General features: G+C 36.3%; 29 protein-coding genes, 7 long non-coding RNA genes and 1 other non-coding gene across 48 annotated transcripts in view; 21 read left to right on the top strand and 16 right to left on the bottom strand.

The window, feature by feature from the left end:
• Positions 1-1,951, top strand: part of LOC135791665 (uncharacterized) — a 2,078-nt gene extending 127 nt beyond the window's left edge. The window contains exons 2-3 of the long non-coding RNA XR_010548096.1: positions 141-1,408; positions 1,463-1,951. This is a non-coding gene — a long non-coding RNA (uncharacterized lncRNA). The remainder of the gene's footprint in view (positions 1-140; positions 1,409-1,462) is intronic.
• A 3,399-nt stretch (positions 1,952-5,350) lies between these two features.
• Positions 5,351-7,241, bottom strand: LOC135791662 (achaete-scute complex protein T5-like). Its single transcript, XM_065302133.1, is given in 3 exon segments — positions 5,351-5,757; positions 6,326-6,703; positions 6,706-7,241. Coding segments are annotated over 2 exon segments (780 nt in total). The 5' UTR covers positions 7,109-7,241; the 3' UTR covers positions 5,351-5,757; position 6,326.
• A 52,284-nt stretch (positions 7,242-59,525) lies between these two features.
• Positions 59,526-104,041, top strand: LOC135791660 (membrane-bound alkaline phosphatase-like). 3 transcript variants are annotated; one of them, XM_065302131.1, is made up of 6 exons: positions 59,526-59,611; positions 60,467-60,540; positions 102,250-102,410; positions 102,474-103,338; positions 103,396-103,453; positions 103,512-104,041. In XM_065302131.1, the coding sequence occupies exons 2-6, from the start codon at positions 60,516-60,518 to the stop codon at positions 103,732-103,734; spliced, it is 1,332 nt and encodes a 443-aa protein (XP_065158203.1). In that variant the 5' UTR covers positions 59,526-59,611; positions 60,467-60,515; the 3' UTR covers positions 103,735-104,041. The 3 variants fall into 3 exon arrangements, with proteins under 3 accessions (XP_065158203.1, XP_065158202.1, XP_065158201.1); XM_065302130.1 differs by lacking the exon at positions 59,526-59,611 and adding an exon at positions 59,972-60,055; XM_065302129.1 differs by lacking the exons at positions 59,526-59,611; positions 60,467-60,540 and adding exons at positions 101,225-101,914; positions 101,973-102,191.
• On the bottom strand, positions 71,253-72,681 carry LOC135791995 (monocarboxylate transporter 3-like). Its single transcript, XM_065302617.1, has 3 exons — positions 72,276-72,681; positions 71,584-72,228; positions 71,253-71,453 (listed from the first exon to the last, which is right to left on the bottom strand). Exons 1-3 carry the CDS (start codon positions 72,393-72,395, stop codon positions 71,253-71,255), a joined length of 966 nt encoding a protein of 321 aa, XP_065158689.1. The 5' UTR covers positions 72,396-72,681.
• Positions 73,096-83,810, bottom strand: LOC135792763 (monocarboxylate transporter 9). 5 transcript variants are annotated; one of them, XM_065303471.1, is made up of 9 exons: positions 83,585-83,810; positions 77,870-77,963; positions 77,203-77,473; positions 76,720-77,006; positions 76,590-76,625; positions 76,229-76,501; positions 75,705-76,173; positions 74,788-74,979; positions 73,096-74,725 (listed from the first exon to the last, which is right to left on the bottom strand). In XM_065303471.1, the coding sequence occupies exons 2-9, from the start codon at positions 77,948-77,950 to the stop codon at positions 74,571-74,573; spliced, it is 1,764 nt and encodes a 587-aa protein (XP_065159543.1). In that variant the 5' UTR covers positions 77,951-77,963; positions 83,585-83,810; the 3' UTR covers positions 73,096-74,570. The 5 variants fall into 5 exon arrangements, with proteins under 5 accessions (XP_065159543.1, XP_065159542.1, XP_065159544.1 ...); XM_065303470.1 differs by lacking the exon at positions 83,585-83,810 and adding an exon at positions 80,388-80,520; XM_065303472.1 differs by lacking the exon at positions 83,585-83,810 and adding an exon at positions 79,198-79,216.
• On the top strand, positions 84,868-88,226 carry LOC135792762 (ATP-binding cassette sub-family B member 10, mitochondrial). Its single transcript, XM_065303468.1, is given in 9 exon segments — positions 84,868-85,396; positions 85,461-85,667; positions 85,918-86,120; positions 86,181-86,462; positions 86,517-86,748; positions 86,841-87,127; positions 87,193-87,376; positions 87,379-87,451; positions 87,516-88,226. Coding segments are annotated over 9 exon segments (2,100 nt in total). The 5' UTR covers positions 84,868-85,086; the 3' UTR covers positions 87,838-88,226.
• Positions 88,015-92,161, bottom strand: LOC135792765 (uncharacterized). Its single transcript, XM_065303475.1, has 6 exons — positions 91,756-92,161; positions 90,713-90,923; positions 89,719-89,840; positions 89,091-89,502; positions 88,890-89,033; positions 88,015-88,835 (listed from the first exon to the last, which is right to left on the bottom strand). The coding sequence occupies exons 1-6, from the start codon at positions 91,978-91,980 to the stop codon at positions 88,210-88,212; spliced, it is 1,740 nt and encodes a 579-aa protein (XP_065159547.1). The 5' UTR covers positions 91,981-92,161; the 3' UTR covers positions 88,015-88,209.
• Positions 88,834-94,783, top strand: LOC135792766 (alkaline phosphatase, tissue-nonspecific isozyme-like). The gene is made up of 4 exons (XM_065303476.1): positions 88,834-88,870; positions 92,971-93,219; positions 93,272-93,429; positions 93,491-94,783. Exons 1-4 carry the CDS (start codon positions 88,840-88,842, stop codon positions 94,628-94,630), a joined length of 1,578 nt encoding a protein of 525 aa, XP_065159548.1. The 5' UTR covers positions 88,834-88,839; the 3' UTR covers positions 94,631-94,783.
• Positions 94,621-99,171, bottom strand: LOC135792761 (uncharacterized). Its single transcript, XM_065303467.1, has 3 exons — positions 99,028-99,171; positions 98,159-98,290; positions 94,621-98,105 (listed from the first exon to the last, which is right to left on the bottom strand). Exons 2-3 carry the CDS (start codon positions 98,228-98,230, stop codon positions 94,731-94,733), a joined length of 3,447 nt encoding a protein of 1,148 aa, XP_065159539.1. The 5' UTR covers positions 98,231-98,290; positions 99,028-99,171; the 3' UTR covers positions 94,621-94,730.
• A 7,231-nt stretch (positions 104,042-111,272) lies between the features above and the next one.
• Positions 111,273-112,478, top strand: LOC135792193 (transmembrane protein 87A-like). Its single transcript, XM_065302806.1, has 2 exons — positions 111,273-111,281; positions 111,394-112,478. Exons 1-2 carry the CDS (start codon positions 111,273-111,275, stop codon positions 111,964-111,966), a joined length of 582 nt encoding a protein of 193 aa, XP_065158878.1. The 3' UTR covers positions 111,967-112,478.
• Positions 112,479-114,878: 2,400 nt separating this feature from the next.
• Positions 114,879-117,929, top strand: LOC135792353 (ciliary microtubule associated protein 1A-like). 2 transcript variants are annotated; one of them, XM_065302978.1, is made up of 13 exons: positions 114,879-115,009; positions 115,095-115,304; positions 115,397-115,501; positions 115,610-115,714; positions 115,780-115,884; positions 116,051-116,155; positions 116,218-116,322; positions 116,379-116,483; positions 116,541-116,645; positions 116,710-116,814; positions 116,915-117,019; positions 117,321-117,562; positions 117,670-117,929. In XM_065302978.1, the coding sequence occupies exons 2-13, from the start codon at positions 115,262-115,264 to the stop codon at positions 117,784-117,786; spliced, it is 1,347 nt and encodes a 448-aa protein (XP_065159050.1). In that variant the 5' UTR covers positions 114,879-115,009; positions 115,095-115,261; the 3' UTR covers positions 117,787-117,929. The 2 variants fall into 2 exon arrangements, with proteins under 2 accessions (XP_065159050.1, XP_065159051.1); XM_065302979.1 differs by lacking the exons at positions 115,780-115,884; positions 116,051-116,155.
• A 557-nt stretch (positions 117,930-118,486) lies between these two features.
• LOC135792192 (histone H2B-like) lies at positions 118,487-118,879 on the top strand. Its single transcript, XM_065302805.1, has one exon. The coding sequence runs from the start codon at positions 118,487-118,489 to the stop codon at positions 118,877-118,879; it is 393 nt and encodes a 130-aa protein (XP_065158877.1).
• Positions 118,880-121,017: 2,138 nt separating this feature from the next.
• Positions 121,018-127,735, top strand: LOC135792893 (uncharacterized). 2 transcript variants are annotated; one of them, XM_065303682.1, is made up of 4 exons: positions 121,018-121,255; positions 125,300-125,504; positions 125,613-125,920; positions 126,089-127,735. In XM_065303682.1, the coding sequence occupies exons 1-4, from the start codon at positions 121,226-121,228 to the stop codon at positions 127,619-127,621; spliced, it is 2,076 nt and encodes a 691-aa protein (XP_065159754.1). In that variant the 5' UTR covers positions 121,018-121,225; the 3' UTR covers positions 127,622-127,735. The 2 variants fall into 2 exon arrangements, with proteins under 2 accessions (XP_065159754.1, XP_065159756.1); XM_065303684.1 differs by lacking the exon at positions 121,018-121,255 and adding an exon at positions 125,048-125,187.
• Positions 123,358-125,244, top strand: RIOK1 (RIO kinase 1). The gene is made up of 3 exons (XM_065303685.1): positions 123,358-124,271; positions 124,331-124,740; positions 124,796-125,244. Exons 1-3 carry the CDS (start codon positions 123,482-123,484, stop codon positions 125,174-125,176), a joined length of 1,581 nt encoding a protein of 526 aa, XP_065159757.1. The 5' UTR covers positions 123,358-123,481; the 3' UTR covers positions 125,177-125,244.
• Positions 127,736-127,889: 154 nt separating the features above from the next.
• On the top strand, positions 127,890-135,839 carry Ubr1 (Ubr1 ubiquitin ligase). Its single transcript, XM_065303681.1, is given in 5 exon segments — positions 127,890-128,192; positions 129,893-130,463; positions 130,466-132,259; positions 132,262-132,744; positions 132,747-135,839. Coding segments are annotated over 4 exon segments (5,337 nt in total). The 5' UTR covers positions 127,890-128,192; positions 129,893-129,922; the 3' UTR covers positions 135,266-135,839.
• Positions 135,840-140,094: 4,255 nt separating this feature from the next.
• LOC135792191 (cadherin-related tumor suppressor-like) lies at positions 140,095-144,785 on the top strand. Its single transcript, XM_065302804.1, is given in 3 exon segments — positions 140,095-144,017; positions 144,019-144,267; positions 144,269-144,785. Coding segments are annotated over 3 exon segments (4,002 nt in total). The 5' UTR covers positions 140,095-140,781.
• Positions 144,786-144,817: 32 nt separating this feature from the next.
• Positions 144,818-197,255, top strand: LOC135792189 (cadherin-related tumor suppressor-like). Its single transcript, XM_065302801.1, is given in 11 exon segments — positions 144,818-144,971; positions 157,666-157,715; positions 182,616-182,924; positions 184,180-184,413; positions 187,830-188,150; positions 188,207-188,720; positions 188,965-189,435; positions 189,438-190,070; positions 190,073-192,106; positions 192,109-194,320; positions 194,388-197,255. Coding segments are annotated over 11 exon segments (9,510 nt in total). The 3' UTR covers positions 196,966-197,255.
• Positions 197,256-197,303: 48 nt separating this feature from the next.
• Positions 197,304-198,607, bottom strand: alc (5'-AMP-activated protein kinase subunit beta-1). Its single transcript, XM_065303888.1, is given in 5 exon segments — positions 197,304-197,624; positions 197,699-197,868; positions 197,871-198,140; positions 198,204-198,332; positions 198,335-198,607. Coding segments are annotated over 5 exon segments (822 nt in total). The 5' UTR covers positions 198,435-198,607; the 3' UTR covers positions 197,304-197,471.
• Positions 198,608-202,003: 3,396 nt separating this feature from the next.
• On the bottom strand, positions 202,004-204,350 carry LOC135792148 (uncharacterized). The gene is made up of 3 exons (XR_010548201.1): positions 204,129-204,350; positions 203,965-204,003; positions 202,004-202,643 (listed from the first exon to the last, which is right to left on the bottom strand). It is a non-coding gene; the product is annotated as an uncharacterized lncRNA (long non-coding RNA).
• Positions 204,351-208,530: 4,180 nt separating this feature from the next.
• Positions 208,531-209,022, top strand: LOC135792660 (uncharacterized). The gene is made up of 3 exons (XR_010548424.1): positions 208,531-208,655; positions 208,744-208,850; positions 208,972-209,022. It is a non-coding gene; the product is annotated as an uncharacterized lncRNA (long non-coding RNA).
• Positions 209,023-211,833: 2,811 nt separating this feature from the next.
• On the top strand, positions 211,834-214,267 carry LOC135792653 (uncharacterized). 2 transcript variants are annotated; one of them, XR_010548421.1, is made up of 10 exons: positions 211,834-211,926; positions 212,001-212,117; positions 212,190-212,278; positions 212,367-212,466; positions 212,557-212,663; positions 212,789-213,428; positions 213,522-213,606; positions 213,698-213,809; positions 213,901-214,010; positions 214,087-214,159. It is a non-coding gene; the product is annotated as an uncharacterized lncRNA (long non-coding RNA). The 2 variants fall into 2 exon arrangements; XR_010548422.1 differs by lacking the exons at positions 212,789-213,428; positions 213,522-213,606; positions 213,698-213,809; positions 213,901-214,010; positions 214,087-214,159 and adding an exon at positions 214,255-214,267.
• A 1,323-nt stretch (positions 214,268-215,590) lies between these two features.
• Positions 215,591-217,675, top strand: LOC135792591 (uncharacterized). The gene is made up of 3 exons (XR_010548399.1): positions 215,591-217,092; positions 217,150-217,325; positions 217,425-217,675. It is a non-coding gene; the product is annotated as an uncharacterized lncRNA (long non-coding RNA).
• Positions 217,676-242,780: 25,105 nt separating this feature from the next.
• Positions 242,781-246,742, bottom strand: LOC135792302 (uncharacterized). 2 transcript variants are annotated; one of them, XR_010548237.1, is made up of 4 exons: positions 246,475-246,742; positions 246,276-246,332; positions 245,501-245,615; positions 242,781-245,319 (listed from the first exon to the last, which is right to left on the bottom strand). It is a non-coding gene; the product is annotated as an uncharacterized lncRNA (long non-coding RNA). The 2 variants fall into 2 exon arrangements; XR_010548238.1 differs by having other exon boundaries at positions 246,281-246,332.
• Positions 246,743-246,914: 172 nt separating this feature from the next.
• On the bottom strand, positions 246,915-248,463 carry LOC135792301 (odorant receptor 82a-like). The gene is made up of 6 exons (XM_065302927.1): positions 248,238-248,463; positions 247,710-248,171; positions 247,559-247,660; positions 247,406-247,508; positions 247,195-247,350; positions 246,915-247,142 (listed from the first exon to the last, which is right to left on the bottom strand). Exons 2-6 carry the CDS (start codon positions 247,949-247,951, stop codon positions 247,095-247,097), a joined length of 651 nt encoding a protein of 216 aa, XP_065158999.1. The 5' UTR covers positions 247,952-248,171; positions 248,238-248,463; the 3' UTR covers positions 246,915-247,094.
• A 144-nt stretch (positions 248,464-248,607) lies between these two features.
• Positions 248,608-251,489, bottom strand: LOC135792223 (sperm-specific sodium:proton exchanger-like). Its single transcript, XM_065302834.1, has 7 exons — positions 250,988-251,489; positions 250,764-250,935; positions 250,404-250,714; positions 249,869-250,347; positions 249,335-249,815; positions 249,030-249,278; positions 248,608-248,972 (listed from the first exon to the last, which is right to left on the bottom strand). The coding sequence occupies exons 1-7, from the start codon at positions 251,335-251,337 to the stop codon at positions 248,684-248,686; spliced, it is 2,331 nt and encodes a 776-aa protein (XP_065158906.1). The 5' UTR covers positions 251,338-251,489; the 3' UTR covers positions 248,608-248,683.
• Positions 251,490-252,734: 1,245 nt separating this feature from the next.
• LOC135791493 (DDB1- and CUL4-associated factor 8) lies at positions 252,735-255,691 on the top strand. The gene is made up of 7 exons (XM_065301885.1): positions 252,735-253,362; positions 253,481-254,142; positions 254,200-254,375; positions 254,432-254,597; positions 254,653-254,952; positions 255,007-255,246; positions 255,390-255,691. Exons 1-7 carry the CDS (start codon positions 253,065-253,067, stop codon positions 255,531-255,533), a joined length of 1,986 nt encoding a protein of 661 aa, XP_065157957.1. The 5' UTR covers positions 252,735-253,064; the 3' UTR covers positions 255,534-255,691.
• A 322-nt stretch (positions 255,692-256,013) lies between these two features.
• Positions 256,014-257,188, bottom strand: LOC135791494 (BOS complex subunit TMEM147). The gene is made up of 3 exons (XM_065301886.1): positions 257,011-257,188; positions 256,803-256,935; positions 256,014-256,626 (listed from the first exon to the last, which is right to left on the bottom strand). Exons 1-3 carry the CDS (start codon positions 257,085-257,087, stop codon positions 256,150-256,152), a joined length of 687 nt encoding a protein of 228 aa, XP_065157958.1. The 5' UTR covers positions 257,088-257,188; the 3' UTR covers positions 256,014-256,149.
• A 1,386-nt stretch (positions 257,189-258,574) lies between these two features.
• Positions 258,575-262,438, top strand: Sec24AB (Protein transport protein Sec24AB). Its single transcript, XM_065301883.1, is given in 4 exon segments — positions 258,575-258,728; positions 258,788-261,973; positions 261,975-262,175; positions 262,177-262,438. Coding segments are annotated over 4 exon segments (3,522 nt in total). The 5' UTR covers positions 258,575-258,681; the 3' UTR covers positions 262,265-262,438.
• A 653-nt stretch (positions 262,439-263,091) lies between these two features.
• On the top strand, positions 263,092-268,736 carry LOC135791781 (uncharacterized). Its single transcript, XM_065302319.1, is given in 13 exon segments — positions 263,092-263,410; positions 263,490-263,763; positions 263,822-264,064; positions 264,155-264,307; positions 264,362-264,493; positions 264,544-264,638; positions 264,722-264,974; positions 265,032-265,594; positions 265,654-265,915; positions 265,972-266,215; positions 266,218-266,576; positions 266,648-268,374; positions 268,441-268,736. Coding segments are annotated over 12 exon segments (3,798 nt in total). The 5' UTR covers positions 263,092-263,297; the 3' UTR covers positions 267,755-268,374; positions 268,441-268,736.
• On the bottom strand, positions 268,632-269,403 carry LOC135792188 (serine/threonine-protein phosphatase PP1-gamma catalytic subunit-like). The gene is made up of 4 exons (XM_065302800.1): positions 269,226-269,403; positions 268,922-269,073; positions 268,731-268,862; positions 268,632-268,661 (listed from the first exon to the last, which is right to left on the bottom strand). Exons 1-4 carry the CDS (start codon positions 269,401-269,403, stop codon positions 268,632-268,634), a joined length of 492 nt encoding a protein of 163 aa, XP_065158872.1.
• A 130-nt stretch (positions 269,404-269,533) lies between these two features.
• LOC135792186 (polyamine-transporting ATPase 13A3-like) lies at positions 269,534-274,151 on the bottom strand. The gene is given in 8 exon segments (XM_065302798.1): positions 269,534-269,820; positions 269,874-271,067; positions 271,069-271,386; positions 271,449-271,653; positions 271,779-272,154; positions 272,157-272,228; positions 272,407-272,460; positions 274,118-274,151. Coding segments are annotated over 8 exon segments (2,406 nt in total). The 3' UTR covers positions 269,534-269,667.
• A 189-nt stretch (positions 274,152-274,340) lies between these two features.
• Positions 274,341-275,847, top strand: Ostgamma (oligosaccharide transferase gamma subunit). Of its 2 annotated transcripts, none has more exons than XM_065302915.1 (5): positions 274,341-274,537; positions 274,615-274,908; positions 274,964-275,396; positions 275,470-275,635; positions 275,691-275,847. In XM_065302915.1, the coding sequence occupies exons 1-5, from the start codon at positions 274,457-274,459 to the stop codon at positions 275,704-275,706; spliced, it is 990 nt and encodes a 329-aa protein (XP_065158987.1). In that variant the 5' UTR covers positions 274,341-274,456; the 3' UTR covers positions 275,707-275,847. The 2 variants fall into 2 exon arrangements, with proteins under 2 accessions (XP_065158987.1, XP_065158986.1); XM_065302914.1 differs by having other exon boundaries at positions 274,343-274,537; positions 274,612-274,908.
• Grd (Glycine receptor) lies at positions 275,625-280,253 on the bottom strand. The gene is given in 9 exon segments (XM_065302913.1): positions 275,625-276,309; positions 276,374-276,508; positions 276,660-276,793; positions 276,846-276,998; positions 278,395-278,574; positions 278,653-278,735; positions 279,741-279,795; positions 279,798-279,963; positions 280,173-280,253. Coding segments are annotated over 9 exon segments (1,356 nt in total). The 5' UTR covers positions 280,200-280,253; the 3' UTR covers positions 275,625-275,886.
• On the bottom strand, positions 277,047-277,118 carry TRNAP-AGG (transfer RNA proline (anticodon AGG)). The gene has a single exon. It is a non-coding gene; the product is annotated as a tRNA-Pro (tRNA).
• A 764-nt stretch (positions 280,254-281,017) lies between the features above and the next one.
• On the bottom strand, positions 281,018-282,250 carry LOC135791851 (uncharacterized). Its single transcript, XR_010548144.1, has 2 exons — positions 281,300-282,250; positions 281,018-281,186 (listed from the first exon to the last, which is right to left on the bottom strand). It is a non-coding gene; the product is annotated as an uncharacterized lncRNA (long non-coding RNA).
• Positions 282,251-283,872: 1,622 nt separating this feature from the next.
• Positions 283,873-284,921, top strand: LOC135792586 (trypsin 5G1-like). The gene is made up of 4 exons (XM_065303246.1): positions 283,873-283,972; positions 284,042-284,198; positions 284,262-284,667; positions 284,734-284,921. Exons 1-4 carry the CDS (start codon positions 283,927-283,929, stop codon positions 284,878-284,880), a joined length of 756 nt encoding a protein of 251 aa, XP_065159318.1. The 5' UTR covers positions 283,873-283,926; the 3' UTR covers positions 284,881-284,921.
• A 155-nt stretch (positions 284,922-285,076) lies between these two features.
• On the top strand, positions 285,077-285,707 carry LOC135792185 (trypsin-like). Its single transcript, XM_065302797.1, has 3 exons — positions 285,077-285,122; positions 285,183-285,336; positions 285,395-285,707. The coding sequence occupies exons 1-3, from the start codon at positions 285,077-285,079 to the stop codon at positions 285,705-285,707; spliced, it is 513 nt and encodes a 170-aa protein (XP_065158869.1).
• The last annotated feature ends 2,651 nt before the right edge of the window (positions 285,708-288,358 follow it).

Below are 288,358 nucleotides of genomic sequence, written 5' to 3'. Positions count from 1 at the left end.
TGTTGAGCCCATTTTATTCGTAATATCCTATTTTTAATGTCCTTGAACCGTTCTGTAACGTATTCCCTGTGTGTCGTTTGAGTTTCCGTGAATTCGCCATTTTGATTTAATGATTACGTTGATTTAATAAATCTTCACAGGCTTATAAATATTCGACACACGGCTTCAATTCGTCGTGGTGTCTGTATTAACACCCTCGTGGGGCTATAATCGACGGGACGTCGCCGCATAAATCTACAAGCATCAAAACTGACCGCGTAGCCACACAAAGTGTTAAATTGGGAGCACAAACAAAGCAACACGACACCGCACTCATGGAGAACTCATCGGCGACGCAACAAAATGAAGAAAACGATCAACAGTTGCGGCAGTCCAGCGACACTCAATCTCATCATTTGAAGCAAACTATTGGTGATTTTCTGTGGCGGCTTTTACCATATTACAGATAGTCATAATTTGGTTGTAATCCGGTATAGATTACGCTGCTACCTGCTTACTCTCGAATAACCTTTGGCGGGCGCCGATAAATGGTCTACGAGTGATTCTTCAGCGGTTTTAAGGTAAATTATCTCACTTTGCGGGTTTATTACTCCCCGAACCGATAACAAATAAAGAGGTAAGGGCCCAACCGTTGTATCAACGGTGGCTGAGTAGTTGTTTCCGTCTTTGATAACAAAAATAACGCTCTGAAGGAAATTACATGTGCGAACCACATTGTAACACAAACTTTCGGTATATCTGGTTCTGCAGGCTGATTTAAAGCAGTTAATTTTTACACTCACGGAAGACGAGTTTACGAATGTAATAAACAGCGAATAAAATCAATCAAAGGTGATATTTTAAACACTTGCGCTCGATGCACGCACCCAGTGTGACGCTTAGCAATTACACGCGTGTGCAGACCTTCTTAAGAAGTCGCTGCAATTGAAAAATGAGAAAACTCGTATGCCGCGCGCAGAAATCCCCTGTAATAAGTTGTAGACCTGTCGATGGTACCCTGGTAAGAACGCAGATATCGCGTGATGACGACGAATATGTTAGCGCAAAAGATTCATAATTCATCATGGTAATAATTTGGTATTTAATTCTGACCTAAATAAAAAGAAATATCAGGTATTTTAATTAAATCAACATATTTATAGACTCTCAGAGTTTTGATAAGTTGATAACGCCAATTACAAGAATTTCGCTTGTTATGTAAAACATTCGGAGATCTTTGTGTTGTGATTTAAATTTGGAGCCTCTTTGTGTGTGGCATTCGAGTCAAATAAACTTGTACGCGTCAACGAATCGCATCGATCATCTTTATGCATTCATCGGGCCTTCGATTCTCTTCTATGACCGTCATGGAATGAAAATCACCAAATGCAGCGTACCAGCGTATTCAAACGACTGGTAGGATCTCCTCGTAAGTATGTACTGGATGTGAAATCATGAATACTGAATATACTGCTGAATATAGGTTCTAAGATCGGATCACTGAATGCAATTCGACTGAAGCCGGATCTTTTGCATAACATGTCAATCAAGTGCATTCAAAATACTCTACCGGGACTTAGGACGACTTGAACGCTGACTTAAATTTCGAATGAGAAGGTTTGGAAATTCTGACGTGCGTTCGGAATGTGCACTGGAGAGGACTTTTTCTCACAACGTCCCAACAAATCAGGTAGATATTTTTTGCTGATTACAGGGAAACATCGACGACGACAATCAACAACTCGATTATGGCATTATCTGCATGATGCAACCAGAACGAAGGAGAAATGGTCTCGTATCGGGTCTTCAGTATCATCCTAGCAACTTAGAAGAGAGATAAATCAACGAGTTTCAACTTATCATCGAGCTCCAACTGATGAAGACATTAAAATATCATCAATTTATATTCTGCACATTTTTGGTGTAAGTTACGGTGAAAGTACTATGGGAAATGTATACATTTTCAACTACATTTGGTAAATTTGGTAAATTTCATCGGTAAAAGCTCCTGGAACGTATATTTACACGTACTTATGTATACCTTCGTATGTATAGTTACTTGGTCAGACCAAGTTTCTTGTGCGGTGAGACAATGACAAACAATCTTTTTTTCAAAGATTGATCTCTGGATGATACGATTTCGGCATGTTTTGGATGGATGAAGCGTGAAACACGACTGGACCGGTATCCAGTGAACCATGGCTTTCTCAAAAATTGCCCCTTTTCGTTTTTATTCGGTACACGCACCCCTTTAACTCTCTAAACAACTAAAATAGTTCAGAACACAAGAACAATGATTATTAATAGTCAAGTATTGATTATTAGCTAAAGATTTTAAAGTATTAAATATTTAAAGGGGTTGTTACGGTCCGTTAGTGTCGCCGTTGTAAATCTTGCGCACCAGACGTCTATAGCATCTATTTAAGGGTAGTCTGGCGTCTCACCCTCAGCGCCCTTGGGTGTTTCGCGGCAAGTTTCTGTTTGATAAACTCAGAAATCATGCTAATCAACCCTTAACTTATAAAGTATAAATAATCGATTACACTAACCTAAATATTTCATCCCCGAAAAATGCGGTTTATGTATAAAGGCTTAAGTTGCCACATGAGTAGATATAAAATCGATTCCTTTTTCTTGTGTGCCTCGCACGTAGCTAAACGTAGCTGCGAGGAGTAAAGAGTAAAATGAGCGAAGCATGACCTACAAGGTCGACGCGCGTGTCTCGCCGGCGATCGCTGCTTTTTTTGTCGTCTGCGGTTTCTTATTGCTATGGTGGCGAGGTATGAGATGTGGAGATCGGGATCTGGATCATTTTCAAGAAGCTAAAAGCTTCAGCTCTTCGAAATTACTACGTGCGCGTGCAAAAACTACTCGAACTTATCATGTGGGTATGAAAATAATACCGGAGACAAAACAGTAAAAAATAATGCAGAATGCGTTGCTGAAATTTCCTGCAAGCGACAAAAAGTGACATCACTTTCACACGAAGACGAACATAAAATTGACGCCAAATTGAAGTCTGCATTGTACTTCTCAAGTTTTATTCTCGCAATTTTATTGTCGCATTATGTCAAATACAAAAACATGTTTTTGTTGCCTTATGCAACAAGAAATATAATATATAATTTCCTGTCGGATACTTTGGTCAGAGATAAGAGAAATCTATTGCTTCTGTCGTAAACAAATTGTTAACAAGGTCCTAATTGGCGACTGCCGTTTGTAGTTGCGACCTTTTGTCTTTAAATCTTTAAAAATTTTACTTCGATCAAAAGCGCTACTTTGGTATTTCCAAATTGGGGCGGATTTTTTATCGCGATCGGCATTTTTCAGGGGATGAAAAGCCTTTTTCTAGTCATGCCAATCATTATTTTTTATACGCGACTTTTAGTGCCGCTATCGAAATGCATCTCGGAAAAATTTGTACCGGAATCAGTAGCAATTTATATCAGTCTTAAAAAACCGTCGGAGGAGTTAAAAAACAAGTTTTACTTACTATTATACAAAAGCGGTTAATTGCACCACTAACGGAGACACGTTTCCACCACCTTCAGTTATTTTATTATCATTTGATAAATCTAGAGAGCTAGAAAATAGAATTTTAGCCTAAAATATAAAAACAATTGATCTAGTTAGAGAATTTTTACTATGCTAGGTCTCTATAAATCTTGATTCAAAATGGAAGGACATTTTTTTATTAGAGACTTAGTTATGTTTTTATTAAATGAGGGCCACCCATTTCGAAATGGTCTCAGTTTTCGCTATCTCTAATTGGGTGCGACACGTTGGAAGAGCTTTCAAGTGCTTTGAGCAGTTGCGGCCGCTCTGAGACATCTCAAAGGGCAAAGTAAAACTAGAAGCGATAAGTGGTTGCCGGTACAATTTGTACATAGTCTTAAAAATGTCTGAAAATCAAAAAAATGTCAAAGGTTTTCGGGTTATCTCTACAAGGATCATTACGCAATGCCGGTAGACATGAGAAGCAATATCAAAATCGTTTTGTTAGTCTATCTTCGAGCAAAACGAAAAGATTTGCCAAGATAACTTTGTTCAAGATATTCCTGAGGCAAGAAACTAAGAACATTTGAGTATTTGAGTATGCGTGATAAGAAACTAGGAAGTTCGTAGCTCTCCTGACTAAATCTCCCCAATTGTCCCCTCGCACCACCAAGTGCAAGACAATATTCGCGTCGGGTTGCAGCGGAAGAGACTAACAATAAGCAGAATGCTGTTTGTTCCAGACGCGTTTCCATCCGAAGCCGTCGGTTTCCTCCCACTTCCTATAATGTGCACTGCCCCGAATGCAATGCATGGAAGTAAAAACCGGGAGCGAAGCAACAAGCGTGTGCAGCCTTGTTTCGGTGGGCGCGACGCGCATCACTCGCGTGCCTGGCTCATTTTACACAAAGGCGTTGTTTAAGGACAATGCGCGCTGCCGATTACCGAAACAAACGCCGCACACCTTGAACCCTCTTTAAGCAGTTATGATATTCGTGATCTTTGCATTGTTGCACCCCAAATGAATCTTTAACATTCAAAATTAGTAGTTTGAGCGAATCAAAAAATCAAAAATTTACGTTTTACTGCGCTTTCTGGCAGCTGGAGCTCATCACCATTAAGAGCATTCCAGTTTTTTGAGTAAATGAAATTAGTGAAGTGGAGACTTAGTGTTGTTAATTGTTTGGGCGAGAAGGTATTTTTATGAGTTCCCATTCTTTGGGAGTTAAGTCGCGACACTCCCGTGGCAAAACCGACGTTTTAATCAAAGTGCAATTTTAATTGTGCTATATCAATTAGTGCAATTATGCAGGGACACACAGCGCGTATTTTTTATATTGCATACCTGTAGAACTTTCCAATTGGAAATAGTTTTAATGACACTCGTAATCTATTCAAAAATTTATCAATACAAATCTAATTAAAAAAAAAACGCATAAAATTAGAATCATTAATAGCGTATTTATGCTTGAAGTGATCCAGACACACGTGGTATGAGTAGCATTCGTAGAAAGACCAGGGGCCAACAGGGGCAGGTGTGTGTATTGCTTATAATCTACATGCACCATAGCGCAAGCAACATTTGTAATAGCCGGTCATAACTACGAAATGGCGACGTGTGCGCGCACATGCAGCACGCGCCTAATCTCACCCTGCACGTGCACGTGCGCGACCAACAACCGCCCAACCAGAACCGGCACCACCACGCTACATTTACATAACACCTTGTCAGTCAGGAACAACGAACAACAACCAAAGAGGGGGTTGAACGGTTAATAAACGGACCGAAGTAGCAATCATTAAAAAAGTCCAACCGCCAAAAATACCAATCAAACCTGAAATAATTAACAAAAAAACGCAAAAGAAAAACATAAAATAATTTTTATGATTTTGTTTATTTCGATCATCTAGATCGGCGTTGTTTATTTACAATTCGAATAAAATTATAAGTACGAGTCAAAGTTAAGACTTAAAAGACAGACTTAAGACTAAGTAATCTTAAGAGTAGGTATAGCAGTAAAACGAACTATATCAGTACGAGAACATAAAAAAATAAGTAAGAAAAGTTTTGATTTTTAGCAAAAATAGGTTTATATTCTTCAAAGAACGCAAAACGCGTGAGGAAGTTGCATTTTTAAACACTAATCAGTAACAATATTTACACGATATTTACACAATAAACAGTTGACTAGATTCATAACAATTTAACAATCGTAAAGGCACTTTGTACGTTTTCAGTGGAGATTCAATGATGAGATTCTGGTTGTTGTATCATTTGAGATTCTGCAACACAAAAAATGAAATTTTATTAGAAATGAAATAAATCCACACAAAAAAAACTTGTCATAAAACACGTTGAGAGTCGCGGGGACTTGAATTGTTGAGATAGGATAGAAATTAGAACGAGTTATGATACAGAAATTGTTGACCTCAAAGTAAGCGAGCTTTTTATTAGCGTAGGTTGCCGCGGAATCGTTTAATTATCTTCGCGTGCAGACAGTCTAGACAAAATTCAAAAAGAAGGAAAAAGCTGCTCAAACTTGTATCCTGTGCTTGTTTTTTCTGAGCTTTCTGAAAGCGCTTTTTTTCTCTGAGTGCACTTTTTGAAATGCAGACAGTATTGTTTGAGCTTGCATCTTAAGAAACTAGTCCGAGTCGCGAGACCCCCTCGCGTAAAGTCCATTCAGCCGCGAACACAAAAAAAACTCACCCTCCAGGGGTGAACGTATGTGAAAAGGAAATGAAACCAGGTAGACGACGAAAAAATAAAACACGTCTCGTACGCGTACGGCAGGTATTTTTCATGGGGTGCAAAAAAATTAACGATTTTTGATCGAAAAAAAGTACTAACCTTATTCGTTTTGCCAACTGAAGATCACATCGAGGAGTTCCTCATCGTCAGCATTGTTAGGATCATAGTTTTCGTTGGCGTAATCTTGCGAATTGTTGAAGCTGTGCACCGAGTGATTGGTGAAGCTTTCGGAAGTTTGCGACGGTGTGGGAGATGTCGATGCTTCGCTGCAGGACGGTGTCGGTAACAAAATCGGGTAAGAAAACTGGCTGTTGTTCATTCCGTTTGGACTCATCGAGTAGTAACTGCTGTTATCAGCGTGATTGTTATCACTACCCGCATTAGATGCAAGTTCCATATCGTGATCTTCGATGGTCCTCTGTAGACTGCGGATATATTCGACAGCCATGCGTAGCGTATCAACTTTTGAGAGTTTTTATTGGCTCCACGACCTGCAGCACCACCCTGTGGGCTAAGGGTTGCGCAGACGGTTTCGGGAATATGTTGCCTAAGAGTGGCGAATCCGTTGTTCACTTGTTTCACACGATTACGTTCGCGGGCGTTCCTCCTCGCTACCGAGGCGGGTTGTTGTGGAGCTCCCACATGAGGGATGAATTGAATTTTGCGCTTGCAACGCAAATGATCACCGTTGCTATTCACTAAAACCGATGAACGTTCCGGAGCGGGTGCAAGCGGACGTTTTCCTTGAATCACCGACTTGGTGTTGGTCAAATGTGGTTGACTGCCGGAGACAATCACGCAGTTGCCCGGTGATGGGGTGTGCTGCTGATGAGTGGCGAAAATGTTGTACATGTTGCTTTGATGCCCGAGTGTCATCGCCATGAAGCACGATCGAATTAGAATTAATAGCACGAACTGACTTAAGATAAGTCACAAACACTTAGGGGGACTCACGACGCGTGCGAAAAAGCTTGAGCTTGATGTGGTAAGCGCGAGAGCGTAGGACGGTGTGTGCCGGTTGTGGCGCACTGCGCGCTTTTTATCCGGCGCTCCCCCACTCTGATGGTGTGTAGTGGTAAAGGCAGCTTACGGCTTACCCTTCGTGTGAGGAGGGTAAGCGCGTGCCATAGACGTGAGACGCATGGCAAAGCGCGCCGAATGCGAGTCCCTTCCACCCGCTGCCGCGGCGCGAACGGCACCTTCAAAGGTATTGCTGGTACCCTACCTAACCTATGGTACCAATGGACGGTTTTGTGCTCAGTGCGGATGGTACGTTCGTTCGGTGCGGACGCACCGCGCTACGAACTTCGCATAAATCACGAGATGCGTGAAAACTTAAAATATCACCCCTTAATTTTCAACATCTTGGACTTTACCCTTGCATGTAACGTACTTTTGCAGAATTAATTGATAAATATTAATTATTTCACAAAAATATGCGACTGGTTTGAATCGTGCAGAAACATTATAGTTTAACTATAAATTTATACATTTAAAACCAAAATATGACTAAAACTGGTGTTGCTTGAGGGTGCTAGGTTGGTGGTGCGCCCTACCGACAACTTGTTGAACATTCCCTTGAATGTGTACGTGAATAAAATATCCGGTAGGGTAGGTTATCAATGGTGAGGGTAAAATCGTAGGTCGTCGTTTTGTGTGGCTCGAACCGCACCCCTAGTCTTTGGAATACTGGATTTTATACCTGTGCGAGCTGTAAAAATGCTTTTGAGGGTGAACTAGTTTCCAGGTTGATTTTCGACGAGTTGCAAGCAAACGTGTTGCAGGCGCACACACGTGTGTGTCTAGCTTTTAATTGTCAATCTTTTTTTTATATTTTTTAACTTTGATTTTCGTACATCTAGCGAAAACTAAACATAATTATCAAAAGCTTGCAATTAAAATCGAATTAGACATCGTATTTGGAGCTATTTTCGGTATAATTGAATGTTTTCGACTTTTACCTAGTTTTATGAATGAATTTTTCGCAAAAAGCAATGCGATGTGCCACGCTTACGCCGAAAACTGAATACCCTGAGGGTGTAAGCGTTGAAAAACCTAGTGGTCAATCACGCAACGAAAACGCAAACCGAACGTCAATCTTTACAAAACACTTCGGAACCAATTTGAACAACTATTAAGCGTGCCTCGCATTTTTTGCCACATTTTCACAAATTTCGCGTTTGCGAATCTGTGAGAACAAACACTCCAAGTGTGCGCCTGACGGTCGGCCGTGCCGTGCAGTATTTTTTGTTTTTTTGATGCTCGACCACACGACCTAATTATGGGCAATTAAGCGCCGCACGTCGTCCGGTATTGTTTCTGCCGTCGGCCGAAAATTATTATAATTTCGTGTCTGTTATCGTCGTGTACAACACACACACACGCGCGCGTCGGTAGCATCTCGCGGCGAGGTTATTTTTATAATTCGTTTTTCTTAGCGACCAACACACGTTTTTACTTGCACTTATTATCTGCAGTCATTACACTGTCGTTACTCGAAAAGAGTAAGAGTAAAGCAATTACGTTTTATTATTACACACGAAAAATATTGTACGAAACAATATAAAATACAATTTATTATCTCAATGGGCAGCTAGCGCAAATAAATTCAATTATGAATTGTTTGTATGACTTTGCATGAATTGCATAAATCGCTTGTGATAGCTTAATCGGCGCACCGCGATAAAATCGGCGCCTCTGACTGACAATTTCATTAATACGACACACGCGAAGAAGACGCTTTCATGCATCAACTTTACAGCTACACTACCAAATCCTGTTTTCGTCTGTAAGACGACGGGCTTTTAATTAACTCGCGATGATCTCGTTCTTCGTTCCGATTGTTGCATCTCGCGGTGAAATTCGAATTCGGAAAATTCTCTTTGATGTAGAGCTCGCGTAAGACGTCGATACTTTAATCGCTGAGCTTACGGTCCACAACTTTCCATCATAATCGTAATTTACGACTTGCGCGCGCGCACACTCCCCATAATGAAATTTATATTTATTTATGCATGAAAATCGCAAACAAAATTCGCCGAAGTATGACATTCGTCTTACCCCAACCTTAAACATTTTCGGGAGTGAGGGCCTTTGCTAATTACTAAATAAACGCAGATTAAGTAATTATCGATCGTAAAATGCAAAGTGGTTGCGCGGATTTTATTTAGTGGCACATTAGATGAATGGCTATTACTTTGGGTGGCTACTTAAGATGCGTCTATAAAAATAAACGATGATTGCTTAAATGTAAATTCGCTCTAAAATGTTTCGCACATTATTTAATATGTAGTACCTTGCACTTGCACTTGTTAGAGTCGTTGGGGCATCATTGGCCGCATCAACAAAACGCTACATCAAGTTGGCGCGCGCGTGCGAATAAGAAGAAGTTGGTATGAGTGGTCACAGCCTGAAGGAGAGTGTCTGTGGCGTGTTCGTCGTCCAGCGGGTACGCATGCGCTCAGAATACTAATTTAACTAATTGGATGCAGTAATAATGATCGCTGGTTTGATCGGCATCTACTCAAAGAATTCGTACTGGACGAGAGATAAAAGTTCAAATATTTATATGATTTTTTGTTGCATTTGCTGATTTTATATCTCGCACCATAAATGGGTATACCTACGATGTCTTTTATTGTAGTTTTATTTCAAACGGTAGCGCTGACATGCATGGCTCGTTGCCCAAAGCTCCAGTCATGGAATGTTAAAGACTTCAATGCAAAATCAAAACACGCAACATCCGATGTTTTCAGTAGCCATTAAAAATAGAATTATTTGCATATAACAACTTGACGCCGACTGGCGGAATTGTTAGATTATGTTAGGTTTTGATTTATTTTTGCGCGTTTAAAGCTTTAATTGAGTTATACAATAATTATTAATTATATATTAATGAAGCTTCAAGTAAAAAGTTGCGTTAGTGAGTCGGAGAGTAACAGTTCATCGCATATCTTTATAATGATAATTTTAATGCGCAGCCAAATATAGTCGCCTTATTAATGCACCCGGTTTGCTCCAATATTCGATGTTGTGTCCTTTTTCATTACTAATTATGATCGCATCGAATGCTTATAATTGAAATTTATTGAATGCATTACGCTACGCCGCGGTGTGCGTAACGTGTTTATAGATAAAAATGGTTTCATTAATTTCATTAAAAAATTTAAAAGGTGAGCTGAACAGAAATAATTAGGTATAACTAGTTTTACTACTCTTACCATTACTGAATCGAATATTGAATGGTAGCAAGAAAAATCTAGAAAGTCATAAATGAGCGGATTTTTATTCAATTGAAACGAAATAAATTATTTTTATACTTTAGTATATTTCCCGATCGACTAAATGACTAAGTAATAAGTATAGATTAAATGAAAAGACGAAAAACAAAATGAAATGCCCCAATGATTGCCGCACTTATATGATCACAGATCACCAGCAAACCGCGTAATGTTTTAACACCTAGCCGCGCGTAATTGCCGTGATTATATTTTCGACGATGCATCTTGATGCATTATGATACACACTCGGAGAACGGGCACGTTTTAAACCCTCTCAAATCTTCGACATTTACATGGCTGAAGATGTGCAATGGTACTGTTATTAATCATCAAAATCACCGATGTTTCAACGTTTTTCTCGCCTTGTTAACGAAAACTTTGGTAACCACGCCGTCCAAATCGACAACGATTTCAATAAGCCGTTATTACGTAATAAGAACCAATATTATTCTCAATTATATCTACGAGTATCCACAAAACACTTTGTTGAAATTCTAAAAATTCTCTAAGTGTTATGTAAATTCGAAATTGATTTACCGTAGTCGAAAAACGTTTAGAATTTTTTTATTTTTTATTATTTTGGTTATTTTGGTTTGTGTATAAAAGCTCGAAACATATTAGTAATGATCGTAATAAGACGAAGATGTACCCACTCGTAATTAATCAAGTGGCGATTAGGTTCTGCTTCCCTCAGCAGTCCTGAGAAAGCATGTGCTGTCAGAAGCGGTGCTAATGTGAAAAATGAAAAATGAACTTCGTTTCCATTCACCCCGAGAGTGTTAGATTTGTTAGGAATAACTGTAAACTGGGTCGTCAATAAAAAAGCTAAGTTCATATTAAGAATAATATTGCCACGTGCCTTTCAGTATATTTTTTCTTGTAATGACTTAACAGAAATAATATTAATTCAGTGAAGTTTTGGACGCATCAAATCAATAGATTCAAATGACCAAACTTAGTCTGATGCACGCATAATAAATAAAGGCTAATCAGATTTCTATAAATACATTGGTCATATCACCTGACCACATCCACAGGGTAGAAAATGCATTAAGATTAATTCAGAAACTTGGGCTGTTTCTTCTTAGATTTTGTGTGATTCTAGTTTAATTGGATGTGTTTCCACCCTTTTCGAAGTTGATTTAGATTATTTAGATCACGATTACGTTACACAAGCTTTTGTATAAATTCAAACTATTTTTCTGTTTACACAAATTTCAAATATTTTGACCTTTAATTAAAAACGATCATGATTGAAATGATTTACATGCCATTGTTTCAAACCTTGAGTATTTTACGTCTTACTTATGTCGTTCAAATTGATTTGACTAAACTGCCTCAAACTGTCTTAAAGTACTTCGGCAAGCATCTGATTTGCATTCAACGTTGACGTAGGTCCAACTTGAAATGCGAAATTCGACATCGAGGCGTTATTTACAACACTCGCTCGGCGATATTTTCATTTTACCGCATTACCGGATGGATTCATCAATCAATCGACTTTCGGTCAATGCAAATGCCGTCGGTATGCAAATGCTCGCGACTCGCATTCGAATACTGAACGTGAAACAAAAACAAAAAAACAAGAACGATGCAGCCGAAGAAACGACGTCCGGTCATCAGGAACCCGAAATATCTGCGTCGTTTGCAGTCTCCACGATGCACAAACCAAAAGGGCATCAATTAAAGGCAATTACCAGCGCGCATATCCTCCATCTGATTACCAGCATTAAACATACGACGTGGTCGCATCACATACCGAATTTTGTGAGTAAAATTATTGAAAATTAATCCATTGCTCACGTGTCCCTAACTCAGCTGCTTACTTAAGTTGAGTTGAGATAGTGTTGGAGGATGATACTGATGCCGCCGTCGGGATCTTTCTGAATATAATAGAGGAGAACGAATCGCGCAGCGGTGTATGCTTTCATCGCCAGTCAATACTATTTTACGCTTTCTTGCTAATTATCGACTATTTATCATCGATTGATTGATGATCTTGGAATCCAATCGGTATTATTAAAAATGCTTGCAACCAACTAGCCTAGGTCAAGATTAAATCTAAAAAGTATACTGAACTGAATTTGATCGAAATTATCTCATAGAATTAAGAATCACACAATAGTGGAACAAATTTTCGGAATTTCCGTGTTTTGCAATTTTTGTGAGGATCAAGAACATAAAGTTTTTTGAAAATTAGAAGCGGTTTCTTTAGAAATCATTACTTTCTGGCAATTTTTGCAGTCAAAACAATTTTATGATATTTTTTATATTTTTAAGTTGTGAAAATCATTAAGATTTAATTCAAGATCAATTTTAGTTTTCCGTATCGCATCTTAGGAATCCGTTTATTTTATCAATAAAAAACGTAAATCTTTTACTTGAGCTTACCAGGCACATCAAAAGCACAGTCTCCTGATAGATATGTAAATACGGATGCTTGATAAGTGCCAATTCTTTTGCATGCCTTAAATTTAATTCAAGCCCATTACATCTATATTCATTTTCACCTCTCGCATCTTGCTGATTGGGATTGCAGCCACTCACTCCGCGAGTATTTATGACCATCGCCGTAGTTATCCGTGCTCTTCATTTAGTTTACAATCGTCGGATTGTTGCTGTTTTGTTCAGTGTTGCGTTTCGCACTGGCGAGAGTTATGCGCGCGTCGATTGTTTAACATATTTTATGTATTAAGTTTAATTGAATCGGCATTTAAGATAAATTTACATATGTATGCTGCGAGTCGAGGCGGATTTATGACAAACAGAAAAGAAAATTTAAATTTAAAGGGATGTTAATTAATCTGACACGATTTTAGGTTAAATTATTTATTAAAACCAACATAAAACAACATTTTAAATATTTTACATGCACAATTTGCTTTGCATTTACTTTCACTAAATAATGAACTTTAGATGTTTAAATATGAAACCACCAATGAAGTTGCAATCTCCCCATCAAGATCCTGATCTTACTGATTGCCTACTCGATGGTTTCATTTCACCAGCGTGTGAGGAACGACTTCTGATTAAGAATAAAAATTGCTTTATAAAGTTTAGCAACGCTGAAACGTGAACGAAAATCGTCGAGACGTGCGAAATTAACTCCTGCACTCGACTTAACTTAAGTTACCAGACTCAGAATCTGTGAAATGTGTGAGACGTGTTCATTGTGCAAGTCCACAACAAATATTAATCTAAACTTGATACATCAAACCCGAAGCGCGATTAACTAAGTTTCAGCCCTTTTTGAGTCTTCTGAGGTAGCACGAGGAAGAAGAAGTGGTCTGGTAGCAATCAAACGCCTTCCGACACGTGAAGAACCCCATCGCGGCCGCTTTGAACCATAATTAGCAAAGGTGTGCTATCATTTACCTAATTATAAGCGCGTTGTTAAGGCTGTGCGCTTAAGGTGAGAAAAAAATCCACAACTTTAACACACGTGTGCATACCGCAACGCCTGTGTGTTTAAATTTAAAAATATTTTCGGAGGCGCGAAGCGTGAGCCTAAACCATCTAATCATTATGAACGGTGATTAATTTCTTATATTATATTTATTTTCTTCTTTTGCCCATGCCGACTGGAGGTAATCGAGAGTCATAATCACAATGCGGGCTAAAAATTTATATCATGCGATTAGGTTTTGATTAATGTCTGGTATCATAGTTGATTTATTTGCTTTAATTCAAGTAAAATATTTTTCACTTCATGTCAACATTATAAATGTTACTGTTGAAGAAATTTTTTGAACGAAAATCACTTTTGCGCAAACAAAAATAGTGTAATTCATGTTTCCATTGGATTCTTGGCAGCTCTCAAGCTGAATATGGTAACTGATTGCGTGAAATTCGCTTTCGACGTGTGTTGATGTTCACCCATCGCAAATAACTTGTAATTGGAACACTTTTGTCGTTTATTTCCATTCCGGGACGAGCTTTAATGAGCTCACGATCGCGTTCGCGCTTCGATTTTGATGTACGCACGCAAATCGTGCACCCAAATGCATTCTTACTTGCTTACAACTGCGAACAAGTGTCTTAATTGCCCCTTAATTACTGCATTCCAATCAGCATTAAAATTTTCGCCATTAAAAAATACTATTACATTCAAAAATCGCTTCGAGCATTTAACCCACTCAAACGGTGCAGCTTACATCCACTCACACAATGAGCTTAATTTCTGACCAGCGGGCAAGATAACGTATTGAACTGTCTTAGATCGAGGGGATGATTGCGAAAATTGGAATTATTAACTTTCCAACACCTCAGAAAGTTATTAAAACGTCAGGAACTGAAATGAAAACAAAAACAAAAATACGAATCATGGTGCAAAGTTTTTGGGTAGCCCTATTAAATACAGACATTTAAATATAATTATCATGAAGAATTCTTTAATTCTTTGGGAAATTTTGAATTTAAAAATTCCCATTACTTTGAAGTAAAGTTGATAAGTTGATAGTTGATTAATATTAATATTAAATCGGTAATTTATTAAATTACAAGAAAACCGCCCATTTGGACGCGCAGAATCTTGCATTGGTTTGCAATTTTCATAAATATTAACACCTCTTCATGTGTTTTTGGTTTCTTCTTCTTTTACACATCAATTAATATTAATACTCATTTCATCTTTATCCTACACATTATTTACCAGTTTTCACTTTGTTGCCCTGTGGTTCATTTTCTTTTTAATTGGAATCGATTTTTGTTGTTGTAATAACCATTCAATCTGATTAGTTCACCATCTAGTTGAGTAAAATTAAATTAGGTGAAACAAACAGCGTTAAGCGTTAATTCAAGCAATAAAAGCAACTTTCTGTGCGTAATTTAATTTAAAGCAAGTGTATAAATGCAACGTGGATGCTCAAGATGCACATGCATTTGGCTCATATCTGATCGAAAGAGAAAAAGAAGAATTTTGCTCCAATCAGCAGCAAATAAATCAAACGCAGCAGTCTACTCGCGCGAAACGCCGAAAATCATTTGTAATGATGAAGTTAATCGCCGTCAAAACCAAAACCAAACGAAATAATATCTTGAAAAATGTCGGGCATTAAAAACGGTGTAATAATAAACGAAAAAATTACAACTCAAGAAAAAGTAGTTCATCTTAGATAAGATTTTAAATTAATTTTTAAAAAGTTAATTTTTAATTTTTTCGTGTTTCTTTTGGTTTCTAAGACAAAATTTGGCAACAAATATATAAACCACATCGACTAACACTTAAACCAAACAAAATAAACTTTACAACCCGCTAAATTGCTTAAATTAGAAAAATTTAATCGCCATCCCCAATAACTTTTAATTGTCTTTGGTATAAGTGTTTATTTGTGGCTTATTTTACCATGCCCTACTCATAAAACTTAATTTATCTAAAAAAAGATTCTTTGCAAAGTTAACACCTCTGAAACCCATTACGTGCCACTTATAATTACGTCCATCCTTCGAAAATGTTCCCCTGGCGCAAAATTCTAAGACTTCAAACATAAATTGTTGCAGAGGTGTTAAGTCAAACACGAAAAACACGGAAAGCGATTAATTTTGGGTCCGAGAGCAGTTTTAAATGTTCACCAGTCTGCAAACACTTTTTATTTTGTTTATGATAGTTTATGTTGACTTGAGACTGATTTGTCCACGTGTTGGAGTACATTTGAGAACAAATTGAATGAGATGTTCACTGATATGATGTTTATGGGCCAACAAGGTGACAGAACAAAACAAGTTGCACTTGTTGGCATTTTTTTAACGTGATGGGGCAACAAGTGCATCGAGAAATTTATTACTTTCTATGCCCGGTGCCAAAACAGCAGACTTTCTTTTTGTGCGGGCTTTAAAAACACCCATTGCGCCTTACTCCTACTGCGACATTGATTTTTACGACACACAAGACGATTTTTTTCGTCGACATTTACATTTCTGGACAATTTCGATTTTATGCGTGTCATTTGTTTGCCGTTTTGTTATTCGTTGGAGCACCGAGCGCTTCGAAATGTATTCGTGAAGTGCGAAAAATATTCATAACTTCCTCAATATCACAATTTTTGGGGCCGACAAGTTATAAACATGTGAATTGCAGTTGGCCGCAGCGTGATATGCTATTGTTATGTCATAAGCTGTATGAATTAAATTCACTGCTCGATAAAAATTGCTTGTTGCCAAAGTCAATTTTCATAATTTTTGGGAAACGACTCAATTCGGTTGGGACGGACGTTTTTAGTATTATTTTATAGTCAATGTTGCGGCAGAATATACTTTATATGTTAAAATATCAACGTGCATAAAAATATCAAGGCATCAAGTTCAAATAGAATTTATTATCTTTAATAAATATGAACATAATTTGCGAAGCATAAAAACGAAGCCGAAATGCATTTTTTTAAACTAAAAAATACGTAAATGTATTAATCAGCTATTTTGAAAGTAATTAAATTTTACAGACCTTAAATTATTTACAGAAATATTAATATTCGTCCTGTTTAATCAGTTTAAATTAAAATGGCTAGGTACATACTTGTAATAATTAAAAATTACGATTTTTCATATTTTTCGTTATATACGATGCAACTCTTTTAAATTTATCTTCGTTTTCCGGCTTATAATGTCTTGCACTAATATGCAAATGAAAACCGTTTCACGTTTGGTCTTTGGAGAAAGAGTTTTGCATAATAATAAAATTTTTGGTGAATCTTGGCGACCGAGTTTCGAGACCACCGGCGCCGCCAATGCCGCACGCTTCTTTTAATATACCAGCGACTTAATTCTTTTTTCGGTGCATCTCTGATGTGTTTCAGATTCTCATTACGCAATTACATCACGCCCACGTGTGCCGCAGTGGAATTTTATTGCATTTTTATATTACAAAACAAGACAAAAGCTTTTAATAGACATACAAATGTAGAATCATCTAAAGGTGCCGGAAGTCATGTATGAAATAGTATAAAATACAGTAGCCTAATGTTAACGTAGGTTAACAGTGCGAAAGGCTTGATGGTGAGTTTTTCCTCGAATATCTGATATCAGATAAGGGTTAAAGGGTTGCGAGTTACATAAAAGTCGTAAAAAAGTGAGGGTTATCGTTTTTATGTGTGAGTTGCCGTGAATATTAATTATTTAGAACATTTCGACAAAAAAAAACATAAAAAATTAGTAATAGATCCAATTTTTAAATTTTTTTCAAAGAAACACACATTAAACATTAAAATCTTGTATTTTATATTTTTTAACATCTTTCCCTTGATACCATATAAGCATTTATATGCAGATAAAGCAAAAACTGACACATAATTGCAAGTGCAACAAGTGCCCAGTACACGAGCTGATAAATAAAGCCATAATAACATCGCTACCGATGATTCGGCGGTCGTGAATGGCGGAATAAGAATTACGATCGCTTTATTGTTGTCTCGCGCCTGTCGAACGCGCAATAAGAATGCCAAATTTGGTTAGAGATCTCGCGCCAACCACGGCGCGAACTTCACGAACTGGTACAAGTAATGTATGCAAGAATACGCGCGTAAAATAAAACGCCGGGCTGCGTAATAACGCGTGATTAATGTCATAATCAAAAATTTATTTATCTGTTGTAGGTGAATATAATATATTCTCTCGAGAGAATAAAAATATTAAAAACTGTGGCAAACATTGTTAAAGCGAAATAAAAACTCACCTGTTCTTCGCACCGCGCTGCTTTTGTTCGATATCTATAAAGAAAGGTAGAAATGATACCCGTTGACTTTTATATTCGAGATTTTATGGTAGCGAATTTTATGAATGAATATAATTTTCTCATGCCAATGTTTGCTTGTTTATTGTCATTGTGTGGTCAACAAAACACATTCGTACATTTACAATAAATTGATTGCATAAAAGCACAAAGGGCCAATGCTCAGAAGCTCAAAATTTGGTTTAATATCAAGCTGTGTAATAAAATTACTTTTTTTTCTTTCTGACCAAACAAATTAGTTACACTGAACACGCTGTATATAAAGCGACAGGATACAATTGTTAAGGTGTCTGATGGCATAATAAGTTCTCAGATGAAGACGTCAGGTCGTGAAATTGGGCGCCCCGTGTCGATAGATATGCATTGCTTCTGCAATTCCAGCGTTGAAGTTTTTTGAAATTTATTTTCAACGCAGTGGTAATTATGCGCTGTATCTACAGGCATATTTTGAATATCTGAGTGTATTCAGTGGATTATCGACGAGTATATGCAAGAAATAAAAAGCGGTTAATGATGGCACTCAATTTACTAGCCACACGACGAACCGGGTTACTCAGAAGTCCATTTAGCATAGGAAAAAAGTTTACTTACTCCAGACGTGCAAGAATGTAGATAGGTAATAATAAATTAAAGCAAAGTTTATTTAGATTCAGCGTGAAAAGTGCAAAATTACTAAAAACATTATTTTTGCGTCTTGCTAATAAATAAAATAACAAATATTAATTTAATTTAGGTCAAACACTAAATTTCATAAATGTTTATAAATATTCGATTTAATTTTAAGCTCATTCCGTTATCCGGCTTTCCAATAATAACTTAATAACTCTGAAAATTCCCATAAAAGAGGCCATTATTCGCATCGCAACATAGCGTATCAACGATTAATTATTGTAAGTTTTTAATTGCCACGAACGATTAAGCACTCTGATACAGTTATATATTGGTACTCAGATGCTCTCCCGCTTGAGAGACACGGGTGGGTCGATGGCCGTCAGACCGACAGATATCAAGACGAAAATTGGCGTACGTATTTTATGTCATGTCCATAAGCGTGGACAAGAAATAATTATTATAACTCAAGAGGCACAAAACCTCATCACTAGAGATCAAGTCGCCGCCAATGAAGTCCGCAATTATTTACCGAAAGATGAAACAAGTGCGAAGCTTTAAGCTTTATGCAAGTCCAAACGCGGCGCGATGAGTCGCCGAAGTAGGCCGTCGTGCAATAATTGATTAATTAATAATTATGTTTCATCTCGTCTTGCTGGTTGCTTGACCACAACTTTAACGCTTCAGAATCGAGTACCTTTTAGAAAAAATAAGCTGCTTCGTCAAAAATTGATTATTAAATAACAATTTAAATTTAATGATGCTTGGAAAGTTGTGGATGTAAAGTAAAAACGGGTTAAAAGAAAGGAAAATTGATTTAAATTTAATTTTATTAAAGGTTTGGATAATATTCGAGAAAAACACAAAACGTTTTAATGCCTAAACAAAGTTTTGAATTGTTTTAAACAATTATGAAATCAAAAAGTCATTACTTCAAATTTAGCACTTAAAACTACTCAAAACTTTTTCGATAAAATTTTTAAACGTTTTTAATTCATCTTTTGATTCATCAACACAGATTCTGTAAATTTCTTTATCTTGACCTACATTCATGATCATAATACAGACTCTTATCAAGTGTTATCGTGCAATTGACCATCAATACTCATGCCCGGCCCGCAATTACATGTCGCCGCATCTCTTAAGAGATATCATAATGTCCTGTTTGACAGCCGACAATACTTCGCATCTCATTAATTCCTCGGCAGCCGGCGCTAACATACAAGGACAATAATAAAAGCGATAAACAACGATAAAATTGATAGCGTTTCTTTAACTTAACTTAAGTCACTTTAACTTTACTTTCCAGTTGTTTAAATGCATTCTATCTTATCTTAATGCACATTCTCGACGGTAAAAAATATACAATTTAAGCTAATGATAAACCAAGTTCAACATTTTATAATTACTTTGAATTGAATATAGAAAATGTCAGTACCGAAGTTAAAATTGTGCGATGATGATATTATAATACATGCTTTTGACGTTTTGCCCAAGTTACTCATTATCAACGCCGCAAATTTCGTGAGTGTGTGATAATGACATATCTTTTCATCACATTTTAATTTTTCGCATAAAATATGCAAAACTCGAGTTGTAAACTTTATAGATTATGCATAAATTTTGTATAGGTATATTTTTGCAGGCCGCTTCGAGGTTGCATCGCGGCCGAAATAACTCGTTAGCGAATAATAAACATAAATTTCACCTCGTCTGTGAATTTTAGCACCAAATTAAGAAGTGTCGCGTGCAATAAAACGCGCGCTTTTGCGCCGCTCGGCGCGTTATTTATTCAGAGAATAAAACTCGTGCGCTTCGACCGCGTAATTTACACTCGGCGATTACGTAAAGATAAAAGGCGAGCGCGTATTAATGATTCGCAGAGATGGCAAAAGCTCACCTGAAATGAGTGGTGCAGCCCGTCACCTGTGCGTGTGAACACCACAGCGTTTATTTTACTTAACAACACCTACAAACACACCGATGTTAGTATTAAAATCGTGTCGGCGTTAATCGACATTTTGGCGCTACTTTTACAGCCACCAAATTTCCTGTGCGCGATCTAATCACTTTTGTGGACCCGTAAAAGCGAAGATTTCGGCAATTTTTCGTCCATCGACTCGAGTTAAAATTGAATTTGAGCTTTCGGTTTGGTAAATTAATTAAGTATAAACCTGATAATTGCAACGCTGGGAAACGGCAAGAATTTTGATTTGATTCTGAAAGCGATCGTAAATTTTGTTATAATCATATTGATTATGGACGAGAGGCCGCTAAGTAAAAACCCCGAAAGTCAGATTACGATTTTTAGGAGACACTAGATTCAAGCTTATTAAGATTTTAAAGATACTTCTTTATTTGCATGCCAAAATAATATTATGAACCAGTTAGTCCTGTTCATTGGATAATTTAGTAATCATCTTGGAGAGTCTATTGGTAACCAATTTAGAAACATCCAGAAAACGATTTACGCAGTTGTCAATACATTGTTCTGTTTTGGGGCTGAGGCGATTGTCTGAGGACGGGCCACATTTCTCCCAGCAAAGTTCTGAAATCTCGTGAATGCTTTCATGAAATCGCGCTTTTTCCATTTCCACTTTCAGGGACTTTTGAAATGCTACGTCTTCAACTTGGTGAGCCATCTCGACATAATCAACGTCAACTTCATTATCATCTTCGGATGTATCTAGTGCTGATTCCATTATTAATTAAGAAAAACACATGAATTTGTCGAAAACACTGAGAATTTATTTAAAATATCACTATTTGACACGTTGTTTACATGTTGTCATATTTTATCTCATGCTTAAAGTAGGTGGTGAATTTTATATTCAAAAAGTCAAAAAATTTCAAATTAAATCTTCGTTTATTTAGCTTTTATTCATAAATAAATGACAACCCGCATCTTTAAATATTCCGAGTGTATAAAGATTCCATCATACAAAGACTATGCCCACATTATTTATTTATAAGTTTTATAACATAATGACACCTGCATAATGCATGATATTTAGATTTATCAAGCTCAACTTTGTTCATAAGTCAAGTTTTCTGGTTGACGCCCGTCTTAAAATGTTGATGGTTGTATGACGGTTGGATGGTTCATTACAACATTTTGTTCTTGGGTTTTTGGGTATGACGACGCGTGTAGAAGCGCCCGGAAAACGCGACGTTCGCGTGCGAGCCACGCGTTTAATTTTAATGCGAGCGCAAATTTGCCAAACGAATTACGAAACGCGCGCGCGCCGCTGCGCAGTTGCTAATTCTTCGGCTACCACCAAAATCATCAGCATCCACAACATCACGACATCCGCAATGGGTTGGTATTAAAAACGCCCCATTACGGTATTTACAATAAAACAAAAACAGAGCTCAAGAACTCAAGAAAGGAGCAAAATAAAAAATTCAGATACTCAAAGGTAGAATTTAGCGGAATTATAGGGTTATATTTATTTGATGTTCACATAAATTACTAAAATCTCTTCTCTACGTAAACTTATATTTTTTATTTAGATTTGCTTCTAATTTTAACTTTTTATTTCCCATTTTTATTCATATTCTTACTATTATCAAAGATTTGTATCTATAGTAAGCGTGTAAAACTAGAAACGTGATCTCTGCGCGAATCAATCACTCGGAGTGTCTTCAGATGAAATATCACGATTCATTTTTCGACCCGAAGACACGTTAGCTTGTGAAACAAGAAAAAACTGCATTATAAAGGTTAACAGACGCAAGCGGTCACAAAAAATAAATGAAAACGAAACCAAAAACCAACATTATTAAAGTTATTTCGAGCTGTGTGTAGAAAAAATGAGTAAATTAAAATTTTATTCAATTTATCAACGCGCTCACTCAACGTTTTTTAGCCCCAGGATGTTTTCATATCAAGTCTAAAGCAAATACTTTCAATTTCAATTTAGTTTTATTTATAAAAAGCGCTCAGGTAAATTGAAACTCGTCCTAGGACCTAATTTTTAAATTAATTGAAAAAATTGGAATTTAATCTATTTGTATAAAAAGTGTCCCTTAGGGAAAATTAAAGACAATTAATTTACTATAATGAAACGACGTTCTGACCTAATTATACTCAAAGTTCGAAAAAAATCTCAGTGGCGCTTAGACAAGACTATCCACTTCTTGGTGGTCCGCTTCGATCAATTTCATCCACTCTTCACAATGTCACGACATAACTACCCCAAAAGAAAAAAGTTATAAGGGTTGGAATTTTGTATAAAGCAAAGAATCCATATAATTTCGACTTAACTAGGAGTCAAACGGGCCACACATTCAAATAAAACCACTACCATCATCGCCATCATACGACTGTAATCAACAATCACATAAAACGTATATGCGGATTTACAGTCGTAAAACAAACAGTGGTTGAGGTAATTACATGTCTCTGACGTACATAACCAGATTTAGTGGAGATTTTCGGTCTCAAATCGATGCGTAACCCTTTATTTGGTTTGTCGAATGCAGTGTATGTGTATATTTGATTAAGTAATTAAATCGCATCAAATTATCCGATGGAATTCTCTCGTTGGATGGGAAATTAAAGGCTTTTTATTACTCTTTGATATGATTACGTTCTTGGTAGGTGAAGTTAATTTCTGTTCATAGTGCTTTAATTTGATTGATATTTGATAATGAAAAATATAGATTTACGAGTACATGTCAATGAAATGAATTATTAGTGTTGAGAAATAGTTTCAGGTGTCGAACTTGTTGCAGAGACGCATTTTTGAATTTTACGAAAAAAATTTGTGTCATTGTATTCAAAATAAGAGAATTTCTTGAAATTGTATACAATTTGATGTGTAATATTTGAAAAACGTGCGATGAATTTGATTGAATTCACATTTGTGGACAAAGCACGAATGGACATGAGTTCGCACGACGGCGTGTTGAAAGAAGCACCTTGTTAGCTTGTTAGTTTCCTGAATTTTCAATTTTTACAACAATCGAAAGTAGTAAATTGGACAACTTTATATTATAATTCAGTAGGCACATTTTTATTCAATTTGTTTCAGTAACATTAGTTTCTTTTTGTTCTTGGCTTTGGTTATAATTGGCAAAGTCGTTATTTTTGACGCACGAAAGAAATTGCAACAGGGTTGGCCTCAAACTACAAACAACAAAATATTTTACTCATTCTTAACTGTAGTGGAAGTGATGTGCCAACGCTGGAAACTTGATTAATTCGAATTGAGAAGTCGAACCATGGCGCTTAATTGATTTTAATTAACCGCAAGCGTCGTAAATCAATTCGGCGTATTGTGTTTTATGTCCATTCATAACCGCTTATGACAAAGAGAGTTTTTTTGCGCTCGTGATATATTTAATTCACATGTTACGCCTCGGAAATGTTAATGTTAACGGCGGCGATAACTGATTAACATTGAATTGACTATGAAGCGCGGCGCTTCTCTTAAAATATTAATTGCTTAATTACACCCCGGTTTGATGGTTTATTGTTTTGAATTCGTTAGAATTAGGTGTATAAATCAGCGGACACTTGTGCGCCGTCTGTCGGATTGTGTTACGTGCCGAGGTTGTCACGCACGCTGCCGAAGAAGTCGATGGCTCGCCTGCCGAATTCCTCACGTCCAATTAGGGAATACTCGGCGTGACTCGATATCCTAACGAAGAACGAAATCGTACATTATAAATGTTATGATTTTGTTCCACATAAAAAAGAAATTACGGATTCTGTACGCATGCAAAACTCGCGTTGTCAGCTGGTGTTGGCAGCGACAAGAAAGATGCAGTTTTGCACGAGCATAGCCACTCATTAATGCAAGTAGTCCGGATATTATTATCCGGTCAAAATTTAGAGTTTCTTCGTTTTGCATGCGCTAATATACTCGTACTGTTTACCTTTTACATGTTAAATTAAATTAGGTCACTTTTTTGCGTTTCATTAGCGGCACACAATAAACACGGGTTTGTGTGGTCTGGCAAAGAACCGAACGATTGTCCTGTCCCTCTATGGATTGACCAGACGTTTTAGTGACAATCAACAAATGAATGGACTCATTCATTCAAAAACCGCACAAAATAAATTTGTTGTGTCTCAGACCTTAAATCAATTGTGTTTCATTTGTATGTTTTGCTGAAAAATGTGCTGGATATCAATTTGTAATCTTTCGTCTGGAGTGAGTTTAATACTTTTGATTTCTTGCATACTTATGCAAATTTTATGATCGCATTTTGAAAGAGAAGCAAATTTGTATCGATTTAAATAAAATTTATTTGCTCAGCGATAGAATTTTAAGATACGGCGATGGCGTGACGTATTTTTGGCTTCTGAGTTCGCATTTCATGAAATGCAAAGCAAAACGGACACGTCTATCAAAATAAAAACATTGTTGTGTTGATATCAATCTTTTGATCTCCTGTAAAAAAGAAACAAAAGATTCTGTTGCAATTGTAGACGAATTTATCTTTAGAGCAGTAAAACAGGCAGGGAAACAGAATATAATTCTATATAATATATATATATATATATATATATATATATATATATATATATATATATATATATAAATTGCTGTTCGTTAGTCTCGCTAAAACTCGAGAAAGGCTGAACGGATTTATCTTATCTTGGTCTTGAATTATTCGTGGAGGTCTAGGGAAGGTTTAAAAGGTGAGAAAAATTCGAATAATTGCCGGGAAAATCCTCAAAACAGCACTTTTCTATAGAATAAAATTTGACATTGAGATTCAATCATACTTATAAAATTAAATAGTTGAATAGTTAAATAGTTGAATTCGAGATGGCGCGCTGAAGTGCATTATTGACAAAACTTTATATGCATAATTTCTTTAAATTAAAATTGCTAATCTTATTGATAGAATTGATTCTTACTACGAGTATGTCTAGAACAAGAGAGTAAAAACAAATCACATTTTTATTAAACACTGCCGGAACGAAGTCGCGGGCAACAGCTAGTTAAATATAAATATTTTGTTGCTTCTTATATAAGGTCAATTATTTAGGTTTGAGTTTAAGCCGCAATAATTTTCTACCTTCCTCATTTTTGAGTATTCCGAAGGTACTGACAGAAACTGGTCGATCAGCCAAATTAAAGCGAATAAAAATTAAACTTTATTCAGTTTACTCGGTTATTGAGCGCATGGAAAATTGCGCGTTATCGAAAGTGCAATTAACGTTGTTATGGAATGTGTGTCGTCAAGAAAGTCGCTGCAAAACCTTCTTTAATATATGCGAATATTATTTACGGTATCGACAGACGCGCGTATCGGACGGTAATCGTCGTTGCTGGACCAGGCTAATTGATCGAAAAGTTCATATTTGGCATCATGCCAGTAAAGAAAGATACATATAAGAAACTGTAAGATATGTAAGTATTGACATTGCTCGTCGCGATATTAACGAGGCATTAACGTAACGCATCGTTAAGTAAAAATATCAAGAAATTAAAATATAAAATAAAAATATTAACATTTAAGTTGTGAAGAGAAATTTTTTGTATAAAGTGAAGTTATCACAGCAACTGCATAGTCACGTTCATTCACAAGTTTCCCGTGCACCCTTATGTTTATGATTTTATAAGGGTTGAAATCGAAATGTTGCATCGATGTTGATTTCTACTGGCTGCGCAAGTTTTAAGCACACGACACATAGTTATACACCGAAAACTAAGTGCGTGTATGTGTTGGTGTGCACACGTGCATACACCCAAAGGCAGGTGGTTTTTTCGGTGTGCAGCAGGCGCCCGAATTCGCCCTTCCCATTGGTCGGCGGACACGAGTTCGACTTTTTATAATGAACATAATGAATAAAACCGAAAAGTACTCGTCTCTTTTACTCGCATTGGCCGAAGAACTTATAAGTATTGATAAGTTGAGTTGAGACACTTGGGCTAATCCAAGGGTCCTCAGAGATAGAGAATGAAGGAAGACAGTAATGAAAATTACTGACGCACACGCGTGTTGGATATTTAAAATGCAATGAGAAATTTTGCATAACATGTAATTCTCAGGCGAGGAGCAGTAACTCAGACAAGGTCGAATTTTGCATTAATTGCTAGGAAATTATATCCTTAACAATGTTGCAAGTATAATTTATGGTAAAAATATAGTAATATAACAAAATTTAAGTTATTAAGAGAAAATTAGGAGATAATTTTTTTAAATGTTAGATTTTAAAGGTTTTTTTAATTAATACCTATTTTATCAAGTTTTTAATAGCACCTTATTAAGAAATGAGATAAAAAATTTAATCCAGGCATAAGAATATTATAATCCGACATTTATTCACCCAAATCCAAAATGACAACTTTCTATAAACTGAATTTTTTATCAAGTAAAGTGTTCCAATCATTTTGAGACATTTTCTGACCATGGAAACCTTAAACCTTAAAATTATTTCCTATAAAAATTCACTTTTACATTTTAAAATCTTAAAATTATGATAGATAAAAAAGAATGAAATTAAGTTATAAAATTTTGATTTATCAAGCGTACGTTTTTAATTATATAAAGTCACGATATTCTCGTACACTAATTTAGTAACAATTATTCAAAAATACACTAACATATGAACTTGTTCACAATGTAACATGTATGTTTTAAAATATGAACATCTGAAAATACATGTAGATCGTTGGTAGGTAGTCATGTAAAGTTAAAATTTGTTGAGGTTGGTTGCCACACACGAATATGAAGTTTATTACTACATAAATAGGTGCATAACATAATATAAGATAACATAACTATTCAAGGAACAAGATTATGTTGTAGATTGAAAGAATGCAAGAATGAAAGATTGAAATGATCTCGACGCACGCAAAGGCCCGTGACTAAAACTCGTGACTAAAGTACTTTAGTACTAAAAGTAGGAATTTAAGTAAAATATCGGAAGTTGTGGTATAAATAAGAGGAAGAAAATAATTGGGCACAAATGCGTAACTGTATAACTTCACATATTCAAATTCATACTACAAAAGTTGATATTAATTATTTTACAACTCCCACGCATTATAATTAAAATTTGGTTGCAACATGCACTCCGCATGCCTGGAAGCTTTCTGCTCCGCGCGCTTTACATCTGAAAATCGGTCTTCGCGGTCCCATAAAGTACCATGAAGAATGCAAATCGTCTTCGCGAGCAAATTCTCATTGGTTCCCGCATCACGCGCTTTGTTCGTCTTCTTATTCATCTCCTCTTCGACTGTATGTGTATGTGTGTTAAATGCCAAGTAGGAGAGTCGAGCAGTGGAGTAAAAACGAGCACCAACAAATTAACCGGGTGTAAATTACACGCACCATCAGCAGCAGCCGCTGCAGCGCCGCTTTATTGCGTTTTAATTTGAAACTCGTAATTGCCGGCGCATCGCTGCGTGTGCTTTATGACTTTCGCAACCATGCAAAACGTACGAGCTTAAAAAGCTCAAAAAGTCCAAAGCTCTAGACGTTAATTGTTTTTCCCATGGGTTGTAGTTATTTATTTCTTTAAGAAATCATTTTAAACTGAAATACTTATATAACCCACTGGACGATTTTTAAATACATTATTTAATGAGTCATTGTTTTAGTTTATTAAAAATTAAAAAATTGCATGGATTTTAAACCGATACATTTTACTTTCACAGTTTTAATAACATAAAAATTGTTTGCAGAAAAAAACTTCTCTAAATTTCACATTTTTTGAAATCTATGATGACTTTTACTTTTAGTTTAGAACAAATTTAGCTATGTTATTATATAAATATTTTACGGTGTTGGGGTACCACCCCTTTTACACTTTTCTGGCATCCAAAAATTCAATTTACAAAATTTTTATTTTTATTATCATTAATCATAATTTTGACACAATTTCTAACAAAATTGAAATTAATTTTTTGTTTGTTTACAAAACACGATTATTTTTCACGGTTTTGCTTCGTTGAATAAATTTATAAAGACATAAAGAGACACTGAAAAGACAATTCGAAGTGATGTTGTACAATGTTATCAATCAACGCATCAATCAATTACTTTCGTGGATTGTTGGCTCTTGCTGGTCTTGAAAGTAAAGTTGTCAAGTCAAAGTCGCTCCTGATGAGTCTTAAAAGTGCCGCTGCTACCGGCGCCGCACAATCCATCCCATATTAGGGTATCTAATGGACGGGGCGACTGAAAATCCCCGTAAAATACAAGAAAATAAATTGAAAAAACCTGCTACATACGTATTTTTGCCGACGACATGATCGTTTCCTGATTAGGATCTGATCGGACGCGGAGTTTTACATGTTACAACGCGCTGGCATCTTGAGAAGAAGTCACCGCACAAGAATCGAAACAAAAATAAAAACAAAATTTTCGAAGCAAATTTTCAACATAAAACGAAAGGCGTTTCGGTTTACTATAATATTTTTGCGGTTTTTCGGTAGCAAAACCCTTTTCTTTCCTTTGGATAGCTCAGCAAGGTGATGTATTGTTGTGAAAGGGTGATAGATTCGCTTCATTCGGAAATGGTTCAACATGCGCTCCGCACAAGTGCGAATCCAGGTGGTCCACACACCTGCGCACCTATGGCGCGTGGCTTTCATCCCCAAACTTCACCTTTTAAAAATAGCAAAATACCTTCTGCATAAAATCTTAATCCTGCTATTAGTATAGATACCTACAAAAAAAAATGCAAATAATTTTTTATGTCGCTGAAGCACGTATAGTTTCGCAGGTATAAAAAATCTCGCCAAGTTTTTGCATGTAAATGCAAATTTTATGCGATCACTTGTGTGTGGTCGTTTATTTTGTTTGTTTAACGCCGCGCTTAAATCAACAAAACTTTTTAAGCTTTTATAACTTTCAGTTTCATTTTGCGCTTCGAAACGAATCATCGTCACGTGTCTCTCTACCTGATGCGAAGCGAAGTTGAAGCGACCGAAAAGCTCTCATCGCCAGAATAATTTGAATTTTATTTCTGCTGATGCGATGCGCAATTCTCATCTGCCGCCATACAGTTTCAAGCGCTTGCGTTTGGATTGGATTGGTTGCGGTGATCGTGCAATGTTGTGTCCGCCTGTCATGTTTAACAATTGTTTGGGGCCGCTTCGGTGGCGGTTGCGCTCGTCACGCGTTTGATTTAAACGCGCGATTCAGGAAAGAGTGGCTGGTCTTGAATTTGCCTCGCAGCGACTCAGAGCTAGATTAAAACGAAATTTTTAAACCACCTACAGACAACAGACGTATCTTGAACTTTAGTTTAGTTATTTCCAGTTTTTGATATCAACACAATTCACACTATTTCTCACCCTGGAAATAAATATTTTTGTTATGTAGGTCCGTGCACTTAAAATTTACTATTAACTTTTCTGTTTCTCGTTGGCCATACATGAGAATAAATGATTGTATCACCTGCTGTCGTATTTCGCACACACAAGAATCATTAGCACCCGACCGACTGCAACGCACGTCGCATGATCGTGTAGATATAATTATAATTGTTTACCAGCAGGAAGCACGCTTAATATCCATGCCGCTGTCATTTTGACTTGCAATAATTGCCATTGATACATCGGGGCGATATGGGAACGTTATGAGAGTAACTTAACGTTTTCATGTTTCAAGTTTTCAATTAGTTGTGTTGGAGTTGACAAAGTGCTCAAAGACTAATCTTTTTTGGTATTTTCAAGATGGGAAAATGTAGTAATTATGTTTGTTTATTATAATCAGACAAAATATTAATTTATTACAAAAGTATCATAAAAATTTATTTTTTCGGTTAATTAATTTTAAATTTTTCTGCTTTCTACTTCATAACACCCGCAAGTGTTTAAATTTATAATCTTTAGAACACCAAAGAATATAAAAAGAAGAATAAAGAAGTCTAGACAGCGCCTAGACAAGATTCAAGATACTCATGCATCAGTTCACGTATGGAGAGTAATTTTCATTTTTCTTTTCACCATTCTTCGTAACATTCAAACAATGTAATAATCTTCATCTCCGTACATTGTTAATGAACTGTTAAACTCTCAAGTACATCTACAAGCAATACAGTAGTACCAGTAGTAGTAGTCTAGCCATAGACGTAGTTTTTGTTCTAACAAAGTTTTTATTGAGGTAGGTTTTCTTTAGTCTAGCAGCATACAGTTTAAATCTCAATTTAAATTAGAAATAAAACTAAAATACAACGTTAAAACACATTATTTTTTGAGTGTTGTATTTTTTTAAAACTGAATGTTTACGGTATCATTCATTATATTATGTTATAATGTTTGTTATATATCTAGATAACATTTTTTTGCTTTTCGCTTTCAACCATCTGACAGAAATTAAGCGGTCAACATTTTCGTACTCCCACAGGTATTTTCACTCTTAATAAAGGAGTAAATCAAACACAAAGCACATCGAAACGAACTGTACATTTTTAATAATGATATCAGTATTTCGTAATCAAAAATACAAATATAAAATAAAAGCACGTAAACAAAACTACACCACGGAATAAAACGCGTACAATACAAATACTACAAAAGGGTTTATTGTGGTGGAAATAAATTTTGACATTTTTATAAAAACTTGTTGATGTATAAAAATGTTTCGTATGAATGCATTGATCAGATAGTAAAGTATCAGATGTATATTGATAACAAATATAAAATGAAATAATTTTCATTTTATACATTGTCAAAATATTTCTGATCGTTTTTTAAGTAAAGCTTTATTTTCCCACACAATTTATTTGTCTACACTTGTTGAACAAACTACATTAGGGGGATGGTTTACGACATTTGCATTCTCGAAGCGCTCTGGTGTATCGCGTGACATATGGAATATTCGTTACTTTTTTTTAGTAAAAAAAATGTTTTGAAGGAAACATTTAAAATAACTGATTTCAAAAAAGATGCAATTATTTTCAAATTAAATGGGTTACAACATAATATTTTTTATATAAATTACTTAATATCTATTTTGATTATTAAGAAGCAAAATGCAAAAAACAAAAATTTACAAAATGCATATTTTTTTTGCCTGCAATAATTATCTAAATTATAATAGTTGTGTACATGTTATTCTGTTGGCAAATTGCAGACAATTTAAAACCGACAACGTAATAATGTAAACATAATTAATTAATCCCAATAATCAGTTGGAATCAAACAATTCACGCATGCCTATGCATGGGCACTGAAATTATATGCGAGCACAATTTGTGTTGAGGCACGACCTTGATTAAAACGAAGAACCAATGCATCAATGACACAATAGCCGCTACATAAAAGGAGGATGACATGTGGAATCGATTGTTGTGCGATGTCTGCGCGAGAAATTACTAACAAGCCAAGATAACAACAGCTCAAACATTCCAAACAAAACATACACGAAAATATTTATTACATTAGTGAATTTATAAAAATATTAAAAGTGGAATGACAAAATTTCTGCGAATTTTGATTATTCACATCTTGGCTTGTCTACCGTTACAAAAAAAAATAGTTCACTTGATTTTTGCTGTGTCAAATGGTGGAAACATTAAATGGAAGACTTTCCCACATATTAGCCACAATCTAAAATTTACCTCAAAACCGATATTACTAAATGTAGATGTATAAATCTGAGCGTGAGTATTTGCAAAATGACACTTCTTTTGTCAATCGCAACCCCACAAGCAAAATCATGAATAAAAATGCAAACAATAACACTTTACGTTCACGGATATTTTGCATGGGTATATGGGTTACTGGGTAAAATACGGAAAAAGCCAAAAAGGGTGTTTCACACGCCTCACCATATGGACGCATGGACACACGGATGGACGAAGGGATAGCCCTTCTGTGTTCTTCGTACACTGGGCGACGACAGTTACACGTCAAAATAATACACGTCCGGTGAGAATAAAAAATCATAATGTGAAACATGAATTTTGTGGGAAAAACGTAATTTTTGCAGAAAAAGAATGAAATCTAGTCTCTATTGTGTAAAATTTTAGGTTTGTAATTTAGTACTCGTAGATATATCTTTGACACTTCTATTACAATTAATTACGCGCGAGTCTAGTGAAAAACGTGATATCACACATCATCTATCAGACTATCGCCTGGAAGCTTGTTGTCTCGGCTACCTAAAGGTGCGCAAGCTTCTGAAGATGTCTGATGCCTCGGCTGCCTTTAGATATGCTTGTCATAGGCGACTTCTAACAGCCACACACGATTGGAAAGTTTCATTATAAAATCACAACACATCAAAACATCATTTTTAAAAATAATCAATCCGTTATACCAATGTATACATCTATCTAGCAGACAATATTAGAAGACGAAGAAGAAGAACCTTCTTCTTACTATAATATTTTTTATAGGAATAATCTGCGTGCGAGCTCATTATTCTTGATCCGGATGTAAGACATATCAAAAAGATAACAGTATACCGAACTTGTTTTGACACTTCTAAAAAGGAGTTAACAAGGGTAGGTCAGTAGACTACAAAGTAGACAATCAAACATTTTAAAAGCCAAGTTTTTAAAGAATTTTATTTGTAAAGATTTTGATTTTTTGAGTTTTTGAAATGTGTTTATCAACCTGTGCAATCAATGACCGTTAAAATTCAGATATTTAACGTGTATCATACACGTACTTAAACAAAACACAGGTACAATTACATTACTGTTTCACATGCATATCATTACCTGGTACCACATGTGCAACTTGAACAAACCGTTGGATATTTTTCTCTATGTTTTGAGGGGAGAGTTGATATATCGTGATCAACAAGTATAAGAGAACATATGGCACCAGGCAAGTAGGTAAATACAATCCACCCTCACTGCGACAAAAATAAATACATTATCTAGAATGAAAAATAACCGTTACAAAAATTATTTTGATTTAATTGAACAAATTTCTCTTTTTTACGTATTTTACTAATAAAAATAATAAAAAAAATCATTTGATTTTTCATAAATACATAAACACAATTTTATATCATGCCTTGGTAAAATAAATTCACAAAAAAACCTACACCTTGAAGCAACAAGCAGAGAACAGGTGAAATGCGCGGGTGTATATCTGAATTCGCGAGAAGGTACCTCCGGGCTCTTTTAATAAACCATCCTCAACTCTCAAGTCTGCACTCCACTCCGCTTCTTCATTCTTCTCCTCGGTTGCTTTTACGACGTTTCCTCTTGCATATATTTTTTCTGCTCTTTGTTTATGTCTTCCTCTGCTCCTTCGAATGTGTCTCTTTCGCATGCCATGTGTGTGTGGTGTTAAGTTGTTGACTGTTGCTGGATGTTTGCAAAAAAAGCACACCAAAGACTGAGCTCTATTAAGCTCATAAATTAATTGCAAACGTGCAGTTGAAACCGAAAGTCGAATTCAAAGTCAAATTCGTTTTCGTGAATTAATTTAGGCGCTCTGTTTCAAAGGGGCCGAATTGAGTGCTTTAAAGCTTTGTGGGGCAGAGATTTAAGTCGCACGGTGCGCGGGCGTTGTTGCGGGCGATGTGGTCGTAATTAACTGCCCCAAATTGAAGAAATATCGCTCATTGTCTTCAGCGCTGGAATAAATCCTCAAGCTCAGTCTGCACAAGTCCACACACCACTCATTAATTAACTAATTCAAACAACTTCATCAAGGTAAAGGTCTTTTCCAGCTTTGATTAAGACGTTGACTGAAAGAGTTTAATTGATACACCCACACAAAATTTAAAAATTAAAAAAGAATCAGGTAGCGCTTGAACTTTTAGGGGGTGACATCACCGCAGGGGATGTTGACTACTCCCACAGCCCTTGAAAATATATTCACATGTATTATTCTGCGGGTGGATCTCAAACCCTTTCTTTTTTTATTTGGACGTATGAGTATACCACACGCATTTATATAGAAAAAGTAGCATGTTTGGCCTGTGGCTTTCCGCTGAAGTTCGAAATGTAAAAGTGACAAATTTTATTATTGTCCCATGGCGACATCCGTGGTGTTTGCTGCCCGCTGGGAGCGCCATCCGAAATTGAATACCCTGTTGAGACCATAACGCACACAACTATGCAGGATTACAACTCACTTAGCAGAAGACTTAACACTTTAGATTGACTTCACATGACCTTTTATGTCAATTCTATATTTACCTACCTTTATTTTTTTATAAAATTTTCAAGTTTTCAAGTTATTCGTTTGTTACGAATGATTGCGTGTGTGCGTTCTATCTAATGTGTGAATAATTAAGCGCACTTTTATGAAGGTACATCGAATCTATGGGCACCCGCATCCCAGTACCACCTGAACGCAAAAAGAAATTATGTCTCGTGCGAGCACAGCGTGCGTCAAGGCCAAAGAATATTATTTCGAAAAAAGAAACTAAATCTTGGCTCGTGGATATAATAAATAAAAATTTCAATCATGTTAATGATGCATCTGCCTTTGATCTAGTCCCTAGAGATATTGATTAAGCAATAATTACGAATTGGCGTAGTGATTTTACTCTGGTTTAAGCTCAACATACGTTTGTAAGTTTAGCGTTTGCATCTGTCCCACTGACTTAGTAAGTACTCGTACTTACAATTTTTGCTTTTGTAATTTGTGCGTTTTGCAGCAGGTACCCACATGATTCGCGCGCACGCCGCACTATTTTTATAGACAAGAGCCAGGTTATCTCCGCAGTCACCTTCACCTTCAATGCGCCACTCGGGGATTTCTTATTTTAGCATCGCACTTTAATCTAGTCTCTAACGCATTGGGTTAGTATGTCTTTGCGTCTGCGGGTACGTCTGGCTCGCTTCTTGCACAATTATTGTGCAATTGTGCGAGTAACATATTTACCATCTCGGCGCGTCTTCAACGAGTAGATCTAAAAATATAAATATAAGTATGACTACGAGTTTTACTACAAGCGTGCAGTGGATTTTTTGTGCAGCTCTAACGAGTCAAATCGTGTTTTTAATTCCTTTGGATCATACGGGACAGATGCATGGGTATGTTTTGCTTTTCTTTTTTGTTAATAATTACACCATTAGTATTAAAGGGTTTATAGCCGTAATATGTCTTGAATGCATATTGGGATACACATTGGGTTTGATATTTGCAAATTAATTGATTTAAAATTAATTTTTACACTGTTTCTTTATTTAAAGCGAGTTTAAGTAACTTTAGTCACGGCCTAAAGTACTTTAGTCACGGTCGTGTTTAAAGTAGCACTTTTTACCTTATTTAAAGGTGATAATAGAAAAATTATTTCTGATAGTAGGAATTTATTTTTATATTCTTTGGAAAATATCTGATTATAATCTTCAAATCATTCGTTGCTAAATAATTTTTTTGTATGATTTCGAATTTTGGAGTTTTCGAATTGGCAACATTGAGATGAGAGATAAGCTTCTCCTCAAACGGCTTTAACTCTTTCTCTTCATCCGCTGTTTTGCCTGTTTTGTATAGGCACGCATATTATATTCATATTGTATCAATTGTCTGATTGTCTGTTTGTATACAGCGTGTATGCAAACAATTGCTGCCTGGAGAAATGTATCTTGCTGTGCTTGTTGTTTGTGGTGTAGTGTGCGATTTGTCATATTCGGATTATTTGTCATAATCGGGCAGAATTACATGCTTTTGCAAACCCTTTATGACATTGTCCTGCAAAGAATGAAAAACGTAAATAATGTTTTCTTCCTGTTGGGCGTAAAAGTAACATATTGAAATATTCAATTCATAAAGTTTTACTTAGAACTTGAAAGGTGAAATCTGAAAATTGAGATAATTGCAGACATCCGCCAAAAAATTAATTAAATCCGACCGGGAAACAAAGCCTCATCCATTAAGTACATTAAAAATATAAATTAATAGTTTTTACCTTTTATAGTTTTACCTGACCGCAAGTAAAAAGCATTATACTATTTTCATAACTTACTTTTCATAGCTTCTGAAACTTTTTGGGGGTTGGTTAATTTTTTTTCATCTAAAGATTATGTTCGATAAAAATATGGGACGAACCGCTTCTTGATCGGTCCCTTTTCAGCCTTTTTTTGATACAAGTATCCGCAATGTTTTTAATCTGACACAGATTCCCAGCCTGTGCATTTGACACCCTCGTCCGGCGTAAATACTCATAAGTCAAATTCGGACGCGGTGTGCTCAACACGCTCATCAACTTCGATTACTTCCAACTCCTTTCTTTTGCTGAGATTTTCAACATCGATGTATCTACAGATATTTTAGTTGTAACAGTCGATTAACTTTGGAATCGATGCTCTTGACGCACGATTAACTTCTGCAAAAGTCTGTATTACAAAAATGGTAAAAAAAGGGTTTAAACGTATTTTATCAAATCTACAAGATGAAATTGATAGCAGAAACTGTAGAAGTATCAAATTTTCGGTGTTCATTTATTGTAAAAAATGCTTTTTTCTCGCCCAATTTAATAATTTTAATATTTGAAACTGAATTTTCAAAATTCAAGCTTAAATCCGATTTAATTTTTGGATTCTTGTGGACAATTATTGAAAACCCTTTCCGGTCTACCTTAAGCTGACAGTTTCAAGTAGGATTTGCTTAGAAATTATTCCCTGCCACTACTGAAATAGGAATAAATAATAATCCTAATAAATTTGAAACTTAATCATGTTCAACTAATTTAACACAACCACCTCATTTTTAAATTCTTTAAGAATTTTTAAATACACACAATAAAAACGGAAGAGAAAATTGATAATAGAAGTACTGTTACTCAAAATCTAAATCGGAAATATGAAAATGAATGAAATGAATGCATAGTACTTTTAATAATGCGATACCTATAATAAAAAACCAGTTAGATTTTTTTCATAACTGCATATTCAACACTTTAGTCTCGGATTGCGTGTCTATTGTTCGAAAAATACTGTTAGTAACCATAACTACTTATCCACCACCGTAAAAAAAATCTAACAGGACTTGGATCGATCAATCAATCGATATATCTACCCTAAAGCATTCTATAACGTAGAGTTTATAACATAAGATATAATAGGTGATACTGATGTCGATGCCGTTGCATGACAAGCATCGGGCTAAAGGTAGATAAAAAAAACTCGTGTTTCTTGCACTTCTAGGTGAACAATGAAGGGTGCATTAATTCGAGCACGTGCATTGTCGCACATAAAGATGTGCAGTTAAGGAACGGCATGTTATTGTATTGCATAAGTGTGCCAAACGCCTAATAGTCGTGTTGCTTCATATTTCCCTCCGCTTCTTCAGCATACGCAATGTTAAGTAATTGCTTTCGATCGCAATGAAGCATGCGAGGACAGTGAATGAGAGAGCGAGTGCGTCGTTTTGCAGGTGATGCGAAATGAGTAAGTAACATAATACTCGACATCGGTTGTCTTGCAAAAAAGTAGGTCGCAGATGCGCAGTAAATAGGTTATTCTGGTGCAAGGTACCAACTTGAAAGAAGTGCAAAATATTACGAAATTCTACGACAAATTTATTTCAGAATTAGAAACTTGTTTAACTTAAAAGCGTTTTCATTGCAGAGAATGTTGAGCGCGTATCAGTTTAGTTACACTCGTTATTTCCAGAAGGCAAATTCGCAAAATTGCGAATGCAAATGTTCGCGATGGTTGTAAAAAAATCAATTAGTGGCAGGCAATTTTTTAGGACTGCACTACACTCGACAAGATGTACAAGTCAAGAATTTAAGTTTCACTTTTTAAGTTTCTAAAGTGCAAAAAAGTTTTGTTAAATTCAAGAAATAAAAAGAGATTTCAACTTGAACCACTGGTGAAAATCAAATCGACTTTTAGACTTACCTTTCAGTTATGTTTTTCTATAAATATTTTTACTTGATTTCACACTGATATCTAGCTCTTAACTTTTGGATAAGTATTAACTTTTAAGCCTTTTCTGTAATTTTAAGCGGATCATGCTTTGGAAATGCTTTTGAAAATATTAGTTTTTAATTTGTGTGCAAAAATTGACTTTTGGGGTGGTTTCCATGCTGAAATCTATACAAAACTGCCACAGTTGAACAAAGCACTCATGGTAATCCGATTTTCTTGCAATTCATAATCATTTAAACCATATTTCAGCCATATTTGACCAAGTTTTTTCTATTTTTTAACTTATTTGAGTTTTTTTGAGATAAAAAAATTAAATTTGAAGTTGTATCTGTTTTATTTCTTGTGTTGTCGGACATTACATAATCTCATTATCACCGAAGCTAAAAATCCGTTTAATCCATTTATATTCGCCACTCTGAAATGTTTTCCGCAATGCACACCCGTAACACGCTTATAATTTTTAAACTCTCGGGATTCTCATGAAGACATCAATGTCTACGACTCACGACAACGTTCGTGTAATAATCGTGGCAATACGCTGGACTAAACGTCAATGCTAAGCTCATTTCGGACACAATCGCATAAGCCGCTGATGCGGTTACGGTCAGAAGAAGTGGTAATCTCTTACATAAATACGCACTCATGCCTCGATGCTCGCCGCGGCGACAAAGGACGTAGCGCTCACAATATTAACAATCGTCCACGTAATTACTATGCGAGCGTAGAGAGAAAGCCTACCGTGATACCGAGACGAAGAATAAGAATAAGAATAAGCGCTTTGAATGGACAAGACTTGAAGATGAATGAAACACGCCACAAGAGGAATTAAGGAATTAAGTGTGTGAAAATGAATGAAATTTAGTTACGCTTGTATGGTTTTTAAGGATTCTACAATGAGTCGACATTGCACGTACTTCAAGTATAGAAACAATAATCTGGTACCTATTTTTCGAATTCACCTGAATTTTATTTATTTTAATTTTTTTTTTGATTTTTTCCAACTTTTGGAAATTATCATTTTATTTTATGCAAATAAAATATCTCTAAGAACATAAACATCTCTATCAAGCATGAATCTGACTGTGAGGCACAACAAAAGCATTTTTCTCGAATGTAAAACAAGCACGATGTTGTTTTCCGCGCGCCGCGTGCTCTATGGGTGTTTGTACAGAAGACAACTCGAAACACAAGACGCGAACAAAGCTCACAGAAAACTCATGTGAAGCGCACACAAAGCCTGAATAAAATCGCAATTTGTCAACCGATCTCAAGACGTCTACCAACTTAAAATCAAAACCAAGGGAATTAAGTAGATAGTATTTCGATTGCGCTGCTGGATACGCTTGAGAGGCAAACATTAATACATTAGAAGTGAAATAGTGAGCGCCATGAGATTATTTACCTAACAGGTTATAATTATTAATGTGTGCTCGTAAATCTTGCGCTGTGTTACGAACAGACGCCCCGGTGTACGGAATTCTCGGCGGGAAACTTCAAATATCGAATTTGGTAACACATCACTAACATTTTCATTTTATATAAACTGGCAGCTTTCTGGTTTTGATAAATATTACGCAATAATAGCAGAAGTTGCAATTTTTTAATGAAATTTTGCATTAAATTTATTTTAACCCGAAGAATAGTTGCATTTTGAAGTTTTTCACTCGATATAAAAAAATCTGGGCCCAAGGTTTAATATTATGAATTTTTATACCTCAAGGTAAAACTAGATCTAATACTACACGCTAGACGCTAAAAATGTTAAGCCCTCCAAAGGTAAGGGCTGTTTTACCTGGCATTTGATATCTGATTTACCGTTGGTTTCTTCGGCTTCTTATAGTCTACAAAGCTTTCTATGAAGGCTGAAACCTTGTAGCAAGTATAAAAATTAACCCTCTACGAAATTTTCTACCCCAAATCTTGTTATTTATTACTAATACTCTTATGATTTTTTATAAAAATTTAAACAAAGTTAAAATCTAAAATATTTAATATTTTTAATCCTCTATCGAGAGTACGTAATACTACAGGGTAAAAATGTACCGGCAGGTAAAATTGTTGATTTTGATGTGGGTATTCTTATGTAAATCAACTCTTGCGGATTTAAAAATATCGGAAGCACATCCTTGGTTTTATTTTTTTTTTGCATGCGAATATTTGAGTAGACACATCCGACATAAGTGTATTTATTATTCCAATATACCTGCATATTGGTAAAATGTTGAATTGATTTGAATGATCAAATAGGAAGGTAACACGAACATCGAGGGGAATTCATATGTATTTGTTCGCAATTTTATTGCAACACATACGTCTGTATGTACTTCTATCAAAGATTAAAATAAGAATAAAATTATCATACATTATTAGTTTATTAAAATGGATTATTTCGAGGGGTTTTGCAGGGGTTTATAATGTCCTCTTAAAGGTTGCTGAGAAATGAACATGAAAATCACTCGTGAAAATTTAAATATTAAAAGGTTAATTTATTCGGTATTCAAAGGTCGAGTACTTTATAGCCTGCCAATATATGATTGATGCTTGGCAATATTAATAAATTTGCATATTTTAAAATTAACCCTCTACGAAATTTTCTACCCCAAATCTTGTTATTTATTACTAATACTCTTATGATTTTTTTATAAAAATTTAAACAAAGTTAAAATCTAAAATATTTAATATTTTTAATCCTCTATCGAGAGTACGTAATACTACAGCGTAAAAAATGTACCGGCAGGTAAAATTGTTGATTTTGATGTGGGTATTCTTATGTAAATCAACGCTGCATCCTCTTGCGGATCTAACAATATCGGAAGCACATCCTTGGTTTTATTTTTTGCGTGCGAATATTTGAGTAGACACATCCGACATAAGTGTATTTATTATTCCAATATACCTGCATATTGGTAAAATGTTGAATTGATTTGAATGATCAAACAGGAAGGTAACACGAACAGCGAGGGGAATTCATGTGTATTTGTTCGCAAATTTATTGCAACACATACGTACGTATGTACGTACTTCTATCAAAGATTAAAATAAGAATAAAATTATCATACATTATTAGTTTAATAAAATGGATTATGTCGAGGGGTATAGCAGGGGTTTATAGTGTCCTCTTAAAGGCTGCTGAGAAATGAACATGAAAATCACTTGTGAAAATTTAAATATTAAAAGGTTAATTTATTCGGTATTCAAAGGTCGAGTACTTTATAGCCTGCCAATATATGATTGATGCTTGGCAATATTAATAAATTTGCATATTTTATCGAAATCAGCATTACAATACACTTTTAATTAATTAAATTCCTAAAAGTTTTGAAATATGCGAATGAAAAGTAAAATTTTGCGGTGTTATTAATTCTATCAAAATTTCCGATTTTATTTTAGTTGCAAATGATAATTGCAAATAAAAAATGCCTCAATCTCCACTGAACTTTCCTGCACTTGTTTGCATCGATGATTTACCGAACTCGGCGAGCGATTATCGCAAACACGCCTCCACCGCCTTCGGTGCCGCGCACCGCTTTAAACAAACATATCACTGTTGTTCGTTTTTTGCACGCCGTGTAATGCTCACGCTCGCACACACTCGCCACACCAAAAATCACCCACACAATAGTCGGCGGTTTCTTTGGCCGCAAGTATTAAGAAACAAGCGAACGTAGAACGTCTCGAAGCCTTCCAGCTGGAAACAAAGTCAATGAACAAAAAGTGAATTCGCTCTTTATCACTTTTAAATATAGCTTTTAGTCGTTGTATTGTTATTTCAATCGTGTCAAAATTTCATATACAATATGATGCGGTAAACACAATTTTAGATTATAATTACTTACGAATATTCACTTACTGATTACAATTGGTTACTAATTTTTCCATAAACACTTTAAATATTTGATTAAAAATTTATTTGACAATTAAAAGTTAAAAATATATTTAAACGCTTTGTATACAGATAGTAATAAATAAAGCATATTGTACATTTCTATTTCGAGATTAAGTGATCATCGCTCTTGCAAATTATACTCTTCGACTTCTTAGGGATTGCTCGCGCGATTTTCACCTTCTCACGAACCAATAATGCGCCCTGGGTGCACATAATTCACGCCGCGAACGTGTGTTGGGCTTAAATATTGAAACGTTAGCCATCGAACGCAAATATTGATAGTGAATTGCCACCAGCGAAATATAATTTCCAACTGAAAGCCTACTACGTTCATCCGGCCGAAAAATAAATTCACCAATTTTATTGTAATCTAAACGAACATAAATAAGATATAAAATTTTGTTAATTATTCATGATTTTTACAGACTTAACTCAAGAAATCAGTTACTTTTGCATACTTTTTAAATTCTAATTAATATAAAATGAAACAAGCAAGAAAAAAACATGTTCTGGTGAAATGTAAATATTTAGAATGTTCTGGAATGAAATGATGTGAATGAGTTGAAGGCAGATGTTTGCCAGAGTTTCTGCATCTTGCTCCGCGCACTTATTCGCACTTGAAGTGCCGACAATTTTTGCTTTTTATGCGAATTTTGTTACACTTACCTTGCATCTGTTTCCTGATTTTTTATTCGTTATAAAAAATACACAAAAAATCAACGTGTTGTGGTTTTGAGAGTAAAATGCAATGAGTTCTTTCTTGAAATTTTTGAAATTTGATCATTTCGCACTCACATCTATTTGTTAATCTCTTGTGATGGCAAAAGCGTGCTCAACGGACATGTGCTGCATCCGAAAAAGTATACATTACTCGTTTTTATTCAGAATCAAGAATAATTTCAGCTGTCCCGGTGGCTCGAACGCAACAATAGCCCTTTCATGTGGTGGCACATGCCAAAAGTTTACCCTTTCATGTGTCGCCTCTTCTTGAAGCTTTTGCTTGAATGCAACTATAGTCTTCATAGTAACTGGCCTACATTAGGACAATTTACACACTTTACACTCTTTGCACAGTTCGGGCAAAGGAAAACACTTCACAGACATTTGGTTCTATTATTAAGGGTTGGTTTTGTTTGACAAACTAAGTAAATATCAAGTAATATCTCTGATAGTTTGTTGGGCGATGATAAAATGAATTATTTTATGTTTCTATGTTCCAGTTTTAATTTATGACTATTTGTTTATAATAATATTTGAAAATCATGTCCTAACCTGTGATAATTTATTTCTTTTTTATGAACTATTAACTTTTGATGTTTTCTGAAACTAATGACGAACAAATCCACCGCGAGATGAATTTAGGTCACTCACTATTGCCACCTATAAAACTTTAATAAGAGCACAATACAGTTTTACGGTCAAGAGTTTATCGTTTTTTTCCGGTCACTGTTCACTGTTTGCAGTCAAGTTTATGTTTGTTTGCACCCTTTATTTTCTATTATTTATTTTTTTACTGCTGTGCTTTAAAAATATTTTTTTATTAGCTCGCATATCGTTTATTAAAAAAGAAACAATTGGAATGTGTTTAACTGTAACGAAATAAAGAAAACTTCGATCTTGATGTCCCAAAAATTCACTCCGGTACAGCTCAAAGCGTTTCAATGTTATTTACTGCTTCTAAGAATATTTCGTGGTGTACTGATGCAACTTTTCATTCTTTTGTTTTTTGTCGTCTGTTATTTGGGAGAATTTAGAGCGCGGTGCGATCGTAATAATAGTGTCTGCTCTTTCGAAAAGATCACACCTCAACACCTTCGGGAGCTTTAAACAGTGTGCTCACAAAACTTTCCATCTACTAAATCGAAATAAAATTTGTGGCTTGGTATTAACATAAGGTCACTCTGTATATTTGACATCTGCCCCATAACGTAAAACATTATAAATTCATTCTCGTAAAATAATATTTAATAACAGACGCGGAGGAGTGAGAAGTGAAGAAGCGAAGAGAGTTTCATTGAGAAAGCTTGGCTTCTTCAGCGACGAGGCGGCGTGCTTTACCGGTTAATAAGCGCACTGTAAATCAATTCGCTTGTCAGCGTCGATAGTCAGCCAGTAGTAACGAGCACCAATACATTCAGGCGAAGAAAAATTGTTTTAAACCATTAACTTTTTTACTATCGAAGAAAACGAATAATAAAAGCCACAACATGAAGTTATATTTTTTATAATTATACTACACACGAGTATATTGCAAAATTTTAGTTGCTCATTTATTTTTTCAAGCAAAATTTTAAAAATTTGGAAAGTTACAATAAAATTCATTTCTCTGATGGCACGCTTCACTGTAACCCTCCTAGAAACTCTCAGAGAATTCATCCGTTTGTGCAGATCATTGTGATTGATATTTTCGCATCTGCTTTCGCTCGATTGTCCAATTGTTCAGCGGGCACATGCCTGTTGCGCACACCCACACCCAGTCAGCAACCCTTTGATACCCGAACCCTTTTGCTAAAAATCGAAACACATCCGCTCTCCCTATCGTACACAAAGATTTTATTTTCCGGGAAACACCTTGCTATATCTTTTTTCGAAAAATATACCAAGTCCTCTTTCTACATATACCAAATAATATCAAACACTATATTTCTATAGAATATTTTATTTCTATCACTCTGTAAAATTTGGTTATTTGGTACTCGTGCCAATATTGAATATTAACTGCGCAGAGGGATTTTTCCTCCACAAATATCCGAATCAACAGCAGATGCGTGGGCGTAGGTGGCACAACGCTTTGATCTGGCAGATGCCTAGTGTTTACCCTTTAGTTTTGAATACCGACACATGTCGATTGAACCGCGCGAGCCTAGAGTGATAAGCAATGCGTGGGCGGATGGCTTCAGTTTCGGCTGTGTACGCGCAAACAATCGATAGCGAGATGAATGGATGAATTAATATATCTATCGAAATGTTCACCTACTTTGGACAACGAGTACCGTTTTGCTTTTAATCGGAACATCTTCAAGATGTTTCGAAAAAACAAACTATGCGACAACTGAACACACATAAAAGACAAGCGCATCGGAATATTAATTCTCTTTCCACTTTTCATCACCAGCTTGAATTAAACTTTTGATTTATTGTTTGTAATGTGGCAAAAGTTTGTAATTTTCAGCCGATGACAGCAGATTAATATCAATTTCTTTGCGGAATGCTTCAACTGGAATGCTGCTGTTTTAATATTTTAATTTCAAGCAAAAACGACCTACATAGGTTATAAATGTTTAAATATCTTGGGCCGTATACAGAAGAGGCAGTCTTGAATTCAATTACAGCGTGCAGAGGCGAAAATTGCGCGTTTAATTGTAAACGAAGCAGGAATAAATCATCGGCAAAGTGTTAAGACATAAATCGTGCGATGCATAATTCAAAATCATTAATCAAAGTAGGACAAATATTTTTTCAGCATTATTACAAATAATACGAGTACATGTGTTGGTAATTGAAAATATTCACATCATTCTAATTGCAGATGTAATTTTAGTAATTTTGAAGCATGGGGTGCGGTTGTGAGGGTGGTTTTTAAAAAGGGTGCGCGTTAGATACAAACATTTAGCTGATAATTACAAATTACCAATAATTTCAATAAGCTCCCTTAGATTTTGAAGAGGATGTTGTGATGGGCGTAAAATTGTCACAATATAATACATCATGACCCTCTAATTGCACTCCTGCAATTACCGTCTATCAAAATATCAAATTTTCTAGTCATTTTAATATATTACATGCAAGAGAAGAGCATTACGTGAGAAAAACAATGAAATGGTTTTCACATATCATTTTAAAAGGTTTTATTTTACTTGAATGAATATAGTTTAGGTTAAATATTAAAATAACTAATCCTTACTATCGGATTACATTCATTCATGAGAGAAAAAACGAATTTAATTCACAAAATTCACAAAAAAAGCACAAAAAAAATATTTGTGGTCAGTTTTCACCAGTTTTCTAGTCACTGCGTGGTCAAGTAAACAAAAAGATTTCAACAATACATGAAACCAAATCCCGCATTGTGTTTACTTCTTTTTGTAAATTATTCAATGATATTCAGTACGGGTGCAGTTTGTTTCCGAACCTGACCCCAAACTGACCGCAAAAACTGATCAAATTAGACTTAGGTTTTGAGTTACGTATGAATTGACACGCAGGCTGAAAGCTCGCCTTCTGAAAAAGCCATAATTGTGTAAATTTCCGGAATTATGAAGTCGTTGGTGCGTTTAAGATAATAATTTGAAATTCTACCATCGCGTGGCAAAGTTCGCACAGTTTTCTTTTCCTTCCAAAGCGCCGCAATCTCATCGTGCAAACTTTCGGCGCAAAATTCAACGCGTGGTAAAACGCCGCGCAGCACAGCATCAAGGCATCACTTTCGTTGCGCTCGAAATGTACTTAATTACACGCGGAGCGCTTCGCTTCTTTTACACTGCGCGCCGCAATTAACTTGTCCGGCCGCGTTCATCATCTTGTTAGTGATTTAACAGTTTAATCGCTGCCAACGAACACTTTTAGTGAAGCTGCTGCAAACGGAAAAAAATTCAACAAAAACAAAACTTAGATGTTGGCTGAGTACCCATACAATTAGCTAATAGATGTTGAAGTAGAGAATTACTATTCTTAATTATACTGGGAAAAAATCAGAAAATTAAACTAGAAGAACGAATTTATAATTTTATAATTAAACCAGATTAATGAGGGTTAAGATTGGTCGGAGCTTTAATGTTGCACTTTAGGGGTTCCGCGCCACCCTTTGATAGACGCATCAAAAAAGTATCATTCTGGTTAAGCAACACAATATGATATTGATGATACGCTAATGTCCTGCTGTTTTCTGACATCTATAGCTCCATTATACTAACTCAATTCTAGATATGTGAGCTATTAGGTCTTAATTCGTTAGTGCTACCTATAACACATTTGAAAGCAGTCTAGGAATCGAATAGTTCAAAAAATGCCATTGTTATTAATTGAAGTATCATCAAAGAAGTAAAATATTGAATGTATGCAAGGGATGAATGATCTCCTACTGATAAAAGGCAAGTCAAAGAAAACGCCGAAAGTTTAAAAATATTTTTTATTTTTATTTTTATTTCTTAAAAATCTCCTCAAAAACTCCAAACTAAAATTATTGTCATTTTATTTTTTTCGTCTTAGACACTGCAAACTGTCATTATTTTGATATAAAAATCCTAAAACTACTTTTAACTATCTCCCAGCACTCACTTTTGCGATTTTATTGCGTTGCACCCTCATTTCATTCGTATTAGTTAATCAGGTGATAATTTTCTCCTCAGCTGTAGCTTTGCACTAGTTAGCAACATGGCAAAGCGTTGAAAACGAGCTTTAAGTATTTACCACTTTAACCCGACGCAGACTTGTGTCTTTTACCTTCTGCAGCTCAAAGAAGAAAATTGTTAAGAGCTCGTAAAAAATAATCACATATTTTTACGCGCGCGCCGGACGAATCATCGCCAAGATAACAAGGAGCCAAGTGTGGTTAGGCGGTTAACTATACTTTCAGGCCTGCGTATGCGTACTTGCACACGTGTGCTGTGTATATGTGTGTGGCGGTTTTTCGGCGGGTAAAAGGAAAGCCGCGAAACGTCGAAACGTCCGAAATTACAGGGTTTGACGGCTCGTTTGTCGGGCGCCTTGTCTAGTTAACGCCTGATTTATCTCGCAAGACCGCCGAAAATTAACGCCTGAATGCTTCCAATCCGACTTCGACTTGGAGTTAAGGTTACCGAAACTGTCGAATATTAATTTTTGTTTTTAATATTTTTACACTTTAGTCGAAGGTGTGGAACATCTGAGATAATGGCTCATAATGGTTCTAATTAGCATGCGGTTCCAAAGTGATTTTGCGGTTTAACATTTTATTTTGAGTTGTTTTTTTGTTTTAAACTTCCTCAGTAGACAGGAAGAAGGTAGAATTTAAACTGACCTAGTTAATAACACCCGGTTTTTTTGGTTTTGAAGGGATAGGTTCCAGGTGTGAAATAAAACACTTACTAATCAATGCTTTCGTTGCGTCTGCGGTTTCAAATTTACTCGCCGAGGTGTCGGACTCATGATTTTAGTTGAGTCTAAGCCTAGGAAAGGTTTGAAACAATGAATCGAGTCAACGAGTGAAAGTGTGACCTATTTAAGGGTTTCTTGTGGACGCGCGGATGCGAAACGTGTTATTACTATCTTGTTAGTAAGAAAATTTATTATTTTTTTTACAAACCTGAGAATTAGGACAAAAAACATTTAATTTCGAGTAGTTTTGGGAAAAATTACAAATTTTTCAATAAAAATTTATAAACTAGGTTTTTAATAAATTTGCGGTGTTTACTAATCACTTTCAATTTACATTTTAATGATTTCATTGTTTTTGGAACACGTGTTGAAAGATTTTGAGGATTAAACTAAAATTAATTATACCTAGTTCTTGCAAATCGAAATTCACAGTGTGAATCCAAGCTTTTATATGAAAAGTGTTTCTGAAAGGTTATTCAAATATGGTTCACCTTGATGGGGTGTCCGAACGATTTTTTCGTTGCCCAATTTCTCATTTCTCAATCCTTGTTCTTCAAATCTTAAATTTAAGCGCCGAAACAGTCCAACACGAATTTAAACTTTTAGAAGAAAGAAAGTGATTTGAAGATACTTGAAATACCTACTTTCGAACTGTTTACAAGATGAAAAGAGCATGCAAAGAGGTAGAAATCTAAGAAAAGTGCCGCAAGGTACTCGAAAGGGTGGAATGCAAAAAGGGTTGAAGTTCCACTTGACTTGCCAATGTGCAAACGTAATCGAATACAAAGTGTTGGGTTTCAAGCGTATTTCTCAAGTTTTTCTTCTATTCCGTTTCATCGTCTTCAAAATTTACGAATATTTACTTGAAACTGTATTGTGGTCACATGTTTTTCATATTTTTCTCAAATGTGATTCTATCTATTGTGCAATCTAACACGTGTGCGGGATTATCGCTGGTACATTTCACCCTTTGAAATAAATCAATGGTAAAGCATGGTCAGGTAAATTCAATTACACCTCTCCTCTTGCAGTTTTGTGCAGACTTTTAGGTTGTGCAACCCTTTCGACATGTAGACTCGTAGATGATTTATTCGCAATTCTGGTGTAACAAATCCGATTTGTTACTTTACCTTCTGCAGAAGGCAAAAGGGATGCTTGTTATTTTGCGTAACAATAGACTTGCGTTTTGCTTTAAGTTCTTTTTTTTATTTGCACAACAAGAATACCCGCTCTGAAAGCTAAAGAGATTTGTTGAGATTATGGAATATTTAAAACGATGCATTCATCTGAGACATCGAACATTGAATTGCTGAATTTATTGCAGTGATAAATCAAAAATTGACGTTTAGTCTATGTACGTATTTCAACTGTTTCAAACAGGTATCCAACCACACTACTAAAATGAATCAAAAATGTTTTATTTTTAGCTTTAAATCAATTATCTAGAAACTTAAATCTTCCCAGCGTTTCGATTGTAGCTTCCTCTCTAGTTCAGTTCAACATCTCAACTACAATTTGTGCTGGTCAACTATTCTGACCAGTACCGATTGTTAACATGTTTGCTTTCTGTTATATGCCACTGGTGCGTGCAATTTTCTTCTCCGTCTTGCCGCTATTGTCGGTTTTAAACCATTGTGATTTCGGAGCACACGCCGCGCCATCAAAAGCACGTCTCGTGTCATTCGACAATCGATAATAATCGGCGAATTTTCAATGACCACGAGGGGATTACGCATTTTCCCAAATGTTTAATCTTCAAGTTTTGATTTCAGAATCGTGCTGGATTTAAACATAAAAAATATTTACAACTGGGATGATAATAAAATTTTTCGCTCGTAAAATCAATTTTTGCAAATCATAAAATCTTTTACGTTTTAAATAAAATTCTCAAATTTTATGTACGCGTGCTTGCGATTAAGTTCGAGCGCTTGTTGAAAAGTCACGTTTCATATCAAACACGTTGACAATTGACATGAAAGAACAAGAAATGAATCGCGCTGCGTTTTTCTTGTTTTCGGCTCTCGATAGCTCAATCCGTCTTCCAAGATTGCATCGCAACAAGATACACGAACCATCGAAGGGTTTAATCGGCTCGCCAATTAACTAAACGACTCGATACGAAAGTGACTTCGATTTCTTTATCTCCGGTGACATTTGACAATTTAACATTGTGAACGACACCACCCTCGACCACGATCAACATTAAAATAGATATCAAAACATTTAGTAAGACATACGAAAACAAATTACTCAAAGGGTTAGAGCTTAAAAAGGTTTAAAAGTTTAAAAGCGCAGTTGTTTACAGTGTTTCTTAGCATGTTGTGTTGTCGCTTCAGATGGATGCCTCGTGCGTTAGGAAAATTGCTGTACAACTTCATCAAGATCGAAAGGGTGGTTGAGGGTTAAGTTTAACATATAGGCACTTACTAGCTAAGCATTTCTGAGAATTTTTCAGTGTAGTTAAGTGTAGCTTTTGTTAAACTTCGAAAAATTATTTTTAATTTGTCTATGTGATTTCAATCTAAGTTTTCGTTGTGTTTTGTTGATGTAATATGTTAAGAAATAATCCTATTCAAAGCGCAACAGAACAATGTCCCGTGTTAAAAGGGTTTTGTTCGATTTTAAACTTACAAACTTCACAAAAGCTTGATGCTAAAAAGTCTGCAACAAGTTAATCTCTCGTTTTGAATCTTGAAATAATCGCGTGAAAATAAAAAGGGTTGATGTTTAAAATTATAAAATTTTTGTTTGGGAAGAATCTCGTTTCTATTGTGTGACTTTTTTCCTGTCTAGAGGAGCTCTTCATTCATTACTTTATTTCCATTCTTGTGGCGTCGATTCATGGCGGTCTCGTGAGATTCCAAGACCACACGCACCTAAAACTCTACAAACTACACAAACGTTTTTGTCGTGGCGGTGCATTAGCGTAATAATCACCTATATTTGTCGGCTTTTTTCAGCTAATGTGTTTGGATTAAGACGTGTTAAGAACGGCACCTTCAAGGCGCGTCGGGTCGCCGATTCGTTGCGGCTTCCTTTGCACCAGTAGTTGGCTGCTCTTTTTGGGCGGCAATTTTTCTTTAATGCAAAAATACAAACGCCTATTATTATTTAAATACAGATTTTGCAGCGCATAACAAACACAGATTTTGGTTGGTGAATGAATAAATCGGTATAGAAATTTTTGGATGGCAGAAGAGAATCTAAAACTATAAAACATAATTTTACAAATTTGAAGTTTTGCATAATCTCAAAACACTCTAAATAATTGAAATTATTTGCTACATTAGTTCAAATTCATGCGGTTTTCGAAATTCTATTTATTTCTTTGTCGGTATTTCGGTTTTATTTGTATAACAGTTTTTCTACTCTTTGGGCAAGTATTTCATTGTGCAAATCAAAGAGAGCGAAAAATTACCTCTTAAGGGACAGAATCACTTTACATTTTAGCAACAAAAAATGAAATAAATGCTTTGTTATGTAATCGGCACTTGAAAACCGCACCGGTACTTCAAATCTGGACATTGACAATATATAAACACTTGAAAGAGTATCCGTTTCAGTAAATAACACCGTTCACACAAAATTTAAAAAAATTCTTCACAACACTCAGTCAAAAAATTAAATATCACATGTGCATTGAAGACCTCGTGCCTTCCAAAAAATTTCTTGGGTATTGTTTTACACATTAAACGTATTTCACGGACAGATATTCAAATATTTTCTTAAACCTGAACCTAGGTCATGGTGGCGGTGTCAGTTAACATTCAACACACTTTAACTCAACCGGTGCGTGTCTTCTTGAGAATGCGATACCAACGAAAGTGTGGATGAGTGTAGTCGAGCGACACGAGCCACGACCAAAAATATCACTTTCAACCTTGCAGCGCATTCAACCGGTAATTAAAACGTGCCAAAATATCTAATCTAACTGACACTCCTACACTTCTATAACCCTCAAAATGTCACGATAACAGACTATCTTATATCCTTCGCAAAGCTTTTAACTTGTAAACATTTCAATTCGAAACTTCGTTTCAGTTAGATAAGAATACTGTTGTGATGAACATGAATGGGTTTATTTTATATTTGATGAGGTCAGAAATGTGACATTTTGATTTATTTAGTGGGAAGTAAACGTTTCCTTTTCCTGGGCGATCTGTGTGGGCGTTTTTTATGTCTCTGGAAAATAATTCTCAGCTTTGCACAGTAATTATAAGCACATTCAAATAATTGAGACATTTGGGATGTTTTTCAAGAATCCAAAAGAAAAGAAAAATGTATCCATAGATTATTATGTGACAAGCGAACTGAATCACGCGATGAACCATTCAAAAAATTCCATCATAACCTAACTGTCTTCTAATGTCTCCACATTATTATGGCCATGCTGAAATAGTTTAAAATGTTTGTTTTTGTGTTGCGTGCGGTGTCGCCTAATCAAAATAGCTTTTGGCGAGGACATAAATTTTCCAAAAATCGTGTTTCTAAACAACGCCTCCAAACTCAGTCATGAATGAGACTAGGAGGAGGATAATAACAGGAAGTTGTGATTTTTGACCTTTTGTGGTCATTTGGGTGAAACAAATGTTTGTAGACTGTCAATTACCGAGAGGGCTTGCAAATTGTCCGAAACCGAATGAAACTTTAAACTGGTCTTCTAAAGTTTTCATTTTGTAGCATAAAAACTAGTTTATCCATTCACAGAATTAACATTCAATGAAATTCCATCATCTCGTGTTACAATAAAATTTATTCAACCCGCTGGTAATTTTCATTGATGTTTTTAACTTTTACGAGCAACAACTTCACCCTGGAAGCCATTCACTGCATCTTAATGCACCACGCTTTTATCTTTTAATAAAGTTGTCACGTAACACCCGCGCTTGCCGACGGGTTTTCTTCTCCGTCTAGCGCCGTATCGAACCAAAAAACTCCATTATATTCAAATGGCGAGTTTGAAACTTTCACTGAACAGATTTTACTGCCCGCATTTTCGTTGGTTTGACATGAATTTAATGTTATGTTACCTTCTGGAGACGACAGTTTGGCGTCGATGGCCCACCTAGTTTTACATTTTAGGTTCATTTCACTATCGAAAACGACGAAAATCGTGCGTTAATGGTCGATTCACGTTGGCTTTATTAATGAACTCACACCTTCCCTATCAGGGAGATATGTTTGACTGTTGATTCACATTATAATTGACTTTAAAGAAAAGAAATAATTTTTTAAGTTTTTAGTTGAATTTAGCTGAAAATGAGTTAAATTCATATGCATTTAATTGATATCCACGTGGATATCATCATGACGCAAACTGATTACAAAATTACGTGTGTACCAAGCAAAATACTTGAAATTTTCTTCAAAATTATAACTGTAAAGGCTCCTCAAAATTGCGAGCTTAATTTTGATGTCATTACCAAGGTTTTCATGATATTCCATAGCTTTTTTCATGCTATTTTAAGCCCATGTCATAAATTCGAAAGTTTCGCCCACAAATTTTGTTTTAAGTTATTTCATGATTAATGTATCATATTAAAATTCACATAGTTGACAAATTAATTCCTCGGAACTCACTTAATATGCGCGGATGTGCAAATTCTCACTTTTTTTAACACACAGTTGGAAAGCACGCGTATATTTTATACTTTTACGACGAGCATATCACATTGGCGTGAATAAAATTCATAATTAATTTCATAGTGCTACAAAATGTGTAAAACGCAATAAAAGTTCTGTTCACAAAAGAATAACACACGTAATAAATCTTTATGTAAAATTTTATGCATTTTAAAGCATTTTTTTGTTATTTTTGTGAGTATTTCGCAAGTTCACTCATTGTAATTGCAGCTTTCTATATACATAATTAATTATAGGCGGATCTGGGCGACAATAAACCATGTATGTGCTTAAAAAAGTTTCGGTAATGTTTGCTTAAACGCCGATCATTTAATGCGACATCGAATTGTCCGCGTAATGCTAATAGATGTCGGGGTCAGGCGCACGCTGTGCACCAGCGCAATAAAAATAAAACCAGCGAGCGCAGGAAATGCAAAGCACACAAAATAAAAGATTCGTGTGTGCGCGCAAAGTGATTGTGCGCGACGGCGATGGCCGGCGGGGAATTAATGTTATCATTTATAAAACGTCTCCATCGGTTTTCGCGTTTGTTTGTTCGATTGCTGCGAGGCGCGAGGCAGCAACGATTCGCATGCGAATCACACGCGCGGCAAGAGATGTTACTGCCAAGATTCACCAACGGCCGAACAGGTTCTCGTTGTAGAGTTGTGTAATAAGCCACGGAACGGTGCATCGCGGCAACAAATCATCTACACCTACGTTCATTAATCCACCCATCGGAACGCGTCACGCACGAGCTGGGTACAGAACATACCCCTTAGGGTAAGTGGGCCGAAAATCGGTACTCGTGTATATATATGTGAAATGTGAGAACGAGAGCGTAAAAACTTTGCCAGAATCAAATTTTTTAAGAGTTGGGTGGTCCATGAGCCAGTTTTGAAAAATTTAAAGGTTGGGTGATCTATGAACTTTAATATTATACTGCGAAATAGTTGTATTGAAGGGTAAATTTGTCTATTGAACATCCACTTCAAAATAATTAGTTTTTTGCTTCAAAAGCAGCAATATTCCTCCAATAATTAAGAAAAGAAATAAGAATGTAAAAATTTTAAATAGCAAGGTGTCTTATCAATATTGCTAATGGTCTTCCTGTGTTTTCGACCAAGCCTCTCTCGTTTTCGTGTCTCGTGCCGAATGTCGCATCATTGGTGGTCATTTAATAAGCGTTATCTCTTTGTCGCCAATATTCCCAAACGCGACTACGACTTATTTTTATTTTCAAGTCTAGCACCTCCTTAGGCATGCGAATCTGCGGTAAATCTACGACCGGAATCTGCTTCTCTCCGAAAACGGATTAGATAAGTTTCGTAAACCCAAGCATGAAATTTTAATGTACGAATTTTACCTCTAGAAATATACTGGCGATTAACTGTTAACCTAAGATTTGCACAGTGATGGAAACTAGTAAAATGTAAATCATGTTAAGATGTATTTACGCTTTTAGCAACTGAGCAAGTGTCAAAAAGTATAATTGACACTTTAAGCTTTTCTGCCCTGAAATCATTGAGCTTTTAGTTGTTTTTAAAGGCTTTTGAGGGTGGTTTTAGACAGTTGGACATGATTTTCTTGTTTGGACAACATGCGTATCTACTATTTACATTCCGGTTATCTGCCCGACTGTCTGTTTGTGTTCTAAGTAAAACAACCAATTTTGACTCTCAACTACTTATTCAATTACTCGAAAACAAAACAAAACACAACAAAAATCTTAGTTCCATGTAAAGTGCATTTTAATGCTGCAGAATTATGAAAGATCGATTATTTAACGCTTGTGCTTCAGGGGCAATTTTCAAAATAAGCATCTAACCAACAAATTCAGATAACACGTAGTTGTTAAAACTCAGCAAATCTGTTCGCAGCCATTATGTAAATCAAATGCAAACAAAAGCCGACTAAGCGATCATAAATGTTCGCTGCGTGTTTGTTTAGCGCAACAAGGCGCAGAAAACGAGCAACTAAAAGAGGTGTATAATTTGGCAAATTATAGGCGCGATACATTCACCCCTGAGACGCGAAAGTTGTTTGAACGCTCATTTGATGCTGATGAATACCGACTGCAGAAAGCAAGCAATAAAACGAGAGGAAGCATCAGCATGCGCGATCTTTAACCTCGAAGAGATGAAAATCAACTTTGCGCACGAACCTTTCAAACATTATCTTCATCATGATGGAAATGAGCGGCGATTTGAAGCAATAAGTAAATAGATGAAGACGTTAGATATCAATAAACCGCAGAAAATTAAAATGAAGACATTAGAGAGTATAAAATTGATCACAATCATAAATATACATCATAATTATGTTTTTATTATAAAATTCGAGAGAAACACAACAGAATTACTTCATTTTTTAGTTTTATGCTGTTTTTATTATGATGACAGCAGAAATACAGTCGTAAAAGACAATTAAATTGCTATTATTTTCTTTCAACCTTTTTTTACCACTTGTCATCTTCATTCAGTACTTGTAATTTTATTTGAGTTTTTAAATTAAAATGTAGGCCATGCGCAAATCGTTGCGTCTTCCAAACTTAATGAAATCATAAATTTCGTCGGTAATAATTGCTCGTGCAACTTAAGGGTAATAATTTATATTTTCGGCGATCGTAACTCTCCGCACAGGAAAATAAATAAATAACATTCAAAATGTAGCTCTAGGGCTAGCGAATCATTGAATATTGGCAAATAAGGTCATTAAGCATTATTTATTACACGTAAAGTGCTTACAAATTAAGTTATTGATATATTAATTGCATAAAAAAATAAAAGTAAATGTTTAAAAATTTTTGAAGTTTTTTAAATCTCGTGGCTTGTAGTTTTGAATCTTACGGAGGTTTTTTAAAGCACAAGGGGGTGATACACCTGTACCCCGTGTAAGTGTCGGCGCGTCGTTGGTACAGGTGCATCTCAAGGGCGCGCCGCATTTTTTAAAATCCCTCCATATTCACGTAACGAATTTCTCGTCTCAGAGCTCTTTCAACTGCGTCTCATTCTCATTTAACCCACTCATTAGTACTTCACCTTCAGTTATTCCAAGTACCACCAAGGGGTGGTTTTTTACAATCACAGAATATCAGGAAGTCAAAAATTTAATTATTATAATTTTAAACCAAGAATTTAAATCCTTTAGAGGTTATTTTTTTGTGGTACAGAAAACGCAAGTGCAAGAGCATGCATAATGATTGATCAACAATAATTAGTTAACAACACAGCAGTAATTTGTATGTAGCAAAAAAAACTCTCACTCTGTGCTTAATTAGTCGTCCATTTTAATCACGCAATAAATCATTTTTTACACGCGGCGTCGCGATTAATAAGCCTCGATTAATAATCTCGCCTTGGCTTGATTAGTTCGAATTTCGTTGAGTTTTTTCTCATCGAATGAAATCACGCCGACGCCGCGGAAAAAATCTCGCACATCAAGGTGATGCTCCTCATTAATATGAACACATGTAGATCAACTCCTGTTTGTGCTTGAATATTTTAATGTGCGTTTTTAATTGTTTGCAATAAATAATTGAAATGCCCAAAAACGTGCGGTGTATAGAGTAATGTAGTGCATGCAGCACGGAAATTTTGTGGCGGCACATTAAAGAAGCACCTGCCTCATCGCTGGTTTGATGGAGGAAGTTAAAGAAGGACGGTCGCGAAGGTTCGAGCACATATCGACGCACAACTGATACGAGAGAAGGAAAAATATCGAAAAATTGGAGCACTACGTTGAAGATCTTCATATGCAATGGGCCTATGAGACGTATTCACAATTAAAAGTACGATATTTATGTCGCCGACAGGTGATAGCGCACTCGTAATGACGCCTGAGTAAAAACTCAAACGTTCATGACAAAATTGTTGAAACTGAAAGTTTCTTTCTCATTTAAATTTAAGCATTGCTTAGTTTATCACTTTCACTGTTAGTGTTGATTTAGATGTGTTTTTTGTTACAATTTCAATTTCGTTGCGTTCAAGTTCGTTTGCTGCCGGTGCGTGCATAACAAGTTTTATATAACGACAACGACGACTGCGCTCGATTTGTTTTTATTTTTAATTTTTTATGTGTATACACTTGGCCGACAAGCACCGCGTGTGTGTGCATTTTACAAGCATTTCCGGAAGTGTCCGGCGGCTGGGCATCTGCCGAAAACGCCCCAGCCGATTGGTCGACGTTTCCTCGTTTTGCCGCGCGTTTCTCGATGAAATTCGAAACTACAACGCATTAATGCAACGCACAAATTTAATTAGTAATGCGTATTTGCCAAAGTTACTTTTCCTGCTAATATTTTTTATTTTTAACAAAATTTGAAGGCCAATATTAGTGTTTTTCTAAACGCAATGAATATTTTTACTGTCAAATGTCTAAAAATGTTATTTTTTACTTTTACATTTAAAGCGTAAGGTTTTCCATGGTTTTTAGACTTTAAACCTGACTTTAAACACGGGCGTGACTAAACTCGTGCCAAAAAGTCTTTTTCTTTAAAATCGTACTTTGAACCTCTCAAAATTTTGCTTTTTTGCATGTTTTTTACTCCAAAACTTCAGCATATGCAATTTGAATGCTCTCGAGCCTTGATTGTACCTCAGTTTACATGTTGATTTTTGATCCCGTGCAGAAATAAATAATTTTCGGCAAGCGTGCCGCGTTCGCATTACGCCACTCAATGTGCTCTCGTCGTCTCGAAGTTTACGCACACCACCGACGTTCGGCATCATTTCCTTCTCCTCCCCGCCTCTTTGCTTCTTCATTTCTTCGCGGAGGCCTTCAAATTGCATGCGTCGCGTGGGCCGGCATACCCGCGCGTTTTGCCGCCGAAAGGAGATCGGGCAAGCGCCGTTCGAGTTCGTGCCGAGCAGGTGGAACCCACCGCCGCATCGAAACTGAACCGAAATTGAACACACACACAAACACCTCCGTGCGACTTATAAAAGCCGGACTATGGAGATTATGTATTCGGTTATAATGCAAATGGGTTAATTATAAGTCGCAAAGGGACCGCTCAATGCTCGAAAACTGGACGCAAGATGTCAATTCACATTCGAATACTTTACAAAAATATTTTTTATTGGGACTTGTTAGAATGCAATATTAATGTGCCAGATAACGAAGACAAATTGTCTAAGTTTTTAAATATCAATATAATAAATTTAAAAATCATGTGTGCAGTTCACATGCGCAATTCCCCGGGGCCCGCCAAATATTTTGAATCTTTTAATACAATGTGCGCATGTTTTTGAATTGATAGCGTCACTAGAAGAGCAACTTGAACTCTAGCGCAGCAAGCGTTCTTCCAGTTTTGCAGCGTCAGTCAGTGCAACAGGCATCTCAGCACCAAAAACTGCTGAAAATTAAACTAATTCATAGCAAATTAGTGTTATCAAGTGCAACTCAATACCGATCGTAGGAATAAGTAAGACCTCTCATAATTTATACTTCATAAGTCGCAAATTAGTAGTTCGTAATAGAAAAATGCATACTTCGGAATTAAACATGGCATTCATTTTTGTATGTTACGGCCGGGTTGTTTACTAACGCGAATACATGTTTTGCTTGTTTGAATACACTGCATTCCTGCGTGAGACTCGGCGTCTTATCAGTAATGCGGTCTCTTTTGTTATTGGCTGTCTTTCAATCGGTGCGAATGTTGAAAACAAAACAAGACGCGAATGTTTTGATTTTAACGTTTGCACAGCGCTGGCAGAGATGCGCATTACGCTTCGCGCAGTGACGCGTCTCTCAGTCGGTTACCACTACGAGTGTCGCGCACAGCTCAACGTTAAAATCACTGAAAATAAAAGTAATCTTCAGAATTTTATTGTGATCAAGTGCAACTCAGTACTAATTGCAGTAACAGGTATAATTCCACATAATTAATACTTTCGGACTTATAAACTTATTTTTAACTAATTTTAACAAATATTGAAATATTTTGCATGTATTAAAATACAATGTATTTGTACGTAATTCGGCTACACTGACCTCTGTTACATTGGCAAGGTGAGCGCGATCGGCGCGTGTTATCAGTTGTTTGTTTACTTTTCACATTCTTCTTCTTTACTTCGTTGCAATATAATACAATAAGTAAAACAACTAAGCGCGATGTATTTTATAAATGCAAATATTTTAAGATTCTTATACAAAGTGACACGCTAACTAAAACTTTGTAATATTTAAATATTTTGAACCCTTTAACTTTATTCGTATATTAACACTGTATTTGTAGATTATTAAAAAAATGCATTTTCTATCAATATTTCGATTGCAGACATCTCGCAAACTACAACAGATAGGAATGAACGGATTGAAGATTCTTAATGTACAGGAAATTCTCGAGAACACGTAAAGTATTTTTTGGTATATTCCTACTTTATTTCCAATTCAAATAATTATTTAAAATAAAGTGAAGTGAAGTGAAGTGCACGTTAATACAGGGAGAAGGTAATGCTAACGCAACTTATTAATTTATTATTATTTTCAGAAACCAAAAATGTCTTTAATATGTATTGATTGTTCTTTCTGCTTGTCTTTCAGGTTTATATTCGATTTTGGTTGGAAATGTTTGTAATTCGGGCGCGTTCGATTACCGGTTATGTATTAATTAATATTTCTTTTCAGGACCTTTTTCTCTCTGGACCATTATTCTCCTCATACCTTTAATATCAAATACTCATTATTCTCTTGAAATTACTTTTACTACATTAGTTTGTATTGGATTCCTATATTCAAAGATAAATCTTAGTTTCATTTTCAAAAATTATCTCAACAAAAAAAAAAGTTCAATTCAAAATAATAGATCTCCTAATCCTAATCCACTCAATTCTCTCTAATATTTATTTACTTTGCAGGTAGTGCAGATTTTACGCTAATATCGGTTGACCTGGAGAGGTGTAACGAAATACTCATCGAGTGCGGGTCGCGTCGCGGTTCACTTAAACTCTTATCAATTCGCGGCCAAGTCACCTGACTTCAACCCTAAGGAACAAAGTACAATATGCCTTAGTCAGTTTTTATTTTTTTTCGTATTTCCGATGTTCGATGCGCCGCATGAAAATAAACTTGAATCAGTATCGTATTGGTAATAATCCGCTTCCGCCTTGCAGCGTAAGAATCACCGTTATATCTAATCGGCCCCAAGAGGCATACATGGTGAGTCTACTACAAGCAAATCCTACTCATGCTGGACCAAGTTTGATAAAATTATTTACGCCTTCCTGGAGAAACAGTCGAGGACCCCAGCCTTTGGTGAGAGCGATGTATGTAGATGACCTGGACACCGGAGGGTAGCCAAGGAGCGCCGACGGCGATGCGCTTTTTGCTGCGTATGTGATAGCCGAAGGGGAGATATTACTCGGCTGAAATCCGTCCAGGATATCCACCAGCCAGAATCGCTGATACCTAAGTAGAGTACACCAGCTTTGGGAATCTAGGTTTAGTAGCCGGCTAGGTACCAGCGCCAAATGGTGAGGGGATGCCGGTTTTCGAGTAACTTCGATTAAACGCTTCAATTTCTTTTTGCACTTTTTTAGCAGGTTCATTTTTGTTCTTGGTATCGCATAATATATATACCCCATTTTCGTCTTCAAAAATATCGATTTTTTCGTAAAAAGGTTTCTTTTAATTTATTTTATATCTTGCAAACAAAAATATTGTTTATTTGTTAAATATGTTTTTCTGTTTTATATACACTTATCTGCCTTTTCTCTTTTTAGTTTACGAGATATTTGGGTGATTAGCCAGCCGAGCAAAAATTGAAAAATGTCACTTTTAGCACTTTAGCCTGCAGTTTTTTCAATTCCGTTACTGTAAAGAAATATAGTTATTGTATATTTTTACTGTGATAGAGAAATTTTCCAATCTTCTATAATCAACAATGCCAGGCTATCCCTTGAAGTTTAAGAGATATGACTTTTGAAAATCAATGAAAAAAGTATCAAGCACCCCTTGGCAATTTTTTTTTTAAGAATTTGTACCTATCCTCAGATTTTCACAGTTTTAACTATCCTATCTTGGATAAAAATAGTCCGTAGATTAAAAATTCGCGATCAGATCTACTATCTCTTTTTGCCTACGAGATATTCGCGATTGAAGAAAATGAGCAAAAATTCGAAAGTCACTTTTAAAGTACTTTTAGCCGCGTTTTTCGACCCGTTACTGTGTAAGAAATAGAAGTTACATATTTTATCAGATAGAATTTTCCAAATTCTTCATGTAATCAGCAATGTTGGTTGCTATCGCTTTTTAAGTTTGAGATATTATATTTATCAAAATCGTCGAAAAGTATCAAGCACCCCTAGTAAAATTTTTTCTAAGAATGAAAATTATCTCTCAGATTTTCGTTTAACCTATCCTATCTAATGGTAATAGTCCTGTAGATTTAAAATGCCGCGATCAGATCTTTTAATTATCTCTTTTAGCTTATTTAGATATTCGCGCGATTGAAGCAAATGGCTGTACCTGAAATACTTTTTGTACTTTAGCTGCGTTTTTCGACCTAAGCTACTGTGTTAAATATAGTTATTGTATATTTTTACTGTGATAGAGAATTTTCAATCTTTTCATAACTCAACCACCTGTTGGTGAAGCCATCCTTTTAGTTTAAGAGATATTACTTTTGAAAAATCGCCGAAAAAGTATCAAGTAACTTCCTTTGGCAATTTTTTTCTTAAGAATGAAATTTCTATCTCTCAGATTTTCGCTCAACTATCCTATCTGGATAAAATAGTCCGTAGATTAAAACGCCGCGATCAGATCTTAATTATCTTTAGCTGGCTGAGATACGCTACTACGAAATGAAAAACAAAATACTTTTAGCACTCTTTAGTCGCGTTTTTCGGACCCGTTACTTGCAAGAAATATAGTTATTGTATATTTTTATCAGATAGAGAATTTCCAATCTTTCATAATCAGCACTCCGTTATGTTGCTATCACCGCTTTAGTTTGCGATATTATTTATCAAAAATCGCTCTGAAAAAGTATCAAGCACCCCCTAAGCAATTTTTTTCTTAAGAATGAAAATTTCATCTCTCAGATTTTCGTTTTAACTATCCATCTAATAGGTATCAGTCCGTAGATTTAAATGCCGCGATCAGATCTTAATTATCTCTTTAGCTATTGAGATATCTAATAAATAAAATGAGCAAAAATTCGAAAAATGTCACTTTTAGCACTTTTAGTCATAAGCTGACCCGTTACTGTGTTGTTATAGTTATTGTATATTTTACTAGATAGGCAATTTTCCAATCTTTCATAATCAACAATTCGTTGGTAGCTATCCCTTTTAGTTTAAAGAGATATTAATTTTGAAAATCGCCGAAAAAAGTATCAAGCACCCCCCGGCAAATTTTTCTTAAGAATGAAAATTTTACCCTCAGATTTTGCTCTTTAACCATCCTATCTGATGTACAGTCCGTAGACAAACGCCGCGATCAGATCTTAATTATCTCTTTTTAGTTTGGCTTATGATATTCGCGATTGAAGAAAATGAGCAAAAATTGAAAAATGTCATACTTTTAGCACTTTTTAGCCGCGTTTTTCGACCCGTTACTCGCTAGAAATATAGTTATTGTATATTTTACTTGATAGAGAATTTTTCCACCTTTCATAATCAAATACCTGCTTTCGGTAGCCATTCTTTAGCTTCAAGAGATATTAATTTTTGAAAATCGTCGAAAAAAAAGTATCAAAGCACCCCCTGGTACCTTTTTCTTAAGAAATGAAAATTTCATCTTTCTGATTTCGTTTTAAGTTCTATCCACTAATAGAGAGAATAGTCCGTAGATTAAAACGCCGCGATCAGATCTTAATTATCTCTTTTAGTTTTACGAGAGGATATTCGCGATTGAATAAAATGGGCAAAATGAAAAATGTCACTTTTTTGTACTTTTTAGTGCGTTTTTGAATTTTTACTGCAGGAAATATAATATTTTATATTTTTATCTGATAGATAATTTTCCAATCTTCATAATCAATACCTGTTGGTAGCTATCTCTTTTAGTTTAAGAGATATTAATTTTTTGAAAATCGTCGAAAAAGTAAGTATCAAGCACCCCCTGGCAATTTTTTCTTAAGAATGAAAAATTTCTATCTCTCTGATTTTCGTTCTTTAACTATCCTATCTAATAGAGAATAGTCCGTAGATTAAAACGTCAGCATCAGATCTTAATTATCTCTTTTAGTTTACGATATTCGCGATTGAATAAAATGGGCAAAAATTGAAAAATGTCACTTTTAGTACTTTTTAGTGGCGTTTTTAATCTTTTACTGTAGGAAATATAATTTGTCTTTTATATTTTTATCTGATAGATAATTTTCCAATCTTTCATAATCAACAATTGCTGGTAGCTATCTCTCTTTTAGTTTAAGAGATATTAAATTTTGAAAATCGTCGAAAAAAAGTATCAAGCACCCCCCCTTGGCAATTTTTTTCTTAAGAATGAAAATTTCATCTCACTGATTTTCGTTTTAACTATCCTATCTAATAGAGAATAGTCCGTAGATTAAAAAACGTTGCGATCAGATTCACTCACTTTTTCTTTTAGTTTACGATATTCGCGATTGAATAAAAATAAAAATTGAAAAATGTCACTTTTTAGTACTTTTTAGTGGCGTTTTTTGATCTTTTTTACTGTAGGAAATATAATTATTTTTATATTTTTATCTGATAGATAATTTTCCAAATCTTTTCATAATCAGTAGTCATGGTTGCTATCGCTTTTAGTTTAAGAGATATTATTTATCAAAAATTGTCGAAAAAAAAAGTATCGCACCCCTCTGGCAATTTTTCTTAAGAATGAAAATTTCATCTCTCTGATTTTCGTTTTAACTATCCTACCTAATAGAGAATAGTCCGTAGATTAAAACGCTGCGATCAGATCTTAATTAGCCTCTTTAGCTTACGATATTCGCGATTGAATAAAATGGGCAAAAATTCGAAAATGTCACTTTTAGTACTTTTTAGTATGCTTTTGACCTTTTACTGTAGTAAAATATAATTATTTTATATTTTATCTGATAGATAATTTTCCAATCTTTCATAATCAACAATTCGTTGGTAGCTATCTTTTTAGTTTAAGAGATATTAATTCTTTTGAAAATCGTCGAAAAAAGTGCATCAAGCACCCCCTTGGCAATTTTTTTTCTTAAGAATGGCACTTCATCTCTCTCTGATTTTCGTTTTAACTATCCTATCTAATAGAGAATAAACTGTAGATTAAAACGCTTATCAGATCTTAATTATCTCTTTTAGTTTACGAGATATTCGGCGATTGAATAAAATGGGCAAAAATTGAAAATGTCACTTTTAGTACTTTTTAGTGGCGTTTTTTGATCTTTTACTGTGAAATATAATTATTTATATTTTTATCTGATAGATAATTTTCCAATCTTCATAATCAGTTCGCGTTGTTGCTATCGCTTTTAGTTTAAGAGATATTATTTATCAAAAATCGTCAAGTATCAAGTACCCCTGGCAATTTTTCTTAAGAATGGTAAATTTCAACCGGATTTTCGTTTTAACTATCCTATCTACTTAGAGAATAGTCCGTAGATTAAAACGCCGCGATCAGATCTTAATTATTCTTTTAGTTTACGAGATATTCGCGATTGAAGAAAATGAGCAAAAATTGAAAATGTCACTTTTAGCACTTTTAGTCGCGTTTTTCGACCCGTTACTGTAAAGAAATATATAGTGTATATTTATCAGATAGAATTTTCCCATCTTCATAATCAACAACGGCGTAGAAAGCTAACTTTAGTTTAAGAGATATTAATTTTTTGAAAATCGTCGAAAAGTATCAAGTACCCCCTCGGCAATTTTTTTCTTAAGAATGAAAATTTCATCTCTGATTTTCGTTTTAACTGTCCATTCATTAGAGAATAGTCCGCAGATTAAAAACGCCGCGATCAGATCTTAATTATCTTTTTAGTTTACATAGATATTCGCGATTGAAGAAAAGAGCAAAAAATTGAAAAATGTCACTTTTAGCACTTTTAGTCGCGTTTTTCGACCCGTTAATAAGAAATAGTTATTGTATATTTTATCAGATAGAGAATTTTCCCATCTTTCATAATCAACACCCGTTTGGTAGCTATCCCTTTTAGTTTATGAGATATTAATTTGAAAATCGTCGAAAAAAGTATCAAGCACCCCCCCTTGGCAATTTTTTTCTTAAGAATGAAAATTTCATCTTTCTGATTTTCGTTTTAACTATCCTATCTGATAGAGTATAGTCCGTACATTAAGACGCTGCGATCAGATCTTAAATATCTCTTTTAGTTTACGAGATATTCATGATTTTCTCTTATTCACTCGCAGGCTAAACCATATAAACGAATACGTTGGTCTCTTTTAAGTGTCGTTTCATTAATTTTGAAATCACAACGATTCTAAATAAGTTTTCACTTTTAATAGAATAACATTTATCTCACTCAGTATAATCGCAGTCGGCAAACACCTCTTTCATGTAATTAAACCACACTGGATTATAATGCGAAATAAATTGATCGATTTCAAATAAATTACTTAGCGTGCAAAACTCAGCGCTATCATATTTCGTCCTGATTATAACCATCTTACCAGTATTAATTTCTTCAAGACTCGGCCCCAAACGAAATTCGAAAAAATCGTTTAAAATGGTAAATTACTAAGTGAAACCAAAACGGGTGTAATCAGGACGGGGCTATACCTGTAACTTTATCGTCCTAGTGGGTTCGACTCGCCAAGACAGAATTCTAATCTCAATCTTCAAAACCAATATCTTTTCGATGTGCGAGCCACATCCTGTGTATCAGCATTGAGGTGTGTCTTAAGTGTGTTCTGCACAGATTCAACTTTTAATTTGATTTCGGTTTTTGGCTTCTCCAAAAGCGAGAAAAAATTGATAGCTACCTACCGGTTCAATCCTCTCTTCTGCTACCATTTAATAAACGTTTAAACTCAAAACTATAACTTTGATTTTCGGTTAAAATCGAAGTTTGTAATTTCGGCCTAATTTACTCTAATACTATATTGACCTTCGGTGCAGTTTTATTATGCTCTGGAACTTCTGAAGCAGTGAAACGCAAATATTGCAATCAATTAGTGACCATTACTTTTAATTCTCTTAATATGCGGTTTGGGCAATGCGGATGCACGCGCACAGCTAATGTCAGAAACATTCATGAAGAAAAAAACCGTTCTGAAACGTTTTGTTTGAATGTGCTATCGATTTTAATGATAGAGCTTCATAACCAGCAATTAAGCAATTATTGGGGCTTAATGTGGGCAATTTGATAACGATTTTAAATGCAAACTTTGTGGAATTTTCGAAAATGCAAGTCATTGCTACAGATAAATTTATTCAGCTTTAAATTTTGTATTTTGTGTAACAAATAACCGTTTTATTCACGTTATGATTAATTATGTGAACAAATTTACTTTTGGTTGATTTTTAATTCACCGTAACTGTAAACGGAATATTTTAATGTAAGCCATAGGTCAGTATTTTGTTTACTCATGTTTACATGCTTCATTTTTCGTCCCTCGACACATGAAAATGCGCCGTGAAAGAGTGGAAGCTCAAAAGCAATTATAGTCTACTTATCGTAAGACAAAACGCTATGTGGAGTGCGCACTTATGTCTCGTGGTGTCTCGGCGCGCATAAGTGAATGATTAATTACCTCGCCGACCACACATGGCGTTCCACAGAGTAGGTAATACCTACCGACACACTTAGTAAAATTTTACGTTTTATGCGCATTTAATTGTTTTCATAATTTCATTTTATTCCAATGTTTTGATACACAAACATCGCGCGGAGATTGAGTCCGCGCAAAAGTAGCAGCTTAATTAACTTTTATTATTTTCGCAATTTCGCGATTCCGTTAGCCGGTTTTATTTCTTATTTTAATTCGACATAGTAATCAACGCATTCTCGAATTAAAATGAGAGCTAAATGAAACGTTGGTTTTTCTTATCGGTTTTATTTTACGATATGACTTACTCGGAGTTTCTTTAAATGTAAACATTCCTGTTTTTATTCCTGAAATAAAACTTTATTAAAAGAAGAAAAAAATTGATGATGGGAAAAGTCGGCAAAACCTGGGTTAATCACATTTCTGTATTAATGACGGCTTTATTTTCATTCAGCGTCAGATCGAGAAACTCGCCGTCGTAAATTTATTGAAACACGTAACGAAATTTATGGCGCATCTTTGTGTAAAACAAATTGAATCGTGTCATATGTGGCCTACAAAAGTACAAAAAGTGAACTCCATTCATTGCGGCTCGAGTTATTCTTGGTTTATTACATTATTGTTATTAATTTTATTGTTTAACATCTCGGCGTTCGTTTGTCGGTTGATACGGTTATTGCGCGTTGTTCGCAACTGGCGTTTAATGACAAATGATGACTGATGAGTGATTACTTATTACAAGAAGTACAACAACAAGTGAGTTGTTTCGCGTCACAATGAAAGCAAAAATGAGAGCAAATAACACAATGCTGAATTGTTATTGGTGATGATTAATCATTATTTTTATTATTTTTTAAATTACGCACAATATTTGAAGTAGGTGGAACTGCGAAGCGTAGAATTTAATCAATTTTTAATTCTTGCATTTTCAGAATAAAATACAATTGTACAGATATATAACTTTTAACTAGTGATAGCTCCGTGTTGCCGTGTTGTCTGCTTGCAGCGCTTTTTGCTTCTTTACTTCTGCGTCTCCTCATTGCATTCATAGTCTTGTTGCTGTTTGTTTCTTGTTTTATTTTGTCGTAACGTAGTAACCAGTCAAGTTCATCTTTGCTGGTCGTTTTGTTCTTCTTCTGCTGCTGGTTGTCTGAATGAAACTCGGCGACTCCGACTGGAAATCTCGTAGTAATCTAGCCGCCAAGTTCATGTGTGTGTGTGTGTGTGTGTGTGAGTATGCTTGTGTGATGCGTGATTCGACATTCAAGCGCGGCTGAAAACCGTGGGAAGATCTTTTCGCAGGTCGCTGGCTGGTTGCTTCTGATCTGGATGCACAGAACGACCTGTTTCTGTTTCAGAGCTAACGGAGGTAACTTTCATTATTCTCCGCTTCCACTTTAACCTAGCAATCTTCAAACGAAACTCTTATTTTCATCTTAAAGTTTGTTAAACTTTTTGCGCACTTTACGCAGTTTTAAAATCAACTGAATTACGGCACTTTTTTCAAGTTTGACATTTAAATGCAACTAAAAATAAAGTTGAGTTTATGGGATGGAATTGACGGATGGTGCAAGGAGTCAGTTAATGCTTACTGCTTAATGGTTAATGGCAAAAACAATCGGCCAATCGTAACGAATCGGCGTCGTTTTTTAATCGACGGGGAAGCCATTAATAAACACCCATTAATGATCATTACCATCTTCTACCCGAACGTCTCAACATTTCGTTTTGCACTTTTCTTTCGCAACTTCCTTTTACTTCGGTTGTAATTTACAAAACCCCAAAACACAGTGTGTCATCTACCATTTTTACCAAAGCGAAACCGAAACCAAATACAGTAATGCAATTAATATTTATTAAGTCTGGGAATACGAATACGAATGTATTCAATTTCGGATGATATAATGAATGGAATGGAGCATTAAGGCACGCTTTTAGTCAAATTCAGATCGCAATGTCAAGAATTAACATGAATTACATTTGCATTTTAAATTATTGCATTAAGTAACTAAATTAAATTCAAACTGTTTGCAATTTAGCTAAATATTTGATATATTTGATGTGAAAACATGAATGTTTAATTAATTCGTTCGTTTTGGCAATGATTTCATTCAGAAGTCGAAAGAATTAAACCAAAATGAGTTCACAATTCCTTGGGGTTCTTAATACGGGCGTTAATAAAACTGAAACGTAAAATAAAAACTGTTACATTATTAAGAATCGCCGGGTCCCCTTCAGAGCTCGTAGCAGTTTCGCGGTGCATTAATAACTTATAAACAGATAATTCCTGCACGACCTAGGTGGTCGTCGCCACTTCAGCGAAATACGTACGCAACTTAATATCAAAATAATGAAACGCATCAAAGAGAAGCCAAAACGATGCCAATTGAATTCGTGTCCGGTGTCCTCCACCAACTACTCTCATTAACTCATTTGTTTAATGTTGTTTTAAGCGCAAAACTGTTTTAAGTTGTTATTTGCGGTTTGTATTACTTACTTATTTAGGAGTACAAATTATTTTTTAATTAATTGAAATTGTTGCTTGACTTGTGTGGCCGAGATTGAAGATTATACCAAATACAGAACAGAAATGTAATTAACAAGAAATTTCAAGGTGCAATGACAACAAAAAGTTGGAAAAATGTGAGTTATTAAACAAATACATAAATGAATGTTTATATTCAGCTTTTCTCGTATTGTCGCAAGGATTAGCGATTTGTAAAAACGCAATAAACTCATAAATCCAACGCAACGTGAAAGGAATGCCAATGTTTGTAATTTGTACATTAAACAAATAAGATTTAAACATAAAAAATCAAATTTTTAACTGGAAACAATTTAATAACAAGTTCTGTGAATAAGAACCTCAAACAACGATAAATAATTCAAAACTACGGCGCCTGCTTTTTGTTTGCTTAGAAAATTTATTTTGTCGCGCGTACAGAATACTATATCATCGTGTATATGGAAATTTAGGTGATGTGTACTAATGTTTATTCTTATATAAATTCATCAACGTTGCTCTAACTATATTACAAAATTATGTAACACATTTCAACACGTAAAAAAGCCTCCTTTACATCTTCAAAATTTTTTTTGGGTTTTTTTCTGCTTCCAACTTAAAGAAACTCGAAAACAATGCGTAGCGAGATTTATTATTAATAACATGCAGGGAAAACCAAAGGTGAAGATTACATTGTTAACACCGCGATGTTGTGGCACTCGCATACCCCGAGGTGTTGATTTATGCGCGACCGATTTATCCCGCCACGATCTAAATAGTAGTCCGAAATCTCCCATTAGGATTCGATCTGATATTGCACCCCGCGACCACGGGCGTCCAGCATCGCGTCGTCACTTTAGGGGCTCAATAAATAATCATTTTCGATTCGGCGGCGCTGCGCGATGCCCACACGTCGGCAGATGAAAACACCACGGCCCCGTTTTCAACACTCTATAATATTCCACACTATATCTCCTAAACTGTTCACACCTTTGCCCATAATTGCTTATTAACTCTCGCTCCATCCATCTGATAGCATTTCTGTGGCTGCCGGCGTCGGCAATTTTAACACCAGGCTGTGATTTTGGGAATTATCATAAAATATTGATAAGTTTCACATTGTTGAGTTATCTACCGGTTGACTTATCGCAACGTGTGTTATAAATATAATTTTATTGAATAAAATGTGTATTTTGCATATTTTACTTGCGGTTCGATTTCATTCCCTACTCGTAGACTCCGAGGAGTCACATTTCCACTTCTCACTTGGGGAACTTCCAGATGACTATGACCACTGTTAAGAACAGCTTCGTTTGGTTCTAAATATTTCTTTTTCATGTGCCATTTCACTGGTTGCAGTGATATCATTGCAACAAAGCAGTGTAAACTTAATCCGGCTACCACAAATTGCGTTTCTCTCCACGTGAATCTTTCGTTGAATTTTTCTATCATGAAAGGATATCCCATAGCTATGACTGCAATAAGAGTTTGTGCTCCGCTCATCATGAACGTTTGTTTCTTGTTGAAGTAGCCGTTAAACGAGGTGAAACATGCCGGCATCATGAGACCAAGACCGAAACCTTGTAGTACTCCCCAGGTGATAATCAATTGTATCAAAGAGTTGACGTAGCAAGTACCAAAAGCCCCGATGAAAAAGATCACAGCTCCTGCAAGTCCAACTTTTCTGCAGCTGTAGTGCTGCAGCATGTGATTTGATACCAGACCAGTACCGGAGAGAACAAAATTAAACACCGCATTGGTCATGGTTGTTCCAAACGTTTCATCACCGATTGTTTTCAGAAATCCACCAAATATCATTCCAAACACTCCAACTGGAACAATTGTCACGCTCTAAAAGTAAGTGTGATTAACGTGTCAGGTATATAATGATATCTTACAAAAAATGTTGTGATGGCCAAGGCAACCATGTACCCCCAACCACCTTCGGGGGGCAGCAATTCGTAACGCCTGCCATATTTATCTCGTTGAATCTCTGGCGTGTCATTTACTGTAACCATTTCGGAAACGAAAACAGCACACGACCGCAATCTGCGATGTCTATCTCATTATTACCGAGCGGTGTAAGTAATATTTTCGTCTTACATATTCAAATATCAGTTTTATCTCTCGACGTAATTAAGCACACATTGCGTAGAAATAGATTTATGAATCGTGCTTTGTTTGAATACTGCGACAAAGTGTCATCGCAAGGAAAACGGGAAATCCTTGCAGTTGAAATTTTTAGATTTGTTTATTATCACGTGCGCGAAACAAGTTCAACGTAGAAACGTCGCAAGACGAAGACGAAGTGAAAATACCGGAAAAGTATGAATGTTGTTGTGCGTAATGAGAAAATAAGTAAATGGATCACTTCCTAATTGATTGAATTGTGGTTGGCGGTGCTGGGATCTAAGAAATTGGTTGTATTTTTAGATTTGCGTTGCAAAACGAAGGAAATTGTTTTTCATGATCAGGTTTAATTGGACATTTAACTGATGACTCTAATTGATGACTTTTGGTTCGAGTTTTATGGATTTTAATTCTTTAAGAGTTTCTGTGTTTTAAGACACGTAATTAATACGTAGAACGTAGATTACTACTATTGTTTACATGTGTTATTAGTACACAAGTTGAAAATTAAGTGTTTTAGTGGAACAATTCTTTAGAATTTGATTGGAACTTTAAATAAATTGTAAATTGCAAGATTGAATAGTCATATTCTTGGACAGTACAAATATTTTATTCTGTTTTTATGTTTATAATACACATTGTTAAAACTCGTCAATAACAATTCAATTTGTCTGAAAACATAGTCACTACAATACACATTGAGAAACAAACTCGTGTGCAATTGCAATCAATCGCAAAACCTTCCTATCTTAAAACAGTGATATCGGTCGACAATTATTGGAACATGCAGTCAACAAATTAAAACGTTAGGACACCCTACACGCTATAACAATAGTCGTTTCGTTCATCATTCTCATCTCATTACGTCGATTAATTCTATAATACAATCATCACTTACACTAACAGGGTAGAATATTGTTATCGAGTCGGGATTGTAAAGTAAAGACTATATACAATGAAAACTGCTAAAAATATTTAGGTACATTTTACATATATATTTCAATATATCTCGTCACAATCCTTCAATTTTGTTCATTTTGAAATTACTTGCTGCAATTTATTTCACCTTCTCGGTTATGAATCAAACTGTTTTTCATCTTTTCTCATCATCAAGTAATATTATGTAGATAGATATAATATTTTAATAATATGTATACATTTTTGTTTGTTTATATTTCATTATTAGAACACTTTCTCACAGATTCAGTCTTGTAAAACAGCTGCTTAATATCACACGTTGAAAGTGCAAAAAGGTTTCCAAATTGTTTAGTGTCACGAAACAAGAATCAAACACGTAAAAACCAAATCGAATCGGGTACCTCATCATTATGACCCTGTTCAAACTACTTAAATTAACAATTGTTCATCTAACTTAATGGTAAATTGAGTGAATCTCGTGAAATTCGATTTATAACGCAGGACATGATGCATGTGGGCATGTAACACTGGTTTGCTTAACGCCCGGTGTCCGAACACTCGGTGTACAAAATACATAATACTAGTTGATAGTTGTTGTATGATTTTACCCTGATGCTGATACATTAATATACGTTTTGGAGTCAAATAGGTACACCTAAAGAACAAGCGTTCAATATCAACGCTTGTTCTTTACGTATTCCATCAGTATATTTCGTATGCTAGTTCGTAAATGTTTGTTTTTGGCCACGTTTACATCTCCAATTGCCTGTATCAACACTCTCTCTCAAACGCAGAACACAATCAACACAATGATATCTAGAAGGTGTGTTTGTGTTTGGAACAAAATCAAGTTACTTTTCGTTAATTATATAAATATATGTTACCTCTGGTTACAATTACTATTATTCACTAGCCTCTAGATAGCTTGATCAAGTAATCGAAATGAATAATCACCGACTTCGTTAGATATACATCTCACATTGACGTTTCCTCTACAAACTGTTTGCTATTCAACTACAATTCATCCATTTTGTGTTTATTTAAATTTAATTTGCTTTTCATTAATACTTTTCGTTTTGATTCGTATTAATTCTAAGGATTTTTTTGTATGTATTGAACAAACGTATCGTCTAAATGTCCGTTTGTCATGTGGTGGTATCGGAATCTGTTTCCTCGTTCGATCTGGACTTCCAATACCAGTAAATGTATTCGATGCTCCAGGCCAGCACGCACATCATGATGAGAAACGTTTGCGAGTGGAGGCAGATCGGATAACTGTCGGTGGAATCACGAATAATGCCTGTAATTGAATAAATTATTCGTCAGAATGTTTTTTTTATGAATTTCGTTCATGGGGCTTACCTAGAATTGGTCCAAAAGTGACAACAAAAAGTCCTTTGCCCACCATGTGCAGACCGAATGCAGCCGGCAGTTTCTCAAGCGTGGAGTACTCAGAGATAGTAATGGTAAAGTTGATCAAAGCGGCACCACGGAAGAAGCCGCAAATGACCATCCATACCATAATCCACTTGAATTCAACCTGTTCCGCCAGGACTGCGAACAATAGAGACATAAATTAGATTGATTTTGGGAAGGTGACGGGGCCTGGCTCGTATAAGTGCGTCTCAAAACGAAAAAGCTCGCTCACGTTCATGACTGACTGACGTAACGAAATGATAAAACTAATCTTCCATAGAATTCGTAATGAATTAATCAATAAAGGACTTGCAAAAGAAGTGAGGTATCCTTCCAGCTGTGTGCGCGCGTCTCACCCTCTTGGATTCTTTGGTCTTTAAATGCAATTTTTATAAAGGAAAAATCAGAAATAAAACGTAAATATTCACTTTGACCTGTTTCTTACTGGATAAGCTTACAACTCTATTATTCGGTAGTGTGTGTTTACCTAGTTAAGGCTCCTTTGGCTGCCAACAAAAAGTCATAAGATATTAGAATATACATGACCATAATAAATCATAATTGTTTTTCAACGAGAACAGATATTAAAAAGAAGAAAATAGGAAATTAACATGAAGCCCGTGTATTTGACATTTTGAGTTTGAAGACTGTTGTAAACTATGTAACAGAAACTTAATGAACTATAACTAAAACGAAACGCAACACAACGCAGGATCTCAGTTGGTCGAGCAAGAGCAAGGGCTGTAAGAGACTTGGTTATTGTTAATATTAGAATAACCAATGTGTTTATTCTGTAATTATTACAACGATGTCATTTATCATCATTGGTTATTCTGTTTGTATGAATTAAAAAGTGAACTTACTTGAACGACAAATGCTCAAAATAAAAATGCCAGTCATGAAGAGTGTTCTTTTGGTGATGTTGACTCGGTCGCAGATGGGTGGCAGGACCAAACGAGCAATGATATCCGTAAATGCCTGGACGGAAAGGAACCAGGCAACCGTGCTTTGCCCGAAGTTCAGTTTGGCGAGAAAGAATGGCGTCACCAGTTTGAAATTCTGTTCGGCCACGTAGAAGATCGACAATCCAAAAATAAGATTCAAGAAAACCGGGTCTTTCAAAAGATCTAAGTCCATAACCGTTACTATCTTCATCCATATCGAGACTTTCTTTTCCTCGGGTACTTTTATTGGGTCTTTGGGTAGCGAGAACTCCCGAAAAACTTTACTCTGTGAATTTAATTGAACTCCAGGATAACTCATGTTTCTACGCATATGTAAACCATCACCACCAACTTGTGAATATGTTGACGGTCTTCTTTCCGCATCAACCTAAAAACAATCAGTTAAAAATATTATTAATACAGATGATAAAAACAAAAATTACTTGAAGTTGGAGTTGTAAACTTGAACCAGTAAAGTCAAGCCGAGAGTAGCTGGACATTATTGATTCTTTGGAGTCCCTGCGGCGCTGCTTGGAGACGAAACTCATTGTAGAAAAGTTTCTTGGGAAGGTCGACTTGCGCGTCAGATTGGGAAGATTTACAGACGATTGCTTTTCGAAGTCTTCTAGCGCTTTGACGGTTTTGTTCTTGATGAGAGTCTGGTCTTCGTGGAGTTCACTCTCCTCGTCGTCGGTCTCTTTGATCGTCTCCATTTCCTGTTGACAAAACGCACAAATTCAATTAAACTTTCAAAGTCACACAAACAATCCATAAACAACGAAACTTATTTAAATTTATTAATACCTCAGTTGATGAGAAATAGAAGGATATTCCTGCCAGCTTTACAACACCAACAATAACATTGTGTTAACATTACAAGCAAAGGATGTGTCATGGAAGGAAACATATATTTATTAGATTAATATGATATTACCTGATGATAAGTGCCTTCTTCAGGATCGACGGGCTTTTCGATGAAATGCCATTTTGCTGGTTGAAGCAGCATAGATCCTACAAGACCATTTAACGCCACTGCGCCAATAATCAAGATGGTGCCACGGAACTTGTACTCGTTGAGAAGCAAACTCACTGCCTGCGGCATAAGCATCATTCCCAATGCGGTACCCGCGAGAGAAAAGCCCACTGCTTGACCACGCTTATTCACAAAGTAGTGATTCAATGCGACAAACGTCGAAGATGCAGTCAGTCCAACTCCGAGTCCTAGAGAAAATCATTACAATTTATTTCATCTATATGTAATGTGCAATGCAGGCTTTTATCCCTATTCAGGAAGCGACTGGCGGATCGATCAATGCAGGCGTGTCGCAACCAATGCCTGCAGCGACACCCGCAGTGCACTTAAACTATCTCAACTTATAAGAATTTTTACTAGTGGTGTTGTTTACGATTAACTTACCGTTGATAATACTGTATGTGATTAAGATGTGTGCCATGCTGTTGGCAGGATAAGTGGCGATGAGGCCGATGCCACAAAGCATGGATCCGACAAGGGAGACCTTGCGATAGGAAAAGGCACGGATTAGCGGGCCGACGAAGAGGCCGGAAAAATTAATCAGCGCGTCCAAAGTGCTCATAATCAGCGCTGAGCCAGTGGTGTAGACACCCAGGTCTGCCAGGAGATCGCCAAAGAGCAGACCGAATGATGGTTCTATTGATCTCGTACATAACTGAAATATACAAAAAGTAAAACTTTAAAAATTGTAATTTTATCATCTCCTAAGTAAGAAATCAGCTGTAGGGCACTCATCAAATGCTATTTATATAAAGATTCGAGTTATGTTTAATCAATGACGTAGTTGAGTGGCTAAAAATCAATTCAGTACACGTTCCCAAGTATTTTGTTGTACTTTGATTCATTTATTATGTGAGTCACTAGAAGTAAGTGGAAATTTTCAATTGAACTTTGACCAGCCGAATCCAAACCATTAATATAAATTACAAATTATATATTTTCCCTGATTGCAATATTATAACAATAATAGGATTTAAATATGTTTGCTTTTTGGGGTGATACCGAATGGTACAAAATAGTTTGTTTGTTGATTTTATGATTGGATACTTACGTTGACTATGCTAACCCCTATGACGGCAACCCACCCCCATCCCCCATCGGGAGGAACCATTTTCTTTTGTTCGACAAGCATTGTGCCGACCAACCTGCAATAAAACCAGAATTTCATTAAACATCTACAACAATCAATAAAACTGATTTAGGTTTTTGTGTTCTACAATTAATCACATGTCTATTGATATGAAAAAATATGATTACGAGTGTAATAATGACCTAGATAATGAAAGCACAGACTCGACGAGACTGACGTCGGATCGATGTCGTGGTTTATCTCTTTGCTTCAGACTACATAAAAAAGCGCAAACAATTCATTTCGTTCTCGGCTCAATAATCGTCGTAATCCGAGCGAACGAGTGCGTCAATGCAAATGATTAATAATTGAACCAGGATTCAAGTGTTTTTGACCTAATTTATCAAGCGCATCAAATTAAATCATGGTTCATTAATAAATCATTTTTTTCTACTTCCAGCGCCTGTTTTCCCCGGTTTTGAGACACAAAAAGTGGTATTTTAAATTTGTACGGCCAAAGCCGTGACTAAAGTTGCCTTCATTTGCCTTCGTTGCAATCAAAGCATGCGCAGCAGCAGCGCGTCAGCACTTGGTTTTTGCCGCGTGACACAGCATTTCTAACCTTAAATTTCTCAGTAGTGTGCGTGCGAATTTCGAAGATTTAAAATAAAAAGTTCAAATAGAAAAAATCAACGTAGGAATAAAGTGTAAGTAGAAACAATAGCGTAAGCATCACGTTGCTAAACATAATCAATCATCATTGATCAGTTAAATAAATGATTCTCGGTGCAATGTTATATTGACGATAACAAAGTTGTAAAATTATCATATCTCAACATTCATATATTATATGTAATAAATTGTGCAACTCAGCCTTACAGTCTGATAAAAGCTTTAATCAAAGAGCAATGAACCAACATCATCATGTGTTGGCGTCTCACATATAAGTGAATATGATTCATCTGAATAAAACTTATACCCGCATTCCTACAATAACTAATAATCAATTCTCTTCGGATTATTATCGTTTAGTCATGGATATCGGTTTGTAAGCAATTATGTTAATGTCAACATTATCTAAAAACAAGCACGCATGTTTAATAAATAGACTTAGGAAAATCAATTTCAGTGTAATCAAAAGAAGCACACCGCACGCGCCAAATAATAAACATTGACCGAGATGAATGTTTTCGTACGCCGACGAATTTGTAGCCAATTATTCAATTTCAAAAATGAAAAACTATAATGACTGATTTTAGTGTTTTTTGTAATCTGTGTCAAGTAGATTATACATTGGTGACTTATCATACCTACTATTTACTCGCCAAGGACGCGCGAATCTCAAACAATCAAACGAAACAATCAATGTTTAATAAACAACACACCTGATTACCGCTGACACATTGTCGAGTGGAAATTTTCATTGTAATAGTCTAGTTCACATAAATAAAACTATAACTCACTACTGCGCCGCGTGCCAAACACCTACAAATCACACCTACACACGTTTTAGTGTTTGGGTTTAAGTATTCATGTTTTTTATCTGGCATTGACACTCGACGGGCCAAGATTCCATCCAAAGACTGAGCCAAGACTCGTTTTTTGGAACCGAGCCAAAACGGAAAAGTTTTTGCTAGTTTTTCGGTTTAAGGCGCAAAACAAAAGAAAAAACTGAGCAAAAAGTAGAAAATTAATTTACAAAATTTGTGGTACTAAGTTCGTTGAATTTTCGCCTACGCCGAGGCGAAAGAAAGACGTTAATGACTTGTTTTTTCATAGTTTGGAAACTTTTAGTTCAAAAAAACATGGCGATCAAGAAAATTCGCGATTCTAACGACCTCTAGTTGTGATATAAACTTTTTCTTGGGAAAAATTGAACAAATTAACGATTTTTTCGTTGCTTAGAGTCCTTTGACCCGTCCGAATGCATGTATCTAGGTTGTTAGCTACCCGAGTGGCTTCAACCCTTCGCGGAGCCCGCGCGTCATCCACCCTCTTCAAGTTCAAGGTGAAACGTCATGCGCACAGCGTATTTGGTGCACATAATAATTCGATACCTCCGACAATGGAAAATTCCGTCCGGCACACATTCGTTCCCCCTAACATCGCGCGCGCGCAATTCCGAGCTTTTCCATCAGATTTGCAGCCAATTTTCAAAATATTCAAGTCACAATTCTCGCAAATAACGCACAGAAATCATAGTTTAATGTCTATATTTCAACAGAATACAATTTGATACATTTTCAAGTCCAAATACATAAAACTAACGAATTTCAAACAGAAATTAAAATTAATCAAGTAAAATATTAAAACTACGCCACCAAAATTTTCCTACTTCTTCTAACAAAGAAACAAATAAGCTCAAGTCAAAAACAGAGCAAATTTCAGTTGAAATAAAAACTAGACGTAGTCACATGCTGATTTTGAATTGAATTATAGCTATTAGCGTTTAGATTACTAATAAAATATGTGTAAATATTGTATGTGCGGTTATACGTACTCATCTCACGCGGCGCGATCTTGCGCTGCGCTCTCGAACAACTGACGAACTGATCCAACTGATCGCGGCTGTGAATCGTGGTCTTGTTCTCGCCTCAGCTCGCGGGGTCGCCCGCTTTGCGCAAGAAGAAGCGCGCGGCACCGACCCGCGCCGCATCGATCCTGCGGGGGCGCTCACGTGACCGGCGGGCGCACGCGAGCAGGACGTGATCGCCAGCCGGGAGAACAGCTGATCACGCAAGCGGGAATATTTGCATACTCGTTGCTCTCTCAAGCATTACACAGGCCCGCATTAAGCTCCATTTTAAATATGTACTCGTATGCACAGAGCAGTTAAATGTTCGGTTATTTCTGACTGCAAAATATTGATGGAAATGCTTTGAAAGTCTAAAGTCAACAAACCACAAATTTACTTTTCTTCGTTTTGCTCTTCTTTTGTCTGCGTGTTAGTGCATTTGGTTGGGTTTACTTGACTTTACTTTATTTATGCCCAATACGACGAAAATAGATTCAGTCTCGTATGGAGAATGACGAAAATACGACGAACGAAAAGCAAATACATGAAGAGCGAAAAATACTTGATTAAATTCACATCCAGGATTCACCCACTTACATACCCCTAAAATTTACACTATGCCCTACATTCTTTTGAGATATCATGACATAAAAGAAAGAAATAATAGCAATAAACAACGCTATTAAGAAATTCCTTGAATTTTTAAAACCATTCGGTGCTTAACCGACTGTTTTCAACGTTTACTTACTCATTTTGGTGATAAAAGTGTATTGTGTTTGCTTATTTGACCGATGTTATCAAAGAGGATGCGTGACTAATTATAATCATAAATATATCATTAAGAGATATCCGCTGGTTAAACAAACACCAACTTAAACTGTAAATAAAACATTTTATTGAAATGTTTATCGTTGTGGTCAAAAATTAGTTTTAACGAGGTTTAATGCGTTTAATTTTTACTTTCTGAGTTACAAAAACAAGTTAATAAAACGTATTTGTAGCGAATTTTATAGAAAAATGTTTTTAAGGCATGAATTAATTATATTAGTTTATAGAAAGTTCAAGGAAACATTACAGAGCGTTTTAGTGTCTTTACTGTATCGTAACAAAGTTAATGTTACTTAGTATTACTATCTGCAATCATCATAATTATTTATTTTTCATTTACACAGTTATAAATTGTCTGGACTTTATAGCAAACCTTGAAGTTTTTATTGATGGGCCTAAATTTATTCAAACAGATTTCATTCTAAAGAAGTGTGAAAATTTCGTCAGTGGCATGACAAGTAGCATGTGAGTTGCTAATTGTAGTATAATTTATTATAATTGCAAAAATGCGCACTAATTTGATTAGAATGTGTATTACATCATTTCTAGCACGGGTTTCGGAACGTGTGTCGATGGCTAAAGCCTATCAGATTATTCTATAATATTGATTACACTTTAGGCGTGGCGAGTTTAAAAATAAAAACAATGATAATGTTGGATGTAGACATAGACACTCTTTGCGGTGACGTAGCGTCGTTAACTTCCTCGTAAGTAGGAACATATTCCAATAAACGTGCGCATACATAAAGTTTTATTGCAACGCGTGTAGTGTACTTGTACATTAAAGCGCATCGAACAAAAGTTTCAATGTTTTCCATTGCATAAATTCTGAATCAACAAATTCAAAACAAACTTAGATACAAGTACATACAATGACACCAAATTTCATTTAGATTTTATCCAAAAATGAGACATAATTTCATATTAAACAAACTTTGAGACAACTAAAGATTACATCATTTGTTGTTATGTGTTGAGGACTTGTTATAATTCGAAGCACGTAAAACTATTTATCACTTGAATACGACAAGTCTGGAATTCAATGTCTTCTAACAAATAACCATCACGGACGCCATTGAATGCGACAAACAATGGAACATTACACATTATTCACCATTGAACCAAAACCAAAACTTCAGCGTTCGTATTTTTTAGTTTAATTTTAAAATTTTTAAATGTTTAAAGGTATAACTGGGTTTTTCACGTGTTTCAGCTGTTTCTATACAAGTGTGTTTCGCTGAGTTTGGCTCGGTAGTCAGGTAAAAATAATTCCCTTTGTTGCGTTCGCCGGGTCGTCCCTTTGTCTACGCCACGCTGAGGAGGCCAGCGGTTTCAACAGTTCAAGACCGGAGCACAACCATGGCAAGGGCAAGGGTAAAAGACGCAAAAGAAAAGGGCCTTTAATTCGATATTTCCACTCCGTCCCCTTGCGGCAATTATGCCCGCCGTCGATTTGAAATTATAGTAGCAGCAACCGGTTCTCCTGACGACCAGTGGCGGCCTGAATTAGAATTCAGCTGGTGAGCATCGTCTTTGTTTACTTTCTCATCTGTTTCTGATAAATATAGCACAAAGCACGGAACATGTGCAGGATTTGAACCTAATTTGGTTTAGTCCTCCACCAAAACTTTTAAATAATTATAAATAACTCGAATCTGGTGCAAAAGAAACAATTTTCGAAGAATGTCTGCATTTAGTGACAATTTGCCAAAAAATAATTAAAAAGAAAATCACGAATTTTATGTTTTTTCAAAGAATTTTAATTTTAAGTTTAATTTAGGTTGATAAAATGATACACATGTTTTCATTTTGCGATTCCAATCGATATTTCATTGAAATTTATTTGTTTTGGTTGTCGATGTGTGTCAATGCTCGCGAAACGATTATATTTCCGCCGATCGCTCTCTAAATGGGAACATCACGCTTCGAACGCGTGCGAAATGTCCGGTCATGATCTAATTCGTGAATTTACAAATTGATTCGAGTGCATGAGCCACGAGATCAGCACGCCGCGCGCCTCCGAACAATTATTAATTAATTAAACATCAATTAAAACCTGTTTCGAGTGCAATGTGCGTATCAACACAACGCAACAATGACAATTTCTCTTGGTATAACAACAAAAAAAAAACTCGTTTTATTATTGCGCTTTTATTTAATCGAACACGATGTAACTTTCTGTCGTCGAAACAATAGTATCCTTCCTTGGAATCGCGCATCGTGATTCGCAAACTCGGTCAGAGCCATTCGCGCCGCGTAAGCGCATTTCGCGAATTGTTAGCGATAACTGCGCTAAAGTTACAAAACAATCGGCAAGCGCGTCAAAACAATGATGCAAAATTAAAATAACTTACCAATTATTGAAATAATAAACACTTTTCACTCACTTTTCAAACGTCAAATGTATTTAATACTAAATTAAGTTCTTGTGTATACTTTGCGGTGACATCTTGAGTTGTCGTTGTCGCACTCCCTTTCGATTGTGCACGTCGCACTGTCAACTTTGTAAGTGATAGCAAGCGCGTCGATTTTGAGTCGGCAAGCGCGATTGACGGTCGCTTTGCTACTGAACTCGGGCCGCACGCGGCGGAAAGCAAAAAGTAGGCGCAGGCTATAGATGCGGTAGGAGTTCACGGCGTGTGTTTTCATCGTGTCCATCATCGACTACGTCAAGAATGATCGCATTGACCGCTATCTCTGCATGGTATTCAAGAAGTGCAAATTTGAAAATATTTTTGAAAGGAAAAATTTCTTTGCATTTTGGCAATAAATTTAAAAGTAAAAAAATTATTTCTTCGATTTTTTCAAAATTTTATATTAAAATTCTGTTATACAATCACTTTTATTATCATTGATCATACATTGCACAACATTAATTATCGATAAATGTCTAATATTATCTGCGCGCATTTACGTACAAGTCTAGGTATTCTAATATCTACTGATAAGGCTTGCATTAATGTAATGTACTACTAAATGAACATATAAGAGTGACGAATACTAAAAAATGTAATAAAATGTTGCTATGCAGATTTAGCAAACAAACATCAAAAACAAATCATTGACGTCATGATTGTTGTGTGCAGAAGAATTTAACGATTGATTAGCGCCACTAACGCTGATAAAACGGACGTAGCAGCCGGAGAAAATAAAATTGTTAACACCTCCGACGCGTAAATTACCACATTCGTTGTGTGACACCTGCTGAAGAGGTCAATATGGATGAAAAAGACAATAACTTCATGCTAAACATATTTCTATCTAATTAACCGGCCGATTAAACCGGATTGACGCGTCGCGGTCGTTCATTGCTTTTGTACTTTGTGACGCATAAATATGCAAAGCGGCTGGCTATCCGATGGCCAAATGTGTCCACATGTGTGTTTAATGTTGGATTATTTATAAAAACATTTAAACATGAAACAAAATAAAGGATTCAGGATCCTTGAAAAAATTATTTGGGTTATTTGCGTTAAATTATAATTAAATTTACATATTTTAACGGCTTTTGTCTGTAATATACAGAATACATCGATGAAATGTAGAATAATGCAGGCATTAATCAACAATTAAATTTAAATAAATAAATGTTAGTTTGTTGTTAGGTAGGCAACCAAACATACACCACTGTATGGTTTGTAATCGAGCGACTCTCAAGGCTGGGAACGAAAATTTCGAAATTGTCCAGTGATAAAAATAATGACTACATAACGTGTGCACGCGAGCGATATTGTTGTTGATTCGAATTTCTAGCAGCGGTGGTGGGCGCGACGTACCATGCGGACGATGTGAATGACACAGCTGCTTTGTCAATGCTTTTATCTCAACAATTAACTCCGGCGCTTATGTGACAAACATGTTACTTTGTTCTTGCCTTCGCAACCACCGACATAACCTGGTGCGCGCCGTGCGACACATCGACTCAAATAAATCGCAGCTGCTGAATGGAACAAGACGTTATTTCGCCAGAAACATGAAGAAGGACGACAAATCCAACTCGTACGTGTCCCTAAACATTGGGAACACCAACAATAAAGCGACGATCGTCATCCGAAGACACAGCTCAGATTTACCACCCATCAAAATCAAAATTCCAAAGAATGACAAGCAAAGTGCCTATGCTAGATTGTTTGCACTCGCCAAGAAAGAAAAATGGAAATTGACTGGTAAATACACCATAAATAATTATTTAATTGTACCTTTTCATAATTGTGGTTGAATTATTCACAGGGGCTGTAGGGTTGTTAATTATTTCAAGTTCAGTGTCAATGGCAGTGCCATTCAGTTTAGGAAAAGTATTGGATATTATTTACAACAATCTTGGTGATGGCGAGAAAGCCAGGAGCCAACTTAATGCAGTGTGTGGCATTCTTGTGGGGGTGTTTTGTGTGGGGGCAATTTGTAATTTTGGGCGCGTGTACATTATGTCAACAGTAGGTGAGTTTACATATTTTAATCCTTGCTTTAGATAAGAGTATGTTAAATATTGACTTTCATCATTAACATACTTTTGCTGCTGGAATATTAATGATAAAATTGCTTTGAAGAAACAATTTTGTTATAATGTACTGTTTCACATTTATTCTGGTTCAATATTGTATTATCTTGAACAAAAATCAAGGACAAATATTGATTTGTCTATTCATTTAATGTTTTTATTGATAATGTTAGAAATATTATTGTTTAGGTTATAGAATGACACAAAGATTGCGGATGCAAGTCTTTTCATCAATACTTAAGCAAGAACAAGGCTTCTTTGACAAACGCACCACCGGCGAACTAGTCAATAGGTTATCAGCCGACACTCAAATCGTGGGCCAGGCTTTGTCGCAAAACATCTCAGATGGCTTACGATCAACTATTATGGTATTCGCTGGAACAGGCATGATGGTAGATGATTGATTATTCAAGTGACGGATATAAATCATAATTAAAATCATATTGTTTTAGTTTTACATGTCTTATGAATTAGCGTTTGTTGGTCTTGCAATAGTGCCGCCTGTGGCTGCTTTAGCTGTACTGTATGGTCGTTATGTACGTAAAATTTCAAAAAATGTCCAGGACGTACTCGCAGACGCCTCGCAAGTATCCGAAGAAAAAATTTCAAATATACGTACTGTCCGGACCTTTGGACAGGAGAATAAGGAAGTAGACTTGTACAAAAGTAAAATTGATAATGTACTTACAATGGGATATAAGGAATCGAAAGCACGAGCGTTTTTCTATGGAATGGTAATTTATTTAATACTCATTTTATGTTTGCTATGTAATTAGGGGTTTTTATAGACTGGTTTGAGCGGGAATATTATCATCATCTCAGTTTTGTATTATGGTGGTGTTATGGTTTCATCTCAGACCATAACAGTGGGAAATCTTTCTTCGTTTTTACTTTACGCCGCATACATTGGTGTATCTGTTGGTGGATTGTCGAGTTTCTATTCAGAATTGAACAAATCGATTGGCGCAGCGTCACGTTTATGGGAATTGATTGATCGTGAACCTTGTATACCAATACATGGTAAGTCTAAAGGTTTATTTATTTAACCGTGGCTAAGCGCAACACATAATTTATATTTACATGAATGTTTAATCATGTAAATCGATTTATAGGTGGTTTGTCACCAGTACAAACGCCTCAGGGACAAATTGAATTTAAGGGCATAAAATTCGCGTATCCTTCACGACCAGATATCAATATATTTCAGAATTTAAATTTAAAATTATCACCTGGGCGTACTGTAGCAGTGGTAGGGCCTAGCGGATCCGGGAAGTCGACAATTGCAGCTTTGCTGTTGCGACTCTACGATCCTGATGGCGGTCAAGTTATTCTCGACGATAATAATATAAAAGACTTGGACCCTAACTGGTTGAGGAAGAATATTGGAACTGTCAGTCAAGTAAGTCCATAGTTCCCTAGACAATTTTTTGTTATAGATAATAAATGGCCGTTTTGCTTGTTCAGGAACCTATTCTATTTACAACAAGCATTAAAGATAATATTTTATATGGTGCTGACAATCCAGAGCTTATAACTGACGAGCAGTTCCTACAAGTTGCTAGGGAAGCAAACGTCGAGGAATTTGTAAACAAACTTCCTGAAGGCTACAATACTCTTGTAGGGGAAAGAGGGGTAATGTTGAGTGGGGGCAAAAGCAACGTGTAGCTATCGCACGTGCCCTGATTAAAAATCCCACAATTTTGTTGTTGGATGAAGCTACAAGGTAAAAACAATCTGGTGTACAAATATTAAAAAGGGTAAATCCACAGCTCATCGATTTATTTCAGTGCTTTAGATGCACAGTCAGAGTTCCTAGTCCAAGAAGCCCTTGAACGAATAATGAAGAACCGCACGGTGTTAACAATCGCACATCGTTTGTCGACGATACAAAATGCCGATACTATCGCCGTGCTGGATAACGGCGAGATTGTCGAACAAGGCTCCTATACTGAGCTATTATCGTTGGCGAATGGTAAGTTTAGGGAATTGATTAAACACCAAACGTTTAATGCAGTCACACCGGATGTCGCTGAGGCGGTGGCTTCCTCCAGCGGGTGCTCGACGGAACAAAATTCAGTACAAGACATGCCAAAGGTGATACCCACTTAGGGCAATAGGTAATGTTTAGTTTTTTTTTTCTTTGTTTTGACTAGGAACAAAATTTATATACAGTTTACATATATTTTATGGTTTATATTAAAAATTAATATATGGTGAGTACACTATGAGGGAACTGCCAATTAGGGGAAGGAAAATACGAACTTCTAGGTCACCAGATCTCTAAAATATAATTTGCTTACGTTTATTTTGTATGAAAATCTTAACAATTTCTTAAAAACAGTGCTGAAGTTTTATCTCGGAAAATATAAGCAAGAAAACTTCCCCTAAAACTTAGATGAAAAAGAAGTACCTTAACAATAAAAGCAATTATGTACACAATATATAATCAGCGGTGTTCTCCGTGATTTGTAAAGTATATAATTATTTGTTGGCTTCAAGATATGCCGTCTTAAGTTGCCTCCGCAGTATCTTCCCCGAAGGATTCTTTGGAACTGCTTGGATCACTTCAATTCCTCCTTCAAGCCGCTTGTACTCTGCAACTTTTTTATTCACGTACTCATTGAGTGCGTCAATATTGATTTGTTTGTTAGCTTTGGGCACAACATAGGCTCGTGGAACTTCACCGGAAATAACATGCGGGATTCCAATGACAGCAGCATCACCCACATCGGGATGGTCCCTGAGGATCTCTTCTAATTCTGCTGGAGGCACCTGCAAGCCTTTGACTTTGATCAGTTCCTTGATGCGATCCGTAACGAAAAAGTTGCGGTTCTCGTCGTAATAAAACATATCTCCCGTGCGCAGCCAGCCATCAATCAAGGTTTCTTCTGTCTCCTTAGGGCGATTGTGATAACGCTCCATTACATTACCGCCTTTGATGTAGCACTCGCCGGTTTGATTGGGACCAAGAGGTTCGCCATTGGGGTCATCTACTGGGAGAATCTTCACCATTGTTGACGGTAATATCTTACCTGTGGAACCATGAGGGGTGTTTTCACGGTGGGGTTGGATGAAAACTGCTGGGGAAGATTCTGATAATCCGTAACCTAAATGATAAAAAATGTAGAAGATTTAGCAGTTAGTAAGTAAGAAAAAATTACCTTGAATAACTTTAATGTTAGTATCAGCTTTCTGTTGGAATTTGATAATATCCAACGCGCCGAGAGGTGCGGCCCCTGATATAGACACTCTAACACTTTCCAAGTGTTTCTTGGTGATCATTGGATGTGCATATAAGAATATAACTAAAAAATTCAAAATTTCAAACATAGAGTAGAGGAGATAATATCACCTTCACTCACCAATAGGTGGTACCACAAATAGCACAGTCGGCTTGTGTTGCAATAAAACTTTCGCATATAATTCCGGTATGAATTGTGTCATTGTGACGATTTTCGCTCCCACGTGCATCGACGCACACGAAAGACTAGTGAAGCCGTAGATGTGGAAGAACGGCAAGATGGCCGGCACAATGTCTTGCTTATCGCCTTGTGTCTGCTCTAACATATTAATATCAGGAGCATGGACCTGCATGACATTAGTGAGCAAATTTCTGTGCGAGAGGCACACGCCTTTTGGCATTCCAGTCGTCCCGCTAGAGTAAGGCATCAACGCAATGCTGCTCATATCGAAGTCTTGCAAATCCGGTAGATCGATCACACTGTCTGCAAGCTCGTTGAAACTGATAGTGCCTTCCGGTGTACGCGTTTCCGGCTGTAATTTACAACATTACAGTTTATGAAGTAAAATAAATCTATTGCATTATCGCGATTTTTGAAAGTAGAGACCTTGAACAAAATTAACTATAATTGCTGTTACTTGCAAATACATGAAAATCACGTACTGCCTGCAGTTATGATTTAGTAGGGTTTTATGATTATTATTTAGTTAGTTATGTCGAGTATGTGCGTGACGTGCATGTTGAATTACCTTGTTGTTGATAGTAATCACGGGCATTGAAGTTCCGATTGCCGATTTAACAACCGGGTAAAGTTCAGATAGAGTGATGAGAATTTTTGCCCCACTGTCATTCAGTTGCCGTGTTATTTCCTCTTAAAAAATTAAACATTAAAATTAGATTATATATTATGATCGTTAAATTAAATAATACAGTTCAATTAACGCGGAACAGGTTTTAAAATAAGCAAATTACTCGAAAAAACGATGTACTTTGACCACGTGACGTCTTCGGTTCTATTTTCGCTCAAAATCAATTTAAAAATAGAAATAATTGACCCAAACATGTCTGCATATAATCTATAGTCACAATACAACAAATTGTTATTCAATTTATATCTGTCACTCGTTACAAAACGATAAGTTGTTTGATATTATTGAGGTACGTTAGATATCGGCAGACAATATTTTTGGTAAGAAGCTAGACATTGGTAAACATTCAAATTTACAGTCGTAAATCTATTAAACGAGTTGTTTACACTTCAGTGTGGCACAGTGCGTCTCATGTAAAGATTTAATACATATAATTCTTTGGAGACACTGGCAGACACCTTAACTTGGAATGTAAATATATATTACTATATTCAGTAGACATTGGAGCATTTGAAAACAAGTTTTGATCGTGCAGTTTAAAAATACGAGAATATGCGCGATGTGAATGTGTTTCGCGTTAACTGTTCACATGTTTTGCTCCATGTGTTTTTTATAGCAATTCATATGCATTTAAAAACACGCGAATCGACTAATGAATAACTTGTACAAGTTAATCAACGTTGAAACGATGGTATGAAAGTTGTAGACTTTGGACTTTGACTTCTTCAGTTAACTGTGACTTTGACTTCGAGAGTTGATTGACCTACTAATGTGCAAATGCAAGTTCAAGTTCTACGCGTTTCACAACTTATAAGATAAAATATTTAAATATCCACTGCGAAAATTGAAATACAATAATAGTGTCATATTTTACCTGGAGTGTAAATTGGATTCATAGTTGTTAAAACGCCTCCACCCGCCAATGTGCCCATCACAGCGATAGGGAACTCTGGCACATTTGGCAGCAGTACGCAGATAACATCATTCCGTTGAATCTTCAGTTTTTTACGCAGGGCGCGTCCGAAATTTCGCGATTTATTTACCATATCATCATACGAATACGAACGGCCCGTTACACTGCATTCCTATAAAAAATATCACATTTTATCTTTTAAATATTTTCATAACATCGAAGCGGGAATAAATGATGTGTCATTATGTGTTAAACTATGGCATGAAGTAATCATTGTTATCGCCGTGACTCTACTACAGATATGCAAATTTTACGATACTGTTCTACTGTGTGGTCTGGCCACTGCTGTGAATGTAAACAAAAATTGTTTACTGTCGCAACTTAATCTCTGCTACACATCTGTTACACAATTACAGTTTCATATATCCAACTAATTACGAATTAAGCAAATTTGTTTATTCATGTAATATGAAAATGAAACAAGATTTCAAATAATTAAGTTAGCATTGTTGTCCTATTGAACTTCAAATTCAAAAATCTATTAGCAAGTGATCATGAAACAGTTATAAAGTTCAAGTAGTGCTTGAAAATTATTTGTGATGTGTTTTCCGTACAAACAAATTTTTTATTAGGTTCTATTTATAATTTTTCGGGAAGTAAATAGCAAGATTAATCAGGATGTTCTCTCCTTAACGTATAAGTGTCAGATGATGAACTGTCGACTTTAACCCCATGTGCTATGAGCGTCACAGCACGATTATCAAATTGCTGTACGCACACCCACACGAGCGTAATTATTTCGCACATGAATTTCATGAACAATGTGTTACAACACATAATCAGATTAAATTGCGAACAAGTTTCGTTTGTTTACGGTGTTTTAACGAGACTCATTAAAAAGAAAATATTTAAATAATTTAATCATAGCAATATTATTATGTATGAAGAATGATATTACACATGAATTAAGAATGAAGAAACAAAAATGAAAAATAATTACTCACAATACAAATTTTCTTTCCATACTGCGCGATTTGGTCAAACATGAATTCGTGCAAGGGCATTTCAGGTACGACGATGTCCGGATAGTCCGACTTGAGCACGTTCGGATGCATGTCGTTGTGGAGGCGTTGGTTGCATTGTGGCTGCACGCTGTTTGAGAGTTGCCGCGCAATGCCGGGATGAAGACGCAGTGATCGCGTTAGTTGTCTCGCAACAAACCCTGCCATAATGTTGTCTTCGAAATAAACGAAAGAGAACTCAAAGAAAAAATTAACTGATGTTGCGTTAAGTTGACTTAAAACAGTTTAGATTGTGGTAGTTTTCGTTTTATGCGTTTGATTGTGCGAGGCGTGAGCGCGCAAAGCCGTCCAACGACTGCGAGTTGCGACTGACGAGTCGACGAGCCTCCCGTTTCGCCCAACCCACTAAAGTCTCGTTTTGTGGGCTTGGAGATGCGCCTCAAGCCTGCTAAGTATAGACCGCTTAAGTGAATGTTGTTCGAGCATCATTTATATGATTATGGTATCTCTATCACCCAGAAGTCGTTGCGATTATCAATAAACGCCATACATTTTTATTTGCAAGAAATTTTCTGGGTCTTTAAAATTCGTAGGGTATTTTTCAGAATTAATAACTATTTGATATCTTGATTACTAGTATATATTTTATTTCTTTACAATATTTCGTTGAATTTGATTTTTGCGCTCATTATTAACTTGCTAAATAATTTACGATTTTAAACTAGGCAACTTTTCGTTCGTCTGCCTGGAAATATAACTTGATCGGGCTGAAACAATGGAAAGAAACTGAATGAAAAAATTCTTTCAATTTATAAACCATTTTCATGATAAAACAAAAATATTAATCTTCCCAATTAATATTTAACGTCTGTCTGCGGATCACAAATAAATTTATTCGGCTATTAAAATATTTCAAAATTGAGCCAACAGTGAATGAAATTGATGATAAAGTTGAGAATAAATATTTTGATAATATGGGTATTTAAACCCGCGATGCGATGCCAAAAATCATTCAAGTTTTGTAGCGTTTCTTCTCTTTTATACTTTTATATATAAAATAAAACAGTGAAAAATGGTTAGGGTTTCATTGCTGGCACTACTTTTTGTAGTTTTGTTAAATTCGCAAAGTGAAGCCTACGGTATGAATTAAATAAAACAATAAATAATTAAATACAAAAATACTAATACATTACTTAGGCCACGTGGGTCATACTCACTCCAAAATAGTCAGCACCAGACGAGACTGGATCTTAGAAGATGAAGTACAGAATGAATTACTTATGGATGGCAGGTTGGAGGATGACATTATAATCGAAGAGGTTTTTGAACATATGGGTAATTATAGGAATTACGACGATAGCGAAAGATATGACTGTGGCAATAATTTGTTTGCTGACTATGCAACCGAGGCAATTTTTACGCGTTTGGAAAAGAAACCAAATACAAGTATGATGTTTATCTCTATTAATCACAGTTTAGTCTAATTTTAAAATTACAGACATTGCTAAAAACGTAATCATTTTCGTTGCTGAAAACACACCACTCTCGGCTGTAAGACAAGCCAGAAAATATTCTAATGTTAAATGTCACAATAAGATGTACCCTGGTAACCAATGTCTTCTGCAAAAGCATTTCTATGACATTGCTTTAGTCAAAGTAAGTTTAGTCCTAAACAACGTTTGATCGTTAAAAATTTAAATATTTCTGACTCTACCAGACTGAATGCTTTGATGGTGTTGAAGCAAACCCTGCCTGCTCTGCTACAGCCCTTTTCGCTGGTGTGAAAGCCAACAGCAACACCATTGGTGTCTCACCTGAAATGAATCACTGTCCGAATCAATTCGAGCATTCCTATGATTACAAACTTCCTTCAATCGCTGCCTGGGCTCAGAATTCCGGTAAAAGAACAGGTCTAGTTACAACATCTCCAGTGACCAGTGCGTCAGTTGCTCCACTCTATGCCCATACCTGCAATGGTTTCTGGGAGTCCGATGCTGACCTACCATATCATCATGGACACTTCCGAAACGCCGATGTAGCTGCTCAACTTATGCATAGCGAGACAGGGAAAAATCTAAATGTTATTCTGGGAGGTGGCCGCAGTAACTTTCTTCCCTTTAATAAAGAAGGTGGATCTAGGTTGGATCGTCGTAATTTGGTCAAGGATTGGGCACGATCAAAGCGCTCTGCTGGAGAATACGCCTATATTGAAACCGTGGATGAACTTTGGGAGGTCTGCCGCTACACAGATTACATCTTGGGTCTTTTCAACGATGGGGCATTGAACGCCTGTGAAGACCCCAGCATTGCCGATCTTACTGAGGTTGCCATTAAACTCTTACACAGGCCACACGAGGAAGAAGGTTATGTTTTGTTTGTGCAACATGCTAATCCACGTGTGTTTGGCAATGAATTGGATGCAGCTGAAGCACAAATTGATAATACAATTGAAATTATAAAGGCTGTTAGGGTTGCTATTGATCAGACCAGCGAGGAAGACACTTTGATTATATTCACTTCTGATTATGCTGCTAGGAATCCGGATATTGCTGAAATTTATGATGAAAATGTATCTTCCACTTCGGAAGGAACTTCCTCAGATACGTCGTATGATAGCTCTTTCAGATTCTCCAGCTCATCTAAATCATCTTATGAATCTGATTCGTACTCCAGTCTGGAAGATATTCCTTCTGTTGGTAAGTGTGACATTCGGGAGACTGGTGAAGATGCTTTCTTGTTTGCTCGTGGCCCTTGGTCGCATCTTTTCGGTAGCGTTATCGAGCAATACTGGATTCCACATTTTGCCGCCTTTGCTTCATGCATTGGCGAAGGAGCACAAGTATGTGATCTGGCGTAAAATATTTATTTATCTCTAAAATTTTTAATAGCCACATATTTATATTTTCTAATACATATAGTCATACAGCTGGGGAGAATATAATATAAGATGCTTTGTATTATTTTACACAAAATCGTTTCAAAATAGAATCGTACCAAATTTTATACATCACCCGAACTTTCTGATTGGCAACAATAACAAGCAAAAATATAACAAATCCTTGCATGGAGGTTGTAATAGAAAATAAATAGATCATCACTGAACTCTCAAAGATGAAAGCTAATAACCCAAACCACCACGTGATACCTAAAGTAAAGAACAATTGTCCAAAGAGGCGTAGTTTCAATACAAGATCAGAGGTGGCATTTGACTTTTTAACTTTCTCCTTCTTGAAATACAAGACATAAATGATCCACGCATATATTCCACCGTTGCATAAGATTGCTAAGAGACCTGGAACTAGCAAGGAAAATATTAAAGCACCTCCTTCAGGATAGCAGATATTTATAGCTTCCACGCTATTCCTACTATAAGTATTCACATCCACCCCTAATGTGATTGCAACAATGATCAGCGGCAGACCATAAGTGAACAACATAACCCACTTGGTATCAAAAGATCTAGTATTGAACACGACCACAAAAAGCTGTAATTGTTTCTCGGCTACCACAACCATCCAGCAAAATTGCGATAAAACTATAAAATGCAACATCACTCCAACCACTACACATCCTGTCGAGTTGGAACTTACATCAGCTATATTAGTACTGATGAAAAGAAGCACGGTTTGCAGCAACAATACAAAGCAAAAGTTCAAAATACGAATATGATTTAAACCCCACGAAGGAAAGATGATAGCTGTGAAGAAAATAGCAAGAATGCCAAGGCAGGAGAAGATACACTCGATTAAAGTCAGCACTGATAGAATTTGTTCGCTCAGAGGGTTGAGAATTTCATGTGTCAGTAACAGTTGTCCAAAATGGGTGGTGTGGTTGTAACTGCAGATCGTGTATTTGCTCCAGTGCGAATCTGACTTAGAATTTGTGCTGGCCAACCAACTGCCTTTGATTAAATGACCGTAATGCCACAGAGCACATTCTTCTTTAACAGTTGAAGATTCAAGCGATGGGAATATTATAATAATTTCTACCTCGGTTTGTAAAAATAATTCATCAGGCACGAGGATTCCAAAAACACGTTTGTACACATCATGCTCGTCGCTTGTACCGTTTGGTGGTTCATTGAACAACACAGAGTTTTGAAATAGTGTAATCGAAGTAGTTTCTGAATCACTTTCGGTATTTATCTCATTTTCGTCAATATTTTCCAAGGTATAGTTTATATATGCAACAACTTCCCAATTTTCCAATTCAAGGAGTTCATCCATCGTGAGTTTTTTTATCGATTTGATTTCATTTTGCATTGTTAATCCCATACCTCGATACTCAGATGTATTTTTCATAATGAAAGTCACGATGTTTGGAAATTCAATTTGTTGTTCGTTTTCTTCTAAATTGTAAGACGACAATACACTATCGATATTGTCTAAGATTGAATCGGTTGCATTGAATTCGGTTTGTGCTTCTTCTAAAATATTCCAATTTATTTCCATCACTACATTGATGGTTTCTAGAAAATCTTCTTCTATTACGTAATCAACAACATTGTTTAATATATTTGCAATTTTATTCAAGTCCCCTGCGCTAAAAGGGTACTCTTTGTCTTGCACGATTTGTGTAAGATTTGTTAGAATTTCGGTAGGGTCTGCAGTAGATGTTTCCAGATCAGCCAGGTCTGTGGTACGATTTCTTTCATAACTGTAACACTCTGGTACTGGCGAGAATCGGGCGCCGTTGGTATGATCTTCCACGCAAGTGATTTTTACCCTATATCCGTCCACATCAGAGCAATTTGTTGTTGCCACGTTGTTGACAAGAGTTTCCGCAAAATATAACGTATGTCCATTTTGAGACACCGAGAAAGCTTCACAGAAGTTTAGGCTGTAGAGTCTCGGATTTAAATGTTCGGCTTCATTTATAAACTTTTCTTTTGTTCTGTCAAATATCTCCCTCTCGATGTCAAACTTGTTTAATACGATATTAATTTGGTAAGTTTGATCAATTTTAATGACCTCGTCTTCAACAACTAAATTCATCCGAGTTAATGGTAAAATCGTGTAATGAATGATTGCTTCCACCTCCGTAGTACACTCCGAGATTAATTTAGTGCATGTTATTTGAAGAATTAAGTACTTTATTAGTCCAAATACAGAAACCTTGTTGCTTAAAATGCTTTTTGAAGTGTCGGCAATGTAAAATATTTCACATTGCCATACCCCCGGAGAAATCCATTCTTTATTAGATTCAAACCGCAATTTTAGAACGCCCATATTTTCATGAGAGTTACAAAATATTCCAAAATCATCAGATATTTGAAACATACCTTCTGGATTCTTCACATCAACGAGAAACTCATTATTCTGAGGGTTGTACCATAATTGAATCGAGGGTTTTTCCAACTCCCAGTACGTTTCGCACATTGTACATCCCGGATCTATTTCTGAAATGGCCCAACCAGGAGATTGTATGTTTACCCATATTATAAAATATGTACTTGGGTCGGCCAGAAGAAACTCTGCTAAACTCGGAACCCAGAACGTGTTGTTGACCTGAAGCTGGTTGGCCGACCAAACGAGAACGCCATCTGAATTTATTTCAATACCTATGCCACAGTCACGTTTGGCTAATGGATGCGTCGATGGGGTTGGGCACATGCTTGGGCAGATACATGTTATACCATTCAAGTACGGTTTAGGAGATGTTAAACATTCCGAATTTTTCTTGCTGCAGAAATCTGGGTATGTGAAGTTGTATTCTAACAGCACTTCTTGCAAGCAAACATGGTATCTCTGTAAGTTACAGTCTGTGCTGTAATGATTTTTGTACAATGACAGACAGGTTTGATTTTGCAAGTCTTTGGTGGAGTCGAATACTTCTAATAAGTCTATTGGTTCCTCGATATATGAAGCATAGTAATAGAAGAGCGAAGGCATTACAAAATCGCCCACTCCTCCATTCACATCATTTCGTTTCCATGGTAACCATATAGGATATGTACCACTAAGAAGTTCATACCATTGTTTAGATGCCGTTTGCAATAACTGGGTGTTTGGGCATTTCATTGAAGAGTTATATTTCTGTGTAGTGTCGGTCAATAAATAACAAATGAATTGTTCATTATGTAGGTTCGCTAATGTATATCCTTCCATGCATGATTCATTCCTTTGAATACTACGACACTCGGGTTGTGGTGTTTCAAATTGGCCAGTTAGGAAGTTGCATACCCTTAATGCAACAAATCCTTTTTCGTTGATACAAACTGGTTGTGAATAGACGGGCTTGTATGGGTCGAGCGGAGAAGACGCCACTGATGGTCTTGATGGTGCAAACCAGATAATCGTCTCATTATTAACAATTTGTTTTTCTAAACATTCCTGGAAATTTGGGCAATTATTTAAAAGAATTAATTGCTTATATAATCAGTTACCAAACAATTGCAAAATGACACTAAGAACAATAACAGAAAATATTGAAGCACCAAATATGTTGGATTTTCCATTTTCGGTCGTGGAACAGTAACAAATCCTCGTATTGTTGCTCTGATTTTATAGCCATGCTGCTTAAATGAAAAAGATAATCTAGGCCGTATGTTAAACATAATCATTGATCAAATTAATTTATTTTTTGGGTTTAGAAGTTAGAGCAATATGCCTATATAATTATTGTGATTAATTAGATTGCAAATAAGCTACGCAACACAATCACAAAATTAAATTTATTAAATCTATTACTGTGGTGTGAGTGACTTGCTGATTAACAAAATTAACTTGATTTTTAGTAATTTTAATTTATTTTTATCTTTAATTTAGCCATTCCCCATTGTTGTCGATCAATATACACCTGAATTATGAATGACCTCTATCCAAGAATATTTGGGTTGTGGTGATAATGTTGTGCAACATTTTTAACCTATAAATGTATTTTCACTGAAAGCGTTTATAGTTTATTTGCACTTGGTTTGAGTAAAGAATCTACTATTGTTTCGCCGCTGAGTGCATCATCAGGACTCTCTCAGATTTCCAATTTAACTAGCTTAGCTAATAAAGAATGGGAGTCACTTCTACAGCAACCTTACCTCAATTTTCGCAATAAGCAATTAGAATTAGATAGATAAATCGAATTTTAATATTACATTAATTTTAATAATATAAATTGCTGGATTACCATCTGTATCATTCATAGATGGAACAATTATGAACTAAAATATTAAAACGGATGTGTATTGTTTATTTCTATATTTATCAGCAAACGTGGGCATTCGACACAAGAATTGTGTTTGTTTTGAACGCAACTTACACTTTCTTATCGCATTCGCCGCGTGGAATGCAATGTACGAGATCCCCTCACGCCGCCTGTTGGCGCTTCTTGGTTTAGTTTTGATCGCAGGTAACGTGCCAAAGCGATTCGCGCTCAAGGTTGCATGCCATCGAAGCACTGGCTTTGCGCATCTATTGCTGTCTTATCATAAACTGTCGCGTCGTTGCTAGCGCGCACGGTTTGCAGCCAGTACGGAGAATGTTCAATCTTTCATAATCGGTGATTCGTTGGTTTGCGCAATCGCTTTTAGTTTAAGAAGATATTAATTTTTTGAAAATCGTGGAAAAATTATCAAGCACCCCTTAGCAATTTTTCTTAAGAATAGAAATTTCATCTCTCAGATTTCCCTTTTAACTTATATCTATCTGATAGAAAATAGCCCGTAGATTAAGACGCTGCGATCGGATCTTAAATATCTCCTTTAGTTTACAGAGATATTCGCGTTTTGAATAAAATGGGCAAAATTGAAATGTCACTTTTTAGCACTTTCGGTCACGCGATTTTTCGATAACTTTTACTGTAGGAAATATAATTATTTTTATATTTTTTATCTGATAGAATGTTCCAATCTTTCATAATCAGTGATTCGTTTAGTTTGCAATCGCTTTTGGTTTGAGATATTAATTTTTTTGAAAATCGTGGAAAAAGTATCTGGCTTTATGGCAATTTTTCTTAAAGAATGAAAATTTCATCTCAGATTTCCCTTTTAACTATCCTATCTGATAGAAATAGCCGTAGATTAAGACGCTGCGATCAGATCTTAAATATCTCCTTTAGTTTACGAGATATTCGCGTTTGGTGGAAATGGGCAAAAATTGAGGAAATGTCACTTTTAGCACTTTCGGTCGCGATTTTCGACCTTTTACTGTAGGAAATATAATTATTTTTATATTTTTACATCTGATAGAGAATGTTCCAATCTTTCATAATCAGTGATTCGTTGGTTTATAATCGCTTTTAGTTTAAGAGATATTAATTTTTGAAAATCGTCGAAAAAAGTATCAAAGCACCCCTTGGCAATTTTTTTCTTAAGAATGAAATTTCATCTCTCAGATTTCCCTTTACAACTATATTATCTGATAGAAAATAGCCCGTAGATTAAGACGCAGCGATCAGATCTTAGAAATATCTCTTTTAGTTTGCAAGATATTCGCGTTTTGAATAAAATGGGCAAAAATTGAGAAATGTCACTTTTGCTTGCTTTCAGTCGCGATTTTTCGACCTTTTACTGTAGGAAATATAATTATTTTATATTTTTATCTGATAGAGAATGTTCAATCTTTTCATAATCCAGTGATTCGTTGGTTGGAATCGCTTTTAGTTTAAGAAGATATTAATTTTGAAAATCATTGGAAAAAGTATCAAACGCACCCCTTGGCAATTTTTTTCTTAGAATGAAAATTTCATCTCACAGATTTCCCTTTTAACTATCCTATCTGATAGAAAATAGCCCGTAGATTAAGACGCTGCGATCAGATCTTAAATATCTCTTTTAGTTTACGAGATATTCGCGTTTGAATAAAATGGGGTAAGGTGAGGAAATATCACTTTTGCACTTTCAGTCGCGATTTTCGACCTTAGCCTTTACTGTAGGAAATATAATTATTTTTATATTTTTTATCTGATAGAGAATGTTCCAATCTTTCATAATCAATTGATTCGTTGCTTGCAATCGCTTTTAGTTTAAAGAGATATTATTAATTTTGAAAATCGTCGAAAAAGTATCAAGCACCCCCTTAGCAATAATTTTTTTCTTAAGAATGAAAATTTCATCTCTCAGATTTCCCTTTTAACTATCCTATCTGATAGAAAATAGCCCGTAGATTAAGACGCTGCGATCAGATCTTAAATATCTCTTTTAGTTTACGAGATATTCGCGTTTGAATAAAATGGGCAAAAATTGAGAAATGTCACTTTTTAGCACTTTCAGTCGCGATTTTCGACCTTTTACTGTAGGAAATATAATTATTTTATATTTTTATCTGCAATTTTTTCTTAAGAATGAAAGTTGCGTCTCTCCAATTTCCGTTTTAACTATCTATCTTATAGAGAGTCCGTAGATTAGTACCTTGGCGATTTTATCTAATTATCTCCCGTTTTCCATTATAGATCGTGGAACAATAACAAATCCTCGTATTGTTATCCTATTTTTATAGCCATGCTGCTTAAATGAAAAAAGATAAACTAGGCCGTATGTTTCACATAATCATTGATCAAATTAATTTATTTTTTGGTGATAAGGTAAGGTATAGAAATATGCCAATATTTAATTAATGTGATGAATTAGATTGCGAATAAGCTACGCAACACAATCACACAAAATTAAATTTATTAAATCTATTACTGCGATGTGAGTGACTGATTAACAAAATAAACTTGATTTTTAGTAATTTTAATTTATTTTTATCCTTAATTTAGCCATTCCCCATTGTTGTCGATCAATCTACACCTGAATTACTGAATTAATATATGGTTTAATACACCTTGATATATTACAAATAATTTTTATTCGCAATGAGGGTAAACTGCATGTTTTGATTTCATTAACCTTTATGAACTGAAAATTTTAATGAAATAGGTATTTTATTTGTGAAACATACACAAAGTTGTATCAAAGTTTGTTTATATTTTGTCTGGAACAGGTATACCTTAAATTCAAATATAAATAAATACTTAATATTAACTTAAGCATATACCCAGTAAAAGATTATAAATGTTAAATTTTTTAAGTTTCTTTTTTATTCAACGTTATTATTCTTGACATTCACAATGAAAATTCAAAACGTTCTTATTGTAATTACGAGTATGTTTGATCTTTGTATTATTAATCAAATGGTGACAGCAAGGAATAGAACACGACGGAATGGTGATTATAGTTAATATATTTGTTTCTGTAAATTAAAACAAACATTTAAAATGTTTAGTTGAACGTTTAAACCGAAGAGAAAGATTTGGTCCTCCTTATAACCACCATAATCATGAAATGATTGGTTGGCCCATCGATGAATCATTTGATTCTTCTTCTTCTGGAGTTCCGGAGTTTGATTTCTTTGACAGTAGTAATGGGTATCATCACAGAAATATTTATAGCCAAATTGCACAAAAAGTAATTGAAATAAATCTTGAATCAAAACCAAATACAAGTAAATTACGCCGACTTTTCTACACTTAATAATATTTACTTGAGAATAATTGATTTAGATTACGCAAAAAACATCATTTTATTCATTGGTGAAGACTTGCCCGTATCAACATTCAAAACAGCACGCCTTTATCAACAATGCCTAGGAGATTTCTGCTATGATGAGGTCCCAAAGGATTCTATACTTCGATATTACTTTCAGGATTATGCTATTGCTAAGGTTAGAAATTCTATTTAATACAATATATTTAGTACATTTGTTATACTTTTGTGTTATTTCTAGTCTGAATGCTCTGATTCTGTGGAACCTGATGTAGCATGTGCGACAACTGCCATTCTTACAGGAGCAAAAAGCAACAAAGGTACAATATCCCTCAACGACAAAGTCAAATTTAACTCACATAAATACCAACCCAACAAAATCCATCGCCTGGATTCGATTGCCTCCTGGGCGCAATTTGATGGCAAACGTACTGGATTGGTCACTTCAGGTCGGGTTACTTCACCAGGTGTCTCACCATACTATGGCCATACCCCCAATTATAATTGGCAGTCTGACTATGACATGGCAAAGAATAAGGTCTTTGCTCATGGTGCAGATCTTGCTTCGCAATTGATCAATAGCAAAACTGGGTCCAATCTTAACGTTATTCTTGGTGGTGGTCGGAGGAAATTTCTTCCATCACATCAAAGTCGCGGTGAAAGATTAGACAGAAGGAATCTAATAAATGAATGGTTGAGGTCGAAACGTGACCATGGCGAACATGCTTATATTGAAACCAAAGAGGAGTTGCCACAAGTCTGCAGACATACTAAATACCTTCTTGGACTTTTTGATTTAGACCACTTGAATGGTAAAAATCATCCGAAACTAGCCGAAATGACTGCGGCTGCTATCAAGCTGTTGGACAAACCAAATGACGAAGGCTTCTTATTACTCGTACATTCGTCTAAGGTGTACCCTCAGGATGACTTCACAGAAGATGAAAGACAGGTACATCAACACATACATCTCATGGACGCTATCAAAACCGCCATTGACATGACTGATGCATCGGAGACTTTGATTATTGGCACTACTGATCACTATTTCCGCAATCGGAAGTACTTATTTAATCAACTACGAAATGATGTTGGCGAACAAAAATGTAATAAGTATGATTCCTATGCTTACTTAACTTAACTTAAAAGCTATTCTTTTTCAGATACTCGGAAAACGGACATACCGGAAATACGGACTGATTGGGATTTCAGTACTTATGGTAAATTTGTTTTAAATCTAAATAATGTTTTCAATTTTAACATGTAATTTGTTTGACGGAACTCGAGTAACTGCTATTTTGAATGAGTTAATTGGTAAACCAGAGTATTCCGAAGATTACTGTGATATTAGAGACACCGGCGATGACGCAATGGTTTTTGCATATGGACCATATTCGCATCTGTTCAGCGGAATCATGCAACAAAATTATATTGCGTATATAATTGGCTATGCAGCATGCATTGGAGATAGTTTGCAAATGTGTGATGATTATTACATTTAAAACATCATTAACTCACGTTTATATACTGTATATACATATAATTATGGACAAATAGTTTGCGAGGAAGGTGGTTTAGAAATTTCCGCGCGTTGTCTTATGTATTCATGTGTACATACATGTTTGTTGTACTGTCCACGTAGAATTCGTTTTTATATGTAAATGTTTTGTATTGTATTGTAGTGCAGAAATGTTAGAGATGCGCGTATTACAAGGCAAGTTTTACTTTCAGGAGATTTTAGAGCTGTCTATGATTTTAAATAAATGTATGTAGTTTTTAATGTTGCTAATAAAACATAATGTAATATTATATACTTCTTCATATGTCTTTTTGGTTTCCCCTTTGCCGTTTGCAGGACTGATGTCTTATATCATATTCCATATAAATCTTAAGTGCATCGAGCGTGTACAATATATAGCTGTTACTTGTATTGTGTTGTGTTGTTTTTAAAAACATGATAAAAGTAGAAACATAAATAGAAGAATCAAATAACAACCATAAAAACACTCGGTGGTCGAGTGGAGACGTGCACCTGCTGGCATGCTAGCAGACACGGATCGAATCTCAGGTATGGATGGCATTTTTCTCAAATATAAAAATATCAGGTGTAATTTGGGTTGCATATATGAATTGCAACGAAATATAAGAGAAATTGAAATATAAGTGAAGGCAATATGAGAAGAAATAAGAAAGCAAGGGCAAGCGTAGAAACGGAGAAACAGGGAAGTAGAAGAAGCAGAAATAGTAGTAGAGAATGGGAGAAGATAGAAGGAAGAGAACAGAAAGTAGAGTAGAGAAGAGGAGGAGATAGAAGAAGAACCAGGGGAGGATCAGATTTTTTGAAATTTTTGGCGCGTGTCACGTTTATAAGACAGTCTACGGTCGATCTCCCAGAGCGCCTCCGGCGCTCTGGTCGATCGCCCACTGCTTCGATCCATCCGTACTCCCGGCCCATCCTACAGCTACGATGTCTCTGCGCTTCATCTATCAGGCATATCAGCAATGAACTTTTATGGTGGGGGATGTCCCAGAGAGAGGGAACTCCTTATAAGGACATCCTTTTAAGAACTTGGCAAAAGTAAACACAATTTTAAGTCGCCTCAAAGGGGACATAAAAATATTCTTACAAGTTCTTACCTGAAATGAAAGATAAGTACACGTATCATACAGGATACGTTAACGAATTTTAGCATAATTGGGGATCATCCCTGGGGAGGAGAGCTGTTCCTCTGTAATCATAGAAGGGGTAAATATAAATCAAAGAAGTCGGCCATAATATGTCCTTTTCTTCTTTATTTATAGTAGAATACAAGTTTAAGATTTTACAAGTCAACAATACGTATCGCCATATTGAGGCAGGACTTTGATACCAGCAGCCCGCGCACATACCAGCAAATATATTTTCTTGGTGATTGAAAGCAAAGTAACTACTTACGAGGGTGTTACAAATGAAAAAAATTAAATGTGAAAACAAGAAAAACTATTTTAACACTACAAATATCATTCGTTTTTTCACCTGAGGCTCAGGAAACTAATATACAGAATTAATGCCACAAAAATTTGAGAGGCAATGAGGAAAACCCTAAAAGCAACAATTAAAGCAAAATTTCCCACGATTAAGCTAAGAAAGAAATGACTATACAGGGTGTTTCCCAGAGAAAAGAAAATCTCTAGGTTTAAGAGCAAGGAGAACACAAAAACTCCACAAATATGGCGGAGATTTTTACATGGTACTTTAGAGAAAATTAATAATATTGGGGTATTGGGGGCTTTAAAGTGTGTAAGGAAAACCTTTACCTCCATATAAGGGCCCCAAAAATTTTTTATACAGGGAGGCTGACAAGTACGCTACATAACTGATTAATATACATGGTATTACGAAAGACCGCTTTAGAAACTACAAAAAGGAGTTAATGACTACACACAACACAGCAGAAGAGGGAAATTTACAAATAAGCAACAATATTGAGCAAAGATGGTACAAAAATAAAACACTTACATTTTAACATATTGTAGATGTATATTATTTATTAGTGATGCATCAGCATATAACCGACAGGTGAAGCATCATCATAGTGACGGCGAAACTGGCGGCGCGTAACGCAATTCAGTTATTAGAAGAATAAAAATAACTATTTTTTTATACTTAAATATTAAGATGTGTACGGGGCCTTTATAAGAAAACGAAAAAACTATTCAAAAGCATTACAAATTTGATCTAAATATTAAAATCTTCTTAATTTAATGATGATAAGGACTGCAAATCGATAAAACATTCACGTGACTGGCGAAAATATAGCTGAGCCGACAGCCGACAGCAAAGAGAGTGAGCGTAGTCGACCATATGAATGTACTTAATTTTAATATTCAGATACTTTTTAAAACAGTATTTGTATTGTTAAAATCATCCATATTATTTTCGGAAACGGAACCAGAATTTTTGATAAAATGCTACATACCATGAGTTTGTAATTTACAAGATGATGCATACAAGTTACTTGGCATACATATTAAAGTAGCGTAATAACTTTACGTAAAAAATTAATTACAAACCCTAGGTAGGTATGCATTGACGAGGTTTTTATATCCTGGAATATATTCTATCAACTGAAAACACACACGCACGATTAATGGACACGTATTTCTTATTTAAGGAGACTCTAAAAGCCGCACTTTAATCCCGTTAAACAAAACATGCACACCTGCAATATTTTGCTGATGGACGAAAAGTACACGACGATTCGTCAATTAAAACTACTCTAAACGCATGGCGATTAGAAGACACGTTCACTTGGGCCGCGGTGAAACGGCTACCATATTGCGCTTCGCTTAGCCAGGTACAAGGCTGGTACGTAGCGATAATACGCGTTACTTGAACAAAAAGTTGGCATACACAAACGTATTGATAAACTCGTAGTTAAAAGACCAAACTAAAATTTCACAATGTTGAAATAATTGATATCAACGAAATCTACTTTGACTTTTCAATATTTCTTGCTAAGAAATGAATTTATTGGTTTTGGGTCATAAAACTGTGACAAACGGTGAGTAAATCACCTTTGAATGCAAATTTTCGGGGGTTGCAGGTCGAATTCCTGCATAAAATAAATACCACCCGACGGAGAATTTAATTCCGCATCTTTTGATGTCGCGCTGAAGTTAGTACGGCGCGTTTAGCCTGCAAACCCGAAAAATACAAACATTATTGCACGAAAAACGGTAGGTAGGTGCACTATTACAAATTTCCGGGGGTTGCAGGTCGAATTCCTGCATAAAATAAATCTACCGACGGAGAATTTAATTCCGCATCTTTTGATGTCGCGCTGAAGTTATTACGACGCGCGCCCAGTTCGCGTGCAAACCCAGATACAGGCGGTGCGAGAGAAAAACGGTTAGGTAAGTCACCTTTTAATACAAATTTCCGGGGGTTGCAGGTCGAATTCCTGCATAAAATAAATACCACCCGACGGAGAATTTAATTCCGCATCTTTTGATGTCGCGCTGAAGTTATTACGACGCCCAGTTCGCGTGCAAACCCGAAAAAATACAAACATTGCACGAAAAACGGTGAGTAAGTCACCTTTTAATACAAATTTCCGGGGGTTGCAGGTCGAATTCCTGCATAAAATAAATACCACCCGACGGAGAATTTAATTCCGCATCTTTTGATGTCGCGCTGAAGTTATTACGACGCCCAGTTCGTGTGCAAACCCGAAAAAATACAAACATTGCACGAAAAATGGTGAGTAGGTCACCTTTTAATACAAATTTTCGGGGGTTAAAGGTCGAATTCCTGCATAAAATAAATTACGCCCGACGGAGAATTTAATTCCGCATCTTTTGATGTCACGCTGAAGTTATTACGACGCCAAGATTGCGTGCAAACTCAAAAAAATACAAACATTGCACGAAAAACGATGAGTAAATCACTTTTTAATGCAAATTTTCGGGGGTTGCAGGTCGAATTCCTGCATAAAATAAATACCACCCGACGGAGAATTTAATTCCGCACCTTTTGATGCCACGCTGAAGTTATTGAGACGCCCAGTTCGCATGCAAACCCGAAAAAATACAAACATTGCACGAAAAACGTTGATTAATTCACTTTTTAATGCAAAATTTTCGGGGTTGTAAGTCGAATTCCTGCATCAAATAAATACCACCCGACGGAGAATTTAATTCCACATCTTTTGATGCCGCGCTGAAGTTATTGAGACGTCAAGATCGCATGCAAACCCGAAAAAATCCAAACATTGCACGAAGAACGTTGAGTAAATCACCTTTTAATGCAAATTTTCGCGGGTTGCAGGTTGAATTCCAGCATCAAACAAATACCACCCGACGGAGAATTTAATTCCGTATCTCTGGACGCCGCACTGAAATTAGGGAGCTGCCTAGATCGCGCGCAAACACAAAAAAATACAAACATTTCATGAAAAAGGGTGATTTTTTCATGCAAATTTTCGCCGGGTTCATACGGTGCCCTGAACACGAGTCACTTTTACCGCTAGCCTCTTAAGGTGCCCTGAATCGAGTCACTTCTGCCGCTAACAAATACAACCCGCAAACTAAACTTTTAAACTAAAAGCGCAAGCGAGCTAAAACTTATTTTGAGATGTATCAACCGGGTACGCGACCATCTTATGTATTTGCAACACGCGGTGGAACGCGATAAATCAAAACAAAGTAAATACAAATTAATGGAGGACGCAGAAATTAAAACGAAAAATATAATTGAATTATAAACTTACCAATGCGAAACTCATGGACTACAAGGAACGTCAAATACTGTAAATAAAAAGAAAAAAACATAAGTTAAAAGGAAAATAATTCATAAGATTTAATAAAATTATAATCACACAGCGAAGAAAAACAAACAATCTGTGCTGTTTACTTAAAAGTTCCTTACACCAGCACGATGGGTCATCCTAATGATGAATATCAAATCAACATGGGGGCGATGCACTTAACTATGGACTATATACGCGCAAACAGTAAATAACATTACTATAGTCGATTGAGAATCGAATATAATGCAAATTTGGAAAGTAGATGCCCGGACAAACAATATGAGTCGAGTAAATTACGTCTGGATCAACCAGAGACCGGCACGAAACTGGCTGCAAACTGTGCAAGCAACGACGCCACAGTTTATGATAAGAAAGCAATAGATGCGCAAAACCAGTGCGTCGATGGCACTCGACCTTGTGCGCATATCGCTTTGGGACGTTACCTGCGATCAAAACTAAACTAAGATGCGCCAACATGCGGCGTGAGGGGATCTCATGCGTTGCATTCCACGCGGCGAATGCGATAAGAAAGTGTTAGTTGCGTTCAAAACAAACACAATTCTTGTGTCCAATGCCCACGTTTGCTGATAAATATAGAAATAAACACTATACATCCGTTTTACTATTTTTAGTTCATAATACCGCAATTTAAATTATTAAAAATAATGCAATAGTAAAATTCGATTTATCTGTCTAATTCTAATTTCTTATTGCGAATATTGAGCTAAGGGTGCGGTTTCTTCATATAGCAAAAAACGGATAGTAGATTTTTAATTTACGGGAAATTCTTTATACGATAATTAAATTGGAAATCTAAGGCAAAAAAAATAATTCTTAAGGAAAAATGTGCTGCATCATGTTTTTTTAAAGATCTTCGGTAGCGTATATTTTACAAATTAGTAAAAAGTATTAATTTTCTATAACGCAAAGTATTACAATTTACAATAGTGCATGCTGTGCCTCAGCCAAGCAAACAAGGTTGAGAGAATTCATGATAAGACTACCTGTTGCCCGAACGCGTAAAGCCGGCGTAAGGATGGCACGCGACTTTGGCACAAACCGCAATATACGATACAGGCGATATAAACGCCAGCAGAGCAAGACTTGCAACGACAACACACGACAAGTTTGAACGTTACAATTCGCACGACAATAAAAAATCAAAACAAACACAATTCTCGTGTCGAATGCCTACGTTTGGTGATAAATATAGAAATAAACAATAAAAGTCTATTTTATGATTTTTAGTCCATGTTAGTGCCATCTATAGATTCAAGTAGTACTTTAGATTAAATATTAAATTAATGCAAAAATTAAATTCTATTTATGTAACTCAAAATTGTTATTCTGAAAAATTGCTCAATTTAACATCAAATATTTCAGTAATACATAAATTTTACTAAGATAAGAAGTAGAGAAATATGTATTACTGAATCTCCTCCAAATAAAATTTAAAATTTTTATTCCTAATTTTGCTTCAGAAAGAACATTGTCATTTGGTAACATAGCAGAACAACAATAAAACGTAGAACTAAACTTAAGTATAAGTACACGGCAAACTCTTTCTATACATAATAAAATTATTTTACTTACCAGTTACGGAAGACAATAAATCGAAGGCAAGTTGATTGATACTGAAATAAATGAGAAACAAAACATTATTTTCTACCATGCGGAAATAAATTTTAGTTCCGTCGGAACGCAATCATTGAATTAAAATTCTTGTTATTCGCATAATAATGATAAGAATGACAATATTTACCAGATAGCACATTAGTCCATGCTCCTCTGTTGATGACACAAATGATTTCCACAGTTTAATAATTATTAGCATTCACAAAATATTGCCTGCCGTCGCCCGACGGCAACGGACTCTCAAACAAAATAATGTGAATAAACAAAACACGCAAAATTTAGAATTACGAAGATTACACACGCGATAAGTAGCTGATAAGAGATCAAACACGTTTATTAACACTAATTATCACAGGCGATCAGGAAATATAACGCGATTTAGTTAACTTATATCAAAGAATAACACGAACCGAAAGTGTAAAATGTGAGCTCGCTGTTATCGCACCAATGCAACAAAACAAAATTCTTTCGTTGGAATATTTTCAGTTAATCCTACATCGTTGCGCCATCTGACGACCCTTTATAGTACCTCGCGAAAGTACTAAGTGTTTCAAACAGTATGGCGCGCATGTGTGTCAGTGCAAAATTGTGTATGAGTCAGTGAGTGGTCACGCACTTAGATAGCTACGTCCGTGTGATACACGTACACGAAAGTTTTCGTGCACCACCTAGTCTAAAGTAATAGCAGTTTTGCACACTAATGCAATAAGTTAAACCTAGGTGAGGCGTAATGTTCAAATTTACACTGCGTTTTACAAGGTTGTATCCAATATTAAATCTTAAATAGTATTGCATCAGCGTTTTTCTTGAAACAATTAAATACCATCCGACAGAAAATTTAATTCTGCATCTTTAGACCCCGCGTTCAATTTCGAACCTCACTTCGTTTACTCACAATACATATTTGCATATTCCAATATGGACCATATTTGCATCTGTTCAGTGGAATCATACAACAAAATTATATTGCGTTATGCAGCATGCATTGGAGATAGTTTGCAAATACATGATGATTATTAAATTTAAAACATGTTTAATTCACGTTTTTATGTCAACTGTCATTTGCGACGTCATTTTGCACAAGGTGTCATTTGTTTGGTGTATGGTCGTGTGAGATGGAGAAAGTTGGTTGAAGAGTTAAAGATTTTCGATTTTAAAAGCGAAACAATTTTCTGGACATTAAAGTAAATTGAATTGCATTACCAGGGTGACTCGTCGAAAAAATGGTCAAGATAGAGATTTGCTGGTGGCATCTGTCCCCTGGCTGTTTTGGATTCAGCGATCTGTTGGTGGATATTTAGCGCTTTGGTCAACACGACCCGAACTCTACGATTACGTAGAAATGAAGTCAAGTTGAATCTCTATAGGCACTTTACTAACACACTCATATTCTCCGTGGCTGCTTCTGTCATATTTATGCTATACTCCATCAAAACGCATCGTGTTGTCACGTGTCTGATGATCTGGAAAGACCTCTGGTTGGAAGAAGCTTATTGGCATATTCTATTCTCCGCACTTCTACTAGTTATCATGGTGTTGTGGAGACCTACAAATAATAATCAACGCTATGCATTTGTTCCTCTGCTCGAAACGGGCGACGATGAAGAAGAGGAACATCTTGTGAATGATTCCTACGGGGTGAAAGTGCGAATTCATCATCAGAAGTCCACACCACCGAAGCAGTCGTCCTCGGTGGAGGATGATCTTAAATGGCTAGAGGAGAACGTCACCATTGAGCCGCCCTTGCCGGTGCTGGACTCCGACGAGGAACTAGTCAACACGCGTTTTGAAGTTTCCAAAATGCAGTGAATGGAAATACAAATGACGCCAACATGTATTATAAGCCAAATGAATGTATTAAATTTTTATCCTATCTCTAGCGAATGTGCGAACGTTCCAAGAGTACTTAAATGTGACCAGGACACTGCTTTCGAATTAATACCAGTAGATGTTGATATCATAGATGTGTTGTGTGAAATCGTGTCTTTATTGAACTTTGTGACTGAAGATATTCATATTCAAAATTAGTCGTAAGCGTATGTTCTTTGATTACACGCGACCAGATCTATTACCATTATAGATTGGCAAGTGAGAGTGAGAAGAGAATTCTAGTTAGAGTTAAAACATTGGAAAGTTGATAATAATATTTGGATTTTTCTGTTAAAACAGGCCATACGATGCACAAATTATATGATTGTCATTTTAAGTGTACTATTTTGTAAATAAGATCTTAGGATAAAGCAAAAGTAGTTTTAATTTAAGTTCATTTAGAGAAGTTAAGTTGTTTTAGTTTCTTTAATATATTGGTTAATACTAATCTATTTTCGGTCCTTTTGCTATGTAATCTAATAGTTTTTATATTTTTATGCTTTATCCGCAATTTTTCTGGAAAAAATCGGGTTTAAAACGCGCATAGGTGATACTAAACAATAAAAAAATGACTTCAATGAGTCAGAGAGGTCACGCACGGGTCCGCCGACAAATCCTACAAACTTATTGCTAAATATGGTAGCAACGTTGATTCGAATTCGAATGTAATTATGAATGGGTGCGTGGGCATTGTGGGCAAATGATCGTAAGCGTTTGGTCGATGAGAAAACAACAACAAAAGTAACAACTTAATAACCTTTAATAAAATGATTGCTGGAGTGAAATAAATTTTATTGTATACAGTTTCTAATGGAAAAAATATTTTAAAACTCAGAGTTAACCAGTATTACAAAAGACAAAAATTTGTTTATTTGGTGATTAAGATACACGAATACCGTTTTAAGGCAGTATAGGAATATAGGAATATATTTATTTATGGTTTTGAATTCCTAAGATACATTCAACTTCAAACTATTTGTTTCTAAGCAAATTAAGCAAAAAATATATAAAAATATAATTTATAGGCGCGTAAATGTAAAATTATTTAAGATAAGAATTTGCAGAAAGAACATACAAGTAATAGTATGATTAATTTGTTATAAACTTTATATTTTGCATGTTAATTAGAGTACATGCAAAAATGACGTGCAGTAATAGCTGAATTGCGCTTTTCGGCCTATAAACTCGAACATGTGTTGTCTACGATCGCATTGCCGAAAGTGGGTGTTAGGCAAGCTGGCCAAAGATGGGCATTCCAATAACAACAGGTCGATTGTCCCTCCTCGATATCCTTTCCCGTTTGCCGTCGCGACGAAATTTCGATGACGTGCACATAATCATACAAATCTTCGAACAATCGAAACACTCAGTTAATAGCAAGGTGCGAAAGTTGACGGACGTGCGTGATTGGATATTCGATTAAATTTATATCAAACATCAATTAAAGTAAGTTTTATAAAACAAATTTTATATTTTTGTATTATTTTAATCAATTAATCAATATTTTAAAGAAAAATACGTAAAAAATAAAATGTTTTAATCTGTAATGGCTGCCATTTACTGCCAAGATAAAAGTTCGCATTCAGATTGCACATTTAACACAGTTTAGTGTAAAACACACATCGCGATCATCAAAGATCTCGTTTTATATTTTATGCACTGCGCACTCACATATAAGAACATTAAATAGCGATATAATAAAGATAAAATGTACTACCAAGTATTTGTCTCACTTAAATCTACTTAAAAGCGCATTTAACGTGTTTTGCTTGTTTTTTCTGTGTAAATTGAAACACGTATTCGTTAGTGTTAATTTATTTGCATATAACAGATTTGTTCGTGTTTGTTTACTGGTAACGCATGTATTAAGATGACATCGTAAATTGCATCATCCTTTTATGGTGTGTTTCATGTAGGTATAGTTTTTGCGTGTGCTGTAAACCGAAATAAGACGAAATTGGTCACACCAAGGTGAGCACACACGCGTCGACGAAAACCAAAACCAGATGTTTCGATTTTTCAATGTTTTTTGAAGCTATTTATAGCCATTACAAATCTTTAATATAAATGTATAAATTTTCAATTTTGACTTGAAGGTGTTAACAGGTTTATGAAAATATCATATTTGCCATAAATTAACAAATATTGTCCGAAACAAGTTAAATATTTATCTTATTTCTTGCGGAACAAATCAGTATATATTTATATTTAATACTAGCTGTTGCCCGCGACTTCGTTCCGGCTGTGTTTAATAAAAATGTAATTCGTTTTTACTCTCTTGTTCTAGACATACTCGTAGTAAGAGTCAATTCTATCAATAAGATTCGCAATTTTAATTTAAACAAATTAATTATATAAAGTTTTGTCAATAATGCACTTCAGCGCGCCATCTCGAATTCAACTATTTAACTATAACTATGAGTGAATCTCAATGTCAAATTTTATTATTCTATAGAAAAGAGCTGTTTTGATGATTTTCCCGGCAATTATTCGAGTTTTTCTCACCTTTTAAACCTTCCCTAGACCTCCACGAATAATTCAAGACCAAGATAAGATAAATCCGTTCAGCCGTTCTCGAGTTTTAGCGAGACTAACAATTCATTTATATATATATATAGATTCTTCATTGACAAATAATAACGAAGGCATAGAATTAACTTTCTTGAGGAATGCCCAAATTAGAACGTTTCCAATTATTAGATCGCTCGAGTCGTACCTGGCACGACCAAAGTCATATTTATCGACTGGTTGGTTTTACGTCAGGATGAAAAACAGTGCAAAATCAGTTCAAGTTGAACAACCCATTCGACCAGTTGTTGGTTTTACTGAATTTATAATTTGCAGTAATTTTGATTTGCTTTGCTTTCGCCTTTTGCAGCACCGAATAAATACCATGTCGAAAATGCGGATGTAATATTTGATAGCTCGCCAAAATACACGATACGACCGAAAACAAATATTTACAAACCAAGTGACACGCCTGGTGGGTACAAACCTGCCACAATTAAAAAATGAATTTTCCGTGATTTTTCTCAAATTTTTGTAAAATTTACCGTATTCTTTTACAGCACCAAACACTTATGCAATCGAACGAGCTGATGTCATATTCGATACATCGCCCAAATACACTCTCAGGCCCAAAACGGGCATTGAGAAACCGTCCGATGTGCCTGCCCCGAATTGCTATCACATTGAACGCGCTGATGCGATTTATGATAACTCCCCCAAATACTCGATGAGGCCTAAAACTGGCGTTGAGAAACCATCAGATGTGCCGGGTTAGTTTATAACATTTACTGACAATAAATATTAACAAATCGTAATTTTCCTAAACATAAAAATTTAATTAATGTTGACTATAAATTTATAGCACCGAACTGCTATCATATTGAACGTGCTGATGTTATTTTTGATAATTCGCCCAAATACACGATGAGGCCACAGACAAACGTGGAGAAACCTTGGATAACACCCGGTAAATAAATAAAATAAATAAAAAACACTCAAATAAAAGTAATACCTACTATAAATCAGTGAGATGTTTAATATAGGAAAGGAATTAAAATAAGAATTAATATTTTAGCCCCAAACAGTTATAATGTTGATAAAGCTGATGTTATCTTTGATAACTCCCCAAAATACACAATGAGGCCAAAAACCGGTATTGACAAACCGTCGGATGTTCCTGGTAATTTAAATTCATCAAAATATAACAATAAACATCCTCAATTAATGCTTACCATAATTTTGCAGCGCCTAACAGCTATCATATTGAGCATAGTGACAATTTATTCGATAATTCGCCAAAATATACTATGAGACCACAAACAAACTTAGAGAAATCGTCGATAACACCTGGTAAACATTCAAAATTAAATTAATTAATTTTTGATAATTCTCCAAAATACACAATGAGGCCACAAACAAACTTGGAGAAACCATCGGTGACTCCTGGTAAACATACAAAATAATTGATTATCACTCAAAAAATTAAAAAAAAAACGTTATAATCGATATTTTACAGCACCAAATGAATATAAAATTGAACGAGCTGATATTATCTTTGATAATTCGCCAAAGTATACAATGCGTCCCAAAACTGGTGTAGAAAAACCATCAGATGTTCCCGGTACTTAATAAAATAACTAACAAAATAAAGCTTGATCATTAACGCTTATAATTAATTTGCAGCACCAAATTGTTATCATATTGAACGTGCTGATGTTATTTTCGATAATTCACCCAAATACACAATGAGACCACAAACAAATTTGGAGAAACCATCGATGACACCCGGTAAACAAACAGAATAGTTGGTTAAAAAAAAAACATTAAGTAACTTTATTTTACAGCCCCAAATGAATATAAAATTGAACGTGCCGATGTTATTTTCGACAATTCACCGAAATACTCAATGAGGCTTAAAACAGGCGTTGAAAAGCCTTCTGATGTTCCTGGTGTGTAACAAACACATCAAAATTATTGATATTTCTTAATAGTTTGTCATCTTTTAGCACCTAATTCTTATCACATTGAACGCGCCGATTTAATCTTTGATAATTCTCCAAAATATACAATGCGCCCCAAAACCGGCGTAGAAAAACCGTCAGATGTTCCTGGTACATATTAAAATTAACCATCAAAACAAAAGCTTGATTATTAACGCTTATAATTAATTTCCAGCCCCGAATTGCTATCATATCGAGCGCGCTGATGTTATTTTCGATAATTCCCCAAAATATACGATGAGGCCGCAAACCAACTTAGAGAAACCTTCAATGACACCCGGTAAACACATGAAATTACGAAATAATACATTGTGCCCATACAATAATACATTGATCATTCAATTTTATATTGAAAAAAACATCAAATCATTACTTTACAGCACCAAACGAGTATAACATTGAACGTGCGGATGTAATTTTCGATAATTCTCCAAAATACACGTTGAGAGCGAAATTAAACGACGAAAAACCATCAAACACACCTGGTTAGTACAAAATATTATGTTTGTCACTTAATACAACAACAATTAATATGCAACACTAATGGCATTTTAAACATGATGAAAACTTATGTGAGAACTTCTCTGTTGTCTAAAAATAATCAAATTTGCAGCTATTCGTCAACTAATCCGCTATTTTGGCATTTAATCTTCAGGAAGGGTATTAATTCTTTATAAATTCTTTAAATAGTTAATTTTGCTTGATTATTTTTTGTTTATTTCGATTTAACTTGCAGAATGAAATTAAATAATTTTAATGACATGATATTTATTATGATATTTCTAGCACCAAACGTGTACACAATCAAATCCAAGCTGGGCGACTCCGCAGCTCCAGCATTCACAATGACTGGCCGAAACAAATGCGCCGTGGACGAACGCGTCAAGAACCCTGGACCGGGAGCATATAACAATGTAAATCCCACTGCTATTAAATCGCAATCACCTTCGTATACCATGGGTGCAAGACATTCCATCACAGCTGAATGCTTTAAAATTCCTGGGCCTGGCAACTATCGTCCTGAAAAGGTCGATTAACTAACTAACTTTTTAATTAATAGCTTATTATTTATCTAATTTTTAAACTCATTATCTAATTTTTAAACTCATTTTAACTCTGCATTAAAATTAAACAGGTTGATATACATCTGCGACATGCACCTGGGTATTCATTTGGAATAAGACATTCTAACTATCTTGGATCAGAGGAATTATGTTTGAGGAGTGATAAACCATTACTTTACTTATCTTAAGTTTGAGTATAATGGAAAGGCAAAGAATAACAATCAATAGTTTACTAATCACAATAATAGTCTATTAATATTAATATGTAAGTAAAAATTACATAACCTTCTAATGATTTAAATTGAATAATGGTTAATATTGTATTTGTTGAATTTATAGGAGCTCATCGAATATCAGTCGGCGTATTCTTTCGGCATTCGTCACTCACCATGGGCCGATCATTATTAATTTTTTTATATTTTCAATTTTATTTCATTTAGCTTATGCTTGGTCGTTTTATGTTTTGTTCATTGATTGCGTGCTTTCTTGATGATTGTTTTTATATTTTTTCTCGTGATTTTATTCGCATTTTACTGCTTTTTTTGTTATCAACGCAATTTTTCATACTGTTTAGCTTTATATTTGTCTTTTTGAGGCTTTTTAATGAAAACTTCAATAGTTTTAATTTATTTGTAGCTACAATTTAAAATACTTGCTTTTTTACACACGAATAAAAATAAAATAAACTAACGCAACTCGTTTTTATGAGTTTTATTGAAAAATACGCGATCTTAAAAATATATAAAAATATCTTTAAAATCATCCCATCCTTGGAAACAAAATTTAAAAACAAAAATCAATTATTAAACGTTTCCAACGATTAGAAACAGAATCAGAATCTCCTAAGTCAGTTATATTACGATTCTATAATCATAACACCGCTGCATAATGAGTTCATCATCGTCCAGTACCATGCCGCGCTCAACCGGCGGTAAATTAGCATCGAAGGGTTTGAAACCTTCAACCAAGGTACGTGAAGACAAAAAGAAGAAGCGCAAACGCAAGGAGTCGTACGCAATCTACATCTACAAGGTGTTGAAGCAAGTGCATATTGATACTGGCATCTCCAGCAAAGCAATGAGCATCATGAACTCATTCGTGAATGATATCTTCGAGCGTATTGCTGCGGAGGCGTCGCGGTTGGCTCATTATAACAAGCGGGCAACTATCACAAGCAGAGAGATTCAGACTGGCGTGCGTTTGTTGCTTCCAGGCGAATTGTCCAAGCATGCTGTGAGTGAAGGCACTAAGGCTGTCACAAAGTATACCAACACTAAATAATTATTGATTATTTATATTTTGTATATTATACAATTTAAAAATTTGTGTTTTTTTTGTCAATGAATTCGTTTTTGAGTTTTTTTTAGATAAGTTTTGTTTCAGTCATTAGTCTATGTATACAGCTCTTCAGTAATAGCAAAATAGCTAATTACAACTTGTCAAAAATAAAAATAAAGCATGTTTTTCTATTTCCATTCTTAAAACGCCAATTTTTCCGCGGATTTGAGACACAAAAGAGTTTTTGTTCCATTGTTAAATTTTTGCGACTTTTTATGTTTTTATTTTTGGTATTTGTAACTAGTCTGCAGCCACATCTGGTTGAAGCGAGTGTTTAACAAGGAATTAGATAAACGCCCGCGGAAACATCTGCGCCCCTTTCACGCCACGGACGCGCGCTTCAATTTCTCACTCACCCTCCGCTTGGTGTGAAAGTGGGGAGGAAACCTGGAGAAACGACAAACTGGGAAACACCCCAAAGTCCTTTGGGACCACTAAACAACACTTGTACACTTGCAATCGATCTAAACTCATTTGAACACCTGCAAAACCTTGAAATCCATAAAAAAAATACGGTGAATAAAATATAGTAGTAACATATAATATATAATTTGTAAAACTTGATCGTGATTACAAGTGATAATGTAAGCCACGCGTCATATGATTACACCCAAATGTATATGCACATAACACATTCATCAACCACAATCGCGTGTCTGACGCGTGTCAACACCCCACAATTCTTGAAATTACTTTTGCCGAAATGATTCCCACAAAATTTAAAATATTAGATATTGGATTACATCAAATCATAAAAAGTGAAATTATTTTATTAATAACATGGGAAAATGCTCTTCTTTAGAGATAGTAATTAGAAGTTATTATTATTATTAAGGTATTAGGCTATAAACATGATAAAATTGCCATATGGCTAGTTTTTATTTTCAATACAAATGAATGATTCCGTGAAGTTTTGGGAGCACAAATAATATTTATTTACTCGAGGGATGCTGGGAGAGTACCAGCGGCGCCCAACGCGCCCCATAATTGAATTATCGTTATGTCATCAATCGTCAATGGTTATAAGATTGATTTGATTTCGACTTCGGTAAATGCACGTCCCCAAATGTACAGAATTTAGTAAGTCTCATAAGTGGTATTATGGGAAGGCAAAAAAATGTTGCGAATTTAGGGAAGGTTAAATCTCTCGAATAATATCTTATTAATAAATAAAATTAATAATTTTGTAAATTTGAAACGATAATTAAAATTACTTAAAGTCTGGGTATTACTTTGGACTATAAATATCAATAAATTGCGTAGAAGCCACTTAATAGATCAAGAAATAAGTAAAATAAAATATAATAAACGATACAATATAAAATTATTGCTACAATACTACAATTGCCATAATTAAAGTACTTTCTTACCTTGCTTAATAAATTTACACTGCTTATATGTTAAACTTGAAACTTTAAACAATTAAAAGTACTTAAATTTTATATTTCTAGAATGATTGTGATGCTGTATATGCAAGATATCGATGCTGAATGATCAGATGACTTTCAGGACCCAGCGTTTATCCATACGCGCACCCTGTTTGGAAACACCCCCAACGCGTAGCAGGTGGCAGGATGCATCCCTATATTCATCTCCTTCCAATCTAGGGGAAATATTGCACAAACAGAGATGAATACTGTAGCGATGTGCCAGCCTCCGGAGCTGAATCTCGGAGCGGACCAAGTTTCGCACCCAATAAAATCTCTACGTCTCTTGGTAGACACACCCCTAAATCGATAATGCTATTGTTACAGGAATATAACAATCATTTTAAAATTAATGTTTAATCAATCACAATAAAAATATGTATCATATTGAATAACATCAAAATTATTGCATTTTTAACGATAAGTTTAAATTTTTTTTATTCAAAGTCTTCAGAAATAAGCAATAGTTTTGTCACCAAGGTAGGGAAGGAGATAAACTTTTATTTGTAATAATGCACGCAAATTTTAGAAACTTTCTAGGCTATAGTATCGTAATTCCCAGAAAATTTAAGTCTGTTTTTCTGTTACCATGGAATAGAAAACGTTTCCAAGGATGTGTTTATTCCTTGCTGTGCCTTTCTGGCATTTTACGCTGTCGTATTGACGTTTTCCATTTCGGGTGGCATTGGGCACTTGCGTAAATTATTCGTCCACATTTGCCTGATTTTTATAACTTGCAACAAACAATAGAATCAAATTTTACTTTTATTAACGCTTAACTATAATGTGAAACTGTGTTAGAAGTGAAAATTTTGCGGCAATAATATTTTCTGATTGTGAAAAGAAGAAACCAGAAATTAACATGTCGACAAATTATTCCGCAGCAGATCAAGTAAGAAAAACCGCAAATTATACTTCTAACAATCATTTTTTGATGATTACATCAGACCACTATTGAACTATTACTTAAATTTTAAAATATAAAAAAATATATAGCAATATTGCTTAATTAAGCGAATATACGATTCTAAAATTGTAAACTATGCAATATTTTGTACTATGCTTGTGCTATATTTGATTTTGTTTTATATATAAAAGCATAAAGCTAGGCTGTCAACTCTTTCGGTTTTAATCAATCAAAAACGATTGCGCTTTATTACTCGCTTATTATTCGCGTTGTTTGGCGAGGCCGCGGCGGTCGGCGATGACAAAAGACGACCGCCCACGCTACGCCGACGCAACAAAGTCACCGCGAATGCAAAGACCGGAATCAAAAGCACGGCCCCCGCACAGTGCAAAGCGCGAAACTGCGAGCAGGGGGTAGCGTTGCGGTGCCCCAGGCGGTGCTTTTATATTCTCTACAATGATTACTAAATCGGGAAAAACATGTGCAAATAAACAATTATAAATAAAACAAAGTTTTTATTCATCTAAAAAACGAGTGAATACTTTTTTTGTAAATAAAAATTGATTTAAAAGTAAGTAAATAATTTCAATTAGCTATTAGGTACGTGCCCAAAATAAATGGTTGATGTAGTGAGACGTGTAAAAAGAGATAAACAAGTTAAGTTCTCTTCAGGCTTCGGCAAGTAGGATGTAATACTATATTTAATGGATGCGAGACCCTCATTCAACGCGTAAACACAATTGAATTTGCAGCCGGTGTATCTGGCTGCAAATTCACCCCCTGCACACACGTTCTTGCCTCTAAATGATAATACCTTTCAAATTAAACACATTCAGACCAGTATTAATACTTTACTCAGTGAAAAACCTTTAGAAAAATGATATTTAGTACAAAATAAAAAATTTGCTCTAAATTTTTAAATTTTTCATTTTATTAAAAGGATAAAAGTATAAATGAAGACAAATAAATCTATTTTAATACTGTCCTGTCCAGTAAAACACTTGTATCGGTAGTTTTCTGGTTCTTTACCACTGTAACTCCCCTCTATTGCTTTATATTTTCATCCCTTGTATTAAAACACGAAATGGCTAGATTTTTAGCTGAGGCTAAGTGTAACTACACGTCGAGGACAATTACAAGTGTGCTTGAGCTTGAATTATTATCTAACTGAGGGAGTTACACACGCCCAAAAGTTAGAATACATATTCGTATGTACATATGGTGTGTGCTTACATATTTGTTTACATTTCTATAATCCTCTCATTTATCAAGTGGAATCATGTATGTCACGTATGCGGATTACGATTGGAATGCAAACAATTGCAAACAAAGAGATGAAATATCTAAAAAATGTTATAAGAATTAATTAAAAGTTGACGGAATAAATTTATTGACAAGATGGCAACATTTATAGATTTATTCATTTTTAGTATTTTATAATCAGGTTTTTGATGGCAGGGTTTATTTTCATTGCAAAATCGAAAATATGATTAAATCCACTAAAACGATTGCGTGTCCTTTGACTTTACGTTACTTTCTACTAATGACGTTTCTAATTTAGAGGCTCTCGTGTTTTCTTACAATTTCCGCTTTATTTACGTTGTGAAAACAACTTAACAATACATTATTTTTGATATCCTTTCATATTTCATTCAGTTTAATTGTTTTCTATAATATTATTTGCAATTTAATATTAAACATGCGAAGGAAAACTTAAATAAAGGTATTAGGTATTGTTTTATTTAATTTACATTAATTTATGTATATTATTAATCCGGAGTAACTTAAAATTAATGACTTTCACACCTGTTCATGAACGTATCAAAGGGGATGACATAAATAGGGGGAAGCATTAAACTGGGATAATTGGCGGAGCCTCAATTGAATCCAAAAGAGTTCTTTAATGGACAGAACCATTCAGTATTAATGGTTTGTGTCCTCTGTTATAATTTAGTTCAGTTGAAATTCAATTAATTTTAGAATAAAATATTATAAAATGTAAATCATAAATTACGTATTCGAAAACGAAGATTTTTAAATTAGTGTAGTTTTGGTTGCCTAAGGTCTGCCTTTAGCCACATGGTGCAACATGTGCTAACCTCCCAGTTTTGTATAAAACCCGAGCGAAACATTCAACATATTTCACAACTGTGTTGCATTCCTCATATAAAACAACATAAACTATTAAATCAGTACATATAACTACCCAAAATGGGTACTCTAACTGAAAGTGAATTGTACTGTGATGTGGAAGACAAATTATCCACAATAAACATCTCTCAACAAACTGAAAACACCACAACTTCAAAAGAATCCATTAAACTTCAAGAAAATGAACAATTTGAAGAATATTATGAAGATGACTTCGATGACGATGTCGACGATGAAGATGAAGACTACTTCTACCCTGAAGAAACCAATGTCAAGAATCAAATGCATTCAAACACTCAAACTACCTCCAACAAAATCTCCAGTTACCAACCAAGTGAGAAACTCTTCACTAAATATTCACATAAGATAAATATAGATAAATACAGCTTGCCAACTAAAGCTGCTAGTACCTTGGAACAAACTGAGAGAAAGATAGATAATGAAAGAATGAGATTAAAAGATAAACAGGATAGAGCAACAGCAGAACAAGTTATGGATCCAAGAACAAGGATGATTTTGTTTAAACTATTGAATAGAAACATGATCACTGAGATCAATGGGTGCATATCAACTGGCAAGGAAGCAAATGTTTATCATGCAGTGGATAAAGAAGATAAACAATTTGCTATTAAGATTTTTAAAACTTCTATTTTGGTGTTTAAAGACAGAGATAAATATGTAAGTGGAGAGTTTAGATTCAGACATGGTTACTGCAGGCACAATCCAAGGAAGATGGTGAAAACTTGGGCAGAAAAGGAAATGAGGAATCTGGTTAGGATGCATAATAACAAACTAAATGTTCCTGAACCTATTTTGTTGAGATCACATGTACTGGTGATGTCATTCATAGGTAATTTACAAAATTTAAATAAATTTGATTATTTTTACTATAATTATTATCATATTTAGGTAAAGATGGATGGCCAGCTCCCAAATTAAAAGACGTCGAGTTGTCTGAGTCCCGCGCTAGGCAAATCTACCGTGACATTGTAATAATAATGTGGAAAATGTACAATAAATGTAAACTCGTGCACGCCGATTTGAGCGAGTTCAATTTACTGTACATGGACGGCGAAATCTTTGTAATTGATGTCAGTCAAGCCGTGGAACATGATCATCCGCATGCATTGGAGTTTTTGAGGAAAGATTGCACGAATATTACCGATTATTTCCGTAAAGCGGGAGTTGCGTGCATGACACTGAAGGAACTTTTCGATTTTATAACAAATCCGACCATTACCGATGACAATATGGAAGAATGCTTGGAGAATTTGGCGGAGACTGCTGCGAATAGGCCAGCTATAAGTGCTGAACAACAAGTATGATGAGTTTTAGATTATAATCGACTAGAATTGACGTTTTAAATTGTTATAGGTAGAAGAGGAAGTTTTTAAGAATGCATACATCCCGAAACGTTTAACTGAAGTTATTGACTTTGAGAGGGATATTACACAAGCAAAGGCTGGTGATAATGACTTGGTTTATAAAACATTAATTGGACTCAAAGGGGATTTGAGTGGAACAATTGATAAACCTGAAATATTGGAAAACGACGACAGTGAAGACGACGATGAAGAAGAAGATGATGACGAAAGTGTTGGAAGTAAATTTGTAGATGCTTCGAGACCCAAAGGTGAAAATGCCGATGAGAAGAAGGCGAGGAAAAAGGCCATAAAGGATGCACAAGCTGAGAAGAGAAAAACGAAGATCAAGAAACATATTAAAAAGCGAAAAGAGAAAGTTACTAAAAAATGATTCAGCATAATGTAATAAATAATAATAATAATTGTGTTTTTGATTAAATGATTGATGATATTTAAAAATGCTTTGTTTAATTTAAAATGGGCATTAATCATTTAATCATCTTGTGGTTTATAGTTTAACGACGCGTATGAACCAACGAGATTAGGAAATTGGGAGGTTCCAAAATGGTATCCACCGGGGCCATTACCCCGGCAGGGGAAAACCACTGTCATATCCAATCCTGTGGGGCATTTACTGCCTGGATTTCCGCGGACGAAAAATTCATGGGGGCAGTATTTGGAGACATGGGATATGCCGAAAGTTATCACGAGAAAAATCGGTATGCAATGAATAAAACAATAAAAATGTACATTTTATATTCACACTGTCAAAACGAATATTTTTTATCTGTTTTTATACAGTAATGCAATTTATACCGTATTTTTAGCAAAGGAATTAAGTGCCCCTGCACAATGTCGTGTTGATGTCTACAACAAACGTCTGAAGAACTTTGAATCTTCCCAAAATCGCCGCCGTAAAATCCCCGAAATTCCATCAACATTTAATGAAACTAAACCGGAAGAAACAAAAGTAACCGAGAATGTACACCAAATTAAACGTTGCCCTTGTTTAGGAGATTGTACATGCCTGCATAAACGAACGCCTGTTACTCAAAATACTCATGATGAAGAAGATGTTGAGGAACATCAATTGAAACCATTCCAAGCAGAGCAGGATCCGGAACGTTGCAAAGAGGTAACATATTTGCAACTTCCAAGTGTTTTTTATCTTTAAGTTTGATTTATGCTTCTTTTATGTTTTAGAACCGATATGTTCCTTGTCCTATTCATCACATTTAATAATATATGCACATAAAAAGCTAATAAATTTCTTATTGGATTATTTTGTGAATAAATTTTGTAGGAAAAGTATGTACCCGGTGATCTTACAGAAGATCATCACAAATTAGATACATTTCCACAGTTGGAAAAAGATCTTACTACACAAACCACACTTAAAACACATCCTGAACAGATTGACCCCTTGGAAACATTGAATAATCCACCAGAAGAAATGAAACAAAACGAAGAATTAACGCCATTTCAACAGAAAATTAGCAATCATGAAAATAATACTCCACACCCCGAAGAGGTAATTACACATAAAATGCATGAAACCACGGATTTTGTTGCTGAAAATGAACAAACAAATCCCACTCAGCTCGATGATGGAATAAGAGGTTCGAAAATGAATGTATCAAGGTGCTCATCAAGTAAATCATCAAAAAACACAACGAATTACTGCTATCAACACGAAATGTACAAAAAACATCCGCGTGAATTGAAAAGTTACGTCGAAACTTTGAGAAACTTTGAACTTGCTCGAGAACTACATAAAGTGAATCTTGAGCATGAACCATTACCAGACATGGTGCCTAAAGAGTTTTTTGTGCAGTTGGATAAAAGGCAAGTGCCACCAATACGAGAGAAATCAGCTACAGCTATTGGTTGGAAGGGATATAAAGGTTTTGGTGCAACAAGATGCACAAAACTAAAAGTATTCCGTCCAACAACAAGCCCCGAAATGAGAAAATTCGAAGAACGACAGGATAGTATTTGTAGTTTTGATAAAAAGTGGAGGTTTATAAAGCAGAACAAAGTGAATCCTATGGACTTGGCAATTTGTTGGGACTTAACACCAGAAAATCCAGCGGATGAACCACGAAAAGCGAAGCATATTGATGGATCCAATGGAAGTATTGCTCCAGGAGTGTTTTCTATGGTGGAAACACCAAAAAACAAAGATTTAAATGAAAGGAATGAACCTGTCAGTGGTCGCAATCCACCAGCTGTGTTTGCTGCAATTTCTCAGCCAACTGAAATCAGTAAAATTGGAGATTTTCACGTTTCACGACCACATACAAGCAAATCAACAACAAATTTGAATCATACTTGTTGTGAAGGCCATTCAGATGAATTTTTAAAGCGCGCACAATCTGCATATCATATTAATGCAAATAACGATTATAAAAAACCAAAAAAGAGAGGTTCTAAAGATTCCAAATCAACGAGTTCGAATATTTGCCAGAAACTTTGTTGCAGTGGTAAAATATTCAATCAACGTTTATGTGTGGCTTGTGAGTTGAAATCTTTACCAGAAAAAGAAGAAAAAGGAAAACCGGAGTTCAAACAAGCGCTTAAAGCTGGTGTACCTAATAGTAAATCGAGCAGTGGTTCAACACACAGTTCCCAGGCGCAAATTAAAGTCCCAAAACAAAAAATACCGTATACGAAAAAATGTTACGCAATTAGGAGTTTATCAGCACCGTTTTCTTTGAATAAAGTTAGGGATCGCGAAGATTATCCTGAGCACTGGAGACTAGCTAGTGTGTACCAACATTCATATAAACCTATTCATATGAGAAAGAAATCATTATTAGCTAGTATATTTCAGTAAAATAAAGCCATCAGTCATTATTTTAAAGCTACTTCAGTTTCCTTCAGTTGCTTAGTTTAAAACATTGTAAATTGTATACAAAATACATTGTTACAAATAAAGCTTTCAAATTAAGTTAGGTTTTGGTCCTTGCCAGTGTAAATTACAAACAATCTTGTTCTGTAATCAGATTTAAATCGTCTTAAGCATGTGGCGTTTTTAGCCGTTGCCAAGCAACACAACTTTTTTGACATCTGCCTGACACAAAACTGACAGTAGTAGAAAACACTTTATAAAGTAATGACATCTTCACTGTCGCAAATTCCTGCAGAGTGGAGAGTCGTGATCGCGATCGCGCTGTCTATTAATAATCGCGCGGTCGGTGCACGGTAGGTGCAAATCAACGCCTCAAAATACCAGTGAAAAGCTCTGGCGACGCTGTCAAAATATCACTACTTGCCAAGGTCGGGATTGAAGAGGCCCCTTCGTTCTATAACGAGTTGAATGACATCGGGGGAGAGTGCATACTTGCTATCAGGCATCAGTAACCTTCGGTGGAATATTCTAATCACTACTAAACGATTAAAATAAGGTGCGTATCAGTGTACAAATATCGAGTTACAACTTAGCAATCGCGTTTTTTCAACAGTAGAGACTCGCGCAGTGCGCAGTTTTGTGCTCAAGTCCTAGTAAACATATTGAACCATTCAGGCGTCAGGTTGAATTTCAGTTCTCGATCCCATGTACTCGTAGTTTGTGCCATTCTGGTGAGTGACAACTTTACTCCGTACATTTCATGGAATTTGCGATTGCTGCGATGATTCAAGTCGATTGAGAGGTTATTCAGATATTTTTCAAGTAGCCAACGAAAATATCATCGCAGCGTTCAGTAGTCGCGCGTACGAAAGTCGTCGCCTAAATTTAAATCGTGCTTCATATCGAGTATTTTGTCGAGTGTATGTGATGTGCATGTTGTGATAAATATTGTGAAAGTGCGGCGAGTTGGCGAGAGATTTCAATGTTTCGCTTGTCGAATGCTTGCCAAATCCTTTGTTGTTTGCTAGTCAACGTCGACAGAGTACGGGATTGCTGGATATACAGTGTAAATCAGTGTGCATGTGCGAAGCTGGCTTTTCATCGCTTAAAATAACTAAATTAGGAAACAAATGGTGTGTTTTTCACAGGTTCTTGACTTATTTTAGGTTAAAAAAGTTTTTGGAAGAAATTTTCGAGATGTTTATGTACCAAAATATTAAAATTTAATAACGATGAATGAAACAGTTGATATTATCCTGGAAAATTCAATTTTGGAACTTTTATAAGTTGAATTTATAACGTCGCCCTTTCTCTTTTATTCGGCCTTGATGAAAACCTTCACTAGGGAGATCAAATCATAGTTCTTTATATATCAAGCAGAGAAGGCACTCGTAGAACATTTAAAGCTTGAGATTGACATATAAAATATGCCATACAAAGTGTATGAAGTACACAGTGCCAAAAGATTTGTTTTGTTTGCCTTCTGCCAAAGTCGGGCCAAAGTCTGATACATTTAAGTTCTGCGGTACTGCGTCTCTTGTCTTGACTAAACTTGGCGCGCAGTTCCATTCATTTCGCAACAAATTCCGCTTCCTACTGTTTGCATTCAGTAAATGTTACATGTAAGTTAACCTTGTTCGTGCTTGTAGTGTACACATCGTGTGCAAGTTCTCTGACACGGCTCGATGACATTGATTTTTGAGGTCTTGCTCGCGAGGCAAACAATGCGCGCTCGAATTAGCGATCAGTTCGATTAACATCGATTAAATACAACACAAAGACAACGACAGCAATTTTAATTACTCTATTTGTTTGAATTATTAATTGTGATTTTATACAAAACACTTGAAAACTAGTGAAAGTATTTGTAAATTAAAATTTGCGATACGTCGAAGACCGAAAGTAAATGTTAACTTAATACATAACTAAGCATGCTTTATAAGCAAGTTTCACAAAATTTCACTAGAATTTTAATTGCTTCGTACGTGTTTGGATCTCTAAACAAGTTGTTTCTGTCAAATGTTTGTATTATTTTTTTGCAAACATTTACATCGCTTTGTTTCGATCAAGTTAGTCATTGTTGTTATTAGTAGTTGATTCAGACTTTATTGTCTATCGATGAGTGTACAGTTATTTATAAGATATACATTTTAATTTAATTTAACTTTTATTCAATAGTTGAAGTTTCTCATTGACATTTTCAATCATTTTGTCATAATTTACGAATGAAATAATTGACGCTTTTTTTCCTTTTAGGTTTTCTAAGAATAATTATCAAAATTCAAAATGGAAGCGATGGATGAAGAGTCCACATCAAATTTACACGCTGCTTCATCATCAGCAGCAAAGTCCAGCATCGTAAAGCAATGGCTTGAGAAAATGTCCACCAATGACCTGACGACGGAAACATTTCGTGAGTACTGGCGACGTATGGTTCCTCGAATATACACACCAGCACTAAACGAGTCCTGTCTCAACTGGAACTTCAATGATGAGGAGAGTAATCGCGTTTTGTTTACCCCGCTGGAGGAGTTTATCAATAATGGCGAATCGGCAGCTATAACGGGAGTCAACAGCCCAGAGAAACCTTCCTCTGTCTGTGGTAAGGTCTTTAAATTCGGCGAACCGACATATATGTGTCGTGAGTGCGGCGTCGATATGACTTGCGTACTCTGCGTCGACTGCTTCAAGAAGTCCGAGCATCGCTTTCATAAGTACAAGATGGGTGCGTCCAATGGTGGCGGATGCTGCGACTGCGGCGATGTGGAAGCATGGAAAAAAGCGCCTTTCTGTGATATACATATTAAAGGTGCCCAAGCCGATGAATCGTCTCGAATCTTACCCCTGACCTGGCAGCAAGAACGAGGGTTGTCTTCGATGCGGTATTATCGTATGCTTATAATCTGTTAACACTTGAAAATCACAGCGCGTTGAAGCTGAAGGATCCCGACGATGAGCTCTTCGAAAGCGACACTTTCTGCACTGTCCTGTACAACGATGAAGTGCACACCTTTGAGGCAGTAATACAAACCATCAGCAGGGTAATTAAATGCTCGCAGAAGCACGCTATAGAATATGTCACGAATATAGATCGCGAAGGGCGCGCAGTTGTTAAATGTTCAAACTTTCAACACTGCACCGAACTCCAAAGTGAGATTGAAAAGATTACGTCTCGTCATGGCAATAAACCGCTGATTGCATTAGTTGTGCATTCGCATATTGTGGCGCATCAGATTTTTGCCATGAAGTTGCTCTCTTGGTTGCAGAAGTTTTTAGGCAATGGGGAGGGTTTCAGAAAGATTTTTGCCGAGGTCGGACTGAAGCCCCAGCCAAATGATGAACCTTCAATTATAAGAGGAATTTTAGTAAAGGACACGAAGCTGTGGAAAAGCGCTCGAACCCATTGGCATCGACTACTCATCTCTGGTATGCTACTTGAATACGAAAATAAAAAAGCTCTCGCGAAAATCTTTACGAAAAACTACGGTAGTTTAATGAAGGACTTCATCAAGGACGATCACGATCACACCTTTTCTGTATCATCGCTATCTGTGCAATTGTTCACAGTGCCTACGCTAGCGCATCATTTAATAGCAAATGATGATGTTTTATTTATATTGCTGAACACGTTCCTTTCCGAATGCGCATATAAATGCAATGCTCAACGAAAGCTTGAGTTTGAACGTAACAGTCCCACAATGCAAGGTCTCAAGCGGGCGCACTACATTTTATATGATCTACGGTATCTACTCAGCGTCGTTCCCGATGAATGGACTGATGATTTACGCAGAAGTTTCCTACAGGGTTTCTCCTTGTTTCTTAACCTACTATCAATGATGCAAGGAATGGATGCTACGACAAGGCAAGTCGGTCAACACATGGAATACGAACCGGAGTGGGAACCAGCGTTTAACTTGCACATCAAGTTAGCTTTCTGTATTTCTCTGATTTTGAAATGGTGCGGCACTGATAAGGTGGTGTTGGTAAAGGCGTACAGAGCTACATTAAGCAGTCTGTATAATGACTTGGTTGATAATGTTAACTACGATGTCAATGATCAAGGAGAGATACGCGAATTAAAAAATTACAGTATTCTATGCCTGCAGTATGATGTGTCAACGAAACCAGTGTCTATTCATCTACCACTATCGAGAATGCTGGCCGGGTTACATTTACACCTCGAAAAATATGGGTTGAGTTTTGATGGTACTGAATTTCAGTGTAAGAAACCCACTCCTGTGCAGATTATTGAACCTGTGTTGCGGACTCAGGTGATGATTGCGCAAGTTCACGCGGGCATGTGGAGACGTAATGGTTACGCGTTATTAAATCAACTCTTCTTTTATCATAACGTTAAATGTCGTACGGAGATGTTGGACAGGGATATAACCCTGTTACAAATTGGTGCCTCGCTTATAGAAGGCAACGCATTCTTGATTCATTTACTAAACAAATTTGGTTTATTAAATTGGACTTCTCCCAACTTTGATCACAACTCGCTAAGAACGAGTGAAGATGACAGTATGCGGCAGACGATTAATTTGATTGAAGAGTTTCTTCAGTTATTGATTGTCATTGTTGCTGAGCGACACGTGCCAGGTATTAGTAACTGCACTGTTGATGATAGAATAAAAAGGAGGTAATTCAACACCTATGCATGAAACCACTGTCGCATTCAGAGTTGAATAAAACAATTCCTGACGATTTGACACATGAAACAGGTCTTGATGATGTGATCGGACAACTGGCGGATTTTAAAAAGCCGACTATTGGTAATGGTAAAGGTGTTTATGAGTTGAAGAACGAATTGTATGAGGATTACAATGTGTTTTATTATCATTACACCCGTGAAGAATTGTCGAAGTCCGAGGAAGCGCAACGCAAACGTCGAAAAACCGCAGGAGAGTTGGAATGTGTTCCACCGCCAAAGCTACCAAAGCTCAATCCTTCTTTTGACATGCTTGTGAACCTCCTGCAATGTGATATTATGCTTCATATTCTACAAACCGTCCTCATTACATCACTCAACCTGCAATCACGGGTATTTTCTGAATTACAACTGCACAAAGCTTTGCATTTGATCGGCTTTGCTCTACAAGAAGAAGAATCTAAAACTATCCGTTTTTGGAGTTTAGTGAGAAAGCAACCAGGTGGAAGCTTCCTTCATTATTGGAGGAGCTTAGTAACAGTCCACGGGTGGAAGCCCAGAACGGATTGATCCAGTGGACTATTAACAAATTTAAGCAAGTTATGAAGGTTGATGCGACGATATCAGCATCAGTTGCAAAATCTGAAGTTATTGATAATGAATCCCTGAAAGCCGATGCGGAGAAGGAGCGGAGAGCTAAACTGGCAGCTGAGAGACGTGCGAAGATAATGGCACAAATGCAAGCCCTGCAAAACAATTTTATGAAGGAAAACGCTTCTATGTTTTCTGGCACTACATCAGAAACAAGCAAAGAAGAAATTATGGATACATCCGAACCGGCTGATATGGTTCCCGTTGCACTTGGCTTGAATCAAACGCAGAGGATAATAACAGATGATAAAATGTACACTTGTATACTCTGCCAAGAGGAACAGAAAGTCACCTTGGATAAACAACCGATGGTTTTAGCCGCCTTTGTTCATCAGGCGACCGTTTTATGCCAACAACGAAACTATGATTATTTGCTCGATCATCAAGATTCTTTATACTTGAATACTAATCTAGGTCCCGCACCGCATACGAGCACCTGTGGGCATGTCATGCATCGTTCTTGTTGGCAATCATATTACGACAACGTGGTTGTCAAAGAACATCGTCGTCCTTACCGGTTCCGCAGTCCTGCAAGCTTCGACGTTGACAAACAAGAATTTCTTTGCCCGCTGTGTGAATGTTTAAGTAATACGGTTCTATTATTATTGCCAGCGTTAAGTTCCGTTCAGGAAGCACCTCCAAAGAGTGAAATCAATTTCGAGACGTGGTTAAGCTGCATGGAGACAACCATCAGCAAAAAGTTGAAATTATCCCATGGCAAATGCAATAATGAATCTTGTGCGAATCATTCATGCAACACTTGCACTTCGGATGGTAACGCCGCACCCAGCGGTACAAACGATGCACCAGAGTGCGACTTGAACTGCACTGTCCCTACCCACCAAGTGTACAAGCCAATGTCAAAGGGACACCTTATAGATCAATTGGGCGATGACGTTAAAGATTTCATTACGTTATTCCCGACCAAGTCACCGAACCTGGACGCGAGCCTAACCGATATGGTTCAATTGTTCACACAGGTGACTTATACACGTGGATTGAACCTTTATCCCCATCCAACCGATCGAAGATTAACACCGATGTCATGGAAATCTTGCGCGTATACTATTCACTCTATTGAGACCATCCTAAGGGATAGTAACAAACCGTTGTTGAATTTGTCGAGTAGACATAGAGATTGTCTTGAGAGTTTGGTACGTATCCTAGGGGTGATGGGTTCCGCTTTGCCCAAAATCAGCGTGGTTATTTCAAGTCATGCATTGTGTTTGCTATCGATGATTTTTGAACATCCCAGCGACGGTCCTTCAATACTTGATTGGGATTCGTTTGGTTTGTTGGTGCCACTAACATTTTCCTTGCCGAGTTTATTCTGTAAAGAGGAACCCACCCCTGTTCCTACCGGCAGTACGCTCGAACATCACACTCTGCGCTTAGTGTTTATCAGTCACATTGTAAAAATTTTAATCACTGGCGAGTTTAAGGCTTTCGATGAAGATATGGATGTTAATTTTGATGCCAAACCAGCACCTAGTGAGAATAATGAAGTCCTCGTGAAGATTCTTCAAATGCTTCGTCGTGATGTTGGTAAAATATCAGCGACGCAGATTTGGTCACAAGTTAAAGATGCTTGTATACCTTTCCTGAGATGTTGTGTACTTTTGTATCATTTTATGACTGATGTGCCAGCACCGCCCGCATTGTTGGAAACCGATGGTGACACATTTGAAAATATGTGTTCTTATCTGGATTTACCGACATTGTCCTACGATCTCTTCAAGTCAAATCGAGTGATGGACCAGGTTAAGAAATGGTGTGATCATGATGAAGTCCAGAATTATTGCGCTGGCACTGGTACCATCATAGCTAACATTGTTCGGGAACCTTTGCCAATCAATAGTTTAGTCCAGTTACCACAGGATTATAGCGAGCTGATCAATACAGTCTCTTCATTCACATGTCCCAACAGTGATCAAGAGGACTCCCGCAATCCAACGATGTGTTTAGTCTGCGGAGAAATCTTATGCTCGCAAAGTTACTGCTGTCAAACGGAAGTAAACAAGGTGATTATGGGCGCGTGTAATTATCACGCGCATAAATGTGGTGCAGGTATTGGAATATTCTTACGGGTGAGAGAATGCGAGATTATGTTCCTCGCTGCGCCTAGTCGAGGTTGCTTCGTGTCACCGCCTTATCTGGATGATTATGGCGAAACTGATCCAGGATTACGCCGTGGTAATCCACTGCATCTGTGCAAGGAGCGCTACAAGAAGCTGGAGTCGCAATGGTTGAACCACAGCATTTACGAGGAGATCTCTCGGTCCATGGAGGCAAACAATTCGATTATGCCTACGCAATGGCAGCACCTGTAGATCATCTTTTTTCCAACTGATGTTGTACTTATCAATACGATGCTTATATTGACACTCAAGCAATGCAACCCCCATATGCAAAATACCAAAAAGAAGAGTGATGTATATTTTACTCGTAGCCTTAGTAGCACTGACGCAAGAATTGCTTTAACATTAACAAGTTTCATCATTTTTTCTGTATTACTCTATCACTGTTTGATGCGTACGCGCACCTGGACATTATTTTAGGGAGATTGTTTGCAACAAATGCAAATTTGGACAAAAGTGTATCTTGAATGTAACGATGGAAATGAATGATTTTGGAAAAGTGTATAATTAACTTGTATAGAGTATATTAGAGTATCTTTAGCGCAATGCGTGTTACAGTTGATATAAATAATTATTGTACATAATTTAGTTTTGAATTGGTCGGGCGCCTTGGGTGCTGTGACACTACACATGAATCGGTGAAATCTTTGTGGATCATTACAGAAGAGTGTGAAGGACAGGATAAGAAATTTAGTTTTTTTTCTCTTGGATTTTAGTCACAAAATCACTTGTTGAATCTAATATTAATAAACAGTTTACAACTTTCCATTTTGGGCCGATTAATACCAACTTCGCATATTATTTCTGTGTGGGGAAGGTCCTGTAAAATAAGGAAAGGATAATATATTGGAACGTATTTTGGGTTGCCTAGGATATACACTCATTTTAATATAAATTATGTACTTATAGAATGTACCAACTAAAATAACATTAACTAATTAGAATCAACCTAAATGGCAAAAGTTATGAGACTATTGACCGGCAAAAAACCGCACCGGACAAACGAAATCAATAATTTTAATACGTTGCGGTTTGTCTGGAGTTTGTTGCGCTCTTGAAGCACACGATTTGAACGAAATAATGCGCAATAAGTCACCATTAGCGCACCAATTCATACCCGGCGTTTCCGTCGCCACACGTCACCCGATCGCCATCATTAATTCGTTTCCTCAATGTGTAGGCCCATTAAACAAACCTGCGATTCGATGACACACATGCCTCTTCGTTTTTACTTTTCGTCGTCCCAGCCAGAGGACGTAGTACTGGTTCCACGGGCACGATTTTTAATTACAAAATTAAAAAATGTTTTGCTAATTTGCGTTATTTATAACGTTAATTAGCGCGCTGCTCAACAAAACAAGAAATAATACGAGAGAAAAATTAACTATGTATTCGGTGTTTTTTCGTTGGTTTGTTTAGTTCGGAATTTTTTAATTCTCGAAAAAGGCAGAGCTCGATGAGCTTCGACGAAGAATTTCTCGTGATAGTTGTGTTTGATTAAGAAACAGGACGATTTCCATATTATACAAATTTAGGCTTAATTAATTTTGAGGCCCGCTTGTAACGAGCTGTGCGCTGGAGAATTCTTCGGCGGCGTTTCTTCGTACGCACCACACATGCCTACCATGCCTCCGTACTCGAAGCTCCGCGCCACGTTGCATGTAGCCCGCGGGAGACTATCACATAAATTACAATCTAAAAAATTGCGCCATTGGCTCGTCTCCTCACCTCAATCCCCACTTTGCTTTCCGATCACAGCGCATATTAAACGAATGTTACCAATGTTACCATTTTTACCAGTTCAACATCATAATGTTGTGTTTTTGTTTACATTGATATTCGTATCAACGCCGCATTTATAAATATAAAGTTTATATATCACGCGCATTGCAATTGTTATTACTCGCTTGGTTTATATTTTAATTAACGACTTTATCGCGTCTGTCAGCGGGCAGTAAATCGCTGGCGAAGAAAATAATACGTGTACAACACCGTCTGAATGTGTAATTCGTTTATCGTTTTCAAGAAATGTACAACAACACATAACAAACGCTTCGGTATGCGCATCACAATAATCACAAGCGCGTTATTAAAAACCCATCTGTTACATCGGGCTGGATGACAAGACGTGGATGGAGGTTGGTTATCGACCGCACATTTATTTTCCCAGGTGATTCAGGAGTTAATTAAACGTTTTATATGTTTTATCACGTTTAATTTACAGTTTTTGGTTGGAAATACTTCAAATCTAAACTAAACTCAATATTTTTTAAATTTTCAATGCAAATTGCAAGAAATATTTAAAAATGTTTCTCTGAATTTTAATTCTTATCATATATGAGTGAGTTTGGCCCCACATGAAGGTTAATGCATCCTGCAACAATTTTTTCATCTTCACCACACGAATCTCAGGATGTGACGAGCCAAGTCTTCGTGTAGAATCCGTTGCATCCCAAATGCGTATGGTTTTCATGCTTTCATAATGATTCTATAATGTTAAATTAATAACGATGGGGAATTTATATATTTCTCGACTTTAATAATAACAACCGCGCGAGTTTATGATGATCCACAATGTACTGCTTCAAGTTTCGGGCTTCGGATGGAACAAAAAAGCATACAAGATAGGAAAACGCCGAAATTTTGTAACGCTACGGCATTTTGAACGTTTGCAAGGATACAAGGATACGTGAGTTAATTACACTGATATAACTTGATAGAACAAAGTAAAAACGAATTACATTTTTATTAAACACTGCCGGAACGAAGTCGCGGGCAACAGCTAGTAATTAAATATTGTTTACCAATGGTGAAGAAATTGATACGATTTGACTCCTCCGGCTCGATTGCACACATTGCGCACCCCGCGTTTCCAGACAGAACAATTTGTCATTCGGATTCGATAAATAAGCACGTTGCATGTGCGCGCTAGGCGAGGTTTTATATAATTCGGTGTGCCGCATTAATAATGGATGATTACCGATGGGGTGCCGAGCGCATAGGTCCACGTCTCGCGCGCTCGGCGATAAAAATTCAAATTCGTAGGGCAGCGCAGCCCGCCGCGCCCGAACCCGAAGGAGCAGGTCGAAATCAGCGGGTATTCAACTGCTTTCCTCTATTCTACAGCCCGCCTGCTTTTTTTTTACACACACACACACACAGCGCGACTTCTTCACGTTCGTTTTTTTAATTTCTCGGCTTGGAAATTTCTCTTTTTTGAGACGCTCCCCACTTTGCGCTACAAATCGTTTCATATTTCAAATTTATTTACAAAAACATACAAAGCGCACCACGAAACACTCGCCTTTTTGGAAATCTGATCGTGATTATGACCGTGATCGTTAAAACAAGTTTCGTAAGTCCGAGAATTGAAAAGTCACCACAGATTCAAATATAAATTAAGTTGATTGTGAATTTATTACATGTTTTAAATTTTTGCATGCCGCAAGAAGGTTATAAATATTATATCAATCATTACAGCGATTTCCGCCGCCAAGTTTATTATCCAGCCATCATCGTGATGGCAAAAAGAATTAAAAGCGACGTGCCCGTCCATTATTTTGCTCCGGGATGATTGGAGGCTTATCTCGGGGAATAAATGCTAATCTAGCGCAGTGAAAAAGAAGGAAAAACGCTCTTCCAGCGCTCCGTGTGCGCGTGTATATGAATAAAACGGTGCGTGGACATTATTCATACGTATAAATGAGGCAATGACCAGTGAGTGATGTGCGCCCGGTCGATACGATGGTAGTAGTATATTTGAAGATTATTCCATCTTATTATATCATAAATCTTTACGCCTATGGCTGCCTGTGTCCTCTTCGGCGCTCACCACACGAAATTGGAAGCCTGAGCCCGGGCCCCGGTGGCCGCCGTTGCCGCGATTGTGATCAATTTTTTACCAACAGATTTGAAGAAATATAAAGTTGCTAATTATACGTTAAGCACATAACTTATAGCTTGTATGTGTATATTAAATTAAGCATAATTGTCGGCTGATAAATAATCCTATCGGATCCATTGTTGTTGGAGAACTCAACTTTTAGACGTATTTTTAATGAATTTTTATTAATCAAAGCTTGATTTGATTCCTGGCATGTTTAAAATAATAATTTCTTCTGTTTTGGTTTGGGGAAATGTGTTGAATCTACACAGACGCAACACGATATCTTATGGTTTTGGCGTATATGCCGATTTACATTCGCCAAATTTAAAAACTTATTACGCTGACGGTGGCGTTAATATTATTTGTGTTGTGTGTAATTGCAATTTCATAGCGATTATGTTTTTACGCGTCGACTCGCCGGTTCATCGGTCTGGGCCGGGCAAGAGTAGAGTGTATGTGAGAGTGCGAAACGATCCGACCGATCTGCTCTCGTTTCGTATTGAGTTAGGTCATGTTCGTATTGTGGGCGAATTTTTTCAAATTCGATTTATTACCAAAAACCATCAATTTTCAAAACTGGTATCAGTATTATTAAATTTACAAAAATTTCTGTGTATATAAATCATAATCTCTGAAAATGAGTGATTGTGTCAACGTAGGGGAAAGTTTGAAAATTTTTTCCGACTTTTCAAACTTCTCCCGGTCGAGGAATTAAAAACGAAGAAGATAAAAATACGTGGAATAGATTTACGATCGAGAGCTAGTCCATCTGACATCGTCATAAATATTGTTTATGTTTAGGCATCGCAGTGCGGTAAAAACGGCGCGGAACAGGTAGAAGGTAGAAAAGGCAGCAGATAGATAGGCCGCTAAGTCGTGTTAGGTATGCGCCGGTGCGAGCGGAGACTGATCGACTGAGCGCGGTGCGGCGGCGCGGTGAAGAGGTGACCGACGCGCGCCGTACACGCTTGGCAACGCCGAAGAGGTTGAAGAAGTCCAAAGAAGTCTGTGGTGCGCGCTCGCTCTCTTCGTCTGGCTTACACACATTGGCGCACTGCTGCTGCGATCAACTCCTCCCAGCCAGGTAAATATCTTGCTTGGGCATCGTGGCCCAGTAGTGAATCGCGCGCGGTACGAGCTAAGTCACCTCGAGAGTTCTCCGTGCGGCCGCGGACACTTTTGACTTAAGCTCTTAACCAACTTAGAAACACGACACGTTCCTGTGTGCAGTTTATGTGAATATAAACAACGAGTTGACATCCAATCGATACGTGCACATCCCAGTGTATGGCAATAAATCAAAGTGGGGTTGCAATCAAGTGTTAATGAATGTGCATCACACGTCGAAATTTTATCTAGGCGACATTCGAGGAAATTGATTTCGATTTGATTCGGACTTATTGACGAGCGGCGCACGGCAGCCAAACGACGAACAGGTAACACAAGTCGGCCGGGCAGCGAGGAAGAAGAAGAAGAAGAAGAAAAAGCAGCAGCAGCAGCAGCGGCGAGAGGAGCGAACTTGAGGCTCCTTGAAGCCAAGAGACGAGCACCACCACACCACCAGTGTATCAAGTGTTCGGCCATATTGCTGCATACCAGTTCGAGCGAGAGCGCGACATGACCTCAGCGCGCTGAACGCGACCGGACATCTCCAGAGGCTGGACGAGTTCACCTGGACGCTGCGCACCGAATGGAATGTTAGATCGCGCACACGTGGAGCGCAATAATGCAATAATGTCCGCAATTTGGTACCCGCAAGGTGTTCAAGGTGATACCAAGTCTGGATGATACCACCTTTACTCATCAAACAATTAGACTCATCATGAAGATGAACATTTTATTGTTCTGCAGCACCCTGCTGTTGGTTGGTGCGCAGGGACCTGGGCCTGGGCCTGGACCCGGCCGGAAAAGGTCCACGACGGAAGCCACTTATTCCAATCAGATGCAATCACGCGCAGTGGATACCAGAATCACTCTAGAAGTGCTCGAAGAGCAGCCTAGAGGAACTTCTGTAGGACGCATCCCAATTAAACCGGAATTCACCTACAGATTTAACGAAGCTCCCAAGGAGTTTACATTGGATCCTGAGACTGGGGAAATTAAAACCAACGTGGTGCTTGATAGAGAATCGTTGAAAACTGACAGATTTGACCTTGTGGTTTTATCAAGTCAACCAACTTATCCAATTGAGGTGCGGATTATTGTAGTGGATATCAATGACAATGCTCCAGAATTTCCGGAACCTGTGATTGCTGTTTCTTTTTCGGAGAGTGCAGCATCCGGAACCAGATTGTTATTGGATGCTGCAACCGATAAAGACTTGGGGACCAATGTAGTCTCGGATGATTACCGAATTATAGCTGGGAATAAAGACAACAAATTCAAATTGGTCGTGACTGCGAATCCAACAGGAGAGACATCTTATCTTCATTTGGAAACCACAGGAAAATTAGACCGGGAAAATCAGGGATTTTATATTTTAAACATTTCGGCAAAAGATGGTGGTATACCAGCAAAGCATGGATATCTACAAGTTAATGTCACTATTTTGGATGTCAATGATAATCCACCTATTTTTGACCATAGTGATTACATAGTATCCTTGAATGAAAGTGTACCACCAGGAACTGCAGTCCTGCATGTAATGGCGACTGATAATGACTTTGGAGACAACGCTAAAATCACTTATTATCTGGCGGATACAGAAAGACAATTTACAGTTGACCCGGAAACTGGATTCATCACTACAATGGAATTCCTTGATTGTCCACAACAGAGCTGCTCGCATACAAAATCAAATTCGAAGAATTGTCCCAAAAGTTGTATTTTTACTGTGTTTGCACGAGACCATGGTATGCCTCGCCAAGATGGCCGCACTTATGTGACAGTGAATCTTGTGGACGCAAACGATCACGATCCCGAGATTAAATTCAACTACTTTCAGCCGTCGGCGGAGTTTGCCACAGTGGATGAAAATACCAACAATGGTTCAGTGGTGGCTGCTGTAACTGTGGAGGATATGGATGAGGGACCAAATGGTGAGACTAAAGTGCGTATTGTGGCTGGTAATGAACTGAACCACTTTCGACTGGATTACTCCGCGAGTTTTGATATTGTGCGCGTAAACGGAGTACTCGACCGCGAGGAAATCAGTAAATATAATTTGACAGTTGTGGCCACGGATATGGGTACTCCACCGAGGACTGCCACAGCATTTCTCATCATTCATGTAAACGACGTCAACGATCACGAGCCAGTATTTGAAAAGTCTGAATATTCAGCAGTATTAAGTGAATTGTCTCCTTCGGGGACCTATGCGGCTGGTATAACAGCAACCGATGAAGATTCTGGTGTTAATTCACAAATTTACTACGCGTTTGTTTCTGGCAACGATAATGATTGGTTTGATATTAATTCCGAATCAGGATTAATAACCACGAAAAACTCTTTGGATCGAGAGGTTCAAGGCAGTGTTGAGTTGAATATCTCCGCAAGAGATGGAGGGCCTAATCCAAAGTGGGCTTACACACAATTAAAAGTCACGATTCTTGATGAAAATGATGAAGCACCTAAATTTTCACAAAACAATATAAACGTCTCCCTGTCTGAAAATACACCACCTAAGACCTTGGTAGCCATGTTGACTGCTGCTGATCATGATCAAGGAACAAATGGAAGTGTCACATACAGTTTACATCCTTTGGTGCAACAGAAATATCCGGATACATTCACTTTGGATGCTTTAACCGGACAACTCACAACCAAAACTAAGTTAGATCGTGAAAAGATTTCTTCTTATGATATCATAGTAATCGCAAAGGATCAAGGTGTACCCCCACAATCATCAACGGCAACTGTGCATCTCCAAGTGTTGGATGTGAACGATAATAACCCGGAGTTCTATCCGCAAAAGTATTTCATCACTGTGCCGGACTCTGTGGCGAGCGGAACAATTCTAACAAAAGTAACTGCTGTGGATGCTGATGAAGGAGAGAACGCAATGATCACCTATCGATTAGAAAGCGGTGGTGATGGTCTGTTCATCGTAGACGAATGGACCGGTGCTGTGACCATCAAGGGTAACCTTCGCAATTCTCAGAAACCCTTCTATCGGCTCAAAGTAAGCGCTAGGGATCACAGCGAACATGCCGCCAATGAAGATGCTATTGTTGAACTGATGAAAGAATCTTACGTTGAGGAAATACATTTTGACAGTTTCTCGGGATATGAGTTTCAAATCTTAGAGGATCATGCTCAGCATCCGAGTAAGATTGGTCGTGAAGTTGGCAAGGTTTCTGTGCGTGGTGCCGACAGTGTTAGTTACTATATTACATATGGTGATCCAAAACATAACTTTAAGATAGATGAATACACAGGCAGTATTACAACGGCTAATAAAATTGATCGTGAACAACAGATGATGTATACTTTAAGTGTTGTGGCACGTGTGGGTTTATCCTATGGGAAAACCACTGTGACGATATCAATCTTGGATTTGAATGATCAGAAACCTATATTTTTGCGTGATCGAGAAGATGTGAAATTATTCGAGAATGCCGCTGTTGGCCAGGATGTTTATCTCGCACGTGCAAGAGATTTGGATGCTGGGATCAACAGTAGAATAACCTATAACCTCAGCTACAACCCCTTTGATCAATTTAAAATCAACGAGGCTACTGGTGTTATTTATCTCAATAAACCTATTACTGCTGAACCTGGAACAGTTTTACATGTTGATGTTGTCGCTTCGGATGGAGGTGATCCTAGATTAAGCTCCAAACACATTGTCAACATCATCATAGAAGATGTTAATGACCATACTCCAATATTTGACCACACGTCTTATGAAACATCTTTATTGGATATTGATACTAATACTGGTTTGCTATATCTGCACAAATCTTTGGACTATGAAGATTTGAATGTGTATCATTTGAATATCACTGCATCAGATAATGGTAATCCGCGATTGTCCACCACAATCACACAGACAATATACGTTCTTGATGCTAATGATAATCCACCAAGTTTTCCGAATACTGCAATTGTGAGGCAGATCAGAAGGTATAAGGGTTCACACCCCAATAGTGACAGTTACAGCAGAAGATCCCGATTCGGGGATTAATGGAAAAGTCACCTATGCGATATCAAAACAAGAACCTCATACTTATCAAAGACATTTTGCTATTAATCCACAAACTGGAGTCATCCACACTTTACTACCAATTGACAGAGAACAGATTGATACTTTTAGGTTAACTGTGATTGCCACTGATGAAGCTATTCCAATAAACAAACGTCTATCAGCAGAAATTGGTTACGGTGATTGTGGAAGATGTGAATGACAATGCTCCTGTGTTTGTTTCAATGAATTCAGCAGTCCTGCCGAAAAGTGCTAGTTTTGAACGTCATTACACTGACAGTAACCACATCATGAATATTTTTGCCAGGGACTTAGATTCTAGCACCAATGGACTTGTCTCTTATGAATTAACCAGTGGGAATAGTGATATGTTTCACTTGCATCGCAGTACAGGAGCTTTAACCTTAAAGAAACCATTGGTGAATCCCGAAGCTAGGTATAAGTTATCCGTAAGGGCCACAGATGAAGCTGTGCAATCAGAAAGAAAGTCTACAGATGCTTATGTCACTATTATCACTGAAGGTGGTAACAATCGAGGTGGAAATTCAGCTGGGCCTGTTTTCGCCGAGGAGGGTTTCAGCGGTGCAGTGTGCAAGCAGGCAATCGGCACAATTATTTATACAGTGCGGGCGATAGTTACGGCGGGGGTGTCGCGGTTTTGCCAACTAATAGTGCCGCGATAGAATATTACGTGACCAACGTGACGAGTCGCGGCATGCAAGTTGACAGACTGTTCGACATCGATGCGCGACTTGGTGTGCTTTCCACCGCTGTTGAGCTTGACAGAGAGATAGGATTAGATTATGACCAGGTAGAGGTGTATGCCATTGTGGTTGCTTTGCGCGGATTCCGCAAGACCATAAAACTAGGTAAGGGTGATTGGTGTGTTGAAATGATTTCGTAATTATTTGCAATGTGATTTAAATAGTTAATTAATTAAGTCGCGTTTTAATCGTCGTGTGGTTTTTTAGGAGCGCATTGCGGCATTAAATTAGCAAGCATCTATCGTACGATAATCGTTAATTAAAATGGTAGCCCGAATTAATCAAGTTACAAAGAAAAATGTTTACGATTTATTTTGTACGCGGTGTGGCGTGTAGTTGCTGTCGAGAGATACATAATTAATTTACAAATTGGTGATTAATTAAAAAGGTTTTTAACTTTTGATTTTAGCATTTTGTTGTATAAACAACTATATATTTAGTATATTATAAAATTTCTACCACTTTCTATTCGTAAAAATGGTGACAATTCGTCGTTAATTTCTTATATCCAGCTTATTTGGAAATTAAAACAACTTAGCAATCGATTCTTCAAGCTGCTGTGCTGTAATTATCCTCGTTTTGTAGTTGTAATTGAACCATTAATTTTTACGAGTTGTTGTGAGGTCCGTAACGAACTAACCGAGCAGATAACGACCTTTTTTCGAAAACAACAACGATTCCTTATTTAGCAAAAAATAAAAGCAAAAAAATTAGTGAAAGTTTTTAGCGGAATCGGCGAATTTTAGCAAATAATTAATCCTCAGCTAATTTTAAATCTTTTTTATTATTTTTCCATGAAATTATTTGATTCAGCGTGAATTGTCTCCGTCTGGGCGCGTTCACAGCTTTGATATGGTCCGTTTGCAGGCCGACGAGAGTGAGCTTAATGCGCTTTCGTTGTTCAGTGCACATATCTCGCGATATTCTCCTATCGCCGTACTGATCTCACTCGAAGCGTCGCTTAAACCAACACTTGCAGTCTGCACCATTCAACAGAAATAGAGAATGCGAGATTCGCCGAGAATTCAGTCTTTTTTAATTCGCAAGCTGTAATTTAATTATTACCAGAAATTAGCAAGTTTTTACATTGAGAGAGAACTTCAAATATGAAGTAATCGAATATTAAAATTTATGGAGTTTAAATTGTGGCGTTTTGTTGATTAATTTTTGCAATTATCTCAATGAATAGATTCGAAAAAGCGATTACCAAATTGTGTCGGACACGACATAAAGCATTCGGCGCTACTGTACGCCAAAAAAAAGGTGTTAATTCCAACATGGAGCATGAAATATGAATCTGTCAAAGCTAAATTAATGCCAAATCTCAACGGATACGTTAAATTAAATTGTGAGCGGAAAAAAATAGAAAGTAATGCACTGCATTCGGAGTGCGTTGAAATTTAAATTTGGAGCTGGCAATTTATTGCATTAGGATTAAAACATCATGAATTATTCATCAGATTCGTACACTTTGGACCGCAGACAGAGTTTAGTGTAATTATTAATTCATTTCGATTTATCATCAAATATATAGAAAAAATATATAAATATAATTAGGACAACCATTATAATGTCAAATACAAACACTCATGTATAATTTAAACTTTAATCAAAGGATTAACTTTTTCATTAAAAGCATTTATTCTTATTTTATTTGTTATTTGAAAAGTTGTCTCGGATATTACGTTGTCATAACTCTAGAGAGTCAAATTTTTGATTGAACGAGCAAATTTTACTGTTGCGGTTAATAACTGACTAAACACGCCATAGGAAAATTTATTCCCTAGTGATTTATGTCGTTTTAGCAACGCGTTTGTTAGTTGTTTGCTGCCACCCTGATTAATGACTTAATAACTTGTCATCTAATTATAAAGCAGATTGCGTAACATTCGGCAATATAAATTAAAATATTAAACGGTCGTTTGTAACCTTGATATCCAAAAAATTCAAAATGGCCGAGCAGGAAAGTATTTGAAAAGCGCGCGCGCCCACGACGAGTTAATTTCGATGATTGCGCTTCGCATTGTTTGCTTTTTAATTTTCTGTCATGAGCATTATTTATTTATTTATTTCGCCTGTCCAAGCCCGTAGGCTTCCTACAAGGATAACCGGGAACGGCGCGCATCTGGCGTGTGCGCACAGCATTCTCAGAACAAAAATCACAATAATATTAATAACGATTTGGTTTTTACATGAATTATTCATTGCATTATAATGCCAATCTGTCGGTTGTATCTTTGATTAATTTTTCGACGTCAAATGATTTGCGTGGATCTGAAAATTTTTCTATTTATCCACGAAGGTTATGTTATATTAATCTAACCTCAATGTTTTGACAGCGATGACATAATTTCAATTCAACCATTTTGAAAATATGAATATTTTTGATAGTGGTTGAACTATTTCAATGTCTACGAGTTTTACATAGTTAACATATTGCTGCGGCAGTCTGGACGAGAACATACCTGCGATGTATCATATTACGTCTTCAGCGCAGAGGTGCGTCGCCTCTGTGTGTAGATGTGTATGTGTGTCGCGTACAAAATCGCAATACGACACCGGCATTCTTCGCCCGAGAGGGACAAAACAACATAATGTCGGCTTGCCCTGAACAATGCACTGCAAACTCAAAGTAGCGATGATAGTTAGGGACGCGCAACGTGTGCAACATGACGCGATTACAATTTTCCAACACTTTTTGAATATATGTACAAGAACGTGTATGTTTTTCAGTTTGCTAAGTGCACAATTAACAATGCAAACATAAAGAAATTGTTAATTTATATCATTAAAAAAGGATGTAAAATTTGTTATGAAATGCGGCTATAAATTGAGAATTGTTGCGCTCTGGCGCATTCACAGAGCTTGAATGAAGCGAAAAAATGCCGCGGGCACTGTCAACGTCGTAAAACGTTTGTTTTGCGCGCCAGAACTAATTTGCGTCGCTTTGTCCGGCAGCGCCGCGCTTGCGCGGTTATTTTTGATTAAATACAGAATCCAATTTAACATTTATTACTTTTCTAAATTAACTTCTGCATTCACCTCGTAGAAAAAGTTATATTTGATAGAAGACGGAATTAGACACACATGAAAATCAACTTCATGTGTACTTTCTTTTTGTGGTTATTTTAAGAAAAATTATAATAGGTGTTAAATATGATGCTTGTTAGGATCCGTCAACCTGTGTTGAAATTTGGTGGATTTTGTTTTTTAATTAAAGCCCCGCGCGCACAGGTGAAATTTACGAGTTTTCTCTTGGTCGGAAATGCGTTTCACGGAACTTCGGCGTCTGCAGTGAAATATTTTTCTCTTCGTTAAGGCCCAGTGCACGCTGGAAATACGAGGCGATGCGCGGCGTTGATAAGCGTCGGGCTATAATGATCACTATTTGCTGCCGCGTTTAGTGCGACCATGGGGACAAACATTTCGGGTCCTCGAAAGATAGACATCTTTTTATTCTCGTGAAATAGTGAACCCCAAAAGCTAAAACAAACAAAACATTTAAAAACGCGCGGAATTTATATGTAAACGTCAGAAATGTTGTTAAAGCGTCCATTTTGAATTTTGAATCAGTTTTAAAAACCCTAATAAGAAAATCTATTTGTTTATTGTATAACTAGCTTTAGCCCACGGCTTCGCTCGCGAATATCTAAAATAATGAAGTTGCTTCCGTACGCGTCTGTAGTCACAGAAGAAGTAACAATGAAGTAGAATGGCGGGAAGTTTAAAATGGCTGAAAGTATAGTCTATGGAAGTATAGTGTACAGTCTCCATAGTGTAGTCAATTGGATTTGATGTTGACGTAGCTGTCGGTAATACAGTGTGATAATACAGTGTGATGGTACTATAGTACTTAGGTTTGAGCTTCATTGCTGGAATGCTAGATGGCGTTAAAGTAGTCAAATAGCCAGATGCAGAGGTATTATTGGCTAAACAATTTCTTTATTTTATTTAAAAAATAATTTTTTTTATTAAATAAAAAGTAGCCTATAACCATTCGGGGACCACTAAGAATATGTGTACAAATTTTCATGATGATCGGTTAAGTAGTTTTTGCGTGAAAGTGTAACAAACATCAGGACTTTCGCATTTATAATATTAGTAGGGATGTATAATATTATAGCCTGAAAGCTTTGAGCTGAGATTTGTTCAAGTGACGTTCATAAATCTTGTTGAAAAATAAAGCCACACGTTGCGCACGTTTTACAAAAGCTTTCCGAGGCTTTAGAGAAATGATTTGACGTGTTCGCGGTGGTCGTGCAGTCGCCGTGACGTACGTTTATTATGTAAATAGTGCATAATCGTCGCCATTTGCTGCACCATGGCACCGAACGCGATTTCGTGCGATTGGATTGTGCGCGCGGTCGCAAAGTGGCCGCCTTATTCCGATTAGCATAATCCAATTTGAAGCAAACAAGGCGTACCTATTTGGTATTTTGCAATACCAAAATCTCTATGATTTTACTGAAAAATTTTGTTTGCATTTTTCTTCGCTTTGCAAACAACAAACACATTAATATAATTGCTGAAATTCTCTAATTACATGCGCCCCTCATAAAACTCCCTCCGTTAGTTTGCACTAACATTGCTATAAAAAAAGCACTTGTGGCAAGACAAACCAAGAACACTCGAACGTTTAATTTATTGTTGTAGCGGTATTGTTTTTATCGCTTTGTAATAAACTGCTGGGCAGATCCTCATTCTGCATATATTATTTTACAATATTGCCTTAGTTATTTCCATGTTTTATGTTTCATCTAAAATTTTATGCTTAAATACACACGCAGCAGCCATTTATATATTTCTAACTACAAACAGTTTGTTTTCATGATAAAAATAAAACAAAAACAAAAAAACCAAAACCGTTTATAGACTTTGTAGCTATATGAGATATTCTTCAGTCGAGTGTGAGTGTGGTGGTTGATAAGTGTCATTCAGCATTTTGTCGAAGTCGAATTGGCGTGCACTGCGGCGCTGACCACTTCGATTCGATTTCTCAATATCTCGCTAGACTCCTCTTGGTCTCGCGGACCGAAATGAGCACGAAATTAATTATTTACGATGAGACGGCATCTTTCGGCGTGCTTTGCATCTCGCGCAGCGCCAACAAAGTGATGCCAAATGAACAACGCATTCAAATATGTTGCTCGGACACTCACTCTCGGCTGCGGAGAATAAGACGAGCGCAGGCAGGCTACGAGCGGTGAATAAGAGAATATATACAAGAATGCCTCAAGGAAAAACGACCACTACGGCAGCAGCAACGTGCGCGCAGCTCGAGCCACACGGGTTTGTGTAATCTGCAATCACAAAAAGCAAATAATTACACTTTATTGTTGCGTTTTGTTGCTAGACGCATTTTTCGTTCGTGTGCCGCTGTGATTATTATCATTATTGCCGATGTTGTTGATATATTTTAGCTTTGCGCTGCTGTTTGCATGCAATTTTCACACCGGCGCAGAGATTAATTTTCATTTGCTTTAATTGTGTCAATTTTATATTGCAAATCTTTTTAAAAACATTTCAAACAAAATTTTAAAAGATTTCTACGTTTTTTATTATTGCGATGAAGGGAAAATACATTTAAATCGTCAAAACTGTCAAAAATCATCAATTTTTAAATATAGTGAGACCGAAACTTAAGAAACATCAACAACATCGATGATTTTTTCTGTGTGAGTCGAGTCGGCGGAACGAAAACGGAAAACGTTTTACAACAGGTAGTTTTGTAATTTCTTTCTCTATGCATACTCGTATCTACCTGTTTGCTTCTCAGCCCTGAAGGTGCAGGCGAAGTTGCACGGCCGATTTCTATCGCGCCCGGATAGGAATTTCTATTGAGTGCGCGCTCCCTTACCCTTCGCCAGCCTACCTGCCGTGTTAAGTGCGCCGCTCGCGCCGAAACAGAAAAAAAAGTCCACGCGAAGGGAAAAGAATTGAAAGATATTTCGTGCGCTCAATGGCTGCCGAAGCTGCTGCCCAAGGTGTCCAAGACGAAATGGCACTCTGGCACTCTCTGTTCACAACACACCACATCATATATGTGCTTCTATTCCTGTGGGGACGCGCTCATCTACCGAGTTGTGAATGCCTTTTGAAATCGTTTCGGTTCGCGTTGGACTCGTAGCTCTTTTGATGTCTGCTTCATTTATGTCACGCCATATTATATGAAACGCTTTTGATTATTTTTCGCACACTCACACACAAACATAGGTGTGTTAAATATGCAAAACATGTGTTTTTAACGTCAGATCAAAACGAATTTTATACAAACGCCGCAAGTTTTTGAAAAAATAATCAAAAAATTGTTGTGCTGATTTATGATGTGCGCTGTGTTCCAATTTCGGATGTAAAAATGTAAAATATGATCACGTTGACTGAGTGCATCATCACGAATCGAGAACTGCAAGAGCTAATGAAAAAGTACCAGCAACATGAACTACTAATAACGGTTTTTATTGTACCGATACACAAGTACGAGTAAGGTTTACGTTTCTTGCTCACTTGGGCCCGTAATGAAATATCGAAGTTCATTCTCGGCCACAGAACGAGCCAAAGCCACCTCTCTACTCTTCTCTCAACACGTAGGTACGTCTTCAGTACTTCCTCTCGACTCTCGACAACACACACAACAACTAAAGGCTGAAATTGTAGTGGAAAATGTTGAAAAACTATGCAGTCATCAAACTCTGCCGTCTGCCGGTGTTGTTGTTGTGACATGGAAAAACAAACAAAGTAATCTGCGACCTGCGTGATTGCGCACGATGTAAACTTCTATTGACAGAGATGATAATGATGTATTATTTGTTTGTTGGCGAACTCGAACTCTTGAGTTCAGCGAGTGTTGTGTATTGCATGTACAGCAGTCACGTCTCTGGAGTCGCTCGGCTTGATGATGATTGATAAATTGTAATCGCTTTGATGTTGGGATGCTGGAAAAACAGTTATGAATGATATATTCATGGGCCCGTACTAAAATGGCGAGTTGCAAGCGAAAGAATTTCGAGACATTGAATAAATCCTCGGAAAACAACTGGACGCGCGCATAAATGTCACATCCGATGGATAGCAAACATTAATTGTTATTGCTTTTTGGTAATTTACGCTCGGTTCTTATCGAAGCTCTATAAGTTTACAGTAAAGGAAAATAAATGAAAAAATAGTTGGGTAACAATATGGCGGTTTGTTACATTGCTGTGTATTAAGTTGCATACTTTAAGGAGTAAACAGTTATTAAAATAAACCAACCAATTTTTTATACGTGTAAAATGTCGTAATTAATGTAATTTGCGCGAGTTGCAATTAAAAAGTCATAAAACGACAGTGGAGCTCAATTGCAGGGCAATTACAATGAAAAATTAAGTTAACTGCAGCGCACATTAGCACATTATAGCGACTTTGTTTAGACATTATTATTATTGCATCGCGCATATTTGCGAAATACTTAACGCCTATCGTTTTTACCTAATTATTAACTATTGCTCGCACGACAAGTATAATAATATGGCGTTGTTGAAAAGACCACATATCTTACTTTCGAATTGCGTTTATTGCATATTTAAACGCATTTAGCGTGTGCGCATTTCGCAAATTCATGTCAGCGTTTTCATAAAATCGGCGCGCGACTGAAAAACAGACGTGCTAATCTTATTGATAGAATTGACTCTTACTACGAGTATGTCTAGAACAAGAGAGTAAAAACGAATTACATTTTTATTAAACACTGCCGGAACGAAGTCGCGGGCAACAGCTAGTTAATATATAAAAATAGTACCCACAGAGCTATTATGTTATAAATTACAGGAGAAAATATAAAATAAGTGTTCGAGCCCTTCACAAAATTGTATAATTAACTGCTGCCATGACCCCACATATCAACTGACGATTGGGTTACCTGAAACATCGAAACAAAAAATATCTGTCGAAATAAAATTAGGTACAGAATCAAATTAATGAATGCGTTCCTAACCTAATCGCGGCGTTTTTTTTTCAGTTTCCGTCCGCGGCTTAAATAGCGCGAATGAATGAAAAGCGGAGTGGCGTAAAGGAATGTTTTAACTATGTCTATTGTCTTCGCGAGAACTGCCCGCGGATTTTACTTTCTCACAGTCCCACGTGATGAGACACATACACACACGCGTCGCAATTTAAAGTGCGCCGCTGCTCGATATTTAAATGAGTAACTACTTCATTACTTACAGTCGGTCACGAAATTGTTCGTGTAATTAGTTAATATTAGTGAGGTAATTTATACTTCTTAACTAGATTAGCGTCGAGTTGGGTTATTATTCCTGCATTTAGTGGGCATTGTTTTGGGGCTAATTACCTTATTTTGTAACTGTTGAAATCTAGCATTACTTTATCGTCATATAAAAAAAAACAGAATCCTAAACAATAAGATTTTTTTTAACAAAATTTAAATTTGCGTATAAAAACTAATTTTAAACATTTAAAAATTATTTACACAACCCAAAAACCGCAGCAACTGATATTTAGTAGTGACCATATGTGGATTTTGTAAGGTGTTAATTTTTTTAACTTCAAAATTGCGAAGCGAAAAAAAAATTGAGTTTTTCATATTCCTGCCATTACTCGCTTGACAGACCACCATGACCGCGCACGCCTCGATATTATTGTTTTACTTTATGACTTCATTGGCACTTGCGGGAAGCCTTAAAATTTGAGCGCGAGTGCTATTAAAAACCGATCGGAAACTTTAGTGCACAACGCAGCGCATTATTGGAAGCAGATGAATTTGAGACAGCACGCCGCGATTTCGAGTGCTCTTAATCTGTCACTTGACGGCGTGGACTTCATTAAAAGTATTTCTCTTTAATCTGATTTCAAGCAGACTGCTTACGACGGATTACGCTTTTACCCAAGACGTCATGCTTTTTTTTATCGTATTACTATGCGTTTAAAGAAGACTTAACTTTGGTTTCGAATTTGAAACAAATCTGCAACTGAAATAATATTTCTTATTAAATTTAAGTAATAATTTGGCATTCATCATCAAGAAATAAACTGTAATTGAATAAAAATCGGTAATATCACCTCCCCAGGTAAATTTTACTTTACTGGAAGCATTCGACCTTGTCACTTACAGACTTTATGTCTCTCAGTGCTTGCTTTTGACGAAGGTTCTCGAAACGGTTGACAGTTCTTAATGCACGATTACGTTCTCTCCCATCGAACTAATTCGGGCATCGCCTGACCCGCACTTAGTCTGTGAATATTTCTCCTTCTGCACGGCAATAATCCGATAAATTCGACACGATTGTCAAAAAGTTGACATAAATATGCATAAGTAGTACTGAACTTAAAATCGAATCTAGTTCACGAAAATAATTTCCGTTACAACGTCAGTCATCCTTAAATTTTCTCAATTTTGGTTTTGCTTTTGCTTACTAGTCATCGCATTGTGCGTAGGTCGTTCAGTCTACAATATTCGGATATGAAGACGGGCACTGAGACTTCGTGCGCGCCGCGCTGTCGAGAATGTGTTAAACCTTTATTATTATGCGTACCTACTTCTTCAGTCGGCGGCGCATTCTGAGAAGCTCACCAGCGAGCTGAAGAACTCATGAAAACTCAAGACGCTTGCGTGCTTTCAAATGTTTAACAGATCCGTACTAAAAAATATAAATAAACAATTCTTTATTATTTTCACAAATCAAACACACAATAAAATCAATATTTTTGAGTTAAAAAATTTTAAAAAATTATTTTTAAATTTTTCCACATCAAATTAAACGCGAATGAAAATTTCTTGTATTCTCCGCAGTCCTCCGCTGAAGAATCGACCGCATGCTGTGGGCTATACACGTTCGCTTACCTTTCTACCTGTGCCCCGTACCTGTTTCATTCTTCGCTTGCGCGTTTCTTTTTTCGAAGCTTGCCATCGCCTCGGCCTTAACACCACGCACCGTCGCGTATTAATGTGTTTGCCTTGTTACTTTTATCATTCGTATCGAATATTATACTCATATCATCGTGTTCTTTCTCTCAATTAAAGCCATCCGCGCACACACTCGTGTCGAACACACGTTATTTATAATATTAATAGACGCCGGCATTTAGTTATTGATAATAATTATACGCACGGCGTAAAAAGTCAACTTTTCACCGTTGTGAAGTACGCGCGCACGGGGAAAATAGTATTATACGCGTTGTGAGCTTTTCTCTGTGGTGCATCGTGATTAATGCGGCCAGCGCGACGATCCATCACCATCTGCTTAAAAAAGCTTTATTAATTTTTAACGGAGCATTGAAGTATTGACAAATGATGTGTTCTCAAATTATTACACAATTATAATTTTAACGTCACGTTTGCGGCTTCCAGTTTATCTCGAATCTTTTCATCGTCGGGCGCAAAATATAAAGGAGAGAGTTTTATGCGAATTTTTAAATCTTGATTAATAAATTACATTTCAGATTATTTTCAGCCGTCTGGTTATAATTAGAATAGCGTTGTGACTATTTTCTTTCTTATTAGATTTTTTTTTAATTTTGAAAGATAATTTGAACAAAAATTGAATTTTAAAAATTAAATCCAAGATGTTTCCGTAGTTATAAATGAATTTTTGTACGGTGCCCTGAACACGAGTCACTTGTACCGCTACCCTTGTACGGTGCCCTGAACATGAGTCACTTCTACCGCTACCCTCGTACGGTGTCCTGAATCGAGTCAGGACGAGCGGTAGGCACCGCTACCCTTGTACGGTGCCCTGAATGGAAGTGGGAGTCACTTCTACCGCTACCTTACCTCAATTTTCGCAATAACAAATTAGAATTAGATAGATAAATCGAATTTTAATATTGCATTATTTTTAATAATTTAAATTGCGGGATTACTATCTGCACCATTCATAGATGGCACAAATATGAACTAAAAATATTAAAACGGATTTGTATTGTTTATTTCTATATTTATCAGCAAACGTGGGCATTCAACATAAGAATTGTGTTTGTTTTGAACGCAACTAACACTTTCTTATCACATTCACCGCGTGGAATGCAACGCATGAGATCCCCTCACGCCGCATGTTGGTGCATCTTAGTTTAGTTTTGATCGCAGGTAACGTACCAAAGCGATTCGCGCTCAAGGTTGCGTGATATCGAAGCAGGTTTTGCGCAGGTTTTGCGCATCTATTGCTTTCTTATCATAAACTGTCGCGTTGTTGCTTGCACAGTTTGCAGCCAGTTTTGTGCCGGTTTTTGGTTGATCCATACGTATTTTACGCGACTCGTATTGTTTGTCCGGACATCTTCTTTCCAATTCGCATTATATTCGATCGTCAAGTGTATCGCCGCCATGTTGATTTCATATTCATCATTAGGATGACCCACCGTGCTGGTGTAAGTAACTTTTATCTAATCCAGAGCAAATAGATAAAAACGCTCTCAGTGAAAATTAATTTATAAGTTAAAAATGTTGCACAACATTATTACCACAACCCAAGTATTCAAGTTTCCGTAGACGAAATCAATTTATAATTATTACAATTTATATTTCGAGATTTAAACTATTTAGAATCGAAATTATCGATCTTAACGAATGAACGCTGCGGCGTTACGAAATAAAATTCAGGTTTAGTTGTGCGCGCAGCACATAAGTATACATCGCAATGACAAACGGAAAGGTTAATCATAATTTACCATTTGAGCGTGATCGATGCAACAATGCAACATGAATCCTTAATATCCAACTCCGTAAGCCCCTCCGAGACGCCGAAGACGAAGTAAAGCGTGCTCCGGGGCAAGATATCGATAATGAATCCCGATGCTCGATCATGACGATCATCATGATGGTGCGCAAGATGAAAGATGAAACAAAGCTTGCCAGCGCGAGTAACGAGCCGACGGGACGCTGCGCGCGCATGCCGAACAAAGAGCAAATATAAATGGATTGATATAAACAAACATGCGCAACGTGCGCAACATTCGACAGAATTAATCATCAATCGTGCGGATGCCCGCCGCGATTCACCGGTTTTCAGGAACACGGCGCATGCGACGCGAAATGAAACAAGAACAAGACGCGCGCGCGTTCCACCAGCTCAAGAAGGTGGAGGACGACGCTGTGGAGCTGCGTTTACGCGCATCGGAGATAAATGAAGTTCATTTTTTCTGCTCGTGCGTGAGCAATGCGAGCATTTCGGCCGATTTGGCACGCCCGAGAGGATTACAAATTATGAAACGATTTATTACACTTCATTTGAATATTCAAATGGCATTGCGAAGGTTTTGTTTGTTTTTCTTCGTGTTCGGTGGGAAGGATACACTTGAATTGGCTGTCAAATGTCAAAATATTTCAATACTTACAACATAACCAAACATTTCACAAAGCAAATGCAAAATTTTTTCAAAAAAACATGTTTTTTTAAGCATTTAAACATAAATTTTAATAAATATAAACAAATTATCGTTGTTAGATGTAAGTTTTATAGTTAGATAATTTCCTGAAGGCAAAACTCTTTTAATTCTGTTTTTTTCTTCTCTTGTTGCTTGTATTAATTCTCTAGCGTTATCACATCACGTGCTGTGGCTCAGCACATAGCATAAATTCATATTCGTAATTAGTGCACGCGTGGGATTCGTCCAACGCTTGCGGTCACCAAACGTTTGTGAAGAAAACTCGCCGAAAATATGAAGCGCTTCGGGCGGCCGACAAATATTCAATATAAAAACATTTTGTTCCTTATGCATGCGTATACGCAATGAAAATTAACCATGTTTTTTTTTTATTTCGACTTGTTCTGCGTGTCTCATCACACGATTTTTCTGTTTTCTGTTTCAGGTGAGCGGAGATTAATTCTAATTGCGTGCATCATCCTCGGTGGCGAACTCGTATGTATCTTTAGTTTATAATATTCGTCCACACAGCCGGACGAAAAGGATGCAATTAAAGAGGAGAAATTATTTATCACGCGCACGCGTAATTCACTGCGATACCTACCTACATTCAATATGCATAACTATCAAACAGCATGAATATGAATTCGTATTTTTACGATGATTAAACGTAAATGATTTGCATTTATACAGAAAATTAACGTCCAAGTCAACAGATCAAAACTGTTTACGTGTATATTTTATGTGAGATTTGGGGCTTTGTTCCAAAAGAGGTATTTATGCAAAATATTTTCATAATTTGCTATGATTGCCTTCGAATCGGGTCCGGAAAACTAGAAGGAAGGTTGTGAATAAATTGTTAGTTTGCGGAATATTTTTCTAAGCTGGCGCCGGCGGTTTCTTGCAAAACAATCTACGAAACATCCAGTTATTTAAAATAAACTCTCAGCGCGCGGCAGCCACAGAAATCATAAAATGTTGATCGGGCATAAAAACTAGTTGGTTTTGTTTTATGCGTTTCAACGCGGCATTTCTGAATTAGCGTCGGACACGCAATATTTAAAGCCATAGATTTTAAATTTGAGTTCTTCACTCTTTAAGTTTTATTTTCTCCTCTGGTAAAATATATGTATATGCAAAAATTGACATTTTCTCCAACTAATTAGATTCGAATATAGTGTGTTAGAGGATGTGTAAATGTGAAAGCTAATTAAAAATTAATATGACACGGCGAATTTTTCATTAAAATTTTCTCCGCTTCGCTAAAAAGTTAATAATTAAATTCGTCGAGACGTTGAGGATGAAGATTCGAGGTGTGAGATTCGCCTCGCTGAATTAAGACTTAATTTGTGAAATCATAACAACAGCAATAAATTGCAGTGATAAAATGAAGCCTCGCTTCGTGGTATAAGGCAACACTTGGTGTTTATTTTTTAATTTATATTTTCGAGCCGTAAAGTCGAAAAAAATCCGCATCGTTGCTATTCATATTTCGTTCTACCTTCGAAGGATTTCGCCACGGTCCGCGCGCAACCCTCTAGCGCGTCGCCTATGAATAAATGTTGGGAATATTAGGCATCAAATTGCTTTTGGCCGGCGCGGTGCGGCCGTAAAACGCTTTCCCATGAGGAGAGCGCGCGCGTGCATTCTTTTGTTTCGCGTCGGTCCCGCGCGCTGACAAACAAATGCGATTCCAATTTGCGCTGCCGGCGGCTCCTCCAGCGTTACTCACGTTAATTTTATTGCGATCTGTGTTCGTACATGCATTTCCGTATTTGCAAGAAATTACTAATTTCGCGAACTTACTTTGTGTGTCGCGCTACCTGATTGTCGGCACAATCGAACCAGCAATTGACAATGGCGGCATGACGGCCATGTCGGCTGGTATGATATTAAGTCTCTATTAAGCCATGAAAGCGCTTATAATGACTTTCGAAAATTCGATTTCTGAGCGCCGTTTAAAGCGTTTTAAATCAACATGCTAATTTCAGCAATGTTCGAATTTTCAAACTAGATTTTTTGCGCAGAATTGCGCCTGCAATGTTGTTGTGTCGGGAATTTTTGTTGCCTGCACGCGCGTGTGTGTAGTAATGTATGCAAACGCACGCGAGCGTTCGAGTGGTGCGGCGTACTTCCAGTTAGAATAATAATCCCGCAGACGAACGCCGCGAAGGGCCTTGAGGGACGCCTTTTGTGAGGCGCGCGGACGACCGGTCCGCGAGAGATGTCTGGCGAAAACGTTTTTGCATAAACGATTAGGTGTGCGATGTTATATTGTCTAACATCAGGCACGCACGCCGTGTGCGCAAATACACGGAACTTTCTAGGAAACTTTTCAAAGACTAGAAAACGCAAAACAAAAAATAATTTAAAAAAGCGATAAGTTGTATTTTTCTGCATTAGTAACAAATATTTTTTATTTTTTATAGCATACTAGCTGTTGCCCGCGACTTCGTTCCGGCAGTGTTTAATAAAAATGTAATTTGTTTTTACTCTCTTGTTCTAGACATACTCGTAGTAAGAGTCAATTCTATCAATAAGATTAGCAATTTTAATTTAAAGAAATTAATTATATAAAGTTTTGTCAATAATGCACTTAGGCGCATAATCTCAGATTCAACTATTTAACTATAACTATGATTGAATCTCAATGTCAATTTTATTCTATAGAAAGAGCTGTTTTGAGTTTTCCCGGCAATTATTCGAATTTTTTCACACCTTTTTAAACCTTCCTAGACCTCCACGAATAATTCAAGACCAAGATAAGATAAATCCGTTCAGCCGTTCTCGAGTTTTAGCGAGACCAACAAACAGCAATTCATTTTTATATATATAGATGACATTTTCCAAAGCATAAAAAAATTATTTTTAATAAAATAAAATTTTTATGTGCAAAAACTTAGTTTTACTCTTTACAAGTATAAAAAATTAACAATTATTGCAGAAAATTTTTTACCATACGAAATGTAATGCTTTTATACTTTTCCAGTATCACTTTCTTATCTACTCTCAGTTTTGATCATGAATAATACCGCGTAACCGGCTAGTTGACTAATGCCATCTAAGAAATGCTTTCGAGGATGTGCACTGCTTTGGGTGGTCGTTCGTTTGATCCGCGATTTCAAATGCTTACCCGTTAGGTTATTGTGTTGAAAGAAAAAAAAACAAAAAATTTACTATTAGTATTAGTTAAAATCACATCTTGTCATACAGTGTGTCCATCATTATTTTATTCTGTTTGTTTACTTAGTTTTATTTAAAAAATGATAATTGATGGTCACAAGAAGAAAAAAATTTATACTGTATGTAAAAGACGGTCCTGTACGGACCCGTACACGAACGAAACCACTCTCATGCCACTTGTCACAAATAGATAAGTTAATGGAATCATTAATTACATGTTAATGCACGATGCTCACAATTAGGCAAGTTGCGATCGACTCGATTCTCGCCGCACGCACCGATTAAAACCCCAGTGTTTTAAATCACAAAGCAAGCCAACAAATTTTTTTACTTTTTATTTTTTGTTTTTATTTTCACATAGAATGTAAATATGGTACATTCTATTGCAAATTACAATTTATATCTTTTTCACCCAACCTTTAACAATATTGCGAATATTACCACATTAAAAGCAAACATAAATTAAATTAATCCGCTTTGCAGTAACAAGCAACAAGTCATATTTGCGTGATTGACAATTTACGATGCTGTGGGACAGCGCCGGGCGAAATTCGCCGCATAATTTTCCAATGCATTATAAATAAAATAACGATGGCGCGCAGGGAACAAAGTGTGGACGCTGCCTAGGCGCGGCTATTGTGAGAGCGCACAATAAATGACCTAGATTTGCATAATTTATACATAATTATTGCAGCGACCGCTGGCGCAAAATGTAAATATGAAAATCAGGAAAAATAAAACAACAACACGACGTAAATTATTATTTTATCAACGTAATATAATCGCGCATTGCGAATTAAAACACCGATGCAGAAGCATACGGAACACTCGTGTATTAATATTGAAATAATTGCAGGAATAAATAAGCACGCATATTTGTTGCGCGCCGCGTTCAATGTTAACCGCATATCGATGTTGGAAATAAGAACGCGTGGGCGCTCATCGCATGGGATCTTTTCTAATTCGAATCTAAACTCACACTGAGCTGAAATATAGAAAAGCAGGCGTGTGCAGAGAGTGCCTAGTGGTATAAAATGTGTCAGACCGGCGCCTATATTAGGTGATGTAACTGAAGTTGTAAGGCCGACCGCAACAGCTACAAGCGAAACCACTATATAATCGTTAAATGAATAAAACACATATGGGTATTATTTATTTCTTTATTTGCATCCACCAGATGTCTGAAAATATGCGCGGTTTATGGTGTGGTTGGAAATTTATGATTTTTTACATTATCCCTACTAATATTAGAAATGCGAATGTCTGATGTTTGTTACACACTTTCACATAAAAACTATTTAACCGATCATCATAAAAATTTATTTTTTATATTCTTGAAATTGGTCCCCGAATGGTTTATAAGGCTGCACTTTTTATTTAATAAAAATTATTTTTTTAAATAAAATAAAAGAAATTGTTTAGCCAATAATAACACCTCTGCATCTGGCTATTTGACTACTTTAACGCCATCTAACATTCCAGCAATGAGCTCAGAGCCCTAAGTACTATAGTACCATCACTGTATTATCACACTGTATTACCGACAGCTACGTCAACATCAAATCCAATTGACTACACTATGGAGACTGTACACTATACTTCCATAGACTATACTTTCAGCCATTTTAAACTTCCCGCCATTCTACTTCATTGTTACTTCTTCTGTGACTACAGACGCGTATGGAAGCAACTTCATTATTTTAGATATTCGCAAGCGAAGCCAAGGGTTAAAGCTAGTTTTCTATAATTTGTTTGTTTTTATTTAATTTTTGCGTTCTTTTTAGTCACCCCGTGACTAAAACCCGTGACTAAAGTACTAAATACCTTAATCAATGTTTTGGATATTTAATTCCTGGTTAATGAACTTTGAGAACTCGTTTGTTGAAGTTTAAAAAAAAATTTAATTATTTAATTACAAATTCTCGCAATTCAACGCAAACACATGTAGCGTTCGGTTGTCAGCAAATTTAAACAATAAATTAATTCGTCGCTACTACAACATAATATTCAAATTCAAACTCCGAATACGAAATTAATCGCCGCACCAAAATCGAAGCAATAAACCGCGATTTTTGAGTCAATAATTAGCCATAAAACTATAAACATCTCCAGCGTCGAATGTCGCCAACTCAAATCGAATCGCATCTATTGCTAATGCCTAGAGATACCTGCCTTCATCAAAATGTTATGGTTTTAACTTTCAACGCGGTTCCGGAGCAACGAAAATATGTAAATGCTTCGGCTAAACGATGCAGTAAAAATGGGTATTAAATATATAAATGCGATTAAATTCCATTAACATCGTAAATGTCAATGTGCTGCACACCGAGATCAAATTTGATTAAACGTTGAATTTTATTATATCTGGGGTCAAAACAAAATGTTACGAATGCGCATTATGCGCAAATCTATTGTTCACACCGTTGTTAAATATTCTACGTGTAATAAATTGAGTTATTTCCGATTGCAACAAAAGGTTAGCGCAAGTTGAAATAATTGAATTCAATCGCATCTTCCGCCGGGTCCCGGGTGACTTCAGATGCATCACGTTTACGTTCATAAGCTAATTTGTGGCCAACCTATCCGGCTACCGGTTGGCGGGGCACCGGCCGAAGCGTGTGCCTTGCCTGGGACGCACGTAACCTCCGCGTGCACTAATTACACCTTTTCACTACCTTCGCCACGAACGCGGCCACGACTCCACCACCACTCACTGCAGACTGCAACATTGTATACACCGTAGATATTTATTAATGTCCTATTCGTTACTGCCTCAACCTTCATCTTTCTGCTCGCGAACAATTTATTTGCTTGTTTTTTTTTTTAATTCAAATCATTCAAATTGTGCATGTGCGAAGTTATGCAACCAAATATACTCTGTATAATGTTTGTCAATTGTAGCTTGTAATTATTAATGATCAACGATCAATAATTAGCCTCCTTATTTGCAAATAAGCATTCGTTTAGGTTAATTGAAATGCCTTGCGACGCCCACTCGCGGGCAATCGAATCAAAAGGCATAAATTAACATATTAAGCTCCCTGGTTGATGCAAATCGTATTCAAATCGTTGTCCTCGCGCGACACAATCGGACACATTGACACAGTTGCTTCCAAAGAGTCGAAGACGTGCTTATGATTGATTTCTAATTAATTAATGCACTACAATCAATTAATAATCTATTACAGACAATACAAGATTCTTAGATTTTTCTTGAAATATTTACATGACATTGATTAATGTTTACTTCATATTAGTTTGGTCTTTGGTATAAAATTTCTATATGTTTGACATTTCGATGTTAAATAAAATATTAAGTTACGTATGAACTTTTATGACTTACTAGCTGTTGCCCGCGACTTCGTTCAGGCAGTGTTTAATAAAAATGTAATTCGTTTTTACTCTCTTGTTCCAGACATACTCGTAGTAAGAGTCAATTCTATCAATAAAATTAGCAATTTTAATTTAAAGAAATTAATTATATAAAGTTTTGTCAATAATGCACTTCAGCGCGCCATCTCGAATTCAACTATTTAACTATAACTGTGATTGAATCTCAATGTCAAATTTTATTCTATAGAAAAGAGCTGTTTTGAGGATTTTCCCGGCAATTATTCGAATTTTTATCACCTTTTAAACCTTCCCTAGACCTCCACGAATAATTCAAGACCAAGTTAAGATAAATCCGTTCAGCCGTTCTCGAGTTTTAGCGAGACTAACGAACAGCAATTCATTTATATATATATATATATGGATTCTGCTTTCTAATTTATTTTTTTTCTGTATTTCTGCATTTACTGCATCTGTTCTGATATTTCTATTCTCATCCGGCGAACAAGATGCACGTAATGAAATCTCTCTTTGCCGGTTTGATTTTTCCATTGAGCGGCTCCTTCGCGCTGCCGGGCGCTCTGCGTCGCGCTTGGAAATTCCTCATCGGCGCGTCCTATTTGTCCGCCCGTCCATCCGCACGGACCGGGAGAGCCGCAGGGCCGCGTTAGAGTAATTACCGCATCCACGGTACGTTTATAATATGTGCTTATAAAAGATAGATAGCGCGCGAGATAAAATCAAATCGCATTCGGTGCCCGGACAACGTGAATCGCATTCGCCGTACTCGTACCTTCTTCCACACGCGCGCTACTTTTATTCCGTCCCCAGCGCGACTTGAGGAAATATTGCGGCGGTGTGTAGGTTGATCTGCGCGCGCGGAACGCAACACTGCCCCCGGTCGCACACTCCCTCCCGGTCCGCGCTCGCATTCCGCATTGTAATTGTACACTTATCATTAGCGCATTTGCTCGTTCCACCAATTTCCAACTTGAACTTGAACCGTATGTTAATTTTTCTCAATAAAAATCACAGATTAACTATTTTTAAATTCCGAAAAAGTTCATAGATAATTTTATTTCAAAAATGATTTCATGAAACGAATTTTAAAAATTCGGTAATAACCGCTAACAAATGCGATAGTAATCGGTAATGATAGAACACGCTGTTAAAAAAACATCGGAGCGTAGCTCAAAGACACCGAAATTAAAATAAAAAACAAGATAACAACAACAATAAGATAAATAGATAAAAAAAAAACACACACACAGCACAGCAGAGTGAAGCAAATCATTTCGTAGGCCTCGAAGATGAGATGTACGCGGGCATTCCGCAGTTGACGTTTCGATAATAAATGAATTGCGCCCGCTCCCCCCGTGACGTCACGCCTAATGTGAAAATTGCTGCAATTTCGGTCGACGCGCGCGCTCGTGTGTGTCGGCGATGTTTATTATTTTATGAATAATCCATAATTCGGCCGGAACGAACCGTCGCGCGCGCTATTGTTGGCCGGTAACGTTATAATGACCGCACTACCGGCCGCCGCGAGCCGCCTCACTTTTTATTACGCGATTTGACGTTAATAATCCGGCGGAGATTTCAACAATGGGTAAATGATTTTTCGCCAGCCGGCAGAGAATTTATAATTTTCGAAATAAAACTTTTTGTTGTGGCATCTTTCGCGCCGCATAGCTGAATAACTAGCCGGCGTGGAATTTCACAGAGCGGCCAAGTAATGAGTTATTCCTTCTTGGCGTTTCTTGCATTGATAAATTCCAAACACATTTCTAAGACAATACAATATTTAAAACTATCAGAGACATCAATGACCGGGAAGCGACGAACCCAACAACACAAAATTTTGATTTTTAAATTTTTTTTAATCTATATATATATAAAAATGAATTGCTGTTCGTTAGTCTCGCTAAAACTCGAGAACGGCTGAACGGATTTATCTTATCTTGGTCTTGAATTATTCGTGGAGGTCTAGGGAAGGTTTAAAAGGTGAGAAAAATTCGAATAATTGCCGGGAAAATCCTCAAAACAGCTCTTTTCTATAGAATAAAATTTGACATTGAGATTCAATCATAGTTATAGTTAAATAGTTGAATTCGAGATGGCGCGCTGGAGTGCATTATTGACAAAACTTTATATAATTAATTTCTTTAAATTAAAATTGATAATCTTATTGATAGAATTGACTCTTGCTACGAGTATGTCTAGAACAAGAGAGTAAAAACGAATTACATTTTTATTAAACACTGCCGGAACGAAGTCGCGGGCAACAGCTAGTTTCTGATAAAATGAATAATCTGGTCATGTTTAAGGCGGTTTTCTCTTGTTGTGTAAGTTAAGTAACATGGCTTAAGAACACAAAAAGTAACATGACATATGACGTTTGTAGGTTAGGTATTCGATATTCATACCTCCGCGTACAATGATACAATACCGTAACATCGTGATGGCGACCAATCGCAATTTAAAGCAATAATTGTAATGACTCGTTAAAAGTTTTCATTTTGTATCCACCATCGTGCTGGGCGATAAGAACAAAACGTTTCGAGCGCTCGTCCGACGACGACGACGACGTGGCATTTCGTTTTGTTCATCGCGTGTCATCTCTTATCAGCCGATCGTCGAATCGTCGATCTTTTCTATATGTATTTATAATCTTTTGAATGCGTGCATGTGTACCGCGTACCGTTGGGAAACGCTTAACCTCGACAAGCGATCCTTTTGTTTCACGGGCAGTGCGCGGGTCGTCAAACGGACGCAGGCACGTACAAGAGAACCCCGTCGATTTGTGTAAGGGACACATGGATATTGATACGGCGACCCTGAAAGGATTTGGACAAATGATGCTAATTTAGATTGATTGTATCGCGAAGCATGTCATGCGCAAATTGATTATTGTTAGGAAAGAATGATTATTTTTTCTACCGCTAGATGGAACTGCAAGTCCATAAACGAATTATTAATTTTCATAAGAAATGTTTGCGTCCCTCGCGTTGATATTGTTAATAATCCTTGTTTAATTCAATTACCGCTATACAAGAAATCCGCAAATGGTGGGCATCTAATAACATAACTGTTACTACACACTTTGTGATTTAAAATCCTGTTTAGTCGAAATTAATTAAACACAATGCCGTTGTGTAACAAAGGTGTGCAAAGCAAGAAACGATGCATGCACGCATTGTTGTCGTGTGGTAATTGTTAAATTGTTAATAACGAAAATGCTGATGCTCATCACACTGCATTGCGGAATTTTGCGTCGCCATGAACTTCACCAGAACGCACAACAAAAACCCCCGCCGTGCGTCGTGCGCACGACGTTGACTTAAGTCGACGTTGACTTTCAAAACGTTTCCGGTTTCGCGATTTATCTTTTTACGAGGTGCAACGCGCTCGTAAAATCGAAAACGTTTGACTGTAACATCTCGACACGTGTGACTCTTGTGAGTGAATTGTGTAAAAAACGCATAATTCCGTCTTGGACTCATACTAAAAATATTAATAAAACATGCGATATTAAATTCTATTACTCGGAGAGTATGACGTGACAATGTGGTTACAGGGTTACCACTTTTTTATTTGTGAGTTTTAATTTTTACGAGTTCTGCGTAAAAACACCGAAATTTCGTGTTTCTGAGAGTCGGAAGCTTTGGAATTCTTGCTTGGAACATGTTAATTTTTAAACAACGGGAGAAATATTTTTCACGACGTGTAATAATCAGTGATAAGTGCATTAAGTGGTGAGTCTAATCCACAGATTTTATGACTTATAATTATCCCGCAATCCGCCCATGCATAATGGTTATAATTTAATTACGTGCATTAAAACTTTTGAAACGATGTGAATTTTTCTAGTTGTAACAGTGTCCAACTCAACTCTTTTATATGTAGTTACTTAAGTTGAAGTAAGAATTTAGGAAGTCGAGAATAAAAAGAATGTTTTTTTCTTTAAATTTTGAGGCTATTAAAGTTGTAAATTTATTTTTGTTTGCTTCCTGCACTCGCGAGACGATGAAACTCTGGTAATCAGCTTTAAATAATTGGTGATTACAATTTTCTGGGCGTAGTGTTGAAAAATATTTAAAACTAGCTGTTGCCCGCGACTTCGTTCCGACAGTGTTTAATAAAAATGTAATTCGTTTTTACTCGCTTGTTCTAGACATACTCGTAGTAAGAGTCAATTCTATCAATAAGATTAGCAATTTTAATTTAAAGAAATTATGCATATAAAGTTTTGTCAATAATGCACTTCAGCGCGCCATCTCGAATTCAACTATTTAACTATAACTATGATTGAATCTCAATGTCAAATTTTATTCTATAAAAAGAGCTGTTTTGAGGATTTTCCCGGCAATTATTCGAATTTTTCTCACCTTTTAAACCTTCCCTGGACCTCCACGAATAATTCAAGACCAAGATAAGATAAATCCGTTCAGCCATTCTCGAGTTTTAGCGAGACTAACGAACAGCAATTCATTTATATATATATATATATATATATATATATATATATATAGATTTATATTTTATACTAGACTGTACTGCTGAAGTGGAGCAAATAATAAGAAACTTAAGTTATATTCAGATGAATTCATGCGAGTGAAAAATCGCGTGTTGTCTATATCCAATGACCGAAACTTTAGGGTTTAGCAAGTGGCGGCGTTTGTGAAAAGCGAACGCCCCCACAAAACAGATTTAATTACACCGCATAGCCTCGGCGCATACGGCTGTTCTTATGATAACAACTAACACAAGTACTTAATAGTTCAAGACGCAATAAACTGGCACTAATTCATAAACAATTGCTGCAGAACGTGATTTTTTCAACCGCTACACAATATAAATTAAAGTTTTAATCAAAAACTGAAAATAGTAAGTAATAGTAAGTCAATATGACCACCTAACTTAAGTCATACAAGTTTATCCCATTGTTTTTACATATATTAACTTATCAGTCTCCTTGTTTTAATTGTTTCAACTTCAACGTCGGAAAAAACATGCACACCTTGCAAATATAATCCGACGTTGGACTATATGATCGTAATAATAAATTTTATTATCGCTATAAACAGATTTATCGGCAAACAAAACGTGCACCACGTCTAGCGTACCGCGATTCAATTCTTGTCGCCGCGTTCATCGTCGCTAACGTAATAATAAATTTCATGATTCATCTAGAATCTAGACACAACCATCTTTTTATTCATATTTTTATTCATTCAACGCTTTATTTTCATTATAACATCAAATCGATTCACAATTTGTAAACATAATGTACCGACTTAAATTTTTGACATTCTCAGAGTAATTATAACATTTCCAATAAAACACAAATCATAAATTACTGAGCCAAGTCACTTCAAAGCCACCACACACGCAAGAAACAATAATCTCTCCTAATTACCACAAAAACCCTAATTGACGCTTATTCGATGATCGCTGCGCTGCGGCACACTACACAAGAACCATTAGAATTTGCTGGGGTTGTTAATGAACTCAATTACATTTTACCTCTGTACGGCAGCGTATGGAAATTAACTTTGACTCTACCCTGCCTTCCATACGCGATTGGAAAACGTGCGCCATCGAATTGGCCGTAGCCCGTAATCGTCGTTATGATTTATGTTTATTGAAGTGCGCGAAACGAGATTTATTTGCGCGCGCATGCAAAAATGCGCGAGCTCGTAACAATCGCCAGACGGGGCGAATAAATAAACATGAAGGCGAGAATATGGGAACGCGCCGACGGCCCGACGTAGACGTAGAAGAGACGTACGCGCTCATGCAGTGCACTTGGACAAATATCACCTCTTTGTGTATATATATGTGTGTATGTGCATTAAAATTCGCGTCGCGTTTTAAATTTTCCAATTGCCATTGCTATTAAACTTCTTGTGGCGGCTGGGGCGCGCACTTAATGACTGAGATTTGATTTATTATCTGCCGGCCGTGCAAATGGAGAGCAATACGTAACTCAGTGGCACTTCGTTCCGGTTACGTATTGCTTCAAAACGTGCTGTTTTGCTAAAATAAGCATTTTCAAGCATTTTAGATCGTTGAAATCGTTCAAATAGAAGCAAAATTAATAAAAAACGAATAATAAAAAATTCGTCGTTTTTATGCTGTTTTACGCGTTAAAACGCAGATTAAAGCTCAAAACGTGCTGTTTTGCTAAAATAAGCATTTTCAAGCATTTTAGATCGTTGAAATCGTTCAAATAGAAGCAATATTAATAAAAAACGAATAATAAAAAAATTCGTCGTTTTTATGCTGTTTTACGCGTTAAAACGCAGATTAAAGCTCAAAACGAGCTGTTTTGCTAAAATAAGCATTTTCAAGCATTTTAGATCGTTGAAATCGTTCAAATAGACGCAATATTAATAAAAAACGAATAATAAAAATTTCGTCGTTTTATGCTGTTTTACGCGTTAAAACGCAGATTAAAGCTCAAAACGTGCTGTTTTGGTAAAATAAGCATTTTCAAGCATTTTAGATCGTTGAAATCGTTCAAATAGAAGCAATATTAATAAAAACGAATTAATAAAAATTCGTCGTTTTATGCTGTTTTACGCGTTAAAACGCAGATTAAAGCTCAAAACGTGCTGTTTTGCTAAAATAAGCATTTTCAAGCATTTTAGATCGTTGAAATCGTTCAAATAGACGCAATAAAAATAAAAACGAATAATAAAATTTCGTCGTTTTTATGCTGTTTTACGCGTTAAAACGCAGAATAAAGCTCAAAACGTGCTGTTTTGCTAAAATAAGCATTTTCAAGCATTTTAGATCGTTGAAATCGTTCAAATAGACGCAATATTAATAAAAACGAATAATAAAATTTCGTCGTTTTATGCTGTTTTACGCGTTAAAACGCAGATTAAAGCTCAAAACGTGCTGTTTTGCTAAAATAAGCATTTGCAAGCATTTTAGATCGTTGAAATCGTTCAAATAGAAGCAATATTAATAAAAACGAATAATAAAAAAAATTCGTCGTTTTTATGCTGTTTACGCGTTAAAACGCAGATTAAAGCTCAAAACGTGCTGTTTTGCTAAAATAAGCATTTTCAAGCATTTTAGATCGTTGAAATCGTTCAAATAGACGCAATATTAATAAAAAACGAATAATAAAAATTTCGTGGTTTTTATGCTGTTTTACGCGTTAAAACGCAGATTAAAGCTCAAAACGTGCTGTTTTGCTTTAGCAATGAGTTGTAAGACCAGTATATAGAATAATGACAAACAAAAGCGGCGCTGATATCTAACTTGGTTATCACAAGCCGATTCTCATTAATTAGTGTTATTAATGTGTCCAATTTATCACTCTCATGGCGCTAGTTTCGCCGGTTTTACGATTGCGCAAGTTGCTTCAAGCGAGTTTTGTAGTTTTTCTCACGATTCGCCCGAGAAATGTTGCATATTTTAACATGTTGCTCATTTTTCTTGGTGGAAAACGGTAGCGATCAATTCATCAAACGCGACTAATTAACTGTATCCGCTCGAGAGTTATATAAAAAAGGCACATGAAGTATTATCGCGATTATCAAGGATTTGTGGCATCCCTGGCGGGACGCAATGTCGAATATAATTTATTCGCATGCGTGCAATTATAATTCGATCGTGAAACATAAATTTGAACAGAAATTGTAAACATTTATGAATTTAATTAATTCATCGTAAGATGGCGACACTGTCCAATTTTATAGATTTATTTGTATTTTGTTCTTATTAAAACCAATTGCAAAGGATTACAAGTATAAATTCTTCAATTCCTCACGTCTTGTTACAACTCCCATCTCAATGAGGAAGCTGGACCATCGTGACACTTAGCGGATTATGATAAACGATGTTCACAATAATTTGAATGTCGTTTCCATGCCGATAATCCTCACAATTCTCGATTTTATTTTATGTAACACACACTTAATGAGCGCAATGAACGAATTGAACATTCCACGTCCATCTCGCAACCAACGAAAACTGAATTATGCAAAATAATCACATTTCCTGTTCGTGTTCGGCACGACGCGACGCGCTCCTCGATTAATGGCAGCGAGATGCTGCAAGTGAGTTGGAAGCAAATGATAAATGCAATGAGATAAACTCGGATACGCACTTCTTCGATCATTAAACGCGATACAATCGTAAAGTTGATTTAATCCAATTAAATCCCAATAAATATTCCGTGCGCCATTCGAGCGAGCAATCTAATAAATACACGCGCATCGGGCGCTCCTGCTTCTATTATATATGTGTCGTGCATTTGCATTGAAGTGAGAGTACGATTGATTAAAGTGAATGTTGGGGCGAAACCTGCGTAGCTTGTCTTCCTGGTTCTGAAGACGGTTGCCCGATTTTTGCTTGCGATGCTCAAGCAACTCTGACTGAGTTTAGCCGGTCTAACATCGCGCTCTAAGAAATTACAGTGATGTGGTGGATGAGAAAACTCTTGCTGATTTTAACCGTTTATTTCCGTGTTACTTCCACAAGAGCTCAAGAGCGAATGAATCCCACAAATCAAGCAAATGCAGATCCTGGGGACATTCCTGCCAACGCTGCAGGAACGATGCAGCTGCTGTCCGGAGCGAACTCGGAGAACAAAGCACACAATTGCAGCTGCCCCCCTGGCAGGTGCTCCGCCAAATGCAAACGACAACAATTCGCCGCGTCATCAATTCATTTGTCGGACTTGGCCCGAACAGTGAAAAACCAAACGCGTAAAAACTACATGGTTTTTACTTGCGCATGCGCAGTAGCCACGGTGGGCGGAGCAAAAATTAACGTTTTATTGAATATCTCAATCATCCTGTATGCTGGAAACTTTATTCGAACGGAAATATCATTTAAATATCTTTCTCGTTTGTTTGCACAACATTCTTGTAAAATATCTGCAATTTTTTCCTGACTTAATTGCAGCAATGGAAGCAATTTATTCATACCATTATCTGGAATTATTAATCTTAAATATAGAATAAATATATTACTGACTCGGTATTAAAACGCTTCGGTTTGAAGATCGATATTGCGATTGCGCCAACAGCACGATCAATAATTTTCGAATCACATTTCAAATTCACCAACAACTAAGTTGTGCAAATAATTAATAAACTCTCTCGAGAGACATCCGGTCGAAAAACAAAGCCATAAACACATTAAATTTCATCTTCGGATGCAATTAATTAAATGCTAAGTTCTATTCTTAGAATAAATCAACAAACGTCATTTGTGCATGCGCTTGAGCGTTATATTAATTATCTCGTCGGTGAAGGTAAATGCAGAGGCACGCAAAAGAAAATCGTACGCCGGGTTGATTTTACGATTTTATAATTAACGTTTCGAAATGTAATGCAAACACTTTGTGCACACAAAAAACACAGAGAGATACATAATTTATTAGTGCCCGTATGTAATTTGAAAATAATTTTAACTAGCTGCACTACAATTATTAAAATAAAGCGAGAATTTTAAAACGTATCGTGGTGGCTGATATCAATGCTAAATATTTCCACGGTCGTGCTGGAGTTTATCTGCATGCAGGCCACGATGGCACATTAGTGCGCTTGTTATCAATTAAGTGATGCTGCGACGCGTTCTCTGACATTAATTCATCATCGAGCTTTTAGATTATTATTGACTCAATTTCAACATCCGAAGCGTTCGGATTCTCACAGTGGAAAACGAATATTGATGAATATCTGTTTTCGTCTAATTGGTCGTGATTTATTATTTTCCTAGGTTTTATCGAGATGTTAACCTAACCGTTATAATTCGTGAGCATTATTATTTTTTTGCGCATGCGTGTGGGTTGTAGTGGGCGGAGCTTCCCAAACTAAAAACGCGCATATCTTCCGTAGTTTTTGATATTTTAAAACGCCGACAGAAAAATTGCAAAAGTGCCCGCTGGCCGTGCCGCGACACTATTAAACGGCTGAAATAAATCAAATTAATGCGCGCCTTCCTCCCGAAGCGGACAGCGCAAGCAAATGAGGAGCGTGTCGTACACGCATTGTGCATCGACGAAGAGTCGAGAACCACTCGAGGTGATGTCTTCGCCGGGACGAACGAAGTATACCGTTATGCTTAATATTTGCCACACGGATGCGCGAGGCAAAGCAGCAAAAGGAATTTTTAATTTCAGCCTAATTGGATGCTTTTCGATGTTGATTCGGTTATATTTATGTTTTTAATTTATAGTGTTTTAAATCTTAATCTACTAGATGTGCACTTTGAACACATTGTATACGTAAAACTAATTTGCCGAAACTGTTTGTCCTGTAGTGTGTAGAGTGCATTCCAGTCGGCGACACGCGCTGCTTCAATTTATTTTAGCGCTCGCCTCTCGAGTTTCAATGGCTTTCAAAAAGAGTCCAGCAGCTGTACTTTCACTACTCATTCTCTTATGTACATACGTATACATTCATGCATAGATAGTCCCTTCGTTCGTAGTCAAATAGATATTTTCTTGCTCTGCGTTCAAGTCAAACAGTTAAACTGCTTCGAGAGTCTTATCGAGTTAGTTTTCTTTCGAGAGGACGAAAACCACTAAACGAATTTGCCTCTGGCTGCACGAAGTTACCGCTGCGCCGCTTTAATATCGCCATCAAAACTTGGCGCGCATTCGTGCGAATTCTAATCGCCGTCAGAGTCGGTATCGCAAGTCGAGACCAAGTGTCTAATTGGATTCCAAATTGATTATTTTCCCGATTTGCGGATCCGGACTATTTCGAGTCGTTTATCTCTGCCCTCGACGTACGGTACTGGCGAAATTGGATTCCATCCGAGAATTCTCACCGTGCAACTTTTATTTCTATCAGATTTTTTACTTGAAATTACAACTGAAAATTTCAAAATGTTTGTATGGTTTTATTTAAAGAAGTGACAAGCCACACCCGCGAATAGCTGCACTACCGTCTGCGATAAATAAAAGAAATGGTTAGTAGGCGGTAGGTATTGGTTCGGTATCCGAAGTCAATGCATTGCTTGATCTCAAGTGTAACAAGGGAAATCATAACGAAGATTAATACCGCAATGCGCGGCGCCGATTTTTACACATCTCCGCACAAACCAGCTGCGATAAATGTATTGTCCGACATTCGATTTGATTCACCCACTAACGAAGCGCGCGTGATAAACGAGCGCCGCTTTTTTATTTGTTTTGCGCGCCGGCGGTCTGGCAGGCGATTTCCGTTATTACGATTTATGCAATGTGTGTATACGTATCGACATCGGCGCATCATTAATCACATGCGCGCGCGATTGTCGTGTGCGCATGCGCAGTAGTTTACACTCACGCCTTCCATTTTGGGGCGGAGCTATATTAACATAATAACACTTTCTGTATTGTTTACATTGATGCCTTTGGTTTGGTGTCTTCTATATTTACTTTACGCCTTTTCGCCTTGTTATATCAGTGTTGATTTACAACGATTTATGTGTTTGCTCATGCACATGCGCATTATACATGATTAACAACTTTCGTCTACAAATACGAAGAAGCTTGTTCGGTAAAATAAAAAATTTAAAAAAAAAATTTGAAAATTAAAAATGAAATTTTATTTCACTACAATTTTGTTTGTGACTATTCGTATTTTGTCCAAAGTCCGATTGGATCAGCTCGTGGTTTTCGCTGGTTTTTAATGAATTCACTGTATGTATATGAAGCAATGAAGCGCGCAGCGATGACGATAGCGTAGCACACACCGCCGGGCCAAAGCGATGCGAGAACGGCGGCCATTCTGGTCTAGCATTCTCGAAACGCGCGCCGGGCACTAAGTTAAGTGGAATGACGGCGCGGCAGATTCCAACCGGTGTCTTGTTACGAACATGTGTTCAACACGGTGCCATTAAAATGGTACCATTTCACACACGGATTCACCTCGCCCCGATAATAAACTATTTATGTGTATTATTCCTCCGACGCCTACAAAACAACTAATTTTCGATGATATCTGTGCTTGAACTTTGCGTTTCACATTTTTTCTAATTTAATTGAATTGCTATGATAAGGCGTCGGTAATTTTCACCAGAAGAGACGAATTATCGATGTGCTAAAACCGGATTACGAATGCCCGGTTCAAAAAAGCTGCGCGACGACAACCGCAGCCGCAGTCGGAGCGATTAAAAGCTCCCCGTGCGCCGACGAGATTTTATACGATATCATCGTGTCTCGCGTGACACTCGAATGTCGTTTCGGCCTCATTGATGGGTCTTCCTAACAAAACGAGTACAAAATATTTCACAAACAAATAGATATATCAAATGACAACGCGCAGCACAAAATTTTTAATTTTTTTTGTTTTTGAGTTTTTTTTATTTGATGTTTTTACATGCACCAATACGCATTTTACTTATTGTCGAATCAGGTCCGAACAAGGTGTTCGATTTATGTAACTTATCGCCCGATGCGCATCTCGCGATTCGCCATTCAAACGCGGGCGCTTGTCGCGCGTGTGAATGCGTACTTTGGGCGCAATTAATTTTATGTACGAGCACGCCGGCCCCAAGACGACAACGAGGACGCGCTTGTAATTGTATTCAAATATGTAATCTACCAATCTGGGTCGCAACTCACCGGCCTCTACCACTTACCGTGTGCGACGATATTTATGCCCTTCGCGTCGACGACCCGCACGAATTGCGCACGCATTATGATAGCAGAAATTTTTATTGAAAATTTACTGGAAAACGAGAAAAAATTTGTAAGCTTTAAACCAAACATGTAATACAATATTAGAATGATTTGAATTTTGAGATTCTAAGATTCCATCGTTTCCGCATGGCTTGTCGCTGTTGCCTTTTCGTTTATCATTGCCCGAACGAGCGTCTCTCGTAGCGGGACAGTTCGTTATGTAAGTTGATTGTACGAACACGACAAGCGCCCCTGCCGGCAGCCGAACATCCGAGGACTTTCGAAGCCGTGTATATCATTCGCTGGCATGCCGGACAAAGTATTGTCGAGGCACGTCGGGCGTGATGAGTCTTAAAGTGGTGCGCGCACGCAAACACGCTGATATCGCCGCCCATCGGACGGCGTGTCATAGCTTTCGAGTGAATCGACAGGAACCAACGAACCGCATGCTGGACACACTCATGTATTAATCAGGGAAAGACACAGGAAAAATCATTAAAAAAAACAAATTTTACTGAAAAATTGAATGCCCGATAAGCGAGTAACCCATTAATTTCGATTTAATTCCATTTTTTTTAATTTTACGATTTCATAAAGTTCAACACCGATCAGAAACAAACCACGATTATAAATCAAAATAACGGACCGTAATTAATGTGTTTTTCGGCTTCATATTCCGGAATATTATTAAACATTCCGAATCTCGAGTGTGTGATAATAATTATCGCATCAATCATGCGATAAATTACATGTTTGCTCGCGGATGAAAGTCGAAAATAGAAAATGAGTGTTTTTTTTTAAATGGTTGCTAATTTATGCAGTGTTTTATGAAGTGCACACACATTGAAAGCTTTGTTTTGTGCTCGCCGAGTCGGCAAATCGTACTTGTCAGTTACTAAACGCACGATGCGCGCAATTAAACGTCGCGCACTCGCGGATCTGTAGTGTAATATGAACAGACTGCCCACACCATCAACGCGCAAGCACATTCCAGCCGTCGTGTTACCGTTGTTTCGGTTCTGCGCCGCCGTTTTATTATGTTGCATAATATGAAGCAATTTTCCGCGCCGGCGCCGCGGCGACTGATAATTCGGCGTGAAATGGTATCACGCGCATAGCGCACGCAATAATTAATTTAATAAATGCTCGCACATTCGGTAACGGCTGCCACAAAGAATCTAATTTATTTTGTTAATGCGAAAATTAGTTTTTACGCCGCTCGCGTATTGTTCGAAATGCAATGAAATTAAAGCCGATTTAAATCTTAGATTTAATCGCATTGCGAATGCGAATAGCGCGCAGATTTTTATGTAAATATTAATCTACGCTCAATCGAAGGTATTTAAAATTTTAGCACGACATTAAAACGCGGCAAATTATGCGCGTCCCAAAGCTACACACACACACTGAAAGAGTAAAGCTTTTTTGTTGCTCATTCCCATGTTTTTATATTTGCACATATTTGCATACGCACGCTATTTATTCGTTTTCGTATTTAGTTTCAGTGGTGGCGTTTTTGTTTGCTCGCGCGATATTTATTTTTACGCGCCGCTTGTTTTTGGCCGGAGCGCCCTTTTTTTTATTTTTGGTTTGTTTGCATTTATTTGTATGTATCTTGGTTTTGACAGCGAAATCGCGACACGTTTTCGGAACTCCATTTAAATAAATAAGAAATAACCGAGGATGTAAAGTTCGGGAGTTTATTATATTCGCGCTGCATTCGAAGAATTCAATTAAAATACACACGACGTTTTATTGCCCACAAGTATAGTTATTAAACACAAGTATGAAAAACTTAAATAAAATTTTCTTTTTCCGATCGTTTTTCAAAGTTTGTTTACTTTTAAAATTTAAAACTTTCTGATGCCACAAAATAGATTTTGTCCGCGTGTATGCTGAAAACGTGTTTTAGGCAGTGGCAGTTTTTTATTTGTTTGTATTCTTATTAAAACTTAATTAATCACTCGCTTCCTTGTAGTTTCTTGCGGCCGATGTTTTGTCTACTAATACGCTTCGAAATAACTCCGCGCTGCGCGCATTCGAATCTCCGCGTGTTTTTTTTTTATTATAAAATTATGCTCGCCCTGCGCCCGGTCGTTTGTTTGCCCAAACTCGTTGATAATTTGGTGAATTTGGAAACGCGTTATGTGCATTTCGGGCTGCGGCGGGCGGACGGCAGGTGGTTGAGCGGGAAGTGCAAAGCTGTCGGCTGCGCGCTTGTTTTTTTTTATAAAAATGAATTGATTTTTATATTCTGATTTATCCATGGGCGCCTAGGTTTTTAATAATTGTCTCATTTACAAAGATTTGCCTGCGCGGGCAGCCGCACTAATTAAAGAAAATGACTTTCGATCGAATGCCCAGTTAATTTATCGATCTCTTCAGTTGCTTTTGGTTGAGTTTTCCCTTTTAATGAACACAATAATTATTGATTGGTGCAACAATAAATTATTTTCAGCTGGACTTGTTGCAAGTTGAACGTTGGATGGGCTGTTGCATTCAGGTTTATGGCAAATCTAAATTAGTGTTGCGTGTATGCTCATAAAGTACATTAAAACGCGTATGATAAGAAGATTCCAATAAATATATGATAGGAGCGCGCACGGTGCCGCCGTGCGGCCGCCGATACATATACACGAAACGCTACTTAAAATTGTTCATTCGCTGATTAACAACCCGCGCTTGGAGAGTCACCGCGCTCGGACGGTGAAGAAGGTGAAGAGATTCGACGAACGCCGATTTCTAAGGCACGCCAATCCGAGTGCACTCCAAGTGAGAAGTAATTTACTATTTCACGCAATTAGTACTTTTTTCTGTTTTGAAGATATTGCTTTATTTTGCAATTGTGGAAATAACCCTACTAATATTATAAATGCGAAAGTCCTGATGTTTGTTACACTTTCACGCAAAAACTACTTAACCGATCATCATGAAAATTTGTACACATATTCTTAGTGGTCCCCGAATGGTTGCATAAGAGCTACTTTTTATTTTAATAATAAAAAAATTATTTTTTTAAATACGCGATAAAATAGTTTAGCCAATAATACCTCACCATCTGGCTATTTGACTACTTTAACGTCATCTAGCATTCCAGCAATGAAGCTCAAACCTAGTATAGTACCATCACATAATATTATCACACTGTATTACCGACGTAAACGCTACGTCAACATCAAATCAATTGACTACACTATGGAACTGTACACTATACTTCCATAGACTATACTTTCAGCCATTTTAAACTTCCCCTTAATTCTACTTCATTGTTACTTCTTCTGTGACTGCAGACGCGTACGGAAGCAACTTCATTATTTTAGATATTCGCGAGTGAAGCTGCGGGTTAAAGCTGGTAAAATTATAAAAATGCTGCTCTGATCTATTTGTGTTATCTGCTGAGTACACTGTGGCGCAGATGACGTCGAAAATTAATTTATAATTACACGTTGCACGGCGGAACGCGCTTAAATTTTTATTAAATAATTATAGGCGGCGTAATGGCGAAGGACGCCAAAACGTAGGCGATATAATTAAGCAGTATCATTAAGTCACTCCTTCCGATACGGGCGGCGATTAGGCGGACGCGCGTACCGTCGAATTTCTTCAGATCACCGAGTGCGATATGCAAAAATCAGATGTGGATCGACTTTAATAAATATCGAATTTTTCGTCAAAATGAACGCATTCTTCTGACTATGACGTGAGGAACGGACATAAACGCGCGCACAGGATGCCGGAGCAAAAAGAGAAGAAAAAAACATGGTCGATGGTCGATGGTCTCAAGGAGCGCAGACGAGAAGAAACCAAAAGCAAGTCGAGTCATGCAATATTTAATATTTTTAATGAGGCGAATAAATTTTTGGGTTGTTTATGAATACATTATTATAATGTTTGGTTATACGCGTATCTTGATGCATGACATACCGAAATACAGGTACGTACCTAGCAAAATACCAACAACCAAGTTTTTGGCATCGTCTGAAATAATAATCAATCCCAGATCGAAATAATAAACGATAGTACAGCTACGTCAACATCAAATCCAATTGACTACACTATGGAGACTGTACACTATACTTCCATAGACTATACTTTCAGCCATTTTAAACTTCCCGCCATTCTACTTCATTGTTACTTCTTCTGTGACTACAGACGCGTACGGAAGCAACTTCATTATTTTAGATATTCGCGAGCGAAGCCAAGGGTTAAAGCTAGTTACCAATAAATCACTAAATTAAAAAGTGATTTTTATTTATTTTCCGGTTTTTTGGAATTTTTTGTTGCCGTGGCGGCCATTTTGTGTGAATTTAATTGAAATTTGCTCGCGCGTGCTTTAATTGGATTTTATTAATTGCGATCCAGTAATAAGTAATGGCGGCGTTCGATAATGTCATGTGAAGCCCTAAACAACATGCCGGAGATATTAATTTTCACTTTGTGCGCACACACCTCGCATGCAAAGCTCTCGAGGACTTCGAGCCAAGAATACGTGGAAACGCCATGGCGAGTATTCCTACCTTAGCCGGGAATATGGAATATAAGCTCGTTGCAACACACCGCACGTAGTTCGAAGCTCCAAAGAGTTATGGCCGAGGCGTTAAACTACGTGCAGGCGAGCTTTTTTCACATTTTCACATCGACCAAATCTCGCAATTATTAATTTTCTTACTACCTTTGCAATTGATTACACGAACAAAAATGAGCGCGAGTTGGATTTATGAACAATATGGGATTCATGGGATTATACTGGTTATTGCGTGGAGTCAGATTGAAAAGTCGTTGGTTTGGTTTCGTGCTGTTGAGCTTTTCTTGAGCTCGTCTCGACTTTGAAGTCGGCTGGGGTCCGCACGGCATTTATCGGGACCGCGGGCCGCCTGAGGTGCACAACGATGCATGATAAATGCGCTTTATAAAAAATATATGATCGAAATAAATGGTTAGATCGGTCGACGAGATCGGCGGCGCGCCGAGCGATGACCGAAGAATGGCCGCTGTAGCGCGGCGCGCCATGGCGTGGCGTTTGACGTGATTGAGAGATAGTGGGACGACGCTGCTGGGCTACCAACCACCACACCACCCGAACACGGCAATGACCAGGGCATAATCGCGCCCGGAATTAAAACATCCGAGATCCAATCGGACGAAACAAGAACTAAATCAGTTTGATCCGGGGGGACATTTTCTTCTACGCTTCTACATCTTGTCAACCTAATGTTACAAGTGTCGTGATATCGTTTTATCTTCTTTCTTGAGCCTAAAATTAGAAAATTAGTTGAATTATTAGTAGAATTGTGGATTCTTACGCACATAGTTTCTTCTTATGGTGGTGATAGCCATTCCTGTCTGGGTTGTGAACGCAGTGTCGCCGGTGGTATGAAGAAAACGTTTATTTGTTCGCAATTGTCGAAGTTTTTCGAAGCGGGCCCCAATCGAGACAGGCCGAACGATTTTGAAATATTTGCGGGCTTGGGCGACTCGTTTAGCGGCCGAAATGAGCGCGGCGGGAATGCGCGCGTGTGGATACGCCGAACTCCGGCGGTGCCTCTTTGACGCTCTGTTTTCGGATTAATTCGACTCGAATACTAATGAGCACGCCGGCGAGTATTTAAAAATGCGCTGCCATTCGGGAATGCGCCCGCCAAACCACCCGAAACTCATTATATAACCGGACATTATCGCCGATTTTTGCGCGCTGATTCGTCACTCACTCACGCATGCGCATTCGCAACTCGTGTGCATTTATTTGAATATCTTAGCCGCACAATAAATACAGTAAATTGATTTGATAAATGATGGACGCGCCGCAAAGGGTCATACAATGTCTGCACGTGGTATTTCGCTTATTGGGCGCTCCGGCGCGCGTTTGTTGGTTCATTTAGCTATTGCAATATAAACAACTCTTGCGTGATTGCGTCTGCGCTCTGTGCGAGTCGAGATCTCGGAGGCCAGAGAGGTTGGAAACAAGAAGCGGCGCGCATTCCACGCACGCACACACATTCGCCGCCCGCCCGGCCGTAATCACATTATTTATTCACATTACCAATAGACCGATGCCCCTCGCAAAGCTCGCGCACCTCGCCAACCGATAAGTCAAAGTGCGACGTCGATTCAGATCGTAAATTTTCATTTTTACTCCAATGCGGTTACTGCTAGGAAGTATTTATCAGGGTACGAATCTAATTCTAACCTCAATTTTATTTGCAATTTGTTTTAATTATATTTACACAACTATTTAATAATTACAGGTGCAAATCAACGTGTTGGATAAAAATGACAGTCCTCCATCATTTGCTGATTCCACGCTGACATTCAGTGTCTCTGAAGATTTGGGCCAGGGTTTCACCGTTGCGAGGATCCAAGCCCACGATCCAGATTCCATCGGAAAATTAGAATACTCACTGGTCTCGCCAAATATCACCGAGTTCACATTGGATGCAAACACAGGCGTCCTCAAGCTTGCGGATACGTTGGACAGGGAGGCGCGAGATATCTACACGCTGACGGTGCGCGCCAGCGACGGCATACAACACACCGATGCCACGATTACAGTACAGGTAGGTTCCAGCCAGGCAACATACTGGCACTGGCGTTATTGAACAATCAGCGTAATCTATTTAGACATAGGTATCAATAACTCAGCCGTCGACTGACACACGGCAAACACACACCCGAATGTTGTACATGGCATACAACAGACAAACGAACCCGATGCGAAGAGAACAACGGGGCGACCCATCTGTACGATCGCGAACAACTTCCGCATTACTGGTGTGCTGCAGAGCCACAGTACTGCAGCAATGCATCATCATTGCGAGTGCAAAGTGCTCTTTTCCTTGCATAACATCCACCGGGCGTTGCAATTCCACACATAACCTCAACAAACCATCGCTGTTGTAGGCAACCCTTTACACATTTTGATGTCATTCGGTATTTGCTGTGTTATCTGTCGTGGACGCTCACATAAACACTCTACTGCCGAACACATCGAGTTAGTTAGGCGCGCAATACGTATAGAAAAGCGTAGCGTACGGCCTGCCCGAAGAAAGATAAGTGGCAGCAATTTCTGTATTTGACATGTGACAGGTGAAAAAATTACATCGTTTCATTAGCGCAGCGCGAACTCACAACAAACTCTCGAGTGTAGAGCGAGGCGTAATAGCGTGGCATCGAATAATTTAAATATCGGATGCGAACGACGGTCATTTCACCTCGCTTCATTTCATTTCAAAGTCAGGTTTCTGGTCGCTAGTTTATCGTTTCTGGTCTCTGATTTCTGATTCCAAACTGCTAGAGCCACTGGGTTGCCACTGGGTGTTTGTAAACAATATCGGCATTAGATTACGATTTATTATCGATCAAATAATTTATATTCTCATCTATGACCAAGAAGTTTAAAAAAAAAATTTTTTTTTCTTCTAAAATTTTAAATGTTGATATAATAGTTAATTAGTCTTTAAATTATCTACAAAATGACACCACACTCAATTTTCCGCGATGTCTGAGCCCTGATTTATCACACGGAAAATATAATTTAAATAAATAAACCTCTGCTATTAATTCGTTTCGATTTTTGTGTAACATGATCAGTTTTAACCTTAAAGACTCGCATAGATAAAATCTTGTTTGCTTAATATACGTCTATTAACTAAATATCGACCCACCGGCTTAGGCAATAACAAATATACCCCGATTAACAAAACCGGATTCCGTTAACACGCGTTTACGGCAGCGCAGCAAGATTCGTTTATGATTCTAAGCGTGGAGATAACGCAACTTAAATGTCTATCATTCGGTTTTTTTTTCTTACAGGTGACAGACACGAATGACAATCCACCTGCTTTCCTGGAGAACGCCTACTCGTTTGACATACCGGAAGACGCACCTCGTGGCTACCGCGTCGGCGTCGTGCGCGCTGAAGATGCTGATGTCGGGAGCAACTCACAACTTACCTACACAGTTATCTCCGACTGGGCCAATGATGTATTTTCGCTCAATCCACAGACGGGAGTGTTCACTCTTACCGCCAGACTAGATTATGAAGAGGTAAGCATTTGTATTTTTCAACATTCCAAAATGGCCGCCCGATTAATATCAGAATTTCCCCCAAATATTATGCCGAGTTGAACGTTTTTTAAGTACTGCGTTGAGTTTTGCGGTTGATGGTGCGCAGTGTGTTTAGTGAGGAATTTTAAACTCGAAGAGCTGTGTCCGTTGTCGAAGCTCGCGAGCTTTTTACCTCCCGGTGGCTGGTGCTACCAGCGTTTTATTATTTCGCTGGCCGGCGGCCATCTCTTCCCTGAAACGCAGCGAATGACAAAAAGTCGTCGGGCGTGTTCGCGTTCGAAACGCGAACGCATTTAGCGGAACTGTCGCTTCGCCGTCTCGCCAGTTTTTGCGCGCCACAAGATGCGCGCTGGAGAACAATTAACGACTCGACAAACAAGTTAAAGACCAACTAACTGTCCGACGCTGAAATACTGATAATGCCCCCGATGATTTTATAGTCAATACAATTTCGCTTTTCAATTACTCGTGACTTTTTGTCGATGACGAGAAATGTGTAGGAGCGTTTAACGCAATTAAACGATAACAGACCATAATCATTATTGAATTATTGAATAATAATCGCGCGATGGTGTGATGCATATTTGAATCACACGATTGCTTTATTATGCTAAACGCGTGCAAATGTTTAACACGCGTTGCGGAAATGTTTGAAAGGTGAAATTTACGATGACAGCACGAAATTTGGATGTTTTGCATGTGTGCAAATACTTGAACAAATTATCTTTGAGAATTATTGTTTGTGTTTCTCGTTTTACTTTGATTTATGTCTTGGAAAATTGAAAATTAGTTTTGCACACCTTGATTTATTGTGATCCAAACCCAAGACTTGCAAAACATCTTCATTAATGTTAATTTTGATTATTTGAATCTTACACAGAGGAATATGGTTTTGATGCAGTAAAAAATGATAAAAGCTTTCGAATATATGCGTTTTTGATGATCAAATATAAGTTTATTAGTTGATTGGAGTATGAATCGAATACGTTTGATGTTTTCAAGATGGCGCGATTGAAAGAAGACATGTAGCGATGAGAAAATAGCAGGCATTGGTCGATGGATTTTTAATAAAAGCCGAACAAAAAGTCAAAGAAAACAGGACGGCACGGCACGTTGCTCAAAACTATCATACCATATAAAGCGCTGGCCGGATCGAAAACGACAATCGAGTAATATATTATTCAATTATACACATTTATACCATTTATCTTGGCGCTCGGCGGACAGCGAGCTAGACAAACAAAACGGCGCGCAACATTTATATACGTACATATGCGCGAAGCCTGTCGATATTTATGAATTAAAATTATTTACGAGTGGCGATCTAACGAGTTTTTCAGCGCACCGCAACGCGCGCGCTGGATGTAATTTCAGACAAAGACGCGACTGATAAATAGTCGCACGCTCGCGTCAAAGCAAACACTCCGCGAAACAGTGCATTTCATTTCGCGAAATTCTGCACATCATTTCTGGATTGATGTGTGGACGGCGCTCGCGACTTTTTCCACGCCGACATTCTTTAACCGGCGCAAATGCGCGCGCCGCGCACCGCGAGCCTATTAACAAAAGTTTTATCGCACTTCCCGTCATTCTACTTCATTGTTACTTCTTCTGTGACTACAGACGCGTACGGAAGCAACTTCATTATTTTAGATATTCGCGAGCAAAGCCAAGGGTTAAAGCTAGTTTATTATAAAAATCTCTGTTTTTTTTTTGTGTTCATTGTGGTTGCTCATGTTTTTCGTTTCGTGCAACGAAATTCGATAACGCATCTGCATCTGCATTTTCTGGCAGCGGCGTCGGGTAATTATTTTAATTCGGACACCTTGCAGGTATTTCATATTCGGGCAAGCCTCGCGCACACCGGAGAACTGCTTTTATTCTTTTATCTGAAATTTTATTTTTTTTATCTACCGTACGCCGAACGCGCGTAACTACGTGGAGTAATTTTACATTTATCACGGGCTATAAAAACCAATTTATCATACGAAGTATGTCTTCCTCGTAAATTTAACTCAGCAGATGAACCGCCTAAAATTTAAAATCTAGAAATCAAAATATATGCTTCACCTCACCACAGCCAGCTGAATGAATTAAAATTTTTAAGTATTTCTTTGTCAGCGCACATACTTTTTGTGCACTTGTGCAATAATTACACTTTTATTATTTTAATTGTTTTATTTATTATAAAGCAATAAACTTGCGCGGATCGGAATGCGGCGTTTACAGCCACGAAAAACGTCGCGCAGAGCAAATTTATCGTTTAATTGCGTTAAACTCTCCCGTCATAATTAAATATTCGTATAAATCTATCACGTTAATTTGCTTTCACAATCGTGTGCGCGCAGTGTGCACGATTCTCAAGCCTTCCAGCCTTTACTCTCTTGGCGATTTTTCGCCACGAGCGCGTACACATTTTGTCTATGTCTCTACCCGACGAAAGCCCATGGTTTACAGCGCGCAATTTCGAAAAATCGTCGACAATCCCAACTTTAAGTCAAGTCATGCGGAAAACGGAATGGTTTACAGGTTTGTGCAGTTTTGTACAGTTAGTCGGCAAGACGAAATTTAATTAGTTCCTGCAGCCATATTGCTAGTTTGGTGTGTGTTTCTCTCGTGGCACGCACACATCACGTTCACATAAATATACGCTCGCCACCTTAACAACAACAACAACAACAATAATGTTGAAGAACAACGAGGAATTGCGCACACACAACAAAACTGCATCAGCAAGACAAAGCGTTGCTTGCTAGATTTCTTCTAGATCATAAAGTTAAAAGTTTCTGGTATGTTCGTGTAGGATGATGGGATGGTGTTCAAAGATGCAAATTATTGTATTTTCTGGAAAATCTAACCATATTTAACATTTAATGCTCAATTTTGATTTTTGCGTGTCACAAACTAACGGCACCACAGACTGTTTGTTGAGCTTTTCGTAAATTATGTAATAACGACATAAACGCTCAAAGCAACCCATACATGTCTACAGCGAGCCACACGTGTTTAATATTTGAATAATCTATATATATATATATAAATGAATTGCTGTTCGTTAGTCTCGCTAAAACTCGAGAACGGCTGAACGGATTTATCTTATCTTGGTCTTGAATTATTCGTGGAGGTCTAGGGAAGGTAAACGATCCAAACTTGATAGAAACAAAGTTATTAGTTAATTACTTCAAGGCGCGACGCGTAATAGTAATGATTTCTTTTGTCTGAATACGGTTTTTCCTATTAGTATTCAATAGTTAAAATTATATTTTTTAATTCTTTAATTCTTGAACTTATTCAGGCGACAATAGTGGTGAAAGATGTCAACGATATGTCTCCGGAGTTCATCACAGGGAATCAAACGCGTGGCCAGTAATACCGCTGAATACAGTTTGTAACAGCCGTGGAGCTGGGGTAAGACTGAGAGACGCAACGGTTACATCGAATATTACTTGATTAACGACGCGGACCGCCCGAGCGGCGCGTTTTCTTTGGGGCCTGTGGATGGGTTACTGCGAGTTGCTGGAAAAATCGATCGCGAACGCCAGAGTCGGTATGTCCTACACATCGAAGCGAAAGATCGGGGTGACCCGCCGAGAATTACAACTTCTGAGTTGGTTGTCACCGTTTTGGACGAGAACGACAATAGTCCCGTGTTTGACCCGAAACAATATAGCGCCACTATTGCAGAGAATGCTTCAATTGGAGCCAGTGTGCTTATGGTATGCCATAAATAATTGTTTTAGACGTTTAGCTATTTTATTTTCCATATTTATAGGTCTCTGCAACGGATTTGGACGATGGTCTTAACAGTCGCGTGAGATTTTCTATAGTAAGCGGTGATAAAAATAGAGATTTCTCCGTTGCTGAAGACACCGGTATAATCAGAGTTGCTAAAAATCTCAACTTTGAACGAAAATCTAAGTATATGCTCACTGTAAAAGCTGAAGACTGTGCGAGTGATGTTGATGGCGGCATTGTCCGTTCTGATCTAGCACAAGTTTCAATCACAGTCTCTGATATAAATGATAATCCTCCAACTTTCCTTGATTCCCCATACCTTGCATATGTAACAGAAAATGTGCTACCACCCAATGGAGGCTACGTTATCACCGTGCAAGCATTTGATGCGGACACACCACCATTCAATTCCCTGGTGCGGTATTTCATCAAAGAAGGCGACACAGACATATTCAGGATCAACGCATCCACCGGCGAGCTGTCCCTTTTGCGCGCGTTGGACCGCGAGATCCAGGGCGAGTACTCGCTGTCCCTCGTCGCCATGGACACTGGTAGGTTACCGAAATTATACAAATGACGCGCGCATTCGCTGATAAATGCCGGAATGCGTCGCTAATGAACATCATTATCTGTTGGTCCGTTGATATTTTATGTCGCTTTTTAATGCACACAATAAAGTACGATAAGCAGCGACACGCGGGAATTTACGCAACTCAAAAGTGAAATAAATGATCTGCTGTTGGGTTCATTTAGATTACGCCTTCTTTTGAATCCTAACGTTTTGTTTCTTTACAGGTTCACCACCTCTAACAGGCTCAGGAACAGTAAAAATCATCGTGCAGGATGTCAACGACAACACGCCTGAGTTCAAACGGCAATCATATCGTGCAACCATCAAGGAAAATAGTCCTGTCGGGTCATTGGTTTTATCACCAACAGCAACCGATAAAGATATCGGTTTAAATGCAAAACTTCGGTATAGTCTTCTCGGCGATAAAGTTCATCGCTTTAAGATCAACTCAGTGACTGGTCAAATTACCACCAATTCTAAATTAGATCGTGAAGAGGAAGACTTTTATCATTTTACCCTCATGGCTCAAGATGGTTCTACGACAGAACCACGCGCTGTCACTGTGAATCTCACTATCATCGTTGAAGATGAAAACGACAACGCGCCAACATTTTCCGCTAATAATTATCATGTATATATTCCGGATCAAAATGGTGCTGAACAATTCATATTTGGTGCTAAGGCAGTTGATCTTGACAAGGGGAAAACAGTAAGATTATTTATAGAATTATGGGTGACAATTCCAATCTCTTTAAAATCAATTCGAAAACTGGTGTGATCAAGACGAACACTATCTTATCAAAAACCGGTAAGGAAAACTTTGTGGTTGAAATTGAAGCAATGGACAATGGGGTTGTTAAAAAATCGGCTAGGACCATGTTGCGGGTACATCTAAAACCATCAAAATTGTTCCCTACATTTTCTCCTTTATCTGATAATCAATTCAAGTTGATGGAGAATGTTGAAGAAGGTCGTACTATCACTAGACTAAGGGCAACGTCAAATAAAAAAGGTTCCGCTGGTATTATTCGGTACGACATTGCTGGAGGGAATATTGGGGATGCACTACAAATTGACAAGGTCACTGGAGAGGTACAAGTTGCTGCGCAAGGTTTAGATTATGAAGCAACAGCCACATACGAAGTATGGTTTGAAGCGCGAGATTCTGATGATCCTCCACTTAGGAGCGTAATGATGTTGACCATCAACGTAACAGATACAAACGACAATCCTCCGATAATGACACGTTCAATGTACAATGCAACAGTGCTTGAAGAAGAAACACCTCCGTTGTTAGTTGTGAAGATATCCGCGACTGATGTAGACTCGGGTAAAATGGAGAAATCCTTTACAAACTTATTGACGATTTTGATGGCATCTTTGAAATAGATGAAGAAAGTGGTGAGGTATACACCAATGCTAAATTGGATCGTGAAGAAACTCCTAATTATGAACTAATCGTGGAAGCTATCGACCAGGGAACTCCTCAATTATCCGGAACAGCAACGGTGGTTATTAATGTACTAGATAAGAACGACAATCCTCCACGTTTTACAAGACTGTTTAGTGTTAATGTGACTGAGAACGCCGAGATCGGTTCATTTGTAATCAAGGTGACAAGTTCTGACTTGGATGAAGGTGAAAATGCAAACGCTACCTACAGTTTAACTGAAAACCCAGGTGATAAGTTTAAAATTGATCCAGCAAGTGGTAACGTGACAGTAGTAGGTATGTTAGATCGCGAACAACAAGACGAATATATACTCAAGATTTCCGCTGTGGACAGTGCGTGGAGAGCGGAGACTCCATTAACAATTACAATTCAAGACCAAAACGATAACGCACCGGAATTTGAACACTCTTACTATAGTTTCAATTTTCCCGAACTACAACGTAATATTATTTTCGTGGGTCAGGTATCTGCCACGGATAGAGACAAACAAGGACCTAATGCAGTTATTAGCTATTCTCTTCAGCAACCATCAGATTTATTCAGTGTCGATCCAGCATCTGGGGAAATCTTTAGTAAGAAATCACTAAAATATAAACACGCACAGTTTGAGCCATCACCTGAGAATGTATACTCGTTAACAATCCTCGCGACAGATAACGGCAAGCCACCGATGAGTTCAGAGTGTTTGGTTACAATCAATGTTGTGGATGCAAATAATAATGCGCCAATGTTTAAACAAAAGAGTTATCTGACATCAGTCCCACAAGATGTTGTACCTGGCCAGAAACTGGTGCAAACGATAGCTGTTGATGAACAAGATTTTGGTATTAACGCAGAAATTGGATATACTATTGTTGGAGGTAATGGCAGTAGTATTTTCGACATTGATCGAAACACCGGGTGGGTTACGCTGAAAGCAAACGTGCATGGAGTTGGAAACACATACAATATTATTGTCAGGGCTACAGATAAAGGTATACCACCTCAAATGGACGAAGTACCTGTCTCGTTAATAATTGCAGGAGAGAACACACATTCTCCTGTTTTTACCGCATTGAGGTATCAAGTGATTGTACCTGAAAACGAACCTTTGGGATCAACTATTCTTACAGTTAATGCGGTTGACGCTGATGATGGCCCCAATGGATTGATTCGATATGAAATTTCTGGTGGTAATGCAAAATCAGAGTTTGCGGTAGATGCCCAAACAGGCGCAGTCACCATCTTGAAACCCTTAGATTATGACACTGTACAAGAGTATCACATAAACATCACAGCCACAGATTTGGGCTTTATTTCTAAAAAGGCAACAGCAATGTTGACCATAACGTTAACTGATATCAACGATAATTCGCCGATCTTTAACCAAAGTATTTATGAAGGTTACATCTCAGAAAATCAGCCTCCAAAGAGTTTCGTTTATCAAGTGAAAGCTACAGATATAGATAGTCTTAAGAACGCAATCATCATTTACACAATATCTGGAGGGACTGGTATGAATGTATTGACTATCGATTCTAAAACAGGAATTGTCCGCACCAAAATTGCTTTTGATTACGAAGATGTCAAGTTGTACACGTTAAACATCATTGCGTCAAACCCAGATTCTCCAATGTTTTCGTCAACTGTTCTCAGGGTTCATATAACAGGCGTTAACGAATTTTATCCCAGGTTTGTTCAACCAGTCTTTCATTTTGATGTGTCTGAATCCACGGATGTTGGAACTTCAATTGGTCGGATTCAAGCTTCTGATCAGGATGCTGGAGAAGATGGAAAGGTTTATTATCACTTTGTTGGGTCTTCCAATGACAAAGGTTTTGCAATCAACTCGGCAACAGGCATCATAACAGTGTCACGAAATTTAGACAGAGAAACTCAATCCAGAGTTGTTCTTACTATTCTTGCAAAGAACGCCGGGGTATTCGTGGAAATGACACAGATGAAGCACAAGTTATTGTCTCCATTCAGGATGGTAATGATCCACCTGAATTTTTGAAGGTGTTATATGAAGCACAAATATCTGAAGGTGCTTCGATTGGTTCCAAGGTAATCAGCGTTAAAGCTGTTGACAAAGATGTTCGACCGCAAAATAATCAATTCAGTTATTCAATAATTGCGGGTAATATTGACAACGCATTTAAAATAGATCCACAAAATGGCGAAATTGAAACCATGAACACTTTAGATCGCGAAAATATTGAATTGTACACTTTGACCATTGGAGGAATAGATACAGGTATTCCACCTCAGACAGGAACAACTACAGTGAAGATACATGTTACTGATGTTAACGATAACGGCCCTGTTTTTGACCCGTCACAATTGGTCAGTAAGGTTTTGGAGAACGAACCACCAAATACCAAGATTACTGTTTTGTCGGCAAGAGATCCCGACCTTCCACCAAATGGTGCACCGTTTGCTTATAAAATAATCGGTGGCAAGCATCATGACTTTGTACGACTAGAAAAGCATACTGGTTTGTTAGTGACCACGAGGATAATTGACCGTGAAATTATCCCTGAATTAGATCTCATTGTTGAAGTGGAAGATAGTGGTAGACCTAAACAAAGATCACAGTATAATTTCAAGGTGACTGTGTTGGATCAGAATGATAGCCCATCAAGTCCCCGGACAGCTCATGTTTTAGTACATTCATTTAGGGGTGAATACCCGATTGGTAAGATTGCTCAGGTGCAACCCAACGATCCTGACATCACAGGTGACTACAAATGTAGAATCGTACAGCGTGGCAATTCGATTGAATCAATTTTAAGCATTCCAAGTGGTTGTAATTTGTACACTAGCAGAGTATCATCCTCCATGGGACATTCCCTGTCGATTGTGGGTAATGATGGGGTGCATGGCGACGTAACTTCCACAATTACCGTAGAATATATCAACTTTGACAACGCAACTATACAAAATTCAATAACAATTCGGATGGTTAACATCACAGCCACGTATTTTTTGGGCAATTTCTACAAGAGTTTCCTGGATGTTCTCAAGTCAACATTTTCATCTTCGGACCAAATTATTCTGTATGGTCTCCAGGAACGTAATAAAACTCTGGAGTTATTTTTTGCTGTGCGGGAACCAACATCTAATGGTCTTGGGTACAAGTCGAAGTCATTCATTACAGAAAAGGTCCTGAAGAAACAATCTGCTTTGAACAACCTCTTCCAACAAGAAGTTAAAATTAATTATAATCCATGTGCAAGGAATACCTGTGAACATGAAGGGTTGTGTTCAGAATCTATAGTTATCCGTCCACAGACCAATATAACAGATTCTCCCAGTATTATTTTCACATCACCACAAGTGGAACACGAATATAAATGCCACTGCCGAGAGGGTTATGACGGTTTGAACTGCGAACGTAAGCAAGATCCATGTCAACCCAATCCCTGCAAATCCGGTGGACAATGTAGACGACAAGGATTTGGCTTCCAATGCGTTTGTCCATCAAATAAAGACGGCAAACTTTGTGAACTGGAACATGGGGATGTGTGTTCGGACAACCCATGTAGGAATGGAGGATCCTGTAGAGGAAGTCCTGATGGTTCATCATTCTTCTGTTTATGTCGTCTGGGCTTCCGGGGAACTCAATGTGAGACATTAGTAGATTCCTGTAGACCTAATCCATGTTTACACGGAGGGTTGTGCATAAGTTTGAAGCCGGGTTATAAATGTGCTTGTACTGAAGGGCGGTATGGTCGACATTGTGAAACATCTACGTTTGGATTCAAGGAACTCTCGTACATGACTTTTCCCACTCTTGATGCAGCCACCAACGATATTTCATTCATTTTTGCCACAACTAAACCCAATTCACTGCTGGTCTATAACTATGGGCTGCACACTGGTGGAAGGAGTGACTTCGTTGCGGTTGAACTGGTCAATGCGGAAGCTGTGTTTTCTTTCGGTGGCGCACGTACGGCCATAACCAGTGTGCGAACAAAAGGTAAAAACAATAATCTCGCTGATGGCAACTGGCATAAAATTACAGCTACGAGAAATGGGAAGGTCATTAGTTTGAGTGTGGGTGCTTGTACTGATCAGGGCGATGTTTGCGATGAGTGCAAACCAGGAGATTCGTCCTGTTATGCTGATGATATTGGTCCAACTGGGTATGTTATATTATATTAATCAATGTTCATAATTCCTTAATTACATTGACAAATAATTTATTTACAGCACACTAAATTTTAACAACAACCCTGTGATAATTGGAGGTTTGCCAAGCGCGGATCCCATTCTGGAGCGACCAGGTCAAGTCCATTCTGATGATCTGGTTGGCTGCGTGCATAGTGTCTCAATCAACGGTCGCCAACTTAATTTAAGCCATCCTTTGGAATCATACGCTGTTGACCCCACTTGCGGGAGAAAGGGCACCTGTAAAACTTCTTCCGACACTTGTGGAGAGCAAGGAACTTGCTTGGATCGTTGGCATAGTACTAGTTGCATTTGTGGTCAGAATCTGTTAGCACCGGACTGTGAATCAGCATTGCAACCAATAAGTCTTAGCAATGGTGGCTATGTGGAGTTAACTATCAGTAAAAAACATCGCAGGATGCAACTCTTGGAAAATCTCTACGGAGGATCCACATGGCATAATAGCAAACGTAGTATTGACAAGAGAGCCGTACTTGTTCCAGTCAACAACGCTGTGCCTATGAACACACCACCAAAACGAATGAGTTTGCTTTTTAGAACTATCCAACAAAATGGTGTGTTATTCTACGCAGCAAGTAACAAGCATTACACCAGCTTGGAGCTTAGGGATGGTAAAATTGTCTACATGAGTAAACAAAACAACATTGTCAATATGTCTGATGTTCATCATGTGAATGATGGCAAATGGCACAATATTACTCTGTTTTCACACCACAGAGAGCTTAAAGTTTTACTGGACAATCAAAAAATAGGTGATGTATTGGACACAGCAGGAGTACACGACTTTTTAGATCCATATCTTAATTACCTCTCCTTGGGCGGAGTAGCATCAAATGTGTACTACAGCACGCACAGTACAAACAAGCAGTTTGAGGGTTGTTTGGTTAATTTTACCGTAAACAACGAGATTCAACCCTTAAACGGCTCTGGTAGCATTTTTGCACAGGTTGTCTCGAAAGGAAAGATAATGCGAGGTTGTAATGGTTTAATTGGTCTGGGGGCAGTTGTTGCCCCTGATCCTTTAAGTATTGGTATCACTTTAGTGATCATTTTCTTTGTGGTGCTATTGGTTGCCATTTTTGTCTCATTCCTTGTATTCCGATTGCGCAAACAAAGTAAAGAAAAAAGTGGAGTCCCTGGCAGCCCAAGTAACATCCACAGCAAACAAAATGGCAACTCTACAGTCATCAACTCTAATGGTCTCTTGAACGGAGAAAACGTTTTGTCAAGATCGTTACATGTCAATGAATCAGCTATGGCATACCATTCTGAAAACGGCGATGTCATTCGTGGAATTGGTGGCCATCCAATCGTTGGTCCTGAATTATTATCGAAGAAATTTAAAGAAAGAGATATTATGCCTGGAGATTTACAAAGATCTCAACGACCTGATATAATTGACAGAGAAGTCCTCCAGAAGCCACAATCTTTGAGAGATTTGCCGCCGTCAGTGAACCATAGCCATGATCACGTATCCAACGACTTGAATTCAGAATTACCTGAACACTACGATTTAGAAAACGCCAGTAGTATTGCCCCATCAGACATTGACATTATCTATCATTATAAAGGATATCGGGAAGCGGCCGGCATGAGAAAGTACAAAGCTAATCCTCTGCCAGGTTTCCATCATAAACACGCTGGAGCACAGGGTCAAGCACAACATAGACACTCTCCGCACCATCCCAGCAGTTTTCCATCTCGTGGTCCACCTGTAAGTGGATCAGGATCAAGGCCTCATCAAAGTACTCCTCTTGCCAGATTAAGTCCCAGCAGCGAAATGAGTGCACAACAGCCTAGAATACTGACATTGCATGACATCAGTGGTAAACCTTTACAGAGCGCATTGTTGGCTACAACATCTTCATCAGGTGGCGTAGGTAAAGACGTTCTGCATTCAAACAGCGAGCGAAGTCTTAACAGCCCTGTAATGTCCCAACTTAGTGGGCAAAGTTCAGCGAGTAGAAAGGTTTCTGGGCCACCACCTGTGACACCAAACAACCCAGGCATGAGTTTAACTGCTGAGGAGATTGAAAGACTGAACGTCCGGCCGCGCACGTCAAGCCTAGTATCAACCTTGGACGCTGTATCAAGTTCAAGTGAAGCACCTAGAGGATCGGTACATAATCATCTATCACATTTACATCATTCTCCCATACCAGAAACCCATCACAGCTCATCAACAACCGACGAAAGTGGAAATGATAGCTTTACGTGTTCGGAAATTGAATACGACAATGCGTCGCTGGCAGGTGATAAGTACAAACAGAATGAGCCAGAGAGTAGGCGCAGCAATAGCAGCATTAGTAATAAGAACAATATAGCGCCGCCATCCTACGATGGGTTTGATTCATCTTACAGGGGATCGATGAGTACTCTGGTGGCTAGCGATGATGAGTTGGGTGGACTCTATCGACCTCCAACTGGTTCCTCCACGAATACAGCGCTGGGTTGGGATTATTTGTTGAATTGGGGACCCAACTTTGAAAGTTTAGCGGGTGTGTTTAAGGATATCGCCGAATTGCCCGATAATGTAAACGGATGCGTTTCCAGTTTGCGACTGACAAATGCAAACAAACCTTCGGAGGAATACGTGTAAGCTGTATCAAAAGTGTAAATTGAAAACGAAATCGAAGTGACTCACGCCTTGTATCAAGGTGCAGAATATGTGAAATTGAAGACGATTTCGTTTCTTGCCATATTATTATAAAAATGTATTATTTTGTGAATATTGTCACGTAGCTCCTAAGTTCCTGTCAACGCCTACACCTACATCTACCTAAATAGTTTTATGTTTCTATAACTTGTGTGTAAATATTGTGTATTTCGTTAGGTTATTTGCAGTAGTGTAAAAGAAAATGTAATAAATACAAACATTTAAAAAATTAATTCATTAATAGCAAATGTTGAGGTAATACACTCAAGCAAAAGAATCAATAGACTTAGATTATCATGTTATTTCACATCATCCACCAATACAGGTGCCCATACATCTTAAAAACCTAGTTTAAATCTGAATGAATTACAAACCCATAGAAACAGATTTAAAAATAAAATTCTTTGATTTCGATTAAAGGTTAAATAGCAGATTTGTGCTTCTATGCTCTATGTTGCAATCGGTTTGTACAGTAGCGTGGTAACATACTTCTTTCGGTATCTGTGTGTCGCACTCAGAACCATTACACCATCTTTAATTGACAAAGCATATAAATGGTTCAGCATCACATGATTGGGTTCCGGGAGTAGTGTCGGCTCACACTAAAAACACACACACATCAAATCAAATCAAAGAAATATTGGGTTCTTATTTTGTAGGTTATTCAATTACTTACAGATAATGGTGTATCTTTATTGAGAATAACTTGTAACAAATGTGGTGGTAATATAGGTGGCCCTGGTACTTTCTCCCAAGGCTTACTAACAGGAATCTCTTGAGAATACTCTTTCTGTAGATCATTTCCGGAATTCTCACTGTCTTTATCCAAAGCTTGAAACACTTCAAGTCAGACTTCCTCACAGATATCAGATTGTTCTTTTCTCCAATGTCATCTTCTATGACTTTGGTTGCTGCATCATTCTTCCACTCCCCATCAACATAGTACTTGAACTGATGCTCTCCTTCGGGCAGATCTATAATTGTCATAAAGTTGCCATGACTCTTTACCATTGGTATGGTTTTCCATTCAGTGAATGTCCCACAGATAAACACTTCATTTCCGCCGCCCTCCCAGCGGAACATCGTGGGTGTTTTGTTGCTGGTATTTATCTGTGTACCTATATTCAAGCCCATCAATTAATTATACATTATAGAAACATTTTAGCGCACACAACACTTACCTTCAGAAATTGTATTTGCTCTGGGTCTGATAATCTCATGAGGTGGTTCACGTGACGATGGCTTAGTAATTGTTGGTGGCTCCTCGTCGTCCTGTGAGCTCTGGAGGACCAGCTTATGCTCTGGTTTTTGTCGAAGGTAAATGCTTGATTCTCATCTTTAAAAGGTGAAGATGGCACTACCTCGCCATGCTTAGGCCGTTCGCGTTGTCCAGAAGTTCCAGCGTTACCCATGTTTCTCGAATGTCTATTAAATGTAACGCATGAATTTATTCGCGATCTACTTACTGCCCAATTACATTATGTAAATACAATTAGTGTTGCTTTATTCGTTCAGTGTTGACACGAACATCTGAGCTTGATCACAACGCAGTTCATTTGATTCATCAACCAGTGAGGTGACAAACCTGACAGTTTGACCTAAGAAAAATATATTAGATGGCAGCATAAGTATAAACCAGTTATATTAGTTATATGATTGTTGCTAGAAACGTTTCTAAAACCCGAGCAAATACAAAAAATCATATTAAATCAGTTTTTGTGTGTTCGTGTTATTTTACAATTTTGCGCGCCACACTGTTCGAAACACTTAGTACTTTTGTGCGGTACCTACTATATATATCCTCAGATGGCGCGACGATGTAGGTTTAACTCAAAATATTTCAAAGAAAGAATTTTGTTTTGTTGTATCGGTGCGTTAACAACGAGCACACATTCCACACTTTCGGCTTGTGTTATTCTTTGATATAAGTTGGATAAATCGCGTTATAACTCACCTTTTTCGAGCAATGTTTGTATTTTTTCGGTGTTGCACGCGATCTTAGCGTGTCAATAACTTCGGCGTGGCATCAAAAGATACGGAATTAAATTCTTCGTCGGGTTGTATTTATTAGCGGTAGAAGTGACTCGATTCCGGGCACCTTACGAGGCTAGCGGTAAAAGTGACTCGTGTTCAGGGCACCGTACGAACCCGGCGAAAATTTGCATGCTTTTCTTTTGATTTTTTCGTGTTTGCGCGCGATCCAGAAGGCTCACTAACATCAGCGCGGCATTGAGAGATGTAGAATTAAATTCTCCGTCGGGTTGTATTTGTTTCATGCAGGAATTCGACCTGCAGCCCTCGAAAATTTGCATTAAATGGTGATTTACTCACCCTTTTTTGTGCAATGTTTGTATTTTTTCGAGTTTGCACGCGTTTGTAAACTAGGGAGACAATAAAATATTTATGTGTAAAGGAAAATGAAATTCCTGCTTTTCTCAATTTTATGACATCCCAAAGCCAATAATTTCTTTTCTTATGCCGAGAAATATTGAAAGTAAAAGTAGATTTCGTTTATGTCAGTTATTGCAACATTGTGAAATTTTAGTTTGGTCTTTTCAACTACGAGTTTATCAGTACGTTTGTGTATAAACAACTTTTTTTGTTCAAGTAACGCGTATTATCGCTACGTACCAGCCTTGTACCTGGCTATGCGACGCGCACACGGCAGTCGTTTCACCGCGTGGTCCGCGAACGTGTCTTTCTTATCGCCATGTGCTTTGAGGTTTTAATTGGATTAATCGTGGTGTACTTCTTCGACTATCAGCAAAATATTCGCAATGGGCGTGTGTGCATGTTTTGTTTAATGATTAGTGGCGTTTAGAGTCTCCTTAAATAAGAAATATGTGTCCATTAATCTGTGCGTGTGTTTTCAGTTGAGAGAATATATTCCAGGATATAAAATTCCCTCATCAATGTATAGGTAGGTGTGTAAATAATTTTTTTTACGGAAAGTTACGCTGGTTTAACTTAAATTGATTATTCTATTTAAGTGATATGAAATTTGCATGCATTATCTTGCAAATTACAAACACATGGTATGTAGCATTTCTATCAAAATTCTTGGATGATTTAATTAATACAAATACTGTTTAAAAAAGTATCTGAAGATTATTAAAATTGGCAATATTCATATGGTCGACCACGCTCACTTTGCCGTCGGCCGTCGGACGTCGGCTCGGCCATCTTTTCGCTGAACACGTGAATGTTTTTATCGATTTGCACTCCTTAGCATCATTAAATTAAGAAGATTTTACTAGGTTAAATCTTGTACGTTGAATAGTTTTTCGTTTTCATCGTCTCCTACATCTTAATATTTACATAAAATAGTTATTTTTATTCTCTCTAACAACTGTATTGCTACGCGCCTTCGCTTGCCGTCATTTATGATGATGCTTCACCCATCGGTTATTTTATGCAGTTGATGCATCAATTAATAAATATATATTCACAATGTGTTAAAATGTAAGTGTTTTATTTTTGTACCATCTTCTTGTTCAATTTCCAGATAATTTATATGTTTATATTATATGATATGAAGATGTATATATTAGTCTTCCTAACACTACGTAGAAAATCGCTGATATTTGTGAGTTTTGAGTGTTCTTTGTTTCAACTAGAGATTTTCTTTCCGAAACACCCTGTATATTCATTTTTTCTTTATGTCCGTGGAAATTTTGCTTTAATTGTTGCTTTTAGGGTTTTCCTCATTGCTCTTTGAATTTTCTTTTTGTGACACCCTGTATATATTAATTTCCCGGAGCCTCGGGTGAAAAACGAATTATATTTGTAGTGTTAAAATGTTATTCTGTTTTCACATTAAATTTTCCATTTGTAACACCCTGTATATTTGTTTCCATTTTCAATCGCCTAGAAAATTGGCTATTTACTATTTTCATTATCCCGGTAGAACTTTATGAAGTAGGTAGTATTTGCTGGCATGTGCGCGGCTCAGCAGGTCGTAAGTCCTGTTTCAATATGGCGACATGTATTTTGTTGACTTGTAAAATCTAAACTTGTATTCTATTATCAATAAAGAAATAGTAAGATATATTGACTTCCTTGATTTGTGTGTTCCCCTTCTATGATTACAGAGGAACAGTTCCCTCTCTCAGGGGATGATCCCCACTATAAAAATTGTTAAGGTATCTTGTATGATTCGTGTACTCCTTCTCTCATTTCAGGTACAGGTCAGAACTTGTATGAATATTTTTAAGTGTCCCCTCTCTTGAGGCGACTTAAAACTTAGAAATATTTTTATAAGTTCTTGAAAAGATGTCCTTATAAGGAGTTCTCCCACTCGGGGGATGATCCCCCACCATAAAAATTGTTAATATGCCTGATAATTTCGGGGATGAAGCGCAGAGACATCGTAGCTGTAGGATGGGCCGGGAGCAATGGACGGATCGAAGCAGTGGGCGATCTGTGACTGTCTTATAACGACACGTGCCAAAAAATTTAAAAATCTGATCCGCTCCTGTTGCTCTTTCTTCTATCTCCCTACTCTTCTCTACTCTGTTCTCTTCCTTCTGTCTGCTACTCTTTTCTGCTATTTCTTCTTCTTCTACTTCTCCTATTTCTTCTGTTCTCCGTTTTTCTCCACTTGCTTGCTCTTTCTTATTTCTCATATTGCCTTCACTTATATTTCAACTTCTCATATATTTCGTTGCAATTCATATATGCAACCCAAATTACACCTGATATTTTTATATTTGAGAAAAATGCCTTCCATTCCTGAGATTCGATCCGTGTCTGCTAGCATGCCAGCAGGTGCACGTCTCCACTCGACCACCGAGTGTTTTTATTATTGTTATTTGATTCTTCGATTTATGTTTCTACTTTAATCAACTTTTTAAAAACAACAACATAAGTATCAGATATGTTGCACTCGCTCCACGCGTATAATATCTATATTGAATGTGTGAAACGCTCATATACTGAAAAAGGCAAGGAGGATACCAAAAACAAATATGAATGAAATGTTAATTTATATTAATTTTATTTTATTGACAACATTTACAAATACAAACATTTTTTATATAGAAAAATATTGACAATTATTAAATGCCGCGGAAGACTTGCCTTAAAATATGCGCACATTTGCAACTCTTCTGCGATGAATACTTATTCGAATTAAACATAAATCCAAGTTATTCTGGGTGATAACCGACAGCCGACGGACACGCACGCCGAGCGCATGCAGGCCAACACGAGTGAAGTATAATCTACACGCGAAAAATAATCCCCGACGACCGACAGTAGTTCACTCGTGCTTATTATCAGCCGAAATTCCGTTCACGCGTAATTCTAATACATGTCGTCGATTGCTTATTGAATATAAATTGATTTACGATCAATTTATAATAGGGAGAAATAAAACTTGTCGCGATGAATACACTTGCTCCGCTCGGCAACCGGAATGTAACTGCGCGCTCTGAAACGACCACGCGGTCATGCAGTGTTGCTATTGCGATAGGCTCAACAAAAAATTGTTTACATGCAAATATTCGTATATCAAAATTATACCTGGATAACAGTTTAATATTATTACAACTAACTCACTAGGTAGTATTTCTACGGCGCTCCCAACTACAGCTAATTAATTGCAAGATGTAGACCATTTTCTGAAACAAATAAAATTAAAAAAAAAAACAATACAGTTTACTATTACTGCGACTAACGGACAACAATTCATATTTATATAGATATTACATGTTGGTATTATTTCAACCGACGATAATCCGGGGGCCATCTTCAACACTCGCCCACCATGTGTAGCGTCATATAAATTATTCATACAATAAACAAAAAAAAACCCGAAGGAGAATTTAATTCCGCATCACTAGATGCCACGCTGAAGTTTTTGACCCACCAAAGTCGTGTGAAAACCCGAAAAAATACAAATATTTAACGTAAAACGGTGAAAAAATCATCATTTTATTCAAATTTTCGTGGGTTGCAGATGGAATTCCTGCAATAAATAAGAACAGCCCGACGGAAAATTTAATTCCGCATCTCTTGATGCCACTCAGATGTTTCTGAGCCGCCAAAGTCGCGTGCAAACCAGAAAAATACAAATATTTCACGAAAAGAAATGACAAAAATCACGCTTTATGCAAATTTTCGCGGGTTGCAGGTCGAATTTCTGCAACAAACAAATACAACCCAACGGAGAATTTAATTCTGCATCTCTAGATGCCGCGCTGAAGTTAGTGAGCCGTCTGGATCGCGCGCAAACACGATAAATTACAAATATTTTACGCCCTTAACACGAGTCACTTCTACCGCTGCTCGCTGCCCTTGTACGGTGCCTTGAACACGAGTCACTTCTACCGCTACCCTCATACTGTGCTGTGAACACGTATCACTTCTACCGCTACCTTCGTACGGTGCCCTGAACACGAGTCCCTTCTACCGCTGCTCGCTGCCCTTGTACGGTGCCTTGAACACGAGTCATTTCTTCCGCTACCCTCATACTGTGCTGTAAACACGAGTCACTTCTATCGCCAACCTGCTATTATACACCGAATGAGACTCTACTAAATCAACAACAAAATTAACGTTTTTGACATATTCAAGTCAATAAACTTTAATAGTGAATATTTTTTAAACTAAAAGCGATAGCGATCAACGGATTGAAGAATATGAAAGTTCTTCAATTTTTAACAATTTTTTTCAATTGCGAATATCTCATAAACTAAAAGAGATAGACCAGATCGGATTTCTCATTCCTAATCTAATCTAATTAATCTAAATTAGTTTGGAAAATTCACAATAGGATAAAACAAGATAATAATTAAAGTTCGGAGTGTACAGGTTGTGAAATCGTGTTTAAAAGTGCGCAGAATATGAAGAAAATTTGAATATTTTCGCGGGCTATTGCAACACGCAGGTGAAATGTGATAAAACATTTAACCGAATAATATAACTTAATTATAAACTTACCAATGCAGCGCTCTTCGGATTGCAAGGGTACGGCAAGTACTGTAATTAAAAGAAACATAAATTAAAACAAAAACAATTCATAGAATATGATAATATTATATTCATACATGGGAGCAAAAACTTTCTGTGCAGAGTATCGCAATAGTCAGATAAAAATAACTTACTCAAACACGAATATGTTTCCAGTTGATCTAGCGACCGACCACGTCACACAATAATCGACAATAAAACTGCAACATTGTAATTTAAAATATAAACATCAAAAGTAAGCAAAAACAAAAACATTTATGCACATTAAACGCCCAATTAAATTAAACTGGCTGCAATCCCACGATAGCGTTTAACGAAACTGCACAAGCAACGATGCGACACTTTACAAGAATCTGAAGATGCTGCGCGAACCTCGCAGATAAATGCAGCAGGTAGATGCGCAAAGCCAACGCGTCGATGCCACGCGACCTTGTCCGTGAATTGCAATAGATGCGCAAAGCCGGCGGCGCGTGGATAGCACGCGACCTTGTGCACGAATTTCAATTGACAGGGTATAAACGTTATGTTTTTAACTGATTTGTTGAATATTATATTGCTTTTTCTACTTCCAGCTATAGAACGCCAGTTTAACCACGGCATATAGACCCAAAACGTGGTACTTTAAATACGGACGGCCAAGCCGAAGCATCCGCCTGCGTATTTGCCTACGCAGCAGCACAAGGCGCTGCACGATATGAACCGAAGCGTCACATGGGCCAGCGCGCGGCATGGCACTTATAAACTTTACAGTTTAAGTGTGTGAGCAAATTTCGATGATTTAAAGTACAAAAGTTGAAATACAAAAACCGTAATGTGGAACTAGAGTGGAAGTAGAGAGAATAGCGTAAGCACCTCGTGGCTAAACGTTGTTAAAGTAATGCCATCGTTCATTGTTGTTTTTGTTATATTTTTACTGAATTGTTTGTGTTTTGTAAACAAAAGTTAAATATTCGCTTGGATATCGGTTTAGTAGTTTGCATGTTGTGTTTGGATTGAATTTATACTACTTTTAGACATTGTAGCATGAATATAATATGAATATAATAAAGGTGCAAATGTCACAAGAAAATGAAAAACATTGAAATTCTATTGATTTTTGCGATTTTTTCACCTTTCTTACAGAACATCTTTAAAATATTAAAAGAATTGTAACTTTTTGTATTGAATTGATTAATAGATGCTTACTCATTGTTTTTTCTTATATTTTAACTGAAAGGCTTGTGTTTTATAAACAAAACTTAAATATTTGCTTGGATATCGTTTCAGTTGTTTGTATGTTGTGTTTGGATTGAATTTATACTAATTATATACATTGTAGCATGAATGTTTCCTTGTTTAACTGAATAAATGCAAAGTATTCATTAATTTTCTGTGTTTCTCAATTTCTTTCTTGATGATTTCTATCAATTTCAGTTTACTAGGTAATATAAGGTGTAAATCTAAGTTTTAAGTCAGTTTATACCTGTTTCAGCCGCTCACCCTCCTTTTATGACCATAAGGGTCTAATATTAGGGTGAGTTACAACTTATGGCACGCCTTCTACTCCCCTTGTTTATATGTACTTAGTTATGTAGTTGTGTAGCAGTACAATGGCTTTGTGCTTGCATTCAACCAATGAAGACACTTGAACAAGCTGGATTATAGATAATAAGATCCGTCCTTTATACCTACGTAACTCACTATTTTCGAAAGTACAAACAGACTAAAATGGATGCTATGATCACCTTTTATAAGGTTTTATAAGGTGTATTATGATAGTTGTCTAAGCATAACACTTTTTACAGGTATACAGTGATGAATTCACACTTTTTGTGTCATGTTTCTTGTTTTGCTTATAATTTGTTTAATTTTGATCCAATCTGAACAAATTTCATATCAAACAGAAAGAAAAGAACTTGGCTTTAGATTTTGTTTCTCTAAGCCCTTTTATTTAAAGCTTCTGGTGAATGAAAGCTTTCATTTTAGGTAAATGTTTATTTGATGAGAGGTGTTGACAAATTTTGGCACAACTGATTCTGTTTCTTGTTTTGTCCATAACTTTGTTGATGTATCATCCAAATTAAACAAATTTCGCATGTCAAATGAAAGCTAGTAAACAATCTTGAAAACTTTGTTGTCATAAACTCATATAATCATTCCTCCTGTTCGGAGGCTTTGATTCACTTGCTAATTCTGCTGTGGTTCATAATAACTTCAAGTTAACTTCAAGCACCACCTCATTTTAAGCAAAAGCATCACTCATCTCACTTATAAAACATGTCTGTAGCTGTAATCGGACCTGCTGATTAACTTTCTGCAATCAGAATTCAGGTAACTTCTCAATCAAAGTTATCACCAGAATATGTAACATCTCTAACCACAGTCTAATCAATTAACCAATACCTAATTTTCTGCAAAACAAATATAATTAATTAAAAATCATTCAAAATACTACATCTTCACCAGAAGTACCTGAATACAGTCTAACAAGTTTGCAGTAGTGGGGTGTAGAATTTCTCTCTCCTTGCATTGTTATCTTCAATAGGAACACCAACTGGTTTGCTTGATGGATTCAGTTGGACTTCAACTTACACAAACCAAAAGATAAGAACACCAGCATGTAAATCATGTTTATTATTAACAATATCACATTGTCAAGGAACACAAGAAGACTTACTTTGTGCAACAGATTTACACTAATAGAATATATAATTTTTTGTTTTAGTTTTTTCCTTTTGTTCATAACTTTGTTAATTTTATCAAATTAAACAAATTTCATATCAAATGAAAGCTAATTCGGCAGTCTTGAAGCTTTGTTGTCATAAACTCATATATTCTTGCTTTCACAATTTTTGATTTACTTGCTAACCTGCTGTGATTCTTGCTCTGCAAGTTACCTTCAAGCTGCTCAGTTTAAGCAAAAATATCCACTCATCTCACTTATAAAACATGTCTATAGCTGTAATCGGACCTGCTGATTTACTATCTGCAATCAGAATTCCAAAATTCCTTCTAATTCCAAAGTTATCACCAAGAATATGTAACATCTCTAATCTGACCTAACCAATTAACCCATTCACAAATTTTCTGCAAAAACAAATAAAATTAATTAAAATCACTCAAATACTACATCTACAGAATTACCTAGTCTTGTCTAACAAGTTGCAACAGTCAAATTGTAAATTTCTCTCTCCTTGCATTGTTATCACCCCAATAAAAGAACACCAACTTGTTTGCTTGACCAGGTAGTTGGACTTCCAACACACAAACCAAAGATAACAACCTGTAGCATGTAAAATCCTGTTTATTATAAACAATAACACATTGTCAAAAGGAACACAAAAGTTTTATTTCAGTAATATACAGATTTGCACATAATAAATATGCATTTAATTTGGAGATTTAAATTGATACACAATGTAAACACTGTAGAAAAAGTATGAAATTGTTTTATACTCTAATCCATTGCAGGGGAAACCTTCACTATCTATTCCTAATCCATCCTAGAACATTTTTCAGGTGAAATTACATCCAACAGAACAGGAAAACTGAAATATAAATGCGGACAACCTTTCATTCGATGTGAACCTGAACATGACTGAACGAGCTTGTCTTATACACCATAAAATCTAACAAATACACTGAGCATAGCCAATGTTATAAACAATAAATCCAGTTGTGTTTGGCTTGCCAACATTTGAAAATAAAGTTCAGGGGCCTCAAACAGGTGGTTGATGGGAGGTTTTGTTTCGTGGTGATCACAGCATCCACAAAACGTATCCACAACTCAAAAGTTATCCAAAATCTATAGTTTATAAGCTGGCTTGTCGGTGCCGCAGGTGGGATTGCGTTTTATTCAGCGGGAAAGACGTAATTTTCCCTGCAAACTCAATGTTTACACTTGATATTTACAAACGCGTAAAACTATTGGTAAAGCGATGTTCAGAGTGATAACGGTTTCTGGGGTGTAATCGGACCCGAGACACGATGCCGTGGTCAGATTTTGTAGTTTTTAATGTGCGGTTGAAGAGAAATTCACAAAAGTATCACTTGACAGCATGTGCTTTTTCGGTTGACGACGTGACAGACTAGGGTTTTGTTGAATTACTCCCAAGCCTCACTAAACGACTCGTGTTAGGCACCGTTGAAAAGAGCGCGTTAATCGTAACACTTTGATACCACTCACGATGCATTTCGTTAATTTTTCTCTAATTGGATTTGTGCTCATAAAAGGTATGTAATTTTGAGGCTATTTTAAAAAATTAGTGTGGCTGATTTACAGGGTTAATTAAGGGAAAAAAGGATATGATAATTCATAGTTTAATTTCTAGAATGTTTTCTGTAAAGTTAGAATGATTAGGAAACGATCTAAATCAAATTTTTTAAAAACGGTTTTGAGAAATTTTACCCCCACCTCGACTCCACCTCGGAATCTATAAATTATGAGAGCGCCCGACAGCCATGTTTCATTCAGATTTTGAGATTCGTTGGGTGCGTGTCGTTAATTTGTCCTTATTTTAACGCTGCTGGCGTGTTTTGTGAACTTAAAGTAGAGTCTTTGCGCAAGCTTGCTTTTTGACAAGATGTCAAATGTCATAGAGTTAAAAAGGAGCCATCTTGACTGCTAACTTATACCTACAAGTGAACTTGCTTGAAGTAACTGTGTGCATTGAAATCAATTGGTAAGCACAAACAATTTAAATATTTAATAATAACTATTCATGCAATAATACAGGACCATAATTAATTATTTTCTTTGAAATGTTTTAGAATACTTCTGCACAGTAACAACCGACCAGCACTAGGCAAAGCAACATCTCAATCCAAATATCAACAAATAACTCATTTTAACATTCGGTGTACACTGGAATCAATCGGTAAGCATTAGAAATATATTAAGATAATTAAATTTAATTATAATTTTAAATTAAAATCATCTGTAATTATCTCTATTTAAAACTATGGTATGCAAATAACTAATATTTTTATTTATTTCAGGTTCACATCTTCATCTCTTCAATCTACAATACCTATACACTACACACACTCACATTACACTTCTGCTCTTTTACCTTTCCTTTCTTTTTCCGTGCCCCGTTCATGATCATTGACGGGGCCGGGTGTCATTATACTTGCTACGGCTTCGGCCCACTGCTTAAGCAAGAGCTTACCTGTCCTTTATCACCTACACATTTTAACACAACTACACCAGCACATTTTTCGCATCATCATAAATAACGCTAAATTAAAAACCATACAACATTGGGGCGGCAATGATAAGAACCAGATAAAATGAAGGAGCCGTATAAGTATTTGAATTAGATTTCATTTTCTGGGAAGCTTATGTGCAAGCAGTCAACTTCAAATTGCATCATTTATGATAAGACACAGAAAACCAAGCAGATGGAGAATTTTTCCCAAGAATGTATGAAGATTAAGAAAATGAAAAATATTGCCCCACCGAATTATTCCGAAATTAAAAAGTCGAAGATATAATGGGTCCTGAACCAAAGAATCAACTTACCGATTGATAATAATCACAGTTTGCTGCAGAATACATCATTCTGGTCATTCAACTTAATCTGTAAGTATAAACAATCAAATAAATTAATAATAATTCATCAAATCTTAAAAAAACTATAAAATTCTCAAAATTAATTATGGTACATGGGACAGGTTCTTATCAAAAAAAAATAGCCGATCACGGAACAATAAATCATTTCAATCTAATATTTAAACGAGGACACAACAGCAAAGGTAAATATTTAAGTTTTAAATTAAAATTTAAAATTTAAATTAACTCAATTTAATCATATGGTATGTAAATAACTAATATTTTCATTTGCTTCAGGTTTTCGTCACTTCTTCATATCTTCACATCTTCATCTCTTCAATCAGGGCCAACCAATCAATCCAAAAGGACCTAGTCAATCCAAATCTACGATGAGAGGACATTCCAATACAAGATGGTCTTGAGTCCAGAGAGAGAGTCAATCTCGCCCGACGCTGGACTTCTAAATACTGACGCATCCTCCTGCGAGATGTGGCTGTTATAGAGACGGATTAAGGTAAAGGTAATTGGTGATGCCCATGATCAGAAGTCTGGCGCACACATGTCATCTTGTATCTGGGGGTGGCATGTCAAGCCAGTGCTTGGTCATTCGGCTAATCCACCCAGCATTGCTAGAAACGCCGGATGTACATAAGTAGTAGGTAATTTTATGAACTATCGCATGTATCCGGGTCGCGTTATCAGTATCAGTTCAAATCTATAAATAGTCATTCTTTCAAGTTTAACGCGGCTAATTTATCCGCAATTCTTACTTCATCCGCAAATGTAATATTTCGGCAATTAATATTATCGTAAATCGGAAGACTTTTTAAAATCGAAATAAAAATCCGCGATTTGCTTTTTATTTGGTTAATTTGGGCGGTGTAGTATTACCGTATTGCAAACATTGCACCGCGTTTTAGTTTCAATTAAGTGTTATCGCGGAACACTTTTAGTATTATATTCGGTAAAATCCAGCGGTCTACGCACACACTACACACACACACACACACACACACACACTATAAACACTCACAATACACTTTGCTCGGTTCGTTTCGGCGAATGCGGAGTTTTGGGTTTTGGTGTCTGAGCACACCATTACCTTACATTCTCAACACAACGCACACGTTCTGTTCGGAACACCACAAATTAACTGTGCATCTATGCATCGCGCGGCATTTTTGGAAGCAGAGATTTTGCAATCTGCTTTGCAATGCGTATGAATGGCATGCCTGTTGGATAATTGTTTTATATTTTTGGTATGATTGTGATGCACTGTATTGTATTTCATTTCATTTTGTATGTCGTGTTAAGTTTTGAGGCAACCGAAGCCGGCTGCTGCCATGGGATGTGGCAGTCGGTCACTTTGTTTCGTTGCGAAATGGAACGTCCGGCACAGATCAACAAACGCGTCGGTGTTGGGTACTTTTTGGCCTCGTGGTCTGTGCTCCTGGCTATCTGTATGTACTTGGTGGGGACCAAAGCGGGTCTTAATAAAATAGTTTTAAGTCTCCTACTCCTCTTAGATGTGTGAATGATAAATTGTTTTAGATATTTGTGTACTAATCTTTTTCCGCTTTCAGGATAATCGCGATTTAGCTATTGGTTGACATTAGGCAGGGTTTTAGGTCCTTCCTTATCCTTCATAATGTCTTTTTCTTACAGCAATTTGTGTATTTTTTATATGTTTTATTGATATTTGTGTTATTATTTATTATGTATTTGTATTGCGAGTGTGAATGAGTTCCAAAAATCCAAAAAATCCTTACTAATGAATTATGTTTTTCTTTCAGCAACTAATTAAATATTTCTTCTATGTTTTCAGGGCGTCTTGTTTGAATTGATAATTAATCTTTTAATTTATGTTGCAGGGTCCAGGATGCTCGGCAATCATTGATGTGTTCTGTGTTGTTTTGTGTTTTATTCTTGAACTTTACTAATCACAAGTTTGTTCTGCTTGTTTGTTTCTACAGATTAATGGAAGTCCTTATGAATTTTATGAAAAGTAATAATCCAATAATATATTCTTGGTCTGTGCATACATTTTATATATTTTATAGAGTTGTATTCAGTTACTTTATTTTTATTTTTTAAAATTTATTTATTAATTCCACGAAATTGTACTCTTAATCAGTATGCACAGATTTAAAATGGGTTAGAGAGAAATGAACGCACATTGAATACTTGATTGTAATGTGGAGGCAATAATTTAAAAAAGATGAAGATCTTCATGACGGATGTTTGATGGAATGGTATGTTTAGTAGATTTTATTTAATATACTGATGAATAATTAATTTGTTTTGCAGGTATTTTATTTTATTGATATTTATCCAAATCAAAGCTGGAATGGTTAATTATTATGTAATTCTCATCATTATGATCACAATTTGAAGAGATGGTATGTTTATTTGATCTTATCGCGTGATAAGCGAGTATATTAAGTGTTATTTGATGATTTATTTTATTTTGTAGGTTTTTGAATGGTTTCGGAATTCATTGAAGTCCTGGAAATTAATTTAACAAAAACAATACTGGAAGAATTTAATTATTGGATAATCCTCATCATTATTATTGACAAATTATACAATGGTATGTATTTTCTTAACTTTTTATATCTACAACCTACGTTTAATTTAATTCTCAATTGATTTGTGTTCACAGGAAAATGACAACATTGTATAATTTACTTCTACAAACAATCGGCCAGGGTCCGATGTGTTTACCCATAAACAAATGGGGAGCCCTTAAGGGTGAGTATTATTATATTAAATTAAAAAAAAACTATTTATTTAATTGGAATTTTTATTAACGTAACAAAAAACTTAATTATTTATATAGAAGTTGAATACATCATTTTTTCTCAACGCCGAGGTTTCTACTCTCTAGTTGAGGGGGGTATCAACATACACACAAATCCGAAATATTGGACACAAAATTGGTAAGCACAAACAATTAAATTATTTAATAATAATAACTATTCATGTAATAGTACAGGACCGTAATTAATTACTTTTTTTGAATTTTTTAGAATGGTACTGCACTGTAATAACCTGCAAGCACTAAACAACACAACATCTCAATCCAAATATCAACAAATTACTTATTTCAACAAGTGGTGTACACTGGAATCAATCGGTAAGCATTAGAAATATATTAATATAATTAAATTTAATTATAATTTTAAATTAAAATCATCTGTAATTATCTCTATTTACTTAAATCTATGGTATGTAAATAATTAATATTTTTATTTATTTCAGGTTCTTCACTTCTTCACATCTTCATCTCTTCAATCTACGATACACTATACACTACACACACTCACATTACACTTCTGCTCTTTTACCTTTTTCCTTTCTTTTTCCGTGCCCCGTTCATGATCATTGACGGGGCCGGGTATTGTTATGCTTGCTACGGCTTCGGCCCTGCTTAAGCAGAGCTTACCTGTCCTTTTTCACACCTACACATTTTTAACACAACTACACCAACACATTTTTCACATCATCATAAATAACATAAATTAAAACCATACAACATTGGGGCAGCACTGATAAGAACCGAATATAATGAAGAATGATACTCAAATATTGAATTAGACTTCATTTTCTGGGGAAAACATGTGCAAGCAGTCAACTTCAAATTGCATCATTTATAATAAGACACGAAGAAACCAAACAGATGGAGAATTTTCCCAAAAATGTATGAAGATTAAGAAAATGAAAAATATTGCCCCCCGAATTATTCCAAAATTACGAGAAGTCGAAGATATAATGGATCCTGAACCAAAGAATCAACTTACTGATTGATAAAAATCACAGTTTGCTGCAGAATACATCATCTCACATCAAATATTGACCAGTAAAAGTAACCAGAATAAAGGGTGGTCAATCAACTTAATCTGTAAGTATAAACAATCAAATAAATTAATAATAACTCATTAAATTATAAAATTATAAATACTTAAAATTAATTACTTTCTTTTATCTGTTTTAGATACTTATCAACAAAAATAACCACTAATCACGAAACAATAAATAATCTCAATTTAATATTTTTAAAGGAGGTCACAACAGCAATGGTAAATATTTAAGTTTTAAATTAGAATCAACTTTATTTATCTCAATTTAATTCTATGGTAGGTGAATAACTGATATTTTTAATTGTTTTAGATTTAGAATGCTTCTCGACTGTAATAACCTGCAAGCACTAAACAACGCAACATCTCAATTCAAATATCAACTAATAACTTATTTTAACAAGTGGTGTAAACTGGGATCACTGGTAAGTATTGGAAATATTTTAGAATAATTAAAAAATAACTTGTCAAGAAATAAAAGACAGCATAATTAATATTTTTTAAATTTGTCTTTAGAATATTTTGTGATTAATAATAATCACAGTTTACTGCAGAATACATCATCTCACAACAAATATGTACCAGTAAAAGTAACCAAAATAAATGGTGGTCAATCAACTTAACCTGTAAGTATAAACAATTAAATAAATTAATAACTCATCGAATAAAACGACTAAAATTGATAAATTTTGTCTGTTTAAGATACTTATCAACAAAAATAACTGACTCAATCATGGAACAATAAATCATTCCAATCTAATATTTAAAGGAAGACACGACAGCAAAAGCGTAATATTAGAGTTTTAAATAAAAAATCATCTTTAATTGATTTTATATTATACAAATAACTAATATTTTTATTTGTTTCAGGTTTTCGTCACTTTGAACACATCTTCATCCCATCGCTAGAGGACAAATCCAATCCAAACGGACCCTGAAATAACTAAATCTATGATGAGAGGACAGGGCACCCCACAGGATGGTCTTGAGTCAAGAGAGCGGGCCAATCTCGCCCGACGCTGGACTTCTAAATACAACGCATCCTCCCTGCGAGATGTGAGCAGTTATCTCGAGGAGCGGATTAAGGTAGGTAGGTGATGCCTTATGATCAGAAGGCTGGCGCAATACATGTCTCTGTATCTGGGGTGGCATAAACCAGTACTTGGTCATTCGGCTAATCCACCAGCATTGCTAGAAACGCCGGATGCAAAAGTAGTGAGTAATTTTATGAACTATTATCGCATGTATCCGGTCGCGATTCAATTAATATCAGTTCAAATCTATAAATAGTCATTTTCAAGTTTAACGCGAAAACTTAGTTCATCCGCGAATCATAATATTTCAACGTAATTATTATTATCGTCTTAATCGAAGACTGTTTGAGCAATCCGAAATAAAAAAGCCGCGATTTGCTTTTATTTAATTTGAATTTGAACTGATTGTAGTATTACCTTATTACCGTATTACCGCGAACATTGCACCGCGTTTTTAAGTTTCACTATGTTATCGCGAACACTTAAATATTACGTTCGAGTAAAATCAACCGGTCACACACACACACACACACACACACTATAAAACACCACAGTACACTTTGCTCGGTTCGTTTCGGCGAATGCAGAGTTCTTGGGTATTTGGTGTCTAGGCACACCTATATTACCTTACATTCAACACAACACTTACACGTTCTTGCTCACAGAACAACACAAATTAACACAATTTAATTCAATGCATCGCGCGGCATTTAGAAGCAGAGATTTGCAATCTGGGTTTGCAATATAAGTATGAATGCACGCCTGCTGAAATGAATCTATTGATTTTTGGTATGATTGTGTTGCACTGTATTGTATTTCATTTCCATTTGTGTATGTCGTGTTAAATTTTGGGCAACCAAAGCCGTTGCTGCTGCCGCTGATGTGGCAGTTTGGTCACTTTTTGCTTTCGTTAAAACTGTTTTGTACCTGACAGATCGCCAAACGCGTCGGTGTTAGGCGGGCACTTTTATTATAATCGGTCTGTGCCTGGCCAAAGCTATCTCCCATGTACTTAGGTAGGGACCAAAGGCAGGTTTTATTAAAATAGTTTAAGTCTCCTACTCCTCTTAGATGTGTGAATGATAAATTGTTTTAGATATTTGTGTACTAATCTTTTTTCCGCTTTCAGGACAATCGCGATTAGTTATTGGCTGACATTAGGCTACCCTGTTCATGATCATTGTCAGGGTTCTTGGGTAGTGGTGTGCTTAGGCACATCTTACCTTACATTTTTAACACAAAAACACCTACATATCACATTTTCAACGTATCAACTTTTGTGATGTGATGTGCATTATTAATAGTGCGGGAGTGTTTTTTATATAGTGCGCGAGTGTTGAATTATAGTGCGGGAGTGAAAATCAAATTTCATCAGTTTTTACACTTACATACACACACATACACTTACACTTTCTACCCTGTTCATGATCATTGTCAGGGTTCTTGGGTAGTGGTGTGCTTCGGCACATCTTACCTTACATTTTTAACACAAAAACACCTACATATCACATTTTCAACGTATCAACTTTTGTGATGTGATGTGCATTATTAATAGTGCGGGAGTGTTTTTTATATAGTGCGCGAGTGTTGAATTATAGTGCGGGAGTGAAAATCAAATTTCATCAGTTTTTACACTTACATACACACACATACACTTACACTTTCTACCCTGTTCATGATCATTGTCAGGGTTCTTGGGTAGTGGTGTGCTTTGGCACATCTTACCTTACATTTTTAACACAAAAACACCTACATATTTTTCACATCATCGTAAATAACATAAATTGATACCAAACAACATTGGGTCAGCAACAATAGGAACCGAATAAAATGAAGAATGATACTCAAAGATTGTATTAGATTTTATTTTCTGGAGAAAACATTTGTAAGCAGCCAACTTCAAATAGCATCATTTATAATAAGACCAAGAAGAAAGATAATTTTACCAAAGATGTATGAAGATATAGCATTAAGAAAATGAAAAATATTTGCGAATCAAATTGTTCCGAACGAGAGACGAGAAATTACACGAAGTCAAAGATAAAATGGATCCTGAATTAACAGAAGACTAAATATCAAGTTAGATACAACCAGAGAAATGGAAAAAATGAATCAAATTGGAAGTTAGAATTGGATATGAATAACAACTATGATAAATAATTGTGTTTATGTGTTTATATAGTGCGCGAGTGTGTTTATATAGTGTTTTAAAATATTTATTATAATCAACAATTATTTAGAAGTACAGAAGAAAGAAGACAAAACCCCAGAAGAAGGAACTTATCAAGAAAAATATCAACCTCAACTGAAAATAAATGGAATTGGATACATCTCAGAAAGAGAAATGAAATAAAAATGGAAATGGTTAAATGCTGATATCAACTTATAGTGAAGTGTTGTGAATTATTAATAGTGCACGAGTGTTGAAGTACGAGTATATTGTGCGAGCCGTTATACAAGTGTTAGTGCGAGTGCGGGAGTGTCGTGAAATATTCAAAAATTTCTTTACAGATCAACAGTTTGCACGATTGCACGAAAAGTCACTGTTTGAAATAGGCATGTTGCACGTTCTTATGTCTCACTTTTGAATGCAAAACAAGAAGATCCTTCCATCTTGAGGCCAAGGAGAGATGAGGCGTTCTACTAAAATAAGGCACATTTCAAAGAAGTTGAGGTGAATAACATTACCATGTCAGAATAATACTTATTCTAATATTTTCTATGCTAACAGAAGAAGAAAAAGAAGATGGTCCATCCATCCCCGCCGAGGTCAGTCCTGAGAGGTATGCACCAGATTCAGCCATCTTTCCAACCGGAAGAACTCTTGAGGGTCAGGGTCCGATGTGTATACCCATCAAGGAATGGGCTGCTGCTCTTGGGGGTATGTAAAGTTGGAAAGAAATTGTGGTGAGTATTATTTCAATCATTTTGTAATTACTAAACAATTATTACTTATTAATAATTGAATAATAATTACTTATGTTATTAATGTTAACCTGAATCTAGCTGAAGAAGAAGGAGAGGCCGATGATGTGCAGTTCCATCCACGCAGAGGTAGATCATGAAGGATGACCTGATGTGATGTATCCAGTTTTCCAGCGAGAAAAAGCCTTTGGGGGTCAGGGTCCGATGTGTACACCCATCAAGGAATGGGCTGCTGCCCTTAAGGGTTTGCACAACCGCAAAAATGCTGTGGTGAGTATTATTATCATCAAAATCAACTCAAAATATTATTTAAATTTTTAATAAGTTAACAAAACACTTATATAATTATTTATTTTCATTTTAGAAAGTAATATTTTAATTGAAAATGTTTACAAAGTACTAACACTAATTAATACCATATGTTTGTTCACAGTTCGTAGTGTAGTGTAGTAGTAGAAAGCACGTAGTCGTAGTAGTAGCAAGTAGTAATAGTTGTAGTTATAGACTAGTAGTAGAGTAGTGGACTGTGAAATGACCATTTGAAATGCTAACAAATTCTACACAATTTACAAATGATTAAAGAAGCTTCATAATAAAAAGATCCCAATGGAAATTGTCAAGCAAATCGTTAATCGAAGGAGGTTTCCAAGCAACTTGGCAGTTACATAGTTTAGTATTTTGCTTTTCATTAAAATATAATGTTTTGGTTTCATGTTTTATTTTATTGTTCAATAATCAAAATATTAGTCAATTTAACAAGTGCACTTCAAACATATCATTTGTCAATTTGTTAAGTACACGAAAAAATTTCTCGAAATTATTAAATTATTGTTTCCTTGATACACTAAATATGAATGTATTAATTTTTTTGGAATTTTTTTATATTAAACTAGTTCACAGATTTAAATTTGTTATTTACCACAGCCAGCTCTTCAGCATTCACATTTCTTTTTAGGTTTGAATATGCGTCTTGATGAAACGCCCATAAGTGGATTATATTCTAAAAAGATTATTTAAGATAAGAACATAACATAATACATGAACTTTCAATTAATATTCCTGATTTTTCTAGATTACTTCCACCTCTTTTACCATCATGTCTTGCAAGACATTCCTCATGCTTTTTAGCTCTTTTCTACATGTTATCATTGGAAATTTTAATAAATTTTTAATTTAATGGGAAGTATATTATATGAATGATTGTCGAAAATGTACTAACCTCTTTTTGTTTTAGGACATATCGTTCGGCGTCGGTATTGTACTGTTCTTGTTCTTCAGTGCTTCTTCCCTGCCAACTCTTAGACTTGACAATTTGTTCAATTTCTGCAGGAAAAATGATGAACAATTATTAACAAACTGTACAATACTTTAAAGGTAAAAAACGTACCTTTGTAGACATTCTATTCTTACTCATATCTATCCCTTTTCTTTTCATATTCTTTGATATGGACTTATTCTGCTGTAGATATAGGCAGATACCATCCGTAATTCTCAAAGAAGAAAACAACTGCAAAAAAAAGATAAGTGATAAGTACAGGTGCTTACTATGTAATTTAATTCTAATTTATTATTTATTTGTTTTAGTTTAGTTCTGGTGCAAAAGTTGATACTCATTATAATTAATTGGATTTTGTGAGACTTCTTCCTCTTCAGCTATGATTTCTTCATATTCCGCTGACATTATGTATATTAATTACTATGTGAGATAACATGTAAAAATGCTGTTTCATTTGTATAATTTAACAAAACTTCATCAATATTTATATTCTTCATTGGTAGCTGTCAGATTGGTTTGTTTTCGTCATGATGTGGCTTTATCCAAAGTGGAAAATATTGCAAAGAATTTCAACCATTATTTGAACATTTGAAATTCAAAACGAGAAAAACCAAAAAAAGACAATGAAAATACTTTTAAGATAATTGAATATATACAATATTATAAAGAGTAAAGGTTTACATATTTAATAGGTTTTCAATCTTTCATAATCAGCAATTCATTGGTTGCTACTGCCTTTAGTTTAAGAGATATTAATTTTTAAAAATAGTCGAAAAAAAGTATCAAGCACCCCGGGCAATTTTTTTCTTAAGAATTAAAATTTCATCTCACAGATTTCCGTTTTAACTATCCTATCTTATCGAGAATAGTCCGCAGATTAAGACGCTGCGATCAGATCTTAAATAGCTCTTTTTAGTTTTACGAGATATTCGCGTTTGGCCTGTACGGCAAAATTGAGAAATGTCAGTTTTAAAGCACTTTTAGTCGCGATTTTCGACCTTTACCGTAGGAAATTTATAGTTTAAGAGATATTAATTATCAAAAATCGTCGAAAAGTATCAAGCACCCCTCAAGTACCCTTTTTTCTTAAGAATGAAAAATTTCATCTCTCTCAGATTTCCTTAACTATCGTATCTGATAGAGATTGGTCCGTACATTAAGACGCTGCGATCAGATCTTAATTATCTCTTTTAGTTTACGTGAGATATTCGCGTTTGAATAAAATGGGCAAAAAATTGAAAATGTCACTTTTAGCACTTTTATCGCGATTTACCACCTTTTACTATAGGAATATAAATGCTTTAAATTTTTATCTGATGGAGAATTTTCCAGTCTCTTCATAATCAGCAATTTTATTGGTTGCTGTATTTTTAGTTTAAGAGATATGAATTAAAATCGTCGAAAAAAATTATCAAGCACCCCTGGCCTTTTTTCTTAAGAATGAAAAATTTCATCTCTCAGATTTCCCTTTAACTATCGTATCTGATAGAGATTGGTCCGTACATTAAGACGCTGCGATCAGATCTTAATTATCTCTTTAGTCATGGTGATATCTGCGTTTGAATAAAATGGGCAAAATTGAAAATGTCACTTTTAGCACTTTTGGTCGCGATTTTCCACCTTTACTGTGGTGGAAATATACCATATTTTATATTTTTATTCGATACATACTTTTCCAATCTATCATAATCAGTAATTTGTTGGTTACTGTGGCTTTTAGTTTAAGAGATATGAATTTCAAAAATCGTCGAAAAGTATCAAGCACCTCTCCTGGCAATTTTTCTTAAGAATGAAAATTTCATCTCAGGATTTCCTCTTTAACTATCGTATTCGATAGAGATTGGTCCGTTAATAAGACGCGTTGGTGATCAGATCTTAAATATCTCTTTAGCTTACGAGATATTCAAGGTTTGAATGAAATGGGCAAAATTAGAAATGTCACTTTAGCACTTTTAGTCGCGATTTACCAATCACCTTTACTGTAGGAAATATAATTATTTTAAATTTTTATCTGATAGAGAATTTTCAGTCTTTCATAATCAGTAATTTGTTGGTTGTTGTGTTTTTAGTTTAAGAGATATGAATTTTCAAAAATCGTCGAAAAAAAGTATCATCAAGCACCCCCTTGGCAATTTTTCTTAAGAATGAAAATTTCATCTCTCAGATTTCCTTTAAACTATCAAAATCTGATAGAGATTGGTCCGTACATTAAGACAAAGGTGATCGATCTTAATTATCTCTTTAGTTTACGAGATATCTGCGTTTGAATAAAATGGGCAAAATTGAAAATGTCACTTTTTAGCACTTTCTAGTCGCGATTTTCACCTTTTTACTGTAGGAAATATAATTATTTTATATTTGTATCTGATACATACCTTTCCAATCTATCATAATCAGTAAATTTGTTGGTTACTGTGGTGTTTAGTTTAAGAGATATGAATTTTCAAAAATCGTCGAAAAGTGGTATCAAGTAATCTCCCTTGGCAATTTTTTCTTAAGAATGAAAATTTCATCTCAGATTTCCTCTTAACTATCGTATTCGATAGAGATTGGTCCGTACATTAAGATGCTGCGATCAGATCTAATTATCTCTTTAGTTTACGAGATATTCGCGTTTGAATAAAAATGGGCAAAAATTGAAAATGCCGCCTTTTAGCACTTTTAGTCGGGATTTTCCACCCTTTACTGTAGGAAATATAATTATTTTATATTTTTATCTGATACATAATTTTCCAATCTAATAACTGCAATTTGTTGGTTACGTGGCTTTTTAGTTTAAGAGATGAATTTTCAAAAATCGCCGAAAAAAAGTATCGTAAGCACCCCCTTGGCAATTTTTCTTAAGAATGAAAAATTTCATCTCTCAGATTTCCTCTTAAATCTATCGTATCTGATAGAGATTGGTCTCGTACATTAAGACGTTGCGATCAGATCTAAATATCTCTTTTAGTTTACGAGATACTCTCGCGCTTGAATGAAATGGCAAAAATTGAGAAATGTCACTTTTAGCACTTTTAGTCGCGATTTTCGACCCTATCACTGTGTAGGAAATATAATTATTTTATATTTTATCTGATACACAATTTTCCACCTACTCAATATAATCAGTAATTTGTTGGTTACTGTGGCTTTTAGTTTAAGAGATATGACCAAAAATCGTCGAAAAGTATCAAGCACCCCCTTGGCAATTTTTTCTTAAGAATGAAAATTTCATCTCTCAGATTTCTCTTAACTATCGTATCTGATAGAGATTAATATCCGCAGTACATTAAGACGCCATGATCAGATCTTAATTATCTCTTTTAGTTTGCTGAGATATTCGCGTTTGAATGAAATGGGCAAAAATTGAGAAATGTCACTTTTTAGCACTTTTAGTCGCGATTTACCACCTTTTACTGTAGGAAATATAATTATTTTAAATTTTTATCTGATAGAGAATTTTCCAGTCTTTTCATAACAGCAATTTGTTGGTTGCTGTGGTTTTAGTTTATATATGAATTTTCGTACCAGCCGAAAAAGTATCAAGCACCCCCTTTGGCAATTTTTTTCTTAAGAATGAAAAATTTCATCTCTCAGATTTCCCTTTAACTATCGTATCTGATATAGAGATTGGTCCGTACATTAAGACGCTGCGATCAGATCTTAATTATTCTTTTAGTTTACGAGATATTCGCGTTGAATAAAATGGGCAAAAATTGAAAATGTCACTCTTAGCACTTTTAGTCGCGATTTTCCACCTTTACTGTAGGAAATATAATTATTTCTATATTTGTATTCACAAGTATACTTTCCGTTAATCTATCATAATCAGTAATTTGTTGGTTACTGTGGCTTTTAGTTTAAGAGATATGAATTTTTCAAAAATCGTCGAAAAAGTAAGTATCAAGCACCCCCTTGGCAATTTTTCTTAAGAATTGTACTTCATCTCTCAGATTTCTCTAACTATCGTATCTGGATAGAGATTGGTCCGTACATTAAGACGCTGTGATCAGATCTTAAATATCTTTTAGTTTTACGAGATATCTGCAGTTTAATGAAATGGGCAAAAATTGAGAAATGTCACTTTTGTGCACTTTTAGCTTGATTTTCGGGACCCTTTACTTCGTAGGAAATATAATTATTTATATTTTTATCTGGGATAAGCATAATTTTCCACCTATCATAATCAGTAATTTGTTGGTTACTGTGGCTTTTAGTTTAAGAGATATGAATTCTTTTCAAAAATCGTCGAAAAGTATCAAGTACCCCTCTTTAAGTAACAATTTTTCTTAAGAATGAAAATTTATCTCTCAGATTTCCTTATCTATCGTATCTGATAGAGATTGGTCCGTACATTAAGACGCTGCGATCAGATCTACTATCTCTTTTAGTTTACGAGATATTCGCGTTTGAATGAAATGGGCAAAATTGAGAAAATGTCACTTTTAGCACTTTTAGTCGCGATTTACCACCTCTTATTGTGGTGAAATATAATTATTTTATATTTGTATTCGATACATAATTTTCCAATCTATCATAATCAGTAATTTGTTGGTTACTGTGGCTTTAGTTTAAGAGATATGAATTTTCAAAAATCGCTCGAAAAAAGTATCACACCCCCTTGGCAATTTTTTCTTAAGAATGAAAAAATTTCATTCTCAGATTTCCTCTTTAACTATCGTATCTGATAGAGATTGGCCCGTACATTACAAGATGCGATCAGATCTTAATTATCTCTTTTAGTTTACGAGATATTCGCGTTTGAATAAAATGGGCAAAATTGAAAATGTCACTTTTAGCACTTTTAGTCGCGATTTTCCAATTCCTTAATGTAGGAAATATACTATTTTATATTTTTATCTGATACATAATTTTCCCCACCTATCATAATCAGTAATTTGTTGGTTACTGTGGCTTTTAGTTTAAGAGATATGAATTTCAAAAATCGTCGAAAAAAGTATCAAGCACCCCTTTGGCAATTTTTTCTTAAGAATGAAAAATTTCATCTCTCAGATTTCTTTAACTATCGTATCTGATAGAGATTGGTCCGTACATTAAGACGCTGCGATCAGACTTAAATATTCTTTTTAGTTTACGAGATATCTGCGTTTGAATGAAATGGGCAAAATTGAGAAATGTCACTTTTAAAATTTCTTAGTCGCGATTTTCGACCCTTACTGTAGGAAATATACTATTTTTATATTTATCTGATACATAATTTCCAATCTATCATAATCAGTAATTTGTTGGTTACTGTGTTTTTTAGTTTAAGAGATATGAATTTTCAAAATCGTCGAAAAGTATCAAGCACCCCCCTTGGCAATTTTTCTTAAGCATCGAAAAATTTCATCTCTCAGATTTCTTATCTATCGTATCTGATATGAGATTATCCGTACATTAAGACGCTGCGATCGTATTCCAATTATCTCTTTAGTTTACGAGATATTCGCGTTTGAATGAAATGGGCAAAAATTGAGAAATGTCACTTTTAGCACTTTTAGTCGCGATTTACCACCTTTACTGTGTAGGAAATATAATTATTTTAAATTTTTATCTGATAGAGAATTTTCCAGTCTTTCATAATCAGCAATTTGTTGGTTGCTGTGGTTTTTAGTTTTCTAAGAGATGCGAATTTTCAAAAATCGTCGAAAAAGTATCAAGCACCCCTCGGCAATTTTTCTTAAGAATGAAAATTTCATCTCAGATTTCCTTTTAACTATCGTATCTGATAGAGATTGGTCCGTACATTAAGACGCTGCGATCAGATCTTAATTATCTCTTTTTAGTTTACGAGATATTCGGCAGTGTTTGTATCAAAATGGGCAAAAATTGAAAAATGTCACTTTTAGCACTTTTAGTCGATTTTCCACCTTTTACTGTAGGAAATATAATTATTTTTTATATTTGTATTCGATACATAATTTTCCAATCTATCATATAATCAAAAAATTTGTTGTTACTGTGTTTCTTTTAGTTTAAGAGATATGAATTTTCAAAATCGTCGAAAAAAGTATCAAGCACCCCTTGGCAATTTTTCTTAAGAATGAAAATTTCATCTCTCAAAGATTTCTTAACTATCGTATCTGACAGATTGGTCCGTACATTAAGACGTTGCGATCGATCTAAATATCTCTTTTAGTTTACGAGATATTCGCGTTTGAATGAAATGGGCAAAATTGAGAAATGTCACTTTTAGCACTTTAGTCGCGATTTTTCGACCCTTTAATACCGTAGGAAATATAATTATTTTTATATTTTTATCTGATACATAATTTTCCAATCTATCATAATCAGTAATTTGTTGGTTACTGTGGTTTTAGTTTAAGAGATAAGGAATTTTCAAAAATTTGCCGAAAAAGTATCAAGTACCCCTTGGCAATTTTTCTTAAGAATGAAAATTTCATCTCTCAGATTTCTTAACTATCATCGTATCTGATAGAGATTGGTCTCGTACATTAAGACGCGCTAGTGATCAGATCTTACTCATTCTTTTTAGTTTACGAGATATTCGCGTTTGAAATGAAATGGGCAAAAATTGAGAAATGTCACTTTTAGCACTTTTAGTCGCGATTTACCACCTTTACTGTAGGGAAATATACTCATTTTTAAATTTTTATCTGATAGAGAATTTTCCAGTCTTTCATAATCAGCAATTTGTTGGTTGTTTTCATTTTTTATGGTTTAAGAGATATGAATTTTCAAAATCGTCGAAAAGTATCAAGCACTTCTTGGCAATTTTTTTCAAGAATGAAAATTTCATCTCTCAAATTTCCCTTTTAACTATCGTATCTGATATGAGATTGGTCCGTACATTAAGACGCCAAGATCAGATCTAATTATCTCTTTTTAGCCTACGAGATATTCGCACTAAATAAAATGCAAAAATTGTCACTTTTGTGCACTTTAGTCGCGATTTTCTTTGACCCTTTACTGTAGGGAAATATACTATTTTATATTTTATCTGATACATACTTTCCAATCTATCATAACTGTGTAATTTTGTTGGTTACTGTGGCTTTTAGTTTAAGAGAGATATGAATTTTCAAAAATCGTCGAAAAAAAGTATCAAGCACCCCTTGGCAATTTTTCTTAAGAATGAAAAATTTCATCTCAGATTTCCTCTTTAACTATCGTATCTGATAGAGATTGTCCGTACATTAAGATGCTGGTGATCAGATCTTAAATATCTCTTTTTAGTTTACGAGATATTCGCGTTTGAATGAAATGGCAAAATTGAGAAATGTCACTTTTAGCACTTACCTGATTTTCGACCTTTACTGTAGGAAATATAATTATTTTATATTTTTATCTGATATAATTTCCAATCTATCATAATCAGTAATGGTGCTGTTACTGTGGCTTTTGTAGTCAAGAGTATACATGAATTTTCAAAATCGTCGAAAAGTATCAAGTACCCCTTGGCAATTTTTCTTAAGAATGAAAATTTATCTCTCAGATTTCCCTTTAAATCTCATCGTATCTGGATAGAGATTTCATCCGTACATTAAGACAGCGCATCAGATTCACTATCTCTTTAGTTTACGAGATATTCGCGTTTGAAGAAATGGGCAAAAAATTGAGAAATGTCACTTTTAGCACTTTAGTCGCGATTTACCTTTCTCACCTTTTGTAGGAAATATAATTATTTTAAATTTTTATCTGATAGAGAATTTTCCAGTCTTCATAATCAGCAATTTGTTGGTTGCTTTGGCTTTTAGTTTAAGAGATATGAATTTTCAAAATCGTCGAAAAAGTATCAAGCACCCCTTGGCACAATTTTTTCTTAAGAAATGAAAATTTCATCTCTCAAATTTCCCTTTTAACTATCGTGTATTCGATAGAGAGATTGGTCCGTACATTAAGACGCTGCGATCAGATCTTACCTATCTCTTTTAGTTTACGATATTCGCGTTTGAATAAAATGGGCAAAAATTGAAAAATGTCACTTTTAAAGCACTTTTAGTCAGTGATTTTCGACCTTTTACTGTAGGAAATATACTATTTTATATTTTATTCGATACATAATTTTCCAATCTATCATAATTGCAATTTGTTGGTTACTGTAGGTTTTTAGTTTAAGAGATGAATTTTCAAAAATCGTCGAAAAAGTATCAAGCACCCCTGGCAATTTTTTCTTAAGAATGAAAATTTCATCTCTCAGATTTCCTCTTTAACTATCGTATCTGATAGAGATTGGTCCGTACATTAAGACGCTGCGATCAGATCTTAAATATCTCTTTTAGTTTACGAGATATTCGCGTTTGAATGAAATGGGCAAAAATTGAGAAATGTCACTTTTTAGCACTTTTAGTCGCGATTTACCACCTTTTACTGTAGGAAATATAATTATTTTATATTTTTATCTGATACATAATTTTCCAATCTATCATAATCAGTAATTTGTTGGTTACTGTGGCTTTTAATTTAAGAGAGATATGAATTTTCAAAACTCGTCGAAAAAAAGTATCAAGCACCCCCTGGCAAGTTTTTCTTAAGAATGAAAATTTCATCTCTCTCAGATTTCCTTTTAACTATCGTATCTGATAGAGATTATCCGTACATTAAGACGCTGCGATCAGATCTTAATTATCTCTTTTAGTTTACGAGATATTCGCGTTTGAATGAAATGGGCAAAAATTGAGAAATGTCACTTTTTAGCACCCTTTTAGTCAGTGATTTACCACCTTTTACTACTGTAGGAAATATAATTATTTTAAATTTTTATTCGATACATAATTTCCAATCTATCATAATCAGTAATTTGTTGGTTACTGTGGCTTTTAATTTAAGAGATATGAATTTCAAAAAATCGTCGAAAAAGTATCAAGCACCCTCTCTTGGTACTCTTTTTTCTTAAGAATGAAAATTTCATCTCCTCAGATTCCAAACCCACCGCCAAACCCACCCAACCAACCAACCCCATGAGATATTCGCGTTAGTCAGCCAAAAATTCGAAAATGTCACTTTTAGCACTTTAGTCGCGATTTACCACCTTTTACTTTAGGGAAATATAATTATTTTAAATTTTTATCTGATAGAGAATTTCCAGTCTTTCTATAATCTCAGTTTGTTGGTTGTTGTGGCTTTTTAGTTTAAGAGATATGAATTTTCAAAAATCGTCAAAAAAAAGTGGTATCAAGCACCCCTTGGCAAGTTTTTTCTTAAGAATGAAAATTTCATCTCTCAGATTTCCCCTTTCTTTTAACTATCGTATCTGATAGAGATTGGTCCGTACATTAAGACGCTGTGATCAGATCTTAATTATCTCTTTTAGTTTACGAGATATTCGCGTTTGAATAAATGGGCAAAAATTGAAAATGTCACTTTTAGCACTTTTAGTCGCGATTTACCAATCTTTTACTTTAGGAAATATAATTATTTTAAATTTTTATCTGATACATAATTTTCCAATCTATCATAATCAAAGTAATTTGTTGGTTACTGTGGCTTTTTAGTTTAAGAGATATGAATTTTCAAAATCGTCGAAAAAGTATCAAGCACCCCCTTGGCAATTTTTTCTTAAGAATGAAAAATTTCATCTCCTCAGATTTCCTCTTTAACTATCGTATTCGATATAGAGATTGGTCCGTACATTGAGACGCTAAGATCAGATCTTAATTATCTCTTTTTAGTTTACGAGATATTCGCGTTTGAAATGAAATGGGCAAAAATTGAGAAATGTCACTTCTTTTAGCACACTTTAGTCGCGATTTACCACCTTTACTGTAGGAAATATAAATATTTTAAATTTTTATCTGATAAGCATAATTTCTTCCAATCTATCATAATCAGTAATTTGTTGGTTACTGTGGTTTTTAGTTTAAGAGATATGAATTTTCAAAATCGTCGAAAAAAAGTATCAAGCACCCCCTTGGCAATTTTTTCTTAAGAATGAAAAATTTACTCTCTGTGATTTCCTCTTTAACTATCGTATCTGATGAGATTGGTCCGTACATTAAGACGCTGCGATCAGATATCTTAATTATCTCTTTAGTTTACGAGATATTTCCGTGCTTGAATAAAATGGGCAAAATTGAAAATGTCACTTTTAGCACTTTTAGTCGCGATTTTCCACCCTTTTACTGTAGGAAATATAATTATTTTATATTTTTATCCGATACATAATTTTCCAATCTATCATAATCAGTAATTTGTTGGTTACTGTGGCTTTTAGTTTAAGAGATATGAATTTTCAAAATCGCCGGAAAAAAAGTATCAAGCACCCCTTGGCAATTTTTTCTTAAGAATGAAAATTTCTATCTTCTCAGATTTCCTCTCTTTAACTATCGTATCTGATAGAGATTGGTCCGTGCTATTAAGACGCTGCGATCAGATCTAATTATCTCTTTTAGCGTTTACGAGATATTCGCGTTTGAAAATGAAATGGGCAAAATTGAGAAATGTCACTTTTAGCACTTTTAGTCGCGATTACCACCTTTTACTGTAGGAAATATACTCATTTTTTATATTTTTATCTGATGCCATAATTTTCCAATCTATCATAATCAGTAATTTGTTGGTTACTGTGGTTTTTTTAATTTAAGAGATATGAATTTTCAAAAATCGCTTCGAAAAAGTATCAAGCACCCCTTGCAAGTTTTTCTTAAGAATGAAAATTTCATCTCCTTGTGATTTCTTTAACTATCGTATCTGATAGAGATTGGTCCGTACATAAGACGCTGCGATCAGATCTTAATTATCTCTTTAGTTTACGAGATATTCGCGTGTTGAATGAAATGGCAAAATTGAGAAATGTCACTTTTTTAGCACTTTTTAGTCGCGATTTACCACCTTTACTGTAGGAAATATAATTATTTTAAATTTTTATCTGATGTTATTGAATTTTCCAATCTACGGCAATCAGTAATTTGTTGGTTACTGTGGTTTTTAATTTAAGAGATATGAATTTTCAAAAATCGTCGAAAAAAAGTATCAAGCACCCCCTGGCAATTTTTCTTAAGAAATGAGTACCTCACCCCTTATCCCTTAACTATCGTATCTGATAGAGTATCATCCGTACATTGCTGACGTTGCGGACTTGCATCCACTTATCTCTTTTTAGTTTACGAGATATTCGCGTTTGAATAAAATGGGCAAAAAATTGAAAATGTCACTTTTTAGCACTTTTTAGTCAGTGATTTACTCACCTTTTACTCTTGTAGGAAATATAATTATTTTAAATTTTTATCTGAGAGAATTTTCCAGTCTTTCATAATCAGCAGTTTGTTGGTTGTTGTGGCTTTTTAGTTGAAGAGATATGAATTTTCAAAAATCGTCAAAAAAGTATCAAGCACCCCTTGGCAAAAAGTTTTTCTTAAGAATGAAAAATTTCATCTCCTGATTTCCCTTTAACTATCATCTGATAGAGATTGGTCCGTACATTAAGACGCTGCGATCAGATCTTAATTATCTCTTTTTAGTTTCATTTAGAGATATTCGCGTTTGAATAAAATGGGCAAAAATTGAAAAATGTCACTTTTAGCACTTTTAGTCGCGATTTTACCACCTTTTACTTTTAGGGAAATATAATTATTTTAAATTTTATCTGATACATAATTTTCCAATCTTAATATAAGTAATCAGTAATTTGTTGGTTACTGTGGCTTAGTTTAAGAGATATGAATTTTCAAAATCGTCGAAAAAGTATCAAGCACCCCTTGGCAATTTTTCTTAAGAATGAAAATTTCATCTCCTCAGATTTCAACCATCGTATCTGATAGAGATTGGTCCAGTAGTTACTAAGACGCTGCGATCAGATCTTAATTATCTCTTTAGTTTACGAGATATTCGCGTTTGAAATGAAATGGGCAAAATTGAGAAATGTCACTTTTAGCACTCCTTTTAGTCGCGATTTACCACCTTTTACTGTAGGAAATATAATTATTTTATATTTTATCTGATACATAATTTTCCAATCTATCATAAATCAGTAATTGTTGTTACTGTGGTTTTTAATTTAAGAGATATGAATTTTCAAAAAAATCGCCGAAAAAAAAGTGTATCAAGCACCCCTGGTAAAAAAGTTTTTCTTAAGAATGAAAATTTCTTACTCCTGATTTCTAACTATCGTATCTGATAGAGATTGGTCCGTTACTGCTGATGCCGCGATCAGATTCAATTATCTCTTTTAGTTTACGAGATATTCGCGTTTGAATGAAATGGGCAAAAAATTGAGAAATGTCACTTTTAGCACTCCCTTTAGTCGCGATTTACCACCTTTTACTGTAGGAAATATAATTATTTTAAATTTTATCTGATACATAATTTTCCGTGAATTTACCGCACCGTAATTGTTGGTTACTGTGGCTTTTAATTTAAGAGATATGAATTTTCAAAAATCGTCGAAAAAAGTATCACACCCCTTAAGTAATTTTTTCTTAAGAATGAAAATTTCATCTCTCAGATTTCCTTTAACTATCGTATCTGATAGAGATTGGTCCGTACATTAAGACGTTGCAGATCAGATCTTTTAATTTATCTTTTTTAGTTTATTGAGATATTCGCGTTTGAATAAAATGGGCAAAATTCTGAAAAATGTCACTTTTAGCAATTCCTTTTAGTCGCGATTTACCACCTTTACTTTAGGAAATATAATTATTTTAAATTTTATCTGATAGAGAATTTTCCAGTCTTTCATAATCAGCAGTTTGTTGGTTGCTGTGGTTTCTTTTAGTTGAAGAGATATGAATTTTCAAAATCGTCAAAAAAAGTATCAAGCACCCCCCTTGGCAAGTTTTCCTTTTTCTTAAGAATGAAAAATTTCATCTCTCAGATTTCTAACTAATGTATCTAAGATTGGTCTCGTACATTAAGACGTGCTGCGATCAGATCTTAATTATTCTTTATTTACGAGATATCTGCGTTTGAATAAAATGGCAAAAATTGAAAATGTCACTTTTAGCACTTTAGTCGCGATTTACCACCTTTTACTTTAGGAAATATAATTATTTTAAATTTTTTATCTGATACATAATTTCCAATCTATCATAATCAGTAATTTGTTGGTTACTGTGGCTTTTAGTTTAAGAGAGATATGAATTTTTCAAAAATCGTCGAAAAGTATCAAGCACCCCCTGGCAATTTTTTCTTAAGAATGAAAATTTCATCTCTCAGATTTCCTCTTTAACTATCGTATCTGATAGAGATTGTCCGTACATTGAGATAAGTGATCAGATCTTAATTATCTCTTTAGTTTACGAGATATTCGCGTTTGAATGAAATGGGCAAAAAATTGAGAAATGTCACTTTACACTTTAGTCGCGATTTACCACCTTTACTGTAGGAAATATACTATTTTAAATTTTTATCTGATAGAGAATTTTCCAGTCTTTCATAATCAGTGCAATTTGTTATTGCTGTGGCTTTTAGTTTAAGAGATATGAATTTTTCAAAAATCGCCGAAAAAGTATCAAGCACCTCTACCCCTCTTGGCAATTTTTCTTAAAGAATGGTGTAAATTCTATCCTCTCTAGATTTCCCCCTCTTTAACTATCAAATCTGATAGAGATTGGTCCGTACATTAAGACGCTGGTGATCAGATCTAATTATTCTTTAGTTTATTGAGATATTCGTGTTTGAATAAAATGGGCAAAATTGAAAATGTCACTTTTAGCACTTTTAGTCGCGATTTTCCACTTTTTACTGTAGGAAATATAATTATTTTTTATATTTTTATCTGATACATAATTTTCCAATCTATCATAAGTAAATCAGTAATTTGTTGGCTACTGTGGCTTTTAGTTTCTAAATAGAGATATGAATTTTCAAAATCAAGCCTAAAAAGTATCAAGCACCCCCTTGGCAATTTTTCTTAAGAATGATAATTTCATCTCGATTTCAACAATCGTATCTGATAGAGATTGGTCCGTGTACATTAAGACGCGTTGCGATCAGATCTTAAATATCTTTTAGTTTACGAGATATTCGTGTTTGAATGAAATGGGCAAAATTGAGAAATGTCACTTTTAAGTAATTTCTTTTAGTCGCGATTTTCGACCTCCTTTGCTGTAGGAAATATAATTATTTTTATATTTTATCTTGGATATAATTTTCTCCACCTATCATAATCAGTAATTTGTTGGTTACTGTGGCTTTTAGTTTAAGAGATATGAATTTTCAAAAATCGTCAAAAAAGTATCAAGCACCCCCTTGGCAATTTTTTCTTAAGAATGAAAATTTCATCTCTCAGATTTTTAACTATCGTACTATAGAGATTGGTCCGTACATTAAGACGTTATGATTGTGATCTTAAATATCTTTAGTTTACGAGATATTCAAGTAAGAATGAAATGGGCAAAAATTGAAAATGTCACTTTTAGTAATTCTCTTAGTCGCGATTTTTCCACCCTTTACTGTGTGGAAATATAATTATTTTATATTTATCTGATACATAATTTTCCCAATCTATCATAATCAGTAATTTGTTGGTTACTGTGGCTTTTAGTTTAAGATATAATTTTCAAAATCGTCAAAAAGTATCAAGCACCTCTTGGCAATTTTTTTTCTTAAGAATGAAAATTTCTATCTCTTGTGATTTTTAACTATCGTATCTGATAGAGATTGGTCCGTACATTAAGACGTTGATCAGATCTTAAATATCTCTTTTTAGTTTACGAGATATTCGCGTTTGAAATGAAATGGGCAAAAATTATGAAATGTCACTTTTGTAGTACTTTTGAATGCGATTTACCACCTTTTTACTGTAGGAAATATACCTATTTTATATTTTTATCTGATACATAATTTTCCAATCTATCATAATCAGTAATTTGTTGGTTACTGTGGCTTTTAGTTTATGAGATATGAATTTTAAAACGTCAAAAAAGTATCAAGCACTCTTGGCAATTTTTCTTAAGAATAGTACTACCTCTTGATTTCTTTAACTATCGTATCTGATAGAGACGCTATCTGTACATTAAGACAAGTTGCGATCAGATCTTTTAAATATCTCTCTTTTTAGTTTACGAGATATTCGCGTTTGAATGAAATAAGTAAAAATTGAGAAATGTCACTTTTAGCACTTTTTAGTCGCGATTTACCACCTTTACTGTAGGAAATAAATTATTTTAAATTTTACCCCATACATAATTTTCCAATCTATCATAATCAGTAATTTGTTACATTGTGGTTTTAATTTAAGAGATATAAATTCTTTTCAAAAATCAAATGAAAAAGTATCAAGCACCCCTGGCAAGTTTTTCTTAAGAATGAAAATTTCATCTCTCTCAGATTTCCCTTTTAACTATCGTATCTGATAGAGATTGGTCCGTACATTAAGACGCTGCGATCAGATCTTAATTATCTCTTTTAGTTTACGAGATACTCCGCGTTTGAATAAAATGGGTAAAAATTGAAAATGTCACTTTTAGCACTTTTTAGTCGCGATTTTCCACTCCTACTGTAGGAAATATTAATTATTTTATATTTGTATCTGATACATAATTTTCCACCTATCATGTAACTCAGTAATTTGTTGGTTACTTCGTGGCTTTTAGTTTAAGTGAGATATGAATTTTCAAAAAATCGTCGAAAAGTATCAAGCACCCCTTGGCAAGTTTTTCTTGTCGAAAATTTCATCTCTCAGATTCTTTAACTATCGTATCTGATAGAGATTGGTCCGTACATTAAGACAAAGGATCAGATCTTAATTATCTCTTTTAGTTTACGAGATATTCGCGTTTGAAATGAAATGGGCAAAAATTGAGAAATGTCACTTTTGTGCACTTTTAGTCGCGATTACCACCTTTACCGTAGGAAATATAATTATTTTAAATTTTTATCTGATACATAATTTTCCAATCTATCATAATCAGTAATTTGTTGGTTACTTCTGTGGCTTTTAATTAAGAGATATGAATTTTCAAAATCGTCGAAAAAGTATCAAGCACCCCTTGCAATTTTTTTCTTAAGAATGAAAAATTTCATCTCAGAGATTTCCTCTTAACTATCGTATCTGATAGAGATTGGTCCGTACATTAAGACGCTGCGATCAGATCTTAATTATCTCTTTAGTTTACGAGATATTCTCAAGTGTTTGAATAAAATGGGCAAAAATTGAAAATGTCACTTTTAGCACTTTAGTCAGTATCATCACCCTTTTACTTTAGGAAATATAAATTATTTTAAATTTTTATCTGATAGAGAATTTTTCCAGTCTTTCTAAGTAATCAGTACTCTGTTGCTGCTGTAGCTTTTAGTTTTAAGAGATATGAATTTTCAAAAATCGTCGAAAAGTATCAAGCACCCCACCCCTTGGCAATTTTTCTTAAGAAATGAAAAATTCCCTCTACTTCTCAGATTTCCCTTTGAACTATCGTGTATCTGGATAGAGATTGGTCCGTACATTAAGACGCTGTGATCAGATCTTAATTATCTCTTTGAGTTTACGAGATATCTGCGGTTTGAATAAAATGGGCAAAAATTGAAAAATGTCACTTTTAGCACTTTTAGTCGCGATTTTCCACCCTTTTACTGTAGGAAATATAATTATTTTATATTTTTTATCTGATACATAATTTTCCAAATCTATCAAGTGTAATCAGTATCATTAAGTTACTGTGGTTTTAGCTTAAGAGATAAGGAATTTCAAAAATCGTCGAAAAAAAAGTATCAAGCACCCCTGGCAATTTTTTCTAAGAATGATAATTTCATCTCTCAGATTTCAATCGTATCTGATAGAGATTGGTCCGCACATTAAGACGCTGGGGTGATCAGATTCAAATATCTCTCTTTTAGCTTTACGAGATATTCGCGTTTGAAATGAAATGGGCAAAAATTGAGAAATGTCACTTTTAGCACTTTTTAGTCGCGATTTTCGACCCTTTTACTGTAGGAAATATAATTATTTTATATTTTATCTGATACATAATTTTCCACCCATCATAACTGTAATTTGTTGGTTACTGTGGCTTTTAGTTTATGAGATATGAATTTTCAAAATCGTCAAAAAAGTATCAAGCACCCCCTCTTGCAATTTTTTCTTAAGAATGGAAATTTCATCTCTCTCAGATTTCTCTTTAACTATCGTATCTGATAGAGATTGGTCCGTACATTAAGACGCTGCGATCAGATCTTTAAATATCTCTTTTAGTTTGCTATTTATATTTTCTCCGTGCTTGAATGAAATGGGCAAAATTGAGAAATGTCACTTTTAGCACTTTTAGTCGCGATTTACCACCTTTACTGTAGGAAATATAATTATTTTAAATTTTACAATTGATACACAATTTTCCACCCATCATAATCAGTAATTTGTTGGTTACTGTGGCTTTTAATTTAAGAGATATGAATTTTCAAAATCGTCGAAAAAGTATCAAGCACCCCCCTTGGCAATTTTTTCTTAAGAATGAAAATTTCATCTCTCAGATTTCCCTTCTTTAACCACTGTATCTGATAGAGATTGGTCCGTACATTAAGATCGCCAGATCAGATCTTAAATATCTCTTTTAGTTTACGAGATATTCGCGTTTGAATGAAATGGGCAAAATTGAGAAATGTCACTTTTAGCACTTTAGTCGCGATTTACTCACCTTTTTACTGTAGGAAATATAATTGTTTTAAATTTTATCTGATACATAATTTTCCACCTATCGTACCAAAATTGGTTGGTTACTGTATTTTAATTTAAGAGAGATATGAATTTTCAAAATCGTCGAAAGTATCAAGCACCCCCTTGGCAAGTTTTTCCTTAAGAATGAAAATTTCATCTCAGATTTCTTTAACTATCGTATCCGATAGAGATTGGTCCGTGTACATTAGGACGCTACGATCAGATCTTAATTATCTCTTTAGTTTACGAGATATTCGCGTTTGAATGGTATCGGGCAAAATTGAGAAATGCTCACTTCTTTTAGCACTTTTTAGTCGCGATTTACCAATCTTTACTGTGGTGGAAATATAATTATTTTAAATTCTTTATCTGATAGAGAATTTTCCAGTTCCTTCATAATCAGCACTCTGTTGGTTGCTGTGGCTTTTTAGTTTAAGATATGAATTTCGCAAAATCGTCGAAAAAGTATCGTCAGCACCCCCTTGCGCAATTTTTCTTAAGAATGAAAATTTCATCTCTCAGATTTCCTTTAACTATCGTATCTGATAGAGATTTTCGTCCGCACATTAAGACGCTGCGATCAGATTCACTATCTCTTTTAGTTTACATGAGATATTCGCGTTTGAATAAAATGGGCAAAAATTGAAAAAATGTCAGCCTTTTAGCACTTTTAGTCGCGATTTTTCCACCCTTTTACTGTAGGAAATATAATTATTTTATATTTTTATTCCGATACATAATTTTCCAATCTACTCCGCACCAGTAATTTGTTGGTTACTGTGGTTTTAATTTAAGAGATATGAATTTCTTCAAAAATCGTCGAAAAAGTATCAAGTACCCCCCTTGGCAAGTTTTTCTTAAGAATGGCACCTATCCTTCAGATTTCCCTTTTTAACCATCGTATCTGATAGGGATTGTCCGTGCCATTAAGACGCTGCGATCGATTCACTATCTCTTTTAGTTTACGAGATAATATTCGCGTTTAAAATGAATGGGCAAAAATTGAGAAATGTCACTTTTAGCACTTTTTAGTCGCGATTTACCACCTTTTACTGTAGGAAATATAATTATTTTTAAATTTTTATCTGATACATAATTTTCCAATCATCATAATCAGTAATTTGTTGGTTACTGTGGTTTTTAATTTAAGAGATATGAATTTTCAAAATCGTCGAAAAAGTATCAAGCACCCCCTTGGCAATTTTTCTAAGAATGAAAAATTTCATCTCTCAGATTTCTTTAACTATCGTATCTGATAGGAGATTGGTCCGTACATTAAGACGCTGCGATCAGGATCTTACTATCTTTTTAGTTTACGAGATATTCAAGTGTTTGAATGAAATGGCAAATTGAGAAATGTCACTTTTAGCACTTTTATCGCAATTTTCGACCCTTTACTATAGGAAATATAATTATTTTTATCTGATAGAGAATTTTCCAATCTTTCATAATCAGTAATTGGTAGGTTGCTATTTCTTTTAGTTTAGAAGATGTTTACTTTCGAAAGCCGTGGACATAAATAACTCAGTAGGTTTCCGCACCACAAATGATTGTATTTTGTATCAGGTTGCAATCATTCTAAAGGGTAAGCAAAAGCTGCTAAAATTTATGTGTATATGAATATATATTAATTCAGGAATTTATAGCCAAGAGGAATTCAAATACAGTCAGAACGTGTCAGAACCGAATTCAAGCAAACTGTACCGCATCCGCTGTAAGCGAAAGTGCAGTGGGGTGCGACCGCGAGACAAACACGGTGATGTTCCGTGAAAAGTGCTATAAACTGTACACTCAAGGGCCATGCGCCCGAGGGGCTTGGATCATTCCAAAGCGACGGTGAAAGAAGCTGAGGTGCTGTGAGCGAAGGTGCGACGCGTGAGGGTTACTGTGATTGTATACCGGGCTTTACAAAGACGATTCGGACTGTAAATAATCGAATAATTGCCGAGTGTCTATCGCCTACGGTGTTGCTTGCAAATTATTTAAACTGAATTTTTATAAATCTGAAAAAAATGATAATGACGCTCAAACGTAATAAAAGGAATTTAATGTGAAATATATCTCCTTGGTTTCCTGAATTATGAGTAAATCAAAAAGATTTTTTTCTGTATGTACCTACTTAATAAGTTATACTTGGCTTTTATTGAATTAACGCAATTAAAAGTTACTGTGATTAAACGAGGCGTCGTACAAACTTAAACGCGGAGTATAAAAATGCAGAATTAAATTCTCTATCGAGTTGTATTTAATTGTTGTAAGAAGAAAGCTGATATAATACCATTTATGATTTAATATTGGAAACAATCTTGTAAAACGCAGTTTTAAATGTGAACATCACACCTCATCTAGGTTTAACTTATTGCATTTGTGTACAAAACTGCTATTCTTAAGACCAGGTGGTGCATGCACACTTTCGCGTATGTGTATTACACGGACGTCGCTATCTAAGTGCGTGACCACTCACTGCCTCATACATAATTTCGCACTGACACACATGCGCGCCTTACTGTTTGAAACACTTTGTTGTTTTGTGTGGTATTATAAAGTGTCATCAGATGGCGCAAGGATGTAGGATTAACTGAAAATATTCCAGCGAGTGCATTTTGTTTTGTTGCATCGGTAAGTGATAGCAGCGAGCACACATTCCATGAATTTCTCGGCTCGTGCTATTCTTTAATACAAGCTATTAAATCGCGTTATACTTCCCAACAAGCCGGTGACACTAGTGTTAATAAACGTGTTTGATATGTTATCAACTATTTATCACGTGTGTAATCTTCTTAATTATAAATTTTGCGTTTTTCATTTATTCACGTGTTTTTGAGTCTGTTGCCGTCGGGCGACGGGCAACGGGCCACCGGCAGACGGCCGACGATATTTTGTGAATGCCAATAATTAATTGACTGTGCAAAACAAAACGAGACTGATTTGTGTCATCAACAGAGGAGCATGGACTAATGTGCAACCTGGTAATTATTGTCATTCTTATCATTATTATTCGAATAACAACAATTTTAATTCAATGATTGCGTTCCGACGGAACTAACATTTATTTTCACATGGAAGTAAATACTGTTTTGTTTCTTACTTATTTCAAATTATTTTATTATTTTATTATTTATAGAGAGAGTTTGCCGTTTTCTAGATTTCAGTTAGTTTTTCTCCGCTGTGTGATTATAATATTACTAAATCGTATGCAATATTTTTGTATAATTTCTTTTCTTATGCCCAGAAATATTGAAAGTAAAAGTAGATTTTGTTTATGTCAGTTATTGCAACATTGTGAAATTTTAGTTTGATCTTTTCGACTACGAGTTTATCAGTACGTTTGTGTATAAACAACTTTTTTTGTTCGAGTAACGCGTATTATCGCTACGCACCAGCCTTGTACCTGGCTAAGCGACGCGCACACGGCAGTCGTTTCACCGCGTGGTCCGCGAACGTGTCTTTCTAATCGCCATGTGCTTTGAGATTTTAATTGGATTAATCGTGGTGTACTTCTTCGACCATCAGCAAAATATTCGCAATGGGCATGTGTGCCTGTTTAATGATTTGTGGCGTTTAGAGTCTCCTTGAATAAAAAATAAGTGTCCATTAATCTCAAAGTGTGTTTTCAAAGTTGATAGACGGTTCCAGGATATAAAATCCCCTCATCAATGTATAGGTAGGTGTGCAATTAATTTTTTTTACGGAAAGTTACGCTAGTTCAACTTAAACTGATTATTCTATTTAAGTGATATGTAATTTGCATGCATCTTGCAAATTACAAACATATTGTAGGGTAAAAGAGGGTAATGGGGGTCACTTAAAGGAGAACTCAAATATAATTTAAATTATAAACAAAAATACTATTGCAATCGCTTATAAGCATTGTTTTACTTAAATACCCACATATTTGAAATAATTTTCGGTCACTTTGACAATCAATTTTGATATTACAAAGTTTAAAATAGATTTGACTCCTCATTACACTTGACATGCGGGTAATGTAGAGTTACCCTGGGATAATCAAATCAAAACGAAATCTAGCAGATATCGCAAACATAATATTCCGCTAAGTCCCACCCAGTGTATTTTACATGAGCCCAGCCCTAAAATGAAGTGCTATGAACCACATTTAATTGTTTTTAAAAATCGTTGCACATTAGGACATCAGTTTTCCAAATCTTCATCCATCGCCCCTGGCATAAGTCAGTGCCAATATAGTGAATCATAAATTTTGTTACTTTCCCTGCAGTATCGTTTCCTGCATGAAGGCTATTGAAAATGTCACATTGCTTTTTATAGGCCATTTAGAGCGGACTAAAGACAAACGTCCATTGGGAGTCGTATGACTTATTGTCTACAATTGCACTATTGTGAAAAACAAAAAATATTTCTTCAAAACATTAATGTAATCTGAACTCGTAATATCACGATTTTTGAATGTTTAACTAAGACTATATAAAGTTTCATTCCGAATATTGCAAGATATTCGACACTTATATTCTAATTTGCGTGGACGTAAAATTAGATCAGCGGAGCTCAAAAATAAAATATTATGTATCTCAATGATACACGCACCGATTTTGCATGATTTGTCGGGTGAATTGGGGGGGCCAGAAACGGAGGTAGGAACACCGTTTACGCGTTACTCGTAACTATTGTTTCGTGGATATAAGGGTGACCCCATTACCCGCTGACCTCCCATTACCCTTACTTCCTCTATGTAGAATTTTTATCAAATTTTGGTTCCGTTTCCGAAAATAACATGGATGATTTAATTAATACAAATACTGTTTTAAAAAAAGTATCTGAAGATTATTAAAATTGGCAATATTCATATGGTCGACCACGCTCACTTTGCCGTCGGCCGTCGGTTCGGCCATCTTTTCGCTGAACACGTGAATATTTTTATCGATTTGCACTCCCTAGCATCATTAAATTAAGAAGATTTTACTAGGTCAAATCTCCTGAACGTTGTATAGTTTTCGTTTTCATCGTCTCTACATCTTAATATTTCAGCAAAATAATAGTTATTTTTATTTTCTCTAACAACTATATTGCTACGCGCCGTCGCTTCGCCGTCATTTATGATGATGTTTCACCCGTCGGTTATTTTATGCAGTTGATGCATCAATACATATACATCTACAATATGTTAAAATGTAAGTGTTTCTTTATTTTTGTTCCATCTTCTTGTTCAATTTCCCGGATGATTTATATGTTTATATATTATGATATTATATGATATGATGATTTATATATTAATTCTTCTCCTAACACTACGTAGAAATCGCCGATATTTGTAGGGAGTTTTGGAGTGTTCTTTTGTTTCAACTAGAGATTTTCTTCTGAAACACCCTGTATAGTCATTTTTTCTTTTATGTCCGTGGAAATTTTGTTTTATTGTTGATGTTAAGGGTTTTCCTCACGTTCCTTTTGAATTTTCTTTTCGTGACACCCTGTATATTAGTTTCCCGGAGCCTCAGGTGAAAAAAAATCTAATGATATTTAGAAGTTAAAATATTTTCTGTTTTCACATTAAATTTTCCTTTTTAACACCCTGTATATTTGTTTCCATTTCTCTTCAATCACCTAGAAAATTGACTATTTACTATTTTCATTATCCCGGTAGAACTTTATAAAGTAGTACCTTGCTGACATGTGCGCGGCTAAACAGGTCGTAAGTCCCGTTTCCAATATGGCGACATGTATTTTGTTGACTCTGTAAAATCTAAACTTGTATCTCTATTATTAATAAAGAAATGTTAAAGAAATATTATGTTTTATGCTTTGAATGTCCCTCTTCTATCATTTCAGAACAGGTTCTAAGAGCGTTCTCCCTCTCAGGGATGATCCCCACTATAAAAATTTGTTAAGGTATCTTGTATGATTTGTGTACTCTTCTCTATTTCCCCAGGTACAGGTCAGAACTTGTAAGAACAGTTTTAAGTAGTCGCCTCTTGAGGCGACTTAAAACTTAGAAATATTTTTTATAAGTTCTGAAAGAATGTCCTAAGGAGTTTCTCCACTCGGGGATGATCCCCACCATAAAAAATTGCTGATAGCGTCGATAATTCTCTGGGATGAAGCGCAGAGACATCGTAGCTGCAGGATGGGTTGAGCAATGGACGGATCGAAGTAGTGGCGATCGACCAGAGCGCCGGAGGCGCTCTGGGAGATCGACCCTAGACTGTCTTATAACGACACGTGCCAAAAAATTTAAAAATCTCATCCACTCCTGTTCTCTTTCTTGTATCTCTTGTATTCTCCACTTACTCACTTTCTTACTCCTCTTATTGCCTTCACTTATATTTCAACTTCTCTTATATTTCGTTGCAATTCATATATGCAACCCAAATTACACCTGATATTTTTATATTTGAGAAAAATGCCTCTTATACCTGAGATTCGATCCGTGTCTGCCAGCATGCCAGCAGGTGCACGTCTCCACTCGACCACCGAGTGTTTTTATTATTTTTATTTGATTCTTCTATTTATGTTTCTACTTTAATCAACTTTTTAAAAACAACAACACAAGTATCAGATATGTTGCACTCGCTCCATGCGCATAATATTTATATTGAATGTATGAAATGCTGATATACTGAAAAAGGCAAGGAGGATACCAAAAACAAATATGAATGAGATGTTAATTTATATTAATTTTATTTTATTAACAACATTTACAAAAACAAACATTTTTTATATAGAAAAATATTGACAACTATTAAATGCCGCGGACGCCTTGCCTTAAAATATGCGCACATTTGTATCTCTTCTGCGATGAATATTCGGAACTCCAGGGCCCTTGTAAGTGTAAACTTCTTCTCCGGGCACATCCGTTGTCTACTTATTCGAATTAAACATAAATCCAAGTTATTCTGGGTGATAACCGACAGTGGACGGACACGCACGCCGTGCGCATGCAGGCCAACACGAGTCAAGTATAATCTACACGCGAAAAATAATCCCCGACGACCGACAGTTCACTCGTGCTTATTATCAGGCGAAATTCCGTTCACGCGTAATTCTAATACATATCGTCGATTGCTTATTGAATATAACGATTTACGATCAATTTATAATAGGGAGAAATAAAACTAGTCGCGATGAATACGCGTGCTTCGCTCGGCAACCGGAATGTAACTGAATGCGCGCTCTGAAACGACCACGCGGTCATGCGGTGTTGCTATTGCGATAGGCTCAACAAAAATTGTTTACATACAAATATTCGTGTATCAAAACTATACCTGGATAACAGTATTGTCACAACTAGCTCACTAGGCAGTATTTCTACGGCGCTCCCAACTACAGCTAATTAATTGCAAGATGGAGACCATTTTCTGAAACAAATAAAATTAAAAAAAAAAGCGATAATCCGGGGGTCATCTTCAACACTCGCCCACCATGTGTAGCGTCATATAAATTATCCCTACAATAAACAAATAAAACCCGACGGAGAATTTAATTCCGCATCTCTAGATGCCACGCGGAAGTTTCTAAGCCGCCAAAGTCGCGCACAAACCCAAAAAAATACAAATACTTCACAAAAAGGGTGAAAAAATCACCATTTTGTGCATCTTTTCGCGGGTTGCAGGTCGAATTCTTGAAACAAATAAATACAACTCGACAAAGAATTTAATTCCGCATCTCTAGACGCCGCGCTAAAGTTCGTGAGCCGCCTAGGTCGCGCGCTAGCACGAAAAATACAAACATTTCACGAAAAGGATGATAAAAATCACCCTTTTATGCAAAGTATCGGCGGGTTGCAGGTCGAATTCCTGCAACAAACAAATACAACACAACGGAGAATTTAATTCCGCATCTCTAGACACCGCGCTGAAGTTAGTGAGCCCCCTAAATCGCGCGCAAACACAAAAAAATACAAACATTTCACGAAAAGGGTTAAAAAATCACCCTTTTATGCAAATTTTTGCGCGTAGCAGTTCTAATTTATACAACACATGAATACAACCCGACGGAGAATTTAATTCCGCGTCTCCAGACGCCGCGCTGAAGAAAATAGCCTCATAGATCGCGTGCAAACCCGAAAAATACAAACATTTCACGGAAAAGGGTTAAAAAATCACTGTTCTATTCAATTTTCGCGTGTTGCAGCTCGAATTCCGACAACAAACAAATACAACCCAACTGAGAATTTAATTCCGCATCTCTAGACGGCGTGCTAAAGTTAATACGCCGCCTAGATCGCGTGCAAACCCGAAAAAATACACGTATTGCACAGAAAAGGGTTAAAAGTCACCCTTCTATACAAATTTTTGCGTGTTTCAACTCAAATTTCTACAACAACCGAATACAACCCGACGGAGAATTTAATTCCGCATTTCTAGACACCGCGCTGAAGTTAATACGCCGCCTAGATAGCGTGCAAACCCGAAAAAATACAAACATTTCACGGAGAAGGGTTAAAAAATCACCGTTCTATTCAAATTTTCGCGTGTTGCAGCTCGAATTCCGACAACAAACAAATACCACCCGACGGAGAATTTAATTCCGCAATTATTGATGCCGCGCGAAAGTTAATACGCCGCCTAGATCGCGTGCAAACCCGAAAAAATACAAACATTTCACGGAAAAGGATTAAAAAATCACTCTTCTATGCAAATTTTTGCGCGTTGCAGCTCGAACTTCTACAACACACGAATACAACCCTTGAATAAACTCTTGATAACCTTTTTTATAACGACGTAAAAATATGTACAAAAGGATTATTTTGTAGCAAATAACTGGATGGGCAAAATCCGTCCTTAAATCAGCTAATTTTTGTAAGTATCGTTATGAAGAGTACTTTGCATATTATTCCACAAGCATTCATCAAATTGATTGTCAAAGATCCCTAAATATATACAATTCTAATTATAAGTGAAATAAAAGAATGCGTTCGTGGTTTAACAGTCGGGAAGTTTTTCTTGTGCCCTTCCCTGTGCGCATTATTTGTACTGGTTTGAAAAATGATGTGGGGGCGCAAGAAGTGATTGCAAGATAAGCAACAAATTATAGAGATATCGCGTCCCGTCGAAACTCAGGTGGTCTTCACGCAATATAGTCCATTTGATGTCCCTTTTGGTTGATGTCGTAGCAAAGCCGATGAGATGACATCACATCGAATGTCAAGCGATTCTCGAGTGTATGTTCCACCGAAGTATTGCATCAAGGAGTTCCTTACGCTTCAATTTCGAAAATGAAAAATAATTAATCATAATAGAAATGGAAAAGTATAGAAATTTGATATTATAATAAAAACACGTGTGATGCGATGTGAAGTTCACTGCCGCGAATAAATACAACATAATTGACATACAGAATTTACAATTCCAGCAAGCATAAGTAATGGATTATATACTATACCTTTTATCGCAGTGAGCACGCAGACGACTGGAAATGGACAAGGTGGACACCACAACTGATAGCCGGGTTAGAAGACCACCTTCGGACGAGAATATAACGCAGAATGCTCAAAATTCTAAAATTAAATCACAATTAATCACAATAATACTACAAAATAAAATAAAAATAATCACCAAAAATTAAAGTAAAACCTTATTTAAAAACAATATTATTAGACACGGATACCCAAGTTTGAAATAGTAGATTCACCGCACGCAAATAGATAACGTTCACGACAATAACAAGATAAGATTCTTCGTTCTAAACCGGCATAAGATTTAAACAATACAAAACGCCTATGAATAAAACTTCTAGAACGATGCATACGTGAATAGGTGAATTAAACAGAAACGACAACAATTTCAGAAAATGGTAAATCCAACGAAAAACGAACTTTAAAACCGGTGAACGTCGCACCACAGCAACGCACAAAATAAAACTGAGCGAAATAAAATTGCAGAGTAAAACAAGCAGAAAAATGAATGCAGCGCCATCTAACGGCACAGGGCATAATTATAAAGGAGAAAGTAGCACAGCTACTTAAAACTACTAGCGCCATCTAGTGGTGAATGTCTGAATTGCTTAATTTTTATCGGAAACTGTAATTGTTTCGAGTATTTCCTCCGAACCTGTCATTTTTCAGCGGCGTAACCGGATTGACAAATTTTAAATCAACAGCAATTTTCAATGTATATACAAGGAAAAATGAAATTTATAAGAAAGAAAACTTAAATACCTTACAATCAATGTGTGTTAGGATCATTCCAGTGCATTCCTTTGAGCTGGTTAAGTCCTGAAACAAACAAAAAAATATTCAAATCAGAGAAAATATGCAAAAAACATGCAAATTCCTTGTATTAATACTCAAACAAGGTGCCCTGATATTCAGATAATCCATTTACAGCTTTAAATGAAGCCATGAACGGTTGACTTACCGGGGTTAAATGGTACATCTTCAATGCCGGCGAAAACAAAGTCCAGTGCGTGTGTGCACAATGTTAGCGTCTCGAAGTCTAGACAACAACGTCTATTTTAAGAATATATAATATATAAAACGGTTAAATCACGGTACAATACTTCAATTTAACGGGGAAGCAAGTACAAACAGGGTTGTTTATACTGTAAGAACGCGAAGTTATGAAGAAAACCACGAGCAACATGCCCCACAACAGACGAACTCATACTGGCGTTCACGTTGACATGCACAAATGGCGTCGATGCCAAACACAGTGTTGCCAACTTAAATTTTGAAAAAGGCGCAGTGGTACAAGAGTTTAAAAGTTTGTCCACTTTCTATTAATTTTAATAATAAATTTACATTCTATTGATTTCAATGTCCTATGCCTTTTTCCTAAAGTATAAAATTATATATATATTTTATTTATACTTATATTTTATTAATAAGTACATGATCATCTGATTATATCTATGTCGCAAGAATACTAAGTGCGTACACAAATAATTCTTTCATAATTTATAACTTAAAAAAAAACAATACAATTACTGTGATGTGTTTTTTGCTTACTAACGTGTTAAATAAAATTTCTACGTCCTATTAAAATTGTTTCATGAGAGTATAGAAAGATACCGCAGCTTTAATTACCTGAAAAATAAAGTAATATTAATTAAATATCAAAATGTTTAGAAATGCGTACAGCCATGAAAGCACGTCGGTCAATCTCAACTAAACCAGCAGCAGTACATTTGACTTCTTTTTGAGCTCTTAAGATGACTAAACTGAGCATTTTCTGTTGACTAGGAGTACCTTCATACCATCTGCTCATGTAAACACCTTCTCCGAGAAGAGACGCCTATAAAAGATACTAAATTAATAAATAAAAGATGATGATAAAGTAAAAACACTGCCTCAGTTGTAAATTCAGTTGCTGAATAGCAGTAACACCAAAATTGAAACAGCAGACTTGCTGTGAAGCCCAAACTCATAAGCAAACGCAGTGGATTTTCAAAACTTCAAAAAATGAATAAAATAATTGTTTAATATATAATAACCTTGTGTACCTATCACTCAGCAAGTAAAATTCCATACAAGTTAAAAACATCGAAACTATATACTGTCCCAGCATTGGAATTCCAACAATATCCAACAATTCATCAGCAAAGCTAAAAATCAAGTTAAGTTTATATTCTCGATATGTTTTATTACTAGTACCTAAGAATAAATTTATGATGATTAAGGTATTTCCTCAATGTTTTATTAAAATTTGGACTTTTCATGTCCATGGTTTCCATCGCGTTGTTTAAACACTTGAGCTGAATAACAAGATGCGTAAAGAAAGCAACATATAAAGTATCAAAGCCAGTCATCGCCGAACACATCAGAAATCCCATCGGATATTCCAGAACTAATATCACCCAAAACGCACCAGGTATATCGGGGACATAGGTGGCCATGAGAATGTCCAGGTGAAAAAGGGTTGCACGTAAAAAATACCAAAGTTAAGTAAAGCACCCATTGGTAACTCAAAAGAAAGTAGTAAGTGTATTTATAAGTTTCTTTTATTTCTGGGAGTACTTCGGGAAAGTCTTCCGGGTTCCAGAAGTGCTTCATTGCGTCAAAAAGATGTTGAATGCGTTTTCGATATATCAAAAGAGGCACCAGTTTAATAAACGTCTGAAATTTCAATCGAAACGATTTAAAATAATCAAAATAAAATTGTAATTAATAACAATTACTTACTTGACTGAAAGTTGTAAGAGATTCAAGTAAATTTGCAAGTAAATTAATATCCCCATCAAAATGAAAGAAAGACATAATCGTTAGAACTTCAAACATGAGTGCCAAGCAATTAAAACCAATATTAGTGACGACGCCAACTTTACCATCGTGGGTTCTCTGCCGAATTGTTTTAAGGCTAAATTGGCTCACATCTAAAATGTTGTAATAAGGTATTGTCATTTTTGCAGAAATACAATAAATTTCTGATCAAAATTTCATAAAATCCGCTAATTTATAGAATAAATATAATTGATTCAAGCTAATTAAAATAATTACAACCTCACACCTGACAAATCATCCAAAGCATATTCGCAAATGAAAATTGGTGTAATTATTTTACTTAAATAATATATTATATTAAACCATTAATATTTAATTAGCAGTGAAATTATGTGCAACTTGTATTACTAAAAATATCCCACAATAGAAGCTGAAAAAGCCTCGTTGAGTTGAAATTTCTTTGGATCAATTAATTGACGTCGAACTTTAAGTTTTCCCTTGGTTTGGCTGACGTGATAAGGACAATTAACAAAATCATGACTTATCATACTGGCGGCAGCTTCTTCATGCGCGAGAACAGCGATAGGTTCAATATCATCGACGGGTATCACCAAGAACTTAGTTGTCATTACATAGCGGATTTGGTTGTTTGATTTCAAGAGTCTTGGACGGGGCAGAACCAATTTCTTTGCTGTTCTAAAGTTTTTTGTTTGTTTTATGTATAGAAATATATCTATAATCTTATTTTATTACCTAGGAATATATTCAGGCGCCGTATAAATATCTTGCGTGTATAGATTCATTGCATGACCTTCGATTAGAACAATATCTCGAATGGAATCAACAAAAATAAAAGTTTTGTAACAGCGTAAGTCTGGCACGAATGCACGTTGGATCTTTTTCTTGATGGCCCACATTTCCTCATACTTGTAAGATGGCTGACGCATCAGCACTTCCGTGCACATATTCATCATTTTGCGTTTCCAGAGAGTTGCTTCAAGTCTGTAGATAGAATAATATTAAAATTATTTTTCTTTATTTGTTATTAGTTTCTTTACCCGTTGATTGGATGTTTGCTCAATTCCAACGCCTCAGAAAACGTCGATAAATTAATAAAATACGTTTTGCACTCTTCAGCGCATCGTAGAGAATATTTATATCTTCCTGTAGTTAGGAGTTCAATTTCACCAAAAGTATTTCCGGGTGAAATGAAGTGATTTTCAAATTCATCGAAACGAATTTTTTTATTATCCGTATTATTCCTACGAGATCGCGCGCGATGTGTAATTATCAAATGTCCTTTGACCAACATATAAATTCCCAATACTTTATCGCCTACTTCAACCAAGAGATGATCGGATGGCCATGTTTGCAAAACAGCCCGGCTTTTGAGGAAATCTGCTGCTGCACTTGTACTAGAAATCCAATAATTTCCCAAAAACAACAACGTTGGGTTAGTCGGTGGTACGCTATACTTGTATGTTCGCTTATCATTAATCAATGTCTTCAGAAACACAAATTCATTGCTGTCAATATTACCTACAATACAAGACAATAGTAACAGTTTTTCTTTGAAAATAAAAGACGCACACCTTGAAATTTTAACTTAATGAGATAGTTATTCATGCAGCATCTGCTGGCATTCAATGTCTGCTTGGTTTTAACTGATGAAGTCGTCAGCGGCATTTCCGTCTGTAACTGAACAATAATTTCCTGCAGTTCCATCTTGCTGCTCTGTAGTTCATGCGTCAACGCTCGGAGAACATCATCGGTTACTTCCTGATCCCAACGTTTGCAATAGATAAGGACTTCATTAATGCAATCATTCATTGCTAGCACACATTGATATGCCAACATTTTTCTCAATTCTGTACCGTATTCCATCGAGAACATAAATTTTGGCAGAACCAGAGGTAAAAAATGTAGAATGCGTGGCACACGCGCAAATTTAATATAAGCGAAACCTTCCAGTACAGGACTTGATGTTCCTGATGTTACTTCCATCCATGATAAAATACACTCGGCGAGAACTCCGAATATTGAAATAAAGTCCATCAAGTGCCAAAAAGAACTAAGATATTATTAATAATAATTAAATCAGAAGGAAGAATATTAATTTAAACTAACCTGAAGTAAGTTTTTGTTCCTTCTGATAAATTCATGGCTGAGAATGCAATAATATTCACGTAGCAGTCAAACACGAAGAAAATTAACGCGATTGTATAGGTGTAGGGTTCGTAGTTCCTCATTAGGTTTTGAATTAACACTTGAACCAAAATTGGAAACAGGACAGCAATTGTAATCACATAATTGAGAATTTGATACATGCTACTGGCTCGCGTGTGGTAAAACCAACGATAGAGACGATTCCTTGGAATGATTTGCTTTTTACGAGTGTCAAGTAAATCGAAAAACCGTTTCATATGTTTCCACATAGGCTAAAACAATATTTCTTATGATTTTAACTTTAAATACTCAATAATTTACCTTGATTATTAACAAATCACTGAAAAGTTGAACAGGTGCATTCGAGTTGCCTTCTTCATACAAAACGACTGCTTTCCTCAAGATAGAATCACATTCAGCGTCAATGAAACATTGTTCAAATTTTCTTCTTATCACGGATTTGATTAAATTTGCCATTATTTTTCGTTGATTTCTATAACGTAGTAATTTTTAATTTTGTTTTAAAGTCAGTATAGGATATATACTTTAAAGCTGCTTTATAAACAGTTGCATAATCAGTTTTCTGCATATTTGGACAAACTTCGCAACACATATAAGTTTCTTTCAAATACTCCGATGCGATATTATTTTCCCAGTCAACCGGTATCTTCAATGGCGGATACGGATATCCCAAGGATAACTTAGCATATGCATTCACAATATTCCAGTTGACTTGAGCTAAACTGCGATCCATTTTCTTTTCACGCACGATTTCATTCCGGAACTCTTTGATTACGTTTAATGTGCGTGTCATGTTATCAACACCCATTTGAGATATATACCCAATTTTGATCCATTTCATCAAATTAATACCAAAAAAATTATTAATCAACATCGAGGCACCAGTATTGAATAAAGTATGAGCGAAAGCAATGCTTCCTAGTTCAGGAGACTGGAAGTAAAATTCAGTAGCAAAAATCAGACTGAATGTACTCGTTGGAAAGACCACGGAATGCAGATAGATCTGCAAAATGCTTGCTTTGTCCATTTTTCTTATGCATAAATTTACTACCATTATACTGATAATACGAAGACAACTCAAGATGATATAACAATAGAAATAGTTATCAATATGGTTCTTCGTAAAGCATCGTATGATACATTGGGTAATCGCAAAGAAAAATATGGTATCATCCACAATGACATAAGCAATATGAAGTAGCATTTTAAAATGCTTGGCAAAGATGTCAATATAAATATTATTTTCAGTTTTGATAATGAAGCAGAAAACCAAACCTGCCGTGAAACCGGAAATGCTCACAACAATGGACGAAACATAGACGAATATCAAAGCTCCAACAATAATACCAAAAATTGAATCCAGACTTAGCACAAGGTGTTTCAATATCATTGCTATCACTTTAGCAACGAACCATCCAATAAACATTCCAACAATATGCCCGAGAGCAAAGTACCATAAAGTGGCACCCCAATCCGGGGTACCATCAACAATATAATGCATCACGTAATCCACCAAAGGAAAGGTAAAAACTAATGCAAGTATACTCTCACCCTGTAAGTAGTGGATGATTCTCTTGTAACTGTCGTTCAGGGATAGGAAATGAATCATGTATTCAGGCTGTGTGGTTGTTAGCACTGTTCCAAGGATTAGGAACGGGATTATTTGAGTGTCGGCGTACAGGAACTTCATACAATAACCAGCGAGGAAGCCATTTCCAAGAAGGAGACTACATGATAGTATATGTACCATGAATCCTTCAGTTTTCTTCGTATTCACGTTATATAAAACATGGAGGAGGAAAATCGGAGAATATGCGCATCTAGCCAGAATTGGTGGTATTTTTCGGTTTGTTAGAGTCAGGGATTGTAGGAGGTTTGTGTTTACGGCGATGGTACCACATATAATAGCACCGATGCAAATGAACATTTTACTTGAGATCACAAGACCGAGATAGCGACGGCATTGTCGTTGCAGAGCAATAGATCCAACAGATGATAGAGAAATCAGGAGAATGTAGGTAAATCGTGTGTCAAAGACTGGGTTGTTGTTCAACTGGTATTCTGGATATTCAAAGCCCATGATAAATATCTTAATTTCACAATATTAATTAATCTTGATCGTTGTTTATTTATTTATCTTCCGGTGAATTTTTCGCTGCGAACTGTCGCGAATTTAAATTTGTTTTTAGTTCACAAATTCGCCGCTAATTTTGCAGTGATTTTATGCGAACAGCGACATCAGCTGTTTCAAATTCTCCATCCACTGGTTTCCGACCCACTGTCATTCGATAATCGGATGTCAGGCACAAACACAAAACAGTGTTATCGAAATAGAAATTGAATTCAGTAGCGAAGGAAAGTCCGCCTTTTTCGCGAGACATTGCCAGCTCGTGGTGCGCTTTAATCCCGTCGACAATTTGCACAAATGTGGCGTACAGGCGGTGTGCTCCTCCACCCCAACTCGTAGCGTTCAGCTACGAAAGTGCGTGAGCAAATTTCCGTTAAACCGTGCTTCTCACAAGCGGTTGCATTCAACGAAATTGCAACGCAATTGCGATTCGTGTATTTATAGTCTGGGCGCACGAGTTGAATTGATCGACGATGGACGGGGCAAGTTCAACTGACGGTGGCGACGGCGATTCGGCCGCAAAGGAGGCAGCTAAGAATTTTCTGGTGCCAGATCTTCCAGATGAAGAACACCTACATGCCGACAATGCTAAACGCAGTCGAATGAATGAGGATGCTCAAGATGTTCAACTGGATGAGATTGGCATTGCCATTGACAGTGAGGAGAATGAATCCAAGCCTCGAGAGGAATGTAATAGTAGTGTTTGCGAGGCAAGCACAAGTTCTGGTAACAATTTGATGACTAACAGTGTTGCAGAAGAAAAAACATCAGGTAAGTACTGAATATTAAATTCTCAATTGGGGAATATCAAGTACTCAACTGATTTTTACTAATTTAAAGCAAAAATCATATTTCAATGTCAAATTTTTAAATATATGCTTATTTTCAGAAGGAATTCTCTTTACTGAAGATGAAACCAACAGCCAGCATGTCCCTATGTCCAGGGATCTTATCAACAGTGATGCTGATGCTGATACACATTCATCTGCAGATTCTTCAGCATCCGAGATGAATGAACTCGAAGAAGTGTTACTAACAGCCGCGAGAGCAATGCATTCGTCCAATTTAAATGAAAACGACGACGCTGATGGTTATTTTGATAGTGCGATGCGCGGCATAGATCGCCTTACCGACTCAGATACCGACGAGGAGGAGGACAACAAACCCGCCGTGCTCTTGAAGGCGAAGCCTAAACACAACTGGTTTATCATACCCGAGATACAAAGCCGGCAGTTCGGCACTAGTGCCAACCGACAATCATCGGCGCAATTTCAACAGAGGTGCTATGGCTCCTTGCATTGCGTAGAGCGATTGGAATTGATGTACAAATTGGACAAGCACACGGGCTGCGTCAATTCTATTAATTTTCATCCGAATGGAACATTGCTGGCTAGCGGCTCGGATGATTTAGAGATTGTTATTTGGGATTGGAAAATGGGCAATCCTTTGATGTCGTATGAGTCCAAACATCGCAGCAATGTGTTTCAGAGCAAGTTTATGCCATTGAGCGGGGATGATTTACATATTGTTTCCTGTGCTAGAGATGGACAAGTAATAATAAATTTTTAGTTTAAATTTTTACCTAAAAATAAATAATTTTTGTTCCAGGTACGTTTAGCGCAAATATCCGCTAAAGAAGGTTTCCGCAGCACACGTAAACTGGGTTCGCATCGGGGTCCTAGTCATAAATTAACTGTTTTATACGATCAACCACAAGTCGTCATCTCTGCCGGCGAAGATGGGCTCGTTCTTAAGCATGATCTTCGATGCACCAAATCAGATAAGTACGTTAAATCCTAACTAAATAATAAAAATAAAAATAACTAAAACTAAATTTTAGGGTATTAACCGTACATCGCGATGACATGGACGTTGTAGCTTTGTACAGTATAAGCAGCAATCCACTCAACAGCAACGAATTCTGTGTAGCTGGTAGGGACTATCAAACGAGGACATTCGATCTACGAAAAGCAAACAAGGAATTAGCTTTTTATCATCCATTCGATGTAAGTGAAAACAAAATTATCTAGTTAGTATTTAATTCTAATATATGACTTGCAGAAAGTTGGTGATATCCAAAAGCACCTCCATGTTACGTGCGCGGTTTATAATCACAACGGTTCCGAAGTGTTGGCTTCGTACAACGACGAAGATATTTATTTATTCGATACAAAGGCAAAGGAAGGCGACTATGTGCACTTCTATCAAGGACATCGCAATCGCGCGACCATTAAAGGCGTCAACTTTTTTGGTCCTAAGTCGGAGTTTATAATCAGCGGCTCCGACTGCGGATATGTTTACTTTTGGGAGAAGAGTTCCGAGGCCATTGTGCAATTTCTACGCGCTGATGATAATGGTGTTGTAAGTACCAAATATTTTTTTAACTTACGAAATATTAAAAATATTCTTGCAAAGGTAAATTGCTTGGAGCCACACCCTCAACTGCCCTTCCTATGTACAAGCGGTCTTGATCGAGATATTAAAGTATGGGTGCCTTCCTACGAAGAGGATCCGAAGATGACTGACCTTGTTGATACAGTAAAACAAAACCTAAAGGAGCGCTCGCATTGGTCATCGGCATCTTCATCCGAGGTGGAGAACGCGAGGATTCTCTGGATGCTCTGGAGGCAGTTTAACACTACCGAACTTTTACAGGTACCGCCATTTTCCGATACGAATTGATACAGAATTATAATTAAACCTGATTGTTGCACTTGATATGCTTTTTCTTTACTCTTTACTTGTTGCGTGAAGTTACTTGATCGTTGTTTCTTTTGTTTTCTGTTACCGTCTTACAGAGAATCGTGTCGACCGCCGACGACGACCTCAGCAATCACTCGAGTTCGAGTGACTCGAATTCATCGTCCAGCGATTTCACTTCCTCGGCGTCCGAGCACGACTCCGAAAATTACGATGGCCCTGGCGGCTGTTCCCCATCGTAGATGAGTTGTGATATATAAACATTGTGTGCGTTACCACAAGTCGTACTTGTTTAAAACAAGATTGAGGCGCACATCTGGATCGGGTTATGTTTGTGGTGTGACTTGTGGATGATGCCAATGGATTGTTTCTAAATATATAAAATATATATTTTCGCTAACTTTGCCACGTGACTTTGGCCGATTGGTTGTTTAAAGTGATTATATTTTTATGTACTTGTTCTCCTAGGAGAAGTTGCCTCGTAATCGGTTATATTTTAATTAACACGGTTTCTCTTCTCTCACCGAAGTAAAAACTGAAAAAATCCATTACTAATCGTTAGTTCTACTTTACAACAGATGTTATATTATATGCGGCGTTTGAGAATTCACACGATCGGATTGAAAATGTACAGATGTACAGCTTCCTTGTTTTGTTATTTACGTTATATTCGTTGAGTGGCTGTAAAAATAAATTCTATTAATTTTTATCTTTTCTGGCCATTTGCTACGTTATATATTCGTATATTGATGAAAACTCGACCAAAAACACATAAATATTAAATACAATATTTTGAATTAATTGAAATTCTTTTATAACAAGATAATATTACTTTGTAACTATACCACCCAAGTAATCTTATCTAAAAATACCAATACTCTGTGCTAGACCAGAATAAATGGTTAATGTGACGCCTCCAGTGACCAAAGTGACAAATGCTTTGATTAAAAGCATCATCCAAGGGCCTACAAGTAATACTTTGGCTACAGTATCCAACGCCATCATTTTATATGCAGTGAATACCAGCAGAGCTGTAACAATTGGTTTCAAACTCTGTGAGAGATCATGCCTAGACCACAACCAGATGAGAGTGGCTGAAGCAATATGTTGAATAAGCATGATATTTGAGTCGAAACATTTCTGGATGTATTTCCAGTCAAATTCGGCGCCACGTGCGCCCACCCAGAGGAGCAGTGCTCTGGAGAGGATTACTTCTGCAGTTGCCCATCCAATTCCAGCTGTTAGGACTTTGCTGTGGCCTTTTCCAGGTATTCCAGAGAGGACAAAGTAAAGACCAATCAAGTCAGCTATATCTACAGTTGATTTCATAAATTCCTGGAATAATTTTGCTTAATGATTAAAAAATATGAAAATTCTATGAAATTTCTATTCAAATAATGTGTACTTTTTTGTATACAAAAAGTATTTTGTTTAGATGTACTTTATTTTGAATAAATTTATTTTTTTAAATAAAAACCGTAGCTTTTGAGGTTAGAAAATAGTTTACTTACTCCTAGAATATTACTGCCTAAATCAGAGTCGCTATCAGGGAAGAACGTGGCCAAAATTAACATTTTGCACAGCTGGGTGAACATGTAAATCATTCCGGCGTGAATGCACTTCCAGAACGCCCCATATTCAGAACTATGTTTAATAGGATTAATTAAGACATAATCATGAGACATACATAAATAAAAATTGTTTGATTTGTAAACTTACAGGCCAGAATACTTGTATGTTAAGTAATATGGTACGTAGATTAATGCTACACAATTTCCAAAATGATACAGCGTCATTTTAATTGATAAATTCTTGATTAAAGGATGATATTCACTAAACTTAATAAGCACTACGAAGAAATGATAAACCTGTCAATGTCAAAAACATGCAAGTTAGGTGACATTCGCCAAGTCAACCTGTCAATTGTGTTTTACGATTAGTTTAAATACTACTTTTTAATTTATATACTTATATAATTAAATGTTTATTCTAAATCAATTATAAATGTATTGTAAATTTATACAATCATCTACTATTATTATATCCAAATATTTTTTGGGATGATACAAGTTTAATTACCAAACTGACGTTTGAGGGCGCCACGTACCGGCCACGTAAGATTGACAGCAGTCAGACCGATGTGTCAAGTGCTCGCAGAGATCGCGAACTTTGCAAACATACTGGACTACATTCATTAAATAATTATGTTCTACTGAATAATTATAAGTGCGTGCTTCTGGCTCAAAAAGGCAAGTAATCTATCTTTGCGTTAAAGAAAAAAAATCAGGCATTGGCCACCGCCCGCGTGATTTGCAGCGTTTTGAAAAGGCGCATCTGAACGTGTCCAAAGCTGGTTCAAAGGTCTCCAATAATTATACATGATTAAGACCCAAAATTCATTTAAGTATGTGTTGTTAAGTGCCCAGAAAGTTAATTAAAGTATTGTTGGAGCAATAAGCTTTTGAAGGTGCTAAAAGGGGAAGCGTAAGTCTTTCAATTTCGATCGCAAAATTTTGTTGTTTTTCTTGGCGTTCTTGCTGTGATGTGCGCGCAAAACGACCAAAACTACTGGAGATGAATCAGCTATTTGTAAATCCACTCGTCATTTTAACTTTTAATTTATGTTATTGCACGAGGAGCATTAATTAGCATTATTTATACAAACTATTATTTAGTAGTAAGCGTGTAAACGTGGAGGACATTTTTTATCAAGATTTTTAAGTTTGTTTTTGAGAACTGAGAAAGTAATTATAGTAAAACTAGTCAAAAATTGCAACATATTGTTGATATGGGTGGAGGAGCATAAGCACAAGTCACGTACATAGCATGTTGGCAATATATTTACATGTAAAATGAGAGATAATGAAAAATCAACAACTGATTACTTCCAATTCACAATGGAAGTTACACTCTTCCAATGAAATATTTTGTTTAAACATTGTTCAATCAAATCAATTAACATTCATATCCATTGTCTCCAAATAGATCAATTTAAAATATCTGCTAAAAGCAATAAGCTGCTTTTCAATATCAATATCAATAAATAAATGCAGTAAGATATTGAATTAAATTTGTATGGGACATTGAATAGGATTCTTATTAAATTCTAATCCGAGGTCTTTTAAGTTCTCGTAGTTTCGCTCATTTCGGTGAACTTGAGACGTAGTACTATCACCTTGACACCCTATTCCAATAGGCGTGCGGCTTGCGCCGCGTGTATTAATAATGAATGTATGATGATTGGAGCACGATGAAAGCGAAAGCATTTAACAACTGCTCGTTTTATGGAAATTCAGTCGGCTTTCACCCGCTGAGTAGTAATAACGCGCCGGTAAAAAGCCCCCATATATAAATAGTTTTATATTCGCTTGTTTGTTGAAAAACGTCGATATGTCGGTCGCTATCGAAGCTAAAGTCTTGTACAATATCTTAAAAGTGTAATACACATTTATTCATTGACCTAGGACATCTTAATTGTATTGTTTTTGATTTTCAGGGAAACAATAATGTCACATACGATGGACCCGAACATACCGAACGGAATCCCTTCAGGACTGCCACCACACCTCAACGGTTTGGAATCACGATCATCACATTCGTCCAGAGATTCCTCGCCCTCAGCGAGAATGTTTCCAGGGCCTGGCAGTGGCGGCATGCGGCCAATCCCATCCAACCAGCTGCCACCCACCGGAAAGGTGCCTATGAATCAATTGGTCAACAACTACGCCAACATGAACATTAGTAACAGTAACATTAATGCGAATGTTGTATCAACGCCGCAATCCAGCCCATCGCTGCAACATTTCAGCACGCCTACAACCACAACAGACGTTGGGGATCTGAAAGCACGTACTCAGGTGTTTAATCAAAGTGCTAATTTATCGCCCATTTCGGCAGCGGGTTTCACGCACTCGGCAACCAGTCATTTTTCGAATGTCAAGCAACTGCAAGAGCCGCCACATCCGATTCCTAGTCAGCAGCCACAAAATCAACCACCGCAAGTGCCATCCACTGCTCCGATTCGAAACGGTAGTGGTGTCGCACATCAGAATTCGCTACCGAGCAGTAATGCTCAACCTTCGATAAGACCGCCGTTACAACCCAGTTTGTCTCAACCTAGGATGATGACATACAATTATAACCCAGCCATGCAAACAACACCAGTAAATCACACACCTCCCACGATTAGCCAGCCGAATAATCAAATGAATGGATATAACCAAAACCAAAATTATCAAAATGTTAGGGGACCGATGCCACTGCCAGCTATGACATTACAGGCGCAACCTCAATTACCACCTCAATTATCCGGGGTGCAGCCACAATACCAACACCAACCAAGTGCCAACACCACCCAAATTAGGCCGGCGCTACAGCCGCAATCATCAAGTCCGAACTTGTTTAATCAACAACGTCCGGGGATGCCGCCGCCACCCATGCAGAAAAGCAATAGTTTGTCGGGACCAGCTCCTGAGAATTACAACATATCTAATAAAGCTGGTCTTCATGTTAATCGGTATCCGCAACAGGCACCGCCTGCACCACAACAACAACAACAGCAGTTTAATGCCAATCCGAATGTGCAAAGTCGGAATTTCTACCAACAACCACAACAGCAACAACAGTTTACTCCTCAACCACAAATGCAGCAAATTCCGTTGAATCAATATCAACAACCTCAACAACAACAACAGTATCAATCAACAGTGCAATCTGGGTTTAATCGTTTATGGGGCGCTGATAATTTCGACCTCTTGCAAACACCCACAATACTTCCCCCGACAAAAGTCGAAGCACCACGCGTTGCTCTTGGAAACACATCTCTGGATGAAGCCAATTGTAGTCCTGACATCTTTCGGTGCACGGTCACGAAAATTCCCGAATCTAATGCACTGCTACAAAAATCCCGTTTACCTCTGGGTATTTTAATTCATCCGTTTCGAGACCTTAACCATTTGCCAGTTATTCAATGCAATACAATCGTGCGGTGCCGCGCGTGCCGGACGTACATCAACCCATTCGTCTTTTTCGTTGACAGTAAACGCTGGAAGTGCAACTTATGCTATCGTGTCAATGAACTCCCCGAAGAGTTCCAATATGATCCTGTTACCAAGACCTATGGGGATCCATCGAGACGCCCGGAAGTAAAATCCAGTACTATAGAATATATCGCTCCGGCTGAGTATATGCTGCGACCTCCACAACCAGCGATTTATTTATTTTTATTGGATATTTCACGGGCGGCGGTTGAAAGCGGGTATTTACAAACAGTATGCGCGACACTTTCGGCTGAGATTGCTAATTTACCTGGTGATGCACGCACTCACATTGGTTTTATTGCGTATGATTCCGCACTGCATTTCTATTCGCTTGCGGATGGCCTCAGTCAACCCCATGAGATGACAGTGTTGGATATTGATGATATCTTCCTGCCATGTCCGGATAATCTTCTGGTTAATCTACAGGATCGAATGGACCTAATTCAGGACCTTTTAACACAATTACCACAACGTTATAATAACTCATACGATACAGGCAGTGCTCTTGGAGCGGCCCTGCAAGCCGGGCATAAGATGATGGCGAGTACAGGTGGGCGAATCACAGTGTTCCAATCATCTTTACCCACGATGGGTCCAGGTGCACTAACAGCTCGAGAAGATCCTAGTAATAGAGCATCGGGTGAAGTACTGCATTTGAATCCGGCCAATGATTTCTACAAGCGTCTTGCGTTAGAATGCAGTGGTCAGCAGATAGCTGTGGATTTATTCATACTCAACTCGCAGTACGTAGACATTGCTACTATTTCCGGCATCTGTCGGTTTAGTGGTGGCTGCATGTATCACTTCCCATTGTTCAAAGCAAGTCGGGAATTACAAAACGGTGCGTTTGAGAAGTCCCTTAAGAGATATCTAACAAGAAAGATTGGTTTTGAAGCAGTCATGAGGATAAGATGCACGAGAGGATTGAGCATCCACACGTTCCACGGTAATTTCTTTGTACGGTCTACGGATTTATTATCCCTACCGAATGTTAACCCTGATGCTGGTTATGGAATGCAAGTCGCCATTGAAGAGAATTTATCCGATGTGCAGAATATCTGCTTTCAAGCGGCGTTGTTATACACGTCGAGTAAAGGCGAACGAAGAATTCGTGTGCATACGCTGTGTCTTCCAGTGGTGTCAACCCTGTCTGATGTTATCAACTCGGCGGATCAACAGTGTATCGTGGGTTTGTTGGCTAAGATGGCTGTTGATAGATCAATGCAGTCAAGTCTGGCAGACGCAAGAGAAGCCTTCATTAACGTCGCTATCGATATCCTATCGAGTTACAAGTTATCACAGAACATGGCGGGTAATACAAGTCTGATAGTACCGAGATGTTTGAGACTGCTACCATTGTACATCTCAGCCCTACTAAAACATCCCGCTTTTCGATCTGGCATCTCTACCAGACTGGATGATCGTGTCAAGTCGATGTGTGACATGAAAACCAGACCTCTGCAATATTTAATTCAACAAATCTATCCGGATTTGTACCCTGTGCATAATCTACAAGACCAAATCACGGTGCTGAATGATGAAGAGGAGCCGGTTCACATGCCGCCGATTCTGCAGCTATCCGCAAGGAGTATTGATTCCACTGGAGCATATTTGTTTGATATGTGTGACCATATGATTCTGGTTTTGTCAGGGCGTGAATCGACTGTTTTTGAATCAAGCGTTAGGTGTGGCTGATTACAACGCGATAACAGACTCAATGTGTGAATTACCCGTCTTGGATAACGAACACAATCAGCGCCTGCACATGTTCATTAATTATCTCAACGAGGAGAAGCCGATGTGTGCAACATTGCAGATTATTAGGGAAAATAGCCCACTGCGGGGCGTTTTTCTGGTTGGTTGTTGAGGATAGAGTTGAGACTGCGTTGTCTTACCATGAGTTTTTGCAACACTTGAAAACGCAAGTGAAATAAAACAATTGATGAAAGACAATCCAATTCCGATGGTGATGATATAATTCTAATGGAAATGTTATTATTATGCATTTAATTGTCGCGCGTGGTGAAAAACATGGTCAGTCGGAAGTTGGACTTTTAAGGACTATATATGGCATAGTTTTATTCAAATATGTAAATATAATTATAATGTGAACAAATCCGTTCAGCCGTTCTCGAGTTTTAGCGAGACTAACGAACAGCAATTTATATATATATATATATATATATATAGATTAATTATTATAATATAATTTAAACAATGTAATAAATCTTAGTAGTGTTGTTATCTTTTATCGTATCTAATAAAGTTTTAACACATTATCTCTGTAAGTTACTCAAAACACTAGAATTCATTAAATTCATCGAAGTTTGATACTAAATTCTTTACTTACACTTGTTTTAATACAAACAAATATAGAAAAATGCAGTTAATAACTTAATAAAGCCGTGGGCGATACACACGTGGCACGTAGGATACACGTGCATTGCCACACTACAAACCTCATCAAATATTTATCATTTTTGATTTATAGAATGTAAATATCAACAAAATTACCTCCAGTATATAAAATTATTAGGATTGATTGATTTTACTCATAAATAAACAAAATTTTAAATTTAAATTGTCATTTCATTATAACACTATTGATGTTTAATAAATATTGCTCCCGCACGTGGCAATGTTATGATTGAAGCACGAATGTTCTGGGTTTTTAGTGATATTATAGATTGGTGACAACAATACTATAGTAACATTAGATACAAACATTTTTAGTGTATTCCTATTTACTGCTGTCTATCGTGTCTCTACACTATACATAGAAACAATCCTCAACCCTCAAAATTCATAATTGTACTGCGCATTTTTAGTAATTCAACCTCAGTACAAATACAAAACGTGTTATTGACGTTACTTTTCCTTGGAGAAATACCAATTTAATTATAAAATCTAAAAGGTGTTATAAAGAATTAATTCTATGTTCGATTAATAACGGTGTAAAGAGTGAAAATGTTTTTCTTCATATTAATAATTCTCTTGGGGTCAAGCGCAGTGTCCAGTGAAAACCAAAACTGTCTCACCTTCTTCATAGAAGGATCTAGAGACAACCAAACTATTATAAGGTTAATACCAGCTAATTTTAATGAATTACTTATTTTATTATTGATAAAATCGATAAATCGATCATTTTTCTGTCAATAGTTTAAACATTGATGAAGATAATGCTAATTCTTCACTTTCGGATGATTATGAAAACAGACTTAATGTTTATGAATGGATTGTGTACGCTAAGACGATTGGCACGTGCCAAAGAAAACCACGTGGAGTACCTTGTAATTTACTCGCGTGGAAGACCGCACGCGTGTTACAAAATCAATTGCAGCAGAATCAATTAATCGTTGACGTGAATGGGCAAGTTGTGAATGTTGTAAGATACGATGGAAATAATATAGGAATAATAATCAATAACGGTTTAGTAAGTTGCAATATTTAGTGATTAAAAAGCAAATATTGATTGATTAGATTCGTTTTAGATTGAGTTTGGTATTTTATACACAATTGACTTGAAAATTATACGTGATGGTAAAGTAATCAATAAAAAGTGTCTAGAAATTTCCACAAGAATTGAAAATACTGTAGATGAAGACATTTCTCTGGAATTAAACTCGACAAATGCAAATGATTTGGAATTAGTCTTGATTGGTCCCAATCGAATTCACTGCACAAGTGAATTAATAATTAATGCGTTTATTGTGGGAACTTGTCCAAATGCCACTGTAAGTTCTCCGTATATTTTTTATTGCAAGAGTAATTAGAATACTATATTGTGTATGAGAATAATTTGTGAAAATCTTTTGTTTTAAAAGTTTCAATGGAAATTAAAAGAAAATCCAGCTGCAACACCGCAGTATTTAAATAATGCGGGTTCACGGCTTGAAATCCCGAAAAACACTTTGAAAAATGCTAGAACCTATGAAATTATTTGTGAATTAATACAAAATGACAACGTTTTAACCTCGGTAAAGTTTTAATTCAATAATCTAACTAAAATTACTATTTGTAAACTTTTATAGGATATTTTAAGAGTAACTGTGATAAAACCCAAGTTTGTTATACGCCTTCAAAGTCGCAATCAAACTTTAGGTATTAATCAACCAATAAAGGTTATTGCACATGTTGATATTCCAAGAGAAATTAAACATGAGGTAAATTTTACTGTTTAAAATTAAGTTTTTTGTTAAAAATGATTTTTAAGATGATTTGGACTTGTACGATTGATACGAAACCATGTGGACGATTTTCAAGCACTCCAACACTTTATGTAACAAAGGGATTTCCTGAACCTGGCGTGTAAGTTAATAATATTGTGTGTTCATTTAACTGCTGGTCTTTTAATTGGTGATAAATTAATGTAATGTATTTGTATCCTTTAGTTACCAATTTGATCTAACAGTTACACTTGTTGGATTGACTGAAAAACTAACAACGTATGTTAAAGTTAAACACTTAAATAGATCTATTGAATACGATGAAATCCCCACATGGACAAAACCCTCAGAACAACTTGAAATATCAGCAACTATGATGAATATACTTTCAGGATGTACTTTACAATGGAGATCGATTCACAATCTTACACAAAATGAGATCAATGAGAAATACAAAGAACTCAACATATCACAAACGGTTAATTTTCTTTTTATATTACTAATTTAAGTAATTACCACTTTTGAATTGTTTCAGAATTATAATAAAACTGTGCCTGTGTTTGTAAAACGTGACGCGTTCCTTAAAGAACTAACTCCGTTTAGTGACGAGCCAGGAAATCAAAGGATAACTTTAAAAATTCCACCGAAACTTTTTGAACAGCAACATGATGCAAAATATCTTCTGCGTTTAAAAACTACTTGTGTTAAGAAAAACATTATTGTCGCAGATATAGAGATAATAACAAATGCACCGCCGATTGCATCGGATTTAATTGTTTCTCCTTTAACAGGTGATGCTTTGATGACCGTATTTCGATTTGAAACAACTCCAGCCAAAGATAAACCAATGGATTTTCCGTTAGTTTATTATTTTGGTTGGCTTGAAAGTTCAAATGAAGTGAATATAAAAGAGCCGACATTTATCGCAAAATTCCAAGATTTTTACACCATTGAAACTGTTTTACCATACATCAAAGAAACAAATGGTACATTACTCACAGTAATGAAAGTTTGTGATAATAAAGATAGTTGTGTGATGGTTGAAGGTCCGAAAGTTCAGGTTAAATTACCATTGGACGGTTCAAAAGAAAATCTTTCGTAATATATTAATTCAAAATAAAACTTTAAACTTTGTTTTCAATGCGCATGTTTTCCAGCACTTTTAAGGATCAAATATTCTGCGATCTTGCTTCCAATGACTTTGAAAAGTTTAAAATTGATATGATAATGATCTTCAAAACTTACAAAAGCTTACAGAGTGAATATTTATTAAACAATTTGCAAACGTCAGTGAATATTCAACTTAATGAGAAAATTAAAGCTTTTATGGATACACCTCACAAACAATCAATTTATAACTTGATTTCTGCTTTGACATCAACCGAACATGTTTTTAAACCTTCTACAGATGTTTTAAACGTAAATATATTGAAATCAAACTCAATTTTATTTTAAATAAAAAGTTTTTGTTTTAGAATATTGTAAAACTGCGTGGTAAACTTGTAAACGAAAAAATGGCAGCTCCAATTGTGACAGACGATGAACGCGATGCTCTCGGAGTGATTGACGACATTAATGCTAAAGATTTAGACACGGTGACAGTTCAAGATATAAGAAAATACTTTGAAACTACCGAGTTTATCATTACAACATCTGATGACATTAATCTTGTAAATCAAGAAAAGATAATTTCATTAAGAATATGGATAAATATCTAGGAGAAGTGTGTGCGTTGTTGTATCGTGATCGCGATCCGGAGAAGAAAAATGTGAAGTTTAAATTGCAAACCGCGTATGTAATGTTGGAAAAATTCAGCAATAGCTACTTTAGGAATTTTAAGTATGTTCCAAATCCGACTAATGAATGGCAGTCAAATATACAACTGATGCTGAATCAGTCTTGGCACATGCAAGTGCATGATAAACAAATGTGTATTGGGAAAGCAGTTCTTCGTGATTATTTAGGATTTGATGGATTATTATATTATGCCAGATTGTTTCAGAATGATATGAGCGAGTTTAAGTTGGATGAACTGCCGAATACTATTATGCAAAGTTTGAAGGGACCTAATAAATTTCAAGTAGGTAGATAATTTACAATGTTTGGATATTTTGCTAATAAATCTTTTAAATTTTAACGAATTTTATCTAGTGTTCAGTTTATTCGGAGGGTGATTGGCACAGATGTCGCAAAGGTCCTTTTGGATCAAGTAATTTGGTGTGCATGTGCAATAAAATGGGTTATTATCGAATAGATAATTTTACTGATGGTACTGATGGAGATGAGAGTGGAAATGAAGATAATTCAAGTGGGGTAATACTGGAACAGGAGGTAATAATGGAAATGATAATGAAGGATCCGGTCAAAATCCAAACAACAATGGAAACAATGGTGATAGTGGTAGTAATTCTGGGAATGATGGAGGCTCTTCCGGTGGCAACAATGGTGGTGGTCAAGAGAACGGAGCAAGTGGCGGTGATAATAACGGTTCGGGAAATGGTGGAGATGGTAGTAACACCAATTCTGGTAGTGGTGGAGGTGATTCTAATGAGGAAACAGGATCAGGAGGAAGTACTGGTACTGGAAATAATAATTCTGGAAGCAATGACAACACTGGTGGAGGTCAGGAGAACGGAGCAAATGGCGGTGATAATAATGGTTCGGGAAATGGTAGTAATAACAATTCTGGTAGTGGTGGAGGTGATTCTAGTAATAATGAGGAAACAGGATCAGGTGGAAGTGCTGGACCAGGAAATAATAATTCGGGAAGCAGTGGCAACACTGGTGGAGGTCAGGAGAACGGAACAAATGGCGGAGATAATAACGGTTCGGGAAATGGTGATAACAACAATTCTGGTAATGCTGGAGGTGATTCTACTAATAATGAAGAAACAGGATCTGGTGGAAGTGCTAGCCCGGGAAATAATAATTCGGGAAGCAATGGTAATGGCAGTCCAGGTGGTGATCAATCCAATAATAATGAAGATAACAATACTGGTGGCTCCAATCAACCTCCAATTCCAAATAACGGTGGTACCACGGGTTCTAACAATAATAATGACAATACTAATGAAAATAACGGAAATTCCGGTAATAATGGTGATGGTTCATCCAATGGTAACCCAAATCAAGGCCCTGGCAACGAACCCGGTAATAGTAACGGTTCAGGGAATACTGCAGGTGGAAATAGTAATGATGGAGAATCAAACACTTCTACTGGAAATGGGAATAATTCAAATAATAATCAGGAAACGGTAATGGAGAAGTAGATCCAGACGAAACTGCAGTGGATGGTGGGAGTGACGGTGATGATATAAATAATATTGAAACTGGTAACTCAAACGGATCTAGCAACAATTCTACTAATACCAATGAAAATAATGATAACGGTGATAATGGAAGCAACTTAAATAATAATACTAATACGGGAGGTGTTATCAATACCAGTACAATTTCTGCTGGAGGTACTACAGCAGATCCGAATGAAACAAACTCAGGAGGATCAAATTCTAATGGTAATTCAGGTGATGGAAATTTGCCCGAGCCAGGAATTAATCCAGGAAATAATGATTCAGCGAATCCTACTAATCCATCAGATAATGAAAATAGCAATAATCCTAGCGGTACAGATAATAATAATAATAATAATGGTGGTAATAATGATGTCAACAATTCAGGTGGATCAAATGATGGGTCTTCAACAAGTACAAGTACAAGTACTCCAACTACTACTGTATCTACAGTAGCAAATGTACCTACCAGAAATACTCCAATAAATGCAAATACCGAAAATCCAGTTACTACTCGTACAGCACCTGCAGCTACACCAACATCAACACCAGCAACTGAAATTCGCTCAGCTGGATTCATGTCGCTAGGTAAATAAATTATAATGTCTAACAAATCTTACAATTAATAATAATAACAAATAATAAAATCCACAGGCGATCAAATTTCCTTCGCCGTTGTGGGCCTGTGTATCCTAGGGACCAGCGGGTTGGTGCTGTTTGGAATTATATCTAAACGAGTAAGGAAGGTACGTGCCGAGGAGCCTGCGCCCCCGCAAACATTTCCGATGTATGCCGACATTTTCCAAAAGGAAAATATGCACGAAGAGTCTTCGTTATCATAGTGTCTACTTCGTTTTTTCTCTTTTTGTTAATATCTGTAATTCAACATACAAGTACGTGTTACATGAGTGAAATTTTGAATAAATAAAAATAAATGATCTCACTTGAAACGTGCACATTAACTCTTCATCAATCGTCAGAAGTGCAGCCGCATTATCAAATTCACAATAATTTGGTGCTGAAAAGAGTGTAACCAGTTTTCGATTTCCAAAAAACTCATAACCATCTTCAACTACCTGAAAAATGATTATGTTAGTACTTATCAACTGAACCTGTTTTTCATTGGTAAATCTACTTGATGTGCGCGTAGCACTAAATCAAAATCGTGCTTTTTCAGGAACTTCGCAAGCACATCTTCACCAAAAGTGAAAGAGATGCCTCTATCACTTTCAGCCCAGCCGTGAATGTTTTTATCAGGATCAGACCATAGCAAATCACATGTTAAACCTAGGAAATACGTGTTTGTAGATAATTATTTTTTCGATTCTATTAATTCTTATCAACGTTCCCAGAAACTATATTCATTAATTCAAACAGTAACGAATATCCAACTTAAAACACTCCTATAATATAGGACTACATATGTTTATTGATCTTACCTACGACTTTAATAGGTGATTCCAACTCCAACAAATTCGGCTGAGCGAGAAATATCTCACGACTTTTGAAGCACAAACTCTTGATGTCATCATCGCTGAGTTTCACCTTTTTGTTTTTTTCCGTTCGTACGTCCAAAAGCTGTTTGAGCACCTTGTCCACGTCGAACACTGGAGGCATGATGGCTACATACACAATGGCGACTAGGGGATCAAAATCTAGTTGAATACATACCGTACAATACACAAGTACTGCTTATCAATTTCGGATGCTACTTTGTTCGCTTAATCTATCAGAGTGGCGATAATAATTTCGTCGGTGAACTTGTAATTTATTTTCTAATTAATACTAAGCGTACTCTAGTATATATGTATATGGATAAATGGTCAGATGTAAGTGATTAATAGTTGTAGACAGATAAGATGTTGAATAAAAAAATATATGTCAGCAAACAGTTTGATCGCGATTGTTTTCGACAATCTCGCAGAAAAAATTAGCAGATTCGGCAGCCAGTGCTTTATAACGATTCTTTGGATGACGTTTACACGTCATAAAATGCACAATTTTCTTCAACCATTCGCTTTCACCTATTAAATTCTGAAAAATAATTTTTTAAGGTTTTCTATAGGTAATGTATTACCATTCCTTACCTCTATTGCAACAGCAATAACATAATGTGCAATCGGAAAGAATAACAAGGTATCCCTAAACAAATGCTGTTGCCTTTCATGCAACGGAGGCAGGTAGATCACTTCGAAGAAATCCGCAACGTCCAGCGATGGGCAAATACACAAATAAGTCGTGAAACATGTCAATGCCAACGAACACACCAGCAACCAAAAATTACTAATGACGTTCTCTCGATACGGTTCTCCTTTGGAGTAAACCACAGCCAGGATAACATACTGGAATGAACTTACAGTAAACAACACCGTGTTCTCCCAACACAGAACAATCTCATCTCTTTCAATTGGATTTGCTTTGTACCAGTCGCGTGTAGACAGATAATACAAAGCAGCGTATTGAACAAAGGCGCATGTGGAGATCTGCAACACCATGGGTACCAGATTCGTGCCAGACATTAAACTACCCATTGGACGTTTGGGTACCAACACATTCGACGGTCCTTGTCTACCAATGGTCACAGCTAAACTTGTGGTGATAATCAAATCAATAAACAAAAACTGTTGATCGCCCAGTATAGAATTGAGTTTGTAGAGAATGATGATTGTGAAGAATTGTATCAAGCTGTAAAGTGCCATGTACTTAAACACAGCGAAACTTGTCACTAGAGCGCATCGTCCTTCCAGAATCAGGTGGTATAAACAGGAGATGTTTTCTATACCGGAAGTGAATGGTGCTGCAACACTGGCTTCCGCTTGCGAAAGAGATACGCCAACATGAGCAGCTTTGAGTGCACCACAATCATTAGCACCATCACCAACCATTGATACGATGTAATCCAAGCCTTGTAGTGCTTTAACCAATTGCGTTTTTTGATCAGGTTGAAACCTAGCAAAAACCGTTGCTCTCAACAGTATCCTTGGCAAATCTTTACGATAGTATTGTCGTAACTTCGCCCAGGTATCTCCTACCATTGCAAATTTATAGTGTTCATCAGTTAGATTAATGATTGAACTATGTGCTTCGGAACTGTTTGTATTGCCTACAAACTCAGCGTAGATTTCCGGAGTGCGTTGTCCTTCGACTTCACGCAATTGTAAAAGAAGAACATCGTCATTGATACCAATCATACCACACTCTCTCGCTACACAAATGGCTGTCATTACATTATCACCGGTTATCATTACCGTACGTATATTAGCAGAATGTAGCGTGTGTTGCCTTGTGTTTGGTGGCTGAGTACACCTCATCAGTTTCGTGAGGAGGTGTCTTCATCACGGGGACGCTTTCCCCGGTCAACATACTTTCATTTACAATTACATTACCCGTTAACAACACAGCATCGCATGGCATTATGCAACCAGTTCGAGGTATGACGATTATATGACCAGGAACAAGGTCATATGGGTCAATGGTCAATGGTTCCTGGTATTTCATCTCTTCAGAAGTCCGCTCGGTTTCACCTTTGGAGAGAGGAAGCATTAACACTGGTCCAGTATGGGTAGAGTCTTCTACTAAAGCGTGTAGGGCTTCGCTTTGCTGAGAAATAGAAACAGTTGAAGATATGATTGAAAGTGTGTGATTAGATATAAAACAAATACTTTTCTGGTCTCATAAAGAGCAGTAACGATTGAAAATGTAGTCAAGACTACAACACAAGCTCCATAAATTCTGTACTCGTCAAAATACCACAAGATAACCGAAAATGCTTGAAAGAGGTAGAACGGATTGAAAACCTCTTCGACAAATAGTCGCCAATAGGATTTCACTTTAACCTCAATTTTATTCTTTCCAAACATTTGAATTCTGCAACCAAGCACACAATTTGATGATTTATTTTAAAAAAATAGGAAATTTTGATGATTAAATGTGCATTGGTGGATTCAAAGTCATAGCCTATAACTAAATGGTCCAGAACACTTACAATTTAAAATTCAGCATCCTCATCCAATCCATGTGACTCATTGAGTATTTGTTCAAGTGTAAGCTCTGGAAGGAACTCATCCAAAGTCCCAAAAGCTGATTTATATGGAATCCAGATGTATTGAGTATGCTGGTGGGTGAAATGGCGCAGTAATGTGCACGCCATGTTGGGAAGATCAATGTTTTCAGTCTTAATTTCAAGAACAACATCATTGCCAAAGTGATCACTGACTAAAACTAGATTGGCAGTGCTTAATGAACACTGTCTGTATCTGTATGTTCCAAGATTGGGAAACCATGTAATCAGCGCATATGGAATGCCCAGAAAAAGAAATCCAAAAATGTGAAAGAACACAGTCTGGCATGTTGTCTGCGTATAACCCGAAGAATGAGTTCAGAATCATCTTGAGAATGATTTTTGATTGTTTGCTCATGTTGATCTCCAATTGGTTCATACTCTACAACAAAACCCATTATTACTTGAATAAATCAGGTTATAATAAATTCATTTATCACTTATTATTGCATGAACACTTTACTCTTTCACCACAAACAGCAATTGTTTTTTATTTGTTGATTTACATTCTGTTTCTTTTATAATTTGTTTGCAAATCATTACGGAATTGTTTAACTTACCTGAATTGCGATTCACTGCGGACATAATTAATTAAAGCAATGTAATGATTAACACTAAGTAAACGAATAAAAAGCGAAAACGCGTGTGCGCTTGTTGATGGCAGCTACATGGTCTTGGGTCGGCGTCCGATTCGTAATTGTTGCGACCGTTGCGACGCCGTCATGAATTCCATGATTTTCGATTCGGATGCGACTTAGATTGGAAAACTATAACATGCTATGTATTACATTTTTGTGTTCGCAGCGCGATAAACGCCAGCCACTCGTCAGCCAGCTGATAGCGACGCGTTTCATTCGGAATCACGGATTTCAATGCAAGTTGGGAGACGTCGAGACGAACACATGTGGAAGGAGTTGTTGACTGCGTTATGTTTGCGCATTGTTAATTGGGTTAATAGGTAAATATACCCGCAGCTGCGCATTTTAGATATTTTTGGGGAGTTGAATGAAATCAAAATCAAAAGGAATTGTGCTTTGTTTATTTATTAAATATAGATATCTATTATTAGTTTCCAGTATCTAGTAAATTAATGTTTAGTAAGCTAATTTAAACTCTATTAGTTTTTATTATTAGTTTTAAGCATGCTTGAAACATTCCAGTATTATTTTTATGTCTTTTTATGCATTAGAAGTGAATGATACCTTGAGGTATGTGAAAACCTTGACTTAATTACGATTGTTAGAAACAACTGCAACTGACCGATGAATCACACTTGCAAAGTCCGTGATTTTTATTTGTAATCCAAGATCACGACAAGCTACAAAATGTATAAACACATTAATGTGTTCTTGATTAAATTATCAAGACAATATGTAGGAAATTTTTCCACTGCTGCTTAAATTCTCCTATGAATCAGTCGAATCAGCACTGTTGGTCTAATGATATTAATATTTGAGTGAATTAACTTAACTGTGCGCAGCAAGCCAAACACTGGATAACATTGATAGGCTGGATAGCTCGACGTCGTATTGTTGCGAAATCCACACGCTGCACATGTTTGCGATGCGGCCGAGCAGCAGGCAGCCGCGGAAAAATAGATAAGCCATTGTAAACTGTTGTTTGATTCCTGCTGTTGTTATCAGACTTGACGTCTGCATGGCCAGCGCTTTCGCTGAACACTAAATATGTGCTAACTAGCGAATTAATTATGGAATATGGACAAATTTTTCCATATTTCATGAGTTCATGAACGGGTTTGCGATAATGCGAATGATAACGACGCACGCGGCGCATTTTGTTTCAATTTATGATTTTTGATGATGTTGCGAGTGTCGAGTTTTACGTTAACTATGAAACACGTAATCAAATAACACAATTTAGCAAAATTAATAAAAACTAGCTGAAGTTGTTACGGTGTGATTTTGAGTCAATTATACTTCATGAATTTAAATATTATCTTTTTTAATATTATTCATCGTTCTTATCGCCATTTTTTAACAACGTGATTAATCGTTATACTTCCGCAACGGTGTAAATGAACGTGGTTACACAGACCTGATTTGTTGCCGAGCGACTGGAACTTTCCGTGTACACACACTTTAGAAGTATATCTAGTGTTTAATGTTATAATTTATCATGTTTATTGGATGTATTGTCATCCATTTATAGGAAAAATTTGATAGTACAAGTCAATTATCTAACTTGAACAAAATGCGCACAGGGTATGCAACCAACATCACACATATTGGCACATGCGTATGCACGTGTTACATCGGTTACTCCATTTATTACACCTTGTTGTCATGCTTATTTTATTACAAATATTCTATTCATCACGCAAGTTTCTATGTAAAATATAATTTAGAAATAAAAATTGTCTTTTTATTACATTGTTTTATTATTATATTACTTATGTATTAATTTGTGTATATTAGATTCTCCCTAAAACGACAACAACGCAAAGTTTATACTTGACACGTTGACGAGTAAACTTGACGTTTTTGATATTGTTTGACACAAGCCGGCTTGCGAGCTGTAGTGTTTGTAGTGGCCAGCGGTTTCCTATGTAAACGTAATCAAGAACAACGCTAAGAACGTAAGAAATCCAAAATGCAGAAAGCAATCCTCTTCGGGCTACTTGTCGCCTCAACGATACTTTTCTATCATGCGGATGGACAAGCACGTAAAACAGTAAGTTTTACTTATCTCTTCAAATTCGTTCATTATGTTACACCCTTCACTACAATATTCTTTAAATCCTTCAGCAGCAGGGCATGACGATGGCCGAGCGTGTACAACAACTCACGGAAATGTCCAGTAAACGTGCTGTGCTGCGTTTCAATGCAAATAAATTCAAGGACTATGTTAAGACTGCACCCAGAAACTATTCCATTGTGGTGATGTTCACAGCAATGGCCCCACAGCGTCAATGTGGTGTGTGTAAACATGCCAATGATGAGTTTGGTATTGTGGCCAATTCATTCAGATATTCACAAGCATATTCAAATAAATTGTTCTTTGCTGTTGTTGATTTCGATGAGGGTTCTGATGTTTTCCAAATGGTAAGAATTACATCTTCATTATATTATTTATTAATAACTTATATTTAATGCATAGATGAGATTGAATACTGCACCAGTATTCATCCATTTCCCAGCCAAAGGTAAACCAAAGAATGCAGACACCATGGATATCCAAAGGATTGGTTTCTCTGCCGAATCAATTGCCAAATGGATTGGAGAACGTACAGATGTCCAGATTCGTGTATTCCGTCCACCAAACTATTCTGGAACATTAGCTCTGCTTTTCCTGTTCACATTCTGCGCGATTCTGCTGTATTTGAAGCGCAACAACTTGGAGTTCCTCTACAACAAGAACATGTGGGCGATGGGCGCGTTATTCATTTGTTTCATGATGGTCTCAGGTCAAATGTGGAATCATATCCGAGGTCCGCCATTTTTCCACAAGGGGCAAAACGGGCAGGTTTCTTACATTTACGGATCATCGCAGGGGCAATTTGTATTGGAGACATACATTGTTATGGTTTTAAGTATCCTTTTTACATCTTAGTAGTTTGAGAAGTTGAAAATTATGTATGCAACTTTTCTTAATGTGAATTTAAGATGCCGCAATTGTACTAGGTATGATTCTTCTCACTGAGTCAGCCAGCAAACGAGGCGATCCCAAAAAGAAGAAGATTTACGCCATTGCAGGACTTGTCTTGGTTTCGGTATTTTTCTCATTGATTCTGTCAGTCTTCAGGTCAAAAACACAGGGATATCCTTATAGGTAGATGATATATTTACAATTATGTTCTTTTGTTTAACAATTAAATATTTTACAGCTTTCTGTTCAAATAACAACTTGGTTCACATCGTTTTCTACATATGTGAGTGTGTGTATGTCGTTGTCAACATGCACGGGTGCAATTAGAGTGTTTGTTATGTGAGTCTACAAGAAAAACTGACTATTTGTTAATAAAATCGAAACAAACCCAAAAAGCACCTCATTCTATCTCATATCATATTCTCATATTGCTTCTAATGTTTCAATGGTTGAATCCTCTCCGTTCGTGACAAATACGAATACCAATAAAATAAATTTATTGTTAAGAACAACAGTGGAAAGACCACGCGTGATGCGCGGTCGATTTTCGACACAGAGTTGAATCGTGGCGTGCGTCTCCTTCGGTGAGGTCGATGCCGCATCGACGCCTGGAAGGATAATCGCTGCCCGCTTATGGCGGTGACTGTTGGCTGCGTGTACGTCGCGGTGTGGTGGTCTTCAGGCGGTGCGGGCTTCAAGCAGGGGAGTGTTGCCCAGCATTGGGACGAGCGCCGGCTGGAGGGTATTGGAATGGCACAGGCTGACAACGGGATAACTTCTACGAAATGTGGATCTGTGTATGCTGGGAAAGGGAGTTGTGGACGTTTTGATTCGGATGACTTTCGACGATTTGCACCCTGAATATAATTAGAAAAATTAAAAATAGAAATTTGCATGGAAATATGTTATTTTTTGATTTACGTTTATATCTTTAGGATCCGAAAATCTTTTTTCTATCGGTTTCCAGTCGTCTTCGTCACTACTGGAATCTTCAAGATCCGAGCTGAAGTAACACTCGCCTGAACCGTATTTTGTAAAATAATGAACTACTGCAAACTAAAACAGACATATTTAAACATTTAGCATACTGCAGGTTATAAAATATAAGAATATTGGTTATTTATCTCCAAAAAATAGAAGCCAGTGGCAAATATTGGATATTTCTTGTTTCTATGTATCTCTGGAGGTTTTTTAACCGCATAAATACCTGAATAATCGTAGCAAATATAAATCCGAATGATAAAAACACAAAGAAGTCTAATGCGGTGGGATAAGGTACTTTAGGCAAATCTGTCCTTGCCTCAAGGCCTAAAAATGTCATTGTTAACACGGTAGTTATACCTAAAATTATAAATATCGTTAATAGTTTATTTATAAATCTTTACACGCATACCAAGCGATACTCTGTCGGCTGTAGCTTCCCGATTCAACCAAAAGGAGACCCACGACAGCACGACAAGCAGAACACATGGCCCGTAGACTTGAATCAGGAAGTTACCCATATGGCGTTGCAAATGGAAACTTACGAGCAACATGGAATACTCCGCTGGAAATAATATAAACAATAATTTAATTATTAACGTAAAAAAATCGTGGGCTCGTCCGGGATTTGAACCCGGGACCTCTCGCACCCTAAGCGAAAATCATACCCCTAGACCAACGAGCCGATGCTTACAATCAATAAATAATATGTTGTGAGCGTTGTTGTTATATGAATAATAACTTGTTATAAAATATAACTTATAATAGCAACAATAGCACAATTAAAAATAACTGAAATTGCTATTAAACGATTAGAAATATCTCGTTTGCTGCTGAGTTTCATGTTAAAAAATTCTATCAACAGATTTATTGAGGTCATTGAAGATTTGTTGGATTTCAGTTGAAATTTCCATTGTAAAATGAAATGCACTATCATTTATTACCCTATTGAGCGTTGCAATTCAAATACACGTCTCGTGGGACATATCTGGACTTCATTTCGAGCTGCGAGCGATATAACGGTATAAAATTTACCAGATGCTTGAATGGATGGACGTGTACAAAATGCGGCATCTTCAACTGTTGGTAATATTAGATATTTGTGGAGGAGGAGTTATTCTGTGCAATTATATGCATTGAAAATGCTTTCTTTTCTTATAGAGATCTTTAAAATTGAATTTAAAAGAAAGTAAAAGGAAAAAGTAGTAAAATTTCATTATTTGTTAATAAATTGACAAAAAATCATTTAATTTTGTGTTTTCGGAAACACACAGTGTGTACAAAATAGTTTTGTATCAAAGGTATATTTATTGGCTTCTGCCTTGGCTTGGGTATTGGATATATGCGTATAATTCGGAATAAATCAAATATTTGCTCGGTCCATGCGGATTCATAGAAATTCAAATGTCACATAATGTTAGACTCTTTGAAAATCCTGTCATTGCTACTACTGTGTCTATATATAAATTTATATTTGATGTTTAATAATTGTGCATGATACTTAATGTATAATATTTTATTGTAGACTAGCTGTTGCCCGCGACTTCGTTCCAGCAGTGTTTAATAAAAATCTAATTCGTTTTTACTCTCTTGTTCTAGACATACTCGTTGTAAGAGTCAATTCTATCAATAAGATTAGCAATTTTAATTTAAAGAAATTAATTATATAAAGTTTTGTCAATAATGCACTTCAGCGCGCCATCTCGAATTCAACTATTTAACTATAACTATGATTGAATCTCAATGTCAAATTTTATTCTATAGAAAAGAGCTGTTTTGTGGATTTTCCCGGCAATTATTCGAATTTTTCTCACCTTTTAAACCTTCCCTAGACCTCCACGAATAATGCAAGACCAAGATAAGATAAATCCGTTCAGCCGTTCTCGAGTTTTAGCGAGACTAACGAACAGCAATTCATTTTTATATACATATAGATATTTGAACTTAATTTTAATACTTACTTATATAAGTGTTGGTGGATCGTTGCCCGGGTTTCCGATCGTCATTGTTGACAATGGTGTCGGTGTGATTGCCGGCCGGAGTAGCAATGAGATCGAATTGGGACAATTTCATGTCTTCAGCGATAGCCACCTGTCGCGCCGAATTCCATTTGTAGAGGACGTCGCGCGACGTGTAGCCGACTGGAAACGCATTGGATATTATTGGATTTACTCAATTTTTACGCACCTTTTCTTTAAGCTAATTTTTTCCATACTTACACGAACCAAATTTTAATGGACATCGTTGAATATCCATCGGGAAATCCTCGAGATTCATAGGACAACCAGCTTTTATTGTTAATCTGAAACAAATATGTTTTTAACTTTTTATTCTGTGTAACTAAATAAATTGAATGTAAACGGGGCATAGTCAATTTCCACCTGGTTTTATAAAATAACCGGGAAGGCTTGTGTGTGCCTGAAGTGGAATCACTTGTTCCAAAACGGTCCCCTAACGCCAGAATTCCCATCTGAATCATTTCGGGAGTGCAGGACGCACGAAAGCGTTCAATCGAAACAACACTAGGTGCCGAGAACAATGGTCTCAATATCAACCATCATTTCAACGTTATGTTTCTGTAATTTTCATTTATACCAAGATATATTTTGAAAATTGAAATGATTCATTAATAAAATGGATTATTTTCATCATAAATCGACAAAGAAATTAAAAAATCAAAATTAAACTGTTTAATTGCTTTAAAAATGTATTTTATGAGAAAATAAATCAATTATTCGAATGCAAATTGATTTTTCAGTTTGCAAAGGTCCATGTCAACCTGAATAATAAAAAAATGATAACTGAATAAGTTACGTGTTCGTATAAAAATATCAAATCATCAAAAATTGTATTTTTTACTGTTTTTGATGGAAGCAGTATTCTTTATCTTCATATCAATTTTTTTGATGATAGTGAAACATCTAGGCAACCATTTATATCCCCGCATTTCTAATATTTCACAACTCACATTTTTCCTCCAACTTGATTACTCTACGTCACTTTGGATGATAAATTTCGATAACAACAAGCAAACAGATAAAATGTATGATAAACAAATATTCTAGTATTTCACCGTCTGTGTTTTTTCTTATAATTTATCAACTCATATTAAATAGACGCAATGAAAAATTAAAACGTCCCCAGTGCACACCGTTTAATTATTTACTCGGGTTGACGTCAATGGTTTTGCTTTAATTATTTTTATGCTTGAAAGCACCGTAATAATTAAAACCGAGTGCATACATTCGTTTAATATCTTTAAATTATTCTAATAATGTATTGATTTAAATTATTTATTAATTATTACCGAGATGAATATAGAACACGTCCATTTTTAAACAATCGCACAAATTTGTTGGGGTTGTTATTGTGTGCAGATAACTTTGTTTTCCATTGTAAAAATATGTGTCGGGTTTCCAGATTTTCGCAAGCATGGAAATGCTTAGAGCGAGGGTGTCTTTCTCATCACCGGGGAAGGCCAGACGACGGTCTACCCATGACTGACGAAAGTAGCAATCCATCGAATATGTCTGCAAAAAATAATAAAAAAGAAGATAAAAATTTTAAGGGTTGAAATTTGATCACTAAAACGCATTTTGTAAAAAAATCAAATAATTTCTACATGTTTACTTCTGTATCAGGAATTGATATTTATTTCTTTACTTTTTGCCGATTTAAGTCAATAGGAAGCTTTAGCGTTGAAATGGTTTGAGGATTTAAGGGATAAGTGAAAACTTACCATGTCAACTTCGGAGATTGGTCCCATACTGCGCACCACAATATCTACCTCGATGACGGCCGGCGGGCCTTAACGAGAAAATAAAACAGCAGTTTTGTAATGATAAATTTTAATAATAATTATCAATTTTTTTCTTATTTACCACAATTTTAAGCAAAAAACAATCAAAATTAATTTTTCATTAAAATTGCAATTTACTTGTCAGGATGTATTGCGTTTTCCGCAATAATTTTAATGATGTATAATGTAATATCATATCGAATGAATCAATATCATCCTGATGCTGTTTGCTTGCGTCTAATCGCTGTAAATCCAATTATCCTGTACGAGTAAATTCGAACTGGCAGCATACAAAGCAATTAACTCTGATCCCTTTATCACTTCACAAATAAAACAGCATTCAAATAATTTCATATGCAACCCATTAAAAGAAATAATTATCTCCTACTCATGTAATACGACACAAAATAATATTATTAACCAGCCCTTTATTAAATGTACAGTACTCGTACAGTATCTACTCGTAGATGTAAATCTAGACTTGAGTCCGGTTTCTATTAATTTCAATGTCTGCTGAACTCCCAGATTTTCTCTGCGATTTCGGGCGCGCGGCGGAGCTGCAATCTCCATGTGCATGTCAACCCCAAAACACAACCAAGCCCAGTAATTACGGGAAACGAGAGATCTGCGGATCAATTTCATCGGGCGAAATTGCTTGCGAATGGTCATGTGTGCGGACGTGAATCTAACTTACGTGCTGCTATTCAAATACGGATTTAGTCATTTCCTTGAACAAAAGACTCACAAGACTAGATTAGACTTGATAAGAAAGTAAAAACAAAAAATATTTGGAAACATATTATTTAAACATGAAATTTATACATTTGAATATAATTTTTTAATAATTTCAATTTATGTAATTTCGTGTTTTTGATTTGCCCTTCGTTTCGCGTTTGCTACGTCGATTATCAGTGTTATCAGTGTTTTTAACCACGGGAGGATCTTGGTGGTTCCCTAAAAATTATTAGTGTTAAATAATATTGACTAAGTTTTAATTATTTTCATTTGAATGTACATATGGTTGCATAAAGTGAATGTCATTTTAACAAAACAATTTTTTTTCCTACCGTTATGGAAATTATCCAATACAACAGTTTTATCATCGGGAGATTCTTCGTCTCCGACTTCTATGGTTGATGATGTGTTTTGATTACGATGTGTACTTTTACTTTTACGTGGATGTACTGTTTTTGACACTCGTCCACTAAGCACGCCAGTTTTGACAGCGCTACTCTTCTTCCTACTCAAATGGCGGCGACTTCTTGAACGCTGTGGTGGTAATACCACTTCATCAGTGGGTTTTTCAAGTTGAGATTTAGATTTTTCATGATCAGATTGCTTATGATCATCTTGCTTGCATGTATCTTTATTTTTAACATCTGTTTTTGAATCTTGTTTTGTCTGTGACTGTTTTGTATCTTTCTTTTCTTCTTTTTCTGCTTTTTCTGTATTTTTTCTTTTACACGCACACTTTTTTTTATTTGGATCTCCAGTAATTTTCTTGGTGGCAAATGAAAAATATGATTTCCATGATTTTTTCACGTTTTTCGGTTTTTCTCGTTTAGATTTAACCGATTTGCATTGCTTCTTCTTGGTAGTTTTTTCTTCCGACGCGAAGGAACTACTTGAGGTCTATTTAATTCTAATCGCTTAAGTGCTTTCGGTCCAACCGTCATACGCATACGCCCTGACGTCTTAAGCAATACCCCACCTTTTATACCATAATTAAGCGCTTGAGCAACGCGCATTTTAAGATTCGGCGGTTCGCGTTTGCACTGTTTCTTCAGTCCACGGCTTACCTCGCGCAGAACTCTAATATCACTTAAACGAAAACCTTGGTCTTCAAGACGAAAAATGGCGGCCATAACAGGCCCAAACAAATACGGCGTCCTTTTTGGATTCATCTTACTACATAAATATCGACTTTAAACAAACGCGTTGAAAATTAGCACTCATTCCCAAAAATTTAATTTGTAACAACTCTGACAGTAAACTAAACAATCATTAAGTATATGAATAACCTTGACGACAATGCGCAATTAGGACGACTAGATTTGGAAAGGAAATTCAATTTCCGCGCGTGAGGTAATAAGTTTTAATAACGGAAAGGCAAGCATGCGGAAGGATTATTAAAATCCAGCGATGAGGGGCAATTATCCTCGCGAAAGATGCAAAGCCTGCGCGACCACCTGTTGCGCTCGCTGTATTCCCGTAGCATTTGTACGAATAATAAAGGCAAAAATTAAATTTTATTACTATGCAAAAGACGAGTATCTAATAAAACTGAAGACGTAGAAATTATTGGAAATTATGCTCATATCTCCTAAGAAATCAATCTTTTTCATGCTAGATTTAGTTGAAATTGTAACGTTAATTGCTTCATTTAAAACTGTTCTTTAGAAATATTTGCTTTTCATTTCTTGGAAAATGTTTCACGTTTCTTCTTTTGCGTTGACTGCTTGGTATTTGATGTTATAATTAAATATTTTATGAAAGGATGCTCATTTAGCTGCTTGAAGAAGCACGATTAATTGTTTTTTGAATACTTGTATAGTGTGTGGCCTACCGTGAAGTTTTGAATGGAAATTGTTTTTTTAATTTTAGTATTAAAATGCGCTGATGCGCAGGCGTAAACATTACTCCGTGACTAAAACTCGTCACTAAAGTACTTTAGTCACCACTTTGGCCGTCTGTGTTTAAAGTACAGTGCTTAAAGTGCTTTTTGTGCCTTAAAAATGAAAAATATAGAATTTTAAGATAAAACAAAACTAGTTAGGAACATATCTATTTATATCTCAGCCCAATTCTTATTTTAAACTTTAGACTCTTTAATTAGACTCGTGAATAGATTAAATCAAGCCTCAAACTTTTCAAGTGCTTGTGTAATTTTAATTTAAATTTACCGAGATAGGTGCTTAAAAAAACAACATGGAATTTCGGTAAACTCATAAACACTTTAATTAAACTTATCAAACTTGAGTAATAGACGAAAAGGAGTTGATTCGAGGCCAAGTAAACAGCCATTTTCTGAGTTACGCAAAAATCCGTCAGAAAAAAGCATTAATATACGATATTAGTCACTTTCCGATGTCGCGTTTCCTGTCGATGTTTTCTTTGCTTTCATTTCGCACTTATCACTCTTTTGATTGTTTGCCCACGAACTCGCTAGCGTTTTTCTATTTCTGCTTTCGGATCGATCCTGATCCTGATGCCGATGGCGAAGTGTACGAGACCCAACGACCACTTTGTTCACGTCCATCTTTTAATCCTCGACACTTTAACGGGTTTCTCCCATCTTTTAAGTTGTTGTTATCTTTATCAACCTGATACATCACCAACAGAAGTAAGACTCCGGAATGAAATGACAAATGACAAAGAATAGTATGTCAGAGTGTTGCTAGAGGAGATTAATTAATGATATTATATACTTAAAGTGGAAAAATAAATGAAAACGTTTAAAAGTCGCTGTTTATCACGTTGCGTAAACATATTATCCAAAAATTCGTAAATAAAATACTTGATTCATGAATATGATAAACAGAAAGACAATCAAACACTTGACGGCTTAGTTTTTATAATCAGACTCTTATGTTTAAAAAAATGTTGTTATCTTGATTAAGAAATGATAACAAATGATATAAAACGTGAATCAATGCATCTGGGAAAATAGTTATTGTGAATTGATTTAGTAATAATGTTCAAACTTGTGCTTGTATCCTGCCTCTTGGCTGTTGCCCTAGGTAAGTTTAACCTCACTTGACATAACCTAACATAACCTAACTTAACCTAACTTTAAAAAATATTTTTAGCGGCGCCTTCTCAGAACCATCGTATTGTAAATGGCGAACCCATCGATATCACCGAGGTGCCCTACCAGGTAGCCGTTGGTAACAGTGGTTCCATCTGGTGCGGTGGTTCCATCATCAGTGATCGTTTTATCTTGACTGCTGCTCACTGCTTCAATGAGTAAGTCGTGCATCAACATTAAAATTTTACTCTATACGTAAATATTTTCCTATTAATTGACAGTCATGATGTCAACACTGAATCCTTCATGGTTTTCGTTGGTATGACCAAGCTGACCGCCATCACAAGCTCCATGCTCAAGCCAGTCAAGAAAGTGAACATCAACAGCGATTACAACCAGCAGACGCATAATGTTGACATTGCTATTCTCGAACTGCAAAGCGCGTTGGTTTTCAACGATAAAATCCAACCGGTGAATCTACCCAGTGGTAGTGATAAGGTCCCTGTTGGTAGTTATGCGTATGCTTCTGGTTGGGGTAAGCTTTCCGAGAATGGAGAGTCTGCTACTCAGTTACAGGGTGTTGAAATTCAACTGTTAGCTGCTGATAAGTGTTCAGGTTATAGCAACTTTGATGCTGATAACATGCAGTGTGCTGGTGCTCTTGATGGTTCAGTTGATACCTGCCAGGTAAATAATAAAATCTTAAAAATCATTTTGGTTAATTTTTATAACTTTTTTGTTTTTGTTTTACAGGGTGACTCTGGTGGCCCATTGGTCTACAACAACGTGATCTACGGTATTACTTCCTTTGGACGTGGATGCGCTACTCCTGGTTTCCCTGGTGTATATGCTCATGTTATCAATCTTCGTGATTACATTACTGAAATCACCGGATTGTAAATGTTTTTGATTTTAATTGTTAATAAATAATTTGGACTTAATACTACTATGATTCATTTTAAATCATAATCTGTGTTTAATGGTACTTTACAACAACTTAGATTTCCCACTGCTTTCATAATATAGAGATAAGATATATAATAAATTCAGTAATAAATTTTATCGCAATTAGTTGTGGTGTCATATAACTGAAACAATGTTTAACCTAGTGGTGATTTTCTGCCTTTTCGGAGTGATTTTCTGTGAGAAAATATTAAATATTCTCGAATATATTTAATTTTTATGTTTTGTTTTCTCTTAAGGTGCTCCACCACAACAACGCATTGTTGGAGGCAGTCCAATAGACATCACTCAAGTACCCTATCAAATTGCTGTTGGTAATGCTACATCCATATGGTGTGGAGGTTCCATCATTAGCGAAAAATTTATAGTGACAGCTGCACATTGCTTTAATGAGTAAATATTTTTAAAAACATTTCTTCATTTTTTAAATATCTTAAAAATACCTATACAGCCATGATATTACAACTGAAGGATTCCTAGTCTTTGTTGGTATGACAAAACTCAACGAAATTAATCCTTCTATGGCGAAAGGTATTGTCAGCGTTCACGTACATCCAGAATATGACCGATCCACACAAAGTAAAGATATTGCCATAATGGAACTAAATGATGACTTAAACTTCAATACAAAAGTCAAAAAAATAGATTTACCAAGATTTGAAGAAGAGACACCTGTAAATGCTTATGGTTATGCATCAGGCTGGGGAAAACTGAGTGAAAACGGCCCTACTTCTGTTAATTTACAAAACTCATCAGAAGGCTAAAATATTATGTAAATTTGCATTTATGCGATTGTTAAAGGTTTAACTCAGGAGCATGTTTCGGATGACAAGCGGATTTGTATATGTTTACACGTTTTTCATTTCCTTTTTGATATTCTTGACACCAACAAATTATAACTTACGCTTATGTGAAATAAATAAAAATCTAAAAAAGGTTTTATTTATTTTTTGCTCAATAGGAATATAAAAACCAATTCTAAAATTTATATAATAGATCGTAGTAAAAGTATTTTTAGACGTTGATTGATTTAATTTTAAGTTGATTAAAATTATATCTGTTTGTGTGTGTTTTACGCAATAATTTGTGATGTACTTCACAGTTCACACGTCCTCGTTGTAGTGCCGATGGTTAATTAATTGATCGTTATCGCAATTTTGATAAATTGACAGTAATTGCTAAACAAACAATAAGATTAATTTATTATTAAATTAAAATTTGAATATTTATATATCTATATATTATATATAAAAATGATTTGCTGTTCGTTAGTCTCGCTAAAACTCGAGAACGGCTGAACGGATTTATCTTATCTTGGTCTTGAATTATTCGTGGAGGTCTAGGGAAGGTTTAAAAGGTGAGAAAAATTCGAATAATTGCCGGGAAAATCCTCAAAACAGCTCTTTTCAATAGAATAAAATTTGACATTGGGATTCAATCATAGTTATAGTTAAATAGTTGAATTCGAGATGGCGCGCTGAAGTGCATTATTGACAAAACTTTATATAATTAATTTCTTTAAATTAAAATTGCTAATCTTATTGATAGAATTGACTCTTACTACGAGTATGTCTCGAACAAGAGAGTAAAAACGAATTACATTTTTATTAAACACTGCCGGAACGAAGTCGCGGGCAACAGCTAGTATATTATATAATTCATCAAAGAAAAAGTAATAATTTGATGACCAATTTATTCATCTAATTAATAAGGAACTAAAACTTGATTGAGGTGATAAATCTGCGCCACAACCTAAAAATCAGTGGACAACGTGCGCGAAATAGTAAAATAGAAAAAGTTGATTATTTCCATCGGTCTAGGTCAGACACTGATAAAGTTTACTGAAATATATGAATACGGCCACATAAATAAGACGAACAAGCGAAGGAATGACATAAAGACGGAAGAAAACTTAGGAAATAAGCATTTTATTTATGTTCGAGCAGAAAAAATAATCGCTAGAAACATAAAATGTGCACTTCTGATTTAATTATAGATCAAATTGCTATAAGGATGTCTATTTTCTTTTTTAGCGAGATTCTATTTATTTCCAGCGGGAATATGCAAACATAAAACGTGATAATTTCTAAACCAATTGTTTTCTCATATAAAATTATGAAATTATTTACACTTCTTTAAATTACAGCGCGTTGCACGTTGAGCATCATTGTAACGCCGTAAATTTCGCAACATTGCAATCTTTTCACTAAACTCACGTACTCGTAATTCACATGATCCACATTACTCACGCATTACGGCGTTTACGCCGAGTACGCGGATTTAACAACAGTTTAATTGACCATGAAAACGCAGTGGGAGTTAGGAAAATGCGTTGCACATTTAATTTTTCTTTCATGGGACAATGTAAAAAATACTATTGCATTAATTTGATTTAAATTACAGTTTTATGATGTAATCTATGATATGATATGTTAAATTCAAAGTTCATAGTGGTATCTATCAATCTGGCAATCATAAATTGTATTCCATTAGCTCAGGTTTATACCTATAATATTAGCATAATTAATTAAATGCATCAATTAATTATGTCATTCAAAATAAATTATTTAAAAAAAAGTTTTCAACTTTATCACAATACAGAAATTTTTGAGGAACCCTTAGAATAACGACAATTTATCATTTGCGACTGCAAGTGACGTGACGTAAACTTAATTTAAGTTTTTAACCCTTACAATAAGTTTTGCACAGGTTTTCTACTAGTTTCGTGTTGATTAACGCCAAGAATGCGAGTAAGAAAATAACAATCAGTTAAATTCGGAATAAAGTGAAATTAATTGAAGAGAGTTAAATGAACTGTGAATATAAACAACAAACTAAACCTTACGTTAAAACAATTCTTCTGTTAATTAATTTATTTATAATAAATTAGTAGAGACCACTCACCCAAACTTAATTAACTTTTTATCAATTAAAACATTACTGTTTATAGTTTATTACACAAAACTTTTAATAAACTTTTTTTTATGTTTTTAGTTTTTTTCTGGTGGCGTTTGTCGTGGTTCGTGAAAGACCGATCGCGACACGTTACTGACGTGATGCGGGAGGCGTGCGACAGATTTATCGCTCTCTTCGGAGAGCTTTCACAGTTCGCGAGCCGCGAGTGCCACGAGCTGCGGCGTCGCGACGCGCGTACACGCGCCCTCTGTACTCCTGCATCCTTGCATCCCTTCATCACATCGGACCTGTGATTCATTCAACATCCACCAAAATGCACCCACATTGATGTCATGATTTCCGCGAAGCATTATTCATATGAGTTTTATACTGTTTGACTCTGCAGCCGAAATATATACGAGATTTTCAAAAACTTTATAAGTTTGATGATTTATTTAGTGTAATATGAATAACCGTACTTTGCAATTCAATTTTTAAGTTATTAATGAATGAATTTCAA

Source organism: Atheta coriaria, unplaced genomic scaffold, assembly GCF_025399875.1.
Source record: "Atheta coriaria isolate IRGN ID8LTWV9N9 unplaced genomic scaffold, Caltech_Dcor_3.1 hic_scaffold_5_pilon, whole genome shotgun sequence".
NCBI lineage: Eukaryota > Metazoa > Arthropoda > Insecta > Coleoptera > Staphylinidae > Dalotia > Dalotia coriaria.
This window is presented reverse-complemented; position numbering and strand designations above follow the sequence as displayed.

What these genes read in the sequence shown, in the direction of transcription:
- LOC135791995 (XM_065302617.1), bottom strand. Translation starts at nt 72,395, where the DNA reads ATGGTTACAGTAAATGACACGCCAGAGATTCAACGAGATAAATATGGC. An exon ending in TGGCCATCACAACATTTTTT is followed by an intron (nt 72,229 to 72,275) that starts GTAAGATATCAT and finishes ACTTACTTTTAG; the next exon opens with AGCGTGACAATTGTTCCAGT. An exon ending in GGAATGAAATCGAACCGCAA is followed by an intron (nt 71,454 to 71,583) that starts GTAAAATATGCA and finishes CCAAAATCACAG; the next exon opens with CCTGGTGTTAAAATTGCCGA.
- RIOK1 (XM_065303685.1), top strand. Translation starts at nt 123,482, where the DNA reads ATGGGTACTCTAACTGAAAGTGAATTGTACTGTGATGTGGAAGACAAA. An exon ending in ACTGGTGATGTCATTCATAG is followed by an intron (nt 124,272 to 124,330) that starts GTAATTTACAAA and finishes TATCATATTTAG; the next exon opens with GTAAAGATGGATGGCCAGCT. An exon ending in CTATAAGTGCTGAACAACAA is followed by an intron (nt 124,741 to 124,795) that starts GTATGATGAGTT and finishes AAATTGTTATAG; the next exon opens with GTAGAAGAGGAAGTTTTTAA.
- LOC135792765 (XM_065303475.1), bottom strand. Translation starts at nt 91,980, where the DNA reads ATGGCAGGGTTTGTTGCGAGACAACTAACGCGATCACTGCGTCTTCAT. An exon ending in ATGGAAAGAAAATTTGTATT is followed by an intron (nt 90,924 to 91,755) that starts GTGAGTAATTAT and finishes TATTTTTTATAG; the next exon opens with GAATGCAGTGTAACGGGCCG. An exon ending in GAATCCAATTTACACTCCAG is followed by an intron (nt 89,841 to 90,712) that starts GTAAAATATGAC and finishes TAATTTTTTAAG; the next exon opens with AGGAAATAACACGGCAACTG.
- LOC135791493 (XM_065301885.1), top strand. Translation starts at nt 253,065, where the DNA reads ATGGACGGGGCAAGTTCAACTGACGGTGGCGACGGCGATTCGGCCGCA. An exon ending in TGCAGAAGAAAAAACATCAG is followed by an intron (nt 253,363 to 253,480) that starts GTAAGTACTGAA and finishes GCTTATTTTCAG; the next exon opens with AAGGAATTCTCTTTACTGAA. An exon ending in CGATGCACCAAATCAGATAA is followed by an intron (nt 254,376 to 254,431) that starts GTACGTTAAATC and finishes ACTAAATTTTAG; the next exon opens with GGTATTAACCGTACATCGCG.
- LOC135792586 (XM_065303246.1), top strand. Translation starts at nt 283,927, where the DNA reads ATGTTCAAACTTGTGCTTGTATCCTGCCTCTTGGCTGTTGCCCTAG. An exon ending in CCTCTTGGCTGTTGCCCTAG is followed by an intron (nt 283,973 to 284,041) that starts GTAAGTTTAACC and finishes AAATATTTTTAG; the next exon opens with CGGCGCCTTCTCAGAACCAT. An exon ending in GTTCAGTTGATACCTGCCAG is followed by an intron (nt 284,668 to 284,733) that starts GTAAATAATAAA and finishes TTTGTTTTACAG; the next exon opens with GGTGACTCTGGTGGCCCATT.
- LOC135792763 (XM_065303471.1), bottom strand. Translation starts at nt 77,950, where the DNA reads ATGCTTGTCGAACAAAAGAAAATGGTTCCTCCCGATGGGGGATGGGGG. An exon ending in CACATACAGTATTATCAACG is followed by an intron (nt 77,007 to 77,202) that starts GTAAGTTAATCG and finishes GATTTTCTCTAG; the next exon opens with GACTCGGAGTTGGACTGACT. An exon ending in TCTATTTCTCATCAACTGAG is followed by an intron (nt 76,502 to 76,589) that starts GTATTAATAAAT and finishes TTTTGTCAACAG; the next exon opens with GAAATGGAGACGATCAAAGA.
- LOC135792192 (XM_065302805.1), top strand. Translation starts at nt 118,487, where the DNA reads ATGAGTTCATCATCGTCCAGTACCATGCCGCGCTCAACCGGCGGTAAA.
- LOC135792761 (XM_065303467.1), bottom strand. Translation starts at nt 98,230, where the DNA reads ATGGAAAATCCAACATATTTGGTGCTTCAATATTTTCTGTTATTGTTC. An exon ending in TGTCATTTTGCAATTGTTTG is followed by an intron (nt 98,106 to 98,158) that starts GTAACTGATTAT and finishes CCAAATTTCCAG; the next exon opens with GAATGTTTAGAAAAACAAAT.
- LOC135792301 (XM_065302927.1), bottom strand. Translation starts at nt 247,951, where the DNA reads ATGGCCACCTATGTCCCCGATATACCTGGTGCGTTTTGGGTGATATTA. An exon ending in CATCATAAATTTATTCTTAG is followed by an intron (nt 247,661 to 247,709) that starts GTACTAGTAATA and finishes CTTGATTTTTAG; the next exon opens with CTTTGCTGATGAATTGTTGG. An exon ending in TTTTACTTGCTGAGTGATAG is followed by an intron (nt 247,509 to 247,558) that starts GTACACAAGGTT and finishes CATTTTTTGAAG; the next exon opens with TTTTGAAAATCCACTGCGTT.
- LOC135792188 (XM_065302800.1), bottom strand. Translation starts at nt 269,403, where the DNA reads ATGCCTCCAGTGTTCGACGTGGACAAGGTGCTCAAACAGCTTTTGGAC. An exon ending in ATCACCTATTAAAGTCGTAG is followed by an intron (nt 269,074 to 269,225) that starts GTAAGATCAATA and finishes CGTATTTCCTAG; the next exon opens with GTTTAACATGTGATTTGCTA. An exon ending in TAGTGCTACGCGCACATCAA is followed by an intron (nt 268,863 to 268,921) that starts GTAGATTTACCA and finishes ATCATTTTTCAG; the next exon opens with GTAGTTGAAGATGGTTATGA.
- LOC135792353 (XM_065302978.1), top strand. Translation starts at nt 115,262, where the DNA reads ATGAGGCCTAAAACTGGCGTTGAGAAACCATCAGATGTGCCGG. An exon ending in AAAGCCTTCTGATGTTCCTG is followed by an intron (nt 116,484 to 116,540) that starts GTGTGTAACAAA and finishes GTCATCTTTTAG; the next exon opens with CACCTAATTCTTATCACATT. An exon ending in GCAACTATCGTCCTGAAAAG is followed by an intron (nt 117,563 to 117,669) that starts GTCGATTAACTA and finishes AAAATTAAACAG; the next exon opens with GTTGATATACATCTGCGACA.
- LOC135792223 (XM_065302834.1), bottom strand. Translation starts at nt 251,337, where the DNA reads ATGTTGATTAATAATTTTTTTGGTATTAATTTGATGAAATGGATCAAA. An exon ending in GTGATTTGTTAATAATCAAG is followed by an intron (nt 250,715 to 250,763) that starts GTAAATTATTGA and finishes ATATTGTTTTAG; the next exon opens with CCTATGTGGAAACATATGAA. An exon ending in CATTAAGTTAAAATTTCAAG is followed by an intron (nt 249,816 to 249,868) that starts GTGTGCGTCTTT and finishes CTTGTATTGTAG; the next exon opens with GTAATATTGACAGCAATGAA.
- LOC135792766 (XM_065303476.1), top strand. Translation starts at nt 88,840, where the DNA reads ATGATAAAAAATGTAGAAGATTTAGCAGTTA. An exon ending in TGTAGAAGATTTAGCAGTTA is followed by an intron (nt 88,871 to 92,970) that starts GTAAGTAAGAAA and finishes TACATTACTTAG; the next exon opens with GCCACGTGGGTCATACTCAC. An exon ending in ATGACATTGCTTTAGTCAAA is followed by an intron (nt 93,430 to 93,490) that starts GTAAGTTTAGTC and finishes TGACTCTACCAG; the next exon opens with ACTGAATGCTTTGATGGTGT.
- LOC135792185 (XM_065302797.1), top strand. Translation starts at nt 285,077, where the DNA reads ATGTTTAACCTAGTGGTGATTTTCTGCCTTTTCGGAGTGATTTTCT. An exon ending in CCTTTTCGGAGTGATTTTCT is followed by an intron (nt 285,123 to 285,182) that starts GTGAGAAAATAT and finishes TTTTCTCTTAAG; the next exon opens with GTGCTCCACCACAACAACGC. An exon ending in GCTGCACATTGCTTTAATGA is followed by an intron (nt 285,337 to 285,394) that starts GTAAATATTTTT and finishes ATACCTATACAG; the next exon opens with CCATGATATTACAACTGAAG.
- LOC135791660 (XM_065302129.1), top strand. Translation starts at nt 101,818, where the DNA reads ATGAAAATTCAAAACGTTCTTATTGTAATTACGAGTATGTTTGATCTT. An exon ending in GAATAGAACACGACGGAATG is followed by an intron (nt 101,915 to 101,972) that starts GTGATTATAGTT and finishes TAAAATGTTTAG; the next exon opens with TTGAACGTTTAAACCGAAGA. An exon ending in AGGATTATGCTATTGCTAAG is followed by an intron (nt 102,411 to 102,473) that starts GTTAGAAATTCT and finishes TGTTATTTCTAG; the next exon opens with TCTGAATGCTCTGATTCTGT.
- Ostgamma (XM_065302914.1), top strand. Translation starts at nt 274,457, where the DNA reads ATGCAGAAAGCAATCCTCTTCGGGCTACTTGTCGCCTCAACGATACTT. An exon ending in ATGGACAAGCACGTAAAACA is followed by an intron (nt 274,538 to 274,611) that starts GTAAGTTTTACT and finishes TAAATCCTTCAG; the next exon opens with CAGCAGGGCATGACGATGGC. An exon ending in GTTCTGATGTTTTCCAAATG is followed by an intron (nt 274,909 to 274,963) that starts GTAAGAATTACA and finishes TTTAATGCATAG; the next exon opens with ATGAGATTGAATACTGCACC.
- LOC135791494 (XM_065301886.1), bottom strand. Translation starts at nt 257,087, where the DNA reads ATGACGCTGTATCATTTTGGAAATTGTGTAGCATTAATCTACGTACCA. An exon ending in ACATACAAGTATTCTGGCCT is followed by an intron (nt 256,936 to 257,010) that starts GTAAGTTTACAA and finishes TATTAAACATAG; the next exon opens with TTCTGAATATGGGGCGTTCT. An exon ending in TAGGCAGTAATATTCTAGGA is followed by an intron (nt 256,627 to 256,802) that starts GTAAGTAAACTA and finishes AAATTATTCCAG; the next exon opens with GAATTTATGAAATCAACTGT.
- LOC135792893 (XM_065303682.1), top strand. Translation starts at nt 121,226, where the DNA reads ATGTCGACAAATTATTCCGCAGCAGATCAA. An exon ending in ATTATTCCGCAGCAGATCAA is followed by an intron (nt 121,256 to 125,299) that starts GTAAGAAAAACC and finishes TGTGGTTTATAG; the next exon opens with TTTAACGACGCGTATGAACC. An exon ending in AGTTATCACGAGAAAAATCG is followed by an intron (nt 125,505 to 125,612) that starts GTATGCAATGAA and finishes CCGTATTTTTAG; the next exon opens with CAAAGGAATTAAGTGCCCCT.